At 45.2% G+C, this 288,358-nt stretch overlaps 1 long non-coding RNA gene across 1 annotated transcript; it reads left to right on the plus strand.

The window, feature by feature from the left end:
• Positions 1-23,971: 23,971 nt before the first annotated feature.
• On the plus strand, positions 23,972-205,648 carry LOC138510938 (uncharacterized). Its single transcript, XR_011280481.1, has 3 exons — positions 23,972-24,044; positions 24,452-24,533; positions 205,132-205,648. It is a non-coding gene; the product is annotated as an uncharacterized lncRNA (long non-coding RNA).
• Positions 205,649-288,358: the final 82,710 nt, after the last annotated feature.

The following is a 288,358-nucleotide window of genomic DNA, read 5'->3' on the forward strand; positions in this document are numbered from 1 at the left end:
TTTTTGTGAAGCACCTGGTTCCCAGGAGAGAAATGGTAGGAGGCGTGCTAGGGAAGTAATGTGCTCTAAGATCGGAGTAGCAAGAGGTGATGCCAAAGAGTACAGCTGTAAAGTCGAAGGCACTATATGGGAATGCCGAATTGTCTGGTCTCATGAGGAAGCATTATATTACTGGGTGAGGTTGACCTTGTTGTTTGCATTTGCTCCCTGATTGGGTCCTGTCGGGGGTATGCACATCACAAGTAGGACAACGTTAGCTTGATCAATAAGGAGGGTCCAGTGTTGCAACAAAGTACCTGGGTATAGTGGACCAATCACATCACAGGGTTTTCTGCTATCTGCACAATTATGTTATTTTGCAAGGGGGTGTATTTAGATATGAACAACCAAGGGGTAGTGAACTATGGAAATGTTTAGATTTTTGTATAGGTGTTAGCCAATGGGAAACGTGGAATTATATTGTATATGATATGTTTTGCTTTGTGGGTTTCTGATATAAAAGATGTAACTCGACATGGGCGTGTCAAGTGTGGTTTGAGTTCACAATGTTACGGGACTGACTGACACTCCCGGCCGTATTTGCATGTAATAAAACTTTGTTCCTCTTGCAAAGGGTGCACTTTTTATTGATCCCATTGTAGTTGTCTTTGTTGATCGGGTTTTGGGTCTCCTCTGCAGAAGGTTTAAAGCCTAATGTGAAAAATGTTTTAGCGTCATTGACTGGCAGTGCACTTGGGAGTATGGGTATAGTGTGTTGATGAAGAAACGTAAGTCAAATGCGTAGGCGTGGTTGTGGATAAAAACACAGTATCACTTGCATTTGCTAATGAGCTACAATTAGTTTATCCGATGATATAGTTATTGTCTCACTCTTCCTCACTACCTTGTAATGTACCATTCACCCACCCACCATAGAATTATTTTACTGATGCAGATGGGTAAACCCCCGACCTTTTAAGTTACGGCAGTTGGCAGGTTATCCTTGCACCTAAACGGCTGTGTCAGTTGTGTGAAAGTACAGTCTGATTTGCGACTAACAGACACATTCTGGCACAGTGCCAACGGTTACACACTTACATGAGAGTTAGCTTGCTAGATTTCTTGAAGGTCATAAGCGTTTATGCGAGGATGCTCTCTGGGCACGTTGGTTGGAATGTTCTATTCCCTCACTAATGTTTGCCCTGTCAAGACTAAGGATAAGCATAAGTAACAATTTTTCTTAATTCTTCAAATCTGTTGACAATTGAAGCATAGTCAAGCAGTGCACTTTACTCTCTACACAACACATTATCGATGGACTAGTTTTGACAACATTTTATTAATATCATTTTAAATAGTGAAGAGTTTAAGGAAAACATTTGGATAACATACAGTACATAAGTATTTACTAGCTGTTCCCGGCATGACATATGCTGTTCTCGCATATCTTAAAGGTCAATATCGGTCGGTAATTCATAGGGTCACTTCAGTCCCCCTTCTTAAATATTGGAATTACTACTGATTGCTTCCAGGAAGGTCCCTGTAGGTAGGTCTCTGTGACTAATTAATGGTCATAGAAAAGGCTAAACATACAGGAAACTGCCTTATTTTCAATTTGAAAGGCATATTTGTATCAGATAGAATGAGAGGTATGCACGGCATAAGAACAGTATATAAGTTTAATGCATAGATTACACAGGCCTCTATTATGTGTCTTTGTAGATGTGTAATTGTCAATCACATTCCATTGCTGAGTGCCTGTGATGGCATAAGATTGCATAGTAGAATCTACTACAGCACCTACTTTCAGTTTTAGCTTGCGAGGAAGCATGCATCCTACAGGGTTTCGCTCTTTAGAGGCTGAAACGTTGAGCCGGTAATTAACTGTTCTTTGACACTGGAACTGCCGTACCCTGTGTGAAGAGAAGTGGGGGTGGAAAGAAATAACTTGAAATTATTTTACTCTCACTTCTCTTACTGTAGTTAATAAATTAGAAATACTTCTGTTTGGTGCAATTTAATCTCTTTAATGTTTTATTTAGACTTGAACATTCATTTAATATGGCTTTCATATTAATACATTGTGTATTTATTCAGACATATCATTATTTGTTCCAAATTTAGTAAAACAAAATCTGCTCCCTTAATTTTTCAGAAATGTACACAGAGGTGCACTTTGCCACTTGGACAGCAGAGGGCAACCTAACACTGATACATTGCATCAAATTACAGAAAACATACCTAAGCGTTTTATATATAGATAATGTTGATGTTTTAATATTTTTTATGTATAGTGCAAAAAAGTTCAATTTAACTGTAGCAAACATTAATAAGAAAAATTATGAAGCACATGTTTAGTTTCATTCTATGTCACTGTATACAACATATGCACACAGGTACACACTCCATCTAGAGCAATACAAAATGAAAAAAAAAAATGGAAACGGGAATATTAAAAAAGATAACATCCAGACAATGCCCCCACTGTGAGATGGTGATGAGGCATGAGAAGTCAAATAGTGACTGAATAACATAGCTGACGAAACCTTGGGAGTCCATGTGTTTACTTTTTCATGCCTAAAATCGAATCTCCCAAAATTAGGAGTTTATTATATGCAAGCCCCTCAGTTGTGGAAGCTATCCAAGATGCATTTACTATGAACCAGAGGTCTGCAACATTGACCGCATGCAAGGGAGACATTTTTATAAGGAAAGAACACATTTGGTAGTTTTGGTCACAGTGTAAGGGTGCGAAATTAGAAATAATGAAATGTGATTTAACAACTGTTGCCCCTCTGCCACCACATCAGTGTTCCCCGTTGAGCCATTCAATAGAGTAGCCACCAGCCATAACATATGTAACATGCCTGTACAGTCATTGGAAAACCACATTTCTGTTAAAAACATCATTTCTAGGTTGTATTTAATGGTGAATTATGCGATAGTGGAGGCATCAGCCACCGCCAATCTGGAATTCAGGAGAGCAAGGTGTAAAGTACTAGTAATATTGCTGATAGGAAGTAGTGGTCTTCAGTTCTAGAGTTGTAAGCTTCTAGGTCTCGTTCGATAGATATGTGGGGAGGCGTAATTTTGATAGGAGCCCTAAGAATGATGAAAGATTTCTTGGATACCTTGGAAATTGAGAGTAGCTTATTGCAGAAGTAAGCTACTCAGGTAGACCCCATATTTGAGACAGGAAGGACTATCTTACTGTATTATTATTGAAGGTTAGAATATTGCAGATCCAACCCCAATAATTGAAGAGAGGGACCTCTTGTTCATAAGAATTGAAATAAAGGAGGAGGAGAGGGTCAAAAGCAACGACCAGCCAGGCCTTTTGATTGAAGAAAGGCCTAGACAGGCATCACATCAGCGTTAGTCTCGTATCAGAGTACTTTTTTAAAAAAGTTACAAAATAAGAGTGTGCTTGAAAATTACACAATATACAATCAATGAATCAGAGGGAACAATCCTGAATCAGATGAAAGAAGATAAAAAAAAGAACTGCAATGGATAAATATGACAAGGGCTAAAAATATGAAAGTCAATAAAGATACACATTTTGGAGCCAACAAGCTACTGATTTGAAATTGAAAAAGCTAAAAGGGAACCTTTTTACTCTACCTCTCCTCATGTTGTTTGAAATACTTGTGCAGATTTGAAATTGAAAAAGCTAAAAGGGAACCTTTTTACTCTACCACTCCTCATGTTGTTTGAAATACTTGTGCAAGCCATGTGCAGTTATATTTAGGTTTAGGACCAGCTGTGACTTGTAATAGATAATGTTTGTATGTGAATGTGTAACTATGTGATGATGTCATGATCCACCACAGACAAATACTAAAGGAGGCTGTGTTGTACACATGAGCTGAAGATGGCAGTTAAGATTGTCATGACCAATGGGAATGGGGAAATTGGAGAAAGATTTGATTTCTTTGTATAGGTTTTAACTAATCACATGTGGGGGGTGGATTGTAATAAAATATATGGGAGTGTTTTAACTGTTGCAAAAATGTGTATAATGTGTCAACTTGTGTGGTTCCAGTAGACTCAGGTTAGTTTGACTCAACACTGTCATCTAGCCCCTCCCCAGACGATTTTACAATAAACTTGCTGTATGTACAAAAATGCACTCGCTTCTTAATTGGTGGGCCTGCTTGGGTTAAGGTGATTAAAGGAAATCCACACATCCTTCCCCAAAAATCCCATCAAAATCCCATGGTTCTTAACTCCTCACTAACCAAGAGATGGCCAGCATAATCACCATGATTCATATACATTCCCTATACACAGTTCTACTCCACCAACCACGACACACTGAAGAGTAGGTGCATCAAAGCCACTGCCTCTTGGCCTGCCACGGCTGAGGTGGTGTACTGGACACTTCTGCTGTCTGCCTGTAATATGTGTTTGATATTGATAAGGTCACACACCATGCTTTCCTTATCATGCTAAGATCGTTTGTTGTATTGTACTGTAGTCTATACCGTACATGGGAAACCCATGTCTCAAACTACTGAGAACAAAGCCCTATATGCTGAACTAAAATATGACACAGATTCTTTATAAATAGATAACCTCATTTAGTTCTGTGTCAAGGAAGAAGTTGCTCAGTGAATTTGAACACAGTTTTCTAAGTGGGGGCAACCAGCGGGTTTCCAATTAAAGAGTTGCTCTGAATAATCACTTGGGAGCTCCTTTTCAATGGGGTGTAATGTTAATGCAAACCATAAAAGGTTTTTACACCTTTCATTAATGTTACCCCTATTCTCATTCATTTGTATGGTGGAGAGGAGGGAGCAAGAGCAATTTGCGCTTGCGCCACCTCATTTCACTACGCAAGGGTTGACTACCTCCAAACATTAAGGGTCGGAATCCTGAACATCCAACATGTTTTCAGCACTGGAGACCTGCAGCTGGACAAGCCACCTCTAGGCCATGCAAATACTCCAGCATTTCAGCCAGCATGGATTTATATGCCAGTGCAAATGCTGGAAATCCCTATGGCGTGCGCCTGCTTTGTGCAGCATCATAAAACAGGCGGAGCACATAGGGATCCATTGTAAACTGCCTGCTGCAGGCCGTGTTAAAATTATAATTAAACCATGCCCTATATGCTGGCATGGTAAGCAGTATTCACAACTGAAAAGTAAATCCTACCCGACATACGCGCATGTTGGGCAGGGTTTAATTGTATTAGCATGGTAAGCGGCACTCACAATTAAAAGTAAACGCTGGCTGGCATGGTAGCTTATAAAGGTAAACAAGGCACAATGCAGTAGTATACCTCCTTTGTCTCCTTTGGGCAGCATGTGCTCTTAAAAGAGCTTGTGAGTTGATAACAGCAGCAACCCAAACAGCATTAGTACATAAATCCAAAACAAAAGAATGTCCAATCAATTTCTTATGAAACCAGGACCATTAGAAAAACGAAAAATGCTTTCAGCTAATAAAAACACTAACACCCCACCCCTGTCATAGAGAACATATAAAATGCAGACTTTTGTACTGAAAAGACACTTTGGACCTTGAAGACGGAGGTGGAGCCATCAAAGGCGGGTCAAGGGGACACAACCATTGCAAATACCTTTTATTCTTGTTCTTGCTCCTCAATGACATCAAGTCAGGGTTCAATGCTCTTTCTGAGGCGGTGATGCAGCACTGTATTGGTGAACTGGGCGAATGGGTCCAACACATGGTGCAATTCACAGGCAGCAATGGCACGTGGCATGAAGAAACTTGGAAAGGCAGGTGATGTCCTGGTTGGTGTAGCTCACAAACGGTTCTGGGCTGGTGGGGGATAGGACGTGTACTCCCATGTTGTGGAACATGAGCCACCGAGCCAATACTATGTCCACAAGACCTATTACACGGCCTCCCACTCCAAATAAGCGCAGACCACCATGGCCTTCAGAAGATTAGATGCGTGTGTCAGGTTTACGCAGAGGTGTATCTTCTTGTGTTATGCTGACATATAGGGGTGAACAACCACAGCAGCACTGGATATGCACTCGCCTGGAACATGTGTTGAAGGGCACTTTTACGTGTTTCAGCTCTCAGCCAATCTCATGCAGTGTAGCCGTATTATGTGGATCACAAATGCGCCACAACCATGCATTTGGTGAAGCGAAGTAGTAAGCAGGTTGGTAAATATACAAGACAATGTACAGGTATGTCCATGGTGAATGGACTCGTTCCTTCTCCTCCCACAGGACCTTTCCGCTTTCCATCACACATTTGTTATGTGGGTATATTCGTGTGTTCATGAATTGATATACCAACAACTGTTCCCTTCAGGTGGGGATTTGGAAGGGAGAATTAGGCTTATTAGGGTTTGCTTTGGGAGGCATATCATGTTAGCTGGCACTAAGTGACTGGTGTAGGGCGTAGCTTTGATCAGTGTCTATAGTAATAATGCCGGCAGACATGTCTTCAGTTCTCAAAAAGGTTCTTTATCACTATTTGTGACACAGGCTGCGCATATCTTACAGGAGGCTATTGCCTTAGGTACTTTATTGAACCCTACATATTAGATGACTGATCACATGTCTAGGTGAACAAGGTTTAGTGCCCACTGGAGGATACCCAAAGTTTCTCTCGGGTATGATGGAAATGTGTTAACAAATCGAAAAATATGTTTGTGAATATGCTTGAACACTCTGGTAATGAAGTACTTCCAGATATAATTTCCCTTGCCAGAGTGAATGCCCCCACTTTGTGAATTGTAAGCAGTATGTAAACAATCAGTGTTATTGGAACCTGCATATTAAGATAGAGAACTGCATCCAAGGAAAGTTAGAAACATCCCTCATACATAAATGACAAGGTGTGTAGCAAGTACGTAATATATTTTATAGAACGTTTACAGTAGCAATGTATCTGAATTAAATGGCAACATTTCGGAAACATAATTAATGGTGTTCTTTACTACCATGTTTGCACCCTTATCTGTCTCGTTCACTACAATTGTGCAACATGTACGAATGGCCTTCGCCACTTAGCCAGAGCTGTAGAATTCTCTTCAGTGTGGCAGCTGGAATTGTTAAACTGAGGGGTTGTAAATGTTTGCTACGAATATGCAGGAGCCACTTAGTAAGTGTATTGTAGGAGCCCACACCACCCAAGGGGAGTTGAAAGTAATGGGTTTAAATGGTGCATTTTACAGCACACATTCTATGAAAAATTGGGGGAAACCCCACAGTTTGCAATCCGATTTTTATTGGTATTTGTATTTATTTGTCATTAATGTAGTGCCTTACGCCAAGACACATACAAAAATACAATAGATGCAAATGGCCAACAGCGGACAGGAGCATTTTGAACACGATTCTATGGTGCCTCTCCCCAAAATATATTGAAGTGTAAAAATATTTTCACGCCGGCTATGTTCATAAATGTCCATTCAACCTGCACCTATATAAGCCAGCATTACCATATAAGAAATTGTCCTTCTTGGTTTTGCCTCTGATAAAAGTCATGCCAGAGTAAGAACACATATTAAGACTGGCTGCATTAATGTAGGCCAATCTAGCTATGTAATAACACTTATCATGGGTGCCTTACTCTTGATGCCCAGCAACATATGCCATTCCACCATAACAAAGTATATCCAGATGGGAAGCACTAATGGTGGCCAGCCTAGCAACATTATCACACTGAACATGGTGGCTTTGCCTTTCATACCAATAAAACATGCCGTGCCACATTAAGAAAACATAGCTAGGCTGGCAACACCAATGAAGGCCAGTCTCGGGATGATATAACACTCATCATGCTGGTTTTACCCTTCATATATTAAGAACATTTATGCCACAATAGGAAAACATACCTAGGTTGCCTGCACCAATGTGGGCCAGTCTAGCCACATAATCACTTATCATGTTTGCTTTACGATTGATGCCCAGTAACTTTGCCATGCCACACTAAGAAAGTATATCCAGATTGGCTGCACCAATAAAGGGCATTCTAGCAACAATTATAACACTCATCATGTTGGTTTTACACTTCACACCATTAACAAATGTCATGCTGCAATGAGGAAATATAACTAGATTGGCTGCACCAAAGAATAATTTTCTGGCAAGGTTATAACAGTCATGCTGGCTTTACCAGTCAACCAGTAAAAAATGTCCTGTCTTAAAAAGTAAGCATTACTACATTGGCCCAACCAATGAAGGTCTGCCTAGCAACGGAATAATTATCATCATGCTGCCTTTACCATACTTACCGGCAAATAAATGTCATGTCACAATAATAAAACATATCTTACCTGGCTACATCAATGCAGGCCAGACTAGACACGTAATAACACATATCATTTATGCTTTACCCTTGATGCCCAGTAGAAATGCTATGATAACAGTACCCCCAATAAAATTAGAGGCACACTTCCCCTTCACACATGCAGCACAGGAACACACACTCATACAGCAGCAGCACCCACACTCTCATTCACATACTTACAAATGTATACTCTCTCTTTCACCATTCACATTCATACATGCACACTCAGACACCACCCCTTGCATGCATGTATAGATTCAAACACATACATACAGTAATAAACATTACAATGTCACTTATCTCGTTGTTGCATTCTCAGCATTCCTCAGCCACACACTGCCAAAACTACCAGAATGAACACCCCTCACACACTAAGGGGATAGCAACAAGAGGTGAGGATTCCTCTCCTGTCTGTCAGTAACTATGCTGTTAATGAAATAATGAAAGGCGGCAGGGTGAGATGTCCTACGCGCCCACCGGTCCCTCATTATTGCACTCTACATATTTTGCAGAGCTGAAGGGCTCAGACACGTAATAACACATATCATGAATGCTTTACCCTTGATGCCCTGTAAAAATGCTTTGACAACAGTACGCCCAATAATATTAGAGGCAAAATTAGGGGCACACTTCCCCTTCACACATGCAGCACAGGAGCACACACTCATACAGCAGCAGCACACACACTCTCATTCACATACTTACAATGTATACTCTCTCTTTCACCGTTCACATTCATACATGCACACTCAGACACCAGCCCTTTATGCATGTATACATTCAAACACATTACATACACTTAAACATTAAAATGTCACTTATCTCGTTCTTGCATTCTCAGCACTCCACTGCCACACACTGCCAAAACTACCAGATGGAACACCTCTCACACAGTGAGGGATAGAAACAAGAGGCGAGGATTCCTCTCCTGTCAGTCAGTAACTATGCTGTTAGTGAAATAATGAAAGGCGGCAGGGTGAGATGTCCTGGGCGCCCACCGGTCTCTCATTATTGCACTCTACATATTTTGCAGAGCTGAAGGTCTCTGCATTGACAATTGTTAAAATGTATGTAGCTGTGATGCACGCCACTGCTCAGAGGCAGGCTGCACTCCTTGCAAATAAATCACCTGGGTTGACTGTACTGCATTTCACTGTGCTTTGCATGTTGAGAAATGTACAGGGGAGGTTCGTCCATAATGGGCGATGTGGCGTCAACCCACCAGGTCTTGGCCCCCTCTCACCCATTATGGAGGAGCCTGCCCAGTGAAACACAGGGCGCTCTCTCAGCTGCTTTTCCCAGCTGAGGGAGCGCTCCTGTGATCTCTGAATTGTTAAAGTGAAGCATTGTTTCCCTTTGACAGTTACAGTTCCACAGCCATGCAAGCTCTATGAACCATGGAAGGCTGGAGGCGTTTTGCTTCCCCAGCCTCACGTAGCTCATTGGAAATGTTGTCTGGGGAACTGCATGTGTGTATGTGCAAGGGGGCGCTCTTGGGAGCTGTTTGTTGCCATGTCCCTCGTTTTCTCCTCCGGGCTGCTGGAAGTATGGGATATTCCTTTAAGGCAGGGGCAGAGCCAGCAACAGTACTGATATAAAAAGGGCTGCACCGACCCTTGCGGTGAAGCCCGCCAGGACAAGCCCGGGAGCTGTTTGTTGCTGTTTGTTGATTGTTCTTGCAAGGGTAACCATAGACAACCAGCAAAGGATTTATATGCCCTGTGGAGTATATGGTTTTTACTGCGAAAGTTGCTGCTGCAGCTAGTGTGGATTTGCAGGCGCTGTGATTCCGGGCAGCCTGAAATTATGCACCTGCCGGAGACTCAGAGATACAGAGGTACTGTTACTGGTTTTACCAATTGTTAGTCCTCATCTTCCTGGTTAAGCAGCATTGGACGTTTGTCTCTACACTCTGCTGATGCACGCTGCTTATATGTTCACTTGGTGACACGGTTTACATCAAGAACGGTCAGAGCGGCGGGGGGGGGTCGGACTCTGGGTATCCCTTGAGCCGGTCTGGCATCGCTCCACTGTCTGCATTTTATCCTCTGGGCCTTGTTTCAAGCCCTAATTTGCATCTTGATGAGGCTTATGAGAGTGTCACGGACTGAGGCAGAATTATTTCTGGATGTCCACGGATTGACTGTGTATTTCTTGTCTTGGCGGACTCTTGCAATTTGTAATTCAAGGTGCTGATTTTTCTCAAATGGTGCTTGAATTTAAGCATATTTTAGCATACGCATTGAGGATTTCTTTTATTTAATAGGGTGTTTGTACCGTGGTCTTCATTGCCTGGGGGTAAGTGATTAAGAGCCCTTTTTTCCACTGTGAGCTGTGGCTATGAGGAAGCTTGGATTATCAGTAAGCCTTATGTGTTTGGCAGGGAGTGCCCAATTAACAGTGCTCCTTCATTAGCGCAAGACACAGACATGCACCTGCCACAATTCCCCAAAAGTTCTCAGAACAGAGATGTTCAAGCTCAAAGTTAGATGTCTTGGCTTGTGGACTAGGAAATTAGGGATGGTGGCTCAGTCATTTGGAAAAACAGGCTCCTTGTTGTCTCTCTCCCTACTACTATTTTTGCTCGTTTGCTGATGACCTTCCAAATGTCCAAGGCTAGTGAAGCCAGCGGCAGCCAATCATCACTCTCCAATAATGCCATATTGCCAGTGTTTCAGGAGACAATTAATTATTATTACGATTACGATGATGTATTTCTTACCTACCTTATCAATTTTAAGGACGGTCCGAGGTGGGGCCACCAAAGTACTATATCCAATGAAAACACTGATCAGTATAAATTGCATATGTAGACAATTCCCTAAACCAATCCCACCTTCCCATATGTTCCTGTAAATACAACATTAATTATGATGTGTTTTTTGGTTATAAGCTGTTGCATCATGTGAAAATCCTTCAGAGCGTGGAGACGTTGGGTGTTTACTGCTGCCCCTGTTTTTGTTACGCTCACCTGGTATCCACAGGGACGCTACCCAGCCGGGTTACTCGCTGGTATGCTTCTCAGCTTTGCCCTGATGTGGTCTGCAGGGAAGGTTCTGCCTTGTGGTAGAATTAGGCATGCTCTCCGTCCTGCCTTCTTTGCAGGGGCGCGTTGTCTTTCCTGGGCGAGTGCGGTCCAGTTACTTCACTGACGCCGGCCCTTTTGATATTGTTCAGGTAGATCTTATTGCTGTTCTTTAGTTTTGTTGCTATCCTGCATGCCTTTCTTTGTTTAAATGTCTCTTTTTTCTCGCTTAGGTATGCAGAGCTTCAGCGCGGCGAACTGGCTTGGTTAAGCCCCGCTGGTAAATGATGGCGCATGAAGAGCGCTATGACGCGGTAAGTAAGCGCTATGTGCAGCGCTGCGATGTATTACCTTTGCTAACCTGTGTTTTCCTTCCTTGTAGGTCGCGGTGTTCTTCAGCGCGAGTGGAATGTCCGGAGTGGTGCCAGCCGAGAGGCGACCAGCCAGGTAAGCCTTTTGAGCAGTTCGTAATTTTTAAATGTCTCTACTGCTTTATTTAATGTTGCCTCTATCTTCCTCTTTCAGGTCGTTCTGTCCGGGAGGCGTACAGATTCGAGGAAGCTGTTCTCAGTAGCTGTGAGTGTTTAAAGATGAAGACTGCAGGTAAGATGCTGCTGCTAATGATGTTCCTTTCTTCTCCTTGCAGGTTCTGCTGCTCAGAGGTTCGAGGGAATTGCTGGACACGGTGCAAGCTGCAAAGTAACGCAAAGCGTGTTGTCTTGCTAAAGTGTGGTTTAAATAGCCTCAACAAAATAGTCTAGGTAAAGTAGTCCCTAGGCAGGTAAAGTAGTCCCTAGGCTGCCACACCCAAAACACTAGACCGCATAGCTTGGTTCTTAGGAACCAAGCTATGTGGATGCCTCTATGTTGGCTGACAACACAATAAAGTAGTTCCCAAGCACATTGTTTTTCATGATGTATGAGCCTGCACCATAGGCGCTAGGACTGGCCCCATGAGGGCTTTTGAAGAGGATGCCAGGCTCTAGAGGCCCAAGTCCTGACTCCACCTGGCCAATGGGTTTGCCAGAGGGGGTTTTGGGCGAGTGTCGGGACAGTTTTATGCTGACTATTAATAAAACAGGCCTTTGTCAATTACCTTGACTCTTGGTCTTGGGATTTCCTGGCCTGTCCGTTCCGCTTAGGACTGGGGATTTCCAGCCCAACCATACATCTGGTAGCAGTTCAGATGGTTGAAGTCCAGGCCTTTGGATTTTCGATGCACCTGCGCTGCAAGCCTGAGGACTGCAGAGGTGACCTGTGGAGAACAGTGAATCACTTTTGTATGAGACAGTCGACAGGAGCCCCTGTGGAGAGAATCCTGCCTGGTCATCATGCACACCCTGCAAGGTAAAAGCAAAAGGCTGCTTGAGGGAGGATTGATATCGAAGGCCTCTGCCGATCCACAGATGTAAGTATAGAGCATCGAATTGACAAACAAAGGTGGGAGGGATTTGTTTGTATAATGTTGGGGAAGAGTGATAAAGGATTTATTTATGTGAGGATAGCTGTAACCAGGGTTATGGAAGGTGGCAGACTAAACCTCGAGATGAGGTTTGAAGTTATTATGAGTAAATAGATTTCCTGCAACAGGGTCAAGGAAGAGGGTGCCACAACCAATTGGGGTATTTTAAGAGATAAGAGGATACCTTGTCTAGAAGGCAGTCAGAAGGTTGTAGTGGTTTTGTTGTGTTGTGTTGTGTTATATTGAGGGTGGACCCATATGTGAAGTTATTTCTGGCACAAGTGGTTCAAACTGAGCAAAACAAGGCTTTGTGGATATTGGTTTACATCATAGAGCACATGGTATTGTTGGTTGGACTCAAAAGGCAGAGTCATGAGCATGGGCAGCGTTTGTGGTGCTTGCCCGAACACATGTTGTTGGAGATGAAAGGTTGAGAAAGAGTTGGAAGAGAGGAAAATATTGTTGCTAAGAGATTGTGAAGGAGGAGTGAAAGGGAAGAGGGTCTGAAGGGTTTTTTAAGGTCCGGTAAGTATCGGCAGTCAAGAGTGTGACGTGCAATCATGGGAAGAGACACTCCCCTGGTGCATTTATGTAAATCTGTCCCAAGGTACAAGGACAAACTGCAAATACCACTCAGAGTGGGTTTGTGGCTCAGCGGACAAACTGTTTTTGCCTTGGCCCCAAGAGGATACACTTTTGAAATCAGTGCTGCAAAACATGACAACATATTTACATGCTATATATAAAGGAAAAAAGGTACAGAAAAGATTGGCCATTTTAGAATTATGGAAGGTGTTCAGGGACGAGGTGGAAGAGCCTACCCCGAGGGAGTGGATGCTTAATCAGCATGAAGGGGAGGGCACAGCGCCCTCGGCTCCTCCTCCTCCCCAGAGCATCTATCCACCAGACGAAGGGCAGGAATTTTAGCCATTGAAAGAATTAAAAGCAGCATAAGGATACACTAACCTCAAATATGCACCCCCGCGTACAGTAGTGAAGATATTATAAGTGGAGCTAAAATTAACATACACAAGCCAGTGTCCATGCGCAAGGAGTAAAGCGAGCAACGCTAGCAGCAAGCAAAGCTTATATAGGCTGAGGAAAATGTCTATAGAGAGAGAGGCAGGCAGCACAATAAGGAAGAGGCAGCAATCACTCCGAATGAGTGGGTGGGAGGACAGATATTACTTAAGCTGGATGGAAGAAATATGGATGATCCTAAAGACAGAGAAAGGGAAGTTGATATGATATGATGTAGCATTTATAACACGCCTGTACACAAGTGTTTCTAGGCCCGACAAGACAAGAAGGGGGAAACAAAGGGAGGACTAAATAACGATCTTACTAGGGCTGTGTCAGTCAGATCGGGCATGTGCGGGGAAGAGGACAGCGGAGAAGTGCGAGAGTGGAGGGGACGGGGGAAGTGCAGTTAACTCACAAGTGCAGCGAGCGGATGGCTCATGAGTGCAGAGAGAAGGGACGGTAGGGTTGCAGATACAGACCCTTAAGTGCTCCACTGGCCTGTTTTTGTATGAGCTCTGCACATCAGGCCCAGAACTGGAGGGGGCAGCAGGAGATGCAGGGCGCAGGCTCTGCTTGATCTGCAAGATGAAGAGTTATAGACACTGCAGCGGCCCAAACTGTGTCTCAGGTAAGCCGGAGGAATAGTAAAGGGGTGCAATATGGGTGACCGAAGAAGTCTCCAGAATGCAAAATCAGAAGGCACGGCAGGAGTATTTGCGGGCACCTCATCATTGATATGGTATCTTTTCACTACTGGGACACGGCATAGCCTGTGCTTACTGAGAAGCTGTTTTGTGTGCCTGAGGTGTACAGATCATACCTGAACTACAACTAATATCTACTGTGTCATCGGTACCAACCAGAATCGTATGGGCAGCAAATGGAAGTACTCTGCAGTGCTCCAGCTTCCACCGTTCGTTGTGAGCCTGACACGCGTAACAGGATCCCGGCCACCAAAGTACGAGTTCTCGTGCTCAATGGATTCCTTAAGAGGCTGCTCAGCTGAGGGCTATCAGTGAACTACTCACGGGTCACCACTCAACACCACGCTCGGCTCACGCTACCGGCTCATCTGCTCTGTGTGCTCACAAGCCACTCACAACAAGTTATCAGTCTCTGAGGCAAGGGCATGGAAGGCACACATTGGCAGGCTGGCAGGTCAGCTGGTCGGGGTCTGTCAGGACAGAAGCACAGTCAGACAGGCTGTGGGCATGCCGAGCAGCCCAGGGCCAGGCAGCAGGAAAGGCGTTGCTGCTGTGGCCATGTTGAGTGACTCTCAGGCGCTGTCTGACTGGCTGAAAGGAATTAGTGTGTGGACTGTGTGTAGCGTGTGCACGCACTGTAAGTTAACACAAGTCCACTCCATGCTTTTTTTTAAGCATATAATGATTTTACTACATTATAGCAAAAGTGCCCTGCCTGGGGCCTGCCCATCAGCAGTGTCAGCTCAAGATAGTCTGGACCTGGGCCAGGTGGGCCCGGAAAATGGGGCAAATCGAAACTGCAGCACATCATTCACAACCTTACACCAAACGGTATCATCCCAGGCAAGGGAAGAGGGTCAGAAGGCACAGCACACGTTGGTGCGAGCGGCCATGCACCCAGTTTTTTTCTTTCTTTTTCTTTTTAAATGCTTTGAAATTAAATTCAGTGGAGCCACTGCCACCCTGTTTGAGGCAACGGGGGGCGCATCGGGCGCCAGGGTGGAGCCAGCGGTGGCAAGTGCCCCCCCTTACTCTCTCCTTGGCTCCACCACTGCTTCCTGACCCCACAGGTGATGATCAAAGGCACCCCTCGGCTCCCGCATGCCACTTATCCTCCACTTGGCAGATGGCCTTTGAAAAGTGAAAGAGGGGCACCACCCAGAATCCTGCCCACTATTTCCATGGTGGGTATCTTAAATGCAGATGTCATTTTTTCGTGACAAATACTGGCTGGGAGTTACCCGCTGCCAGTTTGTTTCCATCTTAAGTCTCAACGGATGTTGTTGGAGGCCTGGATCACCAGGCTGACATCCTGCTCTGCAATGATGCAGGGGGCGGACCATAGTGGGCACCCTACAGCATCCGTAACACCGGAACAGCTATACAGTTTGTGGCAGGGGGCACCCTGCGGCCTCCGGAGCACTGGAGCCACATTCCCTGGCTGGGGGCACAAGCACACTGCAGCCCCGGCTCTGGGGGCACCCAGACCGGGGTTGCACCAATCACTGTGGTCACACAGCCAATACCTTCAGGTGGGACGGTGTTGCCCAGCAGCGGCATCGTCCAAGAGCAGGGCCCATCCCATAGGCCTCCTGCACTCAGTGTGGCACCAGCATGGTGTTCACAGTAAACTTTGTTAGTTCTTTGTTAGACTGAAGAGCCGGAAACGGCTTGTCCCATTTATTGAGTTGGTCACATGGCTACCACCATGAGACCTATTACGCACGTCCTGGGAGCTACATGCTCCCAGGAGGGGTGACATACAACAGATATGACCCTGAATAGGGATACATTCCTCTGGGGTGGGCCACCAGAGACGTTATTGTTACAGAGAATTCTCATTTATGGCTAATTTCCCTTACCTAGTGAGTCCCTTAGCAGCTTTGCTGGATATCTGGGGTTTATTTTTTCAACCTGGTAAGAGTGTGCACGTTTTTCCCAACACTTACAGTGTATTTCTATGTGTGTTGTACTTTTTGTGCTCATGGGCTATGGAGTGTCAACAACTCCCTAGGCATCATCTTGTTACTTGTGTGTCACACAGCACCTTTAGTGCAGTGACACAGGGATGTCTTTTAGGCTTCCCTTGTGAACTCCATTTCTGGCGATGACTAATGTCCCCCAGAATTAGGTAAAGTCACCATTGGCTTTACTAGTCCTTTTTAAAGACAATCAACTTGGCTGAATAAAAAGGATATGGGTTTTTACAAATGTGGCATGTGTTCCCAATGCAAATTTGCGCATGAACCCACCAGAGAATTCAGAGATCTCAATGGAAGAACTATCACAATTAAACATGCAATCAATTGTAAAACAAAATTTGTCATACATGCCATTATTTGTGTGTGCTGCAAGGTTTATGCAGGTAGTACTAAAAGAGAATTGAGAGTAAGAGTATGCGAACATCTGGTGAAAATTGGCAGTCAGGATCCTACATTACCATTAGCACATCATTGGCAGTCCTGTCATCAATTGAGTAATAAATCTGATATTAGGTCAATAGGTCTACAACATGTCACCTTAAGTAAGAGAGGGGGTGACAGAGTGAGGGCTCATTCGTCAGGCAGAAGCACGCATCATATGCCTCCTCAATACGACAGTGACAGGTCTCAACAGCGATAATGTGATGTCTTCATTCCTGTAGGTGTGTTATAATGTAAACACTACTATACATTGGCCCTCATTACGACCCTTGCGGAAAGCGACTGACCGGAGCGCCACAGCGTAAATAGCGTTTCCGCCATTGTACGAAGGAGCAAAGTGCGGCCCATTCCGACCCATCGGGCACGAGCACCACGCCACGGCGGAAGTGCAAAGTCCGCGATGGCGGAAATGACCCCAAAACGGCCCACACCGCCGCCGTACGGCGCCCTAGGTGCAATACCGCCACCCCTCTTAGCGGTCACCGCAGTGTGCGCCTACCGGAAAGTACGGTGCCCGGAAATATACGGAAACGGAAGTTAAAACATGGGCCCGGAACGGGAAACATCCCGGCGTACACCTATAAAAACACCAAAACAACACAACCACTAAAATCACTACCCTGAAACACACCCCAACCCGTCAACCACCCTAGCGAAACCAAGAAAAATGGGAAAAGTAGCGAAGAAAGCGTGCGACCGCAAGCGGCAGGTCCACTTCTCCCGTGAGGAACTCACCGTGCTAACAGAGACCCTCCAGGAGAATGCTGCCGTCGTCTTCTCCACGCAAATGACCAGGACGGCACTTGCAAACAAGAAGGCCATATGGGCTCTGGTGGCACAGCGGGTAAGTGCGGTGGGGACCGCACCCCGCACCCCACAGCAATGCCGCAAGCGATGGGACGACCTGCGGATACGCGTCCGCAGCATACTCTCTGCCAACCGCAACATTGCCACAGCCACCGGGGGAGGTCCTGAATCACCCATCAAGTTGACCCCCTGGGAAGAAATCTGTGCCTCCACCATCGGAATGGAGAGCATAGAGGGAGTCGGAGGGATGGAGAAAGGAGTGCAGACATCCGAAGATTCAGGTAGGTGGGCCAGATAAAACAATGCCAAATCCACACAGTCCATCCATGTGAAGTACCATGCGTCCACATAGTGCAACAGAAACACATGACCAGGAGAACGCCCACACACATCGGCCTGATAGCGCACGTTAAAACCCACAATAAATACATAAATAATTAAAAACCCCTAATACACGCACTACACGTGCAGCAGGCACACCCTAACTGCAGGCTGCCAAACAACTGCACCCTCACTCCACACACAAATCAAAGCACCTCCAAGACCCCGACCCAAATCACCCTCAGGTACCACCCCAATGCATGTGATACAATGCCATTCCAATTCCCACTGACCCATCAATAACCCTCGCCCTCCTTTACTCCACCACAGGGTCCGATCCAAACGACGAGCTACAGGACACCCCTACCAGCACACCTGCAAAGAGGGCCAAGACCAACGGCCAGAGACCCTCCACCTCAGCTGCACGCATCAAGACACGGCAGCAGCACAAATCAGGTGGCAGCACAGAGGAGGGAACATCAACAGGCACCCCAGCAGCCAGCATGGCCACAACACCACCACCACAGGTCCCCCCAATGGATGCCACAGAAGGCACTGCCTCTGGTGGCAGCAGCACCATAGGTGACACCCCATTGATGGCAGCATGCTCGGACACAGAAGACGGGGATGTCGAGGTCAGATCCATCCATGACCTGTCCCAATCCCCCTGTCTGTCCCCTCCCGTACAACATGAGGATACCACGCAGGTGCAGCCACAAGACGACGACTGGCCATCCCCCACAAGCCCTGTGGCAAGGCAACATGAGGACAACAGCCCCTCTGTGACACCACCGCAAATGGCCATGGCCCAGCAGAGGCAACAGTCCCTCGACAAGTTAATCGTCCAACAGCAGCAAATGGCCACACTCCTCAAGGGCCATGCCGATGAATGTGGGGGCACCAAGGCAGACATAGAAACATCAACAGAGACACTTAGGGCAGAAATGGAGAGAGGTACAGAGACGCTAAGGGCACAAATTGAGAGTAGCACCGAGAGCCTGAGAGTCCAAATGGAGAGTAGCACCGAGAGCCTGAGGGGGGAACTGCATGCGACGTCCAAAGACGTATGTGCCGAACTTGCCGCAGTGCGCCGTGTGCTCACTGAGCTCTCGCAAACCCTTAGGGACATGCATGGACGTGAGCAGGCAGACACATCATCCGTTGCAAGTTCCGTCCAGGGCAGCCCCCAACGTAGATCTGGAAGGAACCTGCGCTCCACAGGCAGGGGTGCCCCTGATACCCGCAGAGGGGGCATGCAATAGCGACAGCCCACTGACAATGAGCATCTTTGGACACTGGTGTTCGGGTGGGAGGTAGGAGGGTGGAGGGGGTGTGTTGGGCTCACTTGGGTGGCGGGTCGATAGGGTGTTCAACATGATATCACATATGCCATAAAAAGTGCACGATCAACCAATGAGAAGTGTGGACATTGATCTTTGTGTACTAGGCCATCATAGGCGTACAGTCCATATTGTGCATGTCCCAGACACACGCAGTGCCACGAGTCCCGTGTCCATGTATCAGCCACCAGGCGTGAGTGCTAGAAGCATACATCAATGAGATGCTGACGAATGTCACGGGCCTCCGGTGCCTCGCAGACTCCATGAGGTGCTGCCACATCCCCACCCTCATCATGACCATCATCAGGTGCTTGCAGTTCTGCGTCAGGGGGCATGGGCACATTTCTACGTACGCACATGTTGTGGAGCATGACACATGCCATCACCATCTTTGCAACCTTCTCATGGCGGTACAGGAGTGCCCCGCCAGACCTGCTGAGGCAGCGGAAACGGGTCTTCAGTAGGCCGAATGCCTGTTCAATGACTACACGGGTACGTGAGTGGGCATGGTTGTAGTCCTCCTCATGCTGGTCCCGTGGGTTCCGGACTGGTGTGAGGAGCCATCTCTTCAGTGGATATCCAGCATCACCTGTATGTGGACGAGAAACGTATGATGTGGAATGCCATTGATACGTACGCACACCCCCCCCCTTCCTGGCAGGTCATTGACAATTCACATACCCCACATCATCATGCATGTAATGAGACTCACCGAGTAGCCAGGATCTGTTCCCTGCGTGTCGCTCCATGTAGCGTGGTATTGTAGAGTTCCTCAAGACCATAGAATCATGGGTTGATCCAGGGAATCGGGCACAACAATGTGTAATGATCCTGTTGGAGTCACACACCATCTGTACATTGAGGGAATGAAATTGTTTTCGGTTGCGGTACTGGGCCTCCATGGCATGTGGGACGACCAATTCAACATGGGTGCAGTCGATGGCACCAATGCAACCCGGTATGCCGGCAAGTGCATGGAATCCCACTTTTGTGTTGGTTATTTCCTGCTCCGAGCGTGGTAGAGAGATGTAGTCGTCTGCGTGCTTCAGGAGGGCATCGAGCACTTGCAATAGTGTCCGTGAGAACAGTGGCTGAGGAATGCCATGCAACTGTCCGACTGTGTGCTGGTAGGTGCCTGTGGCCAGGAAGTGGAGTACAGACACCACCTTCAGTAGGGGTGGGATGGCGGTTGGGCTATCTATCATGCTGACAAGGTCAGCCTGTGTCATGTCCACAATGGCGGCTATGGTGTCCCGGTCCAGACGGTAGAGGGTGTGGATCTGCTCATCAGTGAGGTTGAACGGATGTGCTCGGAGGCGTTGAATTGCGGGCTGCCTGCGTGGTGGTAGTGGCTGTGCTGGTGGGCCTTGCTGGCCCTGCCTTGGCCTCCTCCTCCTCCTGCGTCTCCTCCGTGCGGCTGGTTGTAGTTGGTGTTCGTCTACTTCTTGGAGTCGGAGCACTTGCAGTGCTATCAGGTCCCCCAGGGCCAACATCGCGAGTCCTGCCGGTAGCATTTCGGTGTGGTTGTGGGAGGAGACTGGCTGTGCAATTTATGTGTTTTCAGGCTGTATGGCCTCCACCTGTGGTGATTGATTCCACCTGTGCAAACTGCTCTCCCCTTTGGCCGAGCACGTCCCGCGCACAACGCTGCAATTCGGGGAATTGTATCTTGCTATTGCAATCATGTATTTGTACCCGATGGCCGTGTAAGATTGGTTGATATGTTCATTCTGCTGTGGTCCCATTGTTTCACATACTATCTGTGCAGTCGCGAACAGACTTGTGAGGGGTCAGTGGGACGTAGTACTCGAGTAACGGTGGGCCTTCATGCATCACTGTACCGAGTTGCAACGACGGGCGGGGCGTCCCATTCGTGGGTGAAGGCAGTTGCCATTTTCACACACAGCCGCACTCGATGGAATAATTAGTGATTTCAAACGGCCACAGATGCCTTTTCGACGTGATGTTGCAAATGAGGAATTCGAAGGGCGGCGCTTTCGGTTTCCAGCTAGCGGCGAGGAGATGCCCACAGGTCTGACTGCAAATGTAACATTCTATTGTTCTATGTCCTTGAGACAGGGCCCATGGCGAGGGAGCAATGATTGATATGAATAGTTTGGGATGCGCAATAGCTACGTGGGCGATGAGGCCGTCCGTTCCCAAATACATGTTACTTCACAACACTGGAATTACGGGCTGGGGCACTGTGGATTTAGCAGGCTGCATAACGCACAGACTCAATGGATGTTTCTAATGTTATGTGAGTAATTATTCAGGCATTTTGATCCCGGGATGAGGGAATGATGGATGGATGCATGGGCAGGTGATTTGATACAGTGTTTGCCATGTACAGGGCTTCTTGGGATCTATCCGCCTCCCCTACGCTATGTGATGCAGGGCTGCCATAGTGGGACCATCGTCCATCTGGCCTTGTTGAGCCCTCCCTGTCTCGAGGCGCCCTCAGACACTCGTTTGTGATGGTGTTTGCACCTCGATATAGATGGTTATGAGTCGCAAGTGGTTTTGGGGTGGTGATGTTCCTTTGGAGTGGGCTAGCATGCATATGGCTGTGGATTTCGTGTGATCATTGAAGTGAGTTGTTGGTATGTAGTTCTGATGGCCATTCTGTTCTTTTTCTTTTCTTTTGGTTGACAGGTATCTCCTCCCCTTTTGCCACTGCCATCTGTATGCCACTCCTGCAGATGGATTTTACTCCCGACACCTGCTGCTTCGTGTTAATCAGTGGAGCAGCATTACGATCTTAGGGGACGATCGCCAATGGGCCACATGCCCTTACGCAGTACTGGTGGCTCGGAGCAACATTTCGGCCTTTCAGCTGGACTAGTGCCTCCCCATTGGGACGGCCCTGCGGTTCTGTGCGCTTCCATGTTGCCTTTTCGTACGTGAATGTGGCTCTGTGTACCATGGGGGAACAGGGCGACACACAGGTAGTGGCTGGTCATTTCTTGCGGAAGCAGCCCACAATGGTGATTGGTGTTTTGGAGTTCATGGCCTGATGGCTGTATGTGCTTTGTGATTTTGATGTGCATAAAATTTCTATTCTGATTTGGCCCGTGTAGCGTTTTTCTTTGCAAGTGATGTGGCATATGCCTATTTGGGGGGCGATGTATTGTGAGGAGATCTGCATTGGGTTCCAGCTTCGGGGTTTAGTTGCGTGGTACTGTGCTGTGCGCGTTTGCCTACGAAGCCCAGTGAGGTCAGGGATGGGGGCTGCCAATATGCCAGTTTGAATGTTGTCATGCTCAGGGGCGGGGGATTGGGTTTTGTGTAACAGATGCCGGTCAGCCAGGTGGACTGGTTGAATGATGTGGTCTTCGGAATATTGCTGGTCACAGGTGCCTGTGTTTGCGTGCGTTTCTTGGTGGGGGACTGTGGTCATGTCCATTGGGATGGCTTCTGTATTCGTGCCATCTGTGCCCTGCAGCTCCCATTGGCCCCTCTTGTGTTTCTTTTGTTCGTTGGCATGCATGGGTGACTTGTACATTTCAATGGTTGCATTGTGGCTTCATTGCACCTACGGGGAGTTGTACTTTGTGGGCAGGGAGTGGTGTACAGGCACTCAGTGGGGCCGTTTACGGTTGATTCGCGATGCCGTACTTCTCGCCATGGCGGAATGGTACATTCCGCCATGCCTGATGGCGTTAGGTACATGTCCGCTAGGGTCGGAATTGGCGTACCGTTGCATCATGGTGGTGTTTGCGGTTTGGCATGGCGCGCGCGCGCGTGCTTGGTGCAGTTAGCGTTGGCGTTCACTACGGTGTCGCTAATGGCTTCGTACTTTGCGGTGACGGGTCATAGTCGCACCGAGCGCTATTCGATGGCGGTATTGCATTTCCGCCATCGTTTTTCGATTTCCGCCAGGGTCGTAATGAGGGCCATTGTGTCTTTAGAAATGATGCTCTCCTTTAGGAACTACCTTTGAATCAGTTCATGAATTTTGTAATATTTCACTTTGTAGAGTCTTTGTACATTTTGATAACATTATGTTTTCAGAAAGTAATTTGAATTAATGTGTTTAGCATTCAGGGACCATAGAATGCTAATGACCATTTGTTAGCCGTAACAATGATCGCTATAGAAATCGCGTTGAACATGATGTTTTAAACTAAGGCAGGAGCACGGGGAAGCCGCGGATCATAGACAATGTGAATCTATTGTTGCTTCAGTTACACTACGTTGAACACCGTGCATATAATAGTGTTTGTTTCATTATTTGACAAATCTGACTTTCCAACATGATGTGACAGCGTTTGCAAGTGGGTCCATCCTGCTAATATTGCATTTTAACAATTTAGTTTCTATATTGCATTTAAATAATAAGTGTCTAAAAGTAAAATGTTGATTTGCAATTTTGTAAAAATGCCATTGAAATATGGGTTAGATAGCAGATTCAAATATGCCTATTAGGTCGGCCTTTTGGACACATACAAAAGGATTTTTTTTCTCTCAGTACATGATATGCAACCATTTTGGACGTTCCAAGATGGCGCTCATGGTACTTGCTGCTAACCTTCCGGGTCTAGGGAAGGGGAGTGGTGTGCCATGGCAACATACTAGCAACGTTGCTATGGCTACGCGTAAAGCAACAAAGGATTCAAAATGGTGCTGAGGCTTAGATTTGTGATGCAAGCCGACGCGTGAGACTCTAATCCTATGGTAAGCTTTTTCTGCAGCGAACTGCTATGTTCTTGATAGCTAGCCCATTTGATCTGGAGCATGCGTCAGCACCAGTGATACAAATTATACACTAACGGTTACGATTGGACATGATTTTTAGAATGAGCAGTAAATGCATAACAGCCGCATTTGCGGTTTCATTGTAAAGCACGGCACACGCGTTGTCTTGGATAGTTATGGGTAGCATCTAAGGAGAGTATATTTTTGTGAGTGAAGCGTAAGACCTTTATTCACATTTTATAACGCAACACTTACTTTGATGTAATCAAACATCTGAGCTATAAACAACTGTACCACTTGCCCCATTAAACAAACAACACGTGACAATAGCTTAAGGCAAAGTGTGACTTAATGTGTGAGATAATCCAAACGTTTTCATTTTTTAGGGATTTGGACTTTGGGATCTGACCCATACAGAAGGTTTTGCTATAATTTTACATACGGATCAATCCGCTAAAAGCATATTTGGTAAGGAATCCCTTTGAGTTAAGAGTAATTAATATGTACACAAATCCGGATCCAAAAAGACATGAAAGAAATTGCATTTGACTAACTAATTCTGTTATATCTCTCCTGTGTGTCTTTTTGTTCTTTTCTTAACCCTTGCAGTCCTCCCCATTACCAATCTGCCATTTCGGTCCTAATATGTTTATGTTTATCCATGTTTTTATATGGTTTGGTATATTTGGCCAATCTGTTTCAAATAACGTTTTCTTTTACCCAAATTTTCTGATCATTGTTCGAATTTGAAATGTGCTACTTGGGATTTAATTATGATTAACATGTCTGTCAATGTATGGGTGCGTTCATATACTTTTTCATTTTTTTAGCCCTGATTTGATAAAGGCTCAGCGAGCCGAAACACATGTAATCGAGACAAAGGGTGCGGTATTTTCATTTGTTTTTGGGTCTTTCAAGACCAAGTAATAAAAAAACATAATTCAACATCTCATGGTGCAGAGTCCTGGAGTTTCCTTCTTTTTGTTCAACTTAATAATGATGGTTTAGGCTTATTACCGTCCAATTCCAGTGAACTGCGACACAGAAGGATTCATGTTCATGGTCTTGCTGTATTATATCCTTACACCAAAAAAGCAAAGTTTACAAATAATTAAGGTTTAACAGGAGTCGCCTATCCGATCAACTGCCAAAGCCTCCTCTTGTTTGATATTTTTAAATACAGATCCAGTTAAGACCATTTCACAATGGAGTACTGGAGGGGAATATCTCTCCCCTGTCCTTCTGTACCTCAAGGAGCACTTCTGTGTCTCTCTTCCCGACTCGACATGGCTGGTGGCAATGGTAACTATCATTTTTACACGGATTCCCGTTTTAGTGTTCTGGCTGTGGTGACAGATGTGAACATAAAACCCGCTACCCCAGATCGTTTTTATTTTGGGTCCTAGTGTGGTTTTTCACCATTTCGTGTTGGAAAGGTCTTTCTTGTTGTTTGCTTTTCGCGCCAAACCAGGTTTGGTTTCCTTGTTCTCCGTCCTTTGGCGGGCTTCTGCAAAGAAGCCCTCCTTTGGCGTCTGGGTGTCTAGGTGGGCTGAATGTGAGAAAGGGGTTTAGTCACCCCCTGCACAGGGTCTCCTTGGAGACTGAAGTCACCCTTTGTGTCAATTGGCTGAGGTGGTTGTCCGGGCTGGACAAGCCCCCTGCTGTGTGATTGACAGCTAGGCTGTGCGAATGGGGGATTTTGGCATAAAAAGCAGGACTCTTGGGCTGGAAGTCAGAGTCGCCACTGGAACTACAAGAACCGAAGAGAAGTGGATAAGAAGATGGCTGCTGCAACTCCTGGATCCCGTTGAAGCCCTGCTGCAGTCCTGAGCTATCTACCCTTTAACAACAGAGAAGATCCAGTCCGGAGCCTTCTTCTATTGAGCCTGGTGGGATCAACCAGCTCACCTTCTACAGCCAGAGAATCCTCTTCTGGGTCGAAATCACTGCACTGAGCTGTAGTGGTCCAGATAGCCATCAGAAGAGCCCTCTCCTGTTTTTAAGGAGCACACCTTTTATTCATCGTTGCTTTGCTGCTGGCTTCATCTCTGGGTAGTGCAGATCGCTCCAGACGTCCTCCTTCTTGTCCCCATGACTGAAGCTTAGGGAACCGTGAGTCTGCAGGAACTACTAGGAACAACTACCGTAGCACCAGCTTTCTTTATCCGAATAAGGTACTTTGTCCATTGGGTCGTTCTCTCCGTCCGACCTTGAGGAATCGGGGTGAACCCTTTTCCTTTCCGAAGGCTTGTCCTTTCTTTCTTCCATCTTATAACTTTTGCCACCCTTTGACAGTATCCAGTACTCCTGGCAACATTAATCTTGAACTGTTCTCACCGTGTGATCCTTGACAACAGAGCCCCTGCTCCATTTGACACTAGCGCAGGCCTATTGACTTTTATCTGCCTCGTAGAACCCGTCCTCTGATTCGATTGCCTTGACAAAAGTATTGCCTATGATTTTTATCCATTATTCCCTTGTTTTAATTCTATGTGCTAAGTGTGTTTGACTGCGGTTGCATTTCTTCCTGCGGGTAAGCTTTTCTTTCGTAAGACCGAACTGTCATTACTGTCAAAAAGTGATCGCGTAATAACCCACGGTAACATCTTTGTTTCGAAACACTGGTCTGTCAAATCCTAATGTACTTACCTTGAATTGACCTGAACAATCGGAATTGTTTGTGTGTAGTATATTTAGAGTGTGGTTTTATTTAATAGAAGTGAAGTGCTTTGTGAACAGATGGTTTAAAAATAAATGTACTTATATTTTTTAACCAGAAACCTTGAGTCAGTGTTTGTTTGAGTCACAGTAATTGTAGTCCATTGTGTAATCTCTAGTACTGCTCATTTGCTCTTGAGATAAGTCTGGCTGCTCCGCTACTGCTACCACTATAACTGTGTAGTACAGGCTTGTACCAAAGGTGAAATTGTACTTAATTGTAGACTTAATTGTGTGTAGTGTTCCCTAAGGGTACTGCATATGATTCTGCCTAACAGTTATTCTTATCGATTTCCCTCGCTGTGCTGGGGCTGTTACCTTGGGCCGCAGGTCTTTACCTACCAGTACAGCTCCACCCTTGGCAATTCATTGCTAGTAATCAACTGAGGGGTGCTGGTATCTTCCACATCCGCTGTCATTTGAAACCTTCAGCTGGGTGCCTGTCGCCAGCACCCCATGACTCTGCTCAGAGCCGTTGCATCCTTTAAACCCCCCAACCCCCTCAAGAAATGGGTAAATGGGTTCATGGTTATGCTGGCTAAGTAAATGGACCAAGGCCCAGGAATACACCTGCCGATGCTCAGAGCCATGCAAGCAGCAGAGGCTCAGGGATTCCAACCTCCTGCACCAGGTAGTGTAGATGTTGCCCACCTCAGAAGTCACTACCCCGACCTTTAGTCCTCATCTGCCAATGGACCAATACTGCAAAGGACCTTACAAAATCTGAAGTACACTTAGCAGACATCATATTTACTCTCTTTATAAGTCTGTCCAATGCCTTTCAGACCTCAGGCAGAGTGGGGAAAACATTATCACGTGTCTGACTATCTGAGTAGCAACGAAAGAGGACGAGCTGACTGGATATGACTCACATGCTGAGACTAATAGCAGCAGAGGACATTTGAGTCACAAGTGTGTGTGTTTAAGCTCAACCCTTTCCACACTGTTGATAGGAACAATGGTTTGTTTTCATGTCACTCTGCAGCTCAGAAAAAGTAAGGAAAGAGGGAGCATAAGAGAAGCCTTTAGCAGTAAGATAGACGCTGGCTCAAGAGCAGGAACACATTTATTGCTCAATTGGCACATAATAATACACCCATTCTGGACAATTCTGCACCGGTATTTTCATCGACTGGCTTTTGCAAATATATGTTGCTGGTTGGTTGGTGAAAATGTTGCTGTAAAATTGTGCTACACAAAATAAAAGGGTAACATTTACTCCTGAATCCTACTGATACGAGAACGAGAAAAAGAAATACTATATTAGTCTAAAAATGTAAAATGACAAAGGGAACTAAAATAAAACATTAAGTTGCATGCTTGCAGATACAATTGTAATTTTTCATACAAGATTTGCATTATAGAATTCGTAAAATACTTGCCATTTTGCTATTCCTTGCATAAACATCACTTGGCCTGATGGTCTGTTGGTAAAACATGCAAAAGAAATGTCTTAGCTTAAAAGTTAATTGTATCCAAACTCCTTGGGTTTTGTTCAAATTATGCTTACTTCACGCTCGGGAAAGGGCGCCCAGCCAATAAGATGGCTTGAAACGTGGGCGCAGGGGCCTTGCTAGGGGGGGGGGGGGCTTAGGGGGCTATAGCCCCTGATCTTTTGGTTGTAGCCCTGGATAGAATCTCAGGAGCTACAGCCAAAAGACTAGCTAGCCCCGAGTCCCAACAGTTCTGACATCAGCCTAGCCCCGGGTCTTTTCCAGACCTAGCAACTCCCCTGCGTGGGCGAGAACACACAGGAGCTCATTTAAAAAAATAAGTGATTGGCGGCGGAGAACAGTTACATGTTGACATTCACGTAGGTGGCAGCCCACCGCCAAATCTTCGTTATTTGGCTGGCAGAGTGCAAAGGTGTGGGGCAAAAGATGACATAGACACGTGTACGCCACCTTTTACCTTCCACCTTTACACTCCACTGTGCATGGCAAGCGGCACTCACAATTACAATTAAATGCTTGCATGTTGGGCAAAGTTGGATTTTAATCTTACACAATGGATTCCTACATGCGCCACCTGCTATATGCTGGTGCATAAAGCCTACGGACCCCATAGGAATCTCGAGGATTCGTGCCGGCATAAAATTCCATGCTGGCGCAAATGCTGGAGCATTTGTATGATGGAAATGAGGGAAGGCGGTAGAATTACAAGTTGCGTTCGCCACACAAATTATTGAATATGTGACGTGGTGTGATTGAACTGCTTTAAAGCCTTACTCAAGGCTTTTATGCTTTAAATCAAGTTTCGCCACTATGGAACATGGGCTTCACAGTGCCCACGTTTTCCCAGCCACCCAAGGATCTTCCCTGGGTGCGGCCATCTTGATTGTGAGGAGGCAACAGAGAGTCCATAGCTGTTGCCTCCTCACCTCCCCTAACCCCTTCCCAACTCCCAACATATCATGCACCCTCCCTACCTACGTATCTGCTGGGCCAGAGCTGTATAGCCTCATAGCCTATTCAGGTACATGGAAGCAGGCACAAGGGTTCAACAGACCCCACGAGCTGTCTGTCCCTCCTCCCTCTGCCTCTCTCTCCAACTGCCCACCTGGACTTCTGGAAGGGCTTGAATCAGAGGCTTTCACGTTGGCCTGGCAACCCACTGCCAGAAGACAACCAAAGCCTGTCCGGAGCATCATGCAACACGTGCCCTTTACAGTAAAGATAGCTCAGCAAGTTAAGTTCTCTACCTAGACATCTTTGTTTTGTCTGCAGGGGACAGGGTCAATTTCCAGAAAGACCGACTTAGCCCTTAATCCTCCCGAGGACGATATATTGAGTACCATCAAATTGGGTATTGATAACAGCTATTACTACAGCAATTAGAAGCAAACAGATTCAGACATCAAGCATGATATTAAAATGTGATATTACATAATACATGAAGTTAGTGCAGTGAATTACCTGGTTTATAGTCATAATGTCGAAAAAAAAATGTCGACAGACAAAAATGTCGAAAAAAAATGTCGAAAATAATAATGTCGACATCCTATACTTATAATGTAAAAAGTCATTTTTTCGAAAAAAAAATGTCGACATTTTTTTTTTGACATTATGACTATAAGCCCTTAAAACTATCAACACCTCACCCAACACCCCCCTGCCACCCCCCCCCACACCCCCCAACCACCCTTTCACCCCTCACACTCAACACATACCATTTATTTATTTATTTATTTATTAAATAAATAAATAAACTAAAAAAGGATCATTTACTATGGGGGGGGTCCCCCCCAACCCCTCCTCACCCAACACCCCCCTGCCACCCCCCCCCACACCCCCCAACCACCCTTTCACCCCTCATACTCAACACATACCAATTATTTATTTATTTATTTATTCAATAATTAAATAAATACAAATTGTATTTACTATGGGGGGGTCCCCCCCCAACCCCCCTTCACCCAACACCCCCCTGCCACCCCCCCACACCCCCCCAACCACCCCTCATACTCACCACATCATATATATATTTATTTATTTATTTATTCATGCACTAATTTAAATTTCGAAAAAATATCGAATAATGTCGACATTTTTGTTTGTCGACATTATTGTTTTTCGACATTAATTTGTCGACATTTTGACTGTCGACATTATTGATGTCGACATTATGACTGCACACCGAATTACCTTGCTCGGCTCACGGCCCTATTTGCAAGGCAATATCCATTACAACTAAACACATGCACGTGTGTAGATGATCTGCTCGGATGCTGAGTAGATATGCAAGTGGATGCACGTGCCGCGAATCACAGCGGTTATCAGTCTTCAAAGGCCTTCATTTGAAATGGAGGAAAGCATTTGTCAATTTCCACCAATCACATTAAAACCGGTAAAATTTCATTTGCCGCCTGAAGCTTTAGTTCTTCAATTATCAATCCAGGCTGCTGCACTTAGTGGGAGTGTTATTTAATTTAGGACCACTAATCGGCGAAGATGGATGATGATGATTAGAGCCATCCTCAGTGCCTCTTGCATAATGGAAAAGCTGGTATTGTCCCATGCAGATGGGGCTTTAAATGGGCTCACGTGCAATCAATCTATTAGCGTCAATGCTGTTTGATGGAGCCGGGAATCGTGTTATGGGTATGATAAACTATGAAGGAGGGACCCTGCCTGGACCACGCCACTAGAACAGATGCTATCAGTGCCCGGGCGATTAGTATGCCTGGTGCTGGAGTGAGCCTGTCCAGGGAAGTACTACCAGAGGACATATCTGGTGTTTTTAAAAGCAGGAGATTGGGGCCATTCTGGACTTCATCCACAGTAGGAAAGGCCCAGGAGCATCTCTGAATGGCACCTGCTACCTTGTACCTGATTCACAAAGCCTAGCGCAGGAGCTGATCTGCAGCTGCCTGGAGCATCTGTGAGTGGCTCACATCATGTGATTCTCGTATACTTGCTGATAGATATCTCACAGGAGCTCCAGGCAGCTCCAGATCTGCTCCAGTTTTAGGCATGGCTAATCGGGTGCAAGGGGGCAGGTGTGAGTCTGAGATGCTCCTGGCCTCACCCGATTTACTGCAGTGAAGATCTTTATAGACCAGGACCTCCCTCGCTTTCTCAAAGCCTTCTCCATCTCATCAGATCTTTTTTCTGAGTCAAACTCTCAACACAATAACTTCTCATGTGTGGTTTTTGATGCCTCTCTCTCAAGTGTTCCACTGTGACACGACTACACTCGGGAGAATATCTCTGGGGCAACGTGCTCTCCTTGGAAAAAAGACGACATGGAGCAACACAGGTACGATCCCCGGGTCCGCTCTTAGAAACGCGTTATAAATAACCCAACAAACACTGCAGGCTCATGGGCAGAGGAGTGGGCTAACACTTGGGGGCAAGATCACATAAAGCCCCATTGTTCTGGGAAGTTTTGAACCAACATTTGCATTGACTACAGGGTGCAAAGTTTTTTGTTTTGCACTGCCCGTCGGTATATTTATGCTTTTGTGGCACTGGTGAAAAGCTGCCAGACTCTGAGCATTTTAGGTGGTCTTTTTTCTAGCGATTGCCGTGTGAAGAACCTTCACTCTTATTGATTGGCATAAACTCAATGCTTAGTGTTGCACAGCACGAAACGGCTCAAATGTGTGTCTTGGCTCTAAAAAGCACCAATGCAAATAAAGAAACACACTCAGACAAACACGATATAAGCTTTAGTGAGAATTCTAAAAGAGGATGCAAGAGTTCTCAGCTGTGCACACTTTCCTGAAAGTGTAGACAAGGGGAGAAGGTTCAGCCAGGGAAATCCCCATGGCATCAGGGACTTTTCTAAAACACTGGTAAATGCAATAGGTGTTTGACGCCATTGTTTAACAGCTGTGGCTGCAGTGCCCAATGTCAGCACAACTCTATTTCTTTGCTGATCTTTGATTGGCTGTCAAGGCCACAAGACGTTAAGGAATATTTTGGAAACAAAGCTGGATGATGCCCGGCCCACCGACTCCCATTCCCCACCCCAAAGGAACCCAAAATGGATAGTGGATCCATAGGCCCATGTTCCCATGATCTCACAAAATAATGGAGACACTATGGACCTGATGCATGGAAATGGGCACAGAAATCCTGCAAGGGCCGCGCACCGAGAAGGACACTGCGTGAGCCTGCACACAGATTAAAAAATGCACACCCTGCATATTCATGGAATTGTTTGTGCAAAGTAACTGTATTCACAAGTCGCGGCCTAAAGGCCCCTGATAACGCTGACACGCAAAGCATTAACAGCCAGATCAGCCACCTTTGCGCGCTCTCCCGTGTGCGTATACAAGCACCCTTCAAACAGTTGGTGGGGTCCCCTGCAAGAAGGTCTGCATTTCAGGGACTCTGCACAGGGTCCCCCATAACTGTTCCCGGCACCCCGATAACCTGCATATGAAAAATCATAACTCGGTCTAAACTCTGAAAATCTCCATGTGAACCCATGTAAACCGTTCCTGCACCCCGCTACACTGCTTACGTGCACCCCTAAGTACGTTCGGAACCCCAGTTGCATACACACACCCCAAAATCGAACATGCAACCCCACCTCCTTCACTGCAAATCCTACACGCAAGTACACTTACGCCTGCCTTCGGGTGACGGATCATATGAGGGAATTGCGTGGCCATTTTCAGGCCGAGAGGTTGTGCGATCGAATCCATTAATACGTCTTGTGCAACGCAATTGTGGGTGTGCGAGTGACTGCCTGCAGGTCGTCCTGGGAATGCCCACTTTTTTGCAAGTTCTTCCCCGTTTCTGGCGTTCTGCCCCCCTGCCAGGCCTCTGCGCAAGCCACGCTGTGCGTGGAGTCACATGCAAGGCCCTCGATGGCTCATGGAGACGTGCCGAACCATCCTGAACTCCACGCAAGTCCAGGAAAAGTATAACGCATTCGATTCCATTAGTTGCCAAACAGGGATTTGCTCGCAGAATGGCGTGCAAGTACCCTATTTTTCACCCAAATAATTTCATGAATCTGTCCCATGGATAGCAGCCACCTAATGCACAATATTCCAAAAGGAGGATTTGTGCACCGACAAATGGGATTAAACCAAATCAATGGTTTAATCTTCGAACTCAGGTGGCTATCACATCAGGTCAATGAAGTTGCCATAAGAGGTGACATAGTAACAATCAGACCAAAAAAAGATGGGATCCTGGCATAAATAACGAATTTGCAAGAGCATGCCCATGCCCTGAGGTGCAGGGGGCATTTGAGCAAATGCAATCACTCCACACTTTGAGGAAAAATCACCAACATCTAATTGATGTACCAAGAACCTGTACCACCTGGCAGTACACACACCCAACATGCACGGCAAAGTCAGAGGCCACACAGTTATATACAAAGGGCCCAAAGCTATTACAGTATCAGCAAAGGGCATTGAAAGCAAGAGCATCAGCAAGGGATCTAAGAAAGGTGAATGGAAATAAAGGCCAAAGGCAGAAACAAGGCACCTGGCACACTATCCTGTACGCAAGTGGACCTACTCAGAAGAGGAAACAGTGAGGCGACCTAATGTCAAGATAGAGGGGTGCTGCCCACACGGATGTGATATGAGTCCATGACACACAGCAGTCAGGTGGTTAGCATATACTTGCACTGTGTATGGAAAATGGTCTTGATTGCACCTGTCTGGAGTGTCTGCTGGGATCCTGTTTCAGAATGGCTCTCCAACACCAACTAAAAATGATTAGGGCAGACATCGGGCCCAAGAAAGAATAACAGAGGCCGTGTATGTAGAAAAAAAAAACAAGTGCTCTGTGATGCCCTGCCATGGGCTGCCTCCTGGCAGTCACCAGAGATCCCGACCATAGAGCTTCCTGCGCCTTATGACACCCAAAATGCATCAAGCGTGAGCCCCCAGACCTGCTTCTCCAAACCCATGTTCCACTCTAATATGAGAGAAAAAACACTTTGCTACCCCAACCTCTTTTGTGCCTCACATAAACTTAGGAGACACCACATGAAAGTAGGAACTTCCGTCCTCCACCATCCACGTTCCCAGATACTGGTGGATCTTAAACTGCTCTTCTCCATGCTCCCAAAATGCCACTTTGATGCCTTTCTTTCCTGATCTGGTGATTCAAACCTACGCTAGAGCAATGATTGATGAATCCCCAGGCAGCCTCATTGCAGGAGCGCACCACACTATCAAAACAGGGGCCACGTCTAAAATGGCTGCATAAGCTAAGGATGGTCATAAATGGACCACAGAGAATATCACAGAGGCTGCCAGATATCATTTCAGGCCCCTACCTGCACTATCTGTCACCTGCTGTTCTGCACTTGACCTTGCACTGCCACTTGCTGGCTGCACGTCTTCTTTCTTCATGTTTTGATGCTATGTCCTGCACTTGGCCCCCCTCATCTTCCCTCGGCACTTTTCCCATGTCCTCTCACCTGCACTTGTGCGATCTCAATGTCACTAAGCCCAGCAAAATCGTTGTCTTGTCGCCCCTTGTTCCCCTCACTTGCTTCGTTGCACCTTGAAACACTTGTGTATGGGCGCGCTAAAAATAAAATATCATATCATATCATATCACAACCACCATCCCTTACCACACAAGACCTGCCGCACCAGTGGGCGTATTCCTGGCTTGAACCCCACACCCTAGACATTGATGGCTAATCCACTGTAGCGACATGCACTTGCATTGTGCCTGCAGTTGGAGAGTTCTGGCCAACATTGCGCTTGAGGCCTATGAAGGACCAGCCACGTCTGTGAGCAGCAGCTGGTGTGCCTGGACCGCAATGGGCAGAACATGCCGCTGAAAGAGAAAGTTGGAATCCCAAGAGCTCAATGACCATACACACTGTAGGGTTTGAGAATGTACAACAGAACACGTTCTACTGGCTATTGCAGCCTGAAACTTGTTTAGGAAGTAGTCACCAGTTAACCCTCGAGTGGAGCAGTTTTGCTGCATTTAGCAATCACTATTGAAGTCAACTTTTCTCCTGCCAGGCAACATTGTTCAACCCAGAGAGGTCAGGTTTCCATGCGGAGGGGACCTGGCCTAGCAGTTCGGCTTGGGCTGCTCCCATTGGTGGCAGTACCTGACTGATGTGCATATGACTGAACCCTTTTTCAATGGCGCAGAAGGGCTAAAAAAAGGTGGTGTGGAAGGTTTCCCAGAGGTAGTGCTAGTGGTTCAGATTAATTCAAAACCTTCCACCCTTAAATTTTTGGGTTATCGCATGTCAATCATTTGCCATTTTAGACATGCACTGCATGGGAAAAGACTAGATAGCACAACTCAGATTAAGAGGAGTGGAGAAACAAAGATGCTGGGGGAGAAGACGGAACACAATCAAAATGTAATAATAAGCCGGCACAAACTTTTAAAGCAAGGAAACTATTCTTTTAAAATTGTAAGTTCAATCAAACACAAAAAAAAGTAATAACATTGAACACAGATCTTATAGAGTTACCTCCTTGTTTGATGGCTTGACCTCCCAACCGAGAGACGACATAAATGCATTCCACATAGATATAACGGTTGACATCACTAACCAGTACCATTGCATAGCAGTATAATGCCAGGCCATCTCCTCGAACACCTCGTAAGGCACCATCGTAGAAACGCGTGCCCTGCGAGGACTAGGGGGAAGGGCACCCATTGCTGCCAACTCTGTATGCGATGACCCTTAAGACGTGGGCCACGCACTGGAGAAGTATAAACATTAGTCCAGTAGGAATAGAGGGAATTGTAAATCAGTAGATGAATGCCTCGTATGGCAACAATCCCTCCCTCAGGCCAATCCTCGCCATGCTGAGCACTATGCAAGTCTATCCACATAGGACGAGCATACTCGTCCTTAGCACTTAAGGGGTTAATGCAAATATAAGTATGGCTGGCTCCTTGAGCTAATCAGGACTCGCATTTGGGGCAAAAAGGGAGCGGCAAGTGCTGTGAACTTGGCAACAAAGAACTGTCAATTTCAAAGCTTAAAGTAGCAACACATATCTTACGTTTGGAAACACCACTAAAGCTTGTGAGTCTTAGTTTTAAAGGCACTGTTACTGCTTGCGCTGTTTTCATCTCCGACTTCATCATAATGACATCATCGTCTCAAGCTTTTAAAGGGCAATGATGGGGATATACCCTCAGACACTTATGCCAGCGATCCTTTTGCAGCAGCATCCCTGTTACTATCATATTGTAGAGCACTATTCTCTCAGAATCAGAAACTAAACCTCCAGGATCACGGGCAGGTATCCTACCTGCACCTGAACAAGAGAGGCACGTTACCAGTAGACATCACTGACAAAGCCAATAGGCCAGAGGTAGGTATACTGAGAGGTGTTTCTCTGCTCCGGATGAAGTGCTAGTAAGACTGCATGGGAAAACTAGGCAGTACGCATGTTAGAAGCATGGCTTGTATTTGGTGATGAGTCTAGCCAATACAGTGGGCCTCATTACACGGATGGCGGTAATGGTTAACGGTCACCGTTAATGGTAATGGTGACCGTTAACCATTACCGCCTTACTATGAGGTCCCTTAGCGGGTTGGTGCTTTAACGCCTGCTTTTTGCAGGCGTTAAAAACCAACCCGCTAAGGGACCTTGGTGCTAATTACGGCACCACAAAATTGCGGTGCCGTAATTAGCACCTTCCCCATTCCCATTATGCCCTATGGGGCAAAAATGGGAATGGGGAAGGGCAGTGGTGGAAGGGGGAATTACCGCCCCGCCAACCTTGGAATGGGGTGGTAATTCCCCTTTCCACCAAGGCGGTGCCGGTATTTTACCGGCATGGTCCATGTGCTAATACCGCCATCTGTGTAATGAGGCCCAGTGTCTTGACTTCACTTAGCCCGCTAGCATGTAGTTGTTTTCCAATCTCTTTCAACTTACAGTGATTTGGAGTACTTGCGAAAGCTGGAAGATGGTGAATTGGCTAAGATCACTCAATGTGGTGAAGCCGGGAGGCTGAAATTTTGCCCATTGCATTAAATCTAGGAGTCGGGCGGGCAGTGGTCTTTGGCCTTTCCACCTTGCAGTAATGCCCAGTGGTTTTGAAGTCTTGATGCTTTTGTATAGCTTTTACTGCCATTATATGGCCTGTTTGTAAGGACTCCGGCAATTTTCGTAGTTAAGGCGACAGGGATATTCATAGAGAATGAGCTGATCTGTAACAAAATATTTGGCCAAGGGGTGACGCAGGAGACCGTTTTTTAAAAACAAAAACAACGCACAGGTTCTAGCGATTGCTCCAGACAGCCATAGTAATTGACCTGTGACATGTGCTTGAATCCTTGAATCAAGGGCCCTGCAGCAGGCATTTCAATCGTCCTTGCTGGTTATTGGTCTGTAACACAGCGGGCCAGCCTTCTGCAGCAGATGCTTTGAATGACTGCGGTATCATGTGCATCCTGAGACCTGTATCATACACATCATAAAGTAATGGCTGGTAATCTTTGAATTAATCATAGCCGCTCAGAATTTTTCTAGCTATATTTCCCTTCCATGGTACTGTGTGTTGTTAAAGAAAGGGAGCAACCATAAGAAAATCTGTCTTGACGATTCCCCCAAATAAAGCAGACCACATCAGGTCCTCTCTGCACAGGGGCACAAAAATCGCTTTATGTCAGGCCCAGCGACTAAGCACCGTGAGACACATTTCATGAGGTGTATAAACAGATATTTCTCCCCTGATCGCGGTGTTTAGGGTACAAAGCAACTGACACCACCGTTTCTGATGTGGTCGCTGGTGCCCATGATTTAGCAGCTGTCTTTCCCATATTTACCTAGGATAAACATGCAATGTATACACATATCAAAGTTATGTGAAAAATCAGAAATGAATCTTTGACTCCTAAGCGTTGAGCCAGCATGAGGAAGGACAGAGGAGGACAACCCAATTGTGGTAGCTTAGGATGCTAGGGTTTGGGTGGGAAGATAGTGTCTCCTAAAACCAAGTGCTGCAGCATCACAGTCAGCAGGACTGTACACATGCAGCGTGCTCCATTGCCTTATGAAAGCCAGAATTTGAACTGGGAAGTACCTGCTCCCTATTTTTTAAACTGGCAAAAGAAGATGTTCAACTTGGAGGATTTGTAGATGAAAGAACAGAGGCCAAATGCAGATCTGGGGTCAGTGTTATCGCCAGATGGATGGGAAGAAGGAGTGGTTCTCTGCAGAGTCTGGGTGGTCATTGGTTTCCACAAACCAACCATTGACATAGTGCAAAATGGTTGTAAGCCACTATTGCCAAAACTTGCTAAACTCTGACCTGGGTTGAAGACAGGGAAGGACCCTTACAGATAGTACCTTTGGAAAGTGCAAAGCTGTGCTTTAGAAATAATGGTACAAGAAAGGTTGGAGAGAATCAGAACTGTGGTCGAATCTTTAATGTGCCAGGAATGATACTTGGAACAGCAGTAATCATGGATCATTATTGGGCTTGTGGATCTAAAGCATATATGAGGCTACCTAAGGATTGGGGAGGATGATGCTAACTAGTGAATGTTCATGTTCCGGCATTGGTAATTCCGAAAAGTGACTTAAACCTTGACAGTTTTCCAAAAACATATGCTCACCTAAGAAAGAAGAGATCTGTGGAGCTGATAACAAGAATAAAGAGGAAAAACTATTTCTCAGCAAAATCTGTTGAGGCTTTTGATGCTATTCCCTATGAGCACAGACTATTTAGGAAACACGGATCAATCCACACAGAGAAAATCACCCCATCTGTACATATGTACATTTCTGCATTTTAAAATGACAGCACATTGTGCTAAATGCTTCTGAAACTAAACCTATTTTACTGGTTTGGCTAAATGCTTTTCCAAAAATTAATGCTTGCTGGCTTGTTGCTGAAAAGAAAAACGTTTACTAAATCCTTTTAAAAATAATGCTTTTCCAAAATTAATGCTTGCTGGCCTGTTGCTAAAAAGCTGCCCCTAGCACCCATTTGAAACTGTATTTACATACTAAACAATGAAACCCCAGTTTTGCTTCCCTTTTACTCTGCACACATGTGCTGTTGTTTGCACAAATATGTCATTCATGAATATATCCCTACATACCCTCCTTTTTCCAACAATTCTGGCTATGGTGTTGCCAGAGTCCCTGGATTCTCAACCCAAAGGGATGTTCAAAATTCAGTCTTTATACCCTTATGATTCAAATGAGACAGTGTGCTGCCACCAGGAGAATTGCATATTATTTGATTTAAATGAAAATGAAACAGGAAATCAGCACATTGAAATGGAGGCTGATATGCCAAATTATTTAAAAGTGGCAACTCTGCAAAGAGATACAGCCTCACAGTTGGAAGAAAGCACAGAGGTTCCTCCATTGGAGGATTTCCCAGAATTTTCAAAAATGGTAGAGGAGCAAATTCTGTTAGCAGATGCCCGTGATAGCGAAGAGGATAAGAATGAATTGAGAAAAATATTTATGAAATTTAAGGAGGTTTTTGGCAAGGATGCATATGATTGCGGCCTAACTGATTTACATGTTGCCACATTACCAGAAGGGTGTGGTAGAAATCTGGTATTTGTGCGCCAATATCGATTGCCACTGGCATGCTTGGAGTCTTTTGCAGAGATAATTAAAATCTTAGAGTCTAGGGGAATTATCAGGCCCATTCATAGTACCTCCAACACTCCCATGCAATCATATGCATCCTTGGCAAAAACCTCCTTAAATTCCATAAATATTTCTCTCAATTCATTCCTATCCTCTTTGCTATCACAGGGATCTGTCAATCCTCTTCCCCGCTGCCCCCTCAGCCTCTGCTGACTCTACAGGTACTCCCCTTAACTGTTCTGAATCAGGCATTGCAGCACGTCCAGGTTCCACTCCTGACCCGTTCCAAACTGGAAATAAGTTGTTTCCTGCCCATGCCCCTGGCCTTCCTTATTGGAGGCACCCTCTGCATTGAGCATTCACATACTATGTAATGTCCTTCCTCCAAACTGCAAAGAGGCGCATCAGACCAATCAGACTGACGTCATGCTTTGTCATTGTGCTGTTGAAAGTAGTACATATGAGATTGCAATGCATTAGGTCTGCAAGAGAGAAAACTTTCTCTATACAGAATTAAAACTATACTGCTTTGACTACAGGAAATACCTGGCAGGAGTTGTAAATGGAGCAGGCTGAAGTGCAGCCCTGGCCATGTCATCTTGAAAAATCCTGGAGAATAATGTTTTTTGTCAAGGCTATTAACTTCCGTATGGGGCCTTACCGTGCCATTTACCACAGTTTTTGATGTGGTCACTGGTGTTCGTGATTTAGCAGCTGTCTTTCCCATATTTACCTAAGATAAACATGCAATATGTACAAATATCAAAGTTGTGTGAAAAATCAGAAATTAATCTTTGACTCCTAAGCACTGAGCCAGAGTGAGGAAGGACTTAGGAGGACAACCCAATTATGGTAGCTTAGGATGCCAGGGTTTGGGTGGGAAGATAGTGTCTCCTAAAACCAAGTGCTGCAGCATCACAGTCAGCAGGAATGTACACATGCAGCGTGCTCCATTGCCTTATGAAAGCTAGAATTTGAACTGGGAAGTACCTGATCCCTATTTTTTAAACTGGCAAAAGAAGATGTTCAACTTGCTAGATGTCAGCCTTCTGCAGTGGGTGTGGCCTCAGTGGTTGTCTCAGATAGGCAGAGCTCGGGATCTCACAACTTGGAAATTATCTCACAGCAAGAGAGCCTAACATTGCTGAAGCAGTTGACAAGGATGGAGAATCTGTTTGATTTTTTAATTGTTTATTTATTTTTACATTTGCATAGCACACTAAACCCTAAGGCATCAATGAGCGTTTTCATTAGCAGTTACATACAAAGTCGAGAGACATAAATGATGTAGCACATGGTACAGACATACATTAATACAATATGCAGGTGAGTCAGCCCCTGTATTAGAGGTTTAGACGAATAGGAGAGTTTTTAGTGATTTTGAGGGAGTTGGTTCCACTGTTTGGCTGCAATGGTTTGGAAGCTGGTGCTTCCCACTTTGGCTCATTTGAATTTGGGCTGAATGAGGTGGTGGGCATAGGCGATCTATTAGGTTTCTGAGAGAGTTAAGGTGGGGCTTCCTAGGATAAACATCTGTGGGTGAATCCTCTCGCAGATAGGGAGCTGATCTTTCTTCTTGCTGCCGTGATATGGTCGAGTTTGGGTATGTTCAGAGCTTCTCTCAGGGCATTGTTCTCGATGACCTGCATCTTCTTCATGTTGTACTTTGAGCTTGAATTATGAATCAAGATAATGAAGAAACAGTTTAAAAGTAATGTGGAAAATACAGGGTGTTGTGGTCCAGAATGCTAACCACATTATACAATTAGTAACAGACGCTTTACCTGTTGACATCAGCGATTGCAGAGAAATTGATCCAGGTACATTTTGGGTTCTCTGTAAAAAAGAAAGACATGGAATACTCAAGAAAAAAAGCTCAACCCAATGGAACAGACACAAAATGTGATTCCATCAAGACATGACATTGAAGGTGCTTGAAAAAAGGCTGAGGTATTTTGAAGCGATAAAAAGAAACGTGCTTATGGAAATATCAGAAAAGTCTGGTTCTTTATACCAGTCTCCCTCGGGCAAAAAGAATCACGAGGCAACATACTCGCCGAGGTCACAGACATACCAGAAAACAACAAGGACGGTAGCAGATCATACTCCAAAGAAAGAAACGCCTCTGTTTCAGCGGCAGCTAAAAGGGGACCTGCTACCGTGATTGTTGTTTTCTAGAATGTCTGTGACGTGGGGGCAACTATTTGTCTGCTTCGGTTTCGCATACCTGTGTTCCCCCCCATGCCCCGGCCAGTTAACAAAACACAAGACACATAGGAGTAAACAAAATAAAGATTTGTATCAAGCCTACAAATATCAAACTAATAGTCTAGCAAAAATAATTACCCCCTGCAGTTTCTAACAAGTAACATGAGCAGGATTCATTTTCTCATCCACACAGCATCAATTATATTACACTACTTTTCCTCTAAAATCTTTGACACTCTCTCAGCCCTCCTCTAGCTCCCTTCTTAGCCCTCCTTTTGCGAGCCACCTCTCTCCTTTGGCTTTCCCTATCACCTTTTTGCTGATGACATGTATTTTACTCTTCCCCTCCTTCACCTGAGCCATCTCGGAGCGGATTACAAACAGTCTTACTTCAATTCATTACTGGATGGCTCTCCACTGCCTCGTGTTCAAGTCAACTTTCTTGCCATCCCTCCCCTCCCACTCCCCTTCCGCCTGGCATTCTTGCTCCCTCACCAAAAACTCGCAAACTTAGGGTCCTCTTTGATTGCGACCCACGACTGCAACAATTAATCACTACCACTGCTCAACCCTACTGTTGGGTCTTCCTACCTACTCTTTCATCTTTCTAGACAAAGTCCTTATCTTTGCTACTTGCCCCCTTCAACCTATCCAGATCCTCCTCCACTTCTACCTACCGACAACATGATGGTTTGCTCTCCAATCACGCCACTCTCTTTTCATGTTCCTTGCACTAGTCTACAAAGCTATCAATGGTCCTGCTCCTCAGTACCTGTCTGATTGTATCACAGTTTACTCACCATCTTGTTCCCGCCGATCTTCCTCTGCACTCAAACGCACCAACCCATACCCTCCCTGTGCCTCCTCCTACTCTTTCTCCCTACTCGCCACAATCCACTGGAACCCACGGCCCTTAACAATCAAAGCCAGCCTAACTGTGAATCTCCTCAAAGATCGTCTTAAACTTCACTTACTTGCCAAAGAGGGAACTACCCCGCCCTCTGACCCATTCTTCCCACCTGACCCCACCACATCTGATGATCCTTAATAATGTAATTTTGTTTATTTAAATAGTACTCTTCTTTAGTTAGAAGCACTTGCCCCTTTAGGCTAATTGTACTTTAGTAAATCACCTGTTTTGTTTTATGTTTTTGTTTCTGTTTGTTTTGTCCCTGTTATATGTTCCACTTTTTTATACCCTCATAAAATAATTCACCACTTGTCCTCATCTTTGTAATATTGTACAGGCATCCCTCGTGGGAATGCCTGTAATTGTGTTATTGTAAGTCATTTCTGTTCACAATTGACATCCCTGTTCTTCAAATAAATGTAAATACAAATATGTGAGGAAGAGGAACTTGGAAGTGGCACTCAAGAGATGCGTTTAAATCAGGAGAAATTATTAAAATAAGGAGAAAGTAATGAAATAGTGAAACATTGGAAAGGTTACTGCTACTGTAGCCCTGCGGCGGAAATGGAGAAAAGGAGAGGGACAACAATATTAACGAGAAGGTCCCCTTTCTAAAAACCTCATTGCCAGCACAGAGGGAAGATCTTGGCACTCTGATGGGACAAGACATCATCCTGATGTCAGCATACATACCCAATAATGACGATTCTGCCATTGTCCGGACCCTGCACTGAGCCTTACCAAGCCTCCCTAAACATCAACTGGTGAGGGGCAGCGACTCGCATTAAGTCCCTGACAGGTCGCGGGGACAGTCAGAACCCCAAAACAGCTCACTGTTGCGGACAACATGCCTTGAGGCTTCATCACCCAACCACCAGAGGCAACACATATCACTGCCTGTGCCACCTGGCCCATTCTCACTCGCACTCACAGGATCCTTTCGGAGCTAGACTCCAGTATGGGTGATCGCCAAAAATGCTGGCATCCCAACGTACATGACAAGCGAAGGACTGACTAGACTCCCTAGGTGCTCGAAGCACAAAACACAGCGACAAGCCAATAACCTGAGACAAAAACTTGAGACAAACTCTAGTAGACTATGCAACTAAACAACACGTTGATGAGTGCCCTCAAAGGCATGAGCACCCAGCGAAAGCTGTCCTCCAAGCAGTGGCCAATGAAAGGCGCTCGCTGAAGGAGAAACAAGAAATGGAAAAGTCAAAGACTAGCGATATTCGAGTGAACCACCACACCGGAGACATTCTTCATGGAGAATTCCCTTTCATCTAATCAAAGCAAACCACTAGTTGATGGAAATCCTTACAGCACAGGCGTTATTTGTACGCATGAAACTTTCTGGTTGCAGGGAACACATTTAGACATGAGGGGCCAGGTTAGCTAACATTTGCACCAGTGCTAAGAATCAATCGTTATGCACAAGTTGTGCTGGTAATAAGGTATGATATGATCTGATACGTTATTTATAATGCACAGACCCGGGGATCGAACCCGGGTTGCTCCGTGTCATCTTGCTTCCAAGGCGAGCACATTGCCCCTGAGCTATCTTCCCAAGCCTGGAGCAAACAGGCATTTTCCAAATCTACATTAACGAAAACCTTTTGCGCTGGGCCAAATTCACCAAAGTGTTTTATAATGGCACTATCCCATGGGAAAACGTTCTGTGAATCAGGCCCAGTACTGTGTTTGTTACTATGCATTCCGAGGAACATAAAAAATGTATTTACTAAATGTATTTGTTTGTTACCTAGAAAACATATGCTAGAAACAGTCTACTTCATTTATGCCCTATTGAAACCATTTTTAGATGCTACAGATGGGGGCAAAACCAATTGGCGCCATTCCCCTGTTGTACAGCAGCAAAGATTTGATGATCTTACCCCTGATCTAGAAGAAACAAATGGAAAGACACGCAGGGGCTATGAACACACCCCAAGTGGCGATGCCCCCTGAGCGGTCAGTCCTTCTGTTTGATCCTCTTCTATTTGATATCACCAATTATTTCGGGGCATCTCGTTCCCCAGTATTTCTGCCACATTGTCCTCACAATCATTGAGGTGGAACTGGCAAATACCACATACAACTCGAGAATGACAAGTTATATGGGCTAAAGAATGTTGACACTGCATATTACGAAACTCTACAACACCTTCTTTGACCAAGGCAAACTCCCTCAATGAAATAGGGCTGGGACCATAAGGGTTACAACCATTCATTCCTCTGCATGAAGTCGTTTCTGGTTAAGTTTCCTGTTCAACATTATCATGCAGATTCTGACAAATGTTTTGTTCAGGTCGGGTGGTCCCTTGATAAATTATTTACCCAGATGAGGTAGGTTTAATCTCTCAAACATCCGCCAGCTGACCACATGAGAAGGCTGGTGCACGTCATAGACATTGCTCCTGGGTTGTGTGGTAGTCTGAGTGTTGTTTACACCGACAATGAGACACTGAGGAGGATTTAGATGGAGAGCAATGGCCCTGTCTGGTCCACTTCATGACAGAGTTTGGCTTTGATGTGAAATTTCTACACTTATTAGAGTTTTGTGTAATGCAGCAATGATGAGTCTTTATGGGTCAAATCAAGGAAAACCAATCAATTGGCCACATTCATTGATGAAAGATAATTGTATGGTGCAGCAGTCCGACTGAACTGTATGAAGGCGCCCTGAAGAAAACACAGTTAAATGTACATTGGAAAGTATTTAATTCAAAAATAAAGGATTCCAATGTTTTCCAGAATTGAAAGAATTATCAAATGACCTAAGCAAGGAAGGTCTTTTCACAAACGTGGGACCAGCACCAGCAAATCTGCGATCACCTCCAAATCTAAAATGAGATTTGGACACCTTCAAAAGACGCTTATTCCCGGAATGAAGAGAGCACTCTGTTGTCATTTTAATTGGTTATTTATAACACGCTTAATACCCAGAAGTTTCTAAGCACGGACCTAGGGATCGAACTTGTGATGCCCTGCGTCGTCTTGCTTCCAAGGCGAGCGCGCTTTCCCTGAGCTATCCTCCCGGCTTCTCGAAGCTAGGGCCGCGCTCAACAAAGACCACAATAAAAAAAAAATAATAATAAAAGGGATATATAAATGCAATGAGTGATGAAAATGCGTGACAGAGTCATAGTGTGCTAACTAAAAAATCAGGGGAACAGCTGAGTTCTGAACTTTTCACATTCACTGAAACTGGTGTTCTGGAATACCCAGATAGATAGAATTGCAATAATTGAGCGTGGAGTTAATAAGGAATGTGACTACTCCTGGGAGGACTTCTTTCTCAATGAAGACTACGCAAGAGCCCAAGCTTAAGGAAAGAAGGTGTTGATAGATGAATAATCTACATGTTCAGATACAGGTAATTTTGCTATTTGAAACCTACCTTTCTGACTTCATCAGAAAAAGACATGGGGATATGGAACAGGATTGGTAGGGGAAAGATGTTTGTGGATGTCTCTAGTTTATGTTTTGGCCCAAGAATATTAACCACTGTTTTTATCTGCATGCAAGAATCTCCGTCTTCTAGGCAGGTATTACACTTACTATAAGTGGTGTCAGGACACTTTGCTTTAATATATGCTTGGCTGTCATTTACATATCATAATAATTCAGCCCAAGATTTTGAATATATGAAACAAATATCTGATATAAATGATGAAGAGCAATAGGGAAAGAGAGGAGCCCTGGGGAACCTAAATGTGACTCCCAATCTCACTTGCTGAGTGCTGTTATACCAAAAGGAAGAGAACCATTTTATAGCACAGGTTGAGATTTTAGCCAGATCTGACTTCATAATCTACTGTGGTGAAAGCAGGTGACCGATTGTACATCACCAGGAGAGTTAATTCACCTTGGTAGGCTGTTTGCAAGATGTCAGCCCAAACTGAAAGGAGAGTCAGTTCCGTCGTATTATCATGGCGAAAACCAGACAGAAAATCATCCAAAATCTCTGAAAGGCTGCAGTTGTGAAGTAACTACTTCTCCTAAAGCTTTGGATAACCAGGGGAGCCATATTCAAAATCAAGCGATCTAGGGAGATTGTTGTCAGTAATGGAGAGGAACACAGGCTTATACTAATGATTTGTTAAAATATTGTGTGATTGGGGCTGTGACTGCTGAGATAGCCGGAAGAGAGTCTTCTGATCGACAAGTCGGGTGAAGATTTCTTAGTAGTCTGGTGATCTTGTCTAATAACACCATAGTAAAGTTAAAAAGAACAGCCGAATCTGTTTGTAAAACAGAGAAATGATTAACATAATTATGGCCATGTTCGGTAGATAAAGAAGAAGCTATATGGGATTAAATGTCTGTGATTTTGGAGATAAAGAAATCATTTAAAGGCACGCAATGATCCTGTGAAATGGAAACACTACATTTATTCATAGGGGATTTGTTGGGGATTTAAGTATTTGAGACAGCTTTCTAGGTGTGCTATCCTCTTTTTTATTTCTAACTGAAGAAAGAGTTTTTTTGCTTCAAAAATATCAGCTTTATATTGTTCACAGATGGATTGAAATTGAGTTAATGCCCCACTGGGGTAATATTGTCACATATGTTTTGAAAAGATGAGGATGAGTGTTCAATGAATTCGCTACAGGGAAAGGAAGGATGAATGAACATCGAATTAAGTTCATGCAAATGTTTGGGGCAAATTAATGTGTGCTTTTCATAGAAATGAGCACACACCTTTATGAAAATGAGCACACACCTTGACTGCTAGCTTACATGTAAGAGTAGCAGTTGTGCTAAAAGCCAATAAACTGCACTACACAACAGGGACCAACCCACAAAATAAATATTAAAAACCATCAAGGAGATGAAAAACCCTGCCTCAGGCAAGAGCACACCATTCCTTCCCAGGAGCCCTGCAATGACATTGTGGGCCAATTGAGGAACGCAATCAATAACATCCAGCAAGCCACCAATGCAGCTACTTCAGATACAATTAACAATGCCCTCAACACTTGATTAAATAAGGGCCCGTACACAACTTGCCCTTTCCAGCTAAAATATTTGAAGGTTATGTAGAGGAGCAGGTGGACACGTTTATCCTGGGTGCCGCATGGAAGGGTGTCAGCATGCACCTATGGACATCATGGAACGCTAAAGTGAAAACTGACAAGCGCAGAATGTTGTCATAAAGAGAATACATGAACCTATGCTGAAACAATATGAAAATACTTAAGAGTGATGATGTAACTGAAGCACTAAGAGAAATATGTACCTTAAGTTAAAGTAAATACAAAGAAGATTAAGTAACTTACTGGTCAATAACCTTAAATAAGCAGTAACGCAAAGTAGAAAAGAAACATATAGAGGCTTGCTATAGAGGAATATATAATGTGGCATGGACGGCCATGATAGGAAAATGGACGCTGGCTCTTGTAAAATTCAACCAAGCTAACTCTGAGATAGACCAAGGCTGTAAACTGAGGAGAGGCTGGAAAACTATGTGTGCAGAACAACAGGAAGGATATGTTGGCCTAGGATCAAGGATGCTATTTTAAGGAATAATTGCAAGGCACAAGGGGAGTTAACCAGGATAAGAAAACACCTGCAACAGCCAAAGTATTGGACAATTAAAAGTGTATGAAGTCTATGTAAGGTATTGTGAGCAAGTCTCTATAGGCTAAGAGGAGCAACAGCACCCTACATAATTGTATCAAATAACAGTAAATAAGAGGCTGAAATGAACACATTCGTGGTCTCTTCACATGTGACTTAGAAGTCGAAGACAAGGGTTATTCATTAGAGCTCAGACGAAGATAGTCGTGTGCTCACACTCCCTCAAATGTTCCAGGACAGTGAGCTGGCTGCAAGGTCAACTACAGATGGAAGACTTTGACTTTTGGCTGACCGATGAAGGATGATGGATTAATTGGGAGAACGGGGAGTAATGTGATGCAATTCAAAGCACCTAGGCTTTGTTTCACGTGCGTGCTGCTAAAGAGCCATAAGTCGAAGGTTGGATTAGCATGCCAACCAATCAGTGGGTTTAAGGGGCCACCTCATACAATGTTGCGTAGACCAATCTGCTGGTATTTTCTCCACTCTAATCAGTATTATACATATTAAGAGGTAGTTCAAGGTGTGTCCCACAGACAGAGGCAGCCAATGATGTATTAATTTGTATATGTTCTCTACATAAATATGTTCCCTTAACCAATCCCTTCACTCAATAGGTTTTATACTTTGCCACATAGAATGATGTCATAGGTGATGCTTATTGGGGTATAAGACCTCTATGTAATCAAGCTAAGGTGTGCGTGTGCATGCCTCATGGCTGTCATTTCTCCCTGATTTATTAAATGAGAATAAAGTAGTACTTTGCCATATTCCTGGTGTCTTTCCGATTATTTGGTCTGAGATCTGTATTTGTAATTCCATCTAGCACAAAAAGACCCTTCAAGTTGCTAGAGCACAGTTACATAGAGAAACAAATACTGAAACATGTGTATTGAAAGTGGCTAATGGTCCAATATCAGGTAAAATTTCGACCAATCACACAAACAGAATCAGCACTTCTCTCCATCTGGGATGACCTAAAAATAAATGCTGCCAATAACATATTTTCAGACTTTGCCACCATCAACAACATAATAGATAAGAAATGGCGGGAATTTGGCATTGACTACACCACACTGCAACGAGAAGCATCTATGAAACAAAGCGTCTACTACCTCTCATCTCAAGAATGTGAACCATCACTTGTGACATCACCCAAGGATCAAGTCTTTAGCCTCTTCTTTTCAACATATACACATCTCCCCATTATGAAACTAAATAAAAAGGAATGCTAACATGTTACAATAAAGTAGATAACACCCAATTAATTTTCAAGATTGCAACAGATATCAACTCATACAACTAATGGTCTTAGTGAGATATACATATGGATGGCCAATGCCAACCTGAAGCATAACCCAAACAAAACAGAAATCATGATCCACCCTCACAAAAATGGACTGAGCACACCACTTTCCTGGCCTATAGAAATGGGAAGCAGACTTGAAAAATCAACAGTAGCAATAACAAATCTTGGAATTCTCTTGGACTCACAATACAACCACAAGTCAACGCCAAAGCATCCATATGCTTCTACTGCTTATGTTCAATAGGATGTATCATGCTATATCTCAACTTCCCGTAGAGAACCCTCACATAATTTCCATGAATCTCTCAAAATTCATCTGTGCTAACAGCCTATACTTAGGTAGGCCAGACTCAATGAGAAATTACAATGTATCCAAAACACAGCAGGGAACACATCAACCAAGCTCTGAGAAGCTTCCGCTGGCTACCAGGGAATACAAGGATCCATTTTGAGGCACTCTACATCACACACAGAGCACTGCATGGTCAATGGGTAGAATTCCTTAAACCGTAAATCATTCACTACAAACCACAAAATATCTGCTGATCTAGAAATCACATGGTAATGGAATCAAAATGCCATGACAAAAATAAATACAGAGGCACTGCTTTCACCAACTTCATACCAACACTATAGAAAACATCCTTAACATATTCCAGACTACAGAAGACCACCTTTACTTTTACTTTTACCTTTACCACAAGATAGAGAACAACTCACAACCCAGTGAGACACAAAGGAACTACAGGATTCCACCACAAAATCACTGCCATAGTATGACCTGCCACCCATCCATAAAATGGAATTATAGGAATCTAGGCAAAACACAAAACCACCTAATAGTCAGGCAAATGCTAAAAGTACCAAGCCACACAGTCGCTCTCTGTTGGTCCCAGCTTGGGATGTAAAAGTTCAAAGTATATATGTCACAAATGTGATTTATTTTGTAAAAAGATGAAATTTCAGATTCAAAAAAAATAATGAATGATGAGTTTGTGCCTTGATTCTTTGTAACAAGTTTATATCGAAAAAGTATATATTCAAAAGTAGTCACTAATAATATCTTAATGAGGAAGCAGTCTAACACATCTATACAATTAGACTCAATTTGCCAATGCATTTCGGAGTTTCCTTCTTCATCAGGGCGAGTCTTTCATGATACAGTTAAATCATCAAAGTAACATTAATCAATATACAGAATACAAAATGTAAAATAACCGAACATACCATGTTGAGATGTTGTCAAACCTCATCAGAGTACACGTGCCGGAAAGAAATGGTGAAAAAGGCAAATTAGTTAAGTGTGAGTGATTCGTGGTAAGTAGAAAAGATGTCTGAACATGAATTACCTATGCAATGGTTGACCCTGTGCAAATCAGGAAAATTCCTGAAGTATGCTGTGTGGACGTGTTAAATCAACGTTGCCGCTTTTTAAACTATATGCAGGCGGCAGGTAGTGCCCCACTGCCCCACTGTTATATGTTCTGTAGAACAAGAAAATAATGTGTAAGTGCCATGTGGCCGTATTCCATGTAATGGAAAATAGGGAGATGAGCGCTCTACTTGAAACCCACCTGGCGGTGGGGATGCAGCTTCTGTCTTCGTGCTGCCGCTAGCAATGCGCGTTTGTGAAGCCTGTGGCTTTCCTGTTAGTCCATTGTCATGACTACGGCACTACTTTCTTGCACGTAGCCGCGGCGCGTTATGAACAGCGCATCGCGGACTACACAGATGTATTATGTGGATGAACTTGTATAATGACCTGAAAAAGGTATATAACGCTTTGGGAATTGTAGTGTCGTGTGTGGTATGAAGAGATAGAAATAAACATAAAATAAAAGTAAATAATAGACATGGAAGAAACCTTGCTCTAAAAAACACTACTGTAACACAATTTTTTGATGATGATACCTCGACCATTGGGAGTCAAACTTCCTAGTTTATCAATCAAGAAGGTTTCTCTTCTGTTGAGTCGTAAGCCCAAATCTTCATGCGGATTATTTCTGGTTAAGACTTCCAAAATCTGAAACCTTATCTGTGTTAGGCTGTGACCTTTATTGACCCAATGTCGAGCAACTGCAGAGTTTAAATTCGCATTATGAATGCATGAGCGGTGCTCATTCCAGCGTATCTTGGCTGTTGTGGTAGACTGCCCCACGTAATTCTTACCGCAGGGGCACTTAATTCCATAAATGATGTTACTGCTGTCACAAGTGCCTTCATTTTTTAATAAGATTTTCTTGCCTGTGCGAAGGTGATGTACTACATTGCCCTTGATCACAGAATTACAGTTAATGCAATGTAAACAAGGATATGTTCCAGTTCGCTGTGTGATGGGTTCTTTCATTGGTGGTCTTGTTCTCACTAACTCATCACGTAAGTTCCGGCTTCTTTGGCAGGCAAAAACTGGTAGTTCGTCAAACAAATGTTGTACTCTGATATCGTTCTTTAAAATACCCCAGTGTTTTTTAATGGTATTTTTAATTCTATTGCTTTGAATAGAAAATTTGGAGACATAGGGCCTGATCACGACTTCGGCGGTAACCCTTAAATTCGCCCGCCGGCGGTAAGAGCGCAAAAATTCCCCATTGAGCCCAATGGGGAATGGGGCATTCCCGAATGGGCTCAATGGGGAATGGGGAATTACTTTACTGCCGAACTCGTGATCCGGCGCTATTAGCGCCGGAGAGTTCGGCGGCAGGGCTATTACCGCCGGCGGTAATACCGCCGGAGGTAACGGCCAAGTCGTGATCAGGCCCATATACAGGAGACTTGAGTTCTCTCTTGGTTTTCTGAGTGCTTACTAGTAGTGCATCCCGGTCCAAAACATTCACCCTTTGGGTAGCTGAACCCAATTCAACTCTCTTATATCCTCTTGCCAGGAACTTGTCTTTCATCTCAGTCTGTTGCAATAGGTAATAGGTAATCTTCAGGATCACTAACGATTTTCTTTACTCGTAGTAGCTGACTATATGGTAGGTTTTTTAGTAGGTTTGGTTGGTGGAAACTAAATTGATGTAACAAATTGTTATGGTCTGTAACTTTACAAAAGAGAGTGGTGTTATAACCTGTCTCTTTGTTCTCTATCTTTACATCAAGGAAAGTGATCATGCTGCTAGATGTTTCTTTGGTGAATTGAATTCTGCTGTCAATGTTGTTGTTGAGGTAGTCAAAAAAGATATTAAATTCAGATTCAGTGCTTTTCCAGATTCCAAAAATATCATCGATATAACGTACCCAAAGGTGGATATTCTTACTCCATTCATTTTTGTTAAGTACATGATCCATCTCATATTTATGCATGAAGCAGTTTGTGTATGTGGGTGCCATAATGGCACCCATTGATGTACCTGAGATATGTAGGAAAAACTGATCTTTGTATTGGAAATACGAGTTTTCTGCTATGAATTGTAAAAGAGTAAGTATGAATTCTTTCTTAGCTTGGATATTGGGTGCTTGCAGTAATATCCACTCTACAGCTTCCATTCCTAGATTGTGTGGTATGGACTTTTACAAACTTTTAACGTCAATGGTGAACATTAAGTAATCTTGTTTGAAAGGAGTAGTATTACATTTTTGCAAAAAGTGCGTGGTGTCCCGGATATATGTGTTGGTATTCTGTATCAACGGTTGTAAAAAGAAATCGATGTAAATACCCGAAGGTTGGTTGATGCTGTTCATACCTGCCACAGTTGGCCTTCTCTGTGGTTTAATTAGATCTTTGTGAATTTTGGGTATGGTATAGAAACTGGGAATCCTTGGATGTTGGTTATTCAAGTATTTGCGAGTGTGTTCATTGATCCATTCAAGTTCCATGGCCTTCTCAAGTAACATTTCCAGATTCAATTTAATTGACATAGTAGGGGCTTGATCTAAAGGGACATAGATTGTGCGATCATGTAGTTGCCTTCTGCATTCTACCTCATAATCAATGGTATTCATAATGACTAATGCACCCCTTTTATGAGCTGGGCGTATCGTGATTTTTTTGTTGCTGTAAAGATCCTTAATCAATTGCATCTCGTGAGGTTTGAGATTTTTATGAGGAGGTGATTTGTAGCTTATTCTTTCCAGGTCTTTAGTAACAGGCTTCTGAAATATGTCTATTGATGGTACTGTGACTGGTGGTATAAAGCCACTCTTGGCTCGAAATTCCTTGTAATCAGGAACAGTTTCGATGGATCTTTCTTGTGTGTCTAATTCATCAAAGAAGACTTTAAGTTTGAGTTTCCTGACAAATTTGTATAACTCGATCTTGGTATCAAATAGAATGGTTCCGTATGTGGGGACAAAACTGAGTCCCTTCTGTAAAATCTCTTCTTCTGATCTTGTTAACAGTCTGTGTGAAATGTTGATCAATAAGTTTTCCTTAATTGTAATCTTGTTTGGGGTTTATTTCTTTGGTTTCCTCCTCCCCCTGTGGGTTCTTTTGGGAATGCACCTAAAAAAGCCAAAGTCGAAGCTTGTTGGACTATCTGTGCGATTTGTTGTATCTGTTGTTTGATCTGTGGTGGATTCAAAATCTCTCTGTGCTTCTGAGTCAGAACTGGATGTGTTGTCTGATGTATATTTGTATGGTTTTTTATAGTTGGTCCGTATCTGTCCATCCACGTATACACCTCTTCATTAATGTAGTCGTAGGTATCATGTTTGAACTTCTTGATTTTCTTTTGCTCCAATTCAGTCTTGCAATCCTCTAATTTGGTTTTGATGTCTACCAAAATCACATCATATTCCTCTTTCCCTAGTGATCCTACTAATTCTTTTTCAATTTCATTGATTTCAGTACTGAGAGATGTTAAATTCTTGGATAATTCTTGGTTAGGAGAATCAAATCCAAGAAGCATTTATTCAAAATGGCCTCCCATTTGCGAACAAACTCTTTGCTCTCTTTGCATAAAGTAGGGCGAAGCTGGATTCGTAAACCTCTAGGGATACGTTGATTCTTGAAATAGTGACCCAATGTGATTGCATGAAGTTTCCTATTGATCTCCTTTCTTATTCAATATTCCAATTGTTTAATCAGTTTAGCTGGATCTTTAGTTGTGGTACCATGTGTGCCAATCGATGTTTCACTGATGTTTTCAATTTTAGAATGGCTGAAGCTTCCTCTGTGGAGGACCCTACGGTCTCGGCACATTTGGTTGAAAGTCCTTCAATATCTTCAAATGACATGCTGGTGTGATATATTATATTTAGTCTGTGTGCCTCCACTACTGTGTGTCTCACAAAGGGAGGGAAAAGGTAGCAAAGCAAAAATGAGTGGGCACCACTGTGTTAACCACCTTATGTTGAAATTCAAAAATTATTTTGAAAATTCTACTAATTCAAAAAATTAGTGGTAGAGTGTTCAGGAGCTGACAGAGAAGAGTCTGGAGACACCCTGACTCAAAAAATCCACGTGTAGCAAAAGGCTAGGTAAAAGTACCAAGCCACACAGTCGCTCTCTGTTGGTCCCAGCTTGGGATGTAAACATTCAAAATATATATGTCAATATATAGGTCACAAATGTATATCTTCAAAAGTAGGCACTAATAACATCTTTGTGAGGAAGCAGTCAACACATCTCAATGTGAATATGGCTGGGCATGACAGGGTGTTTTTGATAAAAGTGGTTTGATGAAAAACAAGGGAACATAGCATCAGAGCGGCATCATTTTAAAGGTGAAATATTCCCTTGTTCAATAGGTACTTTGGGCTTGAAGCAAAGCAGCACTGCTTTTTCACTCCATTTCTTTAAGACAAACAAGAACACACCCTAGTAGCCTTCCTCTGGGTGCTTCCTGTTCCATCTTACCCAATGGTGCTTGGCAAAACAGTGCAGCACTCCTTTTGTCGCTGCAAACCCCAGTTTTGGTGTGAGGCAATGGGGCCCACAGGAGCCAGCGCAGCCATTTTGCTGGTTCTGTTGAAGTGCAGCTTGGTGATGTGGGGAAGTACTCCTGAGTGGGTAAATATATCCCACAGACTGCACTAGGTTAGAGGACAGAGACACACATGAATCCAGGGAGACAGGAGAAGGAGGATGGAGAGAAGGCGGCTGAACCTTACCATCTTGGAGAGTGCAGTGACCAGACCCCTTGCCCTAGCTGTCCAGACTGTCCTGAGATCCTGTTGGCTTTCCAGAATCCCAAGCCAAGGCTTACTTTGTAAGTAGCAAATAACCCCAGCTCTAAATTCCATAAGCCCTTCCTTTTTGTAGCATTGCATCCAATATTTCCACCATTGAAAACCCTGTGAAAACCCCATTGAAAACCCCTTTGAAAACCCCAAATTGACAGTGTAATTCAGTCACCTTCTCATAGAAGAATCTGTTATTAGCCTGTGCATGTTAGCATATGGCCCTTTGGTAAACCTCTCTGTTGTCTGTATAAATCCTTAGTATTTTTCTTAAGTAAATCAATTAATTCCCCTATTTGAGATTCACGGTTTAAGATTGTGGAAATTCAAAATCAACCATCTTGTCCCTGGTGTCTTTATTTAATTACTATAGTCTTTAAAGTGTTGCCTGAAAAGAATTAGTCTACTTGTAACTGAAAACCGAATGTGTCCGTGTATTGTGTGCATTACTGAACAAATTCCCATCTGCGTCTGTCATATTGAACCCCAAACTGTGGTTCCATTGAGAGCAATCCCTTTTGCCTAGAAGTCTACCTCTTATGTGCCTCTGTCCTTGTCATTGAAAACCGATTTCCTATTTTAAAGCTAAACCCCTTCCCTAACCTGCCTGTCATTGTAAACCCGTGTAAAACGAATTTCCATTTGCCACTCTATTTTCCCTTTTGCATTTGCTTTCTCCGAAAACCGATTTTCCCATTTCATTTCTACTTTTACCCTGGTGTGCTGATTAGTGTTCTTTAAACTTTCCCTATCTCCTAAAGTGTAAGCAATACGAATTTCCTTTCATTCTGTCCCCTAGCACTTGTGAGTAACAATCAAGATCCCATTCTTCCATTTTGCTCCAAAAGCGGGTTTTTACTTTCTTTGCTGACTTCCTATCTTGTGGTGGTGGGCTTTACTTCAAATCCGATTTTTTCTCTCTATTCCTGCTCCTTACGACTGCCTTCCATTCAAAGGAATCAAATGTAGGCTGATGTTTTGGGGTGAGTGTTGCAGGGGGAGTGCTAAACCGTTGGTGCTATCACATAGTAAAATTGTTCTTTTTCCTGTTTTGCCATTTAAGATCCATGTGAACTGTGATAGGATATCTGAACCTAATTGTTTGGTAGAGATTAGTGCATTTTATGTTACCGCAACATTGGTGGCTGTGAAATTGTTTGATTTTCCTTTTTCATTAAATAATAAATTAATAAATATCTTATTGATACACACCGGCCTGGTTCGTAGTCCATTGTGACACAGGGTGTTTGTGGAGGTTGGGTGCGAGACAGGTTGGAGGCCCACTTTAAAAGAATCTGTAGTATATTAAAGATAAAATGTGTTTTTATTGTACGCCACATTCATTGTCGGGGAAGGAGTCCCTGACTGGAGTGTGCCGTGTAATAAAACTGTGACAAGAGACAATGTTTGTTAACAATTTAAACAGTTGTATAAATATCTAACACCCAGCTTCTCTAGTCACTCTACTGTTAACCGGTGGTACATATCTTAATGGTGTTTAACATTAGATGGTTGTTTAACATTGCAATGTTAATTATTGCAATCTCTCATAATGACTGTTACTAGCCGTTGCTGGTTGGATGTAAGGCTCTGCTTCTCCAAGGAGGGTTCTTACTGTTTGTATCGCCACATGAAATAAAATATCATACTTTGATCACATTCCTTCTAATCATGGCCTCTCGATTTAAAAGGAATTAGTCTTGGCAGCCCCACAACCTTCAACTGTGGGATTATGGTGGAAGCAAATTCATGTCGCTCCTTACGTTAGGCTGCCATACTGCACAGGCATGTTAGAGCACACTGTGAGGCAATCACACCACCATATATGCCCCTATGATATACCTATGCTATACCACTAGATTACATATGCCTCCACATCACAGACAGTATGAACCCATTCCTCACTATCATCTTGAATGGTCAAGCTCCCATGTTCCCACTCTCACTGCCTCTCTCATTTTCCTGCTCTGTCTATCATATCTGGCACTGCTTCCACTCATACTTTCTCCCTTATCCTGTCCCATTTCTTCTCTTTCCACAGGCTTAGGTATGGATTCCCTGACGTGAGCCCCATTATGCATCTACTAAGATAAGCCTCTGTGCTGGGAGACCACTTGGGTGCTGTTGGGTTCAGCAAATCAAATACAATGGTCAGGAACAAGATCTAAAAAAGAACTGGGCATAGTCTCCTGTCCATGGAAGGCCCTCAACATTGGGAAGTACAGCCATGAGCCCTGAACATGCTTGAAGATCCAGCAAAATTCAGAACATTACTAAAATGAAAACTCCACCAAACGTATCTTGACTGGCTCTCACCAGGCTCCTAAAATGTAGCCTAAGTCAATAGACTTTGTCTTGCATGAGACTCCTAGCAACCTGGAACGCTACACGTTTTATGAGCTCATGCACCAATTTCCTCAAGATTATTTAGCTTCTACCCTCCACCTGCTTTTACATTTCTCAGACTATGTTGCAGCTTTTTTGCCTTGATGTCACTTCTACTGTTGCATGTCTCTTAGTCACTCGGGCCGCCCATTCTCTGCAGCCGGAACTGCTATGGGTGAGAGAAACTACAATATAATTTCTTTATAGTGCTCCGCCTTTATTACGTCCTCCTCGTTATGGCCTTCAGAAGAATCACAATTGTTGAGATGATCGCAGTGTCTTCAGAATGCCAATGGTATCTATTTTAAAGTTCTTGTGTTGCAGTAGAAATTCTGAGCGAGCTGGTGTCTCTAAAGTTCTTTTGTCTCAGCAGTGATGCTGGGATCATGATGATGATGTCGAGAAGAATCTCCCTCCTAATGGGCTTTCTCAAGACTCTCCCTTTGACCTGCATCTATATATTCTTTCTTTCTTAACTTCATATGTATCCAATAAATATTCAATATTTCGTATGGCATCTTATTAGTAGTGGTTGGTATATGGCATAGGTCTGCAACGTTTGGCTCTCCAGATGGTTTGCACTATAACTCCCATGATCCCTCACCATTCACTATGCTGGCTCAGGCTGATTGGAGCTGTATTCCAAAACATCTGGCAAGCCAAAAGTTACTGATGTGCCTGTGGTAGAGGCTTCTGCAGTGTAGTCACAATATGCACACTTAGCAGCCTCCTGGCTTGCTGTGTCATTGTATACAGCATGTAGGGTGGAGCACTTTCGATGTTTCTTGCTGTTGCAATAATGTTGGGTTGATTGTTCTTCAGACTCTGGGCCTCTTCACAAGTAGGGCGGTAGCCCTTAAATGCGGCGGTAACGGTATTACGGCTGGTCCTGTCACAAGCTGTGTGCTAAATGGGCTGTTTTACCTCCAACTTTTTGCTGGAGGTAAAAATCCCATTTAGCGCCGGCTGTTTTAACGTGCGGTATTAGCACCGAAATTTCCCCAGGAATGGGGATTTACAGTTAATGCCCAACCCGTTATTCAGCGGTAATACCACTGGACCAGTTTGCGCTAACGCTATTACAGTTGGGCAGTATTACAGTCAGGATACCGTCCAACTCATGATGAGGCCCTCTATATTTAGAGAAGGTGAAAAAATGGGATGCCAGCATTGCTATGGTGTGTTTCTGGATTTCCAGGTTATATCTCACGGAAGCTCTCTGGGATACAACCTAGAAGTTAGCAAGGAATCTGTACAAATGTTTTAAAAAAAGAAACTAATGCAAGAAAATGTCTAAAATTTAATTGGAAAAAAAAATTACAGAAAGAATGTCAATCAAGGAGAGCGGGGATTGCAGAGGTGCTCCCCGTTCTCCTTGATCGACATTCGGGACTACGGGGGTTGCAGGGGTTTGTCCCCTGCTTCACTAAAAAGGAAAGCAGGGGAAAAGTAAAGTTGTGAACATTTATTTTTGTTTTAAAGTAAAGGACCCTGCCGTGCATGTGTATGAGGGGAACCGGCATTGCATGTGGATTGTGGAGGCGGCGGCACACTTTGCTGTGTGCTGCCAGAAGCTAAGTCAGGGGGTGGGTGGTGGGGAGCGGGTGGTCCGAAATTTCTGTGGGAGACAGAACAGAAAGTTATTTTCGAAAAAATAACTTTAGTTGTTTTTTCCTCTCAGACATTTCGGCTTCAATAATTTCTCGGTAATCCAGTTAGCAACACACCATCAAAACCATGATATATACCATTTCCCCAGTTACTGTACACAGAGAAGGGGTCTGCAAACTGCAGCTCTCCAGATGCTTTGGACAGCAACTCCTGCATTCCCTCACTATTGTCCATGCTGGGTAGGGCTGATGGGTGTTGTAGTCCAAAACACCTAAAGAGCCAAAGGTTTCAGAGCCCTGAAATAGAGTGTCCTAACACTCTTAACTTTTCTCTAGCTGTGTCGATAGATCACGTGGGCACTTTGTGAGCAGTATTACTGCCACGTCCACTCTTCCTCATCCCAGTACTCAAACATGACGTGGCCCACCTCCTACAGGAACCCCTTTTCTATTTTTATTTCTCATTGCCACACCTCCTCCTCCCCCCTCCTCCGGTCATAACAGCCCATCTCCTCCAAGCCACAACAGTTCTTTTTTTCCTGTCTTTGGAAGGGATTCTTTTGGGGCTGGGGGTCTTGATTGTGGCACTTCTGTGACTTGCTTTTGTTGGTACTGGCTTGGACCGTATGCCTCAATAAATTGGTATTAGTTGGGTTGCATATCCCAGTTGGTCTGTGGTGTTTGTGACCTCGGCCCATTCTCTCTGGAGTTGGCATGCCTCATGTTTGACTACTGGGACGAGGAAGGGTAGACGTGAAGGTAATGTTTGGATGATTTACTGGTAATCTTCACTACTCCTAGTCCTACTCTTCCTCGTCCCCATACCAGTTTCCCACCTCACCCTCCCTCGTTGTCAAATGTGCCTTTCAGGCAGTGTTAATTACTGTTGTGGCTTGGGGAGGCAGACTATTATGCCCGGAGGCGGGGGAAGAGGTGGCGTGGCCAGGGGAAATACAGATACAAAAGGGGTTCCTGTGGGAGGTGGGCCATCTCATGTTTGAGTACTGGGACTAGGAGTAATGAAGATTACAGGCAAGTAATCCAAGGAATGGTCTTTATGTGACAGCCACTACGGTCTAGCACCGTTATACTGAATTGCTTAGGCCTTTCCCCAGTGGCACTTCCATTTTATTTTCCCTGTGCCACGCATTTCACCCCTAGCACATGTGATTTCCTTTTGATGTTTTCTGTCAAGAGAGGAATGGACCGACTATGGGTTAACATTAGATAATGCAAGTCAGGCGGTCCCTTTCCACTGGAAGGGCCGCTCTTGGAGTCGCTTGCTCGTAATCGCTCTTACTGCATTGATGCTTAACTAGCCATGGCTTGCAGTGGTGTTTTACGACACTGTAATACTTCCAGACCACACTTTATAAAAACAGACTTCCGGGTCTTCTGTAGGTCAAGGGTTTCTCTTGGAACAACTGGCACTGTATATCTGAAAATTATTAGTGAGCTATAAAACACACTACAAAAATCGAGGCAACTGGAATTGCTTATCTGAGATGTTTTAGAAAACTATAAACCACCCTAAGGAATTCAGGCAAGTGGAGTTGCTTATCTGAAATCTTTAGATTGCTGTAGTGAATGCTCTTTTAAGAGATGTGAATAAAAAGCCGCTACATTTATACGACTTGCTGTGCCAAAGCATTGATGCAGTGCATTACCCGAACAGATGTGGAAATACGGATGCAACAGGCACCACTTAATTATGAGAGTAAAATCAGTACCCGGACAGATGTGGAAATAGGGATGCAACAGGCACCACTTAATTATGAGAGTAAAATCAGTACCCGAACAGATGTGGAAATAGGGATGCAACAGGCACCACTTAATTATGAGAGTAAAATCAGTACCCGGACAGATGTGGAAATAGGGATGCAACAGGCACCACTTAATTATGAGAGTAAAATCAGTATCCCAACAGATGTGGAAATAGGGATGCAACAGGCACCACTTAATTATGAGAGAAAAACAATTAATTTCAAAACATTGCAAATCGGGTGACTTTTTATCGTTTTGCTAAAGTTTCAAGGAGAACTATCCAAGGGGATCTTTACTTTCTTCGAAACCAGTAGAGCGCCAAGAGGCAACTCACATCACAGTAGGGCGCTGCATGAATGATCACATCTATCCATGCCCTGCTACTGTCACAGAGACAGCCCTAACTCATCTCAGGGGTTTCCTCCTTGAGAGTGTCCACTGCCATCCACTCAACTGCCTCAGCAAGTCAGCGCCCCCCGGGAGAGCAAAGGCCTCATCACGACTTTGGCGGTAACTCTTAAATCCGGCGGTTGCGCTATTGCCGCCGGATTTAAGGGTCCGCCAAATCAGGACTTTGGCAGATTTCGCCCCAGCTCTGAGCTGGGGGGAAATCTGCTGAAAATTCGTGCTATTATCGCCAGAGGGAAATCCGCCAGCGGTAAGAGCGCGAAAATTCCCCATTGAGCCCAATGGGGAATGGGGCATTCCCGAATGGTCTCAATGGGGAATGGGGATTAACATTACTGGCGAACTCGTGATCCGGCGCTATTAGCGCCGGGGAGTTCGGCCGTAGGGCTCATACCGCCGGCATTACCGCCAAAGTCGTGATCAGGCCCAAAGTGTGTATCCAACCGCACCGTCCCATGGAGAGCCTAAGGTGTGAAACTGCAACCCTTCAGTACAGGTCCCACAGCCACGTGTAGGCAGGGGAGCCAACGCCGTAGGCCTGCGTCATCCCTTCTGCCACCTCATATAATGCAGTGTAAAATGTCACTGTCTAGCTACAGGTAGATCAAACTATCAAGTCTCATATAAAAAAGAGGATACGCAGTGCTATCAAAACATACATGTGACGAGTGGTGGAAATGGTAAAAAATGTGGCGGGGGTTCCCACAAGGGCCGGGTGGGGGCGGAGTTTGGAGGAGAGGGCGGAGTGCCGATGGGGCGGAGTTTAGAGAGAGGTGGAGCTGGCAGTTGACTTCCTATCAAAGTAAATGTTGAAAATAATAGTATTAAAACAACACAATTTCTTTCATGCTGCTACTTTTCCAAACTCAACACTGATTATACTCCGACCCTAGAGTAAACACACACATGTGTACTTCCCAGCACCCTAGGGAAATACTAGAGTTCACCGCTAACTTACGGTGAACTCTAGTATTAGCTGACGATAACGTTAAGTAGAGTGCATGGTTCATCTGTACAATGCGCAAGTAAAACTTAAGCAAATATGACGGACGGTAATGTAATGTGCTCTGTGGCTGTGCACAGAACAGATTAGAGCACCGAATTTGCCGTGTGCACAGCCACAGGGCAAAGCACTTTTCGTTGCGTTGATTGCTAGTGACTCGAGCGCTTGTTTAAAAAAAAATAAAACGCTCCAGTCACTGGTAAGCAACGCAACGAAAAGCGCTTTCAAATATAACCGACGGTAATGTAATGTGCTCTGTGGATCTGCACAGGGCAGATTAGAGCACCAAACCCCGCGAAGGTGGGGGTTCGGTGCTCTAATCTGCCCTGGGCACAGCCACAGAGCACTTTACATCACCGTCGGTTGCTTATCAGTGACTGGAGCGCTTTAATTAAATAAATAAATAAATCAAGTTGAGGTTTTTGGGGCTGAGGTGGCAGGATCCCGGGATCCGGCTGCACGTCTGATGCCAGAGCTGCACGTGACAGTATATTAACGTTTCAATTTCCAATCATGTAACGTAATCCACGTCGTTTCAAAATGTACGTCCCATGTGAGGACATCTGTTCCACTTGTTCTGGTGAACCATTTTGCTCGTTTCACTTCCTGTGTGTATAAAGAAGGAGCAGGCTGCGCATAAACATGGAAGCCCGCCTTTATGGACAAGATTTGAATTTAACTAACAAGAGCCATCCAAAAACCAACTGCCATCACCTTGAAGGTACCCGGTGCCAATACCCATTCAAAAACCAACTGCCATCCCCTTGCTAATGCTCGACCTCTACCTGGTCCCCCCTGAAGGTACCTGGTGCCATTAGCCATTCCATAACCAAATACCATCACCTTGCTAATGCTCGACCTCTACCTGGTCCCCCCCTGAAGGTACCTGGTGCCATTAGCCATTCCATAACCAAATACCATCCCCTTGCTAATGCTCGACCTCTACCTGGTCCCCCCCTGAAGGTACCTGGTGCCATTAGCCATTCCATAACCAAATACCATCCCCTTGCTAATGCTCGACCTCTACCTGGTCCCCCCCTGAAGGTACCTGGTGCCATTAGCCATTCCATAACCAAATACCATCCCCTTGCTAATGCTCGACCTCTACCTGGTCCCCCCCTGAAGGTACCTGGTGCCATTAGCCATTCCATAACCAAATACCATCACCTTGCTAATGCTCGACCTGCCCCTCACCCCCCTGAATGCACTGGGTGCTATTAGCCATTCCATAACCAAATACCATCATGTTCCTAATGCTTGAGCCATACCTGGTGTACCCCCCGAGAGTTTCCAGCGCCACAAATCTGGATCTGGGCCTGTTTCTTGTCTATAGTGTCCCTCAACGCATGGTATATTATGCCACATATCATCCTTGGTTGGTGCCAGCACTGAGGTGTTGACATGCATGGAGCTCCTGCATGTATGCCTGCAAGAGATGTTGCAGGTGCTTCTGCAGTGTGTGCTGATTCTTGGGCAATGGTGCCTGATTGTGAGTCCCCACTAGAACGGACATCAGATCTTCTAGTTCTAAGTTCCACTGCCTCATCTAGAGTGAAGGCCGAGCGCCCGAGTCTCAGCTCACTGGAAATGCTGTGTGGATAAGCGACATTACCTGAGCCAAATCCCTGAGTGGTGGTTAGGTGTCATGCATTTGTGGCTGCAAAACTAGAGAGAGAGCCCGTAAATGTACACGAAATGACAGTATGCCTATTTTATAAAAGTGCTGCCGAGTTTCATTCACAACACGTTTGTAAAAGATGAAACAAGCGGCAGTTGTGTGAAATCTCTGCCCTAGAATGGAGGTAGGTGGCACTAGATCAGGCATTCTGCTCGCACTACCACTGCACTACTTTATTATTATTTCATGCCAGGGTCGGACTAGGGCAAGAAATAGGTCTGGTCACCTAACAAAAAGTGTCCCACCCCTCGCCTCAAAAAAGTGGCGCACCCCGCGCCTCACGACCCTTAACCTCTGATGACATCACCAGAAGTGTTGTCAATTGACCCCACCCTAAAGTGACATCCTGGGAAGCGATGATACACAACCTTTCACCCCTTGACAAAACAGGAAGTGGCATCAAATAGCATTGTTCCTAAGTACACTAAATTACTGTGAATCCAAGCAGACGTCCAAGGCCAAATGATAATGTTTATTGTATAGCACTTACGCTTAAGCTCTTTTTTATAGAACAAATATGCATACAATATCACCCAACCTGTGTTGGTAATCATTTATCGACCTAAGAAGGATGAAAGGCTTTTTGAAAAGAAAAAAAAAGAAATTTGAAAAAAATATATATATTTTCAATTTTGTTTTCTTCCAAGCCGGCCCAGGCATGGCCTGAAACCGGCCCCCACTCTACAGGGACGATTTCGGCCCGGCCACGGGCCGAAAGGCTGAGGGTCCAATCCAACCCTGTTTCATGTGCGAGCAGGAGGCTTTGGTAGTTCATTCATTTACCAACGGGGGTCCGCAACACGGTGTTGTCTGACTGCACAATGAGTACAGATGGCTGGGGACTATCTGGGGTCGCAATGCAATTTCTGATGGGATGCCGGGGAGCGAAGTAAAGGTGACCTGTGAGGGGTGCACAAAGCAACATAGGACGTATTTGTTGATACTTTTGTGTACATGGGTCCACGCTGCAGAATTGTACTCAAGTGTACGGCGAAGTGCAAAATGGGAGGGAAAAATGCCGGTGTACATACTTGTACACTGTACTGTTGTAATCCTCTGTGAAAAGTGAGTAAACGCTGCCTGTCATGTGCCCATGGCAGGCAGAGTTTACAATGGATGTCTATGAAGTTTGCCTGCTTTTTTGTTGGTAAAAAAAGCTGGCAACTCCATTGGAATCTGCAAAAAAAATGGTATAGTTGCACATTTGTTTTTCAAAGTCGGTAACAAATATAGTGGGAGTAGTGAGGTGCACAGGAGTGTTTATCGACCTTGACACTAGGTCGTAGTTTAATGGAACAATAAGAAACGGTGTCCACGGTCTGTGGAACACTTGTGTCCCATGCAGACTCAAGGTTATTGTCCAAGGACAAACAAAAATTACAAGAATGAAGTTCAGTATAATAATGTGATTACATGAGAACAATGTGGAATGTCACACATTTTCAGTAGATTGACCAACAATCAAGTATTCAGACCAATAAATGTTCAGACATCCATTCAAAGTGTATACTTTATATCATATTATCACAAATAGACAATGTTCATCTCATATTGTACACTACAGTAACCAAAAGTACGTAATAACAGTACAATTCAAAAGAAAAGCTCAGCAATTCTATATATAAGACGATGAAAGGATTTGGAAAAACAAGAACAAGATCAAAAAATAAAGGATTTGTAAAATCAAAAGCCCAACGCGTTTCGGGATTTATTATCTCTTCTTAAGGAGCTGGGTATTATCTTAATCCATTTGCTACTTTTTCAATTAATGTTTCTGTTCACTGTCAACAAACAACAGAAGTAGTTTCAGTGGGCTGAATTTTCCTACTGCAATGCTTTTGTAATATGTACTCCATAAGTCGGACTTGTTCCTACCTGCCGTTAGTGCTAAAATGGAGATCCTTGAAAGATTTCCTAAATAGGTGATCTTTTCAAATGTCTCTTAAAAGTGTAACAAACTTACCCTTCTGGGATGGAGGATCTGAAAAATCACCGCGATCCTAATGAATAGCTGTGTCACATAGGTCATATGTCACATACAAAAATTGGTGGGAGAGTCAACCTACCTGACTGTCTGCAGTCTTGCCTCAGGGGTTACTAATGATATTATTGGTCCATTCTGGGTAGGTCCACAAGCGAAGCAGTTCTGCACAAGTCCTCATGCATATAGCGTCCTGTGTAAAAGTGGTAATACATGCGCTCAGGAAAAGGTGTATCCCGACAGTGAATGCCCAGGCCCCTCCCTGTATGTACCTACTTCCCGTGCTAACATGAGGAATAAATTCTTCCTGATGTTAAGGATGAGATAAGCTTTGTACAGGAGGGCGAAGCGACCTCTGACGGGCCCGTGGGATCGGAGCTCACCCTCAGGTACTTTTAAGATGAGATAGCTGCACCTTGAGGAGGATGGGGTGCAGGATTCTCTTACTCCAACACAAATCAATAAGGACAAGACAATGGTTTGGCAAAGGGAAGACCGTTTAATGACAAGTACAAAAAACGGGGAAACAAATGGAAATCAACAGTGATACGATCGCCTGTCTCGCTTCAACTTCCACAATCTTCATTCAAACAGTAACAGTTATACTCAAAATTCGTCATCATTGACGTGTAACACTCATATGTTTGTCATGCAATTCTATTGGTTGGAAAAGGTAACTTAAGTATAGGTGCTATATTGTATATGGTAACAGAGCGTGAGGATTGGATAACTCTTATCGGGTTGCGTCTACGCCCCTCCCTCTACATCACTCGTGATAGACGTCACTACAAGTACGACATCTTATTGGTTCTACTAGCTATAGGACTCTAGATTATTTGGTCCATTGTGATTGGGTGGGTTACACCCCTAGACATGAATCTCCACTTTAATTAGCAGCATACAAAATGGACACCCAGGTGCCTTGTGCCCTGAGATTCACCCTGCCTTTCCTTCATCAATCAGTACTTTAGGGCTATGTGTCAATTAGTTGGCTGGGGATGGCCTCAAACTGTAGCTTCTGTCAGGATTCGACCATGGAAACTCTGGCATGCTTGGAAACACGCTGCTGTTTTCCCCATTCAAGCGGTCTAGTCCTCACCTAACATGGCCGCCATGAGTATAAGACTAAGCCCTGCCCTCCAACCGGTGCGTTGTATCTGCTCATTGATACTGTACGCTCCGCAGCTATCCTAGTGTTAGCAGCTCTCCTTAGCCCTTCTAAAGTGCTTTTCTACAGCCGTCTGTAGCTACCCCTTGCCCGGCACTCCGCCGTATCCTTCCTTAAGTTTCCTGCTTCCTTTTTTCTTGTTCAGCGCTACTCGCTACTTTTCACCCTCTTGCTTCGCTGTGACTTCCTTACCGGCGGCTTCGGCATTTCCTACTTTCGGTTCCGCTCCTCCGGTCCCGTGTTCTTCAACGGCTCTCCATTTTTTCGTTCTGTTAGCTTCGTGGGATCTATCTATCTCTGGTAAGTGGTTCCTAATCTGTTCTTCCTTACTTTCTGTGCTCTGTTCCTCCCGCGGTACTTCTTACCGTCTCTGCTGTTTTTCTAAACACCCCTCCTTCTTGTACTTCGCGGCTGACTCTCGGCCGTCATTTCCAAGTGTTCAGACCTAGCTCTTGGATTCAGCCTACAGTATACTCTTCAAACCCTTTTGAACACTTCAAGACCTGCACCTCAGAGTTCATTGGCTTAACATCCTGGATATACTCTTTTGTCCTTTTGTGGACAATCCTTGACAGCCAGACCATACCAACATTGGAACGAGACAACAGGGTTTTTTGACGCCATCCGGCTTTTTCACTGAACTTGGGGTTTGGCTCCCCAGAATCCCCCTCAGACAGGTCCCAATCTCTGTCAAGGTGGCCTCTGAAGGAGCCAGACCCTATCTCCACGATAGAAAATCGAAGGGTAAGACACCAAGGGAGGATTCAAGATCAAAGAAGAAGTCACCTTCCTCTTCCAAGGACAACAAATCAGAAGGTTCAGGTGAGGAGCAGGGGTTGGACAGGGCTAGTTCTGACAGAATACAACGCCTGACCAAACAGATGCCATCTCTAGAACAATACTAAGAACTAGTATCTGCCCTGCAGGGCCTCACCATGGAGGTGCAATCACTTAAAACGGAAAACGCTGCACTGCGCCAACAGGTAGTGCTACACCGAGATGATCAGGGGGATCTACCACCCATGCCGTTGTCATTTGGGAAATACGATGGCTATCCAGGAGGTCTTAAGGATTTTTTGGACGCATGCCAGGTCCACTTTGCCTTTAGACCCCATGCATATGAGACCTCCAGATCGAAGGTGGGTTTTCTTATAGCAAACCTAATAGGTAATGCCCTAGCTTGGGCAACCCCTCTGGTCTCGAACAATGATCCAACGCTTAATGATTACGACAGATTTGTGGAACTGTTCAAGGGGAGATTCGATCGTCCCAAAGTCCTGTATACATCACTGGAAGCAATTCTGGATGTCAAACAAGGAACCACGGATATTCAGACTTACATCTCCCGCTTTCTGAGATTGGCAGCTAAGGCTGACTGGCCGGAATTCACCAAAACAGACCATCTTCAGAAGAGGACTACACAACGACATAAAGGACGAACTGGCTCGAGTGGCAAGACCACCTTCTTTTCAAGACCTTATGACACTGTCCTTACAGATCGAATACCGACTATCTGAACGCCGACAGGAGAGACAGAGACCCCGATTATTCTCTTCATCTCCTAACCCTGCTCCCTCACCTTTAAGAGAACCTCAAAGTACGGAAGAACCTATGCAGATAGGAGCCACTCGTGGACCCTTAACACCTACTGAACGTAAGAGGCGCAGAGACTCAGGTCTTTGTATGTATTGTGGCTCCTCCAAACATTTACTCAGAGACTGTCAAGAGGTACCCCCACGATGGAAGGAAAACTATAACCCCCAATCCTATGCAAGGGAGGTGTCGGGGGGAAAGAGCTACCAACCTTGCTATCTCACCAGACCCATCGAAGTAAAGGAGGATAACAGTCTGATGGTTTTTCATGTCAAATTGTGGATTACAAGTACTAAACCCTTGGAGGTGCTAGCCATGTTAGACTTTGGGGCGGCCGGCAACTTTATGGACATCAATTGGGCCAGAGAGAATCAAGTACCTGTACAACAGAAAGAAAGGCAGATTCCAGTGGAAGGGGTAGACGGAACCCCATTGTCTTCTGGGCCCATAATTATGGAGACGCTACCCTTACAGATGACCTTAAGCGAACACCACGAAGTGGTAGTCTTTGATTTAATTCGAGCAGCACATTTTCCTCTAGTGATCGGGATATCCTGGTTGAGGAAGCATAATCCCAACATAGATTGGGCTTCCAACCGGGTAAGTTTTGACTCTTCTTTTTGTAAGGAACATTGCATGACCACTCCCCAGAGAAAGGAAGAGCTCATGGGAAACAGACCATCCAAACTCAAGATAGTATCCTCAATTCTCTTCAATACCAGGATTATGCAGAGGTTTTTAAGGACTCCAAACCCCGACTCTTACCACCACATAGAACAGAAGACTGCGATATAGACACCCTTCCAGGTTCGGGTGTTCCTTTTGGAAGAATGTACCCACTATCACTTTCTGAGAGACAAGTTCTAAGGCAATATTTAGATGACAATCTACAGAATGGACTCATCCAAGAATCAAGGTCTTCAGGAGGGGCCTTATTATTTTTCATTCCAAAAAAGGAATCGTCTGAATTGCGACCTTGTATTGACTACAGAGGTCTCAATCAAATCACCACGAGAGACCGCTACCCTATGCCCTTAATACGAGACATTTTGGAAGCAGTGAAAGGGGCAAGGTATTTCACCAAACTAGACCTCAGAGGGGCATACCATCTCCTAAGGATAAGAAGCGGGGATGAATGGAAGACGGCATTTAAAACCCTGTTTGGGCTATTCGAGTATAGGGTGATGCCTATTGGTTTAGTAAATGCCCCGGCAATATTTCAAAGGTTCATCGACAAGGTGTTCTCTGACAAGGTGTTCTCTGACATGTTGTTTATTTCAGTAGTCATCTACTTGAACGATATTCTGATATTTTCTCAAAATCTTCAGGATCATCGCACTCTGGTAAGGAAGGTTCTCCACCGTCTTCAAACCAACCAGCTCCTAGTGAAGCCAGAAAAATGCCAGTTCGAAGTCACATCGGTCTCTTATTTAAGATGTATTCTCTCAGAGGATGGTATAGAGATGGATCCCTGTAAGATCAAGGCTATCCTGGAATGGAAGGAACTAGAATGTGTCAAGGACATACAAAGATTTTTAGGGTTGGCAAATTTTTACCGCCAATTTATTCCAAACTTTTCAAACCTAATGCTCCCCCTTACAGGACTACTCAAGAAGGGAATCAAGTTCCAATTCGACCAAGAACAAAGAGACTCCTTCTCTCATCTCAAGAAATTATTTACCTCTGCTCCAATATTGAGACAACCAGATCAGGAGAAACCTTTTCTACTTGAGACGGATGCCTCACGAGGAGCGGTTGGCGCAGTTCTCCTACAAGAAGCGGAGGATGGACTAAACCACCCGGTGGTGTATTACTCTAAGACTCTGACAAAGAATGAACGCAACTACTCCGTCCTAGAAAGAGAACTCCTAGCCATTAAGCGAGCATGTCAGGAATGGAGACATCATCTTCAAGGAGCAGCACACCGTTTCCTTATCAGAACGGATCATCAAAATCTCCGAGTGTTACAACAAATGGAGTGTTCTAATGCTCAACATGCGAGATGGGCTTATTTTTTTTCCCAATTCGACTTTCTTATCACATACATTCCTGGATCGGAAAATAAAATGGCAGATGCCCTCTCTCGCAGTCAGGGAGAAGAGACTAGTTTTCCCCAGGAACACAATCTCTTGTTTCCGGAACTAAAGGTGATAGCTAAGGTGTCTCCCTTTCTTCAGGAACTCATGACCGTGTATACTCAGCAACCCAAATTCCCAGTTACAGTAACTAAAGGTTGCGATGACCTTTACTATCAGGGTTCGGCTCTGTACCTTCCTTCGGAAAGCCTTCAGACTCAAGTCCTGTCATGGTGTCATGATTTACCCCTCTCTGGACATCCTGGTATCAAGAAGACCTATGATCTAATCTGTCAGCACTTTTGGTGGCCCAACTTACACAAGGATGTCGAGAAATTTGTGTCCTCATGTCCGATTTGCGTAGCAAACAAATACAGAACCGGCAAGCCTCTCGGTATGCTCCAGCAACCTCAGTTACCCGGTCGTCCATGGGAGCACATATCCATGGATTTTATTGTAGATCTGCCTAGATCTGAGAATAAGACCGCCATCATGGTCACAATAGACTCCTACAGCAAGATGGCACATTTTTCTGCTCTCTCCCAACTTCCATCAGCTCCTGAAACAACCTCCACTTTTCTCAGAGACGTGGTACGTCTCCATGGACTACCTCAAACTATAGTCTCTGATAGAGGGACTCAATTCACCTCAAAGTTTTGGGCCACTTTATGTCAACAACTAGGAATTCACAGAGCCCTTTCCTCTGGTTACCACCCACAAAGTAACGGACAAACAGAAAGACTCAACGCAACGCTCGAACAATATTTGAGGTGCTTTTGCAGCAACAAACAAGAAAGATGGTCTTCTTTCCTCTCCCAAGCCGAGTTCTACTACAACACCACTCATCACACTTCTATCCAAATTAGTCCATTCTGTTGCACCTATGGCTACCATCCCCAGCAAATACCATGGACAGGGATTCAATCTACAATAACTCCAGCTATTGAGGATATGCTAACTGAACTCAAGGAGGTCCACAATACAGCTAAGAAGGCATTAGAGGTCAGCCAACAGACCCATAAGAAATGGGCAGATCGGGGTAGACTAACAAATCCTGAATGGATCCCCTGAATGGATCCCCGGACAATTAGTCTGGCTGTCTACTAAATTCCTGCCTCGTTGGATTCATGTTGGTAAGTTTGCCCCTAGATATCTGGGCCCATTTCCAATCCTAGCCAAGGTTAACCCTGTGGCTTTTAAGCTACGTTTGCCCAAGAGCCTACAACGAGTACACCCGGTATTTCATACCTCGTTACTCAAGGAATGTAAGGAGGATCCATATCAATGGAGAACGCAGAAGACAAAGACTCATGTTGATCAGGATCCACAGGAGTATGAAGTCGAGTACCTGGTAGATTCTCGTTATCGTAGAGGCAGAGTCCAGTACTTGGTCCACTGGAAGGGATATTCAACAGGAGAAAGAACATGGGAACCCAGGCACCACATTCACGCTCCTAAGTTATTGCGACGCTTCCATATGCGACACCCAGGGAAACCGGGGGGTCTCTGGAGAGGAAGGGATTATACTGTCAGGATTCGACCATGGAAACTCTGGCATGCTTGGAAACACGCTGCTGTTTTCCTCATTCAAGCAATCTAGTCCTCAACTAACATGGCCGCCATGAGTATAAGACTAAGCCCCGCGCTCCAACCAGTGCGTTGTATCAGCTCATTGATACTGTACGCTCCACAGCTATCCTAGTGTTAGCAGCTCTCCTTAGCCCTTCTAAAGTGCTTTTCTACAGCCGTCTGTAGCTACCCCCTGCCCGGCTCTCCGCCGTATCCTTCCTTAAGTTTCCTGCTTCCTTTTTTCTTGTTCAGTGCCACTTGCTACTTTTCACCCTCTTGCTTCGCTGTGACTTCCTTACCGGCGGCTTCGCAGTTTCCTACTTTCGGTTCCGCTCCTCCGGTCCCATGTTCTTCAATGGCTCTCCGTTTTTTCGTTCTGTTAGCTTCGTGGGATCTATCTATCTCTGGTAAGTGGTTCCTAATCTGTTCTTCCTTATTTTCTGTGCTCTGTTCCACCCGCTGTACTTTTTACCGTCTCTGCTGTTTTTCTAAACACCCCTCCTTCTTGTACTTCGCGGCTGACTCTCGGCCGTCATTTCCAAGTGTTCAGACCTAGCTCTTGGATTCAGCCTACAGTATACTCTTCAGACCCTTCGAAGACTTCAAGACCTGCATATCAGAGTTCATTGGCTTAACATCCTGGACATACTCTTTTGTCCTTTTGTGGACAATCCTTGACAGCCAGACCTTACCAACATTGGAACGAGACAACAGGGTTTTTTGACGCCATCCGGCTTTTCCCCTGAACTTGGGGTTTGGCTCCCCGGAATCCCCCTCAGACAGGTCCCAATCTCTGTCAAGGTGGTCTCTGAAGGAGCCAGACCCTATCTCCACAATAGAAAATCGAAGGATAAGACACCAAGGGAGGATTCAAGAGCAAAGAAGAAGTCACCTTCCTCTTCCAAGGACAACAAATCAGAAGGTTCAGGTGAGGAGCAAGGGTTGGACAGGGCTAGTTCTGACAGCTTCTTATCAGGAAAAGTTATGGCATCCTCGGGTTCTGGGTGACATCAGACGTTGGTACCTCTTCACCCTTCGCTGGTCACATGTCTGTTCACCGTGAATCTACTTCATTTTCCTTCTTTTGGTGTATTTGATTCTTCCTTCCGTAGCATCGCCACCTGCCTGGGGCCCCCTTATCTCGACCTTCACTGGCTGGCTGCTATGCTCTGATGTTTTGATTCTTCGAGGTTGTCGCTCTCCTCCCTTCCTTAAGTTGACCTTGAATTCCCAGGCATGAGCTGCTTCTTACTGAGTTTAGATTCCGCTCTTTCCTTTGGCTTTGGCTGGAATATGAATCTTGGCCTTGTTAGCCCCTTGCAGCCTGGGCTTAATTCTGCTTTTACAAAATGGAGTTGCACTTGTATACTGTGCTTCATTGAGGTAGATATATAATTGGCGCTTGCCGCTCTATTCTTCTACAAAGCATTGCAAGCAGTACCGTTTCCTTGGCGTCTTGCATTCCAAGCCTATTTACATGCATTAAGTCAGTTGCATATTTTCATCTCACTTCATGGTTACGTTCTTGGTGCTGCAACGCTGTTTCTTCTTTTATGTCTGTCGCACCATTATTCATAACTTTTCGTCTTGTGTGTCATCCTTTCGATTGTCGTTTACGTTCATTTGTATGTCTGTCTGGGCTCTTCTGTCATCACCATTTGCCTTCCGTTAAGGCTCTGTGGGTCGCTTTGGGGACAGTCTGTAAGTAGTCTTCATTTCGTGTCAGCTGCTGGAACAGTTGTCTCAGTGGGTACCGAGCTGCCCTTGGTTTTCTGGTTATAAGCACTTCAACAGGTATTGCTCTTCTGATGGGCGCTGGGCAGAGGCCTAGAGCTGCTCTCTGTTGGTTCATTTGTTCCTCATACCTCACATGCCTTGGCGAGTATGTTCTTGGTACCCCAAAATCAGGGGCTCGGGTGCAGGCCATGTCTGGGACCTCCTCTACACTCTCCCCTCTGGTCGGTTCATCGACCACTTCTGCTTCCTCCTTTGGATATGTCTTACTTGGCTCTTCTGCATCTTGTTCATCGCCTTCTGGGTTTGTACATGATGGTGTGAATGTATGTCTCTTTGGAGTCCATATTTTTATCACTCATTTTAGACTTTCTGCTGTTTTCACATGTTCGTCTTTGTTCCAGGTCATAAACTGACATTGTCCATTTGGGCTACAGTAGATCCATTTCCCTTCATATTTTCTTCGTTTTCTGGGATACACAAACTTTGTTCTCTTTGGCGCAAATTCACTGGCCTTAACAAAGTCTCTTATTTCTTCATCTGTCAGGTCTCTCGGCTTCCATCCTGGTTCGACATCGATTATGATCTTTATTCCAATGGCTTTCTTCGCAGTTTTCTGACATTGTGTGATGATTATCTTGACAACACAAAATCCTAGTAGTATCATAAATATCAGGGCTCCTAGAAACTTGAATATATCCGCCATCCATTGTGGGAACCAGGTGAATATTGTTCCAAACCAGCTGTCATCATCCACTTCGTCAGTTTCATTTATCATCTGGTTCTGCAGGTTTGTCAGCATACTTATGGCTTCTGTCAAAGTTCCATTTTCTTCATTGTGCGAAGGTATAAATGTGCAACATGATTCTCGGATTTTTGCCCAACCACCTTCATCCATTGCGGTCATCGTGTCAAGTACATATCTGTTCTGGAGGGTCATCAATCGGATTGCTCTTAGTTCTTCTTTGATTGCATTGAATCCTTTTATGGTAGTGTTGATGGTCTGCAATAACTCCCATCTGGTTATCTGCAACCATTTCGTATTTACTCCGACTTGGATGTGTGGTAGGAAAATCGTTGTGAATACTGATGAGGTGAGGCTAAACAGCCTGTGTTCATATGGGATCGCATGAAATGCTTCTTCTGATTTGGCAGAAAAGTAATTCTCTCTCTTCATTCAGGATACCAGTTCCACAGACCTCCTCTTTCTTAGGTGAGTGTCTGCTTTCGGGAAACTGTCAATATTCAGGTCACTTTTCGGAATTACTAGTGCAGGAACGTGGACGTTCACTATCGTGCATATGCCTCCCCAGTTTTTCAGCAGTCTTATGTATGCCTTGGATCCACACGCCCAGTAATGATCCATAATTTCTGCGGTTCCCTGAGTCATTCCGGGAGCTTCAAAGATTCGTCCGCAGTTTTGATTCTCTCCCATCTTCCTTGTGCCATTGTTCCTGAAGCACAATTTTGGGCTTTCCAGTGGTACTATCTGCAAGGGTCCTCCCCTGTCTTTGACCCATGTCAGCAGCTTTACCAACTTCGGCCATAAAGGTTTACATAACTTCTGTGAATTCTCTATTGCTTCTTGGCATCTTGGCAGGCTCCAAGGACCATCCATGCTCGGCAGATTACCACTCCTTCTTCCCATCCGTTTGGGGAAACTACTGTCCCCCAGATCTGCATTTGGCCTCTGTTCTTCCAAATTTGAGCCTCTTCTGGAGTCTTTCCTTGGACGTTCAGCCTCGGTTTATCTCACATCTTGTCCCCGTTCCCTTAACTTCAGGCTTCTCATACCTAATCACGTGATTCCTAGCATGAGCTCTATTTCTTGTCTTGATATCCTGAACGTAGCCGTCTTCATCTGGGTAGTCCATTTCAGTTGCCCATATCAAGGAGGCGTCTCTCCCCATAAACTGTCCTCTGGTGTTGCACATTGCTACATGTGACATACAGTGTGCTGTAGGGACATCAATTTCTACAGCCACAAAGATCTTGGATTTTCCCATGCTGTACGGTAGAAGTGCACAGACGAAGCATTCTCCTTCTGATTTTCTTCTTCCGACCTCTTTCATGTGTTGGTACCAAATGTTTCCAAGATGTGCTGTGCTGTTCAGGCGATCGTTTAGTTCATTGTTATCGTCATGTGGGCTTCTCTTGATTCTTAGTGTCTTTCTGTAGTTAGCTATAACTACATCTCTAAATGCATCTGTGTGACTTTTCCTTGCTGGAGGACTCTCAGGCATTCTGGTCGGTGAAACAGCTTTCTTCATCTGCATCGATGTGCTAAGAGGCGGCTTTGCGTTTCTCTTCCTCTCCTCTTGTATTCTTTCGTAGAGTGTCCTTTACCCACCATCCATCTGACATCAGCCCAACGTAAGGCCGCATTGTGGGCCTAGTGCTTGTTGTTTGTGTTGGAACTGGTGTGCTTATCACTGCAGTCTCTGTGGTTCTATTCTTCAGTTCCTCATGTAGTTTCCTTGCTCTAGCTATAAACGGGAATAAATGATCTATCAGCATTTGTGTCCTTGCAGTGAATTCTCTCGTAGCCACTTCTGTCTTCTTGAGGGTTTTTGCTATATCTTCTTCAGTCGGCCTTTCACTTGATTCTTCTCGATCTCTTCCACTATTTTCTGGGACTGGTTGTTCAGTAGGCAGTCTCATACTTTATGTTGTCTTCGTTCGAGGTTCTGTAGCCATTGACACTTGCCCTTGTTTGTGTGCATTCAGTGTGTGTGTGCGTGTAGTGGTCAGTGCTACATTTTCATTCATTCCGCGCTGACCCTGTCTCCAGATTTTCTCTTCATTCATTACCTCAAGTGTGTATGAATCTCTACTAATTACGTTCAATTTTAGTTTGTTTACCTTGCCATCAGGTTTTCTTGGAACCAGTATGACTATATTGGGTCTGGGTGCCTTGTTGGGGCTCATGCGTACATTATCTGGTGGGTGTACTGAAAGTGGAACGCTTCATGCGCCAATACAGAATGCAGTTCTGATTGTTAAAGACAAAAAAACAATGATAATCACTATGCATATACACATAATCGAGCGGTATGAAAGTTGGCAGCATTTCCTTCCAGGAAAGCGTGGGCGCCCCTCTGTTTGTGGGAGGACCAGGTTACTGTTCTGGGCCCCCATCTCAATCATATCAGCTGTTAAAGTTCTGTTCTTTTCACTTACTCCATTATTGTCTCTCAGAAAGTTTATTGCATAAAGTGTCTTGTGCTTCGTAAGTGTCCCCCCTCTTGCGGGTGACAATTGTCTCTGGTTACGGGATGCAGTTCCCTTGCTAGACTATGGAAAAAGATTAGATTATCCCCTTTGGTGAGTAACATTCATTGAGCATATTCAAAATAGGTCAATTCCCAGTCCACCCCCCGAATTTGCTTCAGTCCCGAAGACATGCTGGATCCTGTTCAATGTAAATAATGGGAAAAATAGCAATCAATTCAAATCAAACTCGGAAAATAAAAAATAAAAATAAGAAAAATAAGACGGTGCAGTTCTCGTCTCAGCTCTCTCGATCTGTCCCTTGGCGGAAAGATGAAGTGTTTTGTCTCTGTCACCTGGATCTGTCCCTCGGTGGAAAGATTACGTTTTTAGTCTCTGTCACTGGATCTGTCCCTCAGCAGAAGGATGAAGAGCTGCCTTGGCTCCCTTGATCTGTCCCTCGGCGGAAGGTTTCACTGGAATCTCCTTAGATATTCTCTTTGAAAGTTGGACAGCTCCACTTGGAGCATGATTCCATGGAGGAGTGTTCCGGTGTGTGCAACATTAGCTGGATCTCTAATGAAGGTGATGACGTCAACCTCGGCAGGTCTCCCCACCATTTCCGGAAAGTCAGTGACTAGGCGGGACAGGAAATTGTGCGCCATTTGGCTGTCCTTGGGTGACAGGGACATTTGTCCTGCTTTGCTGGGCTCTGGATCGCAGGCCTTTCTTTTGACGTGAACAGTCTCTACACTTTCTGCTGCGTGGATTGCGACCACGTAGTTGAGCTTGATCCACAGCTGGTTCAAATGTTCAGTGTTTCTTGGATCTCTAATGTATGTAAGTGTGTCTGTGGTTCTCCCGACGAGTCCTGGGCATTCCTCTATGATATGAAAGAAAAGCGTATAAGTGAGTTCATCTATGATCACCTGTGGTGGAAGCATTTGTGTCCCTATCACTGTATTCGGGTAACTCAGCGAAGGCTTCCGTGATGACAGTCAGCAGTTGCCGGATTACTTTCTTTTTGGCAGGATCTTGAACAAAGTCTGTGACACAGGTTACTCTCCCTACAATTGATGGATATGATATTACCACTAACTGGAAGTAGGTGAGTACATCCCATGTGAGATTTCTGCTGGGAGATACCATAAATGCTGCAAAACGATGTCTTGATCTTTGATGATTCAGGATACGGTGTTAGGTTTTTATGATAAGAGTCCTCGATCACAGTCTATTAGAGTCTTGTTTTTCAACTAAACTTGAGTGTGGCTTGGTTCAAGTGTTCGTTTTGTCAGTGTGTTGTGGCTTAGATGCGCAATTCTCTTCTTCACCCTGCAACTACGATGCACAGAGTGTCCATTTTAAACCTTTACCCCCTTTTCATTCTTCTTCACCCTGCAACTATGATGCACAGAGTGTCGGTATTATGTCTTTATTCCCCTTTTGGCCGGCGGAAATGTCCAGTTTTTAAGCCACAACTTGTAGAGGAGTTCTTTTTTCTTGGCTTTTGCTGCTCATGCGTCCTTCTTCCTCGTCATGGATCTTGTTTGCACATGCTGAGGTTCTTCCCCGTTGTCTGTGATTTCTTCGCGGTGGGGTGCTGCTAGAGGGATCTCTCCGATATAGGGTTTAATGTCATTCAGGAAGATCCATGCTCACCTGCCTTGCAGTTGGACCGCTGAAGAAGTGCAGTCCTCTATGATAAAAGCGCCATTGAATCTTGGCTCGTCCCACCTTTTTCTCGTGTGGTTTTTCACCAAAATGGCATCTCCAGGGAAGAGAGGCGCACATAGACCTTGAACTGCGTTTGTTTCAGCATTTATTTTAATTTTATTTATTTTATTTGAATTTATAAAGCGCCCAGCGGCCCGTAGGCATCCTGACGCTGTTACAGAATGTTCACTTAATAACATAATATACACGTTATAGCCTTTCATGTGCAATAGTAAAGGTTAAACATGGCATAGCTGGTGGTGTTCCAAGGTTACAAGGGAACAATTGGTTGCAGGCAATACATTTCTTCCTGGTCTAGTTAAATAGCTTTGTTTTGAGCACGTTTCTGAATGTTGTAAGGGATTCTTCATTTTTTAGGCTGTGTGGGAGCGAGTTCCAGGCTTTTGGGGCTAGGACTTCAAAGCTGGTGCCGCCGGCTTTCGCTCTGTTGAAGGTTGGGACTAAGAGTAAGTGAGCGTATTGGTCGTGTTTTGGTCTGTGTGCCGGGGCCTGGTGGACTGTCTATAAGGTGTGCCGGGGCTGTCTGGGCAAGGCATTTGTGCGTGATAGTGAGAGCCTTAAATGTTATGCGTTCTTTGATGGGGAGCCAGTGGACGTCTTTCCTTGCCTGGGAGATGTGCTCTCTCCTCGGGATGCTCAAAGCGGCTCTAAGGGCATTGTTCTGTGCAATTTGTAATCTGTTTATGTTATTTGCAGATGTGCCTAGGAGTAGGATGTTGCAATAGTCAAGTTTTGCACCAATAGTGGCTCTGGCAATGTTGAGGCCGTTTTTTGGTGATAGATGGGGTTTTACTGCATTTACGATTTTAGTAGTGAGTGCAGCTGGTGATGAGATGGAACTAACTTGTCTGTCCATTGATAGGGTAGAGTCCAAGTGTACACCGAGAGTTTTCACTGTGGTGGAGGCTGTGATAGTTGAATTCTCAATACTGAAAGAGTTGTATTTGTCGTCAAGTTTTTTTAGGGGTTCTTTTGGGCCGACTAGTAGGATTTCCTCTGTTTAAGCAGAGCCCATTTGCTGCTATCCAAGCCTGAATGTGTGCATATGTCTTCTGTAGGGTATTGAGGTCTTGTTCGTAGTTTACTGTTAGTGGGAGAAGAATTTGAGTGTCGTCGGCATAGTTGGTAAAAGCCATGCCGAATTCTTCTAGGTCACTGAACAGGGGAAGGGTGAATAGGTTGTAGAGAGTGGGGGAGGTACATGAACCTTGTGGTACTCCGCATTCAATGGGGGATGGAGAAGCTGAGGTCTGGTCGGAGAAGACCCTCATGGCTCAGCCCTCCAGGAAGGAGGTGATCCACGCGGTGGCTTCTTGTGAGAAATGAGTAGTGTCAGTGCGATGTTTGCACAGGATCTTGTGGTCAACCAGGTCAGAGGCTGCCGATTGATCTAAGAGTAGTAGGAGTCAAGTTTTGCCTTTGTCCATGGCTTAGTTGATTCTTAAGGTCTGGTAGGGCTGATTCTGTGTCGTGACGTGGGCAGAAGCCAGATTGTCTTTTACTTAGAATGTTATGAGTTTTCAGGTAGGACTGGATCTGTAGGTAGGCTGCCTTGTCGAGAATCTTCAACAAGAATGGCACAGTGGTGATTGGTCAGTAGTTGTTGGGGGAGTCGGGGTCAAGGGTGGGTTTCTTTAGTAATGGTCTTACCAAGGCTTCCTTAAGGGCAAGCGGGACAGTGCTATTGGCAAATGAGGCATTGATAAAGGTGGTGATAAATGGGGCTAGGGTTGACGCACAATCTTTGACTAGATTGGCTGGGCAAGTATCTCATTTACATAGTGATCGTTTGGTGTGCTTCGTGATCTTTAGGACTTCAGGGATGGGGACTTCTCTGAATGCAGAAGGTGTCGGTTTGTATGTGCCAGTAGGCGTGTCTGGGAGTAGAGGGGTAATTGGCGGCATAGGTGGTGATGGAGTAGTTTTGGGTAATTTGTCATACTGGGATTTGTTTTTGAGCTGAAGAGTTTAGATTTTGGTTAACATGGCATGCTGGATGTTGTTACACCAGGTTTCGTTTTTCTCGGTGGGTTGTGTGGAAGTTGGGGGGATAGTAAGCTCGTTATAAATGGCGAATAGCTCTTTAAATTAGGAGTTTGCTTTTTCGATTCTGGAGTTGTATGTGGCAGCTTTCGTTTTTGAGATGGCCAACTTGTATTGTTTAGCGACTGTGAGGTAGGTATTTCTTGTGGTAGTGGAGGGGTTTGTCTGCCATGAGGTGAATGCTGCTTTTTTTGCGGTTCGGGCGTCTTGAAGTTCCTGTGTGAACCATGAGTTGGCATGAAGAATATGTTTGGCTTTTTTCATTTCCAATGGGGCTATAGCATTTAGAACCTCTTTGAGAGTGGCATTGTATATCTCTACCAGTTCTGTGGGGTTGTTAGATGTAGGATGGGCAAGCACTGAAGCTTCAAGAAGGGGAAGGATTCTTTCTGCAGTGAGTAATTTCTTTGATCTAGTTAGAGTGGCTGGGGCAGATGGGTTAGGGTTCCCACCTGTTTTTGAGGGTATGAAGAAGTGCAGTCGGTGATGGTCAGTCCATGGGCGTGGTGTGTTAGAGCTAATGTTGACCGCACAGATGTGGTCTGCGACCAATCTAGTATGTGACCCAGCATCTCCTGCTGGGTTTTGTGCTGCGCTGTACCCTTTTTGTCATAGCTGTAGTTAGTCTGTAATGACATTAAGGCTTGATGTCATGCAGTTCAGGTATTCCTGCAGCTCAGTTCCCAATACCTCTTGGGTTGCCTGGGCATCACATCTAGCTCTATCTCGAGGGGTAAGGGGGTGTTCATTCTCCTTCCCGTGACTATCTCGTGCGGCATAAGATGATGGTCGGAGCCTGGTTGGTTCCGAAGAGCATACAATGCCAGTGGTAGACAGTGATGCCATCTCCTCTTTAGAGTAAGCTTCAACTTGACTATCCTTTCCTTTAATAAGCCGTTGAGCCTCTCACAAATACCGTTACCTTCCAGATGATATGCCAACGAGAACTTGTGCTTTATACCAAGCAGCAAGCTGATCTGCTCAAAGACTGTGTTAACAAAATGAGCCCCGTTATCTGACCTCATCACCTCACACACCCCCCATCTAGGGAACACTTCCCTCACCAGGAATTTGGCAGCACAGGTTGAGTCTGGGTGTGTACAGGGACCTGTTTCTACCATGTAGAGAATGGACACACCACTACAATTAAGTACCTGTACCCATTACACACTTGAATCATGTCGGCATAATCGATATGTAAGTGCTGAAAAGGCTCCTTTGGCCGGGGGATGACTCCTCTCACTACTTTTAATGTGTGCCCAGCAGTGAATTGCTGGCAGATTATGCAGTTCACCATAAAGAATGCAACATGCTCCACCAAATTCGGAATAAACCAGTCTTCTGTGAGAGTTGCAGCAAGATTTTCTTTTGACATGTGAAATGAGTAGTGCAATTGTTCTAATACTATTTTTAGTAGTGCTACAGGCATTACTGGTTTACCAGTGCTGTCTTGCCGCCACAATCCGTCAGAGGGGTTTAAAGAACACCCTCGACGCTTCCACAGGTTCTTTTCGTCCTGCGGTGCCTCCCCCTGAAGCTCCATCATTTAAGTCTGCCCTATATTACTATAGGCCTCTGGTGTGGCTTGAGCTACCATCATTCGTTCGTGGGTGCGTGCCACTTCTACTTCCATGATCGTCTCACTTTTGGATGCCATACGCTTGGCCTCCGTGTCTGCTGCATGGTTTCCGAGTGACACGAAATCTGTCTCCTTGGTGTGGGCGGTGCATTTCACGACCGCTATGCCCACTGGCAGCTGTAGTGCCTTTATCAGCCTGTCCAATAAGGCTGCGTGCTGCACTGGCGTGCCGTCCCCTCGGAGGAAGCCCCTCCTTTTCCAGCACGCTAGCCCTGCGTGCACTGTGGACGTCACATAGGCAGAGTCACTGTATACCGTTACTTCCTGGTCTGCATGATTCTCAATGGTGAGTATCAACGCCAATAGTTTTGCAGCCTGTGCTGAATAATGAGATGGTATTCGTGCACTGACGAGTACTTGAAATTCTCCATTTGCTATGTGTTTTATTACGGCCACGCCTGTATATCTTTGTCCATCTTCTTGCTCGATTCTTGAAGAACCGTCAATGAAAACAATCTCTCCTCCTGCCAGGGCATTTTCCTTCACCCTGGGGATTTCATCATAGAATTCTTCATAGTTTGCACAGTCATGTATCGGCCCTCCTTCAGTGACTGGCTCAGCTATGAACGTAGCTAGGTTTACTGTTTTACATCGAACTATTTTGATCGATGGATTAGATATGATCACCTCATAGGCAGAGGCCCTTTGAGATGTCAATGTACCCTTTGGTTTCTCTAATATGGCAAATAATGAGTGCTCGACGTATAACGTCATGGAGCATCCCATTACAATAGTTGTTGCCTTCTCTATAGCGAATGCTGCGGCAGCTAAACTTTGTTCGCATGGGAACTGGCCTCTCATTACTGGGTCCAGATTCCCACTGTAATACGCCAGGGGCTTGTACCCCAACGAGGTTCTTTGGGCGAGTACTGCCGTCATAACGGTGCAATTCGTGTGTGAGAACAGGTAGAATCCCTCAAATCGCTCTCTTGAGTTCTGAAAACCCTTTTTTCATTGTCTCAGTCCATTCAATTTTTCTCTTTGTAACCTGGGCCTTCTTTAGGTGCCTGGAGCAAGGGTTTGGTATATGAGCTGTAATCGAAGACCCGTGCTCTAACATAATTGCACAGGCCTAAGAAGCTCTGCATTTGCTTTATCGTGAGTGGCTGAGCCATGTTCATGATAGCTTCAGCCCTTTCTGGGGTTACCTTTTTCCCTTCATGTGAGATTAGCTGGCCTATGTACAGCACCTCTTGTTGACAATATTTAAACTTTTCCTTGTCAACCTTATATCCTTTCTCAGCCAGTATAGTCAGTACTGGATAGAATCGCACCTGCATTGCTCTTCAGTGGTGCTGCAGATCAGAATGTCATCCACATACTGCAAAACAACACTGTCTACTGCAATATTGCTTAGGTCCATTTGCAGGACTGTTAAAGATGGATGGGGACTCACAATAACCCTGTGGCAACCTCATGCTTTTTAGACGCATTTGTCTGAAAGTAAATTACGTCAGATCTTGTGACATACGGTGCAGCGGGATTGAGAAAAAAGCATTTTTCAAGTCAATCACCGTGAAATATTTTGCCTCGATCGATATGTTACACAGGATCGTAGATGGATTAGGGACTATAGGGATCTCGGCTTCAACAACATTGTTTAATGCTCTCAAATCTTGGATTAAACGCCAAGACCATCCTTTTGATTTCTTGACAGGATAGATCACCGTGTTACAGGGTGACTCTGACGTCACTAGGATGCCCTGGTCCATCATGGCGGCAATTGTCTTCGCAATCCCTTCATCCGCTTCTCTGGACAAGGGATACTGTCGCGCTCTTGGTAAAATTGCTCCTGGTTTCAGTTTGATTTTCACTTCTCCTACCCCTTTCAGGAGGCCTACGTCATAAGGTCCTGTAGTCAATACAGAGATAGGCACCTTGCCCATGTCGTCATTAAAGTATTCTGGACGTACCAGTGCCAACATCATTCTCTGTGGCACTTCTCGCTTGATCTTTTTGACCCAGAATATGAGATTTACTTCCGCCCTTGTTTCTTCTAAGACAGGGTGCTCTTCGAACAGATCGTCATCAGTGATGTCAGTCACTCGATACCCTTCTTCAATTGTGATAATCGCGCACCATTGCCTGCCTTCATCATCGTACCCTTCGACCAATGCTACTTTCCCTCGTACTGCTGCAATATGTATCGTCAAGGGAAATACTTGTCCCCCTTCTTCATGCATAGGTATTCTTGGTCTGAATAGAAACTCATCAGGGGTTCTCATGGTCCTATCTGCAAGGCCTGGCAACCCTGCCATGAGCACACATATGCCATATGCAAAGACTTCTGGTTCTAACGGTATAGCCCTCATGGCTATGTGTCCTGAGTATGCTCTGATTATTTCGCACACGTTTGAATAATGCATTCCTGGAGTGGAGCATACTATGCCCTCCTCCGTGAACGAGATCGTCATATTCAACTTGGTCATTAAGTCTCAACCCAAAATGTTTACTGGGATCTGACGTGAATACAATAAAGGCACATTCATCTCACATTCTCCTACGGAGACGGGGAGATTGTCTGTAAAGGTATCTCTGCTGTGAGCTCCTGTACAACTCTGAGTATCTATGGCCTGGCCGGACAAGGAAAGCTTCCCTTCTCGTATGCACGAGTGAGTTGAACCCGTGTCAACTTAGAAGGAATATTCTTCCCCCCTATGACGACATTCACCCTTGGTTCCCTGTTAGGGTCTGGTGTCACTGATAGGATAGAGCACATTAGAGTTCCCAGTGAGCTGTCCTAGTTCATGCATAAGTTCGGTCCACAGTATGCTTGTGGATTTTCTCCATTCCCAGGGTTGCCTCCCTTTCCGGAGTTTGTGCCCTGAGACATTTGCGGTGGTGGCTGTTGGGATTGCCCTTGTGGCAGGTGCCCATGTTTGAGGGTTGAACACCTTGCTGTGCACCTTGCTGCAAGCCTGGTGCTTGCTGCTGCACTGTGTGATTTTGTGCACCGTCCTGTTGGGGGATTGCAGGCGGATTCCACGTACCTGCTCCCATTCCTTGTCCATTTTGCCACGTGCCTTGGATTCTGCACGAGCGCGCCACATGCCCTGTCATACCACACAGCCAACATACTGGCGGTGATCGCGCTATCTGTCCATTTGACATATCTGGACTGCCCATCTGCACGTTTTGAAAGCCTCCTTGATTACTTTGAAACCCTCCCTGATTATTCTGCCATCCTCTTCCTCTAAATCCCCTTCCCCGCAGGTAAAATCCTGCGTTACCCTGGTTGTTCTGCGGCGGGTTAGTCGCCTGTTGTACGTTTGGTTCAGCTGGACTCGTCAGCATGGCTCCTTCGAGAGCATACTTTGATAATTTCTTTTGCACCAGCTTCGCTTCCTCACCCTTACGAGTTGCCTCCTTTTTTCAATTCTTTTCTTGCAACAATCTATAGTAATGTACAATAGTCGACTGTATTTCAGCCCAAGGTTTAGCCTCTACTCCTACTAATTTATTGAGCTGTTTCTGTACTGGTTCTGGCAACCCTTGGCACAATATATGGTAGAATACAGGGATAGATTTTGTCCAAGATTCATGCGTTTCGAGCACCCACACGTCTTGGAAATTCGTCTCCCTTCTTCATTTGTCTCATCTTCTATCTCCCCTCTGGAGTAGGACATTGATTGCTCCGAATTCACACAACTCCTTCCATCTTCGTCGTTCTTACTAATTTCTAGCCTGTCCAGGGACAGTCTCCTGCTCCCATTACTTCGGGTGACATCCTCTGTGTTTCATATAAGTGAGTGCTTTCCAAGCGCTCGTCTTCCCTTCCCCTGTGGGATGTTGGCTCCAACCCCATTTCATCATATATTTTATCAATCGTCTCCCCGATGCTTCTGGTGTCGCAGTCATCTTCGATATTCGCCCACTCGAGTCATACACAGGAAGGAATTCTTCAATGTCTTCCCATTCTACAACAGGATTGGGTTTTTAACTTCCCGCTCCAAATATTCAAGATCGCGTGCCCTCTGTCTACGCTTACGTTCTATATCATCATCGACTTCCTTGCGCTTTCTCGTTTCTTATCTAGTCTTATCGTCTTCCTTTCTCCTTTCATTTCTACGTTCATTTGCCCTTCTAATTTCCTCATCTTCCCGTCTCTTTATTCTCTTTTCACGTACTCTTTGCTCTTCCTTCCAACCTTTTCTGATTCTGTCTGTACTGGTCATAGGCTGCCTTCTGTTTGCGATCGAGCTGCTTTTCTTGCTCTTTGCGATATAGCTGTTCTCGCCTCAGCCTATCTTTTTTATTCTCTCATCCCTTATTTCTTTTTCCTTTTCCTTTTCCCTTTTCTGTGCCTCATCAGACTTCTCTCTCGGTCTCACATCATCACTTCCTTTTCCATTGAGTTTCAACAATATCTCTCCTCCCATCCATTCGTCTTTTGCGAATGCTATCTCATCTGTTCTGTCCAGTGGCGTCGCCAGGAATCAAATTTAGGAGAGGCACAGAGGGGGCCAAAGACAAAAGTAGGGGGGCACAGAAAAAAGTAGGGGGAGAACATGATCACTGCTCGTCTTAGGTGGGGGGGCAGAAGTGGGGCACAGGGTTTCACAGGGGGGCCCCGGCCCCCCCAGGCTCCCACCTAGCGACGCCACTGGTTCTGTCTTCACTTCCTTTCCATTTCTTTCCCTCTCTCTCTTTATCGAGAGGTGCACTAATCTGTGCCTTATCCTTCCTTTCCTCATTGCGTCTCTCCGTGTCCCTCGGGACTGCAGAGGTGAGATTCTTCTCCTGCTCTTTTCCTATATTGTCATCACTACTATACGTAGGTGACTCATATGCGGGGTTGCTGTACCCTGTGGCTGCCTTAAGCGCTCTTAGCAGGTAGAGTCCCTCTGACTTACTCCCCTCGATCTCCAGTTCAGCCGGGGCTGGTGGTGTGGTTGGTGTCTCACCCCCCCTCCGTGCATATGTTTAATATCCTGTCTGCAGGCGGCTCATCCTCCTTCGACTGTTTGAACATTTTCCAAAGTTCTAGAACAGCAAGACGTTTCTCTAGTTTTTTACCTGTGTATATGGCATGTAGATAAGTCGTCATATGCTGTAAAACGGCTTTAGATAAGGACCCGTTTAGTGGCCACGGCATAAACATCTTGTGGGCGGTACCCTTAACCCACTCGGTGCTATATTTCTTAAGCTTGGGTGCATGTTTAGGCAGTTGCTTACATAAGTGGGCAAGTGGTATAATATCCTCCATGGTTGGATTCTATTTCCAACAATATTTTCATGCAATTTCAATACTCCCAACAATATGAGCAAACACCAAATACTGCAAGCTCCAATCCAATCCTTTCCGCCAAAAATGTTATATCATTGAATTACTCAAAAACATCAATCCATGTGCGATTCCCTCTCAATTACGGAATCGCGTAAAATCCAAACTTCATTTCAAACAATCAATGGTACACAGTCCTTTACATGTGACATACAACAGAACACGTACAATAGACAATTGACAGACTAGACGGACACCAGCTGGACACATATATCTCTGCCTTCTAATCAATACCCCGACATGGAGTTTAAACAAATCCCCTTAACAACGTCTTTAAACGTGGTCGTATCCTAATCGTCCCCTATTATGTGGGCTCTGAGTTCATGTTTCTTCTGACCACTATATTAGAGCACAAGAACAAGGCGAATCCTCTCTTTTTTTATCTCAAGTGTCCTCCCTGGTATCCTCTGTTTTCTCTCAGGTGTCTATCCCGGTAACCACTGTTTTCTCTTGGGTGTCTATCCCGGTAACCTCTGTTTTCTCAATTATACTCAAGTCATTATCCCCTTATATATATACAGTCTTCTCTACTTCTAACTATTTTGTTTTCTCCGCCACCCTCCGTTACCTTTCCCTTACTTGTTCTAATGCCTATAAGACATTTGCCAAAGTATTGAGTTATTTGTTTCACTCACCGCTCGCATGGTTCCTCTGGATCCTTGGGATCACCTCCCCTCCTTTACCGCCTCCTTCTGTCTTTTCGTCCGATCGGCTGCCCGTAGGAATGAGAAGGGTTATGCTCTGTAAGGCAGGTTCCTTCAGACCCACTGCAGTTTTTGATGGACTTACACTATCATTGTCCACGGGAAGCTTCTCAGTCTACTCAGCCGAATGGCGAAGGACTTGTGATATTGCCGAAGACCTAGAGTTACTTCGTGTCGACGGTCAATCGGTGTCTTATCAGTAATCGATATTCATTAATCGATGGTCAAAACCATTCTCATCGCTGCCAAGTGTACAGGAGTGCGGAGCGACCTCTGACGGGCCCATGGGATCAGAGCTCACCCTCAAGTACTTTTAAGACAAGATAGCCGCACCTTGAGGAGGATGGGGTGCAGGATACTCTTACTCCAACACAAATCAATAAGGACAAGTCACTGGTTTGGCAAAGGGAAGCCCGTTTAATGACAAATACAAAAAACAGGGAAACAAATGGAAATCAACAGTGATGTGATCGCCTGTCTCGCTTCAACTTCCACAATCTTCATTCAAACAGTAACAGTTATACTCAAAATTCGTCATCATTGACGTGTAACACTCATATGTTTGTCATGCAATTCTATTGGTTGGAAAAGGTAACTTAAGTATAGGTGCTATATTGTATATGGTAACAGAGCGTGAGGATTGGATAACTCTTATCGGGTTGCGTTTACGCCCCTCCCTCTACATCACTCGTGATAGACGTCACTACAAGTACGACGTCTTATTGGTTCTACTAGCTTTAGGACTCTAGATTATTTGGTCCATTGTGATTGGGTGGGTTACACCCCTAGACATAAATCTCCACTTTACTTAGCAGCATGCAGAATAGACACCCAGGTGCCTTGTGCCCTGAGATTCACCCTGCCTTTCCTTCATCAATCAGTACTTTAGGGCTATGTGTCAATTAGTTGGCTGGGGATGGCCTCAAACTGTGGCTTCTTATCAGGAAAAGTCATGGCATCCTCGGGTTCTGGGTGACATCAGACGTTGGTACCTCTTCGCCCTGGGCTGGTCACGTGTCTGTTCACCATGAATCTGCTTCATTTTCCTTCTTTTCGTGTATTTGATTCTTCCGTAGCCCCGCCACCTGCCTGGAGCCCCCTTATCTCGACCTTCACTGGCTGGCTGCTATGCTCTGAAGTTTCGATTCTTTGAGGTTGCCGCTCTCCTCCCTTCCTTAGGTGGACCTCGAATTCCCAGGCATGAGCTGCTTCTTGCTGAGTTTCGATTCCGCTCTTTCCTTTGGCTTTGGCTGGAATATGAATCTTGGCCTTGTTAGCCCCTTGCTGCCTCGGCTTAATTCTGCTTTTACAAAATGTCGCACTTGTATACTGTGCTTCATTGAAGTAGATATATAATTGGCGCTTGCCGCTCTATTCTTCTACAAAGCATTTCAAGCAGTACCGTTTCCTTGGATTCTTGCGTTCCAAGCCTATTTACATGCATTAAGTCAGTTGCATATTTTCATCTCACTTCATGGTTACGTTCTTCGTGCTGCAACGTTGTTTCTTCTTTTACGTCTGTTGCACCATTATTCATAACTTTTCATCTTGTGTGTCATCCTTTCGATTGTCGTTTATGTTAATTTGTACATCTGTCTGGGCTCTTATGTCATCACCATTTGCCTTCCGTTAAGGCTCTGTGGGTCTCTTCGGGGACAGTCTGTAAGTAGTCTTCATTTCTTGTCAGCTGCTGGTACGGTTGTCTCAGTGGGTACCGAGCTGCCCATGGTTGTCTATTAATAGGCACTTGAACAGGTATTGCTCTTCTGATGGGCACTGGGCAGAGGCCTAGAGCCTCTTGGTTCATTTGTTCCTCATACGTCACATACCTTGGTGAGTATGTTCCTGGTACCTCACAATGGGGGGCTGTGGTGCAGGCCATGTCTGGGACCTCCTCTACAGTTTCACCTCTGTTTTCCAATTAGGACGTGTGGCAACAATGTCACTCAATGTTCTTATATCGTGGCTTTTAGCTGAATTACGGTAGTGCCTTGGACCTGGTTGCAACCGAGAGAGCGTAACATTTGCTAAAAACATTCAACGATTATATCAATTGATATTGTTATTTCTGTGGTCCCCTCTTACCAGTTAATGTGAAACAATAAAAAAACGTGATAATGCGGAGAGGTGTGCATCTACACGCCGAGGCTCCGTCTCCAAGCAAGCGGAGCCCTCGCAGATGCTGGAGTTAAAGAAGCTTCCCTATCAACGAGTAACCAGGAAGCATTCGTGTGCGTTGTGACGGCGTATAGCAACTGGTGTATTTGTTTGTTTGTTTGTTTTATTTGCTTGTATAGCGCACCAAGCCCAAAGGTATCTGGGCGCTTTTCTTAAGGTACATGTTACAAGGTAATATACAGTATGATACACGTGGTTATTATACAATTGCATTTGGACAGTAATAGGCATTTATAAAAATATGCAAAAATATACAAGCAAGACATATTTAAACATTAGAGCATGTGTGGGGAAGTGGCTGGCTGTAGGGCCTAGGGTAAGGACCTTCAGCCAATAGGCATAGTCGAGAGAATAGCAGGGGTCAGTAGATCATGGGAGAGCAAAGTGGTTATTAGTTAGAAAGTGAGAATAACCAGCATTTGATTTTGTTCCGGAATGAAAGGAACACGGGATCAGATTTTAGTGTGGGTGGAAGCTTCTTCCAAGTTTTGGCTGCTAAGACTGGGAAACTGGTTCCTCCTGCTTGTATCAGAAGGATTGTACAGAATCATATCTGGACGTACGTAGGGATATGTTAAATCAAAATGTAGCAATGTAACAGAATCATGGCTCAATAAAGAGCCGCCTCAAGATTGCAATAAAGAATATGTGTGCACTTTCGCAGTGATTAGTATAATAAGAACGAATTTGGCAATAGATGCGTTCCTAGCAAATACTGCCTTTTAAAGATGTATATGCATAAATATTGAAAACCACTACTTTATAGCCTTAAGTGTAGTGAGAATGTAAACGTGTCTCGCAGTTGTTACGTCCCTCACAAGTAATGTTATTTAAAGAGGTATATCTATAAATTTCGGAAATCACTACTTAATAATCATGAATAAAGTGAGAATAGTAAATATATTCTGGGTTGATCATACATTGGCCGACCCACCACGGGGTCCATCAGCGATGTTCAATGCTTACACACTAAAGAAATATAGCAATATGTGTAGGATACAGTGTCTCCGCCAAATACGCCACTTAATAGATACTTCAATGATGTCCAATGGCACTCACATTCTCAATCTAGGTGTGTAAGGTTGTATGACCTATGTGGGTTAAGGTGTCTCCACCCCATCGTTACAATGTTATAACATTATAACCAATCATTCCCATGACGGTAACATCATTAGGACCAATATCTCTTACAGTTCTCTAACATCTTCAGGCACCCATCCAGTAAATGTGCTGATAAATATGCTTGATTCCACAAATGTGATGACCAAATATATCCTTTCATGTAAATGCCTCCAATGCGTTACTTCAAAAGATAATATCCGAATCTATGGCATGTTAGACCTAGGTGCACAAAGTATGTGGACAATAATTATGTTTTATTTCACACCTGTGATGATGAAATATATGTATATGTATTTATACTTAAACCATCATTATATAAAAATGCATCCAATGTGTTACTTCAAAAGATAGCATCCTCAGATATGGTATATTAGACTTAGGTATACGGAATATGTAAACAGAATATCAATGACAATCTCTCCCATATGCTAGATATGGTTCAACAGTTCACATGGGTCAAGTAAAAAAGGCTAAAGAAGGGTAAGATTCCCAGTCCATATCCATGTATGCATTTGTGTGTACAGACCAATCATTGTAATCAGTAACGAGAAGTATGTAGCTTACTATTGTCAAGGGTCTGTCACAGAAAAGATCCTAGGTAAAACTCCTTGTTCATTCCGTGGGGTGTGCTGATGTCTAATTTGTCTATCCAGAACAGTTCTCTCTGGTCCAATTTCTTAGCATGATTTCCTCCTCATGGTGATTTTTGTACTACTTCCAATATCTGAAGCCTAAGTTGTGCCACAGAGTATCTCTTCTCCGAGTAATGTCTTACCACTGGTGAGTGAATGTTGATCGTCCGGATATTACTCTTGTGTTCATTGCAATGCTCCTTCATTCTCCTCACCATTTGTCCCACGTGATAAATTCCACATGGGCAACTGATAGCGTAAATTACCGATTTGGTATCACAAGTGGCATAGTCCCTCAGCTTAATTTTGGCTCCTGTCCTTGGGTGCCTTAGGTAGTTCCCTTTAGTCACATTGTTGCAATTTCTACAATGTAGACAAGCAAATGTACCCAATCTTTTTGTCTGTTGTGTTCTCTGTGTACCCTCGGTCTTCCTTTCCACTTTCACTAATTGGTCTCTTATATTCTTTCCTCTTTTGTACGCTATTAGTGGTGATTCAGGTAACAGCCTCTAGCTGTGGATCCAACTGTATTATCCTGCAGTTTTTCTTAATCAACCTGGTGATCTGATGACTTTAGCTAGAATATTTAAGCGTGTAAAGAAACAGAATTTCTTTGTTGCCAGTTTGATGTTTTAAGAGGTCTTCACGAGTGGTAGTGGAAGATCTCTCCTTGGCTGCTTCAATCACTCTCTCCGGGTTTCTCCTTTCTCTACATTTAGAGGACATCTTCTCCATTTGTATGGTCAGCATGGCTTCCTCAGAGATGATCCGTTTATCGTGGAGGAATTGGCTATAGTGAACATTGTCCCTTAGGTGTCTTGGATGATGGCTCATATAATGTAGACTGTTATTCACATCTGTCGGTTTGTGGAATACATTGGTGGTTATTAGACCATCCTTCAATTCCATTTCCACATCCAAATAGTGAATTTTAGGTGTTCCAATCTCCATAGTAAATTTAATGGGGTCATTCATAGAATTTATGTAACAAAGGAAGGAATCAAGCTCATCCCTCCCTCCTCGCCAGATTGCGAAAACATTGTCGATGTACCTCACCCAGACGATTCATTTTGGTCCCCAATGTTCATGGTGGATTATAAACTTGGTTTCAAGATGGTACATATATAGATTCATGTAAGCTCGAGCCATGGCCAAGCCCATGGAGGTGCCGGAGGCCTGTAGATAAAATTGACAACCGTATCTGAAGAAATTGTTCATAAGAATGATTTTAGTTAATTCAAGTGCCAACTGTTTAGGTGCTATACAGTTGTCCTCATTCAGTAATGCCCACTCTAATCCTTCCAATCCTCCTGTGAGGGGAATCGATGTGTACAGACTCTGTACATCGAAGGTCACCAAAAGGTCACCCTCTGAGAGGATGTTCAGATGTTGTATTACATTGAGGAAATGCGTGGTGTCCCTAAAATATGTGTTCGTTTTTTGTACAATAGGTTTTAGTGCTTGGTCTATATAGATGGCAGTCCCAGCCACTATGGGTCTCAGAGGTGGATTAGGTAATTGTTTATGTATCTTTGAGTGTTCGTAAAAGACAGGTGTAATGGGATGAATTTTATAAAGAAAATTCCTTGGGCCTCATTATGAGGTTGGAGGTAGCCATGGAGCTATTAGAGGTGCATATTTTGCTTAGCAGTGGTTATATGGTGGATGTATAGTAGATCTATATCCAGTCAGTGCACAGTTAAGATGAAACAGTGGCAAGCAGGGCAGGCAAGTAATTATCACGTAACATTATACTGGCATACAAACCGGCCGAGGCAGTTGTGTGGTCATTGTCTGGAATTGAGAAGGAGTGGTTTTGTTAAATGTGGTAGTTCTGCAATAGTTAATAACACGTCTATCAGTAATCATTTGGGTTTATGAGCATAGATCATTCATTCGGAGGAGGAAGCATACAATAAATATTACTTAGCAGTCCCAGTAACTTAACATTAAACCAGTTCGACTCAAGGGTGTGCTACGGACATGGTCTGAAAGATCTGTGAAACAGCGACTCGTTGCATAAGTTAGGAGCAAGAGAGACATTAGTTATTAGATCGGGAGAGAGCTGGGCCTTAGTAGGCACTCATAGCAGGGTGTTAGGCAGTGGCGTTAGTACTGGGTGCTGGGCGGGGTAGCTGATTACATGAGGGCATGCACATTTGTTTTCGTGTGCCTTTTTGTAGCATTTGGTGCACAACCAGACACGAACATACAATGAGGTGTGAGCGAGTTGGGTTTGTAACTATAGCTGACATGATTGAGGGAAGGCAATTCATGGGGTTACAAACAGTGCTGAGCTTTAAAACAATGAATGTCGGTACACTGGATGTGAAAGCCTTTTACATGTCAATCAGGCACGATCTAGCTTTGGAGGCCATAGATTATTTATTTGGGAAAAGATCTGCTTCATATTGGATGCACCTTATCATGTTGAGAGAAATGCTCAATTTCACTAGGACTAATAATGCTTTCCCATTCAACAATACAATCTATAGACAGACCGCGGGGTTGCAATGGGGGCTAACTATGCCCCACCCTATCCAACCTTTTCATGGGTTTCTATGAGGACAAATAAGTACACCATGATAATGATTATACAGGACAAATCAAATCATGGGTAAGATACATCGATGATGTTTTCATGGTCTGGCCGAGGAAGAGGAGGTGTTACACAAATTCATCCAATATTTGAATTACAGCATGTTTGGAATTATGTTCACATCCACTACCAATTGCACAGAAATTGATTTCTTGGATTTACATTTGTATTTGAGTGAGCGCAGAAGCATGGAGGCCAATTCATTTCTATCTTCCACAAGCTGTCACAAGGCTAGCATTATCAAGAAAATACTTACGGGGGAATTTATTAGAGTGAGAAGGAATTGCACCACCTACAGGGATTACCAGACAGAAAGTGAGGAGATTTCTAAACACTTCTTACACAGAGGATACAATGCAGAAGTTGTGAACTATGCAAGATAGAGAGGATTGGGTACTCAAAGGAAATACCTGTTGAAACCAAAAGCCAGAAGGACAACAACCAACCAAGGTGTGAGAATGATCACTCAATATTCTTCCGAAACTCATCTTTTGTACAAAATGTTTAAAATACATTGGCAAATTCTAACTCTAGATGAGGACTTGCTGGAGTATATTCAAGAAGATCCCCAGATTGTATATACAAGAGCCCCAACTTCAAAAACATCACTAAGTCCATCATTTTTGAAAGCTGCAAATGTACAGAGCACTTGGCTTAACAAATACCTTTAGGGATTTCTTAAATATGGCATTTGCAGTATGTGCAAATATGTGAAAGAAACTAAAATGATCCATATTAATGTCGAGAATCCCTGTATTATCAGAGAATTTATCAATTGTAAATCCAAATTCATTGTGTATGGATTGATTTGTATATGTGGACGCACATACATAGAAAGTAACATCCAATAACTCCGGGTGAGGATAAACACCTGAGTAATTTGGGACATGATGATGCTAGATTTCCGTTCTCTGTACATTGGATGAGTAACCATCAGATGGGGAATAAGGAAGATGTACATTTCATAGGACTTAAACATGTACAATGTGGAGTCAGAGGGGGTGACAGGGAAAACAGGGAAAAGATCCTCCGACAAGCAGAGGCTCGAATGATCTGCCAATTTCCTGTTATCCAATTTGGTCTGAATTCTGCTCACAAAATGGGTCTGTTTCTCTGACGACTGTTCATAAGTGGTGGTGCAATATAACTAGATGTGCACACAAAGCTTGAAGATCATTTTGGATTGAATAGATCACTAACAATTACGTACCAAGTTTTTTGAGTTTAGCAATAGGATTGTGTGAATTTGTAAATTAGTGCCAACTCAGTCCCACATCCTCCTACATAATTATCTTTAGTTTGTTATACTTTACCCTAGTAAGCGTTAGACTGATTACATAAGACATTTTACATTTTTTACAAACCACATTTTAAGTAATTCCAGTTGCGAGACCTATGTTCAAGAACAGACAGAGATGAGATATACACATTTTCTGAACCTGGAAATCTTGTAAATTAACTAGCTAGCTAAAAGCTTAGATGCCAACCATTCAGACACACATTACACAGGATTGACGTGAAGTTCCTCAATTAGCTTTCTGAGTTAGTTTTCCATTTGATGCGGCTAGAGAAAGCTTGGGAATTAAAACTATGGGGTGCATGCCAGTACAATGTAACACCCAGAATAGGTCATATTTAGGTGCAAGACAATGCTATGCCTAATAACCTCAAGTGTCTATAAAAAAGGTTTTTGGCGTACCATATATATATGTTTGGGGAGATTGGGTGACAGGATGGGTGTTCATCGCAATTTGGAGGTCGAATACGCCATTGATCATGGGCAATTAGACCTTTTACCAGTAAACAGAAAAGTTGTGACTTTATAGATGGACATGAAAAAGGACAAAATGCAGTGTTTGTCCCTTCATCGAAGAACGTGACACTTAGAAGTGTCTTATTTGATGGCATAGGGTTATTTTGGGCTGAATATTGAGTAGACTGGTTGAGCAGATTGTGGTTTTGAGTAATACTGGTGCAACAACTTAGACGTTAACAAAGATTCAATAGAGTTTATCCATTTGTAAGTGCTTGAGTTATTTTGACATTTACAGACGAGTGTCATGGATCTTGCCTTTCTTGACTGGAAGGGCCACTAATTAGAGGACACAATATGGCTATACTACTGACATATAATAATTGCCGTTATGTCAAATGTTTAACGTGCAACATCACGTTTCTTTCAAAGTAATGCCAAATCAAATTGGCAGTCGCTCTGCAACTGCGTGTTAATGACCGCTGGTCTGGATACAGACGTGGGCATTATGTATTCCCCACTGGGGAACACAGAGAACTCCTGATTGCTGCAGGACACAGACCAAATGTTCTCCAAGAACTGTGACTCATGACGCCTACCCGGGATGAGAGGAACAAAAACCAGCGTGAGGATGCCTGACGCATCAAAGCTCCGGTGAGTAGGAGAGAGAAGGTACTCATATCGGGATGATCTGGGGCGAATGCAGGTCTGTTAATGCTACTGCATAAGCAAGAGGTGCGAAACAAGAGGGTTTGGAACCCAGGTGAAGTCAAAAGAGTTGTGCATAAATCACACAATAATTGTGAAGAAATAATGAGGCATGTAAATAGCCGAAGTACTGGAGAAAATACAACAGCCAATATTGAATACCGAACTAAAGAAACGATATGGAAACTGAATAACATGCTATGTTGAAAGAAGTGAATGAAGTTGAAAGCATTGAAGTAACTGAAAGCAGCTGTGAGAATCAAGTTGTTGAGCTCCGAAGAACAAGCTTAATGGAAGTTGTGGCCAAACCAAAAGACTGCCAATATACAAAGGGTGAAATGAAAGTTGTGGCAAATTCAAAAGACTGCAGAAAGAAACCAAATCAAATGTCATGTGTTGACACTAGTGCTAAGTGGAAAACCAGTGTCAAGGGTTATAGGTTGTAATGGCCGGAACTCATGGTCAGACAGATGAGCCTAGACCGATGAGCCCAATCTGGGAAAGAGCTAAGAAAGAGCCCAGAGACCTGTGTGATATCAGTGTTGATGTCACGTTTTTTTTAACAATATTGGTGCACCTCAAGAGACATGAGCCTTTTTGGAACTGTTTTGAACTTCGGAGAAGGGAACCTCAAGATATTTTGCAACTGTGTTGATTTTGGGGATGGGAACCCGGAGGTAGCCTGAAACTGCAATGAACCTGGGGAAGAGACCCCTGAGATCTTTCTGGGTTGTGTTACGCTTAGAGAAGAGAACCACACACTTTTCTTTGTAGAACTATTTGAACTTGGGGATGAGACCCCTGAGATCTTTCTGGTTTGTGTTATGCTTGGGAAAGGGAACCCTGAGCTTCTTTTTGTGGAACTATTTGAACTTGGAGAAGGGGAAGCTGAACCAAGCCTGAGCTGGAAGAAGCTCATAACATTTATTTTGAACACTGTTTCTTTTTGTGCTGACATCCCCACACATTTTATATCTTTGATTGTGAGGGCAAGCATAGGTTTTGGACACAGACATTCTTTTAAGTTGAATTTACTGACACAGACTATCCTTTGTTTCTTTAGGTAGGGAAATCTCACCTTAGCGTAGGGCAAGTTAAACCTTAATCCATCCTGACATTTGAAATAAAGGTCCTTTTCATTAAGAAAGTGAATCTGATGTTTGTGTCTTACTTTATGATGCCTTCACAATGTATATTTGGCGTACACTTTCATGTTTGTAACTTTGTGTTCATCCACAAATTACCCTTTTGGGTCATGCTTGGGTGATTGATATACTTTGGCTATGATTTATATTGTTTCAACCAACGGTGTTCCAAAACAAATGCATGATTCACAACGTAAATATCCCTGATGAAGACCTTTCAAAAGGTCGAAACACATTTCGGGTATGTGTATTGAATTTATATTAAATTCTCAAGTTATGTAGTGATTCTGTGTGTCCAACAGACATTGATTTTTTGAGACTTTTAGATCAACCTTAACATATGCCGAACTAGGTTTGTAGATAAGCGCAGCACAGAATGAATGGGAGTTAAGGAGCACATGGAGTACAGCTAGCCACTCGAATAATTCATGATCCATTCATAGTGCCTGTGTAGCTCAGGGCTGCTTCAGAGCACTGTAGTGCATTATACATATAGTGATATGTGTAGGGGTGAAAAGGCGCCTGGAGGGTTTTAAAGTGCACACAGTCTTTTACAAGTCAGTGCGATCCTTTATTAGATGCAAAATGCACTTTATATACAGGATGTACACGTCATAGAACGGGCTCTGGTGGATAATTAGACAGCTGGTCCATAAACCTGATCACCGTCGACGTACACACAAGTCACCAACATTTTAATGATAGAGGAAAGTGAGATGCCAGTCCAGAAGATTTAAACAGAACAGTAGTCATATTTAATAGGTCAGAGGCCCATACAGTCCGGTCAGTAGTAAAACACATTCCAAACAAAGAGACATGACATGCTTCAAGATGCGAGAATTGCAAGGCGCACAATACCTCCAAACTGAGGTGCAATACTCACATCCATTGTATAAGAAATACTTTGATCCATGACGTCAGACTCGCATGTAATCACTGTGCTTGGGAGTGGTAAGAGTCTTGCACCCAAATACTGCTCAGAGTGGGCAGCACACAATCACTCTGCTCATGAGTAATACCCTACTCACACATGATTCTGCTCTTATGTGTGATAATCACACTACAACTGTGTTGTGAGGCTCACAAGTGTGGACACACCCTACAAATGTGCTCTGTGCATACCTCTCAACTCCCAACCTATTTGGAAGGCGCCACCAGCATTGCTAACATTTCATCCCCAGCAAGTCCCTTTGACATCTATAAACTTCAGTGGGGTCAACCTGCTCAGGAAAAAGGTGTTCCTGAGCAGATTTACCCCATGGAAGTTTATGGAGCCAAATATGCACTAAGCACTGTTTACTTTAATGGGATCACCAGCCAAAAACATCAGATTTCGGCTACCTGGGAGGCTCAACAGTTTGTGGGGGTCTATGTGAGGCGTGCTACCCACCCCACATAATAATGTTGTGAATTCTGAGACTCACAACGACTGCTCACTGAAAACCAGAGGTGTAAGTGAGACTGCAACCCAACGACTGTGCCTATTTTATTTATTTATTTATTGCATTTGGTTATACACCCAAACCCTTAGGTATCACGGCGTAGGTTACATACATCTTCGATGTAATGTCAGGGTTACATACATTTTAAATTTCAAAAACAGTACAGGCATATATACACATTGGCTATCATATGGCATAGCAGTAATCTTGTGATACTAGGAGGGCTGCAGGCTTCGAAGGAGAAACTTGTGCTGGAATTTTAATAATTGTTGAACAACCAAGTTTTTGTTGTTTTTTTAACTTTGGTGAGCAAGGTTTCATTGGACAGATGGGGCGGGAGAGAGTTCCAGATACGGGGGGCTGCAATGGGGAAGCTGGCGTTACCTGCTGTTGTGGTGGTGAAGCGTGGGATATGCAGCTGAGTATTGGTATTGGATCTGAGAGTTCTAAGCGAGGCTTTGCATACAATGCATCTATTGAGATAGGTGGGAGCAGCGTCTGATAATCATTTGTGGGTGGTGGTAAGTGTTTTATGGAGGATTCTTGCGTGACCTGGGAGCCAGTGTGCATCTCTTCTGTGTTGTGTGATGTGTTCTCTTCTCTTGATGCCCAGTGCTGCTCTAAGGGCTTTATTTTGTAGGAGTTGTAGTTTAGTTAAGTTTTGTTTTGAGGTACCTAGCAGTAGAATGCAATAGTCTATTTTTGTTAGGATGAGGGCTCTAGCAAGTGTCAAACAATTGTCAGATAATAGGAGAGGCCTGCTTAGTGTGATGAGTTTGGCAGTATACGCCGTTGAAAAGGCGAGGGCGCTGATGTGATTGTTCATGGTGAGATTTGAATCAAGGTGTACTCCTAGTGTTTTGACTTTGTTGGAAATGGTGAGGGGTGTGCCATCAATCACTATGGTGGTGTAATCTGGGTGGAGTTTGCTGAGTCTAGGTGGGGAACCAACTATGAGAATCTCAGTCTTTACACCATTAAGACAGAGGCTGTTCTTGGCCATCCAGTTTTGGATGTGGGAGTATATAGTGCTGATGGTGGTGTGTCCTGTTCCAAGTTGCCTGTGATGGGAATAAGGATCTGTGTGTCGGCAGCAAAGTTTGTGTAGATTACTCCCATGACATCTAGTGCTGCGAAAAGTAATTTAGTGTAGGTGCTGTATAGGGTGGGAGAGAGAAAGGATCCTTGTGGTACTCCTAGTGGTACTGGGATGGGGTCCGCTGCAACATCCCCTAGGGTGACTCTTGAAGTGCGATCGGAGAGGAAGGATTTTATCCAGGCTGTGGCCTTCTGGGAAAAGTGGAAGTTGGTGGATAAGGTTTGGCATAGTTTGTTGTGGTCGACCAAACCAAACGCCACTGACAGGTCTAGTAGTAGTAAGATACACAGTTTGCCAGAATCCCTGATAGCATCCATCTGGTTTTTTAGGTCCAAAAGGGCGGTCTCTGTATTGTGATTGGGGCGGAAGCCTGCTTGTCTTTCCCCTAGTAGGTGATTTTGTTCAAGATGGGATTGTACTTGGGTATAGGCTATTTTGTCAATGATTTGGAGGAGGAACAGCACTGTTGTTATTGGCCTGTAATTGGTGGGGATTGTTGGGTCTAGCAAAGGTTTTTCAAGTAGGGGTGTGACCCATGCTACTTTAATGGATGCTGGTATTTCACTGGAGTTAAAGGATTCATTCACAAAACTAGTGATGGTAGGTGCTAGCATGGTGGTGCAGTCCTTAACTACTTTAGCTGGGGTGCTGTCGTCTTTGCAATTAGACGGCTTGAGTGAAGATATTGTTTTGAGGACCTGATCACTAGTGACTTGTGTAAAGTGGAATTCAGGTACGTCCGAGCTGTTGGTAGTAGTCAAGGGCTGGGAGGGCATGGTGGTATGATCTAGTCGTTTTTTTTGTGAGGCTATTCTGTTTTGGAGTGCGGTCACTTTGGAGGATAGAGAGTCCTGAATAGTGGTGCAGCAGGCTTTGCTAGGGACTATAGGGCTGGTGGGAAGAATGGGTGATTCTAATTCTCTGATAATGGTAAATAGCTCTTTAGTGTTAGAAGCTGCGGCGGCTATACGGCCATTAAGACATTCCACTTTGTGAGAGAGTACACTGTGTTTATAGGCTTTCGATAATGGTTGTACTTTAGTTTGAAGTTCTGGGGAGTTATTTTTCCTGGTTGGGTGTTCTAGCGCTCTTTTTTCTCTTCTAAATTCTATGAGTTCATTGTTAAACCAAGGGGTGCTGCGTTTAGCTTTGGGCACTTTGGTTTTGAGGGGGGGGCTACTTCATTAACTGCTGATTTTAGACATTGGTGATAATGCTTTGCGATACTCTCTGAGCTAGTACTGTCCAGTGGTTCGGAGTTAAGTAGGTTGTTAAGAACTGGGTTTAAGTTCTCAGGGGTAAGCTTATGCGCATTTCTGACCTGGATGGGTAGTGGATTGCAAGTTGTAGTTATGTGGTCGGTATCTAGATTTATTTTGAATTTAATTAGGCAGTGGTCGAACCATTGCAACTTGAGGACATCTATTATGGTTACTTCAGTATTAAGGGTGAGTATCCAGTCGAGGATTCTAGTTTTGGAGTGGGTGGGGGTGTTCACTATTTAGGAAAATTGCATCTCCTTGAACGCCTTTTGGCAGGTTGTAGCTTTGATGTCTGTGGGGTCATCATAACCTAAATTAAGGTCCCCTATGAGGATGCATTTTGTTTTGGGTTTAAGCAGTGGTGTGATTAGTAGAGGTAGGTCTATGTCTGGCTTACTTGGTTCACTCTGTGTTCTGTAAACTATTAGAAAGTTGATGGTTTCTTGATGTTTGACGGCTAGTTTAAGAGAGAGTGTTTTGTATCCACAAGTACTTCCGTTTTACACTCCCTGAAATGTAATGAGGTTTTGTGGATGTTGGCCACTCCTCCACCTATGACGTCAGAGCGGTCTGCTCTGAGGAGGGTGTAGTCCATGGGTGCACAACATACAGCCCGCGGGCCAGTTGCGGCCCGCCATGCTGTTTTTTTCGGCCCCGCAAGGCACAAAGACTTTCCTAATGGAGGGCGGCCCGCAAGCAGCATCGGCTGCCCTCCATTAGGAAAGTCTTTGTTGTCTTCCGGGCCGGACAAAACACTGGCCGTCATTGGCTTAGCACACACGCACCACGTCACTTCTACGAGCCACGTAGTGCGTGTGTGCTGCACCAATGGAGTGCCAGCACTACGGCTGGCATGGCCAGTAAGGCTTGATGCCGGAAGGCATTTCAGCCTTGCTGGCCACGCCAGCCGTAGTACGATTCCACTTACCTCGCCAGCGTTCCATCTTACCTGCCTTCCAGCACGTCTCTGGTAAGTGGTCTGTGTCTGTGTGTTTGTGTTTGTGTGTCGGGTCTGTTCTGCTGTATGTTTGTGTTGTGTATGTGGAGATGGGGGGGGGGGGTGTCAGATGTGTATGAATGTTTGTTTTTGAGTGTTTGTGTATGTTGAGATGGGGGGTGGGGGGCGTGTCGGATGTGTATGAATGTTTGTTTTTGAGTGTTTGTGTTGTGTATGTTGAGATGGGGGTGAGGGGGCGTGTCGGATGTGTATGAATGTTTGTTTTTGAGTGTTTGTGTTGTGTATGTTGAGATGGGGGGTGAGGGGGCGTGTTGGATGTGTATGAATGTTTGTTTTTGAGTGTTTGTGTTGTGTATGTTGAGATGGGGGTAGGGGGGCGTGTCGGATGTGTATGAATGTTTGTTTTTGAGTGTTTGTGTTGTGTATGTTGAGATGGGTGGGGGGGCGTGTCGGATGTGTATGAATGTTTGATTTTGAGTGTTTGTGTTTTGTATGTTGAGATGGGGGGGTGGGGGTTGTCGGATGTGCATGAATGTTTGTTTTTGAATGTTTGTGTTGTGTATGTTGAGATGCATGTATGGGTGCATGCTTCAGAATTTGTGTGCTGAGTTGGGGGGTGGGGGGTTCGGGTCTGTATGGGTGCATCTTTGAGAGTGTGCTGATTTGGGGGGTGGGGGATTCGGGACTGAATGGCTGCATGTTTGAGAGTGTGCTGATTTGGGGGGGTTGGGTCTGTATGGGTGCATGTTTGAGAGTGTGCTGATTTGGGGGGCTTCGGGTCTATATCGGTGCATGCTTGAGTGTGTTTGGGGCATAGTGTTTGGTTGGGGGTGAGGGGGCCATGGGGCATAGTGTTTGATTGAGGGTGAGGGGGCCATGGGGCATAGTGTTTGGTTGGGGGTGAGGGACAATGGGCATAGTGTTTGGTTGGGGGTGGGAGCCATGGTGCATAGTGTTTGGTTAGGGGTGAGGGGGCCATGGGGCATAGTGTTTGGTTGGGGGTGAGGGGGCCATGGGGCATAGTGTTTGATTGGGGGTGAGGGGGCCATGGGGCATAGTGTTTGCTTGGGGGTGGGAGCCATGGGGCATAGTGTTTGGTTGGGGGTGGGAGCCATGGTGCATAGTGTTTGGTTAGGGGTGAGGGGGCCATGGGGCATAGTGTTTGGTTGGGGGTGAGGGGGCCATGGGGCATAGTGATTGCTTGGGGGGTGAGGGACAGGGGGCATAGTGTTTGCTTGAGGGGTGAGGGACAGGGGGCATAGTGTTTGGTTGGGGTTGGGGGGCCATGGGGCATAGTGTTTGGTTGGGGGCGAGGGGGCCATGGGGCATAGTGTTTGGTTGGGGGTGAGGGACAGGGGGCATAGTGTTTGGTTGGGGGTGGAGCCATGGGGCATAGTGTTTGGTTGGGGTGAGGGGGCCATGGGGCATAGTGTTTGGTTGGGGGTGAGGGGGCTATGGGGCATAGTGTTTCGTTGGGGTGAGGGGGCCATGGGGCATAGCGTTTGGTTGGGGGTGAGGGACAGGGGGCATAGTGTTTGCTTGAGGGTGGGGGCCATGGGGCATAGTGTTTGGTTGGGGTGGGAGCCATGGGGCATAGTGTTTGGTTAGGGGTGAGGGGGCCATGTGGCATAGTGTTTGGTTGGGGGTGAGGGACAGGGGGCATAGTGTTTGCTTGAGGCGTGGGGGCCATGGGGCATAGTGTTTGGTTGGGGGTGGAAGCCATGGGGCATAGTGTTTGGTTAGGGGTGAGGGGGCCATGTGGCATAGTGTTTGGTTGGGGGTGAGGGACAGGGGGCATCGTGTTTGCTTGGGGGTGAGGGACAGGGGGCATAGTGTTTGCTTGGGGGTGGGAGCCATGGGGCATAGTGTTTGGTTGGGGGTGAGGGGGCCATGGGCATAGTGTTTGGTTGGGGGTGAGGGGGCCATGGGGCATAGTGTTTGGTTGGGGGTGGGAGCCATGGGGCATAGTGTTGCACTCCAAGAGGGAACTCAATAATAAAGCTAAAACAGGCACAGTTAGGAGATGTACATCCTTTGCTTTTTTGAGGAAACCTGACTCAACGAAGGCCATACTCTTCTTGGGCAACCCAAAGAGCAAACTATAGCAGTCCAAAATAACGGAATGTCCAATCAAGGGTCAATAAAATATATATAATTTAATTAAACAGACGATATACAATAACTAAATCGAAATAAATGATGACAATGGAAAATGTGTAGTACAAAATGTAAGTTTGAAATGCAATAAAAATCGTTACCCCTCAAAAACATATTCTTTTTCCATGTGTTTAATACAAATTGGGAGTTGAAAAAGCCTCCTGACATGTCCCGCCTACCGCCCCGCCCACTTTTACTTTTCGGCCCACTATAGCCCTCATGTAAGGTACTTTCGGCCCTCTGTCAAAATCAGTTGTGCACCCCTGGTGTAGTCTGTAGGGACGGCAAGTGTGATCTGTGGACCTGAAGCAGAATGTAGCCAGGTTTCGGTAAGCACTAGGAAATCAAGTTTAAACTCTAATATGCCGTTGTGTGTCTCGATTGCATGAGCTCCAAGGGATCTGACATTTAGTACGGCTCCTAGGAGGGGTTGTCTAGTGTTGGTCGAAATAGGAGGTTGATTCGGGTGGGCTTGGGTGATGGTTGCTTTGGTGTTGGGCGGGTCGAGGAACGTTTCTTTGGGGGTGGTTGTCTGCTGATGAGTGGTGACAGTGTTTACCTGGGTCTCATGGCCTCTGGCTAATCTACGAGGGTGGTAGTAAATCACAACGGCGGGGCTTGTCTTGATCTAGGTGTGCCCCGGTGCAGACAATCAGGTTGTGTGTAAAAGCAATAAGTCACAGATTACACGTGGCCATGTTATGGCTGGGAGTTTCTCTTTGTAGTGAAAGTGGATAGTTACGGTTACTATCTGGATAGGCCACATGTGATGGACATTGTGAATCGGCTTAGCTAGTGAACTCAGACAGCCTAGAAGTGACAATTGTGTACAATGACTGTGCGCTGAGGTGTGAGAGCCCCGCCCTGAACAATGAGTGAAGTGTGCAACTTGGGACTGGCTTCTGATGTCTTGTCTCTCTCCCCACCCCTCAATGCACACGGTGTATGGACTAACAGGGTCCCTCACACCCTCACACCTGTGGCAAGCATGCACTAGAAAGGAAATAGGCACACCAACCATCCAGCTATGCCAATTTCATACAACATTTCAAGAACAGCTGCCTTTCATCCAAAATGCATTTGATCACAGGGACGCGCTATTTTCAGTTTCGCCAGACATATTAAAAGACATTTAAGTGTGTCTTTTGTATTTAACTAAAAAAATATAAGAGTTTAGACCACGAGAAATGTACACTTCACTGAAAACGTGACGTTTGTGCACAAAGCCAGCTAGCCTATCACCCAGGGGGGTCCATTGTTTTTTTTACAAGGATTCTCCAGGGTCGTGGCAATTACTGCTTTTTTCTCTCTTCTTGAAAATTGTGCAGCCCTGATCCTGGGGACGCTCTGCTTCCCCGTTGCCCCAGCCCCCTCGTTCCCTCAGGTACGGCTGCGCAGCACCGTGAGGACTGCCTGCCAGCCCAGAAGACACGCCTGCGCTGTCTTTCAAACCACGTCATCGCCGCTATGTTTGCACTGTACCTGCCTCAGGTCCCCTGCACGCGCAGCCTGTGAAAGCCGAGCACGAGCTCCTCATTTCCCAAACGCAGGACAGGCTGCTGCTGTCACAAAAACACCTGCTGCATGCGCCAGTGTGAGAGTTCACAAAACACATATTTGCGGCAGGGGTAAAGCAACGCGGCATGCCAAAACGTATGCCACACCAGTGGGAGCCTGTGGGGTGCAGGCGCACCGGGCACCAGGTCTTAGCCAGGGGTGGGGGCGGACGAGGGGAACGCCCACCCCTACTCCGCCACTGGCCGATGCTATGCCATAAGAGGAGGATGCCACGCCCTTCATAGAATTGTCTTTTTCACGCAGAAGAGACCTTTTCTCACGTGGAATCAACATCAGGATCTAGGACAGAGACCAGAGAGGTGTTTCCTTAGGCTATTCAGTAGATGGACGGCTGGGGAAGGCTGCTTGGCGTATACAAAAGTGCAGTTAAAACTGGATAAACACATTTAACCACATCACAAAGGGGCCCATTTTCGAGTCACCTGGATCTTTAAAGTGCCACAGACAGGTGTACATCTGTTATGCCTGCCTTAGTACCGTTTCTTATTGCTCGATTGTCTAATAGAACCCTATGAAATCGACCTGTTGTCAGCATGCTTAAATTAATTAGTCAGATTCCATAGATACTTATTATATGCGCCTCCCCCATTTGTTAATTGCGGGAGGCATTTACACTTATTCAAACAAGTATTGAAAAAAGGTGATTTCCCATGTTTTAACACTTTTTTACTTCCCTGCATGTTAAAAATGATGAAAGTTGCTCGGAAACGACCCAGGTACACATAAGTACCAAAACAGGTACCTCCCTCTGTGCAAACAGCACTTTAAAAAGAAATTAGGCACAACATGTTCCCAAAAACCAAACGTGTCTGGGTAACATTACCAAACTAAGATAAAGGTAGTGAGAACTGAAAAACACGGACAATTGATAGTGAAAACCTAACAGAACAAATAATAACAGGTTCTACAAGTGAACATGTACCCTCGTCTTCTCCAGTGATAGCTGCTTTTTAGATCAATTTAGCAACGCACATATGGCGGACTACGATTATACAGACTGGCGGGCGTGCATCCCTTGCGTGCATCAGGGGTGTGGCTAGGTCTGGAAAAGATCTGGGGCTAAGCTAATGCCTGCACTGTCGGGACTCGGGGCTAGCTGGCCTTTTGGTTGTAGTCAGTGCTGGTCATTGGGCCGGCTCTCGGCGCATCCGAGATCCAGCACCTGATATGGAGCCGGATCTCGGGATCCGGCCAGAGTTAGCCGCCCAAGCCCATGAACCGTGCTGGAATACTTTAAAAAAAAAAAAAGTGCCCGCGACGGCAGTATTGCCTTTTACCGCGCCTTTGGCACTGGTGTGTGATGCACAATGCTCGCTACATGTACAACTGATTCCTTGATTCCTTTCGGTTGTACATGTAGCGAGCATTGTGCATTACACACCAGTGCCAAAGCCGGCGGTAAAAGGCAATGCTGGTGTCGCAGGTGCTTTTTTTTCTTTTTTTTAAGCATTCCACCATTGCTGGATGTACACTACGAGTCCTGCCCCCTCTAGACCACGCCCCCCAACTCCTCCACTACCCCAGCCCTTGTGTTGTGGGATCCCCCACCACATTTTTTCCATTTCCACCACTGGTTGTAGTCCCCGAGCTTCTTTCCGGGGCTACAACCAAAAGACCTGGGGCTATAGCCCCTGCGCCCCACCCCCAGCAACGCCTCAGAGTGCATTGATAAACTAGAAAATATTGCCACAATAATAACAGCTCAGAGACCCAAGCTACTCCTCACTGATGACGACCAAGAAGGCCGTAACTAGTCTGGGGATGCTTGTGGTGTCTTTCAGATGGCGCGTGACCTAGAAGTTCCGGCTGGGGCTGCCCCTTTCGGGGTAGGACTAAGCCTGATTTGTATATGGTCTTTACCCTTAGGTAATGGCTTGGCAAGTGAAGAACGATGGTCTGGAGTGTTGCCCAGAGTAATGCCAGGGGTTAAGATTGCGGCTCAAGCGTCCAGTCATCACCTCTTGTTTCGCTACAATAATAACAGAGTTCACAAATAGGAAGACAAATTCACAGGCATGCCTGGAGGCATGGCAAATATGGAAATATGTCACATTCTCATGAGCAACACAAAGTGGTTGCAGCACCAGTGAAGATGACCCAAGACTGGGATCTGCTAATAGAATGGATAAGAAGGGGGGATATGTTACACCAGGGAGCGTGAGGGAAGATATGATGTCTCGATCCCCTACCACACAGCCAAATCAAGAACAGAGGGGTAGCTACTGACAGGGACACATTTCTCAAAAGTGGGCATACCCATTGCAAACTCATCAAAGATGCTGGTGGACCAGGACACGTTAAATGCCCTGAGCAATTTTCACATCTTACATCATGAAATTGGGCGGTTTCTGAGGCAAATAAGGCTGCCACACTAGGCCACACATATCAGGTAGGTTCCGTTGTTTAAGACTTCTCTCCTTGTACACACCCCCAAGATGAGTGTTCCGAGATATTAGCATTCAGAAAGTTGTTCTGGAAAGGGTTAACAAAGACTGAAGCAGAGGTAATTGAAAAATATGAAGTCTAGAAGACACTTACCCTGGGCAAGTCACAGTGAAACCAGCACATAAGGGCGGGATTTTGCATCGCAGGAGACGCCCACATATGAGGCAGATATATTCCAGGATTTGAACGATCAAGAATAGCATACACCTGGAATGTGATAGGGACCAAAAATGGGAACAACGGGGCAAGTCCAGGATGGACACGAGTTCCTATACTATGTTTAGACAGGGGATTTGACAAGCTTTGTGCGTGCCAAGGGTGGAGAGGACCATGTCCCATTTAAGTGTTGGCTGGTGGAGCTCAGCAGCCCCAGCAGGGTCACATGCCTGGCTAAACAATCCTCTTCCGTTCACTGTTTGATTTGTGGCTTGCTTGTCTGCTGCAGAAAAAGAAATGAGTTAGACGTGTATTAGGGATGGCTATTCTTCCCTGACGCGGCTTATGCATTCCAGAAGAGTGGTAACGGTCCAGCTATTAGTGATGGAATCAGCCCATGAGTGTCTCAAAGGCAGAACCCCACACAACCCTCAAGCTGGCTGTGAAATGAACATATACATTCAGAAAAACAAAAACTGAATAACAATAATAAATGTTCCATTTCATTGATGTATGCTAGTTTGATATCTTTTTTTTTCCTTTTGGATTGCCGATGTAATCTCTCAACGCATAACAGTAAACTCCAGGCTTGTGTCAGATAATGACTACAAGCAGATGACTCTGTCGCAGGCTCTTTTGGGTCTGTCCTTAAAGTAGTGCAAGAGTTTACGGATCTCTCAAACCGCCGCTTGTCTGGTGCAACCTATTCAACAAGCCCTGCCGTTTAAGCACATATCCATTTCCCTTGCCTTACTTGCAGTCCTGCAATTATTAAGTGAATACAATACTACAAGTACACCACAGCACTGCAAAACTATATGGGCTAAACGCCAGGACTTGCATAACAACCATTGTCAGCCCCGTTTCTACCTATGTTTAACAATTAAGTGGACATTATGTGACATTAGGTGATAACACTGAGCAGTAGTTTTTTTACCAATAGGTCTATTTGGCCAAGGAATGTCTTGCGCAGAAGTGTCTGTGCATACACAGTGCTACTTTGCAGCAGTTGTGAAAATATGCTACTGCCACTGCATCACAACTGTAAACGGGCCTGGCGCCCATTCGACGTCACTTCCCGTGACGTTGCACATTCCATATGCTAATTAGTCTCCTCCATCTGCATCTTATGATGTGTGCTCTGGTGAAATGGTATCAGGACAGTACTCTGCAGTTTCTTTCGTCATAGTTCTAGAGATGTACAATTTAAGGCACCTGGGATAAAGCGCTTTGCCGGTTTTTAAGTGCCGAAGCCAGAATTGGAAACCAAATCTCATGCCTAAACCAGAATTAGAAACCAAATTTAATGCCTAAACCAGAATTAGAAACCAAATCTCATGCCTAAACCAGAATTGGAAACCAAATCTCATGCCGAAACCAGAATTAGAAACCAAATCTCATGCCCAAGCCATAATTAGAAACCAAATCTCAAGCCCAAGCCAGAATTAGAAACCAACTCTCCATGTTCCAAGACCACCCCATAGTTACGCAGGTACCTCCTCCCGATTAACACAGTAATCCCCAAATCCATCCACCGAAAGGAAATGGCTTAAACCGATGCGGGTGCTCCTGGCGATCAGGTGTGAATCGATTGCCAATCCTCCACTTCCTGGCTGGACGATCTGCAACTAGATTCACCTGTTGGCTATAGCATTCCGTGGTGTGAGGGGTGATGATGAGGCCAGAGAGGGGGACCGAGCAGAGAGAGTAAGGTGTTCGGGGTTCAGGGAGGAATGAAGAAGTGGGGAAGTGGATGTGAGGTGAACGTGATCATGGAAGAAGCAGTAGTCATGGGTTGCAGCTTTCCAAGGGCTGCAGCCACTCCCCTCTCCCAAATCCCCCTCGGCAGCCTCACGCACATGGGATGTTTCTTCGTAGCCTAGCAACAGTTGAAGGAAAACACTCCCGAGGAGAACAAAACAGATGGCATTTTCATTGCACTCACACGCACCAATGTTGAGGAAGAATACATCTCAAAAAGTAATAAACTTTATCCGCGTTCCACGGGTTTCATTTACATCATTCTACTCCAGGACGCTTCTTACAATTGATGTGTTACTGAAATAACCTTCCATTAATGGCCTGAAAGAAGGCAAGGTTGCACCAGTCATTCAATTGCAAATGAACTAAGCCTTGACAAAGGTAATAGTTTTGGCTTTTGTACAATAAAAAGTGTGCAAGGAGACAGAGGAATATCAGGTGTTCCCCAGGAGCACTACAGAACATACGTCCAAACCTCTTAACTAAACCCCTTTACCCCTCCTCTTTCTTGGTGGTAAGGCTTTAGAGGTAAGAGAAAGCAACATGCAGAGCGTTACAACCAAGCACTGCCTGGACACCGGCTTAGAGCCTTATGAGGCAGACAACAAAAGAGGTAGGTACCTGGAGTAACAACCCTCCCATCCCATATTTTCCCCAGAGAGTTGGCTACCCAGAGTGCAGGATCCTGGCAGTCGGGGAAGTAGCACAGCTTAGCAGAAGGGTACCTGGTAAAGCAAACATGTGGCTTCACATGCTAGAGAGCAGAAGGACTGGATTAGGCTGTTCTGTTTGCTGCTGTTCTCTACACACGACTTTAGTGAGATTGTTTTGAAATTAAAGGTCAAAAAGAACATCTACTAATGCATGAATCTGAAAGTAAGAAACATGAGCAAGGAAATATCTGGCAACGGTATAGGTGGACAGAATTCGTAAGGTGTGCCCTGAAGCAGATGCTGCTTTCTAGTGTTGGCTGATTGCCTCTCCAGGTTGCATTCCTACTGGGTCTTCCTGTCCCGGCAAAACAAACCTCTGGCCTACCCTGTTGGAGAAAGGAGTTGTGCAGTGTTTGAGCGGCACCACCAAGTAGGCTGTCGTGGGTTTTGTTTGCCTTCAGACTTCTCCCTAGGAACCAGGGCCATGGCGCAGATCATCCATACCTTTGGGTCCAGCCTGGCTTCCAGAGCCTCCTGTGGAAGAGGTGACTGGCCCCAAGGTATATCCTTCATTTGATGAGTCAGTAGTGGGGTGTTAGGAGAGAATCCCTAACAGTCGCCCTCTCCCAATGCCCCTCCCTAGTGCTCCGTGGACCCTCAGTGAATATCAGTGGACACAAGCAGGACCAATGAGAATGCATTCCCATGTTTCTTTGGAAATGGTCTCGCACAACACATATCTCTGCAATAGATGTGACATTGTGAAGATTCCATAGTTGTCGGGCATTGTGACATTACCAGAGAAGGTGGTATTGGCAGAGTAGGGAGCTCTACATATATAGTTCTTATGGAATAGCAGTCTGTGTTTTTCCTTGTGGGTGGGGTCTATGTCCAATAACATCTTGTTCATGCCAGGAGTATAACAAGTATACATTGAAGGGGACCCCACGAGAAAGGGATTGGAGCCAATACTATATGACACTAATAAGTATTTCTGTTAAAGGTGTAGGCATAATACAGTATTCGGCCTTATTTATAAATATCATTTAATGTTCAAATGGATGGCAATCATGATTTATGTAGTATGGGACCATATATCAACATTCAAAATTCTCAAAAAAAACAATGGATACCCAAAAAAAAAACAATTTTGTGAACAATCAATTTTGTGAACAATATTAGAAAAGAACGAGACATATATAGTAAATGATTAAACAAATTGTGGTAAGCGAGGATCGAGAGTCCAAAAAGGAGAATACATAAGGTTTCAAGACAAGATCATACAATGAAAAGAATCTGTCAATAGAACATGAGGTGAAAATTAGACAAGTAATTCAATCAAATTCATCCAGTTTTTGTTCAATGTTGCTTTGATAAACAACACAATTTGTGATTCCATCAATGATCATGAATAATAAAAAAGAATTAAATCATATTTCCAAAAGGATCATGAATGGTCGGGTCTAAGGATCATGAAGGATAAGGTCCACGTCAATGGACGTGTCATCAATTATGAACATCAATGGACGTTTTGATGATTTTTAATTTATTCGAAATCGTCAAGAACCAAGGCAGAGGTGAGCACAGGACCCTGTTAGAAAGAACCACAGGGAAAATGTGTTTAAGGAATACATCTAAATGCACTTATATGGAAGATTTCCCAAGAAAAATAGATAGCTTACCATTTCCAGAGGCGAGGTTAACACACTGATTAATAATGCATGCATATTGGAAGGTTTCAACAAATGAATACGGAGGTGTCAGCGCTCATAGTAACAGAACAGGTTATGAACATTTGGTATTTTAAGATCAGAGACATTAAGGAATTTGAATTTGCTCTGTGATATCCAGTTTCTACTTAGAGATAACATAGTGATGTCATAAGTTTGCATCTGTATTTCTTTGTGGGGCCACTTTGCAGTGTTTTGTAATGTTGTTCTACAGTGAGTACATTCAAAACCATCTGATCATAACTCACAGTGGACATGCCCACCATTGCACCTCCTTTGTCAGCAGGCTTTATGATTAAAGTATCATCTTCTCTGAATGATTTTAGGGCAATCCTTTCAACTAGATTAGGATTGTTATTTACCTTCTTGTTTGTGTTCTCTACATTTCCACAATCTTTGAGTACCCATATATCAAAGTTTATGATTGCACTCAGACTTTACTCGAAAGCCAGAATCTAATGCAGTTTCCAAATTGTGTTGCTCACTAAAATAGGTTTTGAGTCACACTTTCCGAAAAAACGATTTTAAATTCTTGTTCTACCATAAACCAATCTGGAAAGTGGGTAGCAACAAAGGAGAGGCCTTTACTCAGAATAGATACTTCTGCCCCGATGAACTACATCCTGATAAATTAATAATAGTCCCAGTGGCAATGTTGTGGAATTTGGATACGCCTGTCTGAGGGTTTGAAAAAATTCTGGTGCCCCCTGATTCGGATATTCTTGATACTGGGGATCACTGTGTCTGCCTCTTTGACCTCTGGGCTCTAAAATAGGACAGCTGTTGAATTGGAGCTTTTCTTCTCTAATCTCATAGGATCTAAATCACTACTAGATGTATCCAAATAAAGTGACCCACTTGCCTCTAGGCAAGGGTCTCCCTGTGAATTATATATTTTTAGTTTTCCAGAATTGATTACGGATTTCAAAATTCTCTTTTGTTAAAAAGGAGCAAATGTTTTCATTTTTGAAATCTTGAAGATCTTTCGCCAACTTATTAGTTCTAGATCTAAACACATCAATTTTTTTTAAATTTCCAGTAGCTTTTCTCATGCATTCATTCTAGTTTTATTGTCTAAAAACTTCTTTTCAGATTTTTCCAAATCTTTTTGTTGTTTTGCATTCACCCATTCTGCTGTAGTAATAGTAAGGAACATAAGGTTCCTACTTCACTTGGTTGCTATGTAGCTAAAATTAATGTTATCCTCATGTTAGTCTAAGAAAAGACAGGGTTCATAATAATAATAATAATAATAATAATTTAGCATTTATATAGCGCTATAAACCCTCGGGCATCTGATCGCTGCTTATTATTACCCACGGTGTGTGGTGCTCATTTATCAACCTCGAAAGGATGAAAGGCTGAGTTTGGCACTGCCGAGATTTGAACCTGTGTCAGCAGGCTCTGCACAGATGTCAAAGCGAGCGCTCTACTATGCACTACTAGGCCTGTGGCAATTATGCTCCCTTTAAGATGCTCTTTTAAGAAGTGTCCATGTAGCACTGTTCTGAAGCAGTTTTTTAAAGTTTTAATAATTGATCCACAGACAGATGCGTGGTAATATTCTGGCCAGTACCGGTCACAGTGAAAAGAGAAGGTCACCTAATCAATCCTGAAATCTGTTAATCACTGTAACTAAGCACAGTACTTTCTGCCAAGCAAGGATAGAGAGTCCAAAAGGGGAATACATACGTTTTCGAGACAAGATCTTACAGTTAAAAGAATCTGCCAGTAGAACATGAGGTGCAAATTAGACAAGTAATCTAATCAAATGTGTCCAATTTATGTTCAGAGTTGCTTTCATAAAGAATCACATGTTTGATCCTTTCAATGATCATGAATAATCATAAAGAATGGAATCAAAAGTCCAAAAGGATCATGAAGGGTGTAGCCAAAGGATCATGAAGGGTTGGGTCTACGTCAATGGACTGATCCTCCATTATGAACAGCAATAGGCGTTTCGGCTTTTTGTAATTTGTTTGCCTTTGCCAGGAACCAAGGTGGAGGTGAGTACAGGACCCTGTTAGAAAGAATCACAGGGAAAATGTGTTTAAAGAAGTCTAAATTTGCTTAGGCGGAAGATTGCTAAAGAGAAATAGATCGCTCACATTCACAAAGGAAAGGTTAACACATGTATTCGTAATTCTTCTATGTTGGAAGGGTTCTACAAAAGAATATGGAGGGGTCAGAGTTTAGTAAAGCAAAAGTTCATACATTTGCGTATAGTAATAGATCATGGAATGTGAAAAGGTTACTGTAACTATAATGCTGACATTGGAAAGGTTTTTTAGTGCACAACAGAGAAAACTTAAGGGTACTAGAAAAAGAAATACAATAGATAAATTGGTAGGGTTTCTTTGTAACATGTTATCATTAACAACCTGTCCAGACATTGGGCCTGGTGGTCAAAGTGGAGTATGCCATGTGGACGCACCATTGTGGAACTCCAATGCAAGATGGCACAGACGTTTGCCACAATATTGAAGAGCTTTTCTGCACAAACATTGCGCCACGCTGCGAGCGTCAGATGCCGCACTGCTGCCGCAACTGTTATTAGATTGCTGCAGATGCGGCTTGGCGCGTCTCAACGCTAGCGTTTCCTTAGCTCAGGGCTGTTTTGATTATTCCCTTTTTCGCCTACTGGATGCTCTTGCTACCGTTTGTCCTTCTGCTGCTATTTGTGCCTTGGTTTTCCGCCTCTCTCTTTCTCCGGTCCGCTTTTGCATGTTGCCGGTAGCTTCCTGCTTACCTCCACCTATTTCCTGAATGTGTCTCCTTTCCTATGCCTTACCTGTTTCTTTGAAGTTCATTCCTTGGATTTCTACCACCTGTGGCCACCTGCTGCTGAACATCAGTACATCTCTATTGCCTGGATCAGGTTTTTTTCCTCTTTGAGGGTTTCCTGATTGGCGGCTGGCTCGGGGTGTCCCCCTGTCTGGTGTCTCATCCATCGGGCAGGGTGGCATCCAGAGATAGTCACCCTTAGCTTCACGACTCCCGCTCCACTGAAAGAAAACGCTGCAACAAGGTCTCAGACAGCAAGGCACAGGTGAGCCCGTTCATTATGTCAGCCTCCCCTGACAGTTCTGCTTGTTATTATGAGTCTTTACCTGACCCATGGCTATTATAAATGAAAAATGTGTTTTTAAAAAGGGTTTATAAACCCAGCATGTTGTGGTAGAGATAACGTGAATTAGGGTCTTACCTGAATGGCATTGTGGAGACGCCTTGCACAAAGCGTCATGGAGTCTGCAAGGTAAACGCTCAAAAACACCACCATTAAAATAGACAGAGAGGTTTAAGAACTAGTTCCGTGGTGATGTGAAGTGGCACTACATGATGGCATATGGACTGCTCAGACGCTACAGAGGGCATCATTTAGAACAAAATACATTGTGACATAAGGACTTAGAACGTCTTGTCCTGTACAAATGCTAGACCCTAACGTTATAGTCAAATACGTCCATTTTAGTACTACAGATGTAAAGTTATGATGCATGAAGGTACAGAGTTGCGTTTGTATAGAAAATACTAAGAGTGAGATTATACTCGGAGAGAATTTTAATTATTCCAAACAGGGAAAGTTACATATATGAGGCCTCCTAAATAGCTAAATCTGTTTAAAATTGAACTGCAAATTTGTGAGATAATACAAATGTGTGTAGAGGTGCTCATGCATGGTCCATAGTCGTTAGGATAGCAAACTGGTCATTGAGCCCTTCCCGGTCGGTTTTCACCATGTGGATCCACCATGCTATGAGCAGGAGAGCATTCTCAATATCCCGGTGACCAGTCGCAGTGTCAATAATCCACCATGGCAAGTTGTCAGCAGGGTGCTTCTTGTCTACGTAGTGCTGAACTAGGCATGGAGCAACGTTTTTACATAATGTCCTGGAATGATCTTCTGTGAAATGGGTGTGCGCTGTCCTCATTATTTGGATAATGTAGTTCATCCCACATGGGTATTTCATGCATTACATTACTTAGGTTGTTCTGTAGTCTGTCATGGTGTATATATTCCTATTTTTGTTACCAACTTGAAAGCTGGTCACTTTTCTGCTGAACATGCATACTGAGCAGCTAACCCAAGGGTAGTGCAAGGGCACCAGATTCCAGAGCCTCGCTACTTCCTTAGTGGGTCGTGAAAGTACCAAATGATCCTTGTGTTTGAATCTTTTTAGTGCAAACCTGGGTATATTGTCATCAGTTGGACCAAGGGCCAGTATTTTCTGACAATATGTTTGATGTCGTTAGTATTGGGATAAAACACTTCCTAGTTTATTTCTTTAGCAATGTTTGTACCTTTATTTTCTAAGAGACTTTCCCTTGGTGTGAATCTAGCTCTTTTTTTGGAATGATTTGTTAACGTTTTGGGGTAACTTCGATCTTTAAGTCACTCATATAATATGTGTGCCTCATGATAGAAATCCTGCAAAGAAGTACAATTTCGTCATAACCCAGGGAATGGTCTGCAGAGTAATCCATCCCTCAGGTGCCATGGTTAAGAACTACATTATTAAGGGAGAGTGGTCCTGTCTGTGGATTTTCCATATAAGGTACATTGGCGTGTAGCATCTTCCACCTTGATCAGTAAGTCTAGGAAGTTAATCGTAGAGGTCCTGTGTTCTTGAGTAAACTGGATGTTGAGGTCACAGTGATTAATCCAACCACAGAAATTGAGTAGGCCCTCCACATTACAGTGCCCGATCATAAAGACATTGTCAATGTACCTTTTTCAAAGCTTGCTCTGCGCACAGTAAGGGCTATCCAGACACGTACTAGTGTTACATAGGTGTATAGCGAGAGCATAATTCAGCTATGTATGCTCCAAAGCTGTTACTCGTTGCCATGATGATTCTATCTATCGACAGAGATGGGATTCCCTCAATCTCTTCCGACTTGTCTGGGAGTCAGATTGGGTGTTTCGGGATCTTCGTCAGAAGTTAACTGGTGGTTCTTAGAAAACCCACGTATCTGTAGTGTACGGTGACTACTAAAGGATTGTTTTGTCCTCAGATTTAGAAGCCGGTACATTATCAATTCTTCCTATTTAGCCCCTTATTTTTAAAAAGATTTTAGAGGATGATTATACGCCAGTAACTGCAGATAAAATGCCTGTACAAATGTGCAAACCCTAGAATTATTGTGGTTATTCGAGGTTCCTAGGGCGAGGTCAGTCCACAACTTGCTGAATCAGATATGAGAGCCCACCTCCAGACTGTTAAGGTTGTATGTGTGCTCCAGAAAAGATCCTCGATCTGTGTGAAAGCAACACTTGGAAGATTCAGCACATTAAGACTTCTTTGATGTACGTCTTAGGTTATTTTCGGGTTGTTCAGAAGCCGAAGATATCATCCAATGATATGTTATGGAATGTAAATTGGTCTTTAATAGAGCATCACTGCCCTTATTTTTGCAGCTTCATGGTTCCTAAAAAAAAAAAGGAGTAGGTTTAATGGGGTACAGAGAGGAGCAGGTGTGAAAGCAGTGGTGTTGATGAGTGTAGTCTTGAAGCACCGTATGCCTGTATGACTCTATGCAATCTGTTGCAGTGACACTGGTATGCATTTTATCCAGTGGGGAAAACCGAAAAGCTCTCAGACGAAAGCACTGGGACCCTGGAAGAGTCACGGGTCTGGGGGTGGGCATGTGATAGGGCTAAAGATGCAGTAGGCAGTGCAGTGAACTCTGAGCATCTCACCCAGGGTTACTCTGAGGTGGATGATGCTAGCAGGCATGAACTGCCTTATTTGGGAGGGTTTCTGCATGTGTGGTAAAAGTAATAGTAGATTGAAAAGTGAGTTGCTGAGGTGGTGAAGGGAGAGGTCGTTTTGGATTCCTGAGGAGCCCTGTTATTGGAATTTAAGTCCAATCAGTCATTAGGCTAAAAGTGGCAGAGCCGACGTATTGTTAATCAGTAGGATGAGTTGTTTTGGTGTGGGATTGGTGGATGATTGTGGAGTATCATGGCTGCCCTGTGACCTATTGAGGGACAAGTTTGGTAGTTCAGGCTCTTGGGCATTTTCTATCTAAGCATTGTGTGATAGGCGTGTCAGGGAAGCTTACACAAATGGGCCATGTCTCTATTTTATTTTGGTTAGTGAGGTTTGGTCTTCTCATCATTTTTGGGTCCAATTTTGTGATGCCTATTATATTGTTAAAGTCAAGAAGTATGACCCTTCAGAGTTTCAGCGCTGAGTGGGTAATGTGTGTATTTAGTAAGAGCCTTGTGTAGCTAGGAGGTTTAAAGACTCTGATTGGTCAAATTGTTGGTGAATGCCATGCTAGTTTAGGTCCAGTGGTCTTGTGAACATCCAGCGTTGATGGACTGGAGTGCAATTTTCAAACCAACAAATAGTGGATTTATTTCTTCTTAGTGAATTCTAGACCTCTGTTGTGCAAGAGCAATGGGCAATATTTCTGGTTTGAATTGCATCCTACGTTTGATCAAGAGCCAATGGGTTTTCAGGAGAGATGACGAGATGTTTTGCCATTATACTATTAGGAGAGGTACAGCGGCAGCATTTTGATCACTTGCAGGTTGTTTGTCACAATATCCAGGGATGCACAGGAAGATGTTGCTGATGTAATTGCCATGGTTGCAGGTGGGAATGTTAGGTATGGCATGATGCGTTGGATGGCTCTGAGTTCAAAGAAGCATCTTTTTACTAGGGCTTTACCTTGGGGTTCAAGTGTGAGGGTGCTGTCCATGAAAACTTTGAGGTTTTTGATCATCGCTGTAGGTTGTGGACGAGTTCCTATTTTTTTAAGGTCAAGCAATCAATGTGAGGTTGGCAGCTGTGGTTCCACAAATCCTAAATTACCTTTTCTTTGGATTTAGTTTTGTTTGATTTGTCATCATCCATGTGTCAATATGTGAGATGCACGTGCCAAGGTCCGGTTGATTTGCAGTTAAAGTGTGGGTGGGTTTGAAGATAACTTGAGTAACATCTAAAATAGATGAAGCATATGAGCCTGAGTTCTTCATGATTTCCAGGAGGGGGGGGGGGGGGGCCATATAGATGTCAATAGGCCGGATCCATGCCACACTCCATAGGTGATGTTGCGGGGGTGTGGCCTAATTTTGACTATGTACATAGTCTCTGTCCAGTCCGAGGGGAATATGTGATCCTACCTAAGGTGGTGTCCCCTAATTTGATGTACAATTTTTTTCAGCAGGAAATTATGGCTGATATTTTCAAAGGAAGTTGGAACATGGTATGCTCTCATTGCCATTGCGTTTTAGTGTACCCCATGCGAATGAAAGGGGACGTTTTGTTCCCCTCAAATGTTTGAATCCGTGGTGTGATGCAGGATGCTTTTGGTTATCATAAAGAGCACATTCAGGATATCCCAAAACACATCATTCCAAAAGGGTTGAAAGGTGGCCATGCACTGCACCACGCAAAGGGAATCTCCAGGCATTCATAGTACCCATAACTGTGAAAAAGGCAGTCTTTCCAGTCACCCGCCTTTACATCCTGATCAATTGTATGCCCATTGGAGGTCCAACTTGATGTAAACGCAAATTTGTCTAGATCGATAATGACTTGCATTAATGACGACATGTGGTATTTTGTTATGTTATGTTACCATCATTTGTAATGTGCATGGTCCCCCAAGGGCATCATGGAGCGAAGGACACAGACGGCAGAGTGCTTAAGGACCTAAAACAGTAATGTTTTCAGAAGATGACGGAAATTAAGATGGTTTTCAACCTGTCTAAGAGCAACAGGTGGAAAACGCTACTGCAGAAACGTAGCCACCTATTTTGATCCGGCAAAACTTGGGAATGGCCACTAGAAGTGCGATTTCAGAGCGGAGGGCTAGAGCGGGCACGTAGGGCTGGAATTTGTCCTGAAGATATTCTGTGCCTACATGATAGAAAGCCCTGTGTACCAGACACAGGTACTTAAACTCAATCATTTTAGACACTGGTAACCAGTGTAGGGAGCCAAGCACCGGGCTGATATGTGACCCATAAGGGGTAGAAGTGGCTACCCTAGGAGCTAGATTTTGAAGGCGCTGCAGCCGATGGATAAGGCCAAGAGGCTGGACCAAATACAATGCATTGCAGTAGTCAATACGACACACTACAATGGTGGCTATGACCTGAGGGCAAGATGAATAGGTAGCTACGGAAGTACTCCACAAAGTACCTGGAGTAGAAAGTACCCTGATTTACATACAACATTCACCTGCGCAGACATGGAGAGTGAGGCTGAAAGGTACATCACCTAATTCTTGACCACCACCACTGGAGAAGGACAAACATCCGAAAGCAGTGGGCCAGAAAGAGGAAGACCAAGAAACAGAGTCAGAAGAGGAGCCCACCACAAGTATGTCCGTCTTGTCCCCATTTCATTTCAGCCAATTGTTGTTCATCAAGCCGCTCATGGACAGTAGGGACTCGCATAGACGAGAAGGCACCCCAGCCTGATCAAGATCTGAATGGACCACAATCTGGGTGTCATCGGCATATGCCTAGCACTGAAAAACCGTGGGAGCAAATGAGACAAATCAATGGCCGAACATATATGTTAAATAGTATAGGGACAGAGGGGGATCCCTGGGGGATTCCACAGAAAAAAAGAAGAAAAAGAGGAGCAGAATGGAGGTAAAGAAAGAAATTGGCCCCTCTCAGACAGGTAGATGAGAGCCATGCCAGGACTGCACCGCTGAGGCCTGCTGCCCCCTGTTAGGCAGAAACCTGTGCAGTTCCCTTGGGGAACACTGCAAAAGATTTAAGACTACAGATATAGCAGTAAACCCACTTGGTAGCAGTCCGCACCACCCAGATTTACCTGGTAGCTGTGGCTGAGCAGTCAGACCTCCCTCAAGAAGAGTTAGGCAGTATGTAAAGTATACACAATAGGTACTCCAATACAATAGCACAAGCAAACACTGACCAGAGCTTGGTTTCAAAAGTATATAGTTATTTATTTATTAAACACACATAAGTGGAAATCACTCTAGCAAAATATAGTAAAATCACTTCAAACACAGTTATAATGAAAGCAGTTTCAACCCTTACTCCTATCTAGACAACTCTAAGTTAACACCACATAATTAAAACAGAGGTGAGCGCTTAACGTTAGATGACACTCTAGTAGGTTCAAGAAAGGGATAAAAAGAAACAGAAATGGGTTAAACACACCACTCTAAGATCCAGAACACTGGCAATAGGCTCAAGGAAGCACAAAGTCACAGGTGAGCAAAAGTCACTAGGCAGGGCCCACTCTTAGAGTAGCCGGAGCGAAAATGTGCCCAAGATCACGCTGTTATTAGGGATTCAAAGTCTTGCAAAGAGTTAGAAAGAGTTTAGAGTGGCGTAGAAAGTTTAGCCAGGGTGTTCCAGGCACTCCCAGGTTCGAAAGCCGGGGGCTAAATCTACCCCGTACAGTCGGTGGCAAGGGAAGCCAGGCGGAACACGGTACCTTAAGCGGAAAGGATCCTCCAGCGGTGGCAGTTGTTCCAGGCAGTGGCAGCAAGGCTCGACGTCGGTCAGGGGAGAAGAAGTTCTCGCTGAAGAGCAGAAGAAGAAGGTCGTTGCACTGCCCGGGAAGAAACCAGCCGCGGAGTCCTCCGGTTAAAGGGTTGTACCGACTTTCGCGGTTAGGGGTAAAAGTGTGGTAGTCCGGTTGCCGGGGTGCTTGGCACGGGCAAGGCGGCCATGAGATACCTCGAGAAGCGAAAAGAAGGCGAAAACTGGTTGTCCCCACCAGTCAAGGGAAGGAGCCACCCCGTTAAGAGTTCTCCTCGGTCGTCGGGAAAAGTGGTGAGACGGTTCAGCAGGGCTCCACCGGGTGGTGTCGTCGAAGCAGGTCGGCTCAGCTCTTCCCTCGTCGGATTCTTGGTCCTGTGGCGACTTCTGAAGTTCCAGTCCCCAAAGCCCTGCTTTTATGCAGCAAACCCCCATTCACCCAGCCTAGCTGTCACTCAAACATGCTAAGTGGTGAGCCGGGCGGCTCACCACTTGGGCCAATCAGGACGGAGTGCGACTTGAGTTACCAAGGTAACTCAGTCCAGGGTGCCTAAATCCCCCTCCACCCCTCCTAAGTACCCCAGACAGAGTGGCACCACTTTGGAGGGCTTCTGTGGAGAAGCCCGCCAAAAGTGGAACAAAGGGCTCCACTTTGGGTCAGAGTTACAGAGGCGAACGCCAACGCCATTTTAGAGTCAAGTTTTGGCAAAAAGTCCCAACCGGAGTTATAATAATAAATATATAAACCGGCGGTATGTTTAAGGCTACCGTAAATAAATAATTAAATGTGTTAGCCTAAAACAATGGGAAATCCCATAGGGAAATATTCGCGGTCGAATATAAAAAGTAGTTTCCACTGCCACCAGCCAAAACTCGATCAGGGGGGACGGAGACGTGCCCCCTCGACTAACAGACCCTGGGGCAATCGAATTGCCCCAGCCAGTACGTCCACAATATGATGGTTTGTACTGGTTCTGTTCAGGATTCAAGACTAGCAAAGTCTTTGGTGACTTTACATGCCCTGGGAGACAGTAGTCAGTCCCAGGGTATGGAGTCTATGTTGGGGAGTCCCTAGGACACCCCTGGGTCACGGCACAGAGGGTGCTGTGTAACCCATATCACAAAAATACATGAGGCCCTATGGAGTAAAAGACCCCATAGCCCATTCAACACAAGGTTTAACCAAGAAAACACACTTCAACAGGTCCAAGAGTGAGGGTAAAAGAGTCTCACTCTTGGCAGGAGAAAAAAAAGAAACCCCAGAAATCCAGCAAAGCTGCTGGGGGACTCACTAGGTAGGGAAATTCAGCCTAAACAGAGAATTCTCCCTAACACTCGCCCCCCCCAGACTAAGGGACAGGAGGATTTAATCCACTCCTGGATGAACCTCATACCTCTAGTCGATGATATACATCCTAGAGAGTCCATCAGCATTTTGATGGTGACACCCTGACCTGTGCTCAATGGTGAAATCAAACCCTTGCAGGCAGATTGACCATCTCAATAGTTTTGGATTTTCCCCTTTCATTTGCATTAACCATCTCAAGGGTTGGTGGTCAGTCTGAATAACAAAAGTAGAACCATACAAGTATGGCCTAAACTTCTTCAGTGCCCACACAATAGCAAAGCATTCTCTTTCGATAGTTGCCCACCTTGTCTCAGGATCCTTCAGTTTCCTACTGATGAAGCAAATGGGGTGCTCCCTACCCTTCTCATCCAGTTGGCTTAGAACTGCACCTATACCTACATTGGAAGCATCAGTTTGTACAATGAAAGGTTGGTGGTAGTCAGGAGCTCTCAATACTGGAGCTTGGCAAAGAGCTCTCTTCAGTTTTTCAAAGGCCTGATTGCACTCCTCATTCCATTTTACCTTTTTAGGGAATTTGGGAGAGGAGATTACATTCAGTGGAGAAGCTATGGTCCCATAGTTCTCAATGAGATTCCTGTAATATCCAGTGAGGCCTAGAAAAGCTCTCACTTGGGTTTGAGTAGTTGGTGTTGTCCAATTTTGCACAGCTTCAATCTTGCTGGGCAAAGGCCTTATTTCTCCACCTCCTACCTCATGTCCAAGGTAGACCACTTTACTTTGACCAATCTGGCACTTACTGGCTTTGATTGTCAAATGGGCCTGTTCCAGAGCCTGCAACACATGTCCTAGGTGGTTCACATGTTCTTCCCAGGAGTGGCTGAAGACTGCAATGTCATCCAAGTATGCCATGCAGAAATCTTCCATCCCAGCCAGAACTTGGTTCACCATCCTTTGGAATGTGGCAGGTGCATTTTTTAGTCCAAAAGGCATGACCTTAAACTGGTACAAGCCAACTGGGGTTGAAAATGCAGTTTTCTCCTTGGCATGGTCTGTCAGGGCTATTTGCCAATAGCCTGACGTCAGGTCAAATGTGCTGAGGTACTTGGCTGCACCAAGTTTATCCACCAACTCATCTGTCCTGGGCAAAGGGTGGGCATCAGTCTTGGTGACTGCATTTAGAGCTCTATAGTCCACACAGAATCTCAAGTCTTTGGATCCTGCCTTTGGTACTAACACAACTGGGCTAGACCATGGACTGGTAGAGGGCTCTATTACCCCGAGATCAAGCATCTTCTTGACCTCTCCTTTGATGTGGGTTCTGATATGTTCTGACATTCTGTACCCTCTGCTTTTGACTGGCAGACAGTCACCAGTGAGTATCTCATGCTGGCCCCAAGGGGTCAAGCCTGGTGACAGTGAGAACAGGGAGGCAAACTGATTTAACATAGATTTGCACTCCTCTTGTTGCTCAGGTGTCAGGTCTGAAGAGAGATTGACTCCTTCAACTTTTTCATCTAAGGGCACACCTCTGAGGAGATCAGGGAGAGATTCACTCTCTTCTTCCTCTGCAGCTGAAGCTAGAAGCAAGGCTCCTACATCAGGCCTGGAGATGTATGCTTTTAGTCGGTTGGTGTGGAAGACTCTAGGAGCTTCCCTGGGTCTGCCCAGATCCACCAGATAGTTGACCTCTCCAAGTTTTCCCACAATCTTGAAGGGTCCCATCCATTTGTCTTGCAAGGCCCTCTGCCTTGTTGGGAGCATAACTAGAACTAGCTGGTCTTGAGTAAACTCAACCATGTTAGCCTTCTGGTCATGCCAATGTTTGACCAGGGCTTGACCAGCTTTCAAGTTGTCACTTGCTTCTGCCATCATGTGTGACATTCTCCTCCGGAGACCTATCACATAGTCAGTCACTCTGACTGGCTTGAGGGGAGGAGCACCTTCCAATCCCTCCTTAATCAGGGCCAATGGACCTCTGACTGGATGGCCATAGAGAAGCTCAAAGGGAGAATAGCCTACTCCCTCCTGAGGGACTTCTCTATAAGCAAAGAGAAGGCATGGCAGTAGAAGGTCCCACTTTTTCTTAAGGGGTTCCTCTAAAGCACCTATCATGCTCTTCATGGTTCTGTTAAACCTTTCAACCAACCCGTTTGTCTGAGGGTGGTATGCTGTTGAGAACTTGTAAGTAACTCCACAGGTTTTCCACATGGCTTTCATGTAGTGGGACATAAAGTTTGATACCCTGTCAGAGATTACTTCCTTAGGAAACCCAACCCTGGTGAAAATACCAAGGAGGGCCTTAGCCACAGCCGGAGCTGTAACAGTCCTCATAGGAATTGCCTCAGGGTACCTAGTAGCATGGTCTACTACAACAAGTATAAACCTGTTGCCTGAGGAGGTTGGAGGATCAAGGGGACCAACAATGTCAATCCCTACCCTCTCAAATGGGACTCCCACAACTGGGAGAGGCACTAAAGGTGCCACATTCTTGGAACCAACCTTACCAGAAGTCTGGCAGGTATGGCAGCTCTTACAATATCTATCTACTTCAGCCCCCATCTTTGGCCAATAAAAGTAGAGTGAGAGCCTTTCCTTGGTCTTCTTGAAACTCAAGTGACCAGCCAAAGGTATCTCATGGGCTAGTTGTAAGAACTGTTGTCTGTTCTCTTGTGGGACTACACGGCGTTTGTAGTCTCCAGGTTCAGACTCAGTGGGTTCACTGTAGAAGAGGCCATCTTCCCAGTGCAACCTATACTTCCCAGGCTCTTGCCCATCAGCTTGAGAAGCTGCCTGGTGGCGGAGACCTTCCAGAGTTGGACATTCTCTTTGCCCCTTACGAAAAGCTGCCCTGCTAGGCCCACCTTCTGCCAGTAAAGACTGCAGCTCAGGATGGTCCTCAGGGTCCAAATCTCCAATAAGGTTGGGGCCTCCTTCTAGCTCTTCCTCAGAGTCTAGCTCATCCACACAGGGTTGTACCTCCCTCTCAGCCTCAGCTGGAGGTGGAGTTACAGGTGTAACTTTGGACAACCTAGGGGAAGTCCTTGTTGGAAGCACTGGAGTGCTTGCTGCTGGCTTTTTCCTAGGAGTCTTGGGTTGCCCCTTTGCTCCTGATCTGGTTGTTACTGCAGTAAGTTGCTCCAGTGGGAGAGGAGTGATTTCTGTCATCATCTCCTGAGATAACCCTCTCAGGGTTTTCTCTCTTGCAGGTTTTGTGAGCTCCTGTAACCTTTTGCTAGGGGGTCTGGGGGTATGTGACACAACTCCAAGAGCTTTGAGGTCATTACCCAACAGAACCCTACCTGGCACTTCACATTGTACACTGACAGGTATTTTTACAGCCATATCATTACATTGGATGAGAACTGGTAACTGGGGACACATCTGCACAGGCCCACCAGCTAACTTGGTGAGGCATTTGGGTGCCTTAGCAACATCCTCTGCCTTGAAAAATGATTCATCCACCACAGTTATGCTGGCTCCAGTGTCCCTAATGGCAGTAGTCTCCTGACCATTCACCTGGACACTGTCCTTATAATACTCTTTAGTATTATCTGGGATAGAGTTATAGACATCTAAATTCTGTTGTTCCCACAACCCCAGAGAGACTAAAGAAACACTAGCTGAGACTCCAGTGGGTTCATCAACTAGTAATAGAAAGATTCCACTTGCCATATGTACTTCCTCTTCTGGAGCGAAGGCTAAGGAGGCAAGCTGGACCCCTGAAGGTTTACCCTTACATCTGGGATCTCCTTTCACATGGTCAGTAGCCTTACAAACAAAGCATGAGCCAAAGGCTCGCTGGAATGGAGGCTTGTTCTGACCTCCTTCTGGTCTGGGACCAGGAGGTACACTAGCCTGAGTTGGTTTCCCTTGTGGCTTACCCTTATAGTTTTGTTTGGGGCCCTCTTTGGAATTTGTAGTATTAGAATTCTCTTTGGAGTCCTTTTTGGGCTGTTTCTCCCCATCCTTCTTCTGAGTGACCCCAGAATCCTTGTGAGTGGCCCTGTTGGCAACCCACAAGTCAGCAGCCTTAGCTAGTTTCCGGGAATCTAATTCCCTGGAATCAGCCAAGTGTTGTCTGAGCTCAGGAGAGCAGGCATCATAAATAGTCTCCAACATAAACAAATTCTTCATACCTTCATAAGTGTTCACCTTGTAACCCTTAATCCATCCCTCTAAGTTTTTCAAACATTCACTCACCCAGGTAGCCCAAGGGGTACCATCATGCTTTTTGAGGCTCCTAAACCTCTTAAAATACTGGGAAGGGGTCTTCCCAAACCTAGCTATCAAAGCTAGTTTCACACATTCATAGTCCTTCCTATCCTCCTCCCCCATCTCCATTACCACATCAGTTGCAACAGGGGGAAGCCTAGAGAACAACCAGGTGAGTAAGTCATTTCCTGTGATGTTCTGGAGCCCATGATTATATTCAAACAGAGACAACCAATCCAACACATCCAACTTAGGCTCATACATACCAATCAATTCTTTAGGCATCCGGGGTCTTTTAGGACTGGAACTTCTAGAGGAGCCAGAGAGAGAAACATTCTCAACAGATAATTTCTTCATTTCTAAGTCATACTTGAGCTCCATTTCCCTTAGCCTTAGTTCTTTGTCAGTTTGAGCATTAAGTTTCTTATACTCCAATTCTAGTTTCATTTTCTCCAGTTCAAAGTACTGAGGACTAAATGTGGGACCTGGTAAAGGTCCAGTAGGTACAGCAGGTAGAGCAGGCAGAGGCCTAGGGGGGACAGTCACAACAGCCTCACCCTCCTCTTCTGACTCTTCCTCAGAATCATCAACATTTTGCTCCATGTTAACTTCAATACTGTCATCTACAGTTGCTGGAGTGGTAGGTTCCTCTGAACCATCACCCAGACTTTGGTTAGCTAACAATCTTTCAATCAGCTCCATTTTCCTGCCCTTAGTCAGAAGATCCTTATGTTTACAGAGCACTCTTAAACAATCAGCAGTTTTGGCTGCAAGGGACTCTTGACTATAGCTTTCTATAACTGACATGTTAGAGGTTTACTTTTACAGTGCTAAGCTTTGTGGTTAGTTGCACTAAGGTATTCAAAGCACAATAAAATGTATACTCAATACAAATCCCCCCGCTGTACACCAGTGTTAGGCAGAAACCTGTGCAGTTCCCTTGGGGAACACTGCAAAAGATTTAAGACTACAGATATAGCAGTAAACCCACTTGGTAGCAGTCCGCACCACCCAGATTTACCTGGTAGCTGTGGCTGAGCAGTCAGACCTCCCTCAAGAAGAGTTAGGCAGTATGTAAAGTATACACAATAGGTACTCCAATACAATGGCACAAGCAAACACTGACCAGAGCTTGGTTTCAAAAGTATATAGTTATTTATTTATTAAACACACATAAGTGGAAATCACTCTAGCAAAATATAGTAAAATCACTTCAAACACAGTTATAATGAAAGCAGTTTCAACCCTTACTCCTATCTAGACAACTCTAAGTTAACACCACATAATTAAAACAGAGGTGAGCGCTTAACGTTAGATGACACTCTAGTAGGTTCAAGAAAGGGATAAAAAGAAACAGAAATGGGTTAAACACACCACTCTAAGATCCAGAACACTGGCAATAGGCTCAAGGAAGCACAAAGTCACAGGTGAGCAAAAGTCACTAGGCAGGGCCCACTCTTAGAGTAGCCGGAGCGAAAATGTGCCCAAGATCACGCTGTTATTAGGGATTCAAAGTCTTGCAAAGAGTTAGAAAGAGTTTAGAGTGGCGTAGAAAGTTTAGCCAGGGTGTTCCAGGCACTCCCAGGTTCGAAAGCCGGGGGCTAAATCTACCCCGTACAGTCGGTGGCAAGGGAAGCCAGGCGGAACACGGTACCTTAAGCGGAAAGGATCCTCCAGCGGTGGCAGTTGTTCCAGGCAGTGGCAGCAAGGCTCGACGTCGGTCAGGGGAGAAGAAGTTCTCGCTGAAGAGCAGAAGAAGAAGGTCGTTGCACTGCCCGGGAAGAAACCAGCCGCGGAGTCCTCCGGTTAAAGGGTTGTACCGACTTTCGCGGTTAGGGGTAAAAGTGTGGTAGTCCGGTTGCCGGGGTGCTTGGCACGGGCAAGGCGGCCACGAGATACCTTGAGAAGCGAAAAGAAGGCGAAAACTGGTTGTCCCCACCAGTCAAGGGAAGGAGCCACCCCGTTAAGAGTTCTCCTCGGTCGTCGGGAAAAGTGGTGAGACGGTTCAGCAGGGCTCCACCGGGTGGTGTCGTCGAAGCAGGTCGGCTCAGCTCTTCCCTCGTCGGATTCTTGGTCCTGTGGCGACTTCTGAAGTTCCAGTCCCCAAAGCCCTGCTTTTATGCAGCAAACCCCCATTCACCCAGCCTAGCTGTCACTCAAACATGCTAAGTGGTGAGCCGGGCGGCTCACCACTTGGGCCAATCAGGACGGAGTGCGACTTGAGTTACCAAGGTAACTCAGTCCAGGGTGCCTAAATCCCCCTCCACCCCTCCTAAGTACCCCAGACAGAGTGGCACCACTTTGGAGGGCTTCTGTGGAGAAGCCCGCCAAAAGTGGAACAAAGGGCTCCACTTTGGGTCAGAGTTACAGAGGCGAACGCCAACGCCATTTTAGAGTCAAGTTTTGGCAAAAAGTCCCAACCGGAGTTATAATAATAAATATATAAACCGGCGGTATGTTTAAGGCTACCGTAAATAAATAATTAAATGTGTTAGCCTAAAACAATGGGAAATCCCATAGGGAAATATTCGCGGTCGAATATAAAAAGTAGTTTCCACTGCCACCAGCCAAAACTCGATCAGGGGGGACGGAGACGTGCCCCCTCGACTAACAGACCCTGGGGCAATCGAATTGCCCCAGCCAGTACGTCCACAATATGATGGTTTGTACTGGTTCTGTTCAGGATTCAAGACTAGCAAAGTCTTTGGTGACTTTACATGCCCTGGGAGACAGTAGTCAGTCCCAGGGTATGGAGTCTATGTTGGGGAGTCCCTAGGACACCCCTGGGTCACGGCACAGAGGGTGCTGTGTAACCCATATCACAAAAATACATGAGGCCCTATGGAGTAAAAGACCCCATAGCCCATTCAACACAAGGTTTAACCAAGAAAACACACTTCAACAGGTCCAAGAGTGAGGGTAAAAGAGTCTCACTCTTGGCAGGAGAAAAAAAAGAAACCCCAGAAATCCAGCAAAGCTGCTGGGGGACTCACTAGGTAGGGAAATTCAGCCTAAACAGAGAATTCTCCCTAACACCCCCATACGGACACCAGGGTGGGGTGGTCAACTGTGTCGAAGGCCGCCGATAGATCAAGTAATATCAGGGCCCCCACTTTCTCCCTGGTCAACCAGCATGATAAAATCATCAACTACAGACACCAGTACACTCTCGGTTCTATGTCCTGGACGGAAACCTGACTGAAAGGAGTCAAAAAGAGAAGAAGATTCCAGGAAAGAGGACAGTAATGGTGAGATCAGAGATTCTGCAATGGTCGCCCAAGGCATGATAGAAAGTGTAATATCCCTAAGCACCTTCAAAGGCACCAGGTCAGAGGGAGTGGCGGACTTAAGTGAGTTTGCTTCTCTAGAAACCTCCACAAATGAGAACTCAGGAAAGTGGGTCCGGACTGGGGGGGGTGGCATAGTGACTACAACATGATTAGTCAGGGTAGGATCAGAGGTGATAACGAGGTCAGGATACCTTTGATTTTAGAGACAAAAAAGAAAGTGAAGCACATAATTGCTGAGTAGGTTGAGCTGTGGGGGTAAAAACGGGTGGTGGAAGAGAACGACTTAACACCTGAGAAAAGATCTTTAGATTGGTCAAGTGCGGATTCTACTTTGGATATAAAATAGGCCTGTTTTGTGGCATGGATAAGAACATGGTAAATTACGATTGAGCTGGAGTAGTTTAGTATAGTATTATGGTCATAGGACAAGCGCCACCTACGATCCGTCTGCCTCACTTTCAAATGGGCTGCTTTAAGCTCATCCATGTACTAGGGTGCAATAGGATGTAGCTTCTGCCGAGTGACTTATAGGGGAGCCACCAAACTGGCGGCCGCCCCCAACGTCTTCGAAAGAAAAGACAGATTCACTAGCGGTGAGTTGCAGTATTCCAAATTAATAAAGGATACCATTCGAGAAAGATCAGCAGTATGCCAACTACGTTTCATAATACTAGTCAAGCGAGTGGCAGCAGGAAGAGAAGAATATTTTAAAAGGTATCAGAAAGTGATCAAACCATAATACCCTTTTCACCAGATTCACAGTAATGGCTGACTCAGCGTAAACAATAAGGTCAAGCATCGCACCCATAGGGTGGGTAACTTGAGATACAAATTGGTAAAGGCCTAAAAGAATGAGGCTAGTCTAGGAATAAGAGTGCATTGTAGCTGATGTTAAAGTCTCCCACCACCACGATATTGGCAAAACTTACCCTAAAAGAGGCCACCAAGTCGAGGAAAGGAGCTAAGAATGCAGTATAGGTGCAAGGAGGGCGATATACGATTAGAAAATGTATGGAATAGGAGGCATCTACTGCCAGACATAAAAGGACCGCTTCCATACCCAAGTTGTGGGGTACAGGTACCACCGAAATTATAAATTTAGATTTACAAATGATACCAATGCCTCCACCAGGATGGGGTGCAATTCGATCCAAATGAAGAATCTTGTAGCCGAAAAGGTAGGCGCTGAGCTATCAGTAAGCCAATTTTCGGTCAGACAAAGCAAGCCCGGGTGTCATCTTGCAGTAACTCGAAGATAGACGTGGCGTGAACCACCAAAGACCATGTATTGAGTAGGTAAGCATTCAGAGCCAATTTCCCACCAGGGACCACCTTAGGGACAGGATGCAAAATTTGTGTTGTGTCAAACTGAGCGGGAAATACCATTTCAGAGGGAGCTAAGTCCACAAGAGACTGATACGTGTAGTAGATCATATCATTTCTGCCGTCGCTGCCGTTTGCGGCTTGACCGGGCACAGACAGGCACAGACGGGCACAGATGACTAGACTTTGGCATGTCTTCAGCGCGAAAGACATGCTCTCTCTGCGCCTGTACGCTGCACTTCAGGCGTGTACCTGGAAATTAAGACATATTGCAATACCCGGGCCTCTCCCACTGCTAGACAGTTGAGAGAGACCCCTGTTCACTCCATGTATGGTGGAGAGAAAAGAAAGACCTCCCACTACCAGGCAGGAGCCCTGGAAGGCATGAGAGGGGAAGCCAGGCACCTTCCTGCTGGCGAGCCAGCTACAAGGAGAATAGCAGAATAATTAAAACAATAAAAGAAATAAAAAATGAATGGCAGTAACTATTAAAAGCAGCGTCCAGTCACCCACCAGCCTCGCTAGTCGAGCAGTGAAAGGAAATAAATATAAAGTGCACCACTAAGGGCAAATGAAATGTGTAAAAGGCAAACAAAAACAACAAACCCGACTGGTCTCCCGGCCTTACCTGATGGCCTCCGAATAGTTGGAGCAGCTCTGCCTAAGAGCTGAGAGTGCTGGGTCCCACCCACTGCTAGACAGTGAAGAGAGACTCCTGTATCTTTCTTTACAGTAATGTAATTAAGTTGCCTTCGGCTGATACATAGCTGAAGTCCATCTTCGTATTTTGTAGGGATGCAATAAGAGAGGGCATCCTTTTGAAGCAAGAAAGATAAAACTACTGGTGCTAGGTTGTCATCTATGTATTGGTCCAGGATAATGTTTTCTACTTCTGCTAATGCAACGGTACGACCATACACCTGGGATGTGTTCTATTCTTCAATTGTAAGACAATGCTGCATTTGACCTACTGGTACCTGCATACTTGTTGTAGCCCCCTGCACCATGAGGTGAGTTGTTCCCAATGTGTGTACCCACTCCAATGTTTTCTGCCTTTGTCAGCCTTGCGCTGTGTCTACCTGTTCACTGTGTACTTATCATCACCTGCACCTCCTCTCCCTCCTTAGCATGAGCTCGTTCCTCTACTTCCCCCATACTCCTCCTCTCCCCTGTACTTCATGCTACTGCACTTGCACGATCTGAATGACTCTAGGCATAATAGGGCCGTTTTGTCTTTGTCCCTGTTTCCCTCATACGCCTTTGTCTTGATGCGCCTTGAAACACCATTTGCTGTATAGGTGCATTATAAATACCCAATAAATAAAATAAATTATATAAATACTGTAGTGGCTTCTTAAGTAGAAAAAAACCTGGTACTCACGTTACTATAAGGAATGCATTTGGTTAAAGCCAGTTACAATAGGAGTTTTTTTTAACCCCTCCCCTATCTTTCTCTGTGGATGTCTTCTCTATCAAAGGATAGTAGACAGGATGCAGGACATTAGTCTGCCAAGAACCCCATTTCCATATTGCAGCAATCGATGCTATGACTGTTGTGTCTTAACCAAGGGAATCCCATGAGAACTTGAAAAAGGGGGTCTGTGATTGCATTGCAGATTATGGTGACTTGATGTCCTCAGAACACACCACAGGGAGGGGGTGTCTGGTGTAAGATGTGTCCTGATGTCAATGCTGCTCCATGGATTGGTTCCACTCTCTTCATAGGGTGCAGGGGAATGGTATTGCCAGGTTGATGAAGAGGCGCAATGGTCTTTTAACACTAACACCTGATTCCACTGATGCACAGAGGTAGCTAAGGAGATTTTGCGATGCACGTGTGGCAATGCGTGTCAGTGACAGTTTAGTTGACTGAAGGGGTAAGACCATTCTTTTAGACTCATAATTAGACCTGGACTAAGGACGAGTGTTGTTGCCTCCTGTCTTGCAGTCATTCTTAGTACATAAGTGTAAGAGAAGGTCGGACTCCCCACAAAGGAAACAATGGCGGAGACTCAGACATTAGCCCCTTTATCGGAGCAATCTGGGGACTCTGATGATGCCTAGATGATGGGATATGAACTTCTTGAGGGAATCTGTGGCCGCCTGACAGAGCATCAACTAAGACAGCAGGATGCAATCGTTTTTGTTCTCCTTCCCTATCCGCCAGATGTTGATGCAACTGCATTATCAGATCAGCTATTGTATCGGGGGAGAGGCAACCGGGCTCACTGCATCATTGAGGTCCTCTTGTTGACCCCAGAAGAACACTGTTACTTGGATGTAATCTGGCCAGGTGGTCATGGCAATTACATTCCTATAACGGGCTACTATAGGACGCGTGTTTGAGGCCCAGAAGTTCATTGGTTGATCGTAGCCTTAAAGGCTCTGGAAATACCTCATTATCCTTGATGATTTGCTCATAAACGTTCAGATAAAGGGTAGCCCGGGATAGGGCCATCTGATCCAGATTCACAACCCAAAAATCCTCTTTGCTCTGCAATGCCATGCACTGTGGAAAGCTCCCTGAAATGGATTGTAAAATGAGTAAACATGCTATAAATCTTGTGTGAGCCCCCCAATACCATATCGGAAAGGAGGGGCTGTGGCCATGGGTCTACGGTTGAGAGGAAACAGGGAAGCTGCAGCAGCAGTGTGGCTAACACTAATATGCCATGTGTCAGGAGTCCTGAAGCAAAAGATGCTAGATCGCTCGCCGCCCCATCCCTTCCAGCTTAGGATGCCAATCGTAGGACCTTGCAGGCTTGTCTATCTACTTTTCCTTGTGATCGATAAAGCCTGGCATTCTCCTGCCCGGATGTGTCTACGATGCTTGCCATGTTATGCGTAGCAAGGGACCTGCACTCCATTTACTCAGGGAGACAAGGGAAAGTCTTTGCAAATGGTCAGGCATGCCTGTGAGAAGGCACGACATCCCCAGAAGCACTGGAGAACTTAAGTCCAACCCGCTTAACTACAGGGAAGGGAAACCACTCAGAGATTTTATAACCAACGCCTCAGAAGGAAGACATCTGCACAAAGACTCCAGGCATGAATGGGCACATGAAACACGGTGTCACTGCCAATGGTACCAATCCTCCCTTCCCTTTCTTCCGCTGGCAAGGTGCTTGCCCATAGTTCGGAATCCTGGGGTTCACACAAAGTTGTTTGGCTGCTGAAGAAAAAAGCATGGTAGGCCATACTGTTGCCCCACAGGCTGGTGAGCAGGATTACTACACTGGGCAGCTCTCAGTCCCACTGTTCTCCAGGCAGTGAGTTTAGTCAGGGTAAAAAAGGGCACAACAATCTCAGCATGAGTCTCAAAGCAATATGCCTAACTGCAGGGATAACGCTGATAGGCTTTGGCCAGTGTCTAGGTGAACAGAATCTGTGGCAGAGGCATTGCTGGGGGGGGGGGGCTAAGAGGGCTATAGCCCCGGGTCTTTTGGTTGTAGCCCTGGAAAGAAGCTTGGGGGCTACAACCAAAAAGGGCTGGCTAGCCCCGAGTCCAGACAGTCCCAACATTAGCGTAGCCCCAGATCTTTTCCAGACCTAGCAACACCCCTGTCTGTGAGGCTCACTCAGGGAGTCTGGAGTTTACAAAAATGTAGTGTCTTGTAACCAAGTCTTGTTGTTGGGTCCTCCGTCCAGGTTGCATTATTTCTTTTTCTTCCTGTCCTAAAAAGCCACATCTCAGGATCCCCTCTGAGAAAATGGTGTTGTGCTGCATTTGTACAGCTTCATCAGATAAATGGGGGATTGCTGCTCAGGATCTCCCCTTTGGAGAGGGCATTCAGGAGAGTAGTTATCAAGGGGCATAGTGAGAAATTGTGAGGGAAACAGTTAACAAGGGCTCTTAAGAGGGACGTGTGGAGTGGGGATAAGGAAGAAAGAGTCATGGGGAAGAAGGCAAAGACGAACGTGGGAGAAAAGAAGGAAGGAGATCCAAAAAAGGCAAGGGGAGTGTAAAGAAGAGAGATTGAGGCGAATGAGGGGACGAGTGGAGGAATGACCAGCATTTATGACTTATGCTTCCCTTATAAATAACGTTGCTGTCAGTGGGCTTTTAATAAATCTCGCAATTTGTGACGGGAACTAAAGGAGGGAACTCCCTGCACCACTGGAGAGGTGTCAAATGTCTTTCGCACATCGCACAGGATGGAGTAGTGCATTTCAGGGGGACTGGAGGGGGGCGTATAAAATGATATCACACCGTTCATGCTCATTGCATGTTCCATACCGATTTTATTTCTGTTGAACTGGAAATCAGGCTTTGATGAGGAAAATGTGAGTCTAAGTGGCACCAGCCTCTGGGGCACGGAGACGCTTTCCCTGGCTGCGTGTGCTTGGCGTGCTTACGGCACTACACCCTGTCTCGCATCCCTGCCAGCGTCTGCGTTTAGGAGACAAGGAAAAGCGGCTCTAATTCGGACTTCAGGTTCTTTTTGGATGGAGCTCAACCTCGCCTTGAAATGTGTTGCAACCTAAGGAAATGAACTCAAAATGGTGGCGTCCATACACCGCTGCACAGGCCTGTCATATGGGTTACAAGACTTGGGCGTGATTTATAAAAGCACATTATTCCTTATCAAATGCCTTGTAGCCCAATCACCATACTCATCCGAATGGAGCAAACCCCCCACCTCAGGGAGAAATACATTGACACGGAATGATATTTTATGAAATGTTATATCATGTTATGTTATTTTATCCTTCTGTGCCGTGTAATGTGTTAGAATGTTATGTGATCCAATAACCTTTTTGGCATGTTCTGCTATGCAATGTTATATTACTGCCTGCCATGTCATGTTTGTGAATGCTAAGTTACTTTACAGTATTGTAATATTGTCTGTGATTTCCTAGAGGGACAGAGAGTATCTTAGTAATGGTGACTGTGGATAGGGTGGGCCACCTTCTAGACAGCTCGTGAGAATACGAAGAAATAGTCCAACGATTACAAGACAGGGTCAGGAACGATTGATGGCGTTGCTATGAGTGGCATTTTGGGTGAGGAGACACACATCAGAAGCATGCACATCCTCACGCAGGCGCAGTTCCCTTTCTGATATTTGATGCCTTATTTGAACATAACTGCAGGAGTGGGCGGTGTGGCGCTGCCCCGTGATGTAACACGCACGCGGTGGTGTGACGTTGCACGCCACCGCGTGCTGCATAAATAAACGGGGCGTTCCCGGCCGCGGGAGAGCGACTGGGAAGCCCGAACTGCCAAGACGTATGTATGTGTGTGTGTGTCTGTGCAGTGCGGGGGTTTACGGGACCGCATGGGGGCCCCGCCCGACCCCCAACAGTGGCGACGAGTGGATGCGGATGCCCGGGCCGGCGGTGTGGAATGTCATAATTTTTTTACATGGAAACGGAACGGACGACATTTCGTTTCACGCCGTGGCTGCGGATCGCACACGCGGCTGGTGGCCATTTTGTCAACAGGGCCGTGGAACTTCTCCAAGCTCCGGTTTGGATGGGGAAGGTTATCCAGGTCTAATTTTTGGACACACTGCTTGCAGGCAGTCTAACCTGCATATACATGCCCAATTTCTGATTTTTACTTCACATTTGGGCCTCCTACATCGAGTGAGAGCAAGGAGAAGGGCTAAAATGGCAGGGCCTGCCTAGCCCAGATTTTTTTTTCTCTCGTCTTCTCTTCTTCAGCCAATTTTTGGAACTTTTACACCACTGGTGTTGCTGCAGTGGAGGGGCACTGTGCTTCTTCATCCTCTTCATCATCAGGCTGCTGTGGCCTCTTCTTTGTCCTCTTCATCATCAGGGCAGAGTACTGCAGTGGCGAATCCTCAAGTGGGCAGTCATCTTCTTTCTAATTCTTCAAAGCCGAAGGCAAGATTCCACGATCCCCTCCCCAGGTTGGACGGTTGCTGCGCCTGTGTAAGGGGTATCCAGGTGTGTGGTGATGGTGGGTGACTGAGTTGCGGCCCCCAGGTCCTAGTGTGGGGGTGCCTGTGCGCTCAGGTCCATGAGTGGCACTGGTGGGCAAGATGGTGGGCACCCTGTAGCCGCACCACTTCCCCAGGACGGCGGCCAAGCGGGAGGTCAACTTCAAGCTCCTCAGGCTCCAGTGATTCCAGTTCTACAGCCAGTGGCCGCTCCACAGCTACCCCCTCAACCCCAAGTAGGCGGTCAAGCTCCTGTTCCTCAGGGGCCACCGGTCGTGCAGCCAGTTGCCCAGCCAGGACCTCCTATAATGGCCCAAGCGCGAGCCCATGCAGCCATGCAGCCCATCCCAGAATTTGACACATCGGGCTCGCCGTCCAGCATGGGGCCTAGGTGGAAGAGGTGGGTTGGTCGTCTCGACATGTACTTCCGGGCCGCCCAGGTGACGGATGACGACAGCAGGGTGGCTACGATTCTGTACTCCGCTGGGCCGTCGGTCCAGGACATTTTTGACTCGCTTCCTGCGGGGGATGGCAGCTATGACGCAGCCAATATGGCACTCCTGGCCCACTTCCTGCCCCTTGCCAACATGGACTATGAGAGGTTTGTCATGCTGTCGGCCAAGCAAAAGGACGATGAAACATTGGACACTTTTTATGGACGCCTGCGTCGCCTCTCCCAGGGCTGTGCATGGGGAGACGCAGAGGACATGATTCGCACAATGCTAATTCAGGCGTGCTCCTCAGGCAAACTCAGAAGGCAGGTCCGGAGAGAACCGGGTATCACTCTGCCCCGCATCCTGGAACTGGGCCGCTGCCATGAGGTGGCGGAAGCTCGAGCAACCAAGATGGAGGCGGGGTCCCGCTCAGTAAAGTCTGAGGAGGTGTGTGCTATGTGGCGTGGTGGTAGAGGAGTGAGAAGACCTGGGGTGGGACCCCAGGACAGAGCAGGGAGAGCGGGGGAATCGTGCCAGAAGTGTGGATACGACTTCCCTCACCCGACGGAGTGTCCGGCAGCTGGAAAGACATGTGGTAGGTGTGGCCTGCCTGACCATTTTTCGAGAGTATGCAGGGCTGCCCTGCCCGTGTTGGTACCGAGAGGACAGGCTCGAGTTTGGGTCCCGCGCCAGAACTGCCCACCGAATGTGGCCTAGGTGGACCAGGGTGGGGAGGATGCCCAGGAGGAGGAGGCAGAGGAGGATGAAGAGAACATTTTCATTGTCTCCAGTGTGGAGGTCCTAAAAGGAAAGAACAGAAGGCAGCCGAGATCTTGGTTGAGATCAATCATTCGCCGGTGCCGGTGCTGGTGGACACGGGAGCCTCGGTCAATGTGATGGCCAGGGGGCACTATGATACCCTTGAGTCCCCCCCGAGGCTGCTCACACCGAGGACCCGCATATTTGCGTTTGGAGGACTGGAACCAATACCACTGGACGGTGCCTTCGTAGCGAAGGTGGAGCATGAGGGCTCGCAGATCAAAGCCCGGTTCTATGTGACGCCCGTGAGCAACAACACTCTGCTAAACTGTGCTGCTGGTGAGGCCCTCGGAATTGTCAGCTTCGCGTACTCTGTGTATCTCGAAGACATCAATGACTTGCTCGATAAATATGCCGCCCGCTTCAATGGCATTGGAAGGATGACTGGTGACCCGTTGCGGTTACACATCGATGAGTCTGTGCAGCCCGTTGCCCTGAAACACCGGAGGGTACCGTTCCATCTCAGGGATCAGGTAGATAAGGAGCTGGACAACCTGGTGAATTTGGACATTATTGAAAAGGTGGAGGGCCCCACTCCCTGGGTGTCCCCGATTGTTGTGGCTAGGAAGCCCAAGCAACCTGACTCTGTCCGCATCTGTGTAGATATGAGACTCCCCAACAAGGCCATTAAGAGGGAGCGGCATCTCACCCCCACCATCGATGACATTATTACGGAAGTGCAAGGGGCTTGGTTCTTTTCCAAATTAGATCTCTGAGCAGGTTATCACCAGGTCGTTCTCCATCCGGAGTCTCGGTATATCACCACTTTCACCACTCACCGGGGGCTCTACCGATACAAGAGACTCACCTTCGGACTATCATCGGCTGCAGAGGTTTTTCAGAACATTATTCGGGGTGCCCTCGCAGATCTGGAGGGGGTCTTAAACATCAGCGATGATATTCTGGTGTTTGCGAAGACCGAGGTGGATCATCTGAGAAAGCTGGGGAAGACCTTTGAGAGATTGCAATCGCTAGGTCTCACCCTCCACAGGGACAAGTGTGAGTTCCTGCGCCCTTCCATCAAATTCTTCGGATTTGTTTTTAAAGAAGGGGGTGTGTCACCAGACCCGAGGAAAGTCCAGGACATCAAGAAGGCACAGCCTCCAGAGTCGTCGTCTGACATTAGGAGTTTCCTTGGCATGGTGACATACTGTGGGCGTTTCATCCAGAACCTTGCCTCAAGGTCGGAACCACTCAGGGCTCTGACGAAAAAGGAGTCAGTCTGGCACTGGGGCCCGCTTGAGCAGGCGGCCTTTGAAGACATCAAAAGCGCCCTGGAAGCGGAGGATACCATGGCATTCTTCGATCCGGCGCTAACATCGGAGATCGTTGTGGACGCCAGTCCATTTGGTGTAGGAGCTGTCTTAACACAGGTGGACCGGGACGGGAGCATCCGGCTAGTGGCCTATGCCAGCAAAGCGCTCTCTGAAACTGAACAAAGATACTCGCAGATTGAGCGTGAGGCTCTGGCGGTCCTCTGGGGCTGCAGACACTTTCGGCTCTACGTCTTGGGGCGTCCAGTGACGGTGGTGACGGATCACAAGCCCCTGCTGCCCATTCTGGCAGGGTCATCCTCCAAGCAACCGGCCAGAATCGAGAGGTGGATGCTCGCCCTTCTCGAATACGGAGTGACACTGGTGTATTGGCCAGGGGCCAACAACGCAGCAGACTATCTCTCCCGACATCCGGGAGTGCGTGGGGGAGAGGAGTATGACACCTGCGAGGAGGAGGCTGACGATCACGTCCGAATGGTGGTGGAGGCGGCCACGCCGAACGCCATGCCTCTCTCAGAGCTGGAAGCGGCAGCTGCCGAGGATGAGTGCTTCAAGATCCTTCAGCACTCCATGCGGCACGGCTCCTGGAAGTCTGTCCTTGAATCCCTGGCGGGGCGGACCCAGGAGGCCAAGACCGGACTCGAGCAGCTGTGGAAGGTTAAGGAAGAACTCTCATTCTTAGCGTCTGGCCTGCTGCTGAGAGGTGACTGGATCGTGGTCCCCCAGTCGAGGTAAAGGACGTGATCGCTCTGGCTCACCATGGACACCAGGGCGCCGCCAAGACTAAGGCCAGGACGCGTCTGAAGGTTTGGTTTCCTGAACTGGAGCGGAGGGTCGATGACTTTGTGGCGGCCTGCATATGGTGCCAGGCAGCGTCTCCATTACAGCGAGAGCCCGCCATTGAAGCGATGCCCCGGGGCACGCGGCCGTGGGAGGTCGTCCATGTGGACTTTGGGTCAACATCTGTGGGCACCCATTTTCTGGTAATCATCGACGAATATTCACGATATCTGGAGGTGGAGTTTGTTGAATCGGTGGCCTTCGAGCATGTGGTCGTGGCTGTGGAGAAGGTGTTCGCAGCTCATGGTTTTCCCCACATCTTGTGCTCAGACAACGGATAGCCGTTCCAAAGGGAGCGGTTTGCGGAACTCATGGAGAGCTGCGGGGTCCAGCACCGAAAGATATCCCCATTTTGGCCCAGAGCAAACGGAGATGCTGAGAGACTGATGCGGACACTCAACAAGAATTTCAGGATCGCACAGGTACAAGGACAGCCACTCCGGCGAGCCCTGTATCAGTTTCTAAGGGTGTACCGCAACACCCCTCATGCATCCACGGGGGTCGCTCTGGCAGAGGCCCTGTTCAAGCAATGCCCCGGGCCTACTACCCGAGGTCGGGGAGAAGGAACCCGGGGTGATTGATAGTCAACAGGTCGAGGCAGACCGGCGGGTAAGGATTGAGCAGGAAAACCTGTGACGAGGGCTCCGGCCCCAGCGGCTGGAACCGGGGGACGAAGTCCTCATCTGTAATCGACACCCCCACGGAAAGCTGTCGCTCCCCTACGAGCCGGAGCCGTTGGATGTGGTGGCCGTAAAGGGATCCATGGTAACGGCATCCGACGGAAGGTCCGCTGTCACCCGGAATGTCAGCTTCTTCAAGAAACTGGGTGATTCAAGAACTGAACCGCCGCTGGAACCGGACTTGGTGGAGATACCGGAGGACAGAGGAGGTCCCTCCAGCACACCTGCGTCCCCTGCCCGGGAGACATCTGCTGAAAGACTTCATGTGCCGGAGGTGAGCGGGAGGTACCCCCTGAGGGCTTGGCGAGGGAAACCCGCTTACCTCAGCGATTATGTTTTGGGACAGTTGGTTAATCAACCTGAGTAAGGGGATCCGGGTGGTTGACAATAAAGGGGTTTGGGCAAGTTGTGTTGTTCAGTAAAACAGTTTGTGTTTGTGTGGCTTGCAGTGTGTTAAAAGTGTTTCTGTGTTCTCCCGAAAAAAGGAGGAGTGTGGCGCTGCCCCGTGATGTAACACGCACGTGGCGGCGTGACGTTGCACGCCACCGCGTGCTGCATAAATAAACGGGGCGTTCCCGGCCACGGGAGAGCGACCCGGAAGCCCGAACTGCCAAGACGTGTGTGTGTTTGTCTGTGCAGTGCGGGGGCTTACGGGACCGCATGGGGGCCCCGACCGACCCCGAACAGGCGGAGCCTACAATGATTGCTTATGGGAATTCAGGCCAAATATACTCGCCCTTAGCACTTTGGTGGGAGCCAAAATGGGCATCATGTATCCCCTCTGATCAGGATCTTCCAAATTGCAAGAGAATTACCAGTGCATGCTGTCAGCGAGGCAGGTCTCCCTTTATCATTGTATGTCTTCAGTGAGGCAGCTCACCATTTATCATTGCATGTCATCAGTGAGGCAGCTCACTCTTTATCATTGCATGTCGTCAGTAAAGCAACTCTCCTTTTATCAGTGCGTGCCGTCAGTGAGGCAGCTCTTCCTTTCTGAGTGCATGTCGTCCGTGAGGCCACGCTCGCTTTACCATTGCATATCACCAGTGAGGCAGTTGTCCCTTTATCATTGTATGTCTTCAGTGAGGCAGCTCTCCCTTTCTAAGTGCATGTCGTCCGTGAGGCCGCGCTCACTTTACCATTGCATATCACCAGTGAGGCAGTTGTCCCTTTATCATTGCATGTCATATGTGAGGCTGCTCACCCTTTATCGTGGCATGTCGTCAGTGAGGTAGCTCTCCCTTTATCATTGCATGTCATCAGTGAAGCAGCTCTCACTTTACCATTGAATATAATCGGCGAGGCAGCTTTCCCTTGACCATTGCATTTCATCAGTGATGCAGCTCTCCCTTTGCTATTGCATGTCATCAGTGAGGCAGCTCACCCTTTACTATTAAATGTTATCAGTGAGGCAGCTCTCCCTTGATCATCGCATGCCATCAGTGAGGCAGCTCTCCCTTAACCATTGCATGTCACCAGTGAGGCAGCTCTCCCATTACCATTGCATGTCATTAGTGAGGCAGCCCTCACTTTACCGATGCATGTCGTCAGTAAGGCAGCTCTCCGTTCACCATTGCATGCCTCCAGTGATGCAGCTCTCCCTTTACCATTGCATGTCACCAGTAAGGAAGCTCTTCTTTTATCAGTGCATGTCGTCAGTGAGGCTGCTCATCCTTTATAATTGCATGTCATCAGTGAGGCAGTTCTCCCTTTATCAGGGCATGTTGTCAGTGAGGCAGCTCACCCTTTATCATTGCATGTCATCAGTGAGGCAGCTCTCCCTTTACCATTGCATGTCATCAGCGAGGCAGCTCGCCCTTTACTATTAAATGTTATCAGTGAGGCAGCTCTCCCTTGATCATCACATGCCATCAGTGAGGCAGCTCTCACTTAACCATTGCATGTAACCAGTAAGGCAGCTCTCCCTTTACCAATGCATGTCATCAGTGAGGCAGCTCTCCCTTTATCATTGCATGTGACCAGTGAGGCAGCCGTCACTTTACCAATGCACGTCGTCAGTAAGGCAGCTTTCCCTTCACCATTGCATGTCTCCGATGATGCAGCTGTCCCTTTACCGTTGCAGTGAGGCAGCTCACCCTTTATCATCGTATGTCAGTGAGGCTGCTCACTCTTTATCATTGCATGTCATCAGTGAGGCAGCTCTCCCTTTACCATTGCATGTCATCAGTAAGGCAGCTCTCCCTTTACCATTGCATGTCATCAGTAAGGCAACTTTCCCTTTACCATTGCATGTCATCAGTGAGGCAGCTCTCCCTTTACCATTGCATGTCATCAGTGAAGCAGTTCGCACTTTACCATTGCATATAATCGGCGAGGCAGCTTTTGTTACGCTCACCTGGTTCCCACAGAGGCGTCAATTGGAACTGGACAGCTGCGGTCTCCACCAATGTGACGCGTAGGGCCGAGATGACGGACTGGACTGGCCCACCTAGCTTCGTTTGCTTGGCCCGTAGGAATATTCTTCTGCAAATGGAGAAAGGGAATTAACCACCCGTGGAGTTGAGCGTCAATCCCCCCACCCCCGCTGTTCTCCCCACAGATCGCCTTTGATGTCCCCTCTTATAGTCTCAGCTGATGGTTTGAAAAGATGAGCTCTCCATCCTGCATTGAGCGCAGGGGCGCGTTGATAACCAGTTGCTTCACTGGCTCGAAGGAATTGGTGAGTTCCAGAACTATATTGACTCCGAGATTCCTGGCAAGACGCCGTAAGTATAAAGTTCGTAAGAGTTCAAATGCCTGACTTTCACACTTGTCCGATTCCTTGCAGGTTGCAGCTTGATCCTAATGAAGAGTTCCTTGTGGCAACCGGTAGCATTCTGGTAAGGATTTGTATTTTCCAACACAGTTCGATAAATAAATGTCAATATGTAACCTGTTGCTTTCTCCCTTATTCAGGCGCTGAGAGAAAGTATGAAGTCTTGGGGAACAATACCTCCAGCGGTAAAATCAGGTAAGTCTATTGTGGTGAGGAGGGTTCCCCTTGTTAGTCCCTTTGTTTCACCTTGCTGTCCTTTTGTTTCCCCTTAGGGGCCGGGGTTCGGTGAAGATGCAGTGGAAGCTGCGCCGACCCGTCAAGAGGAATAGTACCCCCGGTGGTAAAATCAGGTAAGTCTATGGGGGGGGGGTAACTAATATTCCTCTGTGTATTCCCTTGGCTCAATTTGCTGTTCTTGTCTTCTCCTTAGGTGCCGTAGTGCGGCAGGAACATGCAGGAGGATGCAGTAGAATGTGAAGATGTTACGAAGGCCGATGAGTTCAGCGCGGCGCTGCAGCAGGCGAGGTGATGCGCATAAAATAACTTCTTTCTTCCAGCTCGAAGACGCGATGGATCGGGAATTCAGATAAGGATTAAAGGTATTGCTCTTGTTCTAACCTTTTCTCTTTCTTTCTCCCTTTTTCTAGGAGCTCCAAACTTGAGGCGGGCGTGGTAGAAGACTGGATGCAGACTTGCAGGCACGGTGAGCGTTACGCTGCTGGATGCAGAATAACGCGAAGCGTGTGCTGCTCTTCGGGCATGGCTTAAATAGCCTCCAAAGTAGTCCCAGGTAAGTATTCCTCCCCAGTCCCGCCCGGGTAAAAAATAGTCCCTAAGTAAAGTAGTCCCTTCCAAGCCTCTTTTGGCTTGGAGCTCTTGCAGCATGGTCTGCATCAGGTAAGTTTGCAGCATGGTCTGCATCAGGTAGGTTTGCAGCATGGTCTGCATCAGGTAAGTTTTAATCTATGAGCCTGGCGTCTATGGCGCCAGGACTGACTCTCCATATGAGCCTGGCGCCATAGGCGCCAGGACTGGACCCAAATAGCGCCTAGCATGGGTTGTTGGGCTTGCTTAGGATAACTTGATGCCTGCTTCTGGGGTTGCTGGACGTGGTCTGGGTCCCCGGGGGTAGGCATCATGACAGCACTCCCCCACCCAAGGCCCCTCCTAAAGTCGTTCTTCCATGTGGTTTCGGTTTGTCTGGGAAATTTTGGTGGAATTTTTTCACCAATCGGGGTGCATGAACATGGTCACTAGGTTCCCATGACCTTTCATGTGGTCCGTAACCTTTCCAGTCGATTAAATAAAAGAGTTTTGACTTTATCAGCTTGGAGTCCAGGATGTTCTTAACTTCAAATTCGGGTTCTCCGTCTACAAGGATAGGGTCTGGTGGCTTGGTTAGTCTTGTCCCTGGTTGCACTGGCTTCAAAAGTGACGCATGAAAGACGGGGTGAATTCGCATATTAGCAGGTAAGTCCAACTTGACAGCCACCGGGTTGATAATGGCCTTAATAGAGTAAGGTCCCAAATATCTGGGGTTAAAGGTCTGTGTTCCCTTTAGAGGTATATGTTTTGTGGCTAACCATACTTGGTCCCCTATCTGGTATTGTGGAGTATCACTTCTATGCCGATCAGCATCTTTCTTGTATTTTTCTTTCCCCTGTTTTAAATGTGTAGTTGCTTCCTTAAAGGCTTGTGTAAACGTAGCGTGCAAATGGTCCACTGCGGGCATTTCTAAGTGTTGGGGTGAGTCAAGGTCTGAGGTTCGAGGATGGTGCCCATATAAGGTATAAAAGGGGCTTTGTCTAGTTCCAGAGTGTACTGAATTATTGTATGCATATTCGGCGATCCAAAGAATGTCTTTCCAATTACTCTCAGTCTGATGTAACATACAACGCAGGTATTGTTTGAGAGTCTGGTTGGTCCTCTCCGCTTGACCATCGGTCTGGGGTGGTGACTGGTCGATAACCTCACATCGATTTGCGCCAATTGACAGCATTTTTTCCAAAAATGTGAAATGAATTGACTGCCCCGGTCAGAGACCAATATAGACGGAAATCCTTGTGTATGCGAACAATGTTTTCGAGGAACTCCTTGGCCAGGATTGAAGCTGAAGGTAATCCCTTTAAAGGAATAAAGTGGGCCATCTTGGAAAAAAGATCCACAATAACTAGAATGGTGTTAAATCCATTGCATGGGGTAGATCAGTAATAAAGTCTAACGATAAGGTGTGCCATGGTGCAGGCGGAATGTCTAAAGGTTGTAAGAGTCCAGCTGTTTTTTTCTTTTGACTTTTGTTTTGGGCGCAAATGCCACAAGACATCACAAATGATTTAATATCCTTTCGCCAGGTGGGCCACCAGAATTGTCTTAATTTTAGCTTCAGTTTTTGCAATACCTTTGTGCCCCTCCATTAGGGTATCATGATAACGGGAAATGACTAGCTCTTGTAGTTCCTTGTGTGGCAGAAATAGCCGCCCTTGGTAATAAGGCAGATCATTGGTGACAGAGTAGTCTGGCCCTTTTTTTACCCAGTCCTGCAGGGCTGTAGGATCAAAGAGTTGCTGGATCTTTACCTGAATGTCCTCTAGGGTCTGTAGAGTAGTCATGCCAAGAATTCTTTGTTCGGAAATTATAGGTACTGGTTCTGGGTTCACTTCTGCCTCTCCCATCCCTATTCGGGATAAGGCGTCTTCTTTACCATTCTTACAACCTGGTCGATAGGTTATTACGAAATCAAACTCGGCAAAGAACAATGCCCGTCGGAGTTGACGTGACAATTGGGCCTTGGCTGTCTTTAAATACTGTAAGTTCCGGTGATCACAGTAATGGTATGCCTGGCACCGAGAAGATAGTGCCGCCAAGCCTTGAAGGTGGATTTAATGGCTAATAACTCCTTGTTGGTAACCGCATAGTTTAACTCGGGTGCCGAGAACTTTCTGGACCAAAATGCTACTGGATGAAGCTGGCCAGTTTCAGGGTCCTTTTGAGACAGGACAGCTCCCATGGCTAGACTGGATGCATCGGTTTCCACTATGTATGGAAGTTCAGGGCGCGGGTACTTTAATACAGGTCCAGACGTGAATTTCGCTTTCAGCTCTTGGAAGGCTTTTTCAGCTTCTTCAGTCCACATAAAGCGTTTATTTTTTCGCAAGAGTGCTGCGATGGGATGTACAACATGTGAAAAATCCGGGATGAATCTGCGGTAGAAATTGGCAAAGCCGAGCATGCTTTGTACTCCTTTAACTGAACTTGGTGATGGCCACTTAAGGATTGCGTCCACCTTTCGTGAGTTCATTCGGACTCCCTTTGGGGTCAGGATAAACCCAAGGAATTCAACTTCTGTGGCATGAAAAACGCTTTTTTCCAGTTTTGCATATAGTTTGTGCTGGTGCAATTTCTCAAGGACTGCTCGGACGTGCTTCACATGGTCAGATTCTGAAGAGGAGTATACTAGAATATCATCGATATATACGACAACACAAACGTCAATGAGTTCACGAAGGACATCGTTCATGAAGTATTGGAAGGCTGCTGGTGCATTGCACAACCCGAAAGGCATCACCTGGTATTCGAATAACCCATACTTAGTGCGGAAAGCAGTCTTCCATTCGTCGCCTTCTTTTACACGTACCAGATGGTATGCCCCTCGGAGATCTAATTTAGTGTATATACAAGCGTCCTTCACTTGGTCTAGTAGTTCAGGGATCAGAGGCAATGGGTATCGGTTCTTAACAGTTATCTGGTTCAATGCGCGGTAGTCTATGCACGTTCTGAGGTCACCTTCCTTTTTGGGCACGAAGAACAAAGCTGAAGATGCAGTGGACTTGGATGGACAAATAAAGCCATTGGCAAGGTACTGGTCTAAGTATTGTCGTAGGTGAAGGTTCTCAGGTTCCGTAAGGGCATAGATCCTGCTACAAGGTGGTTGTGCACCGGGTATGAGATCGATTTGACAATCGTACTATCTGTGAGGAGGTAAGGTGTTTGCCTGTTCTTTTTGGAAGACATCCTGGAATTCTTGGTATTCTGGAGGTAGTTGCATGACTGCTGTGGTTACTGTGGCTAGGCCTGCGTTCTGACTTTTCTTTGGATAACAGGTCTGTGCACAATCCGGGAAGGTTATTCTCTTCTCTCGCCAATCAATGCAAGGATTATGTGTTTCCAACCAAGGTATCCCCAGTATTATTTGGAACTGTGGGGCTTTGATTAGATAAAACACAATAGTCTCTCGATGCCCATCCTGACCCAATAGTGTCATCTCTGCGGTGGAATGAGTTACAAGCCCAGAGGCAATTTCAGTTACATCGACTGTGGTGATGACATCTGAGGTGGTTTTTCGGCAGAGAGGTAGATTCATCCTGGAAGCCAATTCATAGTCCAAATAGTTTCCTATGGCCCTGCTATCAATGTATGCCATTACTGCGTGCATACGCGATGGCTGCCCTGGATCTACGAGGACCATTGGTATGATGAAATGCGAGGTCTGAGTATCCTTCTTCAAGCTCGGCAAGCGGACCTCTAAGCTTGTCGGGCGTGGTCGTTTCCCGAGTCTGACTCCATATGGCTTTTATCAGCAGCTCCTACAACCTTCTTGGGTGGTTTTACAGGGCAATCCCATAGAAAATGCCCAGAAGTTCCACAATATAGACACAATTGCGTTTGCCGTCTCCTTTCTCTTTCCTTCTGAGTTAAGGATCCTTTAACCCCTCCGATTTGCATGGGTTCTAAAGCATGTGCTCCTTTGGGGTTAGCGTGGGTTTTGACCAACACCCGATTCTCAAACTTGGCTCGATCAGCCTTTCTGTTCTGAAGTCTGTGATCTAACTGGACCACTAAGTCTATATATTCAGCGCAGTCTTGAGATGGGTTCACGACTTGAGCCAGGACATCCTTGAGTTCTCCTCGAAGCCCTCAATGAAATAACGTGATTCGTTTTACCTCAGGCAATCCAGTTTCCACTATCAACCTATTAAAGGTTGCGATATAGGATAGAAGGTCCTTGTTACCCTGTCGTAGGGACAAAAGTTGGTTATCCAGGGCCTGTCCTTGGGAGTGCCGGGCAAATAGTCTTTCCATGCTAGTTTGAAAGCCCTGAAAATCCCGAAGAATTGGGTTATCCTGAGTAACTAGTGGAAGTGACCAATCAGCTGCACTGCCGCTGAGATATGACAATACAAAGGCTACCTTGGCTTGATCGTTTGGGAAGGCTCCAGGTCTGCATAAAAAGTGCAAGCGGCACTGGTTCATAAACACGGCGAACCTTTTGGGATCTCCGGCAAAGCGTTTGGGTGGAGCTAATGGAATATTTCCTGGTAGGTTTATTTGCACAGTGTTACTCGATAACACAGGAGTTGGATTTCCCCCGGAACCAGGTAGGGGTGCTTGTCCAGCCTGGCTTTGCAATAGTTGCCTAGCAAGGTCATCAGTTCGCTCCTTTGACAAAATCAGTTCTCTCCTAAGAGCATTGGTTTCTTGACGGGCGGAATGCACTTCAGCCCTCAGTTCCCCTAGTAATTGTGCCAATTGGTCAGTCTCTGGGGTATCTATAACGCCCGGGTGGGAATTTGTGGGTAGGCTTCGCATTCTGTTACGCTCACCTGGCTCCCACAGAAGCGTCGATCGGAACTGGACAGCTGCGGTCTCCACCAATGTGACGCGTAGGGTCGAGATGACGGACTGGACTGGCCCACCTAGCTTCGTTTGCTTGGCCCGTAGGAATATTCTTCTGCAAATGGAGAGAGGGAATTAACCACCCGTGGAGTTTAGCGTAAATCCCCCCACCCCCGCTGTTCTCCCCACAGATTGCCTTTGATGTCCCCTCTTATAGTCTCACCTGATGGTTTGAAAAGATGAACTCTCCATCCTGCATTGAGCGCAGGGGCACGTTGATAACCAGTTGTTTCACTGGCTCGAAGGAATTGGTGAGTTCCAGAACTATATTGACTCCGAGATTCCCGGCAAGACGCTGTAAGTATAAAGTTTGTAAGAGTTCAAATGCCTGACTTTCACTCTTGTCCGATTCCTTGCAGGTTGCAGCTTGATCCTAATGAAGAGTTCCTCGTGGCAACCGGTAGTATTCTGGTAAGGATTTGTATTTTCCAACACAGTTCGATAAAATAATGTCAATATGTAACCTGTTGCTTTCTCCCTTACTCGGGCGCTGAGAGAAAGTATGAAGTCTTGGGGAATAATACCTCTGGCGGTAAAATCAGGTAAGTCTATTGTGGTGAGGAGGGTTCCCCTTGTTAGTCCCTTTGTTTCACCTTGCTGTCCTTTTGTTTCCCCTTAGGGGCCAGGGTTCGGCGAAGATGCAGTGGAAGCTGCGCCAACACTTGAAGAGGAATAGTACCCCCGGTGGTAAAATCAGGTAAGTCTATGGGGGGGTAACTAATATTCCTCTGTGTATTTCCTTGGCTCACCTTGCTGTTTTTGTCTTCTCCTTAGGTGCCGGAGTGCGGCGGGAACATGCAGGAGGATGCGGTGGAATGTGAAGATGTTGCGAAGGCCGGGGAGTTGCAGCAGGCAAGGCGACACGCATAAAATAACTTCTTTCTTCCAGCTCGAAGGCGCGATGGATCGGGAATTCAGGTAAGGATTAAAGGTATTGCTCTTGTTCTAACATTTTCTCCTTCTTTCTCCCTTTTTCTAGGAGCTCCAAACTCGAGGCGGGCATGGCAGAAGGCTGGATGCAGATTTGCAGGCACGGTGAGCGTTACGCTGCTGGATGCAGAATAACGCGAAGCGTGTGCTGCTCTTCAGGCGTGGTTTAAATAGCCTCCAAAGTAGTCCCAGGTAAGTATTCCTCCCCAGCCCCGCACGAGTAAAAAATAGTCCCTAAGTAAAATAGTCCCTTCCAAGCCTCTTTTGGCTTGGAGCTCTTGCAGCATGGTCTGCATCAGGTAAGTTTTCAGCATGGTCTGCATCAGGTAAGTTTTCAGCATGGTCTGCATCAGGTAAGTTTTAATCTATGAGCCTGGCATCTATGGCGCCAGGACTGACTCTCCATATGAGCCTGGCGCCATAGGCGCCAGGACTGGACCCAAATAGCGCCTAGCATGGGTTGTTGGGCTTGCTTAGGATAACTTGATGCCTGCTTCTGGGGTTGCTGGACGTGGTCTGGGTCCCCGGAAGCAGGCATCATGACAGCTTTCCCTTGACCATTGAATGTCATCAGTGAGTCATCTCTCCCTTTGCCATTGCATCCCATCAGTGAGGCAGCTCTCCCTTTGCCATTGCATGCCATTGGTGAGGCAGCTCTCCCTTTGCCATTGAATATCATCGGTGAGGCATCTCACCCTTTACCATTAAATGTCATCAGTGAGGCAGCTTTCCTTTACAATTGCATTTCATCAGTGATGCAGCTCTCCCTTTGCCATTGCATGTCATCAGTGAGGCAGCTCACCCTTTACTATTAAATGTTATCAGTGAGGCAGCTCTCCCTTGATCATTGCATGCCATCAGTGAGGCAGCTCTCCCTTCACCATTGCATGTCTCCAGTGATGCAGCTCTCCCTTTACCATTGCATGTCACCAGTGAGGCAGCTCTTCTTTTATCAGTGCATGTCATCAGTGAGGCTGCTCACCCCTTATTATTGCATGTCGTCAGTGAGGCAGCTCTCCGTTTACCAGGGCATGTTGTCATTGAGGCAGCTCACCCTTTATCATTGCATGTCGTCAGTGAGGCAGCTCACTCTTTATCATTGAATGTCATCAGTGAGGCAGCTCTCCCTCTACCATTGCATGTCATCAGTGAGACAGCTCACCCTTTACTATTAAATGTTATCAGTGAGGCTGCTCTCCCTTGATCATCGCATGCCATCAGTGAGGCAGCTCCCCCTTTACCATTGCATGTCATCAGCGAGGCAGCTCTCCCTTTATCATTGCATGTCACCAGTGAGGCAGCCCTCACTTTACCAATGCATGTCGTCAGTAAGGCAGCTCTCCCTTCACCATTGCATGTCTCGAGTGATGCAGCTGTCCCTTTACCATTGCATGTCACCAGTTAGGCAGCTCTTCTTTTATCAGTGCATGTCATCAGTGAGGCAGCTCACCCTTTATCATTGCTTGTCATCAGTGAGACAGCTCTCCCTTTACCATTGCATGTCATCAGTAAGGCAGCTTTCCTTTTACCATTGCACGTCATCAGTGAGGCAGCTCTCCCCTTATCATTGCATGTCATATGTCAGGCAGCTCACCCTTTATCATTGCATGTCATCAGTCAGGCAGCTCTCCCTTTACCATTGCATGTCATCAGTGAAGCAGCTCTCACTTTACCATTGCATATAATCAGCGAGGCAGCTTTCCCTTGACCATTGAATGTCATCAGTGAGGCATCTCTCCCTTTGCCATTGCATGCCATGGATGAGGTAGCTCTCCCTTTACCATTGAATTTCATCAGTGATGAAGCTCTCCCTTTGCCATTGCATGTCATCAGTGAGGCAGCTCTCCCTTTACTATTAAATGTTATCAGTGAGGCAGCTCTCCCTTGATTATCGCATGCCGTCAGTGAGGCAGCTCTCCCTTTGCCATTGCATGCCATGGGTGAGGCAGCTCTCCCTTTGCCATTGCATGTCATCAGTGAGGCATCTCACTGTTTACCATTAAATGTCATCAGTGAGGTAGCTCTTCCTTTACCATTGCATTTCATCAGTGAGGCAGCTCAACCTTTACTATTAAATGTTATCCGTGAGGCAGCTCTCCCTTGATCATCGCATGCCATCAGTGAGGCAGCGCTCCCTTAACCATTGCATGTCACCAGTGAGGCAGCTCTCCATTTATCATTGCATGTCATCAGTGAGGCAGCTCTCCCATTATCATTGCATGCCATCAGTGGGATAGCTCACCCTTTATCATTGCATGTTGTCAGTGAGGCAACTCTCCCTTTACCATTGCATGTCAGCAGTGAGACAGCTCTCCCTTTATCATTGTATGTCTTCAGTGAGGCAGCTCACCCTTTACCATTGCATATCATCGGCGAGGCAGCTATCCCTTGACCATTGAATGTCATCAGTGAGGCATCTCTCCATTTACCCTTGCATGTCATCAGTGAGGCAGCTTTCCCTTTACCATTGCACGTTGTCAGTGATGCAGCTCTCCCTTTACCATTGCATGTCACCAGTAAGGCAGCTCTCCCCTTACCATTGCATGTCATCCGTGAGGCAGCTCAGCCTTTATCATTGCATGTCGTCAGTGAGGCAGCTCACCCTTTATCATTGCATATCATCAATGAGACAGCTCTCCCTTTATCATTGCTCTTCATCAGTGAGGCCTCTCTCCCTATACCATTGCATGTCATCAGTAAGGCAGCTCACCCTTTATCATTGCATGTTGTCTCTGAGGCAGCTCTCCCTTTATCATTGCTTGTCAGTAAAGAAGCTCTCCCTTTACCATTGCATGTCATTAGTGAGGCAGCTTTCCCTTTACCATTGCACATCGTCAGTGATGCAGCTCTCCCTTTATCATTGCATGCTTCAGTAAGGCAGCTCTCCCTTTTACCGTTGCATGTCATCAGTGAGGCAGCTCAGCCTTTATCATTTCATGTCTTCAGTGAGGCAGCTCTCCCTTTATCAGGGCATGTTGTCAGTGAGGCAGCTCACCCTTTATCATTGCATATCGTCAGTGAGACAGCTCTCCCTTTATCATTGCATGTCATCAGTGAGGCAGCTCTCCCTATACCATTGCATGTCGTCAGTAAGGCAGCTCACCCTTTATCATTGCATGTTGTCCATGAGGCAGCTCTCCCTTTATCATTGCTTGTCAGTAAAGAAGCTCTCCCTTTACCATTGCATGTCGTCAGTGACGCAATTCTCCTTTACCAGTGCATGTTGTCAGTAAGGCAGATCAGCCTTTATCATTGCATGTAGTCAGTGAGGCAGCTCTCCCTTTACAATTGCATGTCATCAGTAAGGCAGCTCTCCCTTTATCAGTGCATGTTGTCAGTGAGGCAGCCCACTCTTTACCATTGCATATAATCAGCGAGGCAGCTTTCCCTTGACCATTGAATGTCATCAGTGAGGCATCTCTCCTTTTGCCATTGCATGTCATCAGTGAGGCAGCTCTCCCTTTGCCATTGCATGCCATGGATGAGGTAGCTCTCCCTTTGCCATTGCATGCCATGGATGAGGTAGCTCTCCCTTTACCATTGAATTTCATCAGTGATGAAGCTCTCCCTTTGCCATTGCATGTCATCAGTGAGGCAGCTCTCCCTTTGCCATTGCATGTCATCAGTGAGGCAGCTCTCCCTTTACTATTAAATGTTATCAGTGAGGCAGCTCTCCCTTGATTATCGCATGCCGTCAGTGAGGCAGCTCTCCCTTTGCCATTGCATGCCATGGGTGAGGCAGCTCTCCCTTTGCCATTGCATGTCATCAGTGAGGCATCTCACCGTTTACCATTAAATGTCATCAGTGAGGTAGCTCTTCCTTTACCATTGCATTTCATCAGTGAGGCAGCTCAACCTTTACTATTAAATGTTATCCGTGAGGCAGCTCTCCCTTGATCATCGCATGCCATCAGTGAGGCAGCGCTCCCTTAACCATTGCATGTCACCAGTGAGGCAGCTCTCCATTTATCATTGCATGTCATCAGTGAGGCAGCTCTCCCATTATCATTGCATGCCATCAGTGGGATAGCTCACCCTTTATCATTGCATGTTGTCAGTGAGGCAACTCTCCCTTTACCATTGCATGTCAGCAGTGAGACAGCTCTCCCTTTATCATTGTATGTCTTCAGTGAGGCAGCTCACCCTTTACCATTGCATATCATCGGCGAGGCAGCTATCCCTTGACCATTGAATGTCATCAGTGAGGCATCTCTCCATTTACCCTTGCATGTCATCAGTGAGGCAGCTTTCCCTTTACCATTGCACGTTGTCAGTGATGCAGCTCTCCCTTTACCATTGCATGTCACCAGTAAGGCAGCTCTCCCCTTACCATTGCATGTCATCCGTGAGGCAGCTCAGCCTTTATCATTGCATGTCGTCAGTGAGGCAGCTCTCCCTTTATCAGGGCATGTTGTCAGTGAGGCAGCTCACCCTTTATCATTGCATATCATCAATGAGACAGCTCTCCCTTTATCATTGCTCTTCATCAGTGAGGCCTCTCTCCCTATACCATTGCATGTCATCAGTAAGGCAGCTCACCCTTTATCATTGCATGTTGTCTCTGAGGCAGCTCTCCCTTTATCATTGCTTGTCAGTAAAGAAGCTCTCCCTTTACCATTGCATGTCATCAGTGAGGCAGCTTTCCCTTTACCATTGCACATCGTCAGTGATGCAGCTCTCCCTTTATCATTGCATGCGTCAGTAAGGCAGCTCTCCCTTTTACCGTTGCATGTCATCAGTGAGGCAGCTCAGCCTTTATCATTTCATGTCTTCAGTGAGGCAGCTCTCCCTTTATCAGGGCATGTTGTCAGTGAGGCAGCTCACCCTTTATCATTGCATATCGTCAGTGAGGCAGCTCTCCCTTTATCATTGCATGTCATCAGTGAGGCAGCTCTCCCTATACCATTGCATGTCGTCAGTAAGGCAGCTCACCCTTTATCATTGCATGTTGTCCATGAGGCAGCTCTCCCTTTATCATTGCTTGTCAGTAAAGAAGCTCTCCCTTTACCATTGCATGTCGTCAGTGACGCAATTCTCCTTTACCAGTGCATGTTGTCAGTAAGGCAGATCAGCCTTTATCATTGCATGTAGTCAGTGAGGCAGCTCTCCCTTTACAATTGCATGTCATCAGTAAGGCAGCTCTCCCTTTATCAGTGCATGTTGTCAGTGAGGCAGCCCACTCTTTACCATTGCATGTCATCAGTTAAGCAGCTCTCCCTTTATCAGTGCATGTCATCAGTGAGGCAGTTCATCCTTTATCATTGCATGTCATCAGTGAGGCAGCTCTCCCTATATCATTGCATGTTGTCAGTAAGGCAGCTCAGCCTTTATCATTGCATGTCATCAGTGAGGCAGCTCTCCCTATATCATTGCATGTTGTCAGTAAGGCAGCTCAGCCTTTATCATTGCATGTTGTCCTTGAGGCAGCTCTCCCTTTACAATTGCATGTCATCAGTAAGGCAGCTCTCCCTTTATCAATGCATGTCATCAGTGAGGCAGTTCATCCTTTATCATTGCATGTCATCAGTGAGGCAGCTTTTCCTTTATCAGTGCATGTTGTCAGTGGGGCAGCTCACTCTTTTCCATTGCATGTCATCAGTGAAGCAGCTCTCCCTTTATCAGTGCATGTCATCAGTGAGGCAGTTCATCCTTTATCATTGCATGTCATCAGTGAGGTAGCTCTCCCTACCATTCTATGTCAACAGTGAGGCAGCTCTCACTTTACCATTGCATGTCATCAGTGAGGCAGCTCTCCATTTATCATTGCATGTCACCAGTGAGGCAGCTCTCCCATTATCATTGCATGTCATTGGTGAGGTAGCTCACCCTTTATCATTGCATGTTGTCAGTGAGGCAGCTCTCCCATTACCATTGCATGTCACCATTGAGACAGCTCTCCCTTTACCATTGTATGTCTTCAGTGAGGCATCTCACCATTTATCATTGCATGTCATCAGTGAGACAGCTCTCCCTTTATCATTGCATTTCGTCAGCGAGGCAGCTCACTCTTTATCATTGCATGTCATCAGTGAGGCAGCTCTCCCTTTACCATTGAGTGTCATCAGTAAGGCAGCTTTCCCTTTACCATTGCACGTCGTCAGTGAGGCAGTTCCCCCCCTTATAATTGAATGTCATATATGAGGCAGCTCACCCTTTACCATTGCATGTCATCAGTGAAGCAGCTCTCACTTTACCATTGCATATCATCGGCGAGGCAGTTTCCCTTGACCATTGAATATCATCAGTAAGGCATCTCTCCCTTTACCCTTGCATGTCATCAGTGAGGCTGCTCTCCCTTTGCCATTGCATGCCATCAGTGAGGCAGCTCTCCCTTTGCCATTACATGTCACCAGTGAGGCAGCTCACCCTTTCCCATTAAATGTGATCAGTGATGCAGCTCTCCCTTTGCCATTGCATGCCATCAGTGATACAGCTCTCCCTTTGCAATTGCATGTCATCAGTGAGGCAGCTCACCCTTTACTATTGAATGTTACCAGTGAGGCAGCTCTCCCTTGATCATTGCATGCCATCAGTGAGGAAGATCTCCTTTAACCATTGCATGTCACCAGTGAGGCAGCTCTCCCTTTATCATTGCATGTCGGCAGTGAGGCAGCTCATCATTGCATGTCATCAGTAAGGCAGCTTTCCCTTTACCGTTGCACGTTATCAGTGAGGCTGTTCTCCCCTTATCATTGCATCTCATATGCGAGGCATTTCACCCTGTATCATTGCATGTGGTCAGTGAGGCATGTCCTCCTTTACCCTTGCATGTCATCAGTGAGGCAATTCTCCCTTTCTCAGTGCATGTCGTCAGTGAGGCAGCTCACCCTTTATCATTGCATGTTGTCAGTGAGGCAGCTCTCCCTTTACCATTGCATATCACCAGTGAGACAGCTCTCCCTTTATCATGGCATGCCATCAGTGAGGCAGCTCTCCCTTAACCATTGCATGTCATCAGTGAGGCAGCTCTCCCTTTACCATTGAATGTCATCAGTGAGGCAGCTCTGCATTTACCACTGCATATCACCAGTGATGCAGCTCTCCCTTTGACATTTCATGCCATCAGTGATGCAGCTCTCCCTTTGCCATTGCATGTCATCAGCGAGGCAGCTCTCCCTTAACCATTGCATGTCATCATTGATGCAGCTCTCCATTTATCAATGCATGTCATCTGCGAGGCAGCTCCTCCTTTACCATTGCATGTCACCAGTGATGCAGCTCTCCTTTTGCCATTGCATGCCATCAGTGATGCAGCTCTCCCTTTGCCACTGCATGTCATCAGTGAGGCAGCTCTCTCTTTACCATTGAATGTTATCAGTGAGGCAGCTCACCCTTTACTATTGAATGTTATCAGTGAGACAGCTCTCCCTTTACTATTGCCTGCCATCAGTGAGGCAGCTCTCACTTAACCATTGCATGTCATCAGTGAGGCAACTCTCCCTTTACCATTGCATCTCATCAGTGAGGCAGCTCTCCCTTTGCCATTGCATGTCTTCAGCGAGGCGGCTCTCTCTTTACCATTGAATGACATCAGTGAGGGAGCTTTGCCTTTACCAATGCATTTCATCAGTGATGCAGCTCTCCTTTTACCATTGCATGTCATTAGTGAGGCAGCTCTCCCTTAACCATTGCATGGTTTTCGCAGAAGGTTTCCACGTTTGTTGAAATGTGCCCTTCAGAATCCAGAGAGGCTAGCAATCTCAAGCTAGGAAGAGACTGCACAAATGTTTTAAAACTAAGGATAGAGTGGATATAGAAGGGGCAACAGCTAGACCCCTAGGCTCAGCCCATCAATTTGATAACTTCACCATGTCCCTGTGGGGTGCATTCAAAGGCCCCAAACTGAAGTCCCTTTCACATGAACATTTTTAGCACTGACACAAAAAAGGCTTTGCTTGTGGCTGTAAGTGAAAATTGAAAGTCCCTTTCACAAGCAAAGCAGGATTTTTCAACACTGAAACGGCTTTGTAGTGGAAAATGTACCACTGCTAACAGAAAAATGCCAGGGGAAAGCCCTGGTTCGTGTTGACAAAAAGTAAAGTATATTATGTTTTGCATCCAAAAACAAGTGACATTTGAAGAGACACTTTGTTTTCCATGGAAAAATGTCAGCCCACAGCAAACCCTTTTAGCTTGTGGGTGGGCAAAATCCTCCATCTAATTTCAACTGCAATAAAGTGTGTCCTGCTAAAGGTGTGGAAACCCCAGTATTCCCCAGACTTGGTGGCTCTCAAGGCAGTGATAGCAGGACAGTTCCCCTTGGCTGAAGCATGTATAAAAGGTGTGAAGACCGGGGGCTACGACTTCAAAGACCAAGCTGCAAACACAAAGAGAATAATAAAAACTCTGGTTACAGACTTACCCAGTGAGACCATATGGCCTGAAGATAGGAGAATTGCCATTTGTCCCACATGAAGATTTACAATTAATTTAACAGGACTATTATAACTCAGGCCTTTTTTCCTTTTTTCCAGCAACCATAAGCGGATTTTCTTCCTTTATGTAAACATTTTTAGATAATTTCCAAGTGATTTTGGAGATATTAAATTCATCCTCCTGCGACTCAGAGAACTGTAATGGCCATATAAGATGTGTTTCTGGCTGATCTGAAAATGTTCCAAATGTGAGAGTTGGTGAACGGGTGGAGGGAAAAATTTGGAATATGTTATGCTTTTTACAGAAACGGCAGAAAATTGCCACATGGCCGTGCAAAATGGTGAGGACCTGGCTGTTATCTTATTTAATTCCCCATGATTCGCTGAATCAGAGAATATGTATATTATGGCAGTTATTAATACAATTATGAAGTTTTGCCACGTAACTAGTTTTTGCAAAGATTTGACATGAGAACAAATGGGGCTTGTACATTAAGCTGCTACATGTCTGCTCCAGACTCTTAAGCTAATCCGTAGAGTGGGCAGGAGAGGGAGGGGTAACTGTCCAATCCTTTTGTGTGACCTCTTGCAGGGTACTCCCTCAAGATTGTAAATGAGTGGTGTCATTGCTGCTATATAAGGGGGACTGCACAAGGAGGAAGACAGAAGTGCAGACGTTTACCATTGAAGAGCGCTGAGGAATCTTAACATCTGACAGCTGCAAGAAAACATCACAGGAGATTGCTGAAAGTGCATATGGGTGGAGCTGTATATTTCACGGAAGGCCTAAGAGTTGACTGAGTCCTATGGTGGAGAGTGGGAGGCTGTCCTTGAGAGTGGAGTGACCAGACCCATGCCCTATCTTTCCAGAGTGTTCTGAAATGCAGCTGGCTTTCTTGAACTTGAAACAGAGTCTTTCTATCTAAGTAGAACTGAGCCCAGGGACACCCAGGGGTGGGGGAATTGGCTTGCCTCAAATCCTTTCCCTTCATAGTGCACAGGGAGGCAAAACTGTGTAGATCCTTAGCCTACCTAACTAAAATATTAATTTAATTAATTCCCCATTTGGTGGAACACTACTGGGTGATGTTTGGTAAAATTGGAAATTAGCAAAGCTCACTTCCCATTGTGCGCTGAAAAACTATGGCCTATAATTTAATTGGGTAATGCTTTTTGTCCTGTTGACCCCGACTTCTTTAAGGAAGAGGGATGCCTTTGTAAGGGGGAGGGTCTGGAAAACAAACTGCTAAATCAAAAGTGTGGGTGAAATCTATTTTTTTCTTCTTTTTTCTTTAAATGTTTTATTGGTTTAAACAGGAATAAAAGACCATACAGTGGCCACAGCCATATACACATTTAACATTATTACATCATCCTATCACATCTATCTTAATTTCATTTATACATCCACACTTCAAAAGAAAGGGAAAAGAGAAACAGAAAGAAGAGAAAATGAAACAAATAGCAAAAAACATAATTAGTTCCCATGTTCCCTTTCTTTCATTTCCTTCTTCATTTTTAAAACCACTTCAATCATTTTCAGCACTGTAATCACTAGACTGGTCTTTTCTCCCATAAGAATCCATGCCAGCCAATCCTGCAGACTCAGCGTGGTCTCATCCATTCCACAGTTCACTAGATGGAGCCTTGTAATGTCTTTCAAGGAGTCACATGCAGTTACCCACTGGCATAATGTCGCCACAGAATCATTCTCCTTACAGAAGTTACATTGGGCATTTATTATGCAAGGCATTTTCCTCGCCCACTCTACTTCACATGTTGCTAGTGTGTTTAGTCTACATCTAAGTAGCAAGTCACAATAGTGTTGAGATGGAAATCTCTGCAGGTAAGTGGGGGGAGTTTAAGCCTTTGTTTTCCATGGTTCTTGAGCAATATAATTTTGTTTGATCACATCCAATGAGCTTACCCAATCCAGTTCTTGCAACTTTCATTTAATTTTCGATGGATTAGCAGCTAGGTCTCTCACCATAATACCTTTCAGTTCTAGGACCTGTTCCACCTTCAGTTTCCTCTGCGCTACATACTTATCTTGCCCTTCGTTAGTAAAATCAAAAATTTCAAAAGGAGCTAACGTTGTTTCAAACATACACTTCCTGTAAAGTGCGATTGATTTCCATAGTACCATGGATTCTAGGGATTGTAACTTCAGCTCTTGTCTGATAGTAACCATTGATACAGCATTAGGGAGCCTCAATAGTGTGCGCCAAAATTGCGCTTCTAGTTTACCCCATATTTCCCAAGGTAGATGTAAAGTGGCCTCAGTTCCATATGTGAGAACATGTGCAATGTTTTGCTTATAGAAGGAAAAGAATAGGGATCATTAAATATTTCCCAAACTTCCTATGGAAGGCTCTCCCTTGGTTCGTTAATATGGTCAATCTCAATCTTAAATGTATATATTGCCCCTGGTCATTGATATTTCTATTAATTATAATTTCCAAATAAATCATGGTCTCCATCACTTCAAGTGGCTCGGTGTCCACCCTCCATATAAATCTCTCCAGTTTCTTCTTATGGGCTGATTTCATTGTTAATACTTTAGATTTTGCGACATTGATATTCATGCCATTCTCTGTTAAGTGGGAATAAAAGGCATGGATCCTATGCTGAAGACCCACTGGTGTTAAATCTAAGAAGAACAAACAACAAACCCAAAGTGGGAACCTCAACTTTCACTGATACCTAGAGGTAACACCAAGTAATATGAACAAAAATGGTACCAGGAGAACAAGAGAGACTGAAGAAGGTGGGCAGACAAATATGAAGCTCAAATCGGTATATTCATTTTATTAAGATTTGTCTAAAAAAACACAGACACATATTAATTTAATTAATTCTAAAAAGCATTTTACTAATCATACATCCATACATTCACTCTCTAATGCAATATTTAAATAATATATTGACATGCTAAGAAATTACAGAAGCTGATCATTTCATTAAACCACTTCTTTTCCATTGTGCTGTAAATCATTCACAATGTTATTAATCACAGTTCATTCCCAATATAATATCGACTATTGGTGCCTAACAATATCAATCTTCTTTACAATAAAAGGCTTCCCAGTTGGTTAATAGTTTCGACTCGACAAGTTATGTGTGTCTTCATCAGGATTGGATGAACAATAGCAACGTTCTGCGAACCCCATTAGGTTCGCCTAATAGCTTGTATCCCAGTAGCTTCTGGTATAAGTCCAGTAAGGCTGGGTTTTCACAGAGGCACACAGCGTTAGACTGCGGGCTTCGACTGCTGCAAACATGATTCACGTATCAGCGTACACGCCCGTTAGCGACGAGGTGTTTTCTGTTCTTTTCATGACCGCGAGCGTACAAACTGTGCTGCGGGATAGAAGGGAGACAAGTGCTACTCCATTTGGATAGCGTTACTATAACGAAGACGGTTTTTTGAAAACTTGAGAAGAGTTATTTTTCTTCCTGGTCGGCTGGAGCAAGAAGTGACCTAGTCTCCAGTGTTTATGACCTGTATTTGGAACGGATCAGTTTAGATTTTGCTTTTTGTGAAAACCCAGCCTTACTGGACTTATACCAGAAGCTACTGGGATACAAGCTATTAGGCAAACCTAATGGGGTTCGCAGAACGTTGCTATTGTTCATCCAATCCTGATGAAGACACACATAACTTGTCGAGTCGAAACTATTAACCAACTGGGAAGCCTTTTATTGTAAAGAAGATTGATATTGTTAGGCACCAATAGTCTTAGGCACCAATAGTCGATATTATATTGGGAATGAACTGTGATTAATAACATTGTGAATGATTTACAGCACAATGGAAAAGAAGTGGTTTAATGAAATGATCAGCTTCTGTAATTTCTTAGCATGTCAATATATTATTTAAATATTGCATTAGAGAGTGAATGTATGGATGTATGATTAGTAAAATGCTTTTTAGAATTAATTAAATTAATATGTGTCTGTGTTTTTTTAGACAAATCTTAATAAAATGAATATACCGATTTGAGCTTCATATTTGTCTGCCCACCTTCTTCAGTCTCTCTTGTTCTCCTGGTACCATTTTTGTTCATGTTAAATCTAAGAAGACCAGGTCATCTGCAAAAAGTATCCAATGTGCTGCCGCTCCATTAGTTTTTGTGGGGAAAAGCATTTACTTCCTTCTGCGAGTCGCTCAAATCTGCGATGTAAAGGCAGAAGAGAAGAGGGGCTAGAGCACAACCTTGTTTGAGTCCTCAATGTGTGGGGATCTTTTGTGACAGCTGACCCTTTCCTGAGGGTCGAATTCTAACTGAAGTGTTTGTATTTAGCACCTCTCTGGCTTCTAAAAGGTCTTTAGGGCAGTTCCACGCTCTAAACTTAGCCCAGAGTTTCTCCCTGATGACTCAGATGAACGCCTGTTTGAGGTCTATGAAACCTAAATATAGACACGTTCCTGTTTCAAGGGCCCTCTCTTTCAAGATATTAATAATAAAGTGACAAACCCTGCCTGCCTCGGGTCTAGAATACCACTCTTCTCTGCCCAAGACCTCAAATCTCTCAATAGGACGCTCGCAAATAAGTTCCCTAGGGAATCCTGGAGGGCTGTAGGGTGATAGTTTTTCGGCACCGCCCTATCCCCTTTTTTGAAGATGGGCACCATATTTGCCTCTTTCCAGGATGATGGGATCTTTTTACGTGCCATAATCCGGGAGAACAAAATTACCAAGAATTTGCTCCATATGCTTCCATTTTTTTTATTTCCTGGTTTGATAGACCATCTGTTTCCATGGCTCGAGATGAGCTGAGATTATTTATCATCATCTCGGCATCCAATTCATCAAAGGGAAATTTCCAAGAACGAGACTGCAACTCTTTCACCTCAGTTTCTACCCATCCCGGGTCGAGCAAACAAAGATGTATAATGCTGAACCCAGTCTGATTCTGATACCATGCTAGCAGTACTTTCTGATGTAAAGGAGCCCCCGTTGTTAATAAGCTCCCACATATTTCTCATACTCTTTGCACAGACCGCTTCTAGCATGCAATCTGCATTGTTCTGCACCCTAACAGCCCTTGTGCTGATGCACCAGTCTCTATACTGCTGTCTAGCTAGTCGAATACCCTCATTTCTTTTGGTCCTGTCAACTTCTTTATTTATCAACCTAATGGACTTTTGGAGCAGTTTTCTCCTTTTTGAAAAAATCTGATCATAAATGTATGCTTTTGTGCTACTTGATTTTTTGCTTTACCCACTCCCAGTTTGCCATATACTTGCAGAATGCCTTGATACTCTACATTTAAGGGATCCACTCTGGTTAGATCTATATATTGATTTGTAATCTGTGTCACCTCACCCTGTTTCAATCATAGGCGGTTGCCACTTGTTTCTATTTCTACCTCACCCATTTATTTCGTCGCACCTCCCTTCATTTCCTCTCTTATGGAGATGGCCAATAGGTCATGATCACTAAATACCTGTGGAAGTATAGTAATGTGCTCCACCTTCTCCCATATTCCCGGAAACAAAGCAGTAGTCAATACATGAGTGTTGTAGTCCACGTTTCCAAGTACACTTCCCAGGCATATCCCCCAATGATTGGCCATTATGCATAACCATGTCTCTTGATCCCACATTGCTCATCCATTCAAATTCCCTTGTGTTCCATTCATTCTCTTTCAGTGGAAGTCCCTTTTTACTCAGTAGTTTAATATTCTAGTCACCACATATGATTATTTTAACATCCTCCCTTTCCCTTAATGCTTCATCCATCGCTTTTCCAATTGATTCTATTAGCCTAACATCTTTATCCATATTAACTCGCCAGTAAATATTAATCATGAGGAGTGGGGTTTGTTGTGCCTGCCTCATTTGTTCCAAGATCATAATCTGTACATATGGATTAGGATATTCCACTTTTGTAACATTCCAGCCCGAGTCCAATTTAACAAGGGTTTATAAACCCACATATGGGCGACAGTTAACCCCTTAGGGGCCGGGTTAAGGAAAGCCGCATAGTCGTCACATAGGGGTGTTTCCCTCAGCCATGTCTCCTGGAGATCCAGCACATCATATCGTTCTAACTCCGAGATTTATTCTGAGAAGAGGGAACTAACCCCCTTTGTGTTCCAAGAGGCTATCCTTAGTAGCTTCCCCATACCCCTAGTTTGGATCTATTCTCCCTGGTTATTACACAGGGCACCGCTAGCCAACCCCATGAGTCACTGTCAGAAATGTGCGCATCTTTAACGTCTCTTTTCTTATCACCCCTTATTTCCTGGTTAGATATTGTGAATTTCAGGGATGTCAAACTTTCTTTTGTAGGGATCGGGCATCTTTCTTCAATGGTACATGCTTTTCAATCAGTGTTATCAGTTACATCCTTCTTCAATATTTCTCTCTGTATTCTCACTTCTCTCCAATTCACTCTTGTTTGTTTGATAATCACTTATCTCATACCCTAATAGGAGAAATGTGTCTTTCAGGGAAAGGATTAGCTCTTTCTTCAATTGCGTCGCCAAATTAAGTACAATCCAATCTGTCCTTTTATCTCCAACAAATTCCACAATGATTATGTCTCTCGTGGAAAGCTGATATGCAGCTATAATGCAGATCAGCAATCGTAAAGTGTTCCTTCTGTTAAGCACTGGTGAGTTAGAACCCCCGAAAATTCTTTCCAAGTACATTTTATAACTCGATCCCAGGGGGTTCTTCACATTTTCCTTGTTTTGTACTTTATCTTGTTTCTCAGAAGTAGCTCATATTTCCTTCGTGGGCTTCTGGCTTCTCCCCACATTCTCCACAGGTAGCGCCCTTATTTGACTTCTCCCCTCCTCCTTTATCTTCATCTTGGTGGGTTCATTAGCTGAAAACCTCTTCCACTTCTTCTCCAACGTTATGAATGGTCTCTGGTCCTGTGATGATAATGATGCTTGCTTATTATCGCTCTGTTTTTTTACCCTTCTTCTGGAGGGGCTTTATCATAGCCTCCAATTGACTCTCGATTTTCGCCCACTCGGAATTACTGACCTCCTTCCATATCTCATCTTCTTACACTCTTTCAATTTCTTTTATGAGATCACTCAGATCAACATCTGATATTTCTAGCACTTCCTCCTCTGTTTCCATTTCATCTGGCTTCACTGGATTTATGCTCTGGGTGTCATCCCCAATAGCCAGCTCCTTCCAAGCTCTTTTTGGTTCTGACCTATTATCTCTCAGAGGTGGTGTGCGTAAGTATCTTAAGAATGCCCTTGAGCCGTTTGATTTCCTTTTTTGAGCTTGGGGCATATTCTTAGATTTCTTTATATTTTTCTGGCTTTTCTTAGTAATATTCACCAGGGTTGATCTCTCCTCCATTCCTCTTGAGGGCTTAAACATCGAGATGAGGTTTACTTCTTTAGCAGTCGTTTTGGTACTTTGTTTGTCTTGTGTAGGCGGGATATACTCTTTGGACTATTTAGGATCGGGTCTATTTTGAGCTACTACACAGCTATCAGATTTCCCCCCAACCAATTTCTGTAGGGCTTTGATTTGAGACCTCATCCATTCACCATCCAGCAATAGCACCTCCATCATAGTTGTTTTCTCCATTGTTTCCCTCCTGGCTAGATCGCAGAGGTGATTTTGCCAGTTTACTGAAACTTCCGCCTCTTTATCCATTCTAACTTCAATCTTTTTTTTCAAGAGCATCCATCCCTATCAGTTTATTAGATATTCCCATAATGATGGTAAACTGATCCTGGAGGCTAGTAGTTATTGCCTCATATAGTTTTGTGAATGGCAAGACCGACATTGTTAATGAGGGCATCATAAGTTTTTGCAGCTGGGCCCACTCCTTTGTTCTCAGATGGGGGTTCTCTATTCCCTCTAGACTTACTCACACAGTCAGATCGTTGTTGGGATGAGTCAGAGGAAGACATAGACGTGCTCTGTGAGCTTTGGGCATCCTTCCCCTCAAATACAGAGTCAACCTCCTGTTCATCCACCAATCTCTGATTTTGAAAACTCGTTGCCCGAGATGCCTTCCCGGTGTCAATATTGAGCGATCTTGGAGGGGTCTGCTCTTGAGCTTTATCCGAGCACCAACGTTTCCTTCGTTCCTCCTCTTCCGTTTGTTGAGAGGCAGATTTACATTCTAGCATGCATTTTATTGCGCCCACACATGGATTTTGCTTGGTACTTGTCGTAGCTTCCATTTCCACATTTAGCTCTACTTGCTTTAATGACGCATCAAGAATGCTCAATTGTTCAGCTATACGCCTGTGTTTTTGTTGCGCAATTTTTACAGTAAGAGCAGACAGTTCCTTTATTAGGTGAGCAGCCAAACCTACATTATGCCCCCTTCTAAAGATCCTGGGTCTTTTTTTGGGATTAAGTTTATGTCCGACCAGCTCTGGGAGTTTGCTTTGGGCCTTTGGCAATCCTCTTTTCTATTCGCTCCTTCTTTCAACATCTCCCGTAAAGGTGGCATCGTTCCACCTTTATCCGTGCTAGTTAAGATGCCAGAGTTCATAAATTGCACTTCAATAGAGTTTTTGTCATTAATTGCATCCGGCCCATTTTCAACAGGACTTAAAGTCACCCTTTCACTGTCAGCCAAAATAATGTTAGGAATAGTGGGTTCCCCCTACCTCTCTCCACATCTTTTCCTGTACAGATGGCCATATCCGTCAACTCCAACTCCCCCATGGTGCTTTCCAAATTCACTTTTACACCCCTGGGTACAGGCTTCCAATTTCTGTGAGTTTATGAAATTGGAACTCACTCTTACCTGGAGGTGTGTTCTTGTTCCCGGAGGGCTCGTTGGCGCTGTCGTTAGCATTCTCTCCCTCACTCCTCCCAACAAACTCTGGCAAACTCCTACTTCGCTACGCTTTGTTTCATAGTCTGATTTTAATGACTGGAGCAGGCGAGGTGAGGCGAGCGGGCACAGCAGAGCTCAGAGCACCCTTAAAGGAAAAGCAGCACTTTCTTCAGTTCAATATACTGCAATGTACGTCAATTTACAACGTAGCAAATAACAGGATACTATCTCCAGCGCAGGTGTAGGCAAGCTCCTACTTGGCTCCTACTTCTGTTTAATTATTTCTTGAAGTAAAATTTGTAGAAAGTAAAGAATTGTGATTTACATTTTTTTTCTTAACTAATTTGTATAATTGATTTGTGTAAAAAGAAGTTAAGGGTGAGCCACAAAGAAGGTGGCGTGTGTAGTTGTGCGATTTCTATTACTTTTAATTTAAATAAATACAAATATATTTCCTGTACACAGGCCTGGTTCTTGGCTCAGTGGTAGCTCAGGGGGAGGGATCCAAGGACCTTGATATGGTCTGAAGTACGGCTGAATAAAGGAATCAGTTAAACAGTTTGTTGCATAATACCTTGAGTGGGGAGGGAAGGAACTCCCCATGTTGAGGATGGCTTCTCAACAAACAGTTACAAGTTGGGGGCCTTGTGGCCGGGATTTTGTTGCCTATTCCTGACCCATGACAAGTACATTGCGATGTTCTATTAATTTTGTTGCAATTGCATTAAGGTCGAGGGAAAGTCATCTTTGTTTTGTTAAAGTCCCACAAGGACTTGACCACTGAGTTCCAGGGAACTATAGGTGAACAATTAAGATTGTGTAAAAAAAAATTGTAACAGGAAATCAAGCAGGAACAGTGTGGTTTTGCCCCTGCATAAAGAAATATTTACTAAGGTGCAAAAAGTAATTGTGAAAATTACTACTGTACAAATTGGTGAAGCCAGGGAGCATCTCCTAGCTAAATTATCTCTTAAAGGAGAATGGGTTGAGGACGAGGCTGGAAACTGGTAAACCAGAATAGTGCAGGAGGTTAGCTCAGTAAGCAATGATATTTAGCTTGAAGATGGAATATTGCGCAACACACTTCAGGCATATTATATAACCACACTGCTTGTGATGAACAGATACAAATGGCTCAGCTAACTGCTCAGTTATATTTTCATTTGCTGTTAGTAGAAGAGCGTTGGCAAAATAGTGAGGTGAGTAGGATGAATACGACTGGAGACCTGTCACAGGCCCAGGATCTCCTTGAACAACTCAATAAAGACTTAAACCCAAGCAGCAAGAGAGTGCAGAGCATGAAACACAGTATTCTGCACTGCAAAATGCACATAAAAATTGTCTGGAAAATTTGAGCACATTGCAACATAAGGTTAATGATCAGATTATTTATAATAGAGGGCTGTTAGATGACATTATGACCCTCAAGCAACAAATCAAGACCTTAGAAAGGGAAAATAGTCTGTTTATCCTTAAACAAATGGACTCACAAAAGGAGTTTGATTAAATGCATCAAGGTATAAGTACTTTGAAACAACAGAGAACACAGCTGATTCGGGAAAAAGACCTCTTTAATCAGTATAATAGCGTCCTATTACAGAGAATTAGTTGGAAATGGAGATAGAAAACGAACAGTCAGGTTCTCAGGAACTGACAAGATTTAGAGAAGAAAGGATCAAGCTAGAAAGGCATGTGAGATAAATAGAAGCTGAACTATCAGAGGCAGCGAATGGCAGGGATGAGCAAGAGAAAGAAATTAGTCACCAGAAGGAAACAAGCCTTGAATATGCTCGCAGCACACAAGGATCACGGAGGGAGAATGATTCACTTCAGCATGAGGTGCAGCAAACTTAGGATTGGTTGGCAGCTCAGAGCAGGGTGCATGAGATGAATCAGGCCTTAGTGTCAGAATTAAAAAGTCAGCTCTCTGAATAATAACAGGAAATAAGGACAGAGAGAAGCAGGTGAGAGTGTCACAAACGAAATTACAAAAGACAAACTGGCGCAGAATCACCCTGAACAATCAGGATATGGGACAAGGCCCACTGATCAAGGTGAGATTCCCATCCCATCAGGGGCCTCAGGCCCGTCATTTTCAACCTGCCAGGTACAAATGGGAACTGACCTCATTTATGCCACCGACAAAGAACAGAAGAACATGGAGCAGTTGGACCTCCCCAGGTTTAGACCGCCTGATTCAGAAGGCCAGCCCGTGTCTGATAAGGATGAACATTCATCTATACCACACAGAAGGGAAAGGGGCCGGGCCAGTGTGTCCTGGGATGGAAAGAATAATACTGTAAGTGCTTCAGACCATGGAAACTGTTATGAGGAGAAAGTTAGGGAGTTAGATTGGCTGTAAATGTGACTACAAAGAGACCACCTTGCCCACTTCGCTGAAGGAGAAAAGACAGACCATCAGCTTAGGAAAGGCATTCTAAACCCCTCTGTATATTCAGGGGAAGGGGGTAATTCCCCAAACTCCCTGGTAGGAGTGATGGGGAAACTGGGTTCTATCCTGGGCTGGAAAGGAAAGCCAGGAAGTATGGCCCTGAGAGTTCACTTTGGTCCAGGCGAGAGGAGTCCAGACCCTGTGGTTCTGGGAGATATTGTCAGTCGCATAGGGACAGGGAGTGCCTAGAAGACAGGGAAGGGGGTACCAGTAGCAGTTGTGAGTCAGAAGGTGAATGAACACTGGTGCAGAAGAAGAAAACTAAAGGGAAACAAAGAAAGGGTTTTGTCAAAGACCCAATCAGACAGATCAAGGCAATAAAGAGCTTCCTGACCCCATACCACAAGAATTCCAAGTATTTGGTATGGGAGCACCTGGAACATTATGAGCAGATGATGGCATCATTCCAGATCAGGAATGATGCGAATTATATAGCATTTGCAAAATGGACTTTCTCACCTGAGTACTTCAGTTTCTTTGCAGGATTGGAGGTCCAGGATAATTATAAATGGCCCACCTATAGGCTGCCATTTTGAAACATTTTTCAACACATTGGAACCCACACAAAGTCCTTAAGGCTGCATATAACTCGCAGTGTGGGGAAGATCAGGCACATAGGGAGTTTGTGCAGGAGCTAAATCGTGCATTTGCTCAGACTTCCTGGCAGTTGATCACCAGTAGTAGGGTGTTCATTTCTACATATTTACATGCGCTCCCAAAATACATGATTCAGTTGGTGCATGACTTTCACGAGCATAGGATCCTGGATTGGGTGATTGAATAGGCCAACAGGATCTATAAGGTCCTAAAGCCTGCTGAGAGTAAAAATACTACCAAGACCCTGCCAAACCATTTAACACCCCTGCCGCTGCAAAGGTGGCAGAGGTACAAATGACCCCTCCATTGGATATGGAGATGGGGGGCATAAAAGTAACCCTCCTGCCAACAAGCGAAATGGAAGGCAGAAGCGAACACCCAGAACAATGATCCCGCTGACACTGCCACCTTTATAAATCCTAGGTACAAGGGTACTAAACCAATCCTGGGGTGTGTATGCAATCCCCTGGCCCAAGGAGGGGAGACTAATTGGGTAAGCACTGCCCCGGGAAACTTCCCTCCAAACTTCCCTCAGGAGAGAAGTATCACTCCACCTCCCAATCTGAAATCTTCTCCAGATATCCCCCAAAACAATCCTCCTCTCTCTCCCCGGTTCCAGTACAATAGATCCCTGAAACCGGGAGAAAGTAAATTCGGGAAGGAAAATTATGGGGGAAATTTCAAGTACTCGAGCTACTCTGGGAGGAGGGACAGTTACCCTTTTTGGAAGCAGCAGAGGTATTACTTGAGACATCCATAACACCCAGACAAGGGGCCTCATTACAAAGGTTGGAGGTAGCTTGCCGGTTACCCCCAAACTAGCATCTGGGTCCGGCACCCGCGAATGGGCAATTACTGGGTCATGCCGAGTTTGGCAGACCCGTTAATTGCCCATTCGCGGGTGCCGGTAATAAGGGACTCTCCATCCACATACAGCCCCATCGGGCAGAATGGGAATAGGGAGATCGGGTGCACTAGCACCGTTCATAACAGTGCCGGTGCATCCACGAATTGTGCTCGTGGGTGCTGCACTGCCCGCCAGGTCCGATCTGGCAGGCAGAGCGAGACCCGCAAGCTCAACTCATAGTATGGCAGAATGGTAGCAACCGCGCCGGTAGCACTACCGGCACCGTTGTTACTGTACCGCCATACTTATAATGAGGCCCAAGGTCTCTGAACTGGAGCGACAGGTCCAGCAACTGACCAATGATCTGGGCGTATGCTGAGGGCTCAGTCCAACTCTCAACCTAACCGTGCTTCCCAAGATTCTCCAAAACCCAGGGCTGAAATGACAGCAGGAAACATCCGACAAACCACATGTTCCTAAGGAGGGTGCCCGGGTGGAGGGGTGATGCCAAGCCCTAGAGGAAGCTTCCTTTCTCAATCAAACAGAACCCCTAAAAATCTCTCAGCATGAAAGTGTCTCTTTTACCCCCAAAATGTTAAAACCCAAAGAGCAAAGGGTAAGTAGGAGAGGCCAAAGAAGAACCCACTTTGTGAAGGAACTCTGGATTATCACCTTTGTAAAAGATGAATCCCTGTAGGATTTAGGTAAGCAGATCTTCTCTTCAAAATGGGGCAATCCCTCCCAGAGATAAATGGATCCCAAAAGAGCCTAAGTGGTACAGGGTAAGTATGGATTCTCACTCAGAACCAGAAACTTTTCAACCCCAAAGTAGTGAGTCAGACAAAATGAAAACAGAGGGGGTGCCCTTTCTCCAAACAGGTTCTGAGAATTGACCCCCGGTAAAGGTGGACAACCAAGGATCGGAGGAAAAGGAGGATTCCCCAACAACTCCCATTGCGAGTTGCAAAGTTTTTTTGAGATTCCCAAACTCTGACACATAAGTATTGAGGAAGATAGGCAGAGAGAAGATAAGGACAAAAAAGAAAGGAAGGATAAGGAATGAGAGAAAAGATTGAAAGAGGGTGAGCAGAAAAGGAAAAGCAGGGAGCGACGAGAGCAGATATATCAGGGGAACAAGAGAACATTGAAGAATGGACAGAAGAACAAAGAAAGTTTGGCACTAGACAAAGAGCGATAGAAGAAAGGGACAGAAAGGAAAGAAAGAGAGAAGAGGAAGAAGCACCAAGACCAAGGGACAAAAGATTACAGAGACAAAGAGAAGAGGAGAAGAGTGAAGGCAAGAGGAAGAAAGAATGAGAAGGGATGTGAGAAAGCAAAGGGAAGTAGATGAAGAAATAGAACGAAAAAGGAGGTTTAGATGCCAGTCTCATTCGTAAAGAACAAATGAGGCCGAGCCCAGAAATACGATGGACCAGAGTGGTAGAGATTCTTCTGATAAAAGAAGTGATGCCAGCAGCATCTAGAGTAGTGCTAGAAGAAGAAAGATTTGATGGGGAAAGCATTGGAGAAAGGATTGATAATGTCTACCAACAATTAAGGCCAGGTAGCAAGTGTGAAATTTGAGGGAATGGTGATCGATCCGCAGTACCTCAATTACAAAGTGAGGTGGGAAACCTGTTCAGTTATGAACGCATAGCATTGTCTTTGATCAGACTGAACTTAGACAAGGGTGAGGGGGGTGACAGTCACACTAGTTGGGGACTAGACATGTCAGATGAGGAAAGAGTGTCCGGTCTTGGGGCAGAAGGAGGGAGAGCATGCGCCCCTGATGTAAGTCTGCAAATGGATAAGGATGTGAGATGGTCGGATTTGGAAAAGCCTAAAGATAGAAAGCCAGATCCCATGGTATATCCTGAGCATCAAAAATTTCTACAGGGGTGACACTCCACACATAAGGTATTGACCCCTCCTACTCAGTGGGGATATAATATTATTAAATCTCAAACAAAGGAAGGGTGTTAATACATTAATATCATTCACATATATACCATCAGACACAGTATGTACCTAGACATCAACATATAAACAAAATAAATATCGGGTGTATGTCCAAAACATTCTCACATATCATATTTTATTATTATATATTCAAAGCAACAAAATCCTGACACCAAAATCTAAAAAACATAAAAAGCATATGCAGATGTTACAATACAATATACAAAACGCATAGAAAGATTTTGTTAAAAAACCAGGAAACAATAATTAGAACCGGAAAAGGCACGCAGCCAAATTAATTGTTGTTGCTCCACACGGTACCCATCATAGCCCGACTTATATAAGTTTCTGTCCTAGATGTCATGTAATAACTGGACATTCCTCAGGGGCAATTATGTATCTTGTGCTTTGACGTGGCGTTCTTTTTCCACTTTAGATTCTAATTCTTAATTTCGATTATGGTACTCCAATATCTGTAGGTACACAAATATACACAAATATATCAATGTGTGGGCATCAAAGGTTTGAAAGACTTCACCTAGCCCTAACACTCAATACCAAAAGGGTAAAACAAGGAGGAAAATCTTTTATCTCTACCTGTATCACACAGCTCAAGGGTATAATTCTCTTAAGCTGTATTAGGATAGTAATCCTTAGTTACATCCACACTGGTCATCAGATCCAACAAGGTCCACACGGTCAAACTTTACAGAAAAAATGGAGCAAATAACCCAAAACAGAATGTTATTATAGGTACTCATATCGCTAGTCACGAGTCTCAAGGTTCACAACCTAAATCAACAACAATCATACTCCATATGTCACCTCACCTTGGCGGTCCAACTCTATTTTCAAAAAGTCAGTCCTGGAACAACCAAAGTATTTTCCAAGTACATCAAGGTTCCCAACGCATCCAAATTACGTGACCAATCTCATTGAAACGGGTTGTATAGTACTTGTCACCAGTTGCCGGGCCCTGCAAAACAAAGGTGAGTGTCAACTACTTCACACAAATAATCGTCCACAAAATAAAGCCTTTGAAACCGGCTTACGCGTTTAACGTGCGTGCCGTACTACACAGTCTTACCTTAATCTCACTATTTCTGCATGCGGTTACCAGTCTTCACCGTGAAGAAAATAACACGGAGCAACATCACACACGGCCACTGCTCGGCATTTACATCGGGCAGTCACGTGATAACATCACGTACTCACTTGCTTACGTCCGTTGCTAAGCAACCACGCAGCGTATGTTTGATCTTCGTCGGAGCGTCCTTCAATAATGAAAGTCTCTGCTGGATGCTCATATACTGTAATAGTGTACCCGATCCTGCACGCGTCAAATCCGCTTGCAACCATAACAACCTATGCGGCAAACAAACAGTACATACAGGCTAGGGAAAACATTGAACGCCAAGTGAAAAAAAGTCACATGACTAAACCCCATCCTTGGAAAAAAGTGTATCTATTACAAGAAATCTAAATCATTGTATATATATAATGATAGACTACACGGAATGCCCATAATAGTCATATTCATGTCAAACTTAATATTGGCAGTGACAGTGTATATAAAGTACTACCAACAGGACGCATATACGCCAGGTATGATCTCAACAGAAAAAATTATTTCACATTATGCCATTCAATACTCTCATTGAGTCCTGTAAAATGGCTTTTAGTCATAAAGATAAGTTTTTGTTCTAAATTAATCAGTTTCCTATTAGTCAATTCTTGACACTTACCTTTAACCTTTTTTAGAATGCACCATTCAAAGTCATATTCAGAGTGACCCATATTTCTAAAATGAGCCACCATCGGTGCTGTTTAAATATTATTCCTAAGGCAACTCCTGTGTTCGATCATACGCGTCTTGCATTTCCTGTTGGTCTTGCCAATATATATAAGGGCAGACGGACATTTAATCATGTAAATTACATTAGTTGTATTGCAATTAGTATGTTCGTGTAGAACCCAGTCATGTTTGAGGCCTAAATTCACCACAGATACTTTGTGTGTTAAGGGACACATTACACAGTTACCACATGGGTGGTGGCCCACAACTTGAGGTAGGTCCCAAAGGGTACTCTGTATCAGTGGTTGGGCTTCAGTCTGTTGAACATCATTTTTCATCACCAGGTTCCTAATATTGGTGCTTTTCTTAAAAGCCACCACTGGTAGAGAAGAACCCATACATTTTCTCCAATTCTTACAAATTATACCCTTCACTTTGTAGGATAAATTGCTAAAAGTGTTGACCAAGACCAAAGGTGGATTATCTGTGTCTTTGTTCTTTTTCTCAAACAAAGAGCCTCGATCATTATTAAAGGCTCGCTTGGCAGCTTGTTTAACCACCCTTAAAGGGTAGCCTCTATTGTTCAATTTCTTAATCAGAACGTTAGCTCCTTCCTCATAGTTTTCTTTAGTTCTACTATTGCGTTTAATCTGCGAAAATTGACCAAAAGGTAAGTTGTCACGGGCATGTTTAGCATGATGACTTTTCTAATGAAGAAGAGCTTTTTTGTATGTTTCCTTCATATATGGCTTAACACACAATTTAGAATTGTTATGGTAAATGGTAAGGTCAAAATAGTTGACTTCTATCATGCTAAAAGTAGCCATGAATTTTAGATATCTATTTTGTGTCTTTAACCATGTCAGGAAGTTTTCTGCCTCCTCTACAGATCCATGCCACAACAAAAAAACATTGTCGATGTACCTCAACCATTTGGTCATCTGATTTCTAAAAGGGTTCAAATCAGAATATACTACTGTCTGTTCAACCATGTCTACCTATAGGTTTGCTAAATTGGGAGCCATGGCAGCACCCATAGCCGTCCCTTCAACTTGTACATAAAATTGTCCACAAAATTGAAAAAAGTTGTTGACTAAAGCTGTTTCCGCACACCACAAGATGAAGGCATTGCTGACAGGATGATTATCCTCCCGTTGAAGCAACGTTATTTTCAACCACTTCCAGAGTAGCACGCTGAGGGATGTTCGTATATAGAGATTGAATATCTAGACACATCAAAACGTCTGAAGTAGGACTGAATTCCAATCCTTCTATTTTAGAAATAGCATCTCTGGTGTCTTGCACATAACTCTGCATTTTCATGACGAAGGGTCTCAAATACACATCCACAAACATATGAAAGGAGTTCCAAAATGGAGTTGACCCCGGAGACAATAGGTCTGCCAGGGGGTTTCTCAATGCTTTTGTGAATCTTGGGGAGAATATAAAAAATGGGGATTCTCGCTGTATCCCTTGCCAAATAGTCACCTTCCTGTTTGCTGATCAGACCTAACTCTACAGCTTTTCCTACCTTTTCTTTGATCAGTTTCTGTAATCTAGGAGTAGGGTCTCGATCAACTTTACAGTAATTGATATTATCAGAAAGCAGTCTTTCACATTCATCAATATAATCCTGTTTGTTTAAAATATCTATAGCTCCACCTTTATCCACCTGGCGGATCACAATGTTATTGTTATTACCCAAGTTACGTAACATCAGGATTTCCTTTTGGCTAAGGTTTGAGTTTCTAGGGATACCTTTTTGTTCCAATAGCTCTATTTCCTGAAGAACTCTTTTCTCAAAAACCAAAGACTCAGGTGAGTGAGTATGAGTAGTGGGACAGATTGTAGAAAGATTTCTCAAATCACTGAAGTTTGTATGTGTATTGGAAGGTTGATCACCAAAAAACTCTTTAAGATGGACCTTACGCATAAATGCATTGAACTCAAGCCCGAATTCGAAGGGATTATGGAATTTGTATACCACAAAATGTAAACCCTTATTCAAAGTTTTTTCTTCTTCCACCATCAACACATAGGTAGATAGATTGACTGCCAACCCCGGTAGCTGCGTGTCTGCATCCGATCCACATTCCATTCCTGCCCGCCAGTACCTCTGCCTAAAAAATGTTGACGTCTCGATCCATTGTAGGAACCTCGATTGTTCCCCTGGGTCCTACCCCTTCAGCCCCCCCTACCTCTGGGGCCCGAATTTGTAGTATCCTCGTCATTAATACCTACATTACCTTCTTCACTCGAACTATAGGAAATGTTCCTAAATCTCACCCTACGATTGTTTTTTTGTACTCCACTCTGAGCCCCAAACACATAGTCTTTAGTGGTGTAGGGAAATATTTTGTCATGTGAATAACTCGTAAGATCTTTCTTGAGTCTCTTGATTCTTTCAGAACTAGTATCCATTTTGAAAGTTTGCATTTCTTTCATGTGAACATCTAACTTGGTCTTGAAAGCCTCTATATCAAATTTCTTCTTCATTTCTTCCTCGAACGTAGTTAACTCAATCATTATCTTCTTACTTGTTTCCTGCGCAGTTTCAATAATTAAAACTAACCAATCCCTCCCACACTTGTTAGCTATATAACTCCATTTTAGTTTGAAATCTGCATTATCCAAAAATAGTCTGGGTTCATTACGAACTATTAAACCCTGTGGAAGGGCTTGATTATTCAGACATATCCTGAGCATCCCCAAGGAGGATCATATAGTGAGAAGGGAGAGTCTCCACCATATATATAAGTAGGTTAAGGTAATTACCGACAAGGAGATGGACAGGGATGATTATCCCTGCCATGGATAGACTAATAGCGGGATCTGACTATGGGAGGGGGTTCACACAGTTCCCCTTGTTAGAGAAGGGGGAGCAAGACCGCAATGTATTCCATGGCCACCGATGGACAAAGATAACTTAAAATGCAAGCTCCCTAGTTTGACTTTGGGCACTCTGAAATGGATATACGAATTAGAGAAAATGAAAGGAGGAAATACGCTGGGCATAGGGGACATAAAAGGTCTCCTGGCAGCCATTCTTGGGGAGAGGGCTGATGACATATGGAGGAGATCGGCATATTCAAGTGTGTCTGCACAAAACAGCGCATGATGGAGAGACGTTTAATAAGTGTAGAGCAAACATTTGGAGGGCTTTCAGGGTACAGTACCCTGACACATTGGATTTGGGTTCAATTATTACACGTAAAATGAAGGAAGATGAAGGTTGGCGGTCCGGTTATACGATGCCGGTACGGGAATACCGGCATCGTCTACCGGACTCGTGCATTACGACCTGCGATGCCGGTGCTACCGGCATTAGCAGGGACCCGGTGTGACTGGGTAGCACCTTCCCGGAATGGGCGCGGACACGCGGCAGCTGTGCCAGTAATACTGGAATGCAGCAAGGAAGTGCACGTTATGAGGTGCACGGACATGCATTTACCGGCATCGAGATGCCGGTAAGAATGGTCACCATGATGCCGTTAACACTGGCATCACGGGGCAGCCGTTAATAGCAATCTGTTGTGTTGAAACCTGCCACAGGCGCACACAATCAGCACAGGTGGAGGCAACAGAGTCTGGCACAGCAGAAAAGGAGCACACCCACACACCACACCCCTTGCAAACCCAAAATGCTACCATTAGCAGTTGCAATACTGGGGCTGGAGGGCATGCCTGCACTACTACTACTCTAGCAGGCATTGAACCAGGGAATACAGCAGAGGCACAGGAGGAGAAGGAGAGTGAGACTGGGCCAGCACATACCACCAGTGCAGGGAGTTGTACCCCGCAGGCAGCCACCAATCCCTCGCCTAAGGGCCAGTCCATTTGACCTAACCCCTACACAGATCCACACCCTGTACCGCCTGGACAGGGACACCATATGCACAATAGTGGACCTCATCCGTGATGACCTGGTAAGCCTCATCAACATCTGGACAGGCACACCCCCCCTTGCTGAAGGTAGTGTCTGTGCTACACTTCCTTGCCACAGGCACCTACCAGCACACAGTGGGGCAGCTGCATGGCATCTCACAACCATGTTTCTCCCGTGTGCTGAACCAGGCTCAACCAGGTGCTAGATGCCCTCCTGAAACACGGAAGGGACCACATATATTTACCATTGACTGCAGAGGAGGAGTATGCTTCCAAAATAGCATTCCATGCACTGGCAGGCATGTCAAACGTAATTGGTGTCCTCGACTGCACCCATGTGGAGCTGGTAGTCCGGCATGGCATGGAGGTAATGAACTGCAACAGAAAGTTCTAGCATTCGCTGAATGTCCAGATGGTGTATGATGCAAGCAAAATAATAACACATTGCTGTGCAAGATTCCATGGCTCCCCACTACATGGCATGACATGCTGCACAATGTACCTGGCTGCTGGGTAAATCCAACCACAGGGCAATGAGGGGTGTTGTTTGGGGGGGATCACAAGCATAGGCAACCTGTCTGCTGGCTGGTGTATGAGGGGTGTTGTTCGAGGGGGACCGCAAGCATAGGTAACCTGTCTGCTGGCAGAGGTACGAGGGGTGTTGTTTTGGGGGGACACAAGCATAGACAACCTGTCTGCTGGCTGGGTTATGAGGGGTGTTGTTTGGGGGGGACCACATCGTCCTAGGTGGAAAACACTGTGACCCCAATGAATTCAACAGAATGTGGGACACAGCCAATGGATGCAGATGTGGCATGCCTACACAGCTGTGCGTAAATGTAATCAATATACACCGCACCCACGTCAGCACATGCACCAGTAACGTCATCAGACATGAACCAGAGGTACCAGGATGCACCACCCTGCTGTCACAATGCATTAAATACATGAGCGCGGCAAAGTATATTATGGTTCATGCAGCCATGCCTGAGCGAAATCCAACTGCCACACATGGAAATTGTCACGGCACCCACCCCACAGGTGCACCGCAGACCAGTATACCGGTCCAGGCACCTTAAGGGACACTTCCAAATGCAATGGTGCAAGCATGGAAACTATAGCAATCATCAATCAGTTACCATCACTCACATATGAGCGAGTGGTGCCGGACCCATCCACAGTACCTCAGTTTGACCATGCCAGTACACACCCAGCCTCATCACACAAACGTATGCCTTCACTGGGGGACCATACCACCAATGCCATTATGCCTTGGTCAATGGAGGAAGGCGTTGATTGACAAGTACATGGTGACATAAAGTAGTCGAAAGCATGATTAGCAAACCACTGTGTATCATGAAGCACATCAGGCAAATGTTTCATGATGCACTCCACATGTATAGTAATCTTTCTTTTGCAACACATCCATCAGATGTCAGTACATCATGGACCTTTTCACTTCATTTGTGTGAATGCTGTATCTAATGGTAAGGTCCCTAAGACATGAACGGCACCCATACCCCCCAACCATGGATCATCCCTAAGTACACTTACCTGGGTCTTACTATAAGGAAATGTCAAGGGCAGTCATGAAGAATCTGTGGCATGTGACCATGAATACTGTACAGGCAGTGCACACAAGGAATGACAAAAGATTCACAAATACACTTTCCATAGCTCCTGTGCAGGTGATACTGGGTATCCCCTGAAGCCGTGGCGCCTGACCCCCATCAGGCGACCAGTTAACAGGCACGAAGAAGACTACAACCGTGCACAGGCACACAGTCGTGTCACGATTGAGCAGACTTTTGGCCTGTTGAAGGCCCGTTTTTGCCACCTCAGCAGGTCGGTTGGGGCACTCATATACGCACCTGAGAAGGTGGGCAAGATAGTGTTGACATGTGCCATGCTGCACAACATTTGCATCCGGCGCAACGTACCCCTTCCCCCTGACATGGACCTGATGCCACCTGAAGATGAGGATGATTATGGTGAGGATGCTACACATCACCCTTGGCACAATGTGAATGAAGGACGTGCAGTACGCCAAAGTTTGATTGCACAATACTTTTGATGGACTGGGTAACACAAGGCATTCGGAATGGGGGACACTGGGCACTGGAAAAAATTAAATTGACACACTCAAAAAGCAATGTCCAGTCATGTGTTTTTCTTATGCACACCAAGTGTATTAATCTGATGGGAACTACGTACATTGAACATGAAGCAACGTGCACCTCTATCCCTGGAAATTCAACACACTACCCCTACATCCCACCCCCAACACCCAACACCCCCACACACCCATCCCAAGACCCCCACCCTCGATACCACCACACACCCACACAAACACCCCCCTACCCTCCAACACCCCCACATACCCGCCCCCCACACACCCGCACACCTACCCTTCCACCCCTTAACACCCCCATACCTCCCACCCACTATCCCCCAACTGCCCCCACTGTAAATTCAATTTGATTCCCTTGTGACATGTACATGTTAGTCTGGCTACTGACGCCCCCTTTTATGTGGAGGGGGTTGTTGGTCTGTGCAGCGCAAACTACGCAGTGACTGACGCACCAGGCTTGTCTGCACTGAACTTGCCAGGGTCATGCTGGTTGATGGTGTGGGTTGTGGGTCTCTATCTGCATTCTGCTGTTGGGCCATGGTGGCAACCAACAAGGTGATGGCCTGTGTCATGGCTGCCATTCCTTCCCGCATGTGCCGGTACATAGCATGGCTGACTGCGCTGGAATTCTCCTGCATGGCCCGGCGTGTGGCTTCACCATCCGTCACATACTGCCTGACCATGTCATGCATGGCCTGGCAGCGCTCCTCCATGCGGGTCAGCCACCCATTCAGGTCCCTGATGTTTTGTGCTGCAGGTGATTGCACGGGAGGTGGTGTGTGTGTGTGCTCCCGGGCTGTTTGCACCTTTGACCATGTCATCCACAGGGCTGTGGCCACCTGAGCCAGGTTCCAGTGAGAACCAGTAGGCAACATGGGTGAGATGTTTCGCATTTCTTCAAGCATGCTATTGCCTGCGGTGTCTGCTACCTCGTACTCCTCCTCCTTCTCCGCCACACTGTGTTGTGCAGATTGGGCCACCTCACCAAGATCACTGGTTGCCGTTGACTGTGGCAGGGGTACCTTTTTGCTGGTGTGCCTTGATGCCAGCAGTGTGTCTTTGCTGGGGCTCCCTTCTGGGTGTCCGTTGTTGCTGCTCTGCTTGCTATCAAGCCTGTGTGTCCTGTTGGCTGGGGGGCTGTGGCGTGGGTGCTGTGGGACGCTTGTGTCCAGCCCTTAATGTAGAAGGCGCCTGGCTGGAGGCATCGTCGTCCCCTCGGCTCTGACGGGCAGTTGCTTTCTTGGTTGTCGGGGTGTGTTCGAACTCGCTGTCTGATCCTGTGCCTGTGGGGGACAGTGAGCCAGGGCATCAGTCATGGGTCAACGTACATCCTACATACAGCAATGCTAGTACATTCAGAGTCCTGTGCATTCTCGTGGACATGTTGGAGGGGCAGGCACGGTGCTTACAGGAGTTGGGGGGGTGCAGTGTTTGAGCATCCTTCTGATGCAGCCATGATGTCCATGGTGTATATTGGGTGGCCTACAGGTGTCTCGTGGCTTGCGTGTTGTAGCCATGCCTCAGGGGATGTGTGCCATGTGTTGTTTAGATGTGGGTAAGATGTGCTTGCACTATGTGCGTAGATGCATTGATGTTTACACCGTGTGCATTGTCATGAGGGTGGGTCAAGTGTGCATTCGGTATTGGTGATGTGTGCACCATGCAATGGGATGGCACAGTGGTCAGGCCTGCATCTGTACGGTGATGTATATGTGTGTGTGCACATGCAGATGGTGCATGTGTTTGCAATAGGGGACTCATGTGGTTTGTTTCAGTGGGGTTATTTGGGTGTGTTCATGGCAGGGACTTTGAGGTATTGTAGGGGCTGACTTTAGGTGGGAGGTGATGAGCCAGGTATTTGCTCTCATCTACTTGCCATTTGGACTCTGCCATTGTACTTGGGGTACAAGGTTTGTGTTGTGACTTTGGTATTACACTACGGGTCACTCACCCTCATCGGCCGATGAAGGGACTCCCATCTCTGCATGGCCAACACCCTCGATTGACTCCATATCCATCACTGTGCTGCACGTCTCCTCCCATTGTGCAAACCTAATTGGGGATGGTGCTCCTCCCACCTGTGGCCAGGCCCTGGCTATGATTCCCAGAGAGGATGTTGCGGACACGCAGCCGCATATCGTCCCACCGCTTTCTGCAGTCACATACCCCGGTGCGTGCTGTTGTCCCCACTGCAGAGACCTTTAGTGCCACCTCCACCCATACGGTTTTCTTGTGGATTTGTGCTCCCCAGCGCTGGAAAATTATGTCTGTGTACTCCACCAGGGTGTCTGCTAGCATATTCAGCTCCACATCACTGAATCGTGGCTTTCGCTGCCGCACCGTGCCTTTCCTCGTAGCCATGTTCCTCTTCTTGCTAACACACTGCACAGTTCTCTGGTCCAGGTGCTGTGTGCAGAGGACTGCAATGGGTTGTGTTTTTAATAGATGGCTGCCAGTGCATTTCCCTTTCCGGTGCGATGACGTTGCTTCCGGTATTGCCGATATCAGGGATACCGATTCTTACAGCATCGAGGATGCCGTTGTTGGTGTCTGCGGCATCGATGATGCTGCTACTGGGGGTTTGGAGGGCCTTACCGGCATGCCAGTGCACCCGTTTCTGGAATGCGCGTGCACACTGACTCGGAATCAACCATTGATTCCGGAAGCAGTGCAACACGGACATGGTTGCACTGGCATGCCAGTAATTTGCTTTTTTTACCGGCCAACTCGTAATGAGGGCGACTTACTTTACCACATTTTATGTCAGGGGTTGCCTGAGCCAGTACAGAGGCAGATTATAAAACAAGTGAGGATGGAAGCGAAGCCATGGCTGAAATACAGTTGATGATAGTGCACCATTGTCAGTTATTACAAGAGAAAAAAAAAAGAAAGATGAGAATAGGAAGATCGAGGAGCCAAGTTAGTTCAGACAAACGTCGTCAAAATGTGCCATAGAATGGCCGAACTGAAGAGCAGAGAAGGATTGAGAATGCAGGAAGCAATAGGTGTATTGCAGGTGAATAATTTGCGCCCAATGGATCAAGGTCGGTACGGATTTACTCCACGAGGCCGAGGTATGGGTTATAGAGGAAGATGGGGCAGGTTTCACAATAATCAAGGTGGGTTTCAAAATACACAGAATGAGAAACAGAGTGCGCAAGGAGTATATAACCAAGGAGAAACTAACAGGAGGGTTCCCCCAGTATGTCGGAATTGTGGAATGACAGGACATATTGCGCACGGATGTGGAAGCCAAGGGAATGTACAAAATGGCCAGTTTTCAAGAGGGGGGACAGCTTATCCTCCACCATAAAGCACACAGATCAGAGAGAGCTTTGCCCAAGATCACACATCTTATCAGGCACAAGCACCGCAAGTACAACAGGCACAACAGGAGGGAATGAATCCGCCACAAGGGCAGTCGCAACAAGCCCCTATGCAGACACAGCAGTATGCAAATACAGGACAAGTATTGATGCCTAGAATAGGTAGGAGGAACTCTTTTCACACGGACGGGGAAGAGCTTTTACCCACAATAGGACAGCTCACAGGTTGACTTGATCTGTTCATTAGTATCAATGACACCAGACCCCAAAGAGGAACCAAGCGTCGATGTGACGATAGGAGGCAAAACCTTTTATTTTCTTGTAGACACTGCAGCAACTTGTTCGTCTATATGAAAGGGAAAATATCCAATGTCAGGTATTGCCATGAATGCTCAAGGGTTCTCTGGAGCTACGAGTCGAGTTCCTTTTACTGATACATTACCAGCCTCCATAGGAGAATGTGACATGTCCGTTCCTCTTTTATATTCACAACAGACACCAGTGAACATTTTAGGAAGAGATTTAAAGACGAAACTTAAGATGAAAATTTCATTTACTGACCAAGGAATAATGTGCTCCACTACAGGAATACCCTACTTAAACATGGGAGGGTTCATACTGCCGTTTATGGGGCAAGTGGCTCTACAAAGAGTTCCAGTAAATCCAGAGATTTTTTTATATGGCGTAAGCATTTTACTGACATGGCTACCCGGCCTGGTAGGAAAGATTGTGAAGATACCTGATGAGTTGTTATTTAGACCACAAATACCTATGGATGAGGAGGGTTGACATACTATTCCTATAGAGTTGGAAGCAGCTATAGTACAAAAAGAGATGGCAATGCTCGAAGGGATAGATGATGAGTGTAGATCATGGAGAAAAGTGATAGCTCTTGAGGAAGGGTACAGATTGACTGACGTAACAGATGACAATATGTTCCGAGAAGACCAAAGTGATGACAAAGTGGTGTTCTTCATGAGCATTACATATTGGATAGGAATAGAGAAAAGGGAAGTCCCACAGAGAATGGCGATATTGAAGCAATGACCAGCATTTTTTCAGGAGGATTTTGAAAAAGTGCAGAGTGCCCTGTGGTCCACAGGCCCTTATGACATAGGTTTATTGAAGGAGATTGGGGAGATTAAAATAAAACTTAAGCCAGGAGCAATTCTATCTTGAGCAAAACAGTACCCCATGTCTGGAGAAGCTGATGAAGGTATATTTCAGACTATTTCAGCACTGATGAATCTGGGGATTCTGGTGCAATCAGAATCATTGTGTAATTCCGCAGTGTATCCGATAAAACAATCTAAACGGGGGTCGTGGAGATTTATTCAGGATTTGAGACCTCTTAACCAGATTGTAGATGCTGAGTTTCCTTTAGTTCCTAATACAGTGACAATATTATGTAGTATCCCAGTAGAAGCTCGATACATCACACTGATAGATTTGAAAAATGTGTTTTTCTTGATCCCTTTGCACAAGGACTCACAATACTTGATTTAATTTATGTTTTGCCAAAAAAGACTAAAACATACTAGGCTGCCTCAAGGGTACTGTGAGTCCCCATTGATTTTTAACAGAGTCCTACAGATGGATTTAGGCAATAGCAATCTTGAAAGTTTAGTGATACAATATGTAGATGATCTGTTGATTTTCAGTAAAACAAAGGATGAGTGCAGACATGACTCTATCCAATGAATGACTATTCTAGCAGACAAGGAATACAAGATAGACAAGGAGATGTTACAGTACTGCCAAGAAGAGGTATTATACATAGGTTTGTTGATTTTGCACGAGGGAAAGAAATTGACACCTGAAAGAGCTGAGGCGATCATGAAAACATCAAACCCAAACACAGTGAGAGAGATGCAACATATTTTGGGTTTGTGCAATTATGTTAGAGACTGAGTATTTCATTATAGTACGTACACAAGGCCACTTCTGCAAGCATTAAAGAAAGCACAAGTTGGTAAAACGAAACTAGAATGGACTGAAGAAATGGAGGAATGTTCTGAAGAATTGAAAAAAGCAATTCGTACAGCATCAGTTTTAGGAATCCCCAATTATGGCGAGGAATTTTATTTATTTTCACACACAGATCGGTAAAAAATGACAGCATTATTTACACAAAGAACCACATTGGGGTACAAATCATTAGCATATGATAGTGGGGTATTAGAGAGGACACTTCCCTTGCGAACAATCTTGGGTAGCTGCCACGTTGGCAATTGAGAAGTCCACAAGTATTGTCATGGGCTGCTCTATGACTCTTTTCGTGGAGCATACTCTATTTGCCATTCTAGAGAAACCCAAGGGCACATTAACTTCCCAAAAAGCCTCAGCTTACGAGTTAATGATTTCTAACCCATAGATTCAAATTGTAAGATGTAAAATAGTGAACCCAGCAACGTTCATAGCTGAACCCGTAGAAGAAAGAGATCATGTGCATGACTGTGCCAATTATGTTGAAGTTTATGATGATATCCCCCGTGTGAAGGAGAATGCTTTATTGATGATTCTTTGAAAATGTATCAGACTAGTGGGGAAAGGCATTCAGGTGCTGCAGTAGTGAGACACAGATTAAATGGAGAATTGGAGGTGGTGGCAAGCGCAAAGCTACCATCTGATTTGTCAGTGCAAGCTGCAGAATTGGTAGCGCCTATTGTTGCGCTTGAGAAACAAGAAAGGCAGGAAGTGATGGTGTACAGTGACTCCGCCTATGTAACTTCAAGAGTACATGCAGGGTTGGCACATTGGAAGAGGAGGGACTACCTCCGCACAGATGGCTTTCCGGTGCTGCATGTGTCCTTATTGGAGAGAATCATTAAGGCACTACAACTCCCAGTAGCCATAGCGGCCGTTAAATGTGCAGCACATGCTAAACACACAGATTTTATCTTTTGCAGGAACGAAGCCGCAGACATAGAAGCCAAAAGGTTTAAATATTCTCCAGAAATTTTGAATTTTGATACTGAGAGTATTAAAGAGAATTCAGTTACGACTATGTTAGTGCAAGAGGGGTTTAATAAGTTGTCAATAGCCCAATTAATAGAGATTCAGGGAAGTAAACAACAGGAAGAGCAAGAACTATGGAAATTAAGGGGGTGTTGTTTATCCCACACGGAAGCATTATGGAGACAGGACAGCACTGGAAAGCCAGTGATGCCAGTAACTCTATTAAAAGTTGCGTTTGAACAGCTGCATTACCCCGCACATGTAACTAGAGAGAGTCTTGCTGCTAGTATTGCAGAACTCTGGTTCATTCCTAATGTGTTGGAACAGGTTGCACTATTTATGGTGAATTACATTGTGTGTCCAAGGTTTATTGCTGGGCATACACTGAGAATGATCAGAGGAGTAATACCTCGACCGAATGGTCAGTTTCAGTACTTACATATCGACTATGTCGATATGCTGCAGACATGTAATGGACATAGGTATCTATTAGTGGTGGTGTGTCCTTTTTCTAGGTGGATTGAGGCGGGTCCATGTACACACCTAGCTGCCACGTGTGCAGTGAAGTTTTTTAGTGCACAAAGTATTCCCAAGGTGGAATGTGTTTGAAGTGCTAAGAACCGATAATAGGCCACATTTTGTTAATGAGCTATTTGAACAGATAGGACTTTTATTTAGCATAAAGCACAAGTTTTCTTCTGTTAATCACCCGCAAGTGAACAGCATATGTGAGAGACTCAACGGCCTCCTCAAAGAAAGGATTTCCAAGATTATATTGACTTTGAAAAAGGGATAGCTGTATTGCCTACCCATGGCCTTTTATTCCCTTTGGAATCAGCCAGGACCGGACCACCACCTCACCTGGCATGAGCTAGTTACAGGGCATTGAATGACAACGTCCCTTACACCTCTGTCGAGGATTTGGAGTGATGCCCAGAGTGTAGCCAAAACTTCAGGTAATGAGATACATGATTATTTGACATGTATGACTACCAGTATTTCTTTAATTTTAGGTCAAGCGTCAGGGGGGTCGGTCTAAGAACACAGAACAACATAATTTGGCAACTATCCCCCCACACAAGGAGCTAGCTCCTACACTCAACAGGAAGCAAAGGGACCCTCTGACACAAGAGAGAATGGCAGTAGGACACACGCTAGCCCCAACCACTGGCGCCTTTGACAACAGACTATATCTATCGCCCGGTAAAACAGCTCAACACGGCACTGGTCCCCCACAGACCCAGAATGAGGCATTTCCAAATGCACTTAAAATCGCCCTTATTAATACCCGCTCCCTGGTAAAACATGCACAAGACCTCCATGATTATATAGTGCATAGTAAAGTAGACATCCTCTGTGTGACAGAGACCTGTATTCAAGACACCAGTGGACCTTTCATTTCACAAGCCTCTCCCCCAGGTTGCACATTCTACAACATGGACCATATAGAGGGGTGTGGAGGTGGGGTGGCCATCATAGCCAGATCCAAGCTAGACCTATGTCCACTACAATGTTCTGTGCTGAATGTGAGAACCATCTCAGAATGACTCCTTCCTATCACCACTGTGTGAATATTGTATTGGTAGACCGTCTTCCCCGAAATATGCCGACCTTCAATGAAGAAGTATTGGGCCTACTTAACAATTTTAGCAGCTCAAACTCATCTACTCTTTTTTGACCGATCTCAACCGATGGAAGGGAGATATAGGTGACAAGGAAGCAATACTTCTAGAAGCTGCACTAGCAGACAGTGGCTATGAAATCATAAATAATGACCCTACTTTAGGGAATTCCCACATCCTGGATTTGGCGGTCACTAGGAATCTGAAAACAAAAGATATTGACACATCACCCTGCATTTGGTTGGACAGCGCCAATTGTCAGGCTCACAAATACATTGAAATCTGTCAAAGGTCGTAATTTTAAAAAGGTGAGCCCCAATGATATTCAGTATGTACTGGAAGCTATCATGGCTAACTCTCAGCCGACCAACCATGTTGATTGTCTGACAAATTATTTCACTAATACATTCACAAAAATGCTTGACAATATAGCTCCAATACATACAAAAATAGTCAAAGAGAATCTCAGACATCAAAGCTGGTTTACACCAGAATTGGATGAGATGAGAAAGAAAAAAAGGGCGCTACAACTAATTTGGATTAAACACCCCTCCGATACTACCCGGCAGGAATGGAAGAAATGGGACAAATCACACAGAGCATTAGATGTGGACACTAAGAAAAATGTCTACAATACACAGCTAGAGCAATCCTCCAGTTCTATGAGAAAACACTTCAGTATTTTAAAATCACTGGAAACCCCCAAAACCTCTGAGCTCCCAATCTCAATCATTGATCAAGATTGCGTTCGAATAGCGCTAGCCTTTGAAGGAAAAATCACAAAGGCAAGGGACAAAATCTTAGGAACGCAGAGCCCAGCCAACACACTAGGAGCCCCAACAGTGGATAATATTTCCTATCCGGGTTTCACATTTTCCCCAATTTCCCCGACAGAGATGACCTCTTTGAACCGCACCTCTTGTCCTTTAAATCTCGTACTCTCCAAACTCATATTAGAACACAGAAACTTGTTCGCAATCTTCATAACACAGTTTGTTAATGCCTCTTTCAGAGATCAACGGGTCCCTATAGACATTAAGAAAGTCACCATCACACCAATTCTCAAGAAATTGAATTTGGACCACACTGACCCTAGCAACCATAGGCCAATAACTAACAGCCAGTTCCTCCTAAAAACCCTGGACAAGACCGCCACTTGCCAACTACAGGCTTCCATATAAAACAACAACAATTTACACAACCGGCAACCCGGTTTCTGCCCCGCCTATAGCACTGAGACCGCACCAGTGGATCTCCAAACCCACATGCTCAATATTGTTTACAGTGGGAAAGCTGGGATATTGATCCTGTTGGACCTGTCGGCATCATTCAACCTAGTCAATCACAAGCACTTTCTGGAGTGCTTGCAACAGCAGGGTGCCTGTACGTGGAAGGTTATCAACTGGGTCAAGTCCTTCTTATCCAATCATGAATCCTATATACAATGGGGTGCAGCCCCATCCCCTGTTTCTCTGAACAAATATGGCATCCCTCACTGAGGATCAATATCGCCTCTCCTTTTCAACCTGTACATGCACTCTCTCTGCACTCTGTTGGAAGAGCTAGGGGTCTTCTTTACCAAATATGCTGTTGACACAGAGCTAGTCATTAAACTGTGATTACCATCAGGACTCGTTAACACTAAAGACTCTTTATAATGCCATTGAGAGATGTATGTCCTCAAACTGGCTTTGCTTGAATGACATTAAGACAGAGCTACTGATTTTTGGCTCCCCCCAGGCTCATGCCAAATTAGATCCCACCTATCACCTATGCCTACTTTACATTGCAAGTCAACAAGATCCTGACTCAATCTAAAGTGACGACTCTGGGGGTTGTCCTAGAGGGCTCCTTGTATTCAGACGCTCATGTACAAAATCTTTGTAAGACACGCAACTACCATCTGAGGCTTCTTCGGACCATACAGCCTTTCCTAAATAAAAAGAATTCAGTGACTATCTCCCGTGCCATGATTCTATCAAGGTTAGACTATTGCAACATATTGTTGTGCGGAGCCTCAAAGTCTAATCTTCAGATTTGCTGGATCATTCAGAATGACGCAGTCCGCATAGCAATAACTATTCCTAGAAGAGCTCATATATCCAACATCAGGAGAGAGCTGCACTGGTTAACAGTGCAGTAACGTATTAAGTTCAGAATGGGCTTACTAATTCACTGCTCCCTCTATGGAAAAGCCTTGGATTACCTAAAAACAATGATAATGCCCTAAAAGCCAGTTAGAGACTTGCGATATTCTGCCCTCACTCTGCTGCAGGGAATCTGAATCAAAAAAGCCAGAGACCTAGGCAGATCTTTGCAGGCTTTAGCTCCCTCCTTCTGGAATTCCCTACCACAGCCTATCAGAGGGACTTCCAGCTTGAGTCATTTCAGAAATTCCTTGAAGATGAAGACACACCTCTTCGGCTAAACATCTTGGTGTTATGGCCTAATACCTTTTCATTTAGGGCATACTAGTTTGCCTGTTTTGTCTTGTCACTATGTTTGTTTCCTTTCTGTTTATATCAGCGCCCCGCTGCCTATGGGTTTTCGGTGCTATGGAAATAAATAAATAAATAAAACCAACCCAAGTGAACTATTACCACCACCTAAATTATATGTTGGGGACCTAGTCCTGATCAAGAATTTCCCCAGGAAGTGGCATGAGGCTCGCTTCCATGGCCCATTCTGTGTTCAAGAAGTACCCCCTTCTGCAGTTACGATACAAGGAAGAAGAGCTTGGCTCCACCTCAACAACGTGTAGATTTATTAAGGCGAGACCCTCCCTCCCACCGTTGCTGATCCAGAAGCAAGACAAGCAGAATTTAAACGTGTGAAGACTCAATCGATGACTAAGAAGGACGATAAAGCAACAAGTGATTAACAAGTACTTTATTTGGACTGGAATTCAATAGACACTCCTTATATATATTTTAGCAGGAAGTGCAAGGACTTGCCAGGAATTCAAGGAATTTTTAAATGAACTTTTAGAAATATATTGAAGCAGAGAATAATGCATTAGAGTTATGCCTAAGTGTCAGTTCTTGATCCGAAATTGGAAACAAGTTCAGTACCCAGATTCATTTCATGGAGATTATTTGATTTCAGTGATAAAAACACATGGTATCTGCCGACAGGGATGTCCATCTGCTTTGGTTGCAGTCTTTGTGTTCATACTTCATCTTACTCTGCACTTGTTAGAAGAGACGTTAATATTGACACTTTTTTACAGGATCCGAAAAATGGTCCAGTGATAAGAAGACTCCTTATTGCTATAATTGAACAAATTATACAGTTGCAGACATAGAAAAAAAGTTGATGATTGTATTAAAAATGATTAATGAAGAAAATGCATGATCATTGAGAATGACCAATTTCAGCAAGCAGTAGGATGGTGCGAAAAATGGTTACCCAGATTTGTATGCATGATACATATTTGCATGATTGTTCTCATTGTCTTTCTATTTTATTTTATTTATTTTTTACATTTGTAAAGCGCACTGCAGCCCTGAGGCATAGAGGCGCTGATAAGTGGTGCTTAAGAAGGCTTGATTAAGGGTTACAAAAAAGCCACCCCAGAGGAGATCTTAGAGTATACAAACAGAGTTACAGATACATAGGTCCAAGGTAGCGAAACAGAGAACAGGCACATTAATTGAAGAGACTAGTCTTGATGGCCTTGCGAAAGGCCGTGTGAGAGTCGAGTCGTCTGATGTGCGGTGGAAGGGAGTTCCAGAGGGTGGATGCCATGGTGGGAAAGCTTGTGCCACCAGCACGTACTCGGCGGGTTTTTGGCACAGTTAGTAAATTGGAGTAGGCCACTCTGGAGGGCCTGGAAGCACAAGGTTTAGAAAATCTCTGGGCGAGATATATGGGGGCCAGATCGTGAAGACATTTGTGCGTGAGGGCAAGGATTTTGAACAGGATTCTTTCCTTGACTGGGAGCCAATGGACCTGACGCCTGAGGTCAGAGATGTGGTCCCTGCGTGATAGTCCAGTGGCGGCCCTTAGGGCATTGTTTTGGACTAGTTGGAGTTTCGCTAGGTTTTTTCCAGACGTACCTATTAGAAGGGCGTTGCAGTAGTCCACTCTTGAGCCAATGATTGCCCTGGCGATAGTTAGGCAATTCTGTTGGGAGAGGTACGGTCTGATTGCGTTGAGCAGTTTGGAGTAGTAGGCTGAGGAGGATGCAATGGCATTGACCTGCCTGTTCATGTTCAGGTTCGAGTCCAGGTAGACACCCAAGGTCTTGACTGTTTGGGATACAGGGATATGAATGTTATCTATGGTGAAGGAGTTGTATTGCTTGTCCAGCTTGCCCAGGGTGGACGGGGAGCCAATCAGCAGAAGCTCGGTTTTCTCGCTGTTGAGGCATAACCAGTTTTCTGCCATCCAGGATTGGATGGTGGTGTAAATGGAGTTGAGCGTGTTCAGGTCAGACAGGTAGTCCCCAGAGAGGGGGATAAGCACCTGAGTGTCATCAGCATAGTTAGTGTATGAGATGCCCAGGGCGTCTAGGATCTTGAACAGCGGCCTCGTGAAGAGGTTGTAGAGGGTAGGGGCGATGCATGATCCCTGAGGGACGCCACATTGGATGATGCTCGGGTCAGCGCAGGAGGAGTCGGAGAAGACCTTCATTGCTCTGTCCTGCAGGAAGGAGGTAATCCAGTTGCAGGCAGTCGGGGAGAAGTTGGCTGCGGTGGCAAGATGGTGGCATAGGGTCTTGTGATCCACCAAGTCGAATGCAGCTGATAGGTCCAAAAGGAAGAGTAGAGCAGGTTTGCCTGCATCTCTGAGGTCGTCCATCTGGTTTTTGAGGTCAAGAAGTGCCGTTTCGGTGCCATGTCTTGGCCTGAAGCCTGACTGCCGAAGACCAAGAAGATGGTTATCTTCGAGGAATTTTTGAACTTGCAGGTAAGCTGCTTTGTCCAAGATTTTTAGTAAAAATGGGACAGTGGTAATGGGTCTATAATTCCCTGGGACCGAAGGGTCTAAGGAGGGTTTTTTGATAAGCGGACGAACCCATGCTTCCTTGAGCTCAGCTGGAACATGGCCAGACTTGAATGAAGCATTAATGAAGGCAGTGATGAGGGGGACAAGGGCAGGGGCACAATCCTTGATCACCTGGGCTGGGCAGACATCCCCTTTACAGTTGGAGGGCTTGATGGATCTAAGGAGGGCAGCGACTTCGGATTCAGTCATGTCCTTGAACTCAAACAGAGGGGCTTGGCAGGTGTCAGCTGGTGGAGCAGGGGAGCCAGTGTGTTTGGCTAGAAGGTTGTTGAGGGCTTTTTGGTGTGCAAGGATCTTGGAGTGTAGAGTGTCCAATTTATCCAGCATGGCGGATTGAATTTTGTTGCACCAGGCTTCATCTTTTAGGAGAGTAGAAGGGGGGGACGCAGGGGTCTCGAGCTCTCTAAAGATGGAGAAGATTTCTTTGGTCCCTGATTTGGCTTCTGAAATCCTAGTGTTGAAGGAAGACGCCTTAGCCTTGATTATGGAGATTTTGTATTTAGTGGATAGGGCCTTAAAAGCGGCTTTGGTGGTGTCATTGGGGTTATTCTTCCAGGCCGAGAGTGCAGCTCTTTTTTTTTTACGTAGCTGTGAGAGCTCCTGGGTGAACCAGGCATTGGTATGTTTGACCTTTTTTGCTTTTTTGAGGGTAAGAGGGGCTGCAGTGTCCACGGCCTTGGTGATGATCCTTTTGAAGTCTTTAGCAAGTATTGATGGATCATTAGAGAAGGGCGGAGAAAGTGCAGGTACGAGGAGATGTTTAGTAAGGTTCTCCTTTGTGAGCTGCCGAGAGCTTCTGGTGAGTGCGGCAGGGAGGGAAGTCGCTGGTCTAAGCGGCCCTTTTGAAGTGGAGATGTCAAATTTGATGCAGTGGTGGTCAGACCAAGGGATAGGGGAGATGTCTTTGACCTCAAGGGTGCAGTTGTGGTGGGCAACCCAATCTAGCGTCCGCCCTTTAGAGTGGGTAGGCCTGGAGATAGATTGGGAGAACCCAAGGTTGGAGAGCGCTTTATTGAGGGCAGTGGCGTGGGAGTCCTTAGAGTCATAGAGACCGAGGTTAAAGTCACCTAGGAGACTTGAATCCTTGCTTGAATCCTTGCTTGAATCCTTCTGAGTTGTAGATTCTCCTTGGCAATAACAGCCACCCCCCCACCTCTATGAGTGGAGCGATCTTGTCTATGGATGGAATACCCTTCCGGGATGGCAAGTGAGAGGGCAGGGCCAGATGTATCGTTAAGCCAGGTTTCACTAATGAAGAGTAGGTCAAGTTTATTAGAAGTGATAAGGTCGTGAATATCGAGAGGGTGCGCCGGCAGGGACCGTGCGTTAACTAGGGCACAGTATAGTGTGGTGTCCTTAGGTTGCAGGGTGTGGTCGGTGGTGGCTGGAGTTGTCACAGTGCGAGTTGGTGGTACAGGGCCGGGGGCAGCATTAATACCAGGGGCAGCAGTCATGGAGACCGGCAACAAAGTACAAGGCGCAACAGTATTAGCAGGGGCAGCAGTCATATAAGCAGGCACCAAGGTACAGGGCGCAACACTTTTACCTGGGGCAGCAATCATAGAGACAGGCAACAAAGTACAAGGCGCAACAGTATTAGCAGGGGCAGCAGTCATATAAGCAGGCACCAAGGTACAGGGCGCAACACTTTTACCTGGGGCAGCAATCATAGAGACAGGCAACAGAGTACAAGGCGCAACAGTATTAGCAGGGGCAGCAGTCATATAAGCAGGCACCACGGTACATTGCGCAACACTTTTACCTGGGGCAGCAGCCCTAGAGACAGGCGCAGCAGTGTTGGCAGGGGCAGCAGGCCTCAATACTGGCAGAATATTGCATGACACTTTATTAGGAGCGGGGTCAAAGAATTGCTGGACGTGGTCAGGAGTGGTGCCACGGTTGTATGTGACACGAGAAGGGTCCAATAGGGTCCGCTTGGCTGACAGGGATGGGTGGTTCCAGGTGAGGAGGTGAGTCGGCACATATCTTGGTGTGAGCCGATGGCCAAGAGGCACCACACCGGAGTGCCGTTGGGAGCGTAGACGCAGGTTATGCTGCTGGATGGATGGAGGCAGGCGAGTAGCGTGGTTGGCCTTCCATAGAGATGAAGTGCGGGAGCAAGCCCCTGCATCAGTGGCTGTAAAGGAGGGAGGGGCCTTGCAGGGTGCAGGAGCATGGCAATGGGGGATGACGCCACCGCGGTCCCTGTAAAAGCGGGACATCCTGGCCCCAAGGCGGGCTAATCTGGAGGCAACCCCAGGGGTGGAAGTGAGCGGGGGGTAGGCAGAAGTGCGTGACCTGAGCCGCAGGTTCCTGGTAGCGAGCGTGCAGGGTAGCATGGCATGCGGGTGGTGAGCCGGGTCATGACCCTTACCTTGATGGAAGGATCTGGAGGCTGCGGTCTGCGCGGTCGAGCAGCGGAGAGCCGCTGAGAGCGAGCTAGGCCTTTGCTCCTGGCCTTCGCTCTGCTGCGGCTTCGCCTGTCGGTGTCCCTCCAGCCCATATAACGCAGGGGTGGAGGGGCGGGCCTGGTAGGTGAATCGGAGGCCATTGGCTGGCACATGTTGCCGGATGGTCGTCATGGCAACGGCCGTGGCGGCCATTTTCGAATTCTGTAGTCTTGGCTCCTCGTGGTTGGCGGTGGGGGCCGTGGGGGCCAAAGGCAGCTTCAGGAGTCCTGGGGTACCAGATGGCTTCAGTGAGGCGCGGGTGGGAAGAGAGCGGTGGGTGGCTTTGTCGGCGGCTGTTCTCGCGCGCTCCAGCGCTACGAGATGCAGGGCGGGGGATGCACGGCGTGTCAGCTGGTGCAAGTCCCCTCGCAGCGGAGCCGCTGAGAGCGAGCTAGGCCTTTGCTCCTGGCCTTCGCTCTGCTGCGGCTTTCTGTTCCTTAACTTTCACAGTCTCTATCATCTCAATGTTTATACGGAAGAAAGAGCTCTTATGGCTCTCCCCACTGTGAAAACAAATAATGACAAAATATTTTATCTCTATAAATATATTGGGAGACATAAAAGAGATGCAGATCAAGATAATGAAGGGATAAATACATATCTAGATAATGCAGCTCACCCGGGGAATACCATGTGATATCAACACATGAAAAAGGTGGGGGAAAGATCATCTGATGAGAGTTGCTATGTTTGCTCTCTCATCCCCTATGCCATGAATACAGTAAGAACTTTCATTTCAAAGGAGGTTTCAGCACACAATGCAAAGTGCTTCAGCCATCTTGCAGTATGCACTACTACACTACTAAAGGGCAGTTTCAAGGAAGTTGGGTGACCTTGTGATGGAGATCAAGATGATTGTTTCCATATAAGGATGATTATATCAAGACCACACAAATAGAGAAGGAGCATGGGTGGAAAAGCAATATGCTTGTGTATCCTGCTGCAAGACAGGATGAGGTGATCTTCGAAGAAATGAAGAAAATTAATTGTCCTGATGTGACGGAAATAGCTGGATCACCTGAATGTTGGGAACAAACTCCAATGTTGATCTATGGACGAGTGCATACCAACAAGGGATGGGAAGAAGGAATGGTGTCCTGTGCAGCTCATCTTCGAAAGACAGACTATGTGCAAGAAGTGCAGAGAGTGAATGATGAATGTTTCAAATCATGGGCCAAGCACTCTAACTATTGACATGCGTAGAAGACCAATCAGGCCCAGTAGTTGTAATCCCATTGGTTAATGCAACACTATGCTTCCGAAGACATGGAAAGAACCTTGTGGGATATAATAAAGAATGCAAGACCACAATTGACATGCCCAGACTAGGAGAAGGGACAGCCATTCATATCAATCAAAATTGGGCTTGAGGATATAGAACCTATATGAAGTTGCCCAAGGATATGGATGTAGTATGTTCCCTGGTACTCATCCATGTTCCAGTATTAGTGATTCCTCAGAACGATCTGAACATAGGTGAATTTCCAAAATTGGATGCCCACTTGAGAAAAATAAGATCACCCAAACTACGACGGATGAAAAGAGAAAATTAATTCTTAGCCAAGTCAATAACAGCGTTTGACACTATTCCTGAGGAGCACACGTTGTTCAGCAAGACTTAAGACTTCTATGATAATGACAGCTATATTCATCCCTGGAATTTAGACAGTAGCAAATGTCAAATGGTTACAGATCACCAGATGGGAGTTTTTGTAGACAATCAATGCTACCATACGGGAATTCAACACTATTAAAGAAGAACTGAGGGCTGATGACCATCCAGAACTGATATTTCCTTGATACAATCACAGCAATGGAAGGAGGAGTGTGTGCCAAAATTGGGCCATTATGTTGCACATTCACACCTTCTCACGATGACCAGAATGGAACCTTGACAGAGGCCATAAGTTTGTTGACAGAACTGCATGCCGAAATGGAAGACGAGACAGATGACATTGGATATGACAGCGGGTTTGCCTCTTTGTTTTCATGGATTCCACAGTGATTTACAAAACATATTTAAGGTTCTTGGAGTAATACTGGTGTTAGTAATGTTTGGATTCTGTGTAGTCAGGATGGCAATGGCCCAGTGCAAGAAAATGGCACAAAGGGTTGTAGGAATGAAGAATATTATCGATGTCAAAACTGAACCAAATGCCAAGGAGCTGACTGATGACGCTGTCAGGTAATACATAGAGGCCAGTGTTATAGCACCTGAGGGAACAAAGTTCTTGTATCCGAAGAATCATAAGAAGTACGTAGAATGATGGGTCTATTGTACCCCGAATGGACAATGTGACTACATGACTTGGAGTGTAGCTGAACATGTCAAATCAGCAGGCACCCTGAGGGTGGTGATGAAGATATGGATCAAAGAAACACTTCAAGAGAAAATACCAGGATGTGGAAATGATTGAGGAGGTGGTCGAGGACTCAACAAGAGGGGGGAATGTAGGGGAGCAGCTGCATGCCTCTGCAGGAAACCCTGCCACCCTACCTCTGTGGGAGACCTCAGATTGTGCCGTGTTTGACACCAGCAGTTGTGCCAGTATCGCAGCGTGTGTTTGAAAAATGATACCCATTGAGACAACCTTATCAAGTGTATCCCGAAGTGATGACAACCTAAAGCAGGAAGTCCCTGAAGGAATATGAAAATGAGCAAAGAAAGAATCTGGTGACCTCACAAGAAATATAGCACGACACTCTGAGATACTGGTTGAAGAAGATGTATGGATTCTCCAGAACGAATGAAGTAAAGAACCAAGAGAACTTTTAAATACGAGAAGGAAGATTACGAATGCACAAAGTGCTGCAAAGAATCAAACATTCAATAATTGTACAGACGTTGAAACGCAAGTAGATTAAGTCATCATAGAAGCTGGCTACACATAGTGAATAGAAGGCAGGCAAAGCCACCATTGTATAGAAACTGGACATCAGTGTCATGAATTTAGTAAACCAGGACCCATGAAGAAGAAAGGGAACACTGTGTCGCAGCAAGAATAAGCTGAAAAGTGGAGCTACATGGTGGGGTTGTCTGGCCTGGAGTCCAGACTGAACCAGCCAAGGTCAGCTATCTATTCTGGAAAGGAGCAAACATGGAAAGGATGAATCATCCCTTGTTAAAGTGCAAAGAAAGAACTCCATGAGTGCCAAGTTTTATTCATTTAGAGCATTTAAAAACCTGCAAAATGGACCTGATCGTGGTCTCCTGTCAAATGGGCTAAGGATGAGAATAGAGTTTGGACTTGGAGTCCTAGAACACAATAGTGAGTGCTCGCACTCCCATGTATTCTGAAGACAAGGATACTTTTGCAAGGCCAGGTTCAAAGACAATCTTCATGGGAGAAGGCATGGGTGATGAAAGATGCTGGGCTAATTGGGTGGGGAGGTAGTGTCATGCCTATTCTCCCTGCACCTGGGTCTGAGCTTACATGCTGCTAAGTGAACCAAATGTTCCAGCCCTGGCACAAGCATGCCATCCAATTGTAGTGATCCATATAACAAAAGTCCTTATAGTTTAAAAACCAATGACAAACTTTGTTTCTAAAGTTTTTGAAGATTACATATTTTAGAGGAAGGCGAATTTTGTCCACCTGAGAGTGGGCAGCCAATCACAATCCTAGTTCCTATAGAATGTGTACTTAGATGTTCCCCTTAAGCCTATCCCGACCCATAGTAGGTTTTCTGTTATTTGCCACTTAGTATGACATCACCTCTGATGTATTTTTGTTATATAACTATGTTTTTGTGAAAAATTGCTGAGAGAACCTGAGTGTACGTCTGTTGATGTTTGCTGTAAACTCCCTGTTTTAGATAATTGATAATAAATTGTACTTTGCCATATTCCTGAATTGGTTCAGTTATTTGGAGTCAGAGTTATTCTGTGTGATCCCATCCATTACATGCACATTCCTAAAAGGCCCTAAACTCAAGGGTAATAACATTGCCTTGGTCAGATTTGGAAGTTGATTTCATTGGGCCTGTGATTGGCTCCTCTAGCGGAAACAAGTACGTGTTGACTGTCACATTCTTGTTCACAAAGTGAATAGAATGTCTTCCAGCCCCAAATTATAAGGCAGAGACAGCTGCTGCACTAATGATCAAGCACATCTTCTCTCGTTTTCGCCTCCCGCAAAGGATTGAGTCAGACCAAGGAAGCCATTTTACCAGTGAGGTGATGGCAAAGATGTGGGAGATTCTAGGGGTAAAAAGAAAACTCCACATTGCCTACTGCCGGGCCTCAAGGAGGGGAGATGAGAGATACACCAAAACAATTGTGAGTATTTTAAAGAGGTTCATGGCAGACTCTGGACTCAGTTGGGACATCTGATTACTGCTTGTCTTGATGGCTATTAGGTATACACCATCTTCTGCAACAAAGATGTCTCCATCTGAGCTCATGACCGGACGAAAAATGGTGTTACCGCAGCATCTGCTCTATGGGGCTCAAGAGCAGACACTAATAAATGCGTCCACTACTCATGAGTACATTGAACATTTAAGGAGGCACCTCCAGCATGCTTTTGCTTATACTCAGCACAATTTAGAAAACTCGGCTGAAGGAATGAAGACCTAATATGATCTAAAGACCACCAAGAAAATGTATGAGGTAGGGGACAATGTTTGCCTGTAAAATTTTCAAAGAAATCAGGCCAATTTCTCCCATCCTGTTGTGGTGCCTTTGAAATTGTAGATAAAATATTACCTGTTGCCTACAAGATCCGCATCCCAAAAGGAGAAGACAGAAGAGAAATGGGTCTACATAAATCAGTTGAAAAGCTGTTACCCCACACATGCTTTACGACCGATTGAGGAGCCAAATGAAAGTCGAGCAGAGGAACCATCTGAGGAATGAAAAGGAAGGATGAAAAATTGGATGTAAGCTAATACAAACACATTAATATAACAGGGAGTAATTTACTTGGTGCTCATGGTGAAAAAAAATAAAATAAACACACTGTATTTTGTGAAATGGTGAAAATTTCTTTTTATACGTGCATGCTGTTGTTGTTGTCCATTCTATGTAAATCTTCTGGGGAAATATGCGTGTAAAAAGTACTGAACCTCTTTTTTTTCTTTTATTAGAGAACTAACCACCTTAATTTCCAGCCTGGAGGCAAGATGGGCGCCCGGTGTGAGCCCCGGGGACCCCAGACAAGAAGGAAGAAAAGAGGGTGATGTGCAAGCTGCAAACACAAAGAGAATAATAAAAACGCTGGTTACAGGCTGACCCAGTGAGACCATATGGCCTGAAGACAGGAGAATTGACATTTGTCCCACATGAAGATTTATAATCAATTTAAAAGCAACCATAAGGCAGATTTTCTTCATTTATGTACAACTTTTTAAGTAATTTCCAGGTGATTTGGAAGAAATAAAATTCATCCACCTGCGTCTCAGGGAACTGTAATAGCCATCTAATATGTGTTTCTGGCTGATCTGAAAATGTTCCGAATGTGAGATTTGATGAACGGCTGGATTGAAACATTTGGAATATGAGTAATAATTTACATATACATAACTGATATGCTTTTATGGAAATGGCAGAAAATTGCCACATGGCTGTGCAAGATGGTGCAGACCTGGCTGTTGTCTTTTTTAATTCCCCATGATTCACAAAATCAGAAAATATGTATATTATGGCAGTTATTAGTACAATTATGACATTTTGCCACAACTAGTTTTTGCCAAAAAAAATTGACATGAGAACAAATGGGACTTGTAAATGAAGCTGCCACATGTCTGCTTCAGACTCTTAAACCAATCTGTAGAGAGGGACTGAAGTGGGCATGAGAGTGAAGGGTAACTGTACAATCATAATTTGTGCCCTCTTGCAAGGTACTCCTTCAAGATTGTGAAACTGGTGGTGTCATTGCTGCTATATAAGGGGGACTCTACTAGGAGGAAGACAGAGCAAGGGGAAATGTCCCCCTGAAGAGCAATGATGAAACTTAACATCTGACAACTGCAACGATACAAAAGCGGAGATTGCTAAGAATGGATTTGGGTGGAGCTGTCTATTTCAAGGAAGGCCTAAGAGCTGACTGGTTCCTATGGTGGAGAGCGAGAGGCCATCCTTGAGGGTGGAATGACCAGACCCCTGCCCTAACTTTCCAGAGTGTCCTGAAACGCAGCTAGCTTTCCTGAACTTTAAACAGAGGCTTTCTATGTAAGTAGAACTGAGCCCTGGGAAACCAAAAGGTGGGTGAATCTGCTTGCCTTAAATCCTTTCCCTTCATAGTGGGGGAGGGAGGGAAACTGTGTAGATCCATAACCTACTGAAACCCCAAATACCCCATATCATTCTCAGCCCCATGCACTTGCACAATCTCAGTCACCTGGCCTAGTATCGTTGACTCTGTTTTCCCTCTGTTCCCCTCTTGCCTCGTCACACCTTGAAACACTTGTGTATAGGCGTGTTATAAATGCTATATCATATCATAGCATATCATTTTTCTGTCTGACCGCCCGAACACAGACCAAAGTAGGGGTGGGTCTGGAAAACAAACTGCTAAATCACCCTGTGTTTATTTTAAACCAAAAGTGGGGGTGAAATCATAATTGCCATATGTATTTGTACCAATCTTGAAACCCTATTGGTTATTCATCAGTTTAATTATTTCTTGAAGGGAAATTTGAAGAAAGTAAAGAATAGTGATTTGTGTTTTTTTTCTTAACTAATTTGTATAATTGATGTTAAGGGTGAGCAACAAAGAAGGTGGCGTGTGTAGTTGTGTGATTTGTATCACTTTTTTAATTTTATTTTTGTATTGCAATTAATTAGTTTAACCAAGAAACCTTTTTGCAAACTATTACAAATACAATACAATCATACAGCAAAACAGAACAACACAAAACACATAAAATCCCCAGAAATCCATGAGAAACAAAAAGAAAATCCCCCGTACATGAATCCTATTTGTCATTCAAATTCACCATTGAAATCCATCAACCTACATCCAAAACATTTTCAATATTGACATAGCAAATCCCCCACACCAGGACCTAATTGTTTCCCAAATATCTTATCTACCATGTTCAATATTGCAAAACACCTCTGAAAACACTCTCTGCTCATTGTAAGGCTCCATAACTCATCCACTGTTAGAGTTGTTGCCTCATTCAGATAACCGCCAAGTATGCTTGTTCTTACATCAATGAAATGTCTACAATATAGGACCAAGTGGCAAGTAGTCTCCACCAGTCCCTCACTCTTACAAAACCGACAGATCGCTGCTTTGCGGTCCATACCTGTCCTAGCTGCTAAAACCTCCCCAGATTGATAAAGGTCAAATCTCAGCCTCATGAATTGAGATCTATGTGAGGTATTTGGACATTTGGCAAGATATTTGGGGAGCGTACCAGCAGCCCTTGACGCAAGCTTTAAGTTATAAAACAACTTAAATTTGCTAGCCTCAACCAAGGTCTCAATCCAATCTGCTCGCCATCAGTTTTTCTTAACCTTCATTGGATTTGACCTCGGATCTCCTACAGAAACTGAGGTTTTACCTAGCAGTTCTTCACATTGCAATTTCCAATTCCTAATGGCCATTGATCTTCCCGAATTAATTTAATCTCTTATTAGTTTCAGTATCTAGGGTGGATTTTCCGAGACACATTTCCTGGAAAGTGAGAGGGACTTCCACTTGACTACACACCTCAGTGACGTTAGCCCCAATTCCCGCTGAATTATCTGGATCAGTGTGGGTTTAGGAAGGCCCAAAACAGACCTTCAGTCACGGGCTAGATCATTTTCAGAATGAAAAACAAGTCCTCTAAACTGAATGCTAGCACCGCTGTTACTTTTACATTGTGAAAATCTATTAAGGGTTTCATCGAAAACCTACAGTAGCTTTTCTTTAGAATTCCAGTTTAGGCTACCAGTGTACTAGCCTTTCCTCTCAGCAATTCCACTGATTTTGTTTCAGTCTTGCTTACATCAATACACACACCCAGATACTTAGATGTTTCTACCACTTCTACTTACCCTTGTCCAATATACCATCAGGGTCTAGATTTAGATTGAGGCTTATCCAGGATCAGTATTTTCGTTTTGGCTGTGTTCATGGTCAGCTCGTTCTCTTTTAAATACTCTTCTAGCATTCCGAACAACCGCTGAAGTCCTATTTGAGTCTGGTCCATAGGTACCAGGTCATCAGCATATAGAATGTGGCCCACTGGGATCCCATTAAATTCCGAAGGAAATGCAATTGCCTTGGCCAGAGTCTGGGCCAAATCTGAGATTTATAGATTGTACAGGGTGGGCACAATTGGGCACCCTGGATTTAAGCCTTTCTACATCCGAATGTCTTCTGTTAGGAGGCCTGTCCTGTTCAATCTTACTCTCTGACTGGTTCCCTTGTGCAGGGGCTGTACATATTCTATTACATCATTAGGACCAGAGTATTGATCTATTCCTACTGTCAAATGTCTGGACAAAATCCACAAAGGCCACAAATATCTTTCCTTTACTCTCTAATGCCCTCCCTTTAAGGATAGAGAGCATGGCCACATTTGGGCTAATACCCAGGCCCTTCAGAAAGCTTGTCTAGTAGGGATCCCGGTGGCTAGTCGCTTCAGACCAATCATTTAGTCTCCTCAAAAGACAGCTACCTTAGATTTCTAACAGCACATCCAAGAGGTCAATAGGGCGATAGGTAATCGGGTCATCTCTACTGCCTCTCTTAAATATTGGGACCACCACAGCTTGCACCCATGATGGCGGGAGGGCCCTGACTATTATTATCCTATCAAAGATAGTTTGTAGGAATCTTGCCCAAAAGTCTGGGTCTTGCTTGATCATTACATTTGTTAGCCCATCTTGGCCTGGGGCTCGCGATGTGCTCAGTTTTTTTATTAGATCTATTAGATCTGTGGTTGTCTGTGGTATTAGCCAATCAGTGTCGGATAGTAAACCCCTCCCTTCTTCCTCTTTATTCCCTACAGTAAGGGGTCATAGACTCCTCCCATCTTCCTCTTCGTTCCCCGTTAAATATAGGTTTCTGAAGTGTCTCACCCACACAGTCCTACATACTACATTAGTCTGATGGGCATCCTGTGCCTCATAGTAAGATTTAATTAGCTTCCATGTTTCACCCACATTTATTTTGCAGATTACCCCTAGCATCTCTTCGGCATTGTACTACAGCATCACTGCTTTATGTCCTCGGAGCCAGTTTTTATCGGTATTTTTTTGCCTGTAACCTTTGAGCCCTGCTTGATCGCCACCACAATGGTTCACCAATCTCAAGGACTTTTTAAGAGCCCTTTTTTCCCCACCACAATCTTATCATGTAAGTGTCTATGCTTTACCTGAATAGGACCAAAATCAGAACCTTTAACCATATAGGAATGGAGAATTGGCAATTAGTCTACTGGGAAGTTTAACACAGGCTCCCTCATCACATTTCCCATTCCTGTCTAACAGCCAATAAGTATCCTCTGTTTCGCCCTAGACATACTAAGCCAACATCCCCCATTTTCCGTTTCCACGTCCAGCATTGCCCACTTTCCCTCCACCCTCCCCTTCTCCCACCATTGCACCTTCATTAAATGATGGTCACTAGCAGTACATGAGACCACCTCAAAGTCCTTCACTCTTAGAAACAAGTCACGCGATCAGCCAATGCCTACACTTAGAGGTTCCTAGATATAAAAGGACTACAGCTGGCGGTTCTAGCTCCCCGGTTATAGCTGCCCAATCTTGGAATGGACTCCCCTTAGAGCTCAGAATAGACTAACCCTATTCCAGATTTAGGCGAAAAGTGCTATGCTGGTTACGGACTAATGATGCCTACTCTTGTTGACCTCCTCACCACCTAACTGATCCCTGCTGCACCCACACCTTGACTGTATATTCTATATTATGACTGTTGTGTCTGACCATTCCAACTGTATAGGCTCCATTGTGCCACACGATTCAATTTCTTGGTATATAAATTTGGGACCTTTTGGTACCATTGTAAATTGTGCTGTAACAACTATGTTTATCACTGTATATAACTATTTTTTCTATGTATGTATGTATATAACTACCCTGTAACTAAGCTTTTAAGTATCCTTGATGGTTCTATATCTACCGGCACGGTACCTCAGGATCTTAAGAAATCCTGGGTTATGGCAATTTTGAAAAAAACCTGGCCTCTCAGTTGACATACCAAACAATTATCGCCCTATCACCAACACAACATTCTTGCTTAAGATTCTGGACCTTGTGGCGTACATACAAATTGCTGATCATCTAAAAATATACCCCATCCTTAATGACCATCAGTCAGGATTTCGAGTTGGATATGGCACCGAAACCGCGCTACTTGAGCTCAAATCCAAATCGATGGCACGTATGGATAATAAGGAGGCATCTCTACTTATGCTGCTAGATCTCTCCGTGGCTTTCGACCTGGTGGACCATGATATCATGGCCACCAGGTTTTCTGAAGTGGCCAACTTCTCCCCACTAGCTTGCAAATGGGTTTTGTCATTTCTCAACAATCGAGTTAGCAGAGTCTTCCAAGGCAATGCCGAATCTGAGTCTATTGTTACAACCTGTGGTGTTCCTCAGGGTGCCTGCACTTCCCCCTGTTTTACAATATATTCACGGCTCCTTTGTTTGCAATGCTCGACCATGAGAACATTATATTTACCAACTATGCGGATGACACTCAATGTGTCATCCCGCTTCAAGGGTCCCACAGACTGGATGAAATTGCCATTAATAAAGATTTTACTATAATTGAAACCTGGATGGTTCATAATAAGTTAGCACTGAACAAAACTGAACTACTGGTAGTCGGCTCACCGCATACTATTATTAAACTTGGTCCACAGTATAACAACTTCCAGCTGGGAGAAGAATCCATCAAACCTCTAAAAAAAGTAAAAAGCCTGGGAGTGACTTTCGACCAACACTTGTCTATGAAACAGCATGTCAGTAGTATTGTCTCATCATGTGCATACTACATTAAGCTTCTAACACATCTAAGGCCTCTTATCTCACAGGACAATGCAGAAACTATCGCGAGAGCAATAGTAGGCTCTAAAATAGATTACTGCTCGAGCCTTCTTATGGGAATTAATAAATCTGAATGTAACAGGCTGCAAATCTGCCAAAATGGGGCTATTAGAGCCGTTATGAAACTCAAACACAGAGACCATGTTACACCAGCGAGACGTGAGCTGCACTGGCTGCCTGTGGCCTCTAGATTTCTATTCCGCACCCTGACTATTGTACATAAGTGCAGATCTGGGAAGATGCCTGGATATTTACAACAGCTATTATCCATAAGAACTAGCACAAGAGCACTGAGGTCAAATAACTTATTTCTTCTATCTGAACCTAAGTGCCACACTGTCAGAACAACCAATTCAGCCTTCTTCTCTCTGGAATGCTCTCCCGCTGGAGTTAAGATCCATGGACTCCTTAGAATTCTTTAGAATTCTTTAAAAAAAGATTAAAGACCGACCTGATCCACTAAACGACCGATATGCCAGTGATATAATCTCTTTCAGCCCTACATTATGAATATGTTTCCTGTTTTTGTTATCTGTGTTCTGTAGTGCCCTCACGCCTTCGGGTTCATGGTCGCGCTATACAAATGTATTAAAGTTAAAGTTAAAGTTAAAGCTCGTGCCCAGCTACCTGAGGGTTTTGGCTGTGCTTTATCAAACAAACAAACAAATGTAATGCAAATACATGGTCAATGACAGCTGTTTGTGTACCTCTTGGCTATGGTGGTCTACATCGCCTATCTCCTGGAAAGTAACCCTTCAGCAACAACAAATCTCTTGAGCTCATTAATCTGGACCTCTTTCCTCTGATTGTGATTTGCTTATTTTATCCCCAATATTAATTGCCCCCATGGTACTTAGGCATGTCAAGTCAAAATCGCTGCACACAATCACATTACTGCTAGGAGTACATGCCGCATGTACCAGTAGCGAGGAATAGCCCATAAATAAACTCCTCGATATTCATCGCCTCAGTGTTTCAGTACATATTTAATAGTGGTAATGACCATCCTTGAGCCTTTTCCGTTCCCTTGCCAGTTTTAGGAGGATTCCATTGCACAGATAAACTTTCCGTAAACGTGTTTGGGTTCACTGAATTATTTACAACCAGACCCGGGCTATTTCTGACCTGCTTTTTATGCCACGGTTTGCTGGATTTATTATGACCGTGAAACCATCCAAGACTGGTACACTTCTCAGCCATGTTTCCTGCAAGCAGATAATATCAAAGCTGTCTAGGTTTATATTCCCTTTGTTGAAAAGATGCGCAAATCGCCTCAAATTCCAGGATGACAAGGTCCACAGCCTGGAGTTTCCCTTCTCCGTTTGCTATCGTATATGGGACTATTGTGGAGGGCTATGTAAGGTTATTTCTTGTGTCTTGTTGAAGACTGCAGCATATACATTATTTAGCTTATCTCCTACACCGAAGCTTGGGACACCACTGACCGTCGAATGCCTCTCCTTCTCCTCCTGGATTTGGAAGCAATACAGGGCTTAATACAATGGGCCCTGTAAGCGTGCAAGACCCTATGATCGCCTCTTTGCCTTCTGAAGTGAATTAGACCAAACTTCTCCTCAGACTGCTCCATTTACCAGGGCCTTAATTGAAGGAGGGCCTCCAGCTTATTCCTGGTCTCCCAATGCTGGAGTTAAATCAAAGGCCAGCATGCGAAAAACTCCAGCTCGCCGCCAGTAGGGTATGTTTCACCACTGCCAACTGGATGTGGAGAAACACTGCGTCCATTCGTACTTCATCCACAAATTCAATTACCTGGAGATCTTCTAAAAGTACTTTTCGCAAGCTTGGGATGCAATTGAGCAGAGCCATGACATTCTGTCTATTTAATATTGTTCCCTCATTTCGATCAATGAGTCTTTCCAGTTTCAGGCACCTGTGCCCATCTTTTTGATGCCCAATCGATTGAGCTCTGTAATTTCAGGGCTCAGACTCAGTTTTCAGTTTCGCTTCCACCCTCCATGCCAACATGTTTTCTTCGAATGACCTTTCGTATTGACTTCCTTCAACCGGCAGGGTTGGTGTTGGAATTTCAGATTCCAGTTTCTTAGCGTTAGTCTGTGTGCAAACTTCTAATACAGGGACCTCAGTAATATCTTCCAGGTACCTTCTCTCCGGACCCATCATTGTGGGGTATTTTGAGTCCCTCTGTCCCATGCGAGGCAAAGATGAGATTTACAGTGATCAACATTTCTCTTTGTCGCACACTGATCTGCATCCAGAGATAGCCAGGCCTGCAGGATCAACACCCATGGGTGAATCTCAGGAAACAGGCCCCTCCCTGACTGATCGCCGGGGACTCTCATCCTGTTCCTCCGAACTCATACAATAAGTTGACCAAATTATAGATCTATCATGATCCTCAGAGTTTCTCTCCAAAGCCCCCTCACGGGTAGCGTTGTTCAGCGCAACAGATTTCTCAGTGTTTGCATCAGTCCAGGTTCTTACTTTCTTCAACCCTAACCCTACATCCTTCAAATTATCTCTGCTGTTCCCTTGCTTAGAAGGCGAGGTTGACTGATTGGTCAGAATGTAAGGCACCGACGTCCCACTTTGATTTCCAGAGCCGATTTGCTTTTTGAGTTATAGCCTTCCGCTGCCTTCCTTTCCAGCCTTTTCTCGCTGTCTCTGTACAAATAATGGATATGCCGCCACTGGACCGTGGCTCATGGCCGGCACTTCGGCTTCCACATCTTCTATTGTTATAAATTCAAGAACCCTTACTGAAGCATTACCCACTTCCAGCCTGGTTAACTTTGGAATTCCTGGATCTTCAGTTATATTTGGCTCTGTAAATGCTTTTTAGCTGGGTATAATAGACGTCACCATTTGGATTCCTTCCATTGAAGGTACTGCGCAGTCAATTTTGTTATGGGAGTCGTTTGTCCAGCACTGTGTTCCGACTGACATGGTCCGATGTTCCATTGGGATTTCTGCCGCACAGCTTGTTTATCCACGGTTTGGGGGCTATAATGAAACCCTCAATAAAAAGCACCTTACTATGCAGCATTGCTAGAGTGTAGCTATATCTTTAAGGGTGTAATTAACTGACTCATACATTTTCAAAAAGGGGGCGACTGCCAGAGTCAAGATAGACATCCCATTGCTACAATCTGTTCTCAAATGATCTCCTACATTGTGATGTTTGAGTTTTGCTGGCGACTGCCTCCTCCATTCCTGTTCTCTGTGTTTTGTTCCTCTCGGGGGGGTTCTTACCAACCCATTTACCTGCAGGATCCTTATCCATCTTATCGGGCGATTTCGGGATATCTTTCCCCAACTCTCCCAATGTTTTGTCCAACTTATCATACATGGCTTCAATATCCACCTCCATAGCAGGGCACACTCTCTGGAGCCCCAAGGAGGCAGTCTTCCTACTACTTGTCGGTGAACTTCTTGTCTCCACCAACTTAATCATCTCTTTTATTCTGGCAATGTCTCTCTTCAAAGAACGTTCGATTGCCTTATCTCTGGTCCTAGCTGCATTAAAGGCTGGTTGGTCTGGGGTGCTCGACTGTTGATGTTGGAAGTCACAGCCATCTTCCCTCCAATTGGGGGCTTTAATGGCAGCCGGTTTGCAAACCAGCAAGACTGACTTGAAGGCCAGAATGGTAGATATGGCAAAGATGGGAGGAGGCCCCCTGTAAAACCATCTCCCCCCCGTGCTTTCTAGTATTGCCGGCTTACCTGCCATTGCCAAAGCTAGGACATAGGACGAGGCCAAGCCATGACTTGCTGCTCTCCACAGAAACTCCCCCACCCATTCCCTCTAGATTTTCCATGTTTGTTATGTCGGGCCTCAACTGGCTAGCTCTTCCTTGAACACCCCTCCGCTGAGGCAGCCTTTTCCAAGCCCTCTGATTTGGGTATATCTCCCAAAAATGGACCAAAAGAGTGGACCGAGTCCACAAGCCACTTCCACAATCGCTCCCTTATTTCGCTATGCAAACTCTTCTCCATCACACAAGCTTTTATCCACCAAAACCACTTGTGACTCACATACTAGCGATAACAATGTTGGTTATGGCAACTGGAGGTCTGGTTTATCCTTTCATTCTTTTGCATGGACTTGAGCTTTTGCCAATATGCTGAAAGTTGTGGTGGCCAGCATTTGAGTGTCTCGTTCAACCAAAAGCCCTCACCAAATCACGTGGTTCATCCGAAGGTGCAGCTAGGTCTGTGCATGCCGTAGCGGTATAGCGAGACCCGCTAGGAGTTCCTCTCCCAATTTCATTAGATTTTAGGCTGGAGAGCTAGCCTGTACACCTTCCACCAACCCTGTGCTCCCTTACTCTGAAGCCGCTTCCGCCACGGAACGTTCAGACAATTCATCGGGAGTGACCCGCCCAAGCTCGGCATTGCCAGTGAGTAGATAGTTCCTCTGTGTCAGAACAGAGGAGTGGGGATCTGGGCCGGGAGACCATACAAACATCTGTAGAGCACATATATTCAGCGGTGAACCGCTTGCTGCAATCTCTACCATCAGCATTTTCACTGAAAGTCCCGGCTTACCATTGCTCTCACCATTGTTCTCCTTTGCCCTCCCGGCTTACCATTGTTCTCCTTTGCCCTCTCTGTCTGTGTGTCAGGAATTGGAGCTGTCCCTCTTCCACTTCTTAAGGATCTTGCGCTCGGCCACGATTCGATGTTCCCCGGACAGCCTCACTTCTGAGTGACCGGACTCTGCACAGGACTCTACACTGGCGCTCCGCACCTCTTTCTGAGTTCATAAAAACTCTTGATGTGATAGACACACAGTGAGGACACACCATGTAATGCTTTCTTTCCAGCAGAAAAAACTGGAACGCAAATTTAAATAAATACAAATATATTTCCTGAACACCGGCCTGGTTCTTGGCTCATTGGTAACTCAGGGGGGGAGATCGAAGGGGCATGAAATGGGTCTGAAGTAGGGCTGAATAAAATAATCAATTAAACTGTGTGTTGCGTAACATCTTAGTGCAGAGGGAAGGAACTCCCCGTGTTGAGGGTGGCTTCTCAACAAACCGTTACATCCCCTGTAAGTCCTGTTCCCAAAAAAAGAAGGGTAGGTCAGGCACATTCACCACCAATGTTTCCTGGAAGGCATCAGTGAAGGGTCATATGAGCTGGGCTGATAGCTCTTGCTTCTTCTTTTGATCAGGTGGATCAGATGGTTAGCTTTGCAATGAAAGATGGTGAATAAATCACTCTGGCACTAAAGGTACATCATGAAATGTCATTATTATTGCTTACTCCCACATGCACATTCAACTTCAGCCAGTACACCCTGCAGCTACCATTGCTGAAAATCTCAAACACCATTCACAAACATCACTCCCTCAGCTTTCAACTCACTGGCGCTGCCATGACCCTATCTAAGCATAACCGCTGAAACATAAATACATGACAACACATCCCCAGCCCCTCCCAGGAAGCATTAAGGAAAGGAGGGAAATACAACAAACGGACTCAGAACAAAAGTGGAAGCGCACAACCATACTGCCTCATCACATAACACATACACACACGCAGGCAGGTACATGCACACACACACACACTTACAGCAATTCCATACCACCAGATTGTACAAGAAACCGAATTATCGCAAAAAGCACATACTCCACCACACACAGGTACCAAAAGACAGCTAAACACACACACACAATCTCTTCCAGGCACAGCCTCAAACCGGCATATGTTAAAGCACTTGTAATACATCAACCTCAAACATGAAAGGCTACTCTGTGTCACCCATTCCCAGTGTTACGGGTCTCTGCCCCTTTAAGGCAGAGACAGGACACCAGGCAGGAAGCGGGAGGAGAAAGGGGAAGGCGAGGAGTATGGAGTATGGAACAGCAGTTCCTGTGAAGATACGAAGCAAGGAGGGAATAAAGATACTGTAGTCCAGCAAATGGTCCAGTGATAAGAAGACTCCTTATTGCTATAATTGAACAATCAATGAAGAAAATGGTATGATCATTGAGAATGACCAATTTCAGCAAGCAGTAGGATGGTGCGAAAAATGGTTACCCAGATCTGTATGCATGATACATATTTGCATGATTGTTCTCATTGTCTTTCTGTTCCTTAACTTTCACTGTCTCTATCATCTCAATGTTTATACCGAAGAAAGAGCTCTTATGGATCTCCCCACTATGAAAACAAATAATGACAAAATCTTTTATCTCTATAAATATATTGGGAGACATAAAAGAGATGCAGATCAAGATAATGAAGGGATAAATACATATCTAGATAATGCAGCTCACCTGGGGAATACCATGTGATATCAACACATGAAAAAGGTGGGGGAAAGATCATCTGATGAGAGTTGCTATGTTTGCTCTCTCATCCCCTATGCCATGAATACCGTAACGACTTTCATTTCAAAGGAGGTTTCAGCACACAATGCAAAATGCTTCAGCCATCTTGCAGTATGCACTGCTACACTACTAAAGGGCAGTTTCAAGGAAGTTGGGTGACCTTGCGATGGAGATCAAGATGATCGTTTCCATATAAGGATGATTATATCAAATAGAGAAGGAGCATGGGTGGAAAAGCAATATGCTTGTGTATCCTGCTGCAAGACAGGATGAGGTGATCTTCGAAGAAATGAAGAAAATTAATTGTCCTGATGTGACGGAAATAGCTGGATCACCTGGATGTTGGGAACAAACTCCAATGTTGATCTATGGACGAGTGCATACCAAGAAGGGATGGGAAGAAGGAATGGTGTCCTGTGCAGCTCATCTTCTAAAGACAGACTATGTGCAAGAAGCGCAGAGAGTGAATGATGAATGTTTAAAATCATGGGCCAAGCACTCTAAACTATTGACATGCGTAGAAGACCAATCAGGCCCAGTAGTTGTAATCCCATTGGTTAATGCAACACTATGCTTCCGAAGACATGGAAAGAACCTTGTGGGATATAAAAACGAATGCCAGACCACAATTGACATACCCAGACTAGGAGAAGGGACAGCCATTCATATCAATCAAAATTGGGCTTGAGGATCTACAACCCTTGAGGATCTAGAACCTATATGAAGTTGCCCAAGGATATGGATGTAGTATGTTCCCTGGTACTCATCCATGTTCCAGCATTAGTGATTCCTCAGAACGATCTAAACATTGGTGAATTTCCAAAATTGGATGCCCACTTGAGAAAAATAAGATCACCCAAACTCTGATGGATGAAAAGAGAAAATGAATTCTCAGCCAAATCAATAACAGTGTTTGACACTATTCCTGAGGAGCACACGTTGTTCAGCAATACCTCTATGATAATGACAGCTATATTCATGCCTGGAATTTAGACAGTAGCAAATGTCAAATGGTTACAGATCACCAGATGGGAGCTTTTGTAGACAATCAATGCTACCATATGGGAATTCAACACTATTAAAGAAGAACTGAAGGCGATACGGCTGATGACCATCCAGAACCGATATGTCCTTGATACAATCACAGCAATGGGAGGAGTGTGTGCCAAAATTGGGCCATCATGTTGCCCATTCAAACATTCTCACGATGACCAGAATGGAATCTTGACAGAGGCCATAACTTTGTTGACAGAACTGCATGCCGAAATGGAAGACGAGACAGATGAAATTGAATATGACAGCTGGTTTGCCTCTTTGTTTTCATGGATTCCACAGTGATTTACAAAATATATTTAAGGTTCTTGGAGTAATACTGGTGTTAGTAATGTTTGGATTCTGTGTAGTCAGGATGGCGATTGCCCAGTGCAAGAAAATGGCACAAAGGGTTGTAGGAATGAAGAACATTATTGATGTCAAAACTGAACCAAATGCCAAGGAGCTGACTGATGACGCTGTCAGGTAATACATAGAGGCCAGTGTTATAGCACCTGAGGGAATGAAGTTCTTGTATCGGAAGAATCATAAGAAGTACATAGAATGATGGTTCTATTGTACCCCGAATGGACAATGTGTAGCTGAACATGTCAAATCAGCAGGCACCCTGAGGGTGGTGATGAAGATATGGATCAAAGAAACACTTCAAGAGAAAATACCAGGATGTGGAAATGATTGAGGAGGTGGTCGAGGACTCAACCAGAGGGGGGAATGTAGGGGAGCAGCTGCATGCCTCTGCAGGAAACCCTGCCACCCTACCTCTGTGGGAGACCTCAGATTGTGCCGTGTTTGACACCAGCAGTTGTGCCAGTATCGCAGCGTGTGTTTGAAAAACGATACCCATTGAGACAACCTTATCAAGTGTATCCCGAAGTGATGACAACCTAAAGCAGGAAGTCCCTGAAGAAATATGAAAATGAGCAAAGAAAGAAGCTGGTGACCTCACAAGAAATATACCACGACACTCTGAGATACTGGTTGAAGAAGATGTATGGATTCTCCAGAACGAATGAAGTAAAGAACCAAGAGAACTTTTAAATACGAGAAGGAAGTTTACGCATGCACAAAGTGCTGCAAAGAATCAAACATTCAATAATTGTACAGACGTTGAAACGCAAGTAGATTAAGTCATCATAGAAGCTGGCTACACATAGTGAATAGAAGGCAGGCAAACCCACCATTGTATAGAAACTGGACATCGGTGTCATGAATTTGGTAAGCCAGGACCCATGAAGAAGAAAGGGAACACTGTGTCGCAGCAAGAATAAGCTGAATCGTGGAGCTACATGGTGGGGTTGTCTGGCTTGGAGTCCAGACTGAACCAGCGTTGGTCAGCTATCTATTCTTGAAAGGAGCAAAAATGGAAAGGATGAATCATCCCTTGTTAAAGTGCAAAGAAAGAACTCCATGAGTGCCACGTTTTATTCATTTAGAGTATTTAAAAACCTGCAAAATGGACCAGATCGTTGTCTCCTGTCAAATGGGCTAAGGATGAGAATAGAGTTTGGACTTGGAGTCCTAGAACACAATAGTGAGTGCTCGCACTCCCATGTATTCTGAAGACAAGGATACTTTTGCAAGGCCAGGTTGAAAGACAATCTTCATGGGAGAAGGCATGGGTGATGAGAGATGCTGGGCTAATTGGGTGGGGAGGTAGTGTCATGCCTGTTCTCCCTGCACCTGGGTCTGAGCTTACATGCTGCTAAGTGAACCAAATGTTCCAGACCTGGCACAAGCATGCCAACCAATTGTAGTGATCCATATAACAAAAGACCTTATAGTTTGAAAACCATTGACAAACTTTGTTTCTAAAGTTTTTGAAGATTACATATTTTAGAGGAAGGCGAATTTTGTCCACCTGAGAGTGGGCAGCCAATCACAATCCTAGTTCCTATAGAATGTGTACTTAGATGTTCCCCTTAAGCCTATCCCGAACCATAGTAGGTTTTCTGTTATTTGCCACTTAGTATGACATCACCTCTGATATATTTTTGTTATATAACTATGTTTTTGTGAAAAATTGCTGAGAGAACCTGAGTGTACGTCTGTTGATGTTTGCTGTAAACTCCCTGTTTTAGATAATTGATAATAAATTGTACTTTGCCATCTTCCTGAATTGGTTCGGTTATTTGGAGTCAGAGTTATTCTGTGTGATCCCATCCATTACATGCACATTCCTAAAGGGCCCTAAACTCAAGGGTAATAACATTGCCTTGGTCATATTTGGAAGTCGATTTCAATGGGCCTGTGATTCGCTCCTCTAGAGGAAACAAGTACGTGTTGACTGTCATATTCTTGTTCACAAAGTGAATAGAATGTCTTCCAGCCCCAAATTATAAGGCAGAGACAGCTGCTGCACTAATGATCAAGCACATCTTCTCTCTTTTTGGCCTCCCGCAAATGATTGAGTCAGACCGAGGAAGCCATTTTACCAGTGAGGTGATGGCAAAGATGTGGGAGATTCTAGGGGTAAAAAGAAAACTCCACATTGCATACTGCCGGGCCTCAAGGAGGGGAGATGAGAGATACAACAAAACAATTGTGAGTATCTTAAAGAAGTTCATGGCAGACTCTGGACTCAGTTGGGACCTCTGATTACTGCTTGTCTTGATGGCTATTAGGTCTACACCATCTTCTGCAACAAAGATGTCTCCATCTGAGCTCATGACCGGACAAAAAATGGCATTAACGCAGCATCTGCTCTATGGGGCTAAAGAGCAGACACTAATAAATGCGTCCACTACTCATGAGTACATTGAACATTTAAGGAGGCACCTCCAGCATGCTTTTGCTTATACTCAGCGCAATTTAGAAAACTTGGCTGAAGGAATGAAGACCTAATATGATCTAAAGACCACCAAGACAATTTATGAGGTAGGGGACAATGTTTACATGTACAATTTTCAAAGAAATCAGGCCAATTTCTCCCATCTTGTTGTGGTGCCTTTGAAATTGTAGATACAATATCACCTGTTGCCTACAAGATCCGCATCCCAAAAGGAGAAGACAGAAGAGAAATGGGTCTACATAAATCAGTTGAAAAGCTGTTACCCCACAGATGCTTTACGACTGATTGAGGAGCCAAATGAAAGTCGAGCAGAGGAATCATCTGAGGAATGAAAAAGAAGGATGAAAAATCGGATGTAAGCTAATACAAACATATTAATATAACAGGGAGTAATTTACTTGGTGCTCATGGTGAAAAAAAATAAAATAAACAAAATGTATTTTGTGAAATGGTGAAAATTTCTTTTTATACGTGCATGCTGTTGTTGTTGTTGTCCATTCTATGTAAATGTTCCGGGGAAATATGCGTGTAAAAAGTACTGAACCTCTTTTTTTTTTCTTTTATTAGAGAACTAACCACCTTAATTTCCAGCCTGGAGGCAAGATGGGTGTCCGGTGTGAGCCCCGGGGACCCCAGAAAAGAAGGAAGAAAAGCGGGTGATGTGCAAGCTGCAAACAAAAAGAGAATAATAAAAACTCTGGTTACAGGCTGAACCAGTGAGACCATATGGCCATATGGCCTGAAGACAGGAGAATTGACATTTGTCCCACATGAAGATTTATAATCAATTTAAAAGGACTATTATAACTTAGGCCTTTTTCGCAGCAACCATAAGGCAGCTTTTCTTCATTTATGTAGAACTTTTAAAGTAATTTCCAGGTGATTTGGCAGAAATAAAATTCATCCACCTGCGTCTCAGGGAACTGTAATGGCCATCTAATATGTGTTTCTGGCTGATCTGAAAATGTTCCAAATGTGAGATTTGATGAACGGCTGGATTGAAACATTTGGAATATGAGTAATAATTTACATATACATAACTGATATGCTTTTTATGGAAATGGCAGAAAATTGCCACAGGGCTGTGCAAGATGGTGCAGACCTGGCTGTTGTCTTTTTTTAATTCCCCATGGCTGACAAAATCAGAAAGTATGTATATTATGGCAGTTATTGGTAAAATTATGATGTTTTGCCACAACTAGTTTTTGCCAAAACAATTTGACATGAGAACAAATGGGACTTGTAAATGAAGCTGCCACATGTCTCCTCCAGACTCTTAAACCAATCTGTAGAGAGGGACTGAAGTGGGCATGAGAGTGAAGGGTAACTGTACAATCATAATTTGTGCCCTCTTGCAAGGTACTCCTTCAAGATTGTGAAACTGGTGGTGTCATCGCTGCTATATAAGGGGGACTCTACTAGGAGGAAGACAGAGCAAGGGGAAATGTACCACTGAAGAGCAATGATGAAACTTAACATCTGACAACTACAAGGATACAAAATAGGAGATTGCTAAGAATGGATTTGGGTGGAGCTGTCTATTTCAAGGAAGGCCTAAGAGCTGACTGGTTCCTATGGTGGAGAGCGAGAGTCCATCCTTGAGGGTGGCGTGACCAGAACCCTGCCCTAACTTTCCAGAGTGTCCTGAAACGCAGCTAGCTTTCCTGAACTTTAAACAGAGGCTTTCTATGTAAGTAGAACTGAGCCCTGGGAAACCAAAAGGTGGGTGAATCTGCTTGCCTTAAATCCTTTCCCTTAATAGTGGGGGAGGGAGGAAAACTGTGTAGATCCTTAGCCTACTGAAACCCCAAATACCCCAAATCATTCCCAGCCCCATGCACTTGCACAATCTCAAAGTCACCTGGCCTAGTATCGTTGACTCTGTCTTCCCTCTGTTCCCCACTTGCCTCGTCACACCTTGAAACACTTGTGTATAGACGTGTTATAAATGTCATATCATATCATATCATATCATTTTTCTGTCCGACCGCCCGAACACAGACCAAAGTAGAGGGGGGTCTGGAAAACAAACTGCTAAATCACCCTGTGTTTATTTTAAACCAAAAGTGGGGGTGAAATCATAATTGCCATATGTATTTGTACCAATCTTGAAACCCTATTGGTTATTCATCAGTTTAATTATTTCTTGAAGGGAAATATGTAGAAAGTAAAGAATAGTGATTTGTGTTTTTTTTCTTAACTAATTTGTATAATTGATGTTAACGGTGAGCGACAAAGAAGGTGGCATGTGTAGTTGTGTGATTTCTATCACTTTTTTAATTTTATTTTTGTATTGCAATTAATTAGTTTAACCAAGAAACCTTTTTGCAAACTATTACAACTACAATACAATTATACAGCAAAACAGAACAACACAAAAGACATAAAATCCCCAGAAATCCATGAGAAACAAAAAGAAAATCCCCCGTGCATGAATCCTATTTGTCATTCAAATTCACCATTAAAATCCATCAACCTACATCCAAAACTTTATCAATATTGACATAGCAAATCCCCCACACCAGGACCTAATTGTTTACCAAATATCTTATCTACCATGTTCAATATTGCAAAACTCCTCGGAAACACTCTCTGCTCATTGTAAGGCTCCATAACTCATCCACTGTTAGAGTTGTTGCCTCATTCAGATAACCGCCAAGAATGCTTGTTCTTACATCAATGAAATGTCTACAATATAGGACCAAGTGGCAAGTAGTCTCCACCAGTCCCTCACTCTTACAAAACCGACAGATCACTGCTTTGCGGTCCTTACCTGTCCTAGCTGCTAAAACCTCCCCAGATTGATAAAGGTCAAATCTCAGACTCATGAATCGAGATCTATGTGAGCTATTTGGACATTTGGCAAGATATTTGGGGAGCGTACCAGCGGCCCTTGACACAAGCTTTAAGTTTTAAAAAAATTAAATTTGCTAGCCTCAACCAAGGTCTCAATCCAATCTGCTCGCCATCAGTTTTTCTTAACCTTCATTGGATTTGACCTCAGATCTCCTACAGAAACTGAGGTTTTACCCAGCAGTTCTTCACATTGCAATTTCCAATTCCTAATGGCCATTGATCTTCCCGAATTGATTTAATCTCTTATTAGTTTCAGTATCTAGGGTGGATTTTCCGAGACACATTTCCTGGAAAGTGAGAGGGACTTCCACTTGACTACACCCCTCAGTGACGTTAGCCCCAATTCCCGCTGAATTATCTGGATCAGTGTGGGTTTAGGAAGGCCCAAAACAGACCTTCAGTCACTGGCCAGATCATTTTCAGAATGAAAAACAAGTCCTCTAAACTGAATGCTAGCACCGCTGTTACTTTTACATTGTGAAAATCTATTAAGGGTTTCATCGAAAACCTACAGTAGCTTTTCTTTAGAATTCCAGTTTAGGCTACCAGTGTATTAGCCTTTCCTCTCAGCAATTCCACTGATTTTGTTTCAGTCTTACGTACATCAATACACACACCCAGATACTTAGATGTTTCTACCACTTCTACTTACCCTTGTCCAATATACCATCAGGGTCTAGATTTAGATTGAGGCTTATCCAGGATCAGTATTTTCGTTTTGGCTGTGTTCATGGTCAGCTCGTTCTCTTTTAAATACTCTTCTAGCATTCCAAACAACCGCTGAAGTCCTATTTGAGTCTGGTCCATAGGTACCAGGTCATCAGCATATAGAATGTGGCCCACTGGGATCCCATTAAATTCCGAAGGAAATGCAATTGCCTTGGCCAGAGTCTGGGCCAAATCTGAGATTTATAGATTGTACAGGGTGGGCACAATTGGGCACCCTGGATTTAAGCCTTTCTACGTCTGAATGTCTTCTGTTAGGAGGCCTGTCCTGTTTAATCTTACTCTCTGAGTGGTTCCCTTGTGCGGGGGCAGTACATATTCTATTACATCATTAGGACCAGAGTATTGATCTATTCCTACTGTCAAATGTCTGGACAAAATCCACAAATGCCACAAATATCTTTCCTTTACTCTCTAATGCCCTCCCTTTAAGGATAGAGAGCATGGCCACATTTGGGCTAATACCCAGGCCCTTCAGAAAGCTTGTCTAGTAGGGATCCCGGTGGCTAGTCGCTTCAGACCAATCATTTAGTCTCCTCAAAAGACAGCTACCTTAGATTTCTAACAGCACATCCAAGAGGGCAATGGGCCATAGGTAACCGGGTCATCTCTACTGCCTCTCTTAAATATTGAGACCACCACAGCTTGCACCCATGATGGCGGGAGGGCCCTGACTCTTATTATCCTATCAAAGATAGTTTTTAGGAAACTTGCCCAAAAGTCTGGGTCTTGCTTGAGCATTACATTTGTTAGCCCATCTTGGCCTGGGGCATGCGATGTGCTCAGTTTTTTATTAGATCTATTAGATCTGTGGTTGTCTGTGGTATTAGCCAATCAGTGTCGGATAGTAAACCCCTCCCTTCTTCCTCTTTATTCCCTACAGTAAGGAGTCATAGACTCCTCCCATCTTTCTCTTCGTTCAACGAAAATATAGGTTTCTGAAGTGTATCACCCACACAGTCCTACATACTACATTAGCCTGATGGGCATCCTGTGCCTCATAGTAAGATTTAATTAGCTTCCATGTTTCACCCATATTTATTTTGCAGATTACCCTCAGCCTCTCTTCGGCATTGTACTACAGCATCACTGCTTTATGTCCTCGGAGCCAGTTTTTATAGGTATTTTTTTGCCTGTAACCTTTGAGCCCTGCTTGATCGCCACCACAATGGTTCACCAATCTCAATGACTTTTTAAGAGCCCTTTTTTCCCCACCACAATCTTATTATGCACGTGGCTATGCTTCACCTGAATAGGACCAAAATCATAACCTTTAACCATATAGGAATGGAGAATTGGCAATTAGTCTACTGGTAAGTTTACACAAACTCCCTCATCACATTTCCCATTCCTGTCTAACAGCCAATAAGTATCCTCTGTTTTGCCCTAGACATACTAAGCCAACATCCCCCATTTTCCGTTTCCACGTCCAGCACTGCCCACTTTCCCTCCACCCTCCCCTTCTCCCACCATTGCACCTTCATTAAATGATGGTCACTAGCAGTACATGAGACGACCTCAAAGTCCTTCACTCTTAGAAACAAGTCACGTGATCAGCCAATGCCTACACTTGGAGGTTCCTAGATATAAACGGACTACAGCTGGCGGTTCTAGCTTCCCCGTTATAGCTGCCCAATCTTGGAATGGACTCCCCCTAGAGCTCAGAATAGACCAACCCTATTCCAGATTTAGGCGAAAAGTACTATCCTGGTTATGGACTAATGATGCCTAATCTTGTTGACCTCCTCACCACCTAACTGATCCCTGCTGCACCCACACCCTGACTGTATATTCTATATTATGACTGTTATGCCTGACTATTCCAACTGTATATGCTCCATTGTGCCACACGATTCTATTTCTTGGTATATCCATTTGGGGCCTTTTGGTACCATTGTAAATTATGCTGTAACAACTATGTTTATCACTGTATATAATTATGTTTTCAATGTATGTATGTATATAACTACCCTGTAACTAAGCTTTTAAGTATCCTTGTAATGCTCGTGCCCAGCTACCTGAGGGTTTTGGCTGCGCTTTATTAAACAAACAAACAAACAAACAAACAAACAAACAAACAAACAAACAAGATGCAAATACATGGTCAATGACAGCTGTTTGTGTACCTCTTGGCACTGGTGGTCTACATGGCCTATCTCCTGGAAACAAACCCTTCAGCAACAACAAATCTCTTGAGCTCATTAATCTGGACCTCTTTCCTCTGATTGTGATTTGTTTGTTTTATCCACAATATTAATTGCCCCCATGGCACTTAGGCATGTCAAGTCAAAATCCCTGCACACAATCACATTACCGCTAGCAGTACATGCCTCATGTAGCAGTAGCGAGGAATAGCCCATAAAAAAACTCCTCGATATTCATTGCTTCAGTGTTTCAGTACATATTTAATAGTGGCAATGACCATCCTTGAGCCTTTTCCGTTCCCTTGCCAGTTTTAGGAGGATTCCATTGCACAGATAAACTTTCCATAAACGAGTTTGGGTTCACTGAATTATTTACAACCAGAGCCGGGCTATTTCTGACCTGCTTTTTATGCCATGGTTTGCTGGATTTATTATGACCATGAAACCATCCAAGACTGGTACACTTCTCAGCCATGTTTCCTGCAAGCAGATAATATCAAAGCAGTCTAGGTTTATATTCCCTTTGTTGAAAAGATGCGCAAATCACCTCAAATTCCAGTATGCCAAGGTCCACAGCCTGGAGTTTCCCTTCTCCGTTTGCTATCGTATATGGGACTATTGTGGAGGGCCATGTAAGGTTATTTCTTGTGTCTTGTTGAAGACTGCAGGATATACATTATTTAGCTTATCTCCTACACCGAAGCTTGGGACACCACTGACCGTCGAATGCCTCTCCTTCTCCTCCTGGATTTGGAAGCAATACAGGGCTTAATACAATGGGCCCTGTAAGCGTGCAAGACCCTATGATCTCCTCTTTGCCTTCTGAAGTGAATTAGACCGAACTTCTCCCCAGACTGCTCCATTTACCAGGGCCTTAATTGAAGGGAGGGCCTCCAGCTTATTCCTGGTCTCCCAATACTGGAGTCAAATCAAAGGCCAGCATGCGAAAACTCCAGCTCACCGCCTGTAGGGTATGTTTCACCATTGCTGTCTGGATGTGGAGAAACACTGCGTCCATTCCTACTTCATCCACAAATTCAATTACCTGGAGATCTTCTAAAAGTACTTTTCGCAAGCTTGGGATGCAATGGAGCAGAGCCATGACATTCTGTCTATTTAATATTGTTCCCTCATTTCGATCAATCAGTCTTTCCAGTTTCAGGCACCTGTGCCCATCTTTTTGATGCCCAATCGATTGAGCTCTGTAATTTCAGGGCTCAGACTCAGTTTTCAGTTTCGCTTCCACCCTCCATGCCAACATGTTTTCTTCGAATGACCTTTCGTATTGACTTCCTTCAACCGGTAGGGTTGGTGTTTGAATTTCAGATTCCAGTTTCTTAGCGTTAGTCTTTGTGCAAACTTCTAATACAGGGACCTCAGTAATATCTTCCAGGTACCTTCTCTCTGGACCCATCATCGTGGGGTATTTTGAGTCCCTCTGTCCCATGCGAGGCAAAGATGAGATTTACAGTGATCAACATTTCTCTTTGTCGCACACTGATCTGCACCCAAAGATAGCCAGGCCTGCAGGATCAACACCCATGGGTGAATCTCAGGAAACAGGCCCCTCCCTGACTGATCGCCGGGGGCTCTCATCCTGTTCCTCCGAACTCATATTGTAAGTTGACCAAATTATAGATCCATCATGATCCTCAGAGTTTCTCTCCAAAGCCCCCTCCCGGGTAACGTCGTTCAGCGCAACAGCTTTCTCAGTGGTTACATCAGTCCAGGTTCTTACTTTCTTCAACCCTATAACATCCTTCAGATTATCTCAGCTGTTCCCTTACTTAGAAGGCGAGGTTAACTGATTGGTCAGAATGTAAGGCACCGACGTCCGACTTTGATTTCCAGAGCCGATTTGCTTTTTGAGTTACAGCCTTCCGCTTCCTTCCTTTCCAGCCTTTTCTCTCTGTCTCTGTACAAATAATGGATATGCCGCCACTGGATCGTGGCTCATGGCCGGCACTTCCGCTTCCACATCTTCTATTGTTATAAATTCAAGAACCCTTACTGAAGCATTTCCCACTTCCAGCCTGGTTAACTTTGGAATTCCTGGATCTTCAATTATATTTGGCTCTGTAAATGCTTTGTAGCTGGGTATAATAGACCTCACCATTTGGATTCCTTCCATTGAAGGTACTGCGCAGTCAATTTTGTCATGGGAGTCGTTTGTTCAGCACTGTGTTCCGACTGACATGGTCCGATGTTCCATTGGGATTTCTGCCGCACAGCTTGTTCCTCCACGGTTTGGGGGCTATGATGAAACCCTCAATAAAAAGTACCTTACTATGCAGCATTGCTAGAGTGTAGCTTTATCTTTAAGGGTGTACTTAACTGACTCATACATTTTCAAAAAGGGGGCGACTGCCAGAGTCAAGATAGACATCCCATTGCTACAATCTGTTCTCAAATTATCTCCTTCATTGTGATGTTTGCGTTTTGCTGGCGACTGCCTCCTCCTTTCCTGTTCTCTGTGTTTTGTTCCTCTCGGGGGGCTTCTTACCAACCCATTTGCCTGCAGGATCCTTATCCATCTTATCGGGCGATTTCGGGATATCTTTCCCCAACTCTCCCAATGTTTTGTCCATCTTATCATACATGGATTCAATATCCACCCCCATAGCAGGGCACACTCTCTGGAGCCCCAAGGAGGCAGTCTTCCTACTACTTGTCGGTGAACTTCTTGTCTCCACCAACTTAATCATCTCTTTTATTCTGGCATTGTCTCTCTTCAAAGAACGTTCCATTGCCTTATCTCTGGTCCTAGCTGCATTAAAGGCTGGTTATCTGGAGTGCTCGACTGTTGATGTTGGAAGTCACAGCCATCTTTCCTCCAATTGGGGGCTTTAATGACTGACTTGAAGGCCAGAATGGTAGATATGGCAAAGATGGGAGGAGGCCCCCTGTAAAACCATCTCCCCCCCGTGCTTTCTAGTATTGCCGGCTTACCTGCCATTGCCAAAGCTGGGACATAGGACGAGGCCAAGCCATGACTTGCTGCTCTCCACAGAAACTCCCCCACCCATTCCCTCTAGATTTTCCATGTTTGTTATGTCAGGCCTCAACTGGCTAGCTCTTCCTTGAATACCCCTTTGCTGAGGCAGCCTTTTCCAAGCCCTCTGATTTGGGTATATCTCCCAAAAATGGACCAAAAGAGTGGACCGAGTCCACAAGCCACTTCCACAATCGCTCCCTTATTTCACTATGCAAACTCTTGTCCATCACACAAGCTTTTATCCTGCAAAACCACTTGTGACTCACACACTGGCAATAACAATGTTGGTTATGGCATCTGGAGGTCTGGTTTATCCTTTCATTCTTTTGCATGGACTCAATATTTTGCCAATATGCTGAAAGTTGTGGTGGCCGGCATTTGAGTGTCTCGTTCAACCAAAACCCCTCACCAAATCACGTGGTTCATCCGAAGGTGCAGCTAGGTCTGTGCATGCCGTAGCGGTATAGCGAGACCCGCTAGGAGTTCCTCTCTCAATTTCATTAGATTTTAGGCCGGAGAGCTAGCCTGTAACCTTCCACCAACCCTGTGCTCCCTTGCTCTGGAGCCACTTCCGCCACGGAACGTTTCGGACAATTCATCGGGAGTGACCTGCCCAAGCTCGGCATTGCCAGTGAGTAGATAGTTCCTCTGTGTCAGACCAGAGGAGTGGGGATCTGGGCCGGGAGACCATACAAACATCTGCAGAGCACATATATTCAGCGGTGAACCGCTTGCTGCAATCCCTACCGTCAGCATTTTGACTGAAAGTCCCGGCTTACCATTGTTCTCCTTTGCCATCTCCGTCTGTGTGTCAGGAATTGGAGCTGTTCCTCTTCCACTTCTTAAGGATCTTGCGCTGGGCCGCGATTCGATGTTCTCCGGACAGCCTCACTTCTGAGTGACCGGACTCTCCACAGGACTCTGCACTGGCGCTCCGCTCCTCTTTCTGAGTTCATAAAAACTCTTGATGTGATAGACACACAGTGAGTACACACCATGTAATGCTTTCTTTCCAGCAGAAAAAACTGAAACGCAAATTTAAATAAATACAAATATATTTCCTGAACACCGGCCTGGTTCTTGGCTCATTGGTAACTCAGGGGGGGAGATCGAAGGGGCATGAAATGGGTCTGAAGTAGGGCTGAATAACCATGCCTCCCCTCATGAAACGGTCGCTACTAAATATTCGGCACAGGTGCCCACCACCCTGTGACTACTGTGAAAAATGTTATTGTTGACACTAGAGCTACTGTTGATTGTCCTGCAGTGTTGCCCTCTACCACTTGACTACTGGTAAAAATGGTATTGTTGACACCAGAGCTACTGTTGATTGTCCTGCAGTGTTGCCCACTAACCCTACTAGGCTTGCCAACCCACTAACAGTGGCTATCATGCCCATTGACAGTAGCGCAGCACCCGCACTGAAATGTGCCTTAGTTAACGCCCGTTCTATCCCTGCCCAGACTCTTGATGTGCACGACCTGATCACCATTGACCACCTAGACCTCCTCTTTCTCTGCGAAACTTGGCTACAGGAATCATCCGGCCCTACCCTCTCACTGGCTATCCCTAATGGCTACACAATCTTTAGGCAAGATAGGGTCGGCCAAAGAGGGAGAGGTGTTGCCATCATTGCTAGAGACACACTTAACATCAGGAGAATTCAAAGTGACCTAGGCCTTAATGCCGAATATCTCTTAATCAAACTCAAGACCTCGCCCACCTCCACCATTGCCTTCCATCTTGTGTATCGTCCTCCTGGCCCCTCAACAGAGTTCCAAGAGGCTCTTATACACGCACTGTCTAACAACATCAAAGAAACATCCAAAATAGTGCTACTGGGTGACCTCAATCTTGGCCTGCAAGATAGTAACAATGTACACGCTTCTACTCTACAAAAAGCATTAACCACATTAGGGTTCATCCAAGCCATTGTGGAGCCTACCCATATGAAAGGTTGCACGCTTAATTGCGTAGCTCATCATAACTGTCCCATCCTCATCTCAGAGATCTCCCCTATCCCTTGGTCTGATCACTTCTGCATCAAACTAGACATCACCACCACTACTGGGTCCATCAAACCCAATATAACGCTACCAGCAGCCTTCTCCAGAAGCTCATGCAAACTTACAAAAGAGAATCTTCTCCCACATCTCCTAGCACCAGCTCTCCAGCCTCCATTCCCTAATGATCTAGGCCTCCTCGCTAACTCCTTTAATCAGGTCATCACTTGCGCAGTTGACGCCATAGCGCCTCTCACACTTAAGAAAGTGAAGAAAACCAAGCACTCCAATGCCAGGTTCGCCTAAGAACTTATGGAACTACGTTCAACTAAAAGGGCCTCGCTTGCAACCTGGAAGAAAAACCCCAATGAAATAACGAAAGCAGCATTCAAAACTTGTACCAGACAAATCAAAGCAGCCATCACTCAGGCTAAAGCTGCTTCCTTCAATACGAGGATTAACAAATGCCAAATCTGGAACTAAGGAGATCTTTGCAATCTTCAGGGAACTTGAGACTCCTACTACCCCTCCATCTACCCTCATAAAGGATGAGTCATGGTGTAACACTATTCAAACTGCCATGCTAGATAAACTAGACACTCGGCAAACAAAAATTCTAGCGCACCAAAAAGCACTATTGTCCCTTATCGACACGCGTCCCCCAACTCCCCGGACTGCTATAGCTGATAAGGAGATACCTACATTTGAATTCTCTGACATGAGTGAATCTGAAGTCATAGTCCTTATCAAATATATCAAACCGACCAACTGTAATGGGGATGCATGCCCAGCACACATCATTAAGGAATGTGCCCCTGCCCTAGCTCCCTTCATCACCGCCTTCATTAATTCATCCTTCCGCTCAGCCCAGGTACCTACCTCACTGAAGGAAGCCTGGGTCCGAACACTCCTAAAAAAAAACTCCCTTGACCCACTGGTACCAGGGAACAACACACCCATCACCACTGTCCCCTTCCTGCTAAACATTTTGGACAAGGCGGCCTACCTGCAAGTTCAAATATTCTTGGACGAGAATCAACTCCTAGGTCTGCGCCAGTCTGGTTTTAGGCCACGGCATGGCAAACAAATGGCACTACTTGATCTCAAAAATCAAATCGATGACATGAGAGACGTTGGTAGGCCAGCTCTCCTTCTCCTGCTAGACCTCTCAGCAGCATATGATTTGGTAGATCACAAAACCCTATGTCATCATCTGTCTTCCACGGCCAACTTCTCCCCGAAAGCCTGTGAATGGATATCATCTTTCCTCAACGAAAGAGTGATGAAGGTGTTCTCCAACTCTTCGAGTGCTATCCCAAGCCCAATCAAATGTGGGGTCCCTCCAGGATCCTGCATATCACCAACTCTCTACAACCTCTTTACCAGGCCACTATTCCAAATTCTCGACACCATGGGCATCTCATATAATAATTATGCAGATGACACCCAGGTGCTCATCCCACTGACAGGGGACTACCCCACTGATATGAACACTCTCAACCTCATCTACTCCACAATTCAGTCCTGGATGGCTGAAAACTGGCTGTGTCTAAACAGTGAGAAAACGGAACTCCTGCTAATTGGGTCCACAGCTACACTGGGTAAACTGGGAACGCAATACAGCTCAATCACAATAGACAACATTCCCATCACTGTGGCCCAATCTATCAAGACACTGGGTGTGTATCTTGAACCTAGCATGATCATGGGCAGGCAGGTTAATGTCATTGCATCCTCAGCTGCCTATCATTCCAAACTGATCAATGCAGTTAGGCCTTTCCTCTCACAAGAGAACTGCATCACCATTGCGAGGGCCATCATCGGGTCTAGGCTGGACTACTGCAATGCTCTCTTTGCTGGTACATCCCAAAAGAATCTGGCTAAACTCCAAGTAGCTCAGAACAATGCCTTGAGGGCCGCAACTGGTATCACTCATAGGGATCACATTTTTGGGGTCAGAAGGCAGGTTCACTGGCTACCCGCCAAAGGAAGGATTCTTTTCAAAACACTGGCTATTGCACACAAACGGTTTAGCGCCCACTTACTTAGCTCAAAGGATCATCAAAAAAAAACACCCTCTGGACCCTCCAGAGCAGCACAGTCACATCAGCACTTTATAGATCCCAGGATGCTTGTTTTCCAGTGCACACTTCACATAGTGTTGAAATCCTAGTTTAGTGTCTATGAACGATTGTGACATGCGCTCCACATACGATTTCTTTGCATTCCAACAGGAATCAGACATTCACTGCCACTGACCTCAACTGTGCTCTCTTACCACAGTTTTTATATTTTTAGCCGTCCATTTTAGATTCCAAATCAGAGTCTGAGGCCTAGTGGACTCAGAGTCAGAGGCCTCAGCTGCCTGTGCTTCTGTAAAGGGATAGCGCCTGCTTCAGTCGCGACTTACCCTACCATCATCAGAGATGATTTTTCTCTAAAGGCCTTTGATAATGTGTACTTGAAATATGATTTATTTAAAAATGCATCTCAAGGCCTGACACACAGTGGGGCCTACTGGCCAAGTGTTATGGAGGAGGAAATCATTTGTTCTCCCAAAGCTGCACTCCTCTTTCATGTCATCTGTTCTTATAAGAAGCACATGAAAGGACTCCAGTAGGCTTCTCCCATTACCCAAGTCTTAAAGATTGGAGTTAAACCATTAAACTAATAAGACATGGAAGCAGTAAGCTACAAACTCCTATTTTCAAATATGGATGATAAAAATGAGTCTGGGTTCAAAATGAATTCTAATTTGATCCAAACATGTAATTAAGTAGTTTAATAGCGTTTATTTGTCATTGCTTCAAATTAATCCAGGCTTATTTTACCAAAAAATCATTTGTTCTGGTGAACTGACCTGGAAGGTTTTTCACACCGTTGATGAGGAATGGCCAATTCTCACCTTACTTCAGGGTCGGAGAGTCCTTTGTCCTTTGGCAAAGCAAATAGATTGCATAGGCCCACACACGGCAGTTGACAGTACCAGGCCACCTGTGTATGCTGCTAGGTGGCTACCATTTTAAAGCTGGGTGAGAGAAGATATTCAGTGGGAGAGGCGTTTTTCACTGGCTTTAAGACTCTGCCATTTTAGTTTAGCGATGGGAACAAAACTGTTAACTCTAAGCAAAGGATATGAGGCCACATAGGAGATACATGTGTGCTGACATTAATGTATCATTAGCCTTACACGTTCAATAATATTAGGTCATGGTATATTATGTTATTGGGTTTTAAGTTGCACAATTGCTGCCATTTCTATGGTCTATTGGTACTTTGGGACCAGTAAAAGAAAGGGTTGAGTATGATTATACATCACAAACACATCACAAAAGTTGTCTCGTGTTTGTACTTTTTGGTTGGATGGCATTGCGATGTTAATTAGTTTCTTTAGTTTATTGAACACTAAGATAAAAAATTCTCTTTTCAAATGGAAAGCTTTCCTGATGATTCTTTCCACTTTTTTCTTTTGCAGAAAACGCTTCACCACATGCCTGGATTCTAATTTCACACTTCTCAAAAGATTAGTGAAGATTCGAGAGTGGAACTTTTTTTAACAAATAGTCTTATTCCTCTTTCTAGCGACTAGAGAAGTTCCTATTTCTATTTTCATAAAAGGTTGTTGTTTTTTGATGTGCAGTAATGCTATTGGTACAGTTTTCCTATTATCAGTGTTAGTTGAAATGTACTTGGTTTCATACACATTTATTTATTTATATAGCGCTCCAGGGTATCTGGGCGCACATTTTACAAGTTGTCAATTGCAGTAAAAGGTATTTACAGGCACTTTAAGGGGGTAATTCATAGAATTCGGCGCATAAGTGGCGCACGCAGCTGGCGCACAGTGTGTGCGTGCCGCAGTCTGCACCACCCGCGTGCGCCAAAACCCATTTCAGCGCACAGCGTATTCATGGATTTCAACATCCATAAGCAGCCGTGGCGCAGAGGGGCGCAGTGACCCTGCAGCAGTGCCAGTTACGCCACCAACCCCGCCCTGTGCGTCATGACCAGCACACAAATCCAGTACATGGCGCAAATGCCAGTGGACCAGCATACAGCCCCCAACCACGAAAACGCGTGTAAAACTCCACGCACACCCCTCAGAATACACGTACCCCTCCCGCAGCAGCAAAAATGCGTGTAAAACTCCCCGCGCACCCCACTGAATACATGAACCCCGCTCGCGCCAGGTAAATAGCGTAGAAAAGTCACCCCCCTGTGGCGTGGGCTGCCTGTGGGGCATGCCCAGGGTGGATGGGGTGCTTTCATGTATTCTGGCGGTGCGCGGGGAGTTTTACACGCAATAGGCCTAGTGCGAGCGGGGTACATGTGGTACGTGTATTCTGGGGGTGTGCAGGACGTGTTACACGCGATAGGCCCAGTGCGAGTGGGGTACGTGTATTCAGGGGGTGTGCTGGACGTGTTACATGTGATAGGCCTGGTGCGAGCGGGGTACGTGTATTTTGGGGGTGCGAGTGAAGTATCACACGCGATAGGCCTTGTGCGAGCGGGGTACGTGTATCCTGGGGGTGCGCGGAACGTGTTACACGCGATAGGCCTAGTGCGAGCGGGGTACGTGTATTCTGAGGGCTGCGCGGGGAGTTTTACATGCATTTTCACTGCCGCGGGAGGGGTACGTGTATACTGGGGGTGCGCGGGGAGTTTTACACGCGATAGGCCTTGTGCGAGCGGGGTACGTGCATTCTGAGGGGTGCGCTGGATGTTTTACATGTGACAGGCCTTGTGCGAGCAGGGTACGTGTATTTCAAGGGTGCGCGTGAAGTATCACACGCGATAGGCCTTGTGCGAGCGGGGTACGTGTATTCTGAGGGGTGCGCTGGATGTTTTACATGCGACAGGCCTTGTGCGAGCAGGGTACGTGTATTTCAGGGGTGCACGTGAAGTATCACACGCGATAGGCCTTGTGCGAGTGGGGTACGTGTATTCTGAGGGGGGCGCGGGACATTTTACACGCGATAGGTCTTGTGCGAGTGGGGTACGTGCATTCAGAAGGGTGCGCGGGGAGTTTTACATGCTTTTTCGCTGCTGCAGGAGGGGAACGTGTATTCCTGAGGTGCCCCAACGCAAATTGGCAGTGTGTGTCCTCCCAGGCCCTGCAGGCAGCCCACAACACAGGGGACTACCCTGCACCCCTGGCCATGCCACGCAGGCAGCCCATCCACCCTGGCCATGCCCTCCAGCCAGCCCACATGTCACCATGCACAAGTGAGCACCAACACATGTCCCCCTGGACCCCCACCCACCCAGCAGTGACAGGTACCTGCCAGCAGGCCCTGACTCATGTCCAAAGCAGTGACAGACACCTGCCAGCAGGCCCCGACTCATGTCCCTGCACCCCCACTCACCCACCCACCCACCCAGCAGTGACAGGCACCTGCCAGCAGGCCCCGACTCATGTCTCTGCACCCCCACTCACCCACCCAGCAGTGACAGGCACCTGCCATCAGGCCCCGACTCATGTCCCCCCACCCACTCTGCAGGGACAGGCACCTGCCAGCAGGCCCCGACTCATGTCTCTGCACCCCCACTCACCCACCCAGCAGTGAGAGGCACCTGCCAGCAGGCCCCGACTCATGTCCCCCCACCCACTCTGCAGTGACAGGCACCTGACAGCAGGCCCCGACTCATGTCTCTGCACCCCCACTCACCCACCCAGCAGTGACAGGCACCTGCCAACAGGCCTGACTCATGTCCCCCCACCCACTCAACCACCCACCCACCCAGCAGTGACAGGCACCTGCCAGCAGGCCCAATTCATGTCCCTGCATCCCCACTCACCCATCCAGCAGTGACAGGCACCTGCCAGCAGGCCCCGACTCATGTCCCCCTCCAACACGTCATGACGATCCACAATCATGGGCCTTATGGCCACCCAAATCACACCCCAGGCCACCCCAGTCCAAACACACAACCAGGTATTACATCCACCCCACAATGAAATCCCCATCACATGATACATCCAAAATGGCAAGTATGCACATCAACACATTCCCGTCACACCCACACAATGGGTGCATGTGATTGAGAAAACACACATCGTGATATGCATGAAACCAAAGAGAGAATACCACACATTGAAGTAGGAAATAAAAATGTATTAAACACAAAAGCAAGGGAATTAAATGAAACACACAAGAATGGAAATGATGATCAAAAAGTTGCATGTCCAAAAAATAAAATAAAAATGTAGGAAAGCAGAATCCAAATCAATCCAAAAGCACGTGTCCAAAGTGTCAGTCCGGCAAAACAAATCCAAAGTGAAAAAACAAGACGAAACCATTGATCCATTGGAAAATAAAAAATAAGAAGTGAAATCCAGTGTAGAACTATTTACAAAGTACAAATCCAGGGTCCATGAGCCCAACCAATGAAATGAAACCTACTAAAAACTATCTAATGAAGAACTATATACAAAAAGGTGGGGCAATGTCCAAGCGCCCCAACAGAAATAAAAACAGAAAGGAAACCTAACACTAACTAACTATATACAATGGCGGCGGGCAAGTACTACGGCTCACTCTGTGATGTCCCGGGCCAGGGCATCATCGAACTCCATGTCGATGTCCCGGGGGCGGGCCTCTGCCGTGGCCCCGAGGTCTCGCAGGGATGCAGTCATGGCCTGTTCAAACTCCCTGCAAGTTGCCTCGAGGCACTCAGCCCGCCTCAACACCCTGCGCATGGAGAACTCCGCCCTGACCATGGTGAGCCGTGTCTCTTCCGCATCTATCCGCTGGCCCAACCGCTGCCACACGGAACACACTCCCATTCCAGGGTCCTCCTGCCCTCCGGCCGATGCCTGCCCCTCTGATGTTGATGGCCCTGAGCCATCATCGCTTCCACCTTGAGCCTGCTGCTGCTGTCCATGTGACCTGCCCGATGATGCCGGCACATCCTCCATCTGCTGGTCTCCAGTTGGTGGGGGGTCCACCCCTGCTGGACCTCGGACTCCTGACTGTGGCAAGGATGTGATCTCCACCAAGCTGGCTGTGTTGGTCGGGCCAGGTCCACAGGGGGCCCTGGTGGAATCTGGGCCGGAAGACGGCAGGGAGAACGACTGGCGCATAGTCTCCACAGAGGAGGAGAGGGCCTCTAGTGTGCCCGACGCATGTAGGAACCCTCCGACCAGGGCCCCTCCCAACTGTGCCACATTGCCACGCAGCTCTTCGTGATGGTGTGTGTGGTCCCCCCAGGAAGCATGCACATCATCACGAATGACATGCGTGCGCAACGCAACACCAATCAGGACGGACCCCATACGGTCATGGGTCTCCTCGTCCGCAGGTAGTGGAGTGCCAGATGACGTGGGCCTCCCCCCTACCTGCGGACGGGTCTGGGACAGGGCATCCCTGCTGGTGCATGGTGGTGCAGTCACAGGGTCAGGGACAGTGACATGCACAGGCCTCTCCGCGGTGACCTGTGCTGCCTCCTACCCCTGGCCCTGGACTGCACCACTTGCACCAGTGGTACTACTCCCACCAGGCCCCATGTGCGGCTCAGTAGTGGCCTCCTCCTCCTCTGTGTAGACCACCAACCTGGATGGCTCGGCACCGTCTTCCGCCATCGCAAGCCCCTGTGGGGGCTCACTTGGCCCTTCCGCTGCAGCCGTAGTGGCAGACGCGGCACCAATCCCCTCGCTCCCGGATGATGGCAATTCATGGGAGGGTGGCTGGGCCTTGCGCCGCCACCCGGTGGAGGCATCCCCGCAGCTTTGCTCCACAGTGCCGTCTGCGCCCTCTTCTTCACTCAACGCTGCGTAGAGGGAGACATAGAACACAAGCATCAGGGTACTGTACAATAGTCCCCAAGACAGGAACCAATAACACATGAGTGGCACTGTCAAACGTCACTTCCATCCTGTCCCTCCACAACACATGGGTCAATGCAGGCAACACACATGCAGAAACAGGCACGGCGCATGTAATCAACATCAGCATCCATGTACAAGGGCATCTATTGACATAAATGTTGTCTTCAAACTCACATGCATCATGGCTCATATTGATCCCATGCACACACATCACTGGAGGGTCATGCATCAGGGCTCATACACCACAGACACAGTGGATACAAGGATGACTAGACTGCATAAGTGAATCAACACATCGTCACGGAGATGTGCCATGCATCCATTGGGTTTCAAAGTCACACACACACTACTCAGACACACAGACATGTACACCATACATGTACATGACAGCAGCACCCATCTCTTACACCCCATCCATGTCCAAGAACAGAGACAGGCATGCATTCATGTGTGCATTACGCATGTTGCTCCCCATGTTGCATTGGAACACATGCACCATCCATGTGGTTCACGCATGACTGGTCTCACATGCAGCACCATGATGTCCCTGCACACACACATCCATACATGGCCTATGTCACACATACAGGCAAGTAGCTGACTACCAGCACACTGCAACATGCCCTGTTTCACACAGCAATGCATGGCCACTTACCGCTCAACTTCAGACGGGTCTGCCTCTTAAGGATCTGGACTTGGAGCGCTGGGCTTATGCGTTCCAGGACCCTCATCTGGATGTTGCTCAGGCTGACCTGCCACCCCTCTGCATCCTCTGCCTTCAAGAAGCGCCGGGCCATGCTGAGGGTCCTGGCCCTGAAGTCCTCCCAGCGCTTCTGGATGTGCTTGATGTCGCGGGTTGCCATGCCCTCCGCGTTGATGGCAACCACTACGTCCTCCCAGATCCTCTCCCGTCCTTCCTTGTTGGCACGCGATGGTGTGAAGAGGGCATCATAATGCCCAGAACTTGCTCCACCAGGATACCAAATTCCTTATTGCTGAAGCTGGTAGCCCTCTGTCTCTCTGGCTGGGGGTCGCCAGTGGTCTCATATGGTGTTTTCCTGAAATGCCGACCCCAAGGCAGGTGTGGGTGGGCAACTGGGTCCTGGGGCTGGGCTGTGGAGCGATGGTATCCCAGTCCGGGGTCTTCTGTTCCAGCAGGGGTGGACACAGCAACTGGACCCCTGCAGATGGCTGACGTGCAGGCACCAAATAGCAGGGCACATGGGCAGCAGGCAGGCAGCAGCAGAGGGCAGGTGGGAGCGTGCTCGGGGTTATGGGGGCAGGAAAATGGCCTTTTGGACTGGAGCGTGGTCTTCCGTGTGTTGTTGCGTGGCCAGCTTGATACGGAGTGATTTGGCACGTGAAAAAACTGCACGTCAGGGTCTAATTTGAGGAAAAGCCCTTAGCGCATAAGCGCGTCTGTGACATAACGCGCACGGGTGTTTACCCCGTGACGGGTGCATAGTGAATCAGCATGTGAAAAAACAACACGTCCGCGTGTTAATGCGTGCAATCCGAGGAAAGGGCCCAAGCACGTAAGTGACGTGACGCGCGCGGGTGCTACCCTCAGCACAGGTTAAAGGTGAGCGGGGCCAGCAGTTCGCTGTACGTGCCTTTTGTGGAGACCAACGTGTGTGTTGCTACTTCGTGTTGTTTCGTGCGCTATCACAGCTTCACAGCGGATCAAGGCCGTATCTCTTCTTTTGGCGGGGGTATTGGCTACACGTGTTTTTCATTATCACGCTAGTCTGACTGTGAGTCGCGCACGCTATTTTTCCTACTGCGGGTGCCCCTGTGTATCGCAAACCCGTTTTTGAGGTCATAGTAGCCTGCGTGTCCCACGCGCACGTGTTTTTCGTGTCCCTGGGTGCCACCGCGTACTGTGGGAGGTTAATTCCACACATGTGGGCTACCAGGGGTTGCGTGCACGGTTTTACTGCAGTTTTGGGGTGCATGAGCGTTGCGTGACCCGTCACTTCATCACCGGAGTCACATAAAACCTTGCAGGTGCAGGGGTGCTTTTAACATCTTGCATCCCACCACCTTCACCCCAATTGCCCAGGACAATTGTCGTGTACACCTCCCATTGGCACTACTACATCTGTGCCAGCACTACTCCATCTGTGCCATGGTTGGTAGGTCACGAAAGGTGAAGGGTGCCTCAGCTGGGCGTACTCCTTGTGGCGGGCGTGGTCAGGGACGTGGCCGGGGTGACCAGGGAGTAGGGGGACTCCAGGGTGTCCAGGGTGGCTGCAGAGGGGGAAGAGGCAGGGGCGCGGCAGCTCGTGACGATGTTGTGCCACATGTTGGTGCAGTCATGCCACCACCCTCTGCGGCTTCGGGAGATGCATTTCTTGCATCTGGCACTGACACCCACGTGACCGGGCAGTCCGTTTCATCGACTGCCACCGGCCCAAGGGTAGTGGTAGTTGCAGGTGCAGCTGTGGACACCACCACCCAGGCTCAGGGTCTGCCAGCGCAGGCTGCGTCAGCACTTGAAGAGTCCATGGAAGATTTCCAGCAGGTCAGGAGGCACACCGTAAGTGCAGGCAGGGCTGCCCTGACCGAGGCACATGTCCCTGGGGCAGTAATGTCATCTGCTGCCCCGACCAGCTGGGTGTTGGCAAGTGCAGGTGCAGATGCAGCCAACAACACCCTGGATGTTGCTGCGCAGGGTCCATTCCAGGGCACCCAGCAGCCACTGACGCAAGTCAGGCCTTCGGTCATCCTTCCACCTGCCACTCCCTTGGTTCAATCCACCGGTGCTACTGGCCATACTGATCAGGGCGCCATTCGCCAGCCATGGTCTGCACCACTATCCAAGAGGAGGAAGGTTGCATCTGCAGCACAGGCTGGGACCCCAGACAGAGCCACGGCCTCCTGCACGTCAAGGAAGAAGCCTTTCTGTGCGCAGGAACTGGACACCCTTGTGGACTACGTGCGGGGCCACAGACATGGCATGCTAGTGGGGCCAAATTGTCAAACTACGGCTGCCCATCGGAATACCCACTGGAGTACTGGAGTAAGCATGTCGCAGATAATGTGAGTGCATTCGGGCATGAGGTGCGCACAGCTGCTGAGTGCAAGAAGCATTGGGAGGACCTAAAACGCAGCGCTAAGGCCAAGCGTGCCTCTAATTACAGCATGACTCTGGTGACTGGCGGTGGGCCACCACCTGAGGAGGATGACCTCACTCTGCACGAGTCACTCGTTGCAGAGTGCATACCAGCAGAATTGGTCAAAGGTGTGGGAGAGATGCAAGACTTTGATGCCCCGTCCAGTGAGTGTTGTTGCGTGTATGTCCAGCCCATGTGTGGTTTGCCTGTGTGATGTGTTGTGCTTGACTGCCACTACATGCTTTGTGTACATGGTTCTCATGTGCTAGTCATGCAATGCTTCACAGATGCGTGCTTGCTCTGGAGGATGGTGGACATGTAGAGCAGACAGGGACTCACACTTGCACCCTACTCACATGCTAGTCACCCAGATGCCCTTCGGTCTATGTTCCAGCTCACTGGCCCTTCTACATGTAGCCAGGGGTGTCTTTCCTCTCAGCACTGGGACTATGTCATTGCATGACTGACGTGCATGTGTCCTCTGCATGCATGCGGGTACTCCACGTAGGCATGCCCCTTTTCCCCTCCACCCCCTGCACCCTAATTACACCATTGCACTGGTGTGCATCATTCTGGCATACTGCAATGGCCTGTTCAAGCCTCCTGTGTACACGCTAACTTCCACCAGCCAACCTGCCAGACACATGCAGTGGGGTACATCCTCTGCCCTTCATGCAGGGTGTCTCACTTGGACTGTGCAGATGGCAGGTGCGCCGCAGGGACATGAGTGCACATTCATGCTCCATGTGCATTCCATGCATGCCCCTATGTGTCCTTGACTGGATGATCATTGTAGTACATGTCCAGGATGAGCAACATTTCATGGCATTTCTTCAGCCATCCCATGCCCACTCTGGCCCAGTCCTGCATCACACACATGTTTAGGGTGTCACAGTCTGTGTGGGGCACAGTCCTCCCCCTGTTTCAGGCCCACTGACTCTGTCCAACTGGTGTAGTGGCTTCTGCACACATGGGTGTACTACTGAGGGTTTGTCATGTGTCCTGCTTACTGTCCTATCATCTGCTGTGTTGTCAGTTGACTCAGATGATGCCACTGATGCTAGTCAACGCTGTCTGCCAGTACACAGGTCTCTGGTCACCCTTTTGCTACCATGCAAGGCATCCGTGCATTTCCACTCAGGGGGGGGTTTGACTGTAGCCATGCAACCCATTGCATGCACATTGCACGTGATGCCTGAACTTGCCCTTGCACTGCCTTCATGTTTTTTGATACACATCATGAAGTACTAGTTCATGTGAGTAACGTACACATGTGCTGCACTGCATCAACCCACTTCTGAGCCATGTAACACTGTTCTACATGCCTACTCACTGATGCAATGTCAAATTGACCAGGCATGCATGGCAGGTTCTCTTTTGTGTGTGACATGTCTACTTCATGTGTTGGCTGTCTGTGTGATGTCTATGTGTGTGTGTGTGTGTTATGTGCTTCTAACATGTGTAATAATGTTTTTTTCTCTCCACTTTTCAAATGATGACGCAATGGAGCCAGAGGATGGTGTTGTTATGCCAGGCACAGGGTTGTTATCACAACCGCAACCCGGCACACGTGGGGGTCGTGGGGTGGTAGACCGCGAGAACCCACATGTGTTACAGACCATCTTGTCTTTGGCTGGCAATGAGTCCAGCCCAGATGACCACTCCGATGTCCATGTCGAGTTGGATGTGCATCAGGTCCATACGTCAGGGGTGAGTGATTCTGATGTGGACACTCCTCTGTCCGCGACACCTGCACTGAGGGGCCAGACAGTGGTGGGACCTCTGCCTGTGGTAGATCGGGACGCAGGGTCACCCTCCACACCAGTCGCTGATGTGCCTGGGACATCACGTCGATGGGGGCATGTAGTCGTGCAGCCGCCGGCGGTGCCAACCCAACAAGAATGGCTGCTCCTTGGGTCCCGCAGGTGTCAAGCCCAGCAATGCGGTGGCCGCACGCCACTGAGATATATTGAGTGGGAGTAAGACATGAATGCCAATTCAGAACGTCAGGGGGCAGCACTTGATAACATCGTTGTGAGCATGGAATGTGTGGCCCAATCCGTGCTCCCCCCTGCTAGGCAGGTGCTTCTCCAGCGGCAGGCAGCGCAGTCCACGGCCTGCTCGCTCAGGCTGGGCATGGCGGCCTCAGACAGGGCACGCCAGGCTGAAATGTTGTTTTTGCGTCAAGCAATTGCTGCTCACGCAGAGGCACACATGGAGGCCCTGAAGGCTGAGTATGAGTCCCTCAAATCCACTCTGGGTCTCCTCTTGATGTCCCAGAGGGTGCGGTCAGAGGTGAGGTTTGAGCAGCTTGAGCGTACCATCTCGGCTGAGCTACATGCTTGCCGGGAGGTGCATCAGTTGTCCAGCCAGGCCACGCCTGTGTTACATGTGTTACCTTGCAAGAGGAAGCACGTGTATCACGGCAGGTTCTGCATGCAGACCTATGTGTCATCGCCACACAGAACCAGGCTCACCCATCTGGCAGACTTGCTGCCGACAAGGGGCAAGCTGCAGCTAGGCGTGGTCAGGCTCCTGTGCCACGTCCTCCTTTTCAGGATGAGCCAGACTCGGACAATGAGAAATCTCCCACACAGGTCGTGGCGTGCAGGCGTTGAGCCCATGGAGGTTTATTTTTGTCTCAACATCATCGCATGTGGGTGTTGAGGTGCACCCTGTACCTCCTCCCTCCTGGGTGCCCCCCCGGGTCGTATGTGGCCATTTTTGATTTTTGCTTTTAGTTTAGTTAGTTAATATTAACTATTTGATAGTTATTTTAATTAGGTTATGAAGGTTTCTCATAGTTAGTTTAATTAGTTAATATACTTTAATATTGTTTGTCTATTGTGCATTCATGTGACAGTGTGGTGCTTTGTGGCTTTTGAAAGCATCCACTGTCTGTTCCAGCTGGGCCCTTCAAGCCTGTCTCGTGTCTGTGTTTGCAGCTTGGGGTCCTGACTCACATAGGCCAGTCCTCCTTCCCTTAACCATGGGCACGCTGGGATGGTTCGGTGTAACAAAACTTTATTTAAGGGCTTTGGATTTTCTACATAACTGTGGCCTGTCTGCTGCTGTACTACTTGTGTTAACACCCCTAGTGGGGATTGGTTGCGTTTTATCCACCCCATGTCTGTGATTAATTTGGGTGAGTACGTGATTGATGTCTCAATTAATTGATGTGGATTGTGATGTATGTTATTTTCTTGCCTGTATATGTGCTTGATGCACTTCATGCTGTAGACAGTAGCCTGCACCCTTGGCCTGTCAAAGTGACACTGATGGTGGGAGGAGTTTGGATATAGGTCTGTAACCTGGCCCAGTGACAACCAGCATGAAGTCACACACACAGGGAACTTTCCAGCCTTATTCATTTATTTTATGCCCTTTCTGCAGGAAGATGAGCCTCCAGACTACCTTTGCCAGCAGACACAGGGACGAGTAATCCAGGAAACTGGCCACGCGTGGATGTGTGTGCAAGCAGAAGCACAGGGCTTGTGCTCAGACATCCGACAGAAGCAGTCGCATTTCCAGGAGCTCCAGGCAAGGTGAGCAGCAGAAGGGCCCACACCGGAGCCAACCTTCCACCAGGCCACTTGCACATGCATGCTAAGTAGCACCAGTGCTGGGGAGCTTTGCCAGCCATTGTTGGAGAAGCGTACAGTACAGCTGACATGCGTTGAGGGCCAAATGCCAAGTGGCTTTACAAGTTGTCAGGGGCATACGCAGGGGCTATCGAACATATCCTCGAGTACCCCCTGCTCAATTGAAGCAGAGTTATTAGGGCAGTAGCGTTCCTATCCAGGAACTGATACAGGGCACAGGGACACCCAGTGAGGCACAGACTCGTGGGCAGTGCATGTCATTTGCATGTGCAAATTGCCACATGCACTAACTATTGGAATCTGCGGCTGCCAGAATACAACTTGTACTGAAGTTGCACCTTGCTATATGCGTCTAACAGCTCACCCAGGGACCATTGTATAATGTGTGGTTCTTGACGCATTGGTCTTCCATTTCCCGCAGGCCCACATGCGCCTGCCTTACTGCATTGAAATTGTATGAACCATCAGGGGGCCAAGCTAACGTATGGGTACAAAGCAGCAGACAGGGGTGTTAGTTTGGGGAGAAGTCACTTACTTTGGGGCATGATGGTGTTGTGTGTGTTGTAAACACACATTCAGATTAGTAACTCACGCTCTCTTTGCAGCATTGAACTGCTCCTGTTACCGGAGCTGAGAGTGCGCAGACAGGAGGGCAGCACTCACCCCAGAGATAAGTCGCTCTTTGGCTTGCATTTGACTCATTTGGTACAATGTGCATGATGAACATGTTTTCTCTAATTGAATATGTGTTTTTGTGAAAAGTTGTATTTTGCCTACTTTCCCTTGCAAATCCACCTCCCCTCTTTCCGGTTATCCTGAATACCAATGCCTGTCCAAACAACATATCCCTGACCCTCCTTCCCCACTGGGGTCTCAGAGGCCTGTGTAAGTTTGACCTTGCAGGCGCCCAGACCACAGAGGGAGTGGTTGGTTCATGCCACTCCTGCGCCTTGACACCAGAGCTGTGACACTACCCATCATTTGTTGCATCCTCATGGTATGTAATGTACTGTAAATGGTACCCATCCTGTTGGACCATTGTTCAACTGTGCTACCTTGGTTGTTCTATCATTGTGCCTGTACATGTGCTTTGATATTTCCTGCTACTTCAAGTCATCTACTGGAGACTCTTCCAGGGTTTTTTGGTGCCTACAGGCTTTTTCACTGGTTTGTGATTTTGGCTACTTGGAGTTCTCTGCGATTTGGTATTTTTACCAGTCAAGGTGGCCTCTGAGGTGGCTGGACCCTATTTACACGCAAGCTGGAAAATGGAGACCAAGGGGTAGGGTGATCCTGTAGCCAGATAGACTTGTAGGAAGAAGGCTACATACCCCAGACACAGTTTTTCAGAAGGTCACGGCGATGTGTTAATGAGGGAGGGCCTTTGTTGTTGGACAGTTGGCTTTGGCTACAGCGTTTTGGGCACTCTGACATTGTAATTGTGGGGTACTATGTACATGATGTGTTGTGGTGGTCAATGCCTGTTCCTGTGTTGTCTTTGCTTTTCAGGTGTCAGGGGATTGGTGTGATTTGACATGCTGGGGTGTTCACATGGGCAATGTTCACATGTGATGTGTACAGGACACTGAGGGTCACTTGATTTCACATGCATATATTGAGTGCAAGTCCATAATGACACACACAGTTGCACAATGATCCACCAGACGTACAACCACCCTTCCATGGCCACAGGTGCACACAGATTGCATTCTCAGGTGATAGAAAGAAAACAAAAATAGAACATACATTTCACCAATACAACTCTAAAAATGAAAAGTACAATAAAACCCATCTTCATGAAGGCAGAGTGACTAAAAAAAGATTCTATTTCTATGAAGTCCGAGGGTTCCCCCAGCTCATGACGTGGAAGCCTAAAGGCTAGTTGCCTCCAAGGCATGGGGCGAGAGCCCTATGGCTTCAAAAAGAAATTGAGCCTCATTAAGAAGCCGCCGACAGTGTATCACCCTTTCTGACTCCTAGCTTCCTGGAGCTACTGGGACATTACAAGTCCTGGTGGACCGCGAAGCTAGGTGCCGGAAAATGTTAGCCCCCATGGGTTCGCGGAAACACCGGCACTGTCACTACCGGTGTCGGTGCTTCCGTGATGAGTCTGCCTACCGGGGCCACTGAGCCTACCAGGGTCAGACCTGTCGGGCGCAGCGGCCCCAGCAGGCAGACTCCGAGTGTGGCGGTCCGGAAACAAGGGTGCCGGTAAGCTTACTGACACCTTTGTTTCGTAATGAGGCCCATAGTTTCTGTTTGAAGTCACTCTGCCAGTTTGGTCCTTTAGTGGAAATAATTTCTTTATGAAATCAGAGTGACTTCAAAAAGAAAGAAACCATTTCTTTTTGAAGCAAAGGGACTCCCCTCCACCCCATGACACGGGGGCCTCCCAATCCTCTTCAGATGACGGGAACAAGCATTCCTGACTACTGCAGGGAGCAGAAGGTCTCGTTCCCTGGACCAACGGATTAAAGGTAAGAAAATGTATTTTCTTGAAATGTGTGACTGCATGTAAGTGTGTGTATATGTATGTATATAATGTGATGTGCATTAATGAGTGAGTGCATGATGCAACCTGGATATGCCAGTGTGAGTGTATGGTGATAGTGTGCACACTCAAATGTATGTGTGGCTGGGTGTGCGTGTTTGAGTGTATGGTGAAAAGGTGCACACTTAAATGTATGGGTGGCTGCCTGGGTGTACCTGTATGGTGAAAGGGTGCACATTTAAATGTACAGTTGGCTGCCTGGGTGTGCCTGTATGGTGAAAGGGTACACATTCAAATGTGTGGGTGGCTGGGTGTGCATGTGTGTGTGTGTTTGTGCAGGGTGAATGGTGTGTGTGCTTGTGTTCAGGGGTTCAGCAAAACCTACATTTCGGAAGACGGCTAACCATTCAAATGTTGGGAGAGGTTCTAACTTCACGAGTGGTGTGGGAGGGGCAAACCTATTTGTGTGGGTGCATCTATCTCCTTTACGCATTCTAGTGAGACTATTCTAGTGCAGCTTCAATGTTACAAGCAGGTAACTCTCTCCTTTAAGTCTGAAAGCATGCACTTATGGACAGCTGTGAGAATGAGCGGTCTCCTGTCCCCTCTCTACCCTTCCAATCACTCCCCTGGCATTCAAGTACTAAACCCACATCAGGATTTCAAATGCCTAAAAAGGAACAGTGAAATGCTTTACGTCCAATTTTGCTGTCCCTTAATGACGAAACACAGGCGCCGTTTAACATCTGTGTCCTTTTCTGTCCGGCAACGGCTTTGTAGGTCAGTCAGGTAGAGTCAACATAGCCCACAATTTCAGGGGTTTGGGGAGAGGACTGAAGCCCAGTCAGATCAATGGTGTTGTGCCACTGCTTGTGTTTAATGCCATGATTACCTATTGGTAATCTTCATTACTTCTAGCCCCACTCTTCCTCATCCTTGTACTTACCTATGAGGGAAGGGGCCTCATATGTCAGCACTGGGACAATTCTGGGCCGATGTGCTGATTTTGGGGGCTGGGGCAGGGGGTTGGAGGAAGAGGGGTTGTGTGGGGGGCAGGGATTGTGGGATGAATCGCAATGGCAATGCATCTCCAGGCTAGGCAGGCATGATATGTGGTATTGGTGGCTAGAGAGGCATTTTGGTGCAGCCAGTCTAGTCTTTTCTTAGTTTGGCTTGACTTTCATTAACTGGGCATCTCTGATGAAGCAGTTCTGCTAAGTGTAATTACCCGACTCGACTGGCATTTGGTTACTGCCAGTCTAGCTGTTTCTTCCTGTGGAATTGTATATTTTTCGGAGCATCTGTGATAAAACAACCATAAGGGTTATTGCTTCGACTGCCATTTTGGTGCAACCAGTCTAGGTATGTCTAAATGTGGCCTGGCATGCTTTTCTGTAATATGTTATTATGCGTCTAGACTGGTCTACATTGTAAAGTGAGTTGGACATGTTATCATTGTGACATGGCGTTTTTAATAGCAAAGTATTCAATTACTGAAAGCATTAATGCTCCTGTGCACTGTTGGTGCCTTGCAGGTATCGGATTTTTGGACTGGTGTTACCCTACAAAACAATTGCAAACACTCTGGCTTTTTAGCCAATTTTTCTCAGAAAGTGTGCTGTATAATGCATTAAAACACACAAATATATATATATATATATATATATATATATATATATGCTGCTCCTAGTACAGTGTGCGGCATACCTTTGAAGCAGCATACTTGTGCGTATTGCGCAAGCGTGGTAATGTAAGCCGGCCCAGAGTGTGGCGCGACACATGATTTGTTTTCGAACTGGGAGGGGGGCCCTCATCATGGCTCGCAGGGGGGCCCCCAAATGTTGTGTTACGCATCTGTAGGTAGGAGTTAGGTTTCAGAGGCAGGTCCTACTGTGCAAGAGTCCCTCAACATCTGTAAATATCCACAGAGCAGTACTGTGCGACTAGTTATATGTGTTCATTTCATTGGTGAGCAGAAAGTACATTTGCTAGAAACCATCATTTTCAGAGATTTCAAGTTGCAGTTAAGTCCTAGTATATAGTGTGAAAAACAGACATCTGCACCAAAAAGTTTTTGCATGTGGTACAAAACTACATGTCCTAAATGTAAAGAAGTTAATAATCCACTGGGCAACACCCACCCCAAATTTGCGCACTGCATTAAATCTCAATGCCCAACTACAAAGTGAACTCATTTTCCTACCACAATAATGTAAACATGAATACAGTATTGTTCTGACTGGGAGTCAAACACTCTCTTTAAAAAACAGAAAGTCATCTGAAAACCCTTCACAAAAAAGTACATTTCTACTGCTTTTTGAGACTGTACAGATTTTACGTGGACTTAGCACAATCAGGGCCTGATTCAGAGGTACGTGTGATCATGGAAAAGTGATGTGTCTGAGTTGACAGATACTTTTACATGAAGACATGTATTCTGAAGTAACACAGCAGTGGCAGCAAAAAACGAAGTCTGACAGTCCTACAAATCTGTGATTTATGGCATGGCAACAGCCTTGCCAACCACATGTAAAGGGCTGGCAAGGACTGTATTCAGAGGCCATAACACTCTTGATTCACCAGTCAAAAATGGCATTCATTAACAGTGGCATAGGAGGTACTGTTAAACAACCCATCACACTTTTTTCCATTTTAAAAATTGTATTTTTCGGACTGCAACAGCACGTTTCTAGTTTAATGAACGTTTATGAAAATCTTCTTAAATGATAAAAGTGGCAGTCTTTTGGGAAATGCTCGCAATGCCACTGGAGCACGTATTTCCCCCAAAACGTGTGATTTTAGCAGCTTTTAATGCTGGAAAGCACATTTCCCCTCCAATATATCCTCCAATCTCAGAATGATGGTGCTGGAAACTGGAGGAGAGAATGTCGGCTTTCCACACTGTAATTAGCACAAGTTCTGAATCAGGCCCTCAGTCTTTTCGCAACATAAAACTCAATGTACATTCCTGCTTCTCTAAACCTAAATACAGTTTTCTTTCAAATCAAAGACCAACAGCACCTATGTTTAACACCTGTGACAAATGGTGCCGCACATTTTTAGATATGCAGATGTCCTAGTATTTATTTAGAAATGATATTAAGGGAGAAAAAACAACACACCAAAGCCATATTACAAACTAGAAGGTACACCAAAATGGTAAGAAAGAAGAGATAAATGCAATTGGTTCTCTTTCATAAATAACCATAGCATAATATGGATTCTGCACAGTTAAGAAAATCAGTCTAGTCAAAAAACAATGTCCATGTAGCACAGCATGTTATCTTAATACTCAGTGCTAAGGTGAACTATTTTTGCACCTCAGTTACATTTACATTTGTACATTCCTACTCCTGCCCAAAGTGGTCAAAAACACTTCCTTAAAAATCAAATTTGTAACCTTCACAAACAAAAAAAGAACCTTTCTTAATTAGCTTATACACACCACACTGTAAATAAACCTTCAAATATCTAAACATTCACTGATACTTACTTTCATCTTATCCAAACGATCCACAGATTTTCACATCACCCACAGACTCAGTATCTGCAGTGTTGGTGCTACAATCAGAATGGCAAAAGTATTCACAATGATGCCTATGATACTTTTCAAAAATCAATGAGACAAGAAGAGGACGATAGTAAGCAAACTACTAAAATGACCGACTCATTTTCACTGTAACCTATCAGAGGCAAGTACACAATTGCAACAGTAAGACCAACTTATTGAAAACACCAAAACACAGACATCATGCATGCCCCACTCCTAATATTAGTAGAAATTAAACATATGAGTTATTTTCTTGAAAACAGAAGGAGTGCAGCTATTGGTGGTTTTAAAACTGTGTGCAGACAGTTGGCTGTTTTGGTTACTGACTCTTTGTGAGAAACTAAATATTAACATGGACCTGGACTTGTCTGATTTTAGAGTTAAATGGTGTGGATTGCGGGGAATGTGATGGTCCCAGGTTCTAAGTTGTTGAGTCTCAGAAGCATAGGGCAGCCAAATGTCATACTCATTCATTGTGGTGGAAAAGATTTGGGGAATGTGTGAGGCAGGCCTCTGGCTTTAATGATGAAACAATATTTGGAGAATCCCATGGACCTGTTTCCTCACACCACCTTCATTTTTTCTAACCTGACTCAGAGACGAAAAAGTAAGTGGACCACAAGATTTAATTCCAAAATTGAAAAAGCTCTGAGAAATGTTAATAAGGTAGTTTCAGCTTTCACCAAAGACCGGAAACAATTATGGATACCGAACAACAACTTCCAGTTCTCCATGTCTAACCTGTATAGACATGATGGAGTACACCTACCTGATGAAGGAAATGCTCTCTTCCGTGACAACATTAGAGCAAAACTCCAAATGTTCTGAAACACTTCACTTGGTGCACCCCAAAACAGTCCTTTTAAGTACTACCTATTACACACATTTGCATATATAAAAATGTATCCAATCATATATTTTCTTTAACCATTATCTTATAGCCATAGGTATAGAAGCGACTATAAAAAAAATGTAGACCATATATTTGATTTTTTTCAATAGTAATATATATGTTCTCTGGGTGGCTCCTAAAAAGAGCCTTTGTGTTTTTACATCAACATATTGCCCAAAAAATGTTTTTTATTCTGGCAATGTGTCTACTTCTGCAATTCCATTTACAAATCCCTTTGAAGGATCCAAATAATCTTGCAATCTGTCTAAGTGATGTCCCCTTAGATCCTTTACTAATTTTCTTTTACCAAACATAAAATATAATGCCCTCCCAATCAAAGATATCTGTCCAAATTCCATGCACATAGCTGCTCTTTTAAAAACTCCTTCCAAAGTTCTGTTGTGATACCGAAAACATCCAATAAGACACTGCTTCTCACTGCAAATTTCTACCAAATTACTGTTTATTATATTCTCACAATAACTAATTCCCTCAAAATCATCTGAAGAAGCAAATTCATCACTTGACAAGTCACTAAAAGAATTCTCAGCTACTGCTTCACAACTTCACACTCTGGCTTCAACAACCATCAAAAATAATGTATGCCTCAAATGTCCAACAATAACTGTATCAATGCACTCCTCAACCAAGAGCTGCTAATAACGCAATTCTTTTCCAGTAGAATGTAAAATATATACCACCATCCAATAAATTTTTTTTCAACATGTAGCTTGGAGCAATCAATTAAATAATCACTTCAAACTGCTATTGTTATTGGACAGAAATTGTACACTTATAACTTACCTGTACAGCTGCGGCTATTGTGGTCATAACCGCGGCTACTATGACAGTTATACCTGCAGCTAGAACATCCCACCAAACACATGACGTCCCATTGGCTTCCTGATACCTGCGGGTATAAACAACCCACTTACAGCAACCCGCTTGTAACCGTGGCTATACATAGGTTTTTAAATACTGGAAAATACATATGTGTAGAGGTTTTAAACTTCAAATGACATCATGCTAGAGGTGGAGAGGTTCAGAAAGAACAGTATGTGAAATTCTAGGCTCTATTATCCACAAAATGATGAGCTAATTTGAAAGAGCTTTGTGTCTAAATACATGTGACTACCACAGACGTTATAACTGTGGCTAGAGCATCCTGCCAAAATACATGATGTTCCATTGGCTTGCACATACCCGTGGGTATAAAAGAAACACACGAGCTAATTGTATGTGCCTCAGAAAAATATACTGTGCTTACAAAGGGAGGTCGAGGAAACATCAAGTGGAGGGAGGGTGCACTTTTTTGAGTGTAGAGTGGGAGGGGGACACATAGGTTTGTGGAGGTGTGTAGAGAGGAAAAAGACCTCTTTTAAAAAAAATCATGTACCCGCAGCTTCTCAGCAGGGTACAACTATAAACGCGGCTATGCAAGAAAAACAAATAAAAGGTACTTTTTTGACACACACTGTATAAAATGGATTATATAAAGGTTATTGATCCATTTATACAGTCGGTGGTTTTTTCTATATCTGTAACTCAAAGATTAGTCCTTAAAAGGGCCATTTTGGTGGAGCGGAAAAGAGCAGGGTGCAATCTGCTAGGGAAGAACCGTGTCTGTATTTGAATTGCTCTATACAGTTGTCACTTACACAACGACAATGTCCTATTAGTTCAATAGATGAAGAGCACCTGAGGTACTTGACATCCTATTGGCTGCTTGTCACTGTACAAACAGTACAGAACAAATAAAAAAATGAAAGACAGATAATGCTGTTCTTTGCGATGGTATCATGTTTTTGCTTTTTCGTTATTAGAAAACAGGAGAGAGAGAGACAATTTAGAGTAAATATAGAGTACACAATACAAAAGGTAGATGCTGAAGTGCAGCCACCAGAAGAGGAATCAAGCTATTCTGGATTATGTGAGTTTATTATTTATATTCATATAACATGTATTATTCAATTATAAATGTGAGTAATAGAGAGCATTTAGCTTTCTAATATGCCTTAGAGTTCCAAAGAAGACAGTACTGCACTTGAAATATGTGAGAGATATGTGTATTTAATGATATTTTCCACTACAGCTTACTTTTAGTCCATAGACAATTCTTAACCTAAGTACCATAGACAGTTAGAAACATGCCACCATGATAATAGCACTACTTCTTTCTTGGCAACACACTTATTCGTGTAGGAGGTAAGGCATGTGTTGCATTTGGATCAGTGATATGGTCTCATCTTTTCTATCGCCAAAGTAATAAAAGTCAGTACTAGTGAGCATTGAACTTTTTGCCATTCCTTTGCATTTTAAAGTACATGTCATCGAAAGACACACATCTGATTGAGGTACTTATATTTGATTATGTCCTTTACGGTCGTTAGGTTTAGAGCTCAGTTATGTATTTACCATATTTTCCATGAGGAGGTAGGAATTTAACACCATGAAAATAGCCCTGAATAATTCCAGGCAGGGTAATGGTTGGTCCTAATTATATAATAAGGCTAATGTTAAGGTATTCTTTTACTTGGGCTTCTAAATTAGCAACAGATGTTCCATAACCCAAGTAATACATTTCAGCAATAGAAATAATTATGGTTTTTGATGTGCCTTTGTGTGATAACGAAAAAGTACATTAAGTGAAATATATGAGTGAGGTACCTATATACATTTTTTGGAATATAGGTGCAAATAGGAAAAGTATTTTAAACTCAATCATGTCTTTTTATGTTTTATAATGTTTTCAATTTTTTTTAACAGTTGAACAAGTCATACAGGTGAGGAAAATCATTGTTTGGCAGACAGCGGAAGACTTCGCTTCTCATGAAATAAAACAATCCTTAACAGATATTAAGAGTATTTTACATACAATTCAAGAGGACAATGTGAATATAAAAAAGGACTTTGAGGACTTCAACAGAAAGTTAGGCATGGTGATTGCGGAAAATGCACACAAACAAACCAATTTCCCTTTGGAAGAGAATAAAAGAAAACAAAACTTACAACCACTTTTCCTCCTAAATAAATATGTTTCCCTTTTTTTTGGACAAAATAACCCCAACCCCAAAAGTAATTGTTTTACTCCTTGTTGTATGTGTCAACCCTAATTTTCTCCCCTTCCAAGTTCCACCCTTCTCCTTCCCTTTCCCCCAAAATAGCCCTTTCCAGGGCCAAACCTTCAGTTATAAAACTAGACAATAAAAAACACAGGCTGTATAAATGGATCAATAACCTTATATGGTCTATTTTATATAGTATGTGTAAAAAAACACTTTTTTGTGTTTTGTATAATAGCTGCAGGTTGAATAGGTACCATGCCGTGGCAGGTATAATAAAAGGGGAGCTTTTTTCTTTCCACGTATATCGAAGACTCTATACGTGCCCCCTCCACCGCCCCACACCCAAAAAAGTGATCCCCTCCTCCCCATGATGCCCACTACCCTCCCTGCCTGAGAAAAGTATATTTTTCTGTGATGTATAATTTGCCTGCTCCCCATCATTGTAACCGCAGGTATGTAAAGGCCACTAAAATCAAATATGTTTAAAAAAAAATGAACGAAATAACTAAAATTAAGAATAGACAAATGCAACAAAAACAAAAGATAGATAAACACAGACTGTATACAGTATGTGTAAAAAAGTCCCTTTTTATAAAAATAAATTCATAACCGTGGGTATGATAGGCACCTTGCTATGTAGCCGTGGGTATAAGCAAAAAGTTACAAAAGATTAAAAAGTGGGTAATTCTTTCTCTTTACATACATACAATACCCTATCCCCACTCCACCACCCCACACCCCAAAAAAGCGTGGCCCCCTCCTCATGATGTCCACTACCATCCCTGCCCAAACACAGTATATTTTTCTGTGATGCTCTTACAATTTGCCTACTCCCCATCATTATAGACACGGATATAGACACGCGTGTATAGCTGCGATTATCAGTACATTTCGTCATTTCAAAAATATTATTTACTAAATATTAGACTCTACAATTTCACAAACTGTATTTATTCACCCTCCCCAACTCTGGCCTGGTGTCATTCTACATGTCCACCCCTCTAAACTAGTGAGTCCAGGTTTTTAGAGAATTTGAATACCCGCGGCTGTAACACATAGCTACATGAACAGGTGCAGCCAATCAGGTGGCATGGTACGTTAACGTGGCTATGCCCAGGTGCGATGCTGAATACCCGCTCTTACACCAGCAACCAATGAGACCAGTTATTTGTGGTTGTTATACCAGCGGTTATCAGGAAAAATAGCAAACAAAAAAAATGCTTCCTTGCCCTCCCAGACTCTCTCTGAGAAGAGGCAAGTGATGGTTCAGGGGAGATCCCCAGTTGCCCAGGCTATTTGGGCCGCAGATATCTGGTCTATTTCTTGGGGCCCCTTTCCTACTTTGGTCTCAACTGTTAAGAACATGGGAGTTAAGATTACATCCTCGCTCTCTATGTCTTCTGAGATTAGTACGAGATGCAGCACTGTATCGTAGGGCATAAGATGATAAATGGTGATTTTCCTGCCTCATGGAAGTTTTTTATTGCTATGATGTCATGTCAACAGGATCTCTTATGGTGTTTGTCCTGTGGTCTTCCCATGTGGTCTGAGCGCCAAGTAGGGGGACATGAATAATCCCAGGTGCCTTTACAAATAATTCAAGCCTTCATTATGCAATTTAAAAAGGATTCTATCAACGGTGGAGTCATTTTATGTGAAAATAATCGATCCAGCATTATAGGTGCTCCGAATATGATCTGTGCTTATAATTCTAATGAAGGGTCATGGATTCTATATCAATGGAACTTGATAAGGTGTAAAAGCCTGATGTTCACAAGTTACCTTATCCGTGGTCAGCAGTTTAGCTTTCTTCATCAAGACTGCCGCAAGGCCATGCCAATATGCTGCAGTGTTATAAATGCACCATGCAAGTGCGTGCACGTTTGGGTGATGTCATACATCAACAGTGTTACGGTAGCGCTGCAAATCCCAGTGTGGATTTGATGTTCTGTGTTTATGTTAAGGTGTTGTATGCTCATGCCATAGTTAAAAACACTGATCCAAGTGCATTCAACACTGGCCTCATATGTCAATCAGGCACATGCGGCGGTTTAAGTCAAATAGAGGATATGTTATTAAATTTATTTACACAGAGCACCCTCATAGAACGCACTAGAAGGTTGCCCGCTCCTCTTTAAGTATATTGTACAGAATTTAGAAAGATATAAAAAATGCGAGATCACTCATGTTGAACGTTCCTAGATCAGGTGCACAGACAGTGATGTCAAATGCATCTTCCTCTCACCAGACTCAAACATTATGGGTAAGCCAATAGCTGAAGAGGAAGCATAACGCTCCCCCTGTGTCCATATTGTCAACTATTTACAACTGTCAAACACACCTGAAAACACTTGAAACTGACTATAGCACAACACACAAGAAACACACACTGGCCGATATCACTGCATATCTCCAAAAATTCAATGACTTAGCAACTCAAGAACAACAATATATGTCCATCCCAACCAGGGCGCATAGATATGGCGAAGGAAATAGAGCAGGGAACCACCTGGCACGTATATTACAAAATTGAACACAACCATGCCCCTATCATAAGCATCTTGACAGACAAAAGTGAGGCGTCCAAGCAGAAGCAGATATCATTGCCGAGTTCGTTGAATACTATACTAACTTGTACGCAAACCATGATACACGTACGCTGGAAGACATTAAGACCTACTTGAGCAAGATCGATCTCCCCAGACTTTCACCGGAGAACAATCTGGCTCTAGAGCAGGAAATAGCCAGCGAAGAGATCGCTGAAGCAATTAAGTCATTGGCAGCGGGCAAAACCCCAGGCCCTGATGGCCTAAGCTCTGACTTGTACAAAACGTACGCTGAAATACTATCTCCTGTATTAGCTCACATACGGGAGGAATCCCTGAGCTCCAGTTCGCTCCCAGTTACAATGACAGACGCAGTTATAACAGTCTTGCTGAAGCCTAGACGCCCTGCCCATGAACGCTCTTCGTATTGCCCTCTTTCCCTCATAAACACTGACGCAAAGATATATGCAAAAGTACTCGCTACTAGATTACTGCCCAAAATGACCACCCTAATACACCCTGATCAATGTGGCTTCATTTCAACGAGGTCCACGGCCTTGAATTTGCATAGACTGTTTGGTATTATGGCACAGATTAAGCCGGACGCACAGGCTGTGGCTATCTCACTAGACGCCGAGAAAGCGTTCGATTCTGTCTCGTGGATATACATATTTGAGGTGCTCCACAAATTTGGCTTCAGCCCATACTTCACACAAAGTGTCAGGTTGCTATATACATCGCCTAAAGCCAAAGTCCTAACAAACCGAACCCTCTCCACCCATCTCACTTTGCACAGAGGTACCAGATAGGGCTGTCCCTTCTCCCCCATCCTTTTTGCCCTCATGATTGAACCAATGGCGGCCGCAAGCAGAATGGTGCAATAACTGAGGGGCATAAAGATGGCTGGCATTTATCAATCCATCTCATTATATGCAGACAATGCACTACTGTATATACGAAGGCCAGAGAAGAAACTTTAGCCCATATTGGCAGTGATAGAAGACTTTACTCCACACTTAGGCTACAAAATTAACGCAGCAACGTCTGAAATCTTCCCATTGACGCAGGCCACTACCTGCCCCACACACACACATGGTCTGAAATGGGTCCCTGACCACATCAGATACTTGGGAATCCTGGTCTCCAGAGACAAGCCTTCACTATACATAGACAACTATGAATCCGCAATGCAGACGATCCACACCAAACTCCCAATCTGGACTAGACTTCCCATATCATTAGCTGGTCGAATCGCAGTACTCAAAATGGTAGTCCTTCCCAAGCTCCTATACATTTTCAACAACGCCCCCATATGCCCAGGCAAACCGTTCTTTGAAAATTTACGATCAATGGTGACCACCATCATATGGAATGAGGGGGTCAATAGACTGAAATGGGAAAAACTGGTGGAACCCTATGAAATGGGGGGCTTCGCCGCACCCGACTTCGAGTTGTATTACCAAGTGGCACAGGCACGATATGCTAAATATTGGCAGAACCCCACAGAAGAAACACCACATGTTCCCATTGGACGACACTCGGTCTGACCACAGACTTAAGATCCATTATCTTTGCGAAATCTCATAAAGATGAATGCAAATTTGACCCAGCATCCTGTACAATCGCAGCATAGGCTGCAATCAGTAAACGACTCCACATAGAAACACCCTACGACTCACAGGCTTCCCGGGTACTGAACCTACTTACGACATTGGTTTACAGGACGCTTGGATCCCGAACTTTGAAATTACAATGAAAGCTATGTTCCCAAATTGCAGATTTGTAACCCCGGAAGACTTTGCGGATACAGGGGGGCGAGGCCAACTTGTCACTTTACAATATCATTGTATGAAGGCAGCATTCAAGAAACGATGGCCAACATATCCAACAGAACCACCCGAACACGCCTGTTATCAAGCACTTCGTTCACAAACAAGCACAGGTGTTTCCACATTAAATAACCTAGTCCGAACCCATATGAAATCGTCCAACACCATAAAGGCCTCCTGGGAAGAGGACATGGGTATAACAATAGAGGAAGGGAAATGGGCCAGATACTGTCTCCTTACAAAGAAAGTCTCCCTGAATGCTGGGCTCAGACTTATTCAGTTAAAAATACTGAATAAGCTCCACTATACCCCTGTTAAAATGGCAAAGTTTCATGACTCCATAACCCCGAACTGCCCCAAATGTAAGATGCCTCGATCGGACGCTTATCACATGTACTGGGCATGCCCCATGGTAACAGGGTTCTGGCGGGAAGTAGCGAACATTTTGGAGGATATCACACAAATTCCAGCACAACTCAACCCCCAAAAATACCTGTTTGGCGACATAGGAAAAGTTCCCGAAAAAACTAGAAGACTGTTCAATATAGCATGTGTAGTGGCTAAGAAATGTATTCTGCAAAATGGAAGAGTAGCCACGCACCGTGTGCAGAACAATTCCTTATAGCATTGACATATGTCAACGAATGCGAATAAACATATATAGGGCTGGTCCCCCCACCGTGCAGACCCAAAGACATTTGGACACTATTTAGATCTTACCTCAGAAATACCCCGCCAGGCTCGGAAGAATCAGACAGTGATTGAACTATATACAAAATATGTCATCCTAAATGCCCAATGTGTTAAATCTATGCTGTCGCTAAATCATGCACTGTTTGCATAAAAAAAAAAAATGGGAGTGGATGGGTGAAAAATTATTGGTTTGTTATGTATATCCCTTACTAATGGGAAGTTGAAGCGATTGTGATGTGAATTGCAGACCAAAAATAAAGTAAAAAAAAAACTATTTCCAACTGTCTAAGGAAAAGTGATGGGAGGTAGCACAGTGTATACTCAATAAGAAAAGACATCCCACAGAAATCCAAGTTAAATATGAAACGCTTCGACAGCTTGATGTCAAAGTGACCATTGAAAATCAAATAAGACATACTTTTGTGTACAGAGGAATATAATGACCCCTACAGTTGATTGATTCTAAGCGGAAGCCATGTTCACAATCTGAAGTCTCGTCCTTGCACAATTTCATAAGCAATTTGTATCACAAATACTTCCAAGCTTGTGTGCATTCCTATGCCCAACATGTAAACCCACTAAAGTGGTGTGCTCAGAGGAAGGCTCCCAAGTGGAAGTCTTCATTCATTCCATTAGGGGTTAAGCTGTCTAGTTTTTCAATCCAGTACAGTTCTCTCTGATCTAATTTCCTCCACAGATTGCCTCCTCTCTGTCATTTGTGTACTATCTCTAGTACGATCAATTTCAATTGGGCAATGCTGTGTCTTAATGTAATAAAGTATCTTGGCACCGGTCATCTGGTGTTCCTTGTCCGAATATTACTTTTATGTTTGTTCCGTCGTTCTTTTACTTTACGTGAGGGCTGGCCCACGTAATAGAGTTTGCAGATCACTGAACCTGAATCGCATGTTGTGAATTCCTTCAAATTGATTTTACCCCCTGACCAAGGGTGCCTAACATAAAGGCCTTTCATGATGTTATTGCAATTATTGCATTGTAGGCAGGCGAAGGTGCCACTCGTCACGCTCTGAAACATGAATGTATTAGCGCAATATAAATAAAATATCAAAATCAATTCTTTTTTGCACAATGTAATTTGTGTACCGGTTGTCGTTTTTTCTGCCTTGACCAACTGGTCTCATAGATTCCTGCCCCTTTTATAGTCAATGAGTGATGGCTCTGGAAATAGTTTTTGCAATTGGGGATCCATTCAATCAGTCTCCAGTTCCTTCTAATCAGCCTTATCACGTGGGGACTTTGGCTTGCAAATGTCAATGTGCAAAGAAAAGGTATCTCTCCCTTCTTGGATCAATAAATCTTCTCTTCTCGGATTGATAGCTGTCACCTGTGCAGTTACTATGACTGCACAGGGGAATCCTCTTTGTTTGTAAATAGTCCCCATCTTGTCGCTTTCTGTTTTCAGTGTCCCTTCATCTGAGACTATCCGTTTCAGTCTCAAGAACTGACTGCAAGGAAGATTGTCTTTAAGGTTTTTGGGGTGTTGGCTAAGATAAAGAAGAGAGTTTTTCACATCTGTTGGTTTGTGAAATATGTTAGTAATGATATTTGCTTCTCGCAGTTCTAATTCAACATCCAAAAAGTGGGGTCTGAGTACCTCCATTGTGAACTTTATGCAGTCATATTTGGAATTAAGGAATCTCAAAAAGTAATCTAATGCACAACGACCCCCTCTCCAAATGACAAATACGTTGTTAATGTATCTTTTTTCCATACAATCAATTTGGATGACCAGACTGGATGTTGTAAGAGTTTTTGAATTTCTAGATGGAACATGAAGGGGTTAGCACAGGCAACGGCCATTGATGACCCCATGGAGGTACCTGATGGAGGTACCTGATGCTTGTAAATAAAATTGTACGTTGTACCTGAAGTAGTTATTATGAAGTATTATTTTAGTGAGCTCAAGTCTGAATACTTTTGCTGCCTGCCAATTTTCCTCTTGTAGTATTGCCCATCCAAGTGCCTCTGGTCAGTATAAAAGAAGAAAAAGATGTCTGTATGGAAACACAGAAGCAAATAAAAACATTCAACAGTATTTTTCCCCATCATACTCCCAGTCAGTTGGGAAACCATCTGGTAGGTTGGCATATATCCATGCTACATCGGTGGCAATGTCTCTCGATGGATCATTTTGCAGAGCCAGTGCTGCATGTACACCTCATATTGCAGTGTTCCCATGGGTTCCAGTACTAATTGACTCCAAAGGCTCAAGCTGGAGTGTTGCCACACCAGGTTGTATGTCATCAGAAATGTTGCTCAGCGTATTTCCAGAAATACTTTGTCAAATAACAGTTGAATTCGCAACTGTACCTTCTGCCATCTGCTCCTAGGAGATAAATGCCACCGGTTGAAGCACACCAGGCGATTCATGTTTTGTCCCGGGAACAGCATTCAGAGATGAGTAGATCAATGTCACATTTCCGCTGCATACAATGGAAGTATATGCTGAAACTTGAGCCAGGAGCATAACTTGATTGCTTTGCACCATGCTTGAGGTGGACCATGAAACTGAAGATGTACATCCAGTAGACGTGGAAGGTAAGTGATTGCTGACAGTTGCATTTCCTGCAACAGCTCTGGATTCACCACATGTCAGCCGTGTACTTGAGCTTTGTGCTTGCCTTGCACCACCATTGGCTGCTTGATGTTCCCATTTAGAAAGAGGACACACCAGAGACGAAACACAGGACACAAGAAGTTTGGTTTAAACCTCAGTTTATTAGTTATCAGGAGGTGGCTGGGATGAACACCTATAGGGACTAGAGGTTGATCTACAACAAAACAGTGTTGTTCTTGGGGCATATCCTAATCAGATATACACCAAGATATATAAATATAGAAAACCAAGTGGTACAAAGTCTTTTGCTGGACCACAGCTGCTTTCCTGCCTCTCACCCTATACTATTCCCTATGAGCATTTGCATATTGCAACTAATATTTACATCTCCCCTTAGACGCCTTGCCCTCTCCCCATTACATTCCTTGTTCTCTTCATTTCAGGGGCATCCTTCCTGTACTTCCCCTTCCTACCGCTCATCACACTACACGGCCAACCACTACATGTGTCCTGCACCACCCCCTACCTTCCCTGTCCCATTTCACCTTTGTGGTTTCCCACTTCCTACACCTCCCTTGGTACTCATCTGGCCCCTACCCACATTAGTAGCATATTCTCACCATTCATTCCCCTAACTCCAGCCTCCTCAAACCTTAACGCCATAGCCCCACCAGGCATTCTTCCAATCCCCTGCCACCCTATGAATTCCCTCGCAGCCATACTCATATTGTAGATTGATTATCCTTTAGTGGTGGAACAGCTTCAGCCTGTTTAAATGCTCTTCCAGTTCAAACTGGCAATCACTTAAGTGCAAGCATTTTCAGCGATAGGCATTTGGGGTCGAGTATTAGATCCACTTGCCGTTCTAAGCAGAATGTGACAGTGTGGGTTACACTCTAGATGTCAGGGTTGTTAGTAAGATAGGTCTGCAATTCTACCCTAGGCTGACCTCAATCCAATCTTCCCGAGAGCATATGCCTATCAGGATTATCAGCTTTCAGTCCTTAACCAAGTGTTGAGTGTTATGAAGAAACTCTATGGGATGTATGGCTTTTACTCTCTAAATAGCAGGGTATTCCTCTCTGAGAATAGTCTAAGGGAAAGGCTATATGGATCGATCAAATAATAAAGTGACAGAGTTCTCTCTCCAGTAGGCATAATGGTCTTTCTAGGGTTCCCTATGCTCCACACATAGTACACAAGTACGCAACTGTGTCTTTCTCAAAATTACAGTTACAGGGATATAGCGTAGCCGCTTCTTGATTATCATTGGGCTATACCAGCCATGGATTTCTCCACTGCTTTGTTGACTTTAAAGACATATACTTGCATATGTTTAAGAATCAAATCTCGCCAGAAGGATTAAGGGCTGATGTTGTATTTAGATTAGAATGTACTACTTAAAAAGAGAGTGCCTACCTTACTGTGATAGTTAGTAGAATACCGATGAGGTCCACCGTTTTTGACAGACACTGATTTCTTTAATTATGTGCATGATTTATTTTGTGTAAAGCACAGGAATATAGCACTGTCATGAGGTCACCTCTGGCTATGGATATTACTGGGGAAGTGGGGAACCACCCTGGGCTATTAGACGTTTGGCATGTGTTTGGAAGAGGCAGGATCCCAAGTCTCTTTACCAGGGCCCTCATCACCTGACAGTAGACAATCACAAGAGAAAGCCTCTGTTAGGGAGAATTCTCACCCAAATGCTAAATGTCCTCTACCTTAGAGCCCTCCAACCCTTTTGCTATATTTTGGGACTTTGAACTTTTCATTTTTAGTGTGTTTTATTTTTGTGTTCTTTGGATATGGAGTTTTTATACAACCTCCATAGGCATCATCTTTTTCTTGTGTGTCACACAGCACCTTCAGTGCAGTGGCGCAGGGGTGCCTTTCAGACTTCCCAAAGTTTAAATACCTTCTCTGGGACTCACTACTGTTTCCCAGAGCATGTAAAGTTAAATTGACTTTGCTAGTCTTTTTAAATTCATAGACCCAGCACTCACTTTCTTCCTATAGAGTGCCGGAGGGGTTGCCTAGCATCCCTTGTGTATAAACAGTCATGTCACAGTCAAAGGTTACCCTTTCCTCTTGAAATGGCTGGTGGCAGTGGTTTTAGAACAAACTACCATGATTTTTCCTGACCGCGAACACCGGTAGCTAAAAATCGGATCAGCCATGTTTTTCAATAAGGCACCCAAGAGCCCTCTGTAAAAACAGACTGCGGTCATCTTTTTTCACCGTTTCTTTTAGGAAAGGTCCTTCTTGTGTTTAACTCTGCACGCCAAACAAGGTTTCGTCCCTTTGTTCGATGCCCTTTGGTGGGCTTCAGTGCTGAAGCCCTCCTCTGGTGCCTGAGTGTCAGGGGTGTACAGGATGTGAGGGAGGTGCCCAGAACTCCCTGTGCTTACTCTCCTAGGAGACCTGAATGCACTCTGGTGTGATTGACTGGCAAGTATAGCCACTGTGCTGGGTGAGTGACAGCTAGGCTGGAATGAATGGGAGAAAACTGTTTAGAAGCAGGTCCCTGGAACTTGGAAGGCAGAGTCGACAACTGGAACGAAAGAACCAAAGACGAGCTGAAGGAAGACGACTGCTGCAACTCCTAGACCGTTGGATTGCCCGGTGAAGCCCTGCTGCAGCTCAGAATTGCCTGAAACTCCATCGACAGAGAAGCTCCTGTAGTGTACTATAGTGTGATATTGAGCTGCTTCTTACTAGTGGAATGTTTCTAACCAAATGTGTAAATAAATATATAATCTTTTACCAAGAAACCTTGAATAGTGTTTTTTTGAACTACTGTGATTGCAAGTCCTTTGTGTAACATCTTGTACTGCTCACATCCCTCTTGAGATAAGTCTGGCAGCTCAGCCATTGCTACCACATAACTGTGTAGTGCAGGCTTGGAATGCAGCGGATACACTACCACTGTTGCAGACTCAGCTGGCACCTCAAGGGATCCATACTTTGAGTTCTACAGACCTTTCATCAGACCTTGCAGTCATGCACATATAGTAATGTCAGTCAGTGGCACTTAGAAAACACAGAACTGGGCCTGAAGAGCAGTGCTCCTGACATAGCAATGCAAGACGGCACGATGGATTCAAAGTACCCCGCTACACACTTGACAATTGCTAAAAACACATCTCACAGAATAAAAACCTTCCACAGCATTTGTTCACACCATGCCTCATCCATGCGAAGCACTACAGAACCTTCCACAGCATTTGTTCACACCATGCCTCATCCATGCGAAGCACTACAGATAGCAGGCCAGCACAGAAAAGTCTTGGGAGGCTTAGAGTGAAACGACTAAAATCCAACATGGGGACTGCATCAGGTATACATTTTGTTTCCCCGCCTTAAACCCATATTAACAACAGGTGCTTCCCAAAAAGCTAGTCAATCCCAGACCTTGCCCAAGTATGGCTCACAGGTGCATAGCCTCAATGAAAGACCCACTTACAGTGAAGAGGGAGGAACACATAAAAGCCAGACCAGCTACTCTGGCAGTGTGCGTTGTCAGAGTAGTGTGTAGTTGGTGGTTCACCGAATGTGGAGAATGTTTCAAGGACTGTGGAGGAGTGAAAGCGAGAGGGGAGGAAAGAGCCAGGAGGGTCTAGAGAGAGCTCAGTTGAGGTGGGGTGACAGGAGGAGGTGGCAGGAGGTTGGGGAAAGGAAGTAACCTTAGGAGCAGGGAATGGTAAGAGTTAGGAGGAGGTGGTAGCGACAGAAGAATATTGCAGGGGGCTGAGAGAGTGAGTAACATCAGGTGGACAAGGGAGGGCAAGTTTAGCAGAGGTGGTGATGATAGGAGGATATAATAGGAGTTTGGAAAATGAAGTGATATCATGTAAAAAGGGCCAGATAGTCAATAGGAAAGTGACCTCAAGTGGAACAGATCATAGATTGGAAGAGATATTAGTAATAGTAAAAGTATTTAATAAGTGTAAGCTTACTACCAGTACAAGACCCATTTTAAGGCACTAATGCAGGGTATATCAGTAGGTGGCAAAAATTAAGGAAGACCAACTAGGAAGTTCCCTGTTTGCCATCTCGATCCTAGGCTGGACCATTTGGTGGAAGGAGGAGCGAGTCAGGGACAAGAAGCTACCATCAGTTTAGAGAGGGTTGTTTGTTTAATTTTGCTTCTATAGCACCTTGCTTTTCTAAAAATGTATGAGATGGTGAAATATAAGAATATAATGACAATCTATAAGCAGAAAACAACAGAAGGAAAACAAAACAAAACAAAACAAAACAAAACAAAACAAAACAAAACAAAAACAAGGAGAAGATAACATTGATTAATGGTCCATAGAAACAGTAAAAGTGCGGAACATAATGAACATTGCAAGACAAAAAAGACCACCTCCTCATATAAAACTAATAGCATTGGTGAGGGGCCTGTCTTAGAATGCTCTAAAAATACTAGGATGCTGACAGAAGGTCAACATTGTATCCTTGCATTCTGAGTCTGATTGTTCTACAGCTACATCATTCACATCAGAGAAAGGCCATGCACTGGAAGGGGGTCTCCGCAGCTTTACCGCTCTACCTGACTCTGGCGAGGATGCTCTAGTATGTCAGCATGAACTATCTGATCATTTGACTAATATGCTCTGTTCTCTATTAAGACACTTTTACTTTAATCAAAATGTGTGCAGCAATACTACCTTTTAAAAGATGTATATTTAGACAAACTACCACAGTACAGGATGTGCAATAAAGGAAACACAGAATGATAACAAACGAACCCTTAAAGAAGCTGATCAAGGAAGCAATGTTGTTATGCTGAAGCAAACCGACTATGTACAAGCAGCAAACCTTTCCTTCAGTAACTCTTCATAATTCTTGAAATCAGAGAATAACCCAAAATAGCAACAATGATTTGCTTTGAGACCCAGAAGTCAAAAAGGAAAGGACAACCTAATGTTAAAAACTCAAGAAGCTTGGCAGCACACCTTTCCTAAAGGTATTGTAATGGGAACTGCAGTTATACAGCTGAGCTCAATTGCTAGTCTCATAGTGCCATAGGGAGAACAGCTCTTAGACTGCACTGACACATTTATAGCACTACTTTAGAAATCATTTGAGTACTGCAAAAGAGATATGATGGATACCTGGCAAGGACAGTACTTACTAGTATCTTTAGAAATAGTGGCCATGTATACATTAATTGGTCAGGTACAAGATCTATTGGCAATGACACAGCTATTGAAAACAATGACAGTCAGGGTGCATGAACACAATTATCCTGCGTGAAAGGTTGCAAATCACATTATACAATCCTATATCATTGTAATGGTATTCATTGAGCTTGGAGCTAGTTTCAGGAAGCAGTGGAGCACTTTACAATAACAGGGGGAAGAATATAGTGAGGGAAGCAGAGAAAAAGGGAGTGGAACGCTAACAACGGGGGTGGTGAGAAAGGCAATTGACAGTAAGGGATCTATAAGCAACCTAGGGGGGAAACATTGAGGAACAGATCACTGAGTCTTGAGTAGGGTGGGGAGTAGCTGGTTCGTGGACCTAATTGTTAGGGAGGAGCCATTTCCTGAAGAGGAAGGTCTTGAACTTTTTTCTGAACCGTAGAAGTGATGGGGCGAGACTAATGTTGACTGGGAGGAGGTTCCAGAGTCTTGGGGCACAGACAGAGAAGACCTGTCTTCTGGTTCGTTCCTTCCTGGACCAGCAGAGTCCAAATCTGCACATGTCCTTGCTTCTGGTGGATCACAGGCCTCCAGAGATGCTGAGATTCTCAATGAGGTAGCCTAGGGACCTCAGGGTGACAGCCTTATAGATGATGCTACAGAATTTGAAGATGATACAGGTTTGAAGCTTGGGCCAGTGAAAATATAGTTTTGATTGATGGCTTAATTTACAACAAAACAAAAAAATAATAGGTCAACTACCCTTTCCTTTAGTCCCTGAATCACACAAGGTATAGTTCACGCCAATCTGGTTCACTTTCAGATAGGTAACAGCCACATCTTTTCAGAAGTTAAAATGACATATTATTTAATTTCAGTGTATTTACTACACAACTTAAAAAGGACACAAAATTGGTCTTCTAAACAAAAAAGTCAAGAACAAATAAAAGCAAAACTGTGTAAACCACTTACAATCTAATTGGTGTAATTACTCCATCAAATAAGAATCAAATCAATTAAATATTCTTCTAAAAGATAAAGACAGGTAAAAAACAGTTTACAATCCTGTTGTGAAATCCTAATAAGTCGAGGGTTAGAAACCCTGGTCGCTCATTAATGTGACAAAAGTCTACGAGGGCCACTGTTCCTTAATTTATTTGGTACTAAACTGCAGCCACTCACTCTCACTATGTGGCAATCGTACTAGGTGTATATAGTGTTGCAGATTCAACAAAACACACTTTTTCACTTATTGGTGTATAAAGAGATATAGAAAAAAAGGTAGTGGCAGTTTCCTATTAATCAGTCGACATATGTTTCGGCCATATAAACTCATACAAGTCACCCTCACAGTGCTGTTGATTTTGTTGGTACAGGCCGTATTCAGGAAAGAAGAGCAAGTTGTTTGTATTTCTTGTGTTAACATCTGAAAACATATAAAAGAAAAAAATATATTTAAAAAAATAACTGTTTGTCAGTTCTGGTGTTTAAGTTCTGGCGAAGGCATATATCTGTTTATGCCATTACGTGGACTAACCTGTATGTAACTCAAATTTCTTCGAGACATCTTAGGAACGGATCTTGGTAAGACAGTTGTGGACAACGTCAGTCTCCTTAACGGATACGTAATTAGGCAGGTGTGTTCATTCCATACCTGTGAGTACATACCCCTCCAGCACTATCTGAAATGTCGTCAGGCCTAGTATGATAGTCACTTGTTTTGTTCCTCCCCTCCCTTTCTGCACCCCTCTCCCTCACCTTTTGTTTTTCTCCGGCTCTACCAGAAATGTTGTCAGGCCTAGTACGGTAGTCGCCTGTCTGTTTCCATTTCCTTCCAGCTCTCCCCCTCCCTTCCTTATCTATGTCTTAGCTCTTGCACTATCTGAAATGTCGTCAGGCCGAGTACGATAGTTAATTTCACATCCTTACTGTTCATGGCCTGTAAGAATGTGGTTGTATTTTCCCTTGTTCCCTCCCTTGCCTTGAAGCGCTTTGAAACACATTGTGTATAGGCGCTATACAAATAAACGATCATATCTTATCATATCAATATTGTTCTCATATACTTTTTGCGTAAAGTGCATTGTCTTATAGTGAATGCAATAAATGTTTTATATTCAAAAGGTACCTTATGCGTCTAAGGGAGAATGAGTTTTCTTTATTTGTCTCTGTGATGTGTTTGTATGCGACAATCTTAGTCTTGTCAGTACGTAGGGGATGTGCCTGTGTTGGGTGCACATGTGAACCGTCTATAGTAAAAAAGACAGAAAAACAAAACAAAACCCACATGTGTATTAGTTGCTTTGTACATGAATTTCTGTTTTGTGCTACCACATCAAAATATTCCTCATATGTGATCTTTCTTTAACTTCTATTGGTGTTAGTAAATGCAGAGGGCGAGTAACCCCTCCGTTATAACGAAGGAGAGCTTAATAAATGCTGTCAGTGCATCTGATATACTGAGGAAAATTTGGAAAAATTCAAACGTGCAAAGGTGTTAGAAGGGCAGAACAACATTATTGTCTGCCAAAGGCATAAAGCTCTACTGCCACGCTTACCTCACAGAGTGCGCCTGTGTCTTCCTAATAGGTTAGTGAATGTATGCTACACATCGCCAGCCATTAGATGTGTTTGAACTTACGCCTTCTTTTCCGAAATTGGAGGAAACGATCATGTGACCAGTCGTCACGTGACCGTGTTGTGCTTATCAAGAGACTACAAGTATGCTGGAATATGTAGTTCCTTCACATCCGCCTTATTTTCCAAAATTGGAAAAAACAAACATGTGACCAGTCATCACGTGACCTTGTTATGCTTACAAAGAAACTACAGGTCTGCTGGAATATGTCGTTTTTTTTATACCAAGTGGGAATATGCACTGGTTTAGTTTAGTTTAGTTTAGTTTGTTTATTTATAAAGCGCGTCCGAACCCTCAGGTAGCTGGGCGCATAATCATGTGCACAGCAGCGTTACATATCGTTACACAAACATCTTAATACACCAGTCAGTGCATACATTAGTCCAAGCTCTGAGTAGTTACATACAAAGTAGAATATACAGGGAACAGGGTACAAGATATTTACAGTGGAGAGTGAGGACCGGGTTACAGGGTGGTCCTGAATCGGATATAGACAGGGTGAGCATTACTTACATGGTGGCGAGCGGCGGCTGGCCGAGCGTGTCATTGAGAGATTAGATGTTTAGGCTAGTAGCCAAGATTTCACCATGGCTCTGAATGGCCAGAATGCGGCTTCAGATCTAATTGCAAGAGGGAGGGTATTCCAGCACTGTGCTGCAAGCACTGGGAAGCTGGAACCTCCTGCTGTTTTTAAGTTGTAGTTGGGGACCTTTAGTTGGTGCAGTTAGGGGGTTCTGGTGGGTCTAGTGGAGCAGTGTCTAGTGAATTTGTCTGAGAGGTAGCGAGGGGCGGTGCGTGACAGGCACTTATGGGTGATGACCGGGGTTCTTAGCTTAATTCTGTCGCGGATCGGGAGCCAGTGGACTTATTTGCTCGCCGTGGATATGTGATCCTTGCGCGGGAGGTTAAGAGCGCTTCTTAGTGCATTATTTTACAGGATCTGGAGCCTATTCAAGTTTTTTGTGGTCGTGCCTAGGTAGAGTGTGTTGCAATAGTCTAATTTAGACAATATCAACGCTCTAGATAAGGTGAGGCAACTAGAGGTGGAGAGAAAAGGCCTGCAGGCATTGATCCATTTATTGGTGTAGGTAGTGGTTGAGATGGTGGAGTTCATTTGTTTTTTTAGTGACAAGGTGGAGTCGAGGTACACACCTAGTGTTTTGACCTCTTTGGAAACTTTTATGATGTTGGTGTCAATGGCAAAGGATTGGTACCTTTGGTCAAGTTTGTTAAGGCGAGCCTGGGAGCCTACGATACGCAGTTCTGTCTTATCGTCGTTGAGGCAGAGACTGTGTGTGGCCATCCAGGCTTGGATTTCTAGGTAGATTTCATTAAGCTTTGCAACATCCTCTTCATAGCTGCCAGTGAGGGTGATGAGGACCTGGGTGTCATCTGCATAACTAGATATTGTGATGCCAAATGGAAAGGCACAATAGGTATTATAATGACGTAAAGTACTAAGCGTGGGAATACAAGTAAAGCCCGTAGAGAGCTGGGAACTGTATTCCTACCGAAGCGCAGGTTCTTCTCGCTGTTGCTTACAACGAAACTGAGAGCCTGCTAGGATATGTAGTTCTTTGGTGCCAGATAGGGATGCACGCTGGGTATTATGATGCCAAGCAGTACTGAGCACGGGAATGAGGATAAAGCCTGTTGAGAACTGGAAACTGTATAGCTGCAGCGGCGAAATTTCTTCTCGCTGTAAAGCATATTCAAAAAAAGGGAAGGAGGAAACCATTTGGAATGGCAGTGCTGCATTCCAGAAAGTATAGTGAAGCAGGTGACTATGGATATTGTGTCATGTAATGCCCGCAATGTCACATTAACTATGACGTTGCTAATATGCTAGAAATTGTAGGCTGATAAGAAGATGTTAGTCCCTATTGCACTAGTTGTTGCAAAGTTGTGAAAGGCAGGAGAAACCTACCAAACACTTGCCTCAATGGCCCTTGTTATACACATAATGTGATCCCGTTAAGCAGGGTCCCGGGTAGAAAGGCATCAGAAATGGGTCTTGCTTGGCAAAAGAGGGAATAAATGTAGACCTGACATGGTGATAAGCTGACATTCTACTAAAATCCCGACTGAGATCATCAGCTGCAGTGATCCCGGTCCCTAGTTTACAGACAAATCAAGGAAGTTGCAATGGAATGAGGTATGGCTCCTTTTGCGAAAATGTTCACGGGCCTACTAAAACGCAATCCATTTAGCAGATGTTCCAGCACAAATAAAATTATTCACATTACATCCCTTATTTATTATTTTATTGTCAACTTTGGGGAGTTCAGCAGTGTAGGATAAACTGTACATCACAACATGATTGAGTTAAATATTGATGCTCATAGATATGATCTCTATGCATATTGTATTTTTTTTAATGAACTTTATTTTTGAAATTTCCAAAACTATCAGAAACAAGAAAAAAAACAGTTACAGAACAATCGCGACCATGTTGGGTGAGTTACCCTTGTACCTTGCCGGCCCTCCCCCATCCCCTGTCCGTTCGCACCCCCCAGCACACCGAGGCCAATGTTGTAGTGTCACCTCCTTGGTGCGTATTTGCCTATACATTGGTTTCTTTATTCTGGAGGATTAAGAGTCAAAGTTTTGGGGACTGCGCCTTCCCGATGATGACGATGCGTTCTCGTCTGCCTCGTTGATTAGGAATGTCACTAGTGGCCCCCAGGTGTCGGGGGGGGCGTGCATGTTGGGGAAGCGTCTTGATGAACTCTGTCTCAACATCCTGACAGTAGAGGATGTCTTTACGCCAGCTTTCCACCGACAGGACTGGTCCTCTGCCCCAAGACATGGTGGCTCTCCTGTGAGCCAGGGTCAGCAACAACCCTGCTAGTTTCCTTATTGCAGGTCAGAGTTGTTTCGTCATCCCGAGCAGTGCCGCCGTTGGGATGGGTTGCACTTCCTCTCCTATTATTGCTGATGTGGTCTGGAGGATCTGAGACCAGAATGGAGTCAGCTTGGGGCAGTCCCATTCAAGGTGGACAAAGTCTGCCGGTGGGTTTCCGCATTTTTCGCATTTTGCTGGTTGTTACGGGTGTTGTTTATTCTTTTTTGTGGGGGTGAAGTACGTCTGGTGCAGGTAGTTAAAGTGTATTTGGTTGAGGCGTGCGTTGAGGGCTATTTATTGGGTTTGCTGCAGTATATATGTCCATTCCTCATCAGGGATCGTTAGCTTGAGGGACCTCTCCCATCTAGTTTTTGTGCGTGTAGTAATGGATACCGTGTCTGTTAAGATGGATTTATAGATTAGTGAAACTAGTCGGCCTTCGCCCTGGGCCTGGATCACATTGTGTAGCAATTGCCATTTCAGGGGTTGTTTCGGGAAATTGGGGAATAGAGCCTGCAGGGTATATCTGGTTCTAAAGTAAATTAATTTATCAAGGGGTGTGTTGCCCCCTCTCTCTGATGCTTGTTGGGGTGTGATAAAGATGCCTTCAACAAACAAGTCTCCCAGAGAGTTTATCTGTAGTTTTTCTACCCATTTATGGAAAACCCTTTCGGATGTTAGGTGGATCCCAGGAATGAATTTCATTGGAAGAAGGGGAGAGTACCTCGCCTGAACTTTCTATTTTTGTGCACATTTTTTCCATATCTCCTATGTCACGAGAACCACATTCATGGTGTTAATAGGCACTGGAAGCTGACTAATGATGACGACCCTCAATAGATTGGGAGTTGTTAGCGCCAGTTTTATTTTCACGTGTGGTCTAATGAAGTGCGTGGCATACCAAAAACTGAGGAACTGCGCCTGGGCTGCCCAGAAGTATCTCTCTCGGTCTGGGAGGGCGAGTCCACCACTGGACACTGGTAGTATCAGTATTGAGTGAGCGACCCTGGCTGGTTTGCCCGCCCATAGTAGGTCAACAACTAGGCTTTTGATTCTTTTTAAGAAGGATTGCGGGAGTAAAATTGGGATGTTGGAAAAAAGGTATAGTAGTTTCGGTAATATCACCATTTTGATCAACGATGCTCTACCCCACAGGGTTAGTGGGTGTGACTTACATTGGTTCACTTTTTCCTGTAGCATTTTTACTACTGCCTCATAGTTATCTTGGAATACATTGTGGTAATTTAGTGACATCAATATCCCAAGGTAGCGTACCCCTGAAGTCTGCCAGAAAAAGTTATAATCGTCAGTGAATGCTTTAGTAACTGGGGTGAGTGGGAAAATGATTGATTTTTTGTGGTTAATTTTTAATCCCGATATTGCCCCGAATTTGACTACTTCCCTCATGACTGGATTAAGATTTTTTACGGGATCACGTACAAATAACGCTACGTCATCCGTATACAGGGAAACAATCAGCCTGTGTGGGCCGATGGTGAGTCCTCTGTGGAGTTGCTAGGTTCTCAGGTTCAACGCTAGAGGTTCCATTATTAATGCAAATATTAACGCAGAGAGCGGACACCCCTGTCTGGTGCCTCGTTGTAATTTAATAGGGGAGGACCTCGCTGATCCCACCAGTATGGTGGCGTGGGGTTGCTATATAATAGGGAGACAAGCTTAATGAAGTGGGAGCCCAGGCCCATCTGTGTGAGTACGGCGAACAGGAAGGGCCACTCTCTGAGTCAAAGGCCTTTTCGGCATCGAGTAGTACTGGGACAGCCTGGCAGGTGGGATCGAGAGCCTCGACAATGCCAACCAACCTCCTGATGCCGAACGTCGTGCAGCGACCAGGCACAAATCCATCCTGATCTGCGAGCACGAGGCCCAGCATCAGCGGCAGCAGCCTGTAAGTACTTTTGCCAATATTTTGTTATTGAGGTTGAGTAGAGATATGGGTATATAGGATGCACACTCTTCTGGGGGTTTGCCCGCCTTGTGTAAAAGGATTATGTTGGCCTTGCGGGATGACCGTGGAAGGGAACCTGTTTCTAACTCCTCGCAGTACACCTCTGCGAGTGAGGGGGCTAGGGTATTAGCAAAGGCCTTGTAAAATTCTCCCGTTAGACCATCCGGCCCTGGGGCTTTGGCATTTGGCATTGGGAGGGTTTTAATGGCTTCCACTATCTCCTCTGGTGTGATGGTTTCGTTAAGAGGCTTGCGTAGCTCTCTTTCCACCCAGTAGAGCTCCGTGTCTTTGAGGTAGCTGTTTAGGGCGTGTATAGGTTCTGGTAGAAGATTTTGATTTCTTCAGCTATTTCTTCATCTGTGTGTATGATTGTGCCTCGTCTGGAGCGTATCCTCTCGACCATCGTCGGCTTCCTGTCGGCATTGATCAGCCTTGCCAGGAGGGCTCCGGGTCTTTGGCCTTCACCGTATTGACGGACTTTGTTGTTTCGGCCGAAGAATTTCAGTTCAAGTTCCGCCGAGGTCCTGAACGTTTGTAGCTCTTCCTTAAGTGCTGCTTGGGTTCGTGGATCGTTTGCGGCGGAGAGCTTGAGTTCGAGATGTTTTAATCTTTCCTCACTGGTGGTGAGTTCTCGACGGATCAGCTTGAGGATTCCGTTCTCCTTGGCTAGACAGACACCTCTCATGAAACATTTTAACGTTTCCCAGATCGTGCTTGAAGACGTTATTGTCTAAAAAGTTTGAAATTTCGTCTCGGAGTTCGGATGAGAACATTTGGTCCTGTAGGAATCCGGGCTTGAAGCACCAATGCAGCAGGCGAGATTTGGTACCAGATGGATTACATATGAGAGTTACCGGTGAGGTAGAATTTGACATTGTTCCCATTGGAGAGGGCCACTGGCGGACACCATCAGATAGTCTATTCTGGAGCTGATGTTGTGGACTGCTGAGTGGAAAGTGTAGTCTCGCTGTTCCCAGTTACTGTGTCTCCAGGCGTCTACAAGGTTGTAGGCTCTGCAAATTTCCTGTACCTGGAGGCTGGCTTTAGAGATCGGCAGTGTCATGCTCCTCGAACTGTCCTTTACGGGGTCTAGGGCAGTGTTTAGGTCACCTCCCCAAATGATCGTTGCTGAGGCTTGAGTCGAAAGGAGTGTGAGCCCCCAGTCAAAGTTATTTGCTCCATCGACGTTGGGGCCATAGGAGTTAATACAAATGATTTCTTTGCCTGCAATGATCCCTCTCACTAACAGAAATCTACCCTCACCGTCATTCTCAGTGTTTATGATCCGAAAGCCGGTCCAACGGTTAATCGGGATCGCCACTCCGCTGGTGTATGACGAGAACGAGGAGAAATGCCTGTGACACCCCCAGTTTCTGGCCCATTGGTGTTCTTTCCCAGGTAGCAAGTGAGTTTCCTGAATCATAGCAACATCCACTTCGTGCCTCTTTAAGTATTGGAGGATCCTTCTTGTTTTAGAGGGGAGGTTGCCTCCTCTAATGTTCCATGTGACGATTTTGAATTGTTCGTCTGGTGTGGATGATTGAGCTGATGTTGCTAGGTTCGTCTATGGGGATCACAAGGCGCTGTATGTAGCGAGTCATGCTGATTGCTGGTGGTTTCCACAGTATCCGTGGGAGGGAGGCTAACTTGGCGTGGGATCTGGGGGGGCTGCCGGGGGGGGCGGTGGATCGGGGCACTAACCCAATCCCATTCTCCATCTTCCTTCCTTACATGGGCAACCCACAACTGGCCAGTTTGCATATGCCCTTGGAGAGTGAACCACAACGGTGTGCGTCCGTCTCCCAATTTACCACTCATTAACAGTGAACAGTTTGGATAACTTTGCTGTGCAAGGGGTACCAGGGGCCTCCCAAGTTGCACGGCCTTGGAGCGTTTAACTCCCGCATATGTTTCAGTTAGGTGCTGTGTTTTTGTATGCAGGTTTCGTGCCGTTGACCACATGTTGGTTAAGGTGGATTTCTGTGTGCTCTCTCCCTCTGTGCCCGTGCCTGGTTGGGGTTCAGCCCGGGACTTCCAGCTCTGTCTAAGAAAGCGTTGGATTCCTCCAGCGACTGGAAGAAGTGGACTTTCATGGAGTAAGTGAATTGATTGTCTTTGAGCCTTTGTCTGATGGAGGTGAAGGATCTCCTTTGTGACTGGACTGCCGGGGGGGAAATCCGGGTAAAAGTGTATGCTATCTCCATCATGATGTAGTTCGCTCTTTTCCCTGGCCAGTCGGAGAATTGTGTCTCGATCCTTGTAATTGAGCAGCCTGGCGATTATTGGCCTGGAGGGGGCCACTGGGATGGGTTTGGCGGATGGAATCCTGTGTGCTCTCTCCACCACAAACAAGTTGGAGAGGGCTTCTCGGCTAAAGAGGGTGGTGCAGAGCTCTTCAACGAAGTCCTCCATTTTGGATTGCGTCTGATGTTCCCTCACCCTGATAATGCTAATGTTATTTCTTCTGGAGCGACCCTCCAAGTCCTTGCACTTGACTTTGTTTGGCTGCTCTCATTTGGGATTCCAGTTGGCTGACTTTGGCTGCTAGGGTTGCCGTGCCGTCATCCAGATTCGATACACGTTGTTCTACCTTGTTAAGGCGTTCTGTGTGGGTGTCCATTCTATGCTGTAGGAGATCTACCTTCGAGGAGAGACTGTCCATTTTGTTATTGAGGCTCCCTATGCCAGCTTTGAGATCCAGTAGGAGGCTCTTAATGTCTGTGGAGGAGGTTCCCTCGTCCAACTGGAGTGTGTTGCTAGACATGGGTTATGCGTCCTCCTGCAGCCTGGGGGTTTTGGGGAGTGCACCGGACTTGAAGGTTAGCTTCCTTTGGGATCTGTCTGTTTTCCCCATTGAGTTGAAGTGGCGGGTATCGCCGCGTGGAGTGTGAAGCTGGTAGGTGGTTGCCTCGCTGCCTGCCGACTCCCAAAGACAGGGCTTGTGTGCACCGTGCCTGGGTGATTAGTGAGGCAATGGTGCTTGCCGGGAGCAGAATAGCGGTTTGGACTTTTGCCTCGGATTACATTCATTATTTTGCAGGTCTTAGGAGAGTGTGATGTGGGTAAGGGGGTCAGGTACACCCTTCTCCAGTGGCAGAGTGCCGGGAGTCGCCTCTCAGGATGCTTGGACCGAAGTCAGAGGGCCGTGGGTGCCTTCTGGGAGGAGTATTTCCAGAGTGGCGATCTCGTCTGGGTGGACCTTTCCAGCAGAGGAAGGTGGGTGACCGAGGGGATGCCGTAAGGGACCAGCAGCAGACACTGAGCCGGAGATAGGATTCCAGCGGGGATGTATAAGGTCAGGTTTGGCCTCCCTCAGCACGCTCCGTACTTGAAGGTCGAGGTTTCTCTGGGGCGCTCGTTTCTGCCCTCCGCTCGTTTCACCGACGCTTCGGTGGTTAGCTGTTGCGTGGAGGGTGCCTCCGTATCTCAAGCACCGTGCAGGGCCAGACGTCGGGGCGTAGAGAGAGTCGGGGGGGAGCGGCGCCTGTGCTACACGTCCCCGGATCTCCCCGATCGCTGTGTCTTGGGGTGAGCCTGGTTCACTTGCAGCTCCCCGGTGCTGTCAGCGGCTTACGGGTGTTCACGGCCGCTGTTACTGCCGGGGCCGCGCCGCGGGTTGGTTGACACGATGGCGCGGGGGAAAGCCCCCACCACCGTCCATGGCCGCGGCCCGTCAGCACTCTCCACGGTCACGTTCTTTGAGGATGTGCCGGGACCCAGCTGTTTCCTCCCACCCGGTCCTCACAGGGTCCTGGGCGGGCACCTATCATGCCCCGCCGACTGCGGAGCTCGGTCGCCAGGCCTCGAGCTTCAAGGGGTATAAAGCCCGGGTGTGCGTGTTTGGGGCCACCTGGCCACCGATTTTGGCTGAAACTTCGCCGGGCATTAGGGTACCGCACAGTTGTCAAAGATGATACGGAGTCAGGGCGGCGGTATACCGTTGCAGGCAGGATTATTACAGATTTATTTCATGCCGTGCGGGAGCTTGTTAGAGTGTGGCCATCTTGGTTGGCCCTCTAGCGCCCTCTATCTATGCATATTGTATGATGATTATTCAACATTTCCTGATGTAAGATGTTCACAATCATAGTAAACATTATCTATTAAGTGTCCAGAAGCACATGAATGATTAGATGATTAGCCTTGTTACGTGAGAACTGCTATTCTTTTGCTACGACCTACAAGGAAGTTAGATTGAATTGAGTTGCTTACCCCTAAATTCTTTTTGCATTAGGTTGCCATGCTTGACATCTTTTATAGAAAAGCTGAAACTTAACACTGCATTTTGTGTCACCTAGATTCCATTTTTGGCAAAACTGATTCTATTGTTGAAAGGCAAAATATTGTGTTCATTAATTACATTGCATTGCAGAACAGATTGGAATTACTCTGTGTGCTAAATTAACAGCTTGCTTCCGTACACATCAGTGTGTGGGCACAGGCACTGCTTGAGCACTACCTTGCAGCCCGTAGTGCTGGTTTCATGTTTGGCATTTCCCAGCTGCCCCATCATATTTAGCCACTTTCCAGCCACACCAGCACCTGCGCTCCAGGACCAAGCCGGTCCTCATCGTAACTCGGCGAACAGCGGTTTGAAGCCTTTAATCCAATGAACAAGTAAGTCTTGGTAAACTACTCTTGAGCCTGCCTTTTACCAACATGGATATACGTACTCCCAACTCTTTCTTTGTAATAGCCATTTGGCAATGTGCTCCGACAATAACTTAAGAAGTACCCATCATTAGACTCAGTATCCATGCTATAAGGAGGGACTAAAACACAATGGATACTCCACAGCCTTAAATCTTCTACTGGCCAGTCAAAGAGCAAACCGTATGGCTGTAGTAGCCTGGTATCTGGAGGCAAAATCAAACACCTGCGATAACTCATCAACGCCACAGGGAAGCTCTTGCCATTCTCCCGGTGCTAACATACCCCCTGAACAGATTATGACTGAGCGTTACAATGAGACGATTTCAGATCCAAAAAGTATGATCACTAGCACAGATAACGTAATGCTAGGAAATCAAAGCCACCCCATTCTTGAGAAGGCGCAGGAAATCCCACCTAGCTTGTTGGTGGCATTTGATCTACTGGACCAACGAGTGCTTACTGCACACCCTGAAAGACACTGGTCGCTGCTCCGACAAGTGGGTCCACTCCTTTTTGATTGGAAGGCTGTCGAGGGTCTGTTGGGGAGAGGCCTTTGCAGCCTCTACCCCTTCTACCTGCAGTCTACCTCTGGGGCCTGTCTGTCCCCAGTACTTTTCAACCAATATGCGAGACCTCTCTGTAGCCTCCTGGAAGAATCAGGAGTCTTCTTTACCAACTACACAGACGATATACCCAGTTGGTCCTGGAGATCTCTGGGGATTATGACGCTGAAAAAGCAAACTTAGAACACACTTACGATCTGATTAATTCTTGGATGAGGGAAAATTGGATGTGCCTCAACGGGAGCAAAATGGGGCTCTTAATCTTCGGGTCACTCCAGGCAGGAGCAAAATTAAACCATGACTACCAATCTTTCCCAATCCATGAATTCAACATCCCTGTACTAGACAAGATAAAAACTCTTGGCATGCATCTTGATTCTTCTCTAAGTATAGAAACACATACCAACCAGGTTGTACAAAACTGTACCTACTACGTAAGACTCTTAAACATTATCTTCCCCTACCTCACTGAGTATAATTGTACCATCAGAGCGAGTTCTGTCATCTCGTCGAAGACTGACTACTGCAACGCCCTTCTTGTTGGCACTGAGAAAAGGAGCTTGCAGAGACCCCAGACTGTTCAAAACAATGCCGTCCGCATCATCAAAAAGTACCCAAGAAGAAACCATATCTCATTGGCTCCCTGTAAAGGCCCATCTACAATTCAAGGCAGCCACCATGGGGTATAAATATCTCCATGGGAAAACTCCCACCTATATGATCTCTCTAATGAGCCAACTAGATCACTACGCTCATCTAATTTGATGTAGGTAAACTGTCCACCTTTCAAACAGACCACTGTCCTGGGCAAATCCTTTGCCATATGCTCAGCTAAAACCTGGAATATGCTACCTTTATGCTTACGACAAGAAACTAACATCAGAGCTTCCAGAAGATCACTCAAGACCTTTCTCTTTGAGTAATTCCAAGCCACCCACTGCCATAGCCCTGCTCTCTGTCCTATGACCTGGTTGTCTACTTTGTGTACTTGTGCGCCCTGATACCTGAGGTCTCTGGAGTGTTATAAATCTATAAATAAATAAAACAATAAATAAATAGTCATGATATTACAATAATAGTATCCAGTATAACATGGTACACAATGTGCTCCTTCCTAATATATAGGAACTTTGCAAATGTAAACATGTTATGTATCATTATTTAATATGCCCACTAAAGTATATAATCGGCTGACTAATTATAAGAATTCATATTATGATAGAATCATCCTTGTCATTTAATCCCTCTCGGATACGGTGACAGACCATGATCCAACATGGTTCTCTAGGTTCTTAATGTCAGCACAACATTATTTCTTCATGTTGATATTTGAATCTTTTCAATTACAGTCCATCTGATATTGGACTCCAGGTGTTTTTTCATTCGTAATCAGATTGCCAGTTCTTAGACGTGATCTGTGTACATTAATTCTCACTGAAAAGTATCTTGTGGTTAAACCTACATATGGCAAATTGCAAGGGCACATTAAACAACATTTGTGCGTTCTGAATTCAAAAAGCTTTGAGCTGCATGTATACTCCCACGAAGCAGAACTACAACATGGAAAGTGCTCCAAAGATGGCGGTAGATGAGTAAGACATCCATGTTCTGGCTCACAATATATTTGTACTACGTTTTGTTGTAAAAGTCTGTTTATCAGTTTATGGACCTGTAAAAGGTGTCAATTATTGTTAATTAATTACTGGACATACTTACTTAATGGGCCATAATTTGTTGTACATACTATTCTATTTTGTTGTTATCTCTTGTCCTTTAGGGTAAGAAGCCATATTCTGTCTGCATTGGTAGCCCCTTTCAGGGCATTGATTACCAATCTTTTTGGGGGTGGTCTAGCGTATAATTTATTTTCTGAACCATATGCTTCTCTTAGAAAATCATTTTGGTATGTACATTTACACTTTAATCATAAAATCATATAGGAGATCCAACTTCAAGTTTGCTGAATGACAACTTGAATAGTAAAACAGAGTGTTCTTTGCAGGGTCTTGGGTAAACATTTTAGTACATAAAGTATCACTGATATTTATATTATATAAATCAAGAAAAGGTGTTTTGGTTCTATTCGATGTCATTTTGACTTTAATCTAGGGAGAACCATTACTTACCCACAGAAAAAAGCGTTCTAATTCATCTAGTGTTATTTGTTATATCATAAAGACAATATAATTTCCATAATGTGATTGGTCCCCTGAATGTATTAATGCTAGTAGGAATATATAGTTGTTCATAATTGTGCATATATAACTTAACAATACTTGGAGCACAGTTGGATCCCGCGCTGGTACCTTTAATTTTTGCATCGATTTTTTTATTTGACACTGAAGTAATTTTCACGCCAAGTTAATATGGTTAATTCTACCAAACATCTGACAGGGACTGTCTGGGGCATTGTATTAAGTATCAGTTCCACGTTTTCAACTTGTGGTATAAAGATATTCACCATGTCTACTGTTAAATGTGTATACATGTGTATAAATGTGTATACAGTTTAATCTACATCCACTATGTTAATTACATGAATTGTATCCTTTCAGTATGTGTCAGTGTTGATTACAAATGTTTTATTGAAAAAGTAGACAACAATGGTTGTCCATAGTTCTAAAATGTAACTAATTCCCAACACTATCCATCGGGCAAGGAGTAATTCTAGACTCTTGTGAATTTTTGGTAAAATGTACATTGCTGGTATTGTAGGTTCTTCATGTACAATATATTATCTATCTGAAGTGGAAATCTACCCATTGCCTCTAACTGTAACTACCAACTGCTCTGTTCCTTTTTTCAAGTGTTTAGTTGGAGCTATAGCTAAATGGCCCTAATTTACTAAGGAAGATACGTGTAGTAAGTCCTATTTAGGCGCTAAATGAGTTGCATCTTAAGTGCAGGTAATTTACACATATCTAACAAAAGGACGTACAATGAAAACACAGAAGGCAGAAGTCAAGAAAAAGAGTGTACGTCACAATGGAACTTCCATCAAATGTGGAAGATACACCAATACGAAAACACGTAAATTACACATGAACACATAAAATAAATATCTCTGACATCTAATATCCCTAAATTAAACAACAACTACAAACACCACTAAGTCACTACTCAACAGGAGAATTGATACTACAAAACCAAACACATGGGGCACAACACACCACAGGTTAACACTTTATGAAAAATTATTTTCCAGTCTACAACTGCTAGGCGCTGTTCCCAATTTTGTAGTGTTTTGTTTAGATTTGTGGTCAGCTGCCACCTGGGCTATATCGTGTGACTGGTCAGGATGATGAGTGATAGTTGATAAGGAAGTTTTAGTCCTGGTTGGCGCTTTTACCACAATAAGAAACTCTATTGACACGTTGCAGATCGGTTCAGCATGTTTTTTAATATATTTATATCTCCCTTAAATTAGAAAATGCAAGTCAATAACAATTCATTTACTGTTTGGTAATTCCGAACATGATTCAAACATATTGTTCCAACTTGGGTGTTACTTCTTTCCTATAGTTAATGCATGAGTAGCTTGTAGGTTGAGTTCCCATTGTTTTCTTGTGAGCTTTACTAAATAGTCGCAGTTAAGTTTGTGATGTCTTGTAGAGGGAACTCTATGATTGCTGTTTTTATAGAGGTGCTCTATGATTGCTGTTTTGTTGGTCCCAGTTACCTGACTGGGATTTTGTTCCAAGCTGAGTTTGTGATGTAATATTCAAAGCAAATTGGATGTCAAATGTTCAAAAGTAAATTCAATTTGGACTGATTCTGTTTCTCTTTGGAAAAAGCGTGGTGCTCTACTTTAAAGATAGCATGGTCCTCTGTGGTTTCAGTTGTGTTGGTCCCAGTTGCCTCACTGGGACATTCTGTTTCCCTTGTGTTGGTCCCAGTTATCTCACTGGGATATTCTGTTTCCCGACACGTGTTTCCCCGTCCCTTTGGGGGCGGTTCCTCAGGGGAGGGAATTTCGTTTCCCACTTTGTTTTGCACAAGATGCTAGTATTTGTTAAATATGAATCTATAATGTCCTTAAGGTCAATGTGGAGGTCACTGATTAGAATAGTACTAGTCCTGAGTTGGGCTTTTGAGAGTATTCTATTGGTCTTTGATTTCCAGGCAAAATTCTGTGGATAGTTGTTGCTCTGTTACCACGGACAGCGAGCATCAAACAAAGAGACCACAAGAGCAACAACTATCCACAATTTGCTTTGAATATTACATCACAAATTCAGCTTGGAACAAAGTCCCAGTGAGGTAACTGGGACCAACAAAACTGCAATCATAGAGCACCTAGTTCCCTCTAAAAGACATCACAAATTTAACTTGGAACAAATGTCCCAGTGACGTAACTGCGACTATTTAGCAAAGCTCAGAAGAAAACAATGGGAACTCAACCTACAAGCTACTCATGCATTAACTATAAGAAAGAAGTTACACCCAAGTTGGAACAATAAGGTTGAATCATGTTCGGAATTACCAAACAGCAAATGAATTGTTATTGACTTGCATTTTCTAATTTAAGGGAGATATAAATATATTAAAAAACATGCTGAAACGATCTACAACGTGTCAATAGAGTTTCTTATTGTGGTAAAAGCAGCAACCAGGGCTAAAACTTCCTTATCAACTAACACCACAGGTTAACACAATCATTGAAACTACAATGCCACATGTTTAAGAAACCCACTTAGGACAAACGCCCCCATGCCAAAGGCAAAAAGCACGCAAATAAACATAAAACACCTGAATACCACACACACACAGTTGCAGACCACATCATTTCCCCGCACGTTCCAATATATAAGTCACACAGCACCACTCCACAACTTCCAGCCTTGATAATGTATGCCTGCTACTTGGCGATAGCGCTATATGCACAGAAATGGCGCAATACTCTGCAGCTGCCGCTGCCACACCCCAGCATAGGAAAAGGAGGAGATAGAGAGAGCGGGCCTTCCGCACCATGGTCACCCTCTTCGGCATGGTTGACACAGGTTTACAGAAGGTATTGTTTCCATCCGCAAGTCATCATGGGCATGTTGCAGGAGTGGGAGGCTGATTTGCACCCCACCACCGAGCATTCAAATGCCATCAGGCCAAATGTGAAGCTCCTGGCTGTCCTGCATTTCTTCACCATTGGCTCTTTGTAGAGGACCAGTGGCATCACTGCCGGCATTTACCACACCACACAGTCATGCATCCTATACTAGATAGTAGCATGCATCATATAACGCAGCCGACACCATGTCCACATGCCCTTGACCCAGGAGGAACAAAGACAGGTGGCATGTGGATTCTACACAGCGCTGCAATTCCCCAGAGTCATCAGTGCCATTGACTGCACCCATGTGGTGCTATGCCCTTCCCCCCACAATGCATACATGTACTGTAACCGGCACTGCTGGCACTCCATCAATGCACAACTAGTATGTAATGCTGATGGCCTCTACATGGATGTTTATGCCACATTTCCATACTCCGTCCACGATAGCCACATTTTCTGGTGCTCCAGCATATGTGCACAATTGGAATCTGGACACTACAAATACATGTGGCTGATAAGTAAGTACACAAACTCTCACCACATTCCAACTGACACACCCAGCCTCACATCCACACAGGGGCGCACAGACACATGATCCTTGCAACACGTGCACCTCATCACTATGTCCACATTAAAGCAACAAGCAAGCATCCAACACCACACACGAAGGACCACCCAATGCACACTGATACCATTCATGTCCTTCCTCACACAGCTGATGATAGTTATCATTTGTGCCCCTAACACATGACACCCTACAGGCGGCCCGCTACTAAACCAAAGGAAAGGTACAATACTGCACACAGGGCCACCAGGGCCATCATTGAGTGGTCCATAGGCATCCTGAAGTCACGATTCAGATGCCTAGATCACTTGGGGATGTGCTCCTGTATAGGTCACACGTTGTGTGTGACATCATACATTCCTGTTGCACACTGCAAAACATTGCTTTGCATAAATATGTACATGCAGGACTAGTACCAGACCTCAGGCCCAAGCTACGTGCAAAGCCACTGATGCAGGGGGGGACAGTGTGACTATTGTATGAGTGAGAGAGCAGCTGGTCAACACCTTCTTCACATCAGCACACATGCTGCTGGAAAGGAACAGTGATTGCGCGCAAGTGGTGTCCACGTTGCAAAGATAAAAGGATGAAAGGATGACAAGTGCCAGGCACGGCCTGCACACATTAACCTGCCTGAGACAACCATGTTAACAGACTTGTGGGCATGACAACACATAGGAAACATGCACACCTCCTCACACACAACCTCACACTGCACGAAAAAGCTATGGACACATATACACAACCATTCCACCATGCTAGTACTGCACATCCACAAAATCCCATCAAG

Source organism: Ambystoma mexicanum, chromosome 6p (genome assembly GCF_040938575.1).
Source record: "Ambystoma mexicanum isolate Mex_15411 chromosome 6p, UKY_AmexF1_1, whole genome shotgun sequence".
Lineage (NCBI taxonomy): Eukaryota > Metazoa > Chordata > Amphibia > Caudata > Ambystomatidae > Ambystoma > Ambystoma mexicanum.